Genomic DNA, 288,358 nt, shown 5'->3' on the forward strand with positions numbered 1-288,358 from the left:
TAACTGTAATCAAGCTGTTACAGGGTAGTAATCTTTTGTCTTTTACACGTAGCCTCTCACATGGAAAGGAAGTCTTTTGATCCATGGGGTTACTCCCTGGCCATCCCAAAAAGCATTACTGCAAATGGTGTGGTGCACAGTATCACCAGTTCCCTTCCCCTGCAACTTCCAGGCCTGGGATCTCCCTAGGAAAAGAAAGCCATCAAGAGGAAACAATGCAATTGATATAGAAAATATACATTTTAAATCAATTTAAAAGCTAAATGCCATCATGGTTTTATATGTGTATGTGTAAGATGTTTGGTTTTGACATACTAAAACCAACTTGGCCACCATATGAGTAGGAACAGGTTTGTGTCAGGGTCCAGATGAATACTCAGCTTGTTGCCATCGTGCTCTGCAGTGGAACACCCATAGTTTTGTATTTCACACAGGGATTGCCTGCAGCTGATGAAGAGAGCAAGCCAAATTCTGCTCTCAGTTAACTGAGGTAAATAGAGAGGCTTTCCTGGAGCCAGCCCAGGCCTGCTGGGCTCTCAGCTCTCCACTGAGCACACAGGCACAGCCTCATCTCTCTTACTGAACCCACCACAGCTCACTGGCTGCAGCATTTTCTCCTACGTCATTCTACAGTAGAGCAGAATTTGGTTTTCTCACATATTTCCTTTCTGAGTGTACAGGTATTTTGGCTACATTATAAAAACCTGTGTGAGAGACTTTTGTTGATTTGAATACAGCAAGATTTTAAATAAAATTAACTAGACTGAACGGGAAAGAAGGCTGCTTGATAATATTTTAAATTTTTTTGTTTTGTCAAGAAACATTTAATCTGGAATTAAAAAAAAATAAAAAAATATATATATATATTGATTTCAGGCCCTCTCTCAACCCGGAAAAGTTTCTAACTGGCTATTTTGTAGCTCTTTTCTATTTTCATTTATACCAAACCCATTTATACCAAACTCCCCAGGCTTCTCTTATGCAGCAGTGGGTCTACCTGTCATACAAAAAGTACTAGTTCAGACATCCTAAGGTTATTCCCACCATGATTTCCTTTGTCCACTCTTCAGGCAAGTTAAAAAAACAGATCATTACAAACATATAGTCTGTGTGTTATTATTACTGTTGCTGCTGGCAGCAGAGTTCCACTGGCAGTTGTATAGCCATAAAAATTCTGAAGTACATTTGACTTTTCTGTTCTAGAAATGGACTCTCTGAAACTAAGTAAACCTTTATATCCTCATGTAAAAATATCAGCTGACTTCTAAAAATGCAAAAGACAGCATTTTTGACACAGCTTGCTACTCTTCCTCTTATACCTAAAATTCTAACAACTGTACATTGAAAAATCACACAAAAAATATTACAATCACAAAATATATGGAAAATTTTACTACGCTATCTAAAAGAGTAAAAATATGTTAAAAATAAAAAAATTATAGATTAGAAAAGGCACCAAAGTACAGGATATGAGAGAAGAAAATACGTTTTTATAATCAAATAAAGAAGACATATATATTAAAAATAATGTATAAGATATGGATTCTCTTAAGCTTTTCTTTCTAGTGATTTGGAAAACAATGTTTTTAGAAGAGAGGCAGAGAAAATGAGGAGAAAAGACAAAAAGAAGAGCAGGAGAGTAAAAGATAAATTATCAAAGAGGTAAAGAATAAGTATTGGGCACTGTAGCAATTAAAAAAAAAAAAAAAAAAAAAAAAGAAAAATCCAGAAGGAAAATAGTTGAAAGGATTTAGAGGCAAAAAATTGGAACAATTGTTTGGGGAATACAGGGAAACAAAGGGTAAACTGGGACCTCAGAAAAGACTTTGTAAATCTACATTAAGAAACTGAGCATTATGCTGCATGCCTTAAAAATAACTGCCCCAGGACCAGTAATGTAGCTATAGAAGCACAAGGTTCTGTGAGAATGACAGGCCTGAGGAAATGGTCACAGACTCATGCAATCAGCCTGTGTTAAATACACTTCTAGCACTCAAATTTAGAACTTCAGGTCTGTTTCATATGAAATTTTACCAGACTGCAGTATATCTATCAAAGTTCCTTTCCTCTTATCTCTACCAAAGGAGAGAAAAAAAAAAAAAAAAAAAAAAAAAAAAAAAAAAAAAAAAAAAAGGAATGAAAAAAGAAAAGCTTCTTAAAATCTGTTGTCCTGTAATCACTCCTTTTTCCCAGAATGCCCTTCTGGAAGGCAACCTCTTAAATCCAATAGCTAATTCTTCTAGAAGCATTTTGACAACATCATCTTGCTTTCAGTGGAAAGTTCCCTTCATTTCTGTGAGCTCACTGAGTTTGCTCTTTCTATTACTGCACTTCTCATAGAGAACTGGTCCTGGGAGAAAGAAGTGGTGGATGTACAAGGCTTGAAAAATGACTGTTTGCTTTGAGCAAGATCAGCTCTGCAGAATTTTGTGGACATTGTGGGCTGTTTTAGAGACCTAGTTTACTTTGGGATCCTAAGTGTTATGGGATTTACTACCCTTCTAGACTGTACAGGGTCAGCTAGATATAAATAATTTTCTTGAGCAGATTGTTGCAAGGTACTTCCTATATGTGTATGTTATTCTAGATGCCTTTTTTTTTTTTCTGATTTTTACTTGAAAAAACTAACAAGTTAAAATTTACAAAACAGGAAGGCGTGTCTTCAGTTTGCTCTTTGCTTGTTTATGGCTGAAGACCTTTATAAGAAATTTGGGTCTTTTAACTTCATAAAACTGATTTTGAAACAGGAAGGCCACAGTGATAAATATATTAACATGTGTTGTGAAACAGCATTCATGATTAAGCATGAGATTTACAGAGTAACATTTGCAAGCAATTCTGACAGATTTTTTGATACTAGAAAGACTTCCTGTCTTTCATGTGTACTAAAATCTATCCTTCCTTCATGTTTTTCTCCCACCAACACAGATTTCATAAAGGTAACAGATGCCAAGTTTATGTAAAGGCTAATTACCCATCTTCCAGATGACTCACTTATGTCTGTACCCTTGTACTACAGTGATCCCAAAATCATCTGGCTAATGCACATGTTCATTCCATTGTACACTGTCCCACAGATTCTGCAGACTTACTGGGAGCCACAGCTGCCTGACAATACTGCCTACAGCATTACTCAAGAGAAGTATCATGGATAACAGTCTAATGGCTTTCCTTAAATATCTTGCCAAATAAACATCTCTCTAGAAAATCATATTGCAACTTTAAATAAACACTACGAATAAATGAAGTATTGTCATTTTCTGGAATCAGACCAATGTCTTTGAAAAAAAATCACACAGTTTGGTTACATAATCTGTTTCAGGTTAAGATGATTTTAATATTGTTTTGCTTTCACTACCTCAGCTGCCTGTTCCTATATGATGCTTATTATCAGAAAAGCAAGCAATTACCGAGACAATCTCGTCCTCTGCCGGTACAGTTGCTGCTGATAGTGCTGCTGCCAGTGCTGCTGCCCTGGCTGCCTTCCTCATCGCTCTCTGAGTCTGCAGGTTGGTGAAGTAGTTGACAGCTGCAAACTCAATAAGTGCAGAGAAGACAAAGGCAAAGCACACAGCTATGAACCAGTCCATGGCGGTGGCATACGACACCTTGGGAAGAGAATGGCGAGCGCTGATGCTTAGAGTGGTCATTGTGAGAACTGTAGTGATTCCTTGAAAACAAGAGAAAGAAATGGGGGGCATTAGAACTTTGCTTCAGCCCTGCTACTCTTAAATCATATATATGAAAAAAACCAAAGCACAACACCCTTTATGATTTTAGCTGTCATCCTACATCCCAGCTAACCAACAAGACTCCTAAGTATTTTGTATCCTTAAATGACTCATGTATATTGGATTCACCATCTTAAAGTTCTGGAAAAACTTCCTTAATGCATTGAGCACACTGAAAGGTAAGATACATTCTACGTGGCACAGATTCTTAGAATTGTGATAAATATGGCTATAACAAAGTCCAGGCTCAAAATATGAAGGAGATTTTCCTTGGGGGGTTAATAAGTGGAATGTTTGGCAGAAACCTGGATTCACATATTGTCATTCCCCAAGAGTGATCCTCTCTTCTGTTCTTGTAAAAGACAGACCATGGCTTACAGAACCCTCACTAAATCAGTCAAATTCTAAACTAAAAACAGTCAGACCCTGATCCAAACATTTCAAGCAATAACACTTTGGTCCCCTGAGCTGTTGTCTTTAATCACTGGATACATTTTTTAAGATTCACTAAGGGGATCTTGATTTGAAAGCACTCATAGTTGCAGATAGGGAAGGATAGAAAAGCTACTTCTCTAGAGTTGCTTATCAATTTTCACAGAGCAAATATGGTAATGTAGATCATGGGCCCATGGTGTTCTTCACAAGAATTAATGAATTTATTCTTTCTGTGTTGGAGTGTACAGCATTAATAATGCAGGAAACATACTTGCTTCCTACTGCTGCCTGATACAAGCAAAAACTGCAAGAACAAACTCAATCATTTACATACAAGACTCTGTGACTCATATTTACTTATAATTATGCCTGCTAGAATGTAAAAGCTGTGGGTATTTAAAGACAGTAAGATGGAGAATATCCTCCTCTCCTATTTTCTGCAGTTGGGCAAGGGTAGGTGGTGAAAAAAGACGTTATAATGTCATATTGTAATGATCATGTTGAGTTGATGAAGCAATATGCTATGAGTGATGCTCAGAGGAAAGGATGCAGTGTCATAGCATATTGCAGCATCCAGACAGGGTGACACTACTTTCAGATTTTCTCTGCAATTCTTTCATATGATGTGGCTTGCCAGCTGAGGTTAACTATGTCCCAATGTCATTACTTAACACTTTTAAATGAAATACAAATAGGAGATGTTATAGAAATATGTAGGATCCCTACTTCTCACCAATCTGCCAGACTCATCCTATAATACGAATACAGCTATGCTGGGATGTATTTCAATTTCAAAGGTCCAGAATGAACTTTTTGAAATGATGTGTGATTAGATTAGAATCTGTCCATGTGCTAGTTAGTAATATAATTGATATATTCTGTGTCTGAATAAAATCTTACTGCAGCAGGAATTCAACTTAGGAATAGGTCTCCTATTCTATTACAGATATAGATAAGAATTCTCTCAACGTGGAGTGAATACTGATGAAATGCTCTGCACTGTGGAAAGCTACTTCATCATGCTGAATACCAAATTACAGTTGGTAAACTGTGCAACTGCTGATTGTTTACCCTTGTCTTTACACTTTGAACACCTTTTGGAAAGTTTTGAAGAATATGTTACATAATGCAAACACTAAATTCTGATAACTGGCATTCATTTTGGAGATAAACAAAGTCCTTTAATTATTTTGTGCTGAGACACTGGTTCAGACATATTGTTATTCCTGTACTATTAATTTCTCTTCTCTGAAATTTAGTTTTGGGACTTACAAGTAAAAGTGAAAATTTATAATTAAAGTATTTACAACATGATGCATTTTAAACCTACTCAATTTAAAAACTTTTCTTTTTTATTGAAAAACACTGGAAGTATTTTTTTGGGCATAAGGAATTTTCCCTCTTTTCCTTAGATTAAGGTATTCAGAATCCATCGGATTTTGAACAAGTCAGGACTATATTCAGACTGTGCCCTGAGAGAAATACAAATGGAATAGGTATTGAAATATCCTTTTAAGATGCTAATAGCACTATTTTCCACAATACAGAGAGGTGTTTATTCTACTCTTTTCATAAAAGGTTTTCTCAAGTCCATGTTACTCTTCAGTAAGAGGACAATACCTAGGAGCTGTTATTCCAGTGTTTGGGGTATTTATATAAATATTATCAAATTTGCTACAGACCTACTTGCACATCTCTTCAAGCATGCACAGTTACCTTCCATGCCCACTATGTTGCAAGTCTGTTTTACTCAAAATGTAGAGGATGTAGCTCTGCAGTTACAACATGAAGCTTCATTTGGCAACATGAAGCCAAATCAGATAGCATCATATCTGGAGTATAAACCTCATATATATACGAACCAGGAGACTCAGAGCTTTGAGAGCATTAATTCAAACCACTAGAAAGGAAAAAAAAAAAAAAAAAAAAAAAAGGCTCTGCCATGCAGTAGGGATACGTCTTTCTCATTATAACTTCAAGCTGTGCTAGGGACATTACTCATCTCACTGATCTTTATCCATCTAAAGCCCTTGTTAGTTGTTTAGATACCTTTGTAGCCAAGGAAAAGAGAGCACTTCAAAATGAGTATTAGATGAGGTACCTTATGTCCGATAATAACTCCATTCTCTGTGATTTTTTTTTCTTTTAAAGCTGTAACTTGTATTGGTTTCACAAGACAATAAATCCATAGGAAAAAAATCCTCTTTAGAAAATGAAGAGGTTGACATTTACTTTTAAACTGTCCCCTCCTGCATACAAAAATATATTGAAAATCATCACAAGTCTAGCTAACCGAACATTCTGAGTCAAGAATTTTGACCCTCATAGGCAAATTTACTATCATTTGGTTTCACTTTAGTACTATCTTTTGCTGACTGAAACCTACTAGCTGCCTTTCCTAACCCCCCTGGATGACAGTATCTATAGATACAATGGGTTCAATAGAGTGAATGAAATGAATGACAAAAGGAAAAACACAAATACCAGCCACGGTTCTTGCTGGAACAGATTCTTTGTTGATCCAAAACACAACTTGAGACAAGACTACAGTCATGATGCATGGAATGTATGTCTGAATGAGATAGTAGCCTATTTTCCTTTGCAGATGGAAATAGAGCAGCTGGAGTGAATATTCGCCTAAAACAAACAAGTAATGAAAGGAATAAATGAATGAATGAATAAATGAATGAATGAATTAATGAATGGTAGATGTGATGCTGAGCTGTTCAAAGACCTTAATACAGCATACCAAAAACTGTCCTGGCTGGAACAGACTCCTTGTTAATCCAGAAAGACACCTGAGAAAGAATGACTGTCATAATGCAAGGAGTGTATATCTGTATCATGAAGTAGCCCATCTTCCTTTGCAAGTGGAAATAAACTGTCATGATTACATATTCACCTGGTAAGAGACAAGTATGTCAGCATTATTTTGGCAACATGTCAGTGAACATTATTGGCTTAAACCCAACATAATATGCTCTGATGAAATCACAGACCTCCTAGTGCATAATAAAAATAAGCTGCTTAAAAAAAGGTAAAGTGACCTTATGGAAACAGAGCAGAATAATATTCATTTTATGTATTGTTTTTACTGGGGTGGAGATGCAGTGCAAATTCTTATGAATCTCATGAAAAATTCTGTATTTGATGTATTATAATTTTGTATTTGTATTGAAAAACTGTCTTTTAAGAAACAACACTTAGAGTCTGTCCAAGTTTTACATTCTAAAATGGCAAAAGATAATTAATTTCATTCTATATGAAAAAATCCCCCTGTAATATGTTATTAAGATGTTTCACAACAGCAGTACTTTCCACACAGCTCCATCTTACCTGTGTTAGATTTAATTGTTTCACTAGATACAGTTTGTCCTATGAGGTCATATTGGAGAAGACTGGAAGACTCCTGTGGTACTTCTACTGAATGCAACGGTCCTTTCTTCCAAGTATAAATTATTTCACTTTTTGGATAAGCATCTGAGTAACAAAGGGGAAAATTACCATTACTAATTATGTATTTTATAAACAATTGAAAAAGTAAGTAGAATAATCCCTTTTGTAGCTCAAATGCCCACAGAAACATGCATCCTACTCAAGTACGTTCCTAATCTCATTAATGACAAATGGAAAAAAAAAAAAAAAGCAACAATAAGAGAATGGCTGAGGTGGGACCTGAGAGGAACTAGCTTCTGCATCTTAATATAAAACATACACATTGATTACCACAGCTCAACTAAATATTTTCAAAACTGATTACCACAGACTACGTATTTTCAAAATTATAAGTAATACAGTAAATGTAGCAGAGGTTTTGAGATTTGTTGAAGGACCAACTTTGACTACTGGAAGTGTAAGAATAAACAACAATAAAACATGATTCAACAGTCACCTTTCAGTGAATAAATCCATGTCCATATGAATGGTCTGAGTCTCAGAGAAACAAGTAAAATTCTAGTATAAATATATAACTTAAAATTTCAGCTATGACACTAAGTAATATCTTAGGATCTTCTGACCTTCTGATCAAATGAGTTACTTTAACAAACTGAAAGATACAGAAAAACTTACAGCTTCCAAATTTCAGTGGACAAGCATGTCCATCCATTGGGAAGTTCACCAGTCTCATAGGACAATCAGCATTAATGGTTAGTCTAGAATACACAGTTGTAGACAATGAAAAATTATGGTATGTAGGAAAATGCTGACAGAATCAAAAATACAGGTCAACCAAAAGCAAAAGAACAAGCTCTCACCTCATTGTGTAAAGAATAGTTCCATTCTGCATAATTCTGAAAAGTTTGTTAGGAGTTGTCATGTTGTGAGCAATTGATTTTTTTCCATTTCTAAAAAATGTGTCTGGTGTCCAAATTTTACTGACCATTAAATTGTTCAGTCTCAAAATTTCAGTTGGCCCACTAAACTTCAACCTCTCATCAATCCACGTCTGACGAAAGAAGACATCCATTGTGTATTCCTATGGAAAACAAACAGGGGCTGACTTCTGTGGAGGGGTCAGCAGTCCCAAGTGGCTGTGGGGACAGTAACTCCATAAGACAACCTAAGACACATGCCAATGGCATTTCATTTACTGCTTACACACTTGATCCTATTAAGTAGTTACTAAAATTAGTAACTTAGATTAAGTAGCTACTAAAAAAAGTCATCCATGAAAACATATCCTATTGTCTGATTATTTGAAGAATAATGAATCAGTGAACAGATCATTTGACACGAGTATAGAGAAAAAAAAACAACCTTCATTGTACTCTCATAGATAGTAATTTAATTCAAAGTGACAGAGTTCTAAGAAAATACAAATGGCTAACTTTCAAAGTCCAAGACTAAACTACCAATGTTTAATTGAAACAAAAAAATAAGCTCAGTGACTCTTCCACAGCTTTTTCAACAATTCTTAGTAATATTTTCACAAGTCTCCATAAAAGAGCTCTCTACAAAAGTTGTTTACGAAACAGAGCTAAATCTGGCCAGGGATAAATTTTGTAAGAATGCAAGGTTATGCCTTCTCTTAGGCTAACTGATGAAGAGCAGTGGAAAAACTTCAGTAGCCCTTGGAGCCCACAGTTCCCAGCCTGCAAACTGGACTGCAGGCTCAGGTGAGCTGGTGTTAGAGGAGTGCACAAAGGCAAAAACAGCAGCCCAAGTCAATCTCTGGGAAGAGAACAGCAATGACATCCTCACCTCCATAACTTAGCATGTTCCTGGGGGCTACTGCTGTAGTTGCCACAGCTCACCCAAGTCTGCAGCTGCCCGAGTTTGGGGCACACAGCCTGACCAGGGGCAGCTGTGTCAGCAATGGCACCAGTCCCCTGCAGCTGCTCATATGGCTGCCTCTACCAGGCAGCGTTCTGCAGGGCTGTGCTGGGACACGGGTGCTCACCATCCTTTCCCAGGGTTAAAGAGCCTCTTTAACCTGCGGCCCGCGCCCTCACCTGAGGCTGGGCGCGCCCAGCCCCGGCTGGCGCGGCCGGGAAATAGCTGTATGCAGCTCTGGCCAAACTGCTCTGCTGGGCCCTAGAGATTGTCTAAGAGATTAAGCCTCGTAATCTGCTTTAATGACGGTCAACTCAGATGCCACCGTAATGAATCCCGGGAAAACAGAGCAGGGGAGGCGAGCGGGGCCCTTACCATCTCCACGTCGGACACCGGCCCGAAGCTGGTCACGTAGATGTCCGTCTTGACTTCAGTCACGGCGCCTGCGGGACACGGACAGGGGCTGGGAGAGGAGCGGGGCCCCGGTTCGAGGGCAGCGGAGCCGGCCCGCAAGAGCCGCACAGGCATCTTGGCTGCTCTGCCGCCGCTTTTGGGGCTCCACCGCCTCCCTCCTGCCACGGCCGCGGGACGAGCCGCTCCGGCCCGGGGCACCGCAGCGCTGCCCCTCGCCCTTCCCCGCCCGCCGGCTCCCGGAACGGACGGGGCTCCCCCGCTACCTCCAAATCCCGGCCGGAGCCTGTTGTCGTAGCCGTCCAACAACTTGTCGAGGATCCGAGTGATGTTTTCCGAGTAGAGGTCCGCCTCTTCGCTCTGCTCCCCCAGCGCCGTCCCCACGCTGCGGGGAGAGGCGAGTCCCCCTCAGTCCCGCGGCCGAAATCGCCGCTGGCGAGGCCCGGGGGGCGCGGGGAGGGAAGAGCTCCTGGCAGGGAGGGAACCCTCGGGGCAGCCCTGGGGGACCCCTGCGGAGCTCTCGGAGAGCCCTGGGGAGCCTGCAGGGAGCTGTCGGGGAGCCCTCGGGGAGCTCTCGGAGAACCCTCGAGGAACTCTCGGGGAGCCCTCAGGCAGCTCTCGGGAGCCCGCGGGGAGCCCTCAGGGAGCCCTCAGGCAGCTTTCGGGAGCCCTCAGGGAGCTCTCCGGGAGCTCTGGGGGAGCACTCGGGGAGCCCTCGAGGAATTCTCGGGGAGCCCTGGGGAGCTCTCGGTAGCCCTCGGGGAGCCCTGGGGTCGGCGCGCCGGCGGGCCCTCACTCACCTCACGGCCACCCACGCCCAGGCGAGCAGCAGAGCCATGCCGCAGGTGTGTGCGGGGCCGCTCGGGTGCCCTCAGCGCCGTCAGCTGGAGCCGGTGTCGGCGCTCATGCTGCCCGGGCTCGGCGCTGGCGGTGCCCGGCCGGCTCAGCCCCGGCCCCCGTGCCTTGTGCCGGGTGTCCGCGGCCGCGCGCGTCCCTCGGATTCGCCACCGCCCGTCAAGCCCGTCTGGCTGTGCCAGGGGGGAATTAGGGTTTGGAGGGACGGTGCGCGGCCGGAGAGCAGTGACAATAATCGAATAAGGCATTAGGGGAGATTAAAAGGAAGAAATCCACTGCTAGTTTTGGCATGGAATTAGCAGGGACCCGTTAGGAAATCTGGAAAAGCGCTGGCATCTTGCTGATAGAGATTATGTTAGAAATGGCCTCAGCTTTTATTATGTTTATGGTTCACAGGGAGATTATTATGCAGCTTCCACATCATTAGAACTTTGGAGGGAGGGAGGGGGGACCCCATAGTTTACAATTTACTGGGGGTTTTAACCTTTTTCGACAGTTTTCCTGTTGGTCAATTCTTCAGAATTGCACAGAGATCTCCAGTATCTAAGCGCTGATATCTAGACATTGAACACTAAAAGCTGGTTCTGGTTCAGATTTCTAATTTTATTTATTTTGTTTGTTTGTTTGTTTTTCTTTTTTGTTTGCTTTTGGTTTCTTTTTTTTGGGGGGGGTGGTTTTTTGGGGGGGGGTTCTGTTTTGTTGTTTGTTTGGTTTTTTAATACTAAGCTGTTTTGGAAGGTTACACACACAGATTTCACTCAGACTTAAACCAAGGCATTACCAGGACTTTTGTTAGAACTGGAGCTCCTTACTTTTAAACCACTGGGATTATGTATCATTACTAATTTTGTCCTGATAAGTACTGACTGGATCATTACTGTCCCTTCCTTCAGTAAGTGTGTTAATGTAGTCAGGCCTAAAGGAAAACAAGTTCATGCTGCTCCAGCTTTTTCTGTGGCCTTATTACTTCTCAAAAAACAAGTGAATGATATAACCCATCATTTATCTACACTGTGAACAAAGAAATTTGGTCCATTTTCTTTCCATGAAAACACAGAGGGACAAATAAATGCACCAAAATAAATTAGTTGTTTTTATAATATTTTGTTGCATAAATCTCATTTTCATTACCAGCTTCTAAGAAAATATATTAATTATCATGAAATGGAAAAAATGTATTTGCATGAAACTAGGAAAGTCATGTATTTATTCAGGAGTAAAACTAGATTAAGACCAGCACTGTGGTTTTGTGCTCAAGTTTTGTGTTTAAGAGAGGCTGTGATGCTACAAAACCAAGAGAATTCAATGATGTAATTGAAAATACAAGATACCCTCTGTCACTGAGTCCCTTTCCCTTTTAGGCAGTAATGTGACATAGAACAGTTGGAAACATGAGTTCCTGAAAATCCCTGGAAATGCTCTCTGAATACACCAAAGATGTGAATTCTGTGAATTCATCATGGGCTGGTATAGCTCAGGATTTTTGTTGTTATTCAGAACCATTCATCTGCATTAATTTATTCATAGACAATACTACTGCATCTATGAAAAATCAAAGGTTTGTATGAAATACTAAGTGGCACAGGGAAAAGAAGAAAAGGGAATTCAACAGATCAGAACCTTCTGGGGTTATGTTCTTCTCTCTGGTCTTGATTAAAATCTACCACTTGAAACTTTGCCCCATTTTTTGTATATGTTTAATCTTTGACATGGTTGAGTTATTTGTGTACCTCACTCTTCTCAGAATATTAAAACTGTGCTTAGCATGTAAACAACCATTTTTGTAAATATGCTTCCATTAATATTAAATATGTAAATACATTTAAAAGTTTAGGGCTCTTTTTTTCTTTTCTTTTATTTTTATGGACCTTTATTTACTTCTAAGGGTTCTATGTTCCATGTTTTACCTTGCATCTCCTCTTGGTATAATGTTCTGTTCTTTTTTCAATAAAGGAAAAACAGTCTTGGCAAAATATTAACAGTATTCAAATTTCCTTCAAAAAATGTGCAAGAGCTAACTTTACAAAATTAAACATATGCTGTGTCCCATCAGCATCCCCCAGCTGAATAGAACACATCCAATTTATATTCTTTTAAAAGGTTTATTTTTGCAACTTCTTCTAATAAACATCTCCTGAGTATTAAAATGCCAGTGCTACACAGGCCACCAACCACTCCTTACTTCTTTTATTTCACTTAGTTTTTTTTTGTGAATTAGGTAAGTCACATTTTCTGTTAGTAGCATAATTGTCAATTGCCTTTTGTTCAATGGCACCCTGTTCCAAATTAGGCTCCTATTGTGTAAAAATATAAACAATCTGTCTCATTCACTAAGAGTGAATATTCACTAAGAGTTGGTTGGGATGTGAGTCAGAGACAAAATTTTTCTTTTTCCCCTTTTATCTGGAATTTGGGGGAGTTTAATACATTTGCTTTTTGGACCCATTTGGGATACATCCTATGCTAGGATGTTCTCTGGACTCCCCTAGTCCAGAAAACATTATTATTATCTATTATAATTATGTCTATTATTATCTCACCTCTGAGTCTAGCCCAGCAATTCTTGCATGGCAGCAAGGATCTCTGATGGCAAAGCAAGAAACTTGGGCAGTGGACTGCAGTCTTTGAATAAATTATATCATTTCAGTATGGGATTTCCCTGCAAGAAAATGACATGATAATATTCTTCATAAGAAATTTAAAAAATTAAATAAAATTTAAAAAAATCAAAATATTCCAGCCTACCTTCTAAAAAGTGCTAAAAGCAGCCTTTACATGGTAAAGGCAATAGAAGGGGATTTACTGCCCCTGAGCTGGACAGTTTCAGGAGCTGAAAGAGGCTTTGGACAGATTGTTAAATCTAATTTATCTTGAATTTTCAGTTAATGTTTTCTTCTTGTGAATTTGAAACTTTCAAGAGTGGGACACATATATTCTCCTTCTCAGCAGTTTTGAAATTCTCTGCACCAAGAAGTTGTGTGCTCTTGTATTTGTTTTCTGTTTATGAAATGTTCATACTATCAATTGTACAATTTTCTCTCTCTGAGAAGATCAAACCAGCAAATTCTTTTGAGACTGGTTATCAAACCAGTTTGAAAATAAAAATATCTGAGAAAATGAGTTAGAAATTAGAATTTTAAAAGTGAACAGAGCACACTTTAAAAAGGAATAGTGATCTTGGAGACAAGAAGAGATGTTTCTTGGCAGACAAAGCTCTCATGAGAATAATGAAAATGTTATAAAAGGCTTGTCAGCAACATATGCTTTGGGCTGTTAATTAAACAAACAATTTGGAAATTTGTTGTGAAAATGGCATGAGCTGAACAACAGGCTTGGAAAAAGTGAATGGCAAGTTGAGAAGTGTGGTGGCAAGATTTCACTTTCCAGCTGCTAATTTTATCACCTTGTAGGGTGTCATTAGCACTGAGATGAAAAATGAAATTTCTGATTCATTTGGGAATACTATTGCTGAAAATTAGATATTTCGCAACAGCTGAAAATATCTAGAGAAATTTTTTTTTTCTTCTTGAAATTGAGGCATTTCAGAATGAACATTGACTGAAATTTCTGTGGCAAGTAGAAAGTTAAAATACAACAGATTTGGCACAAAGGCTTACAAGACTGCAATTGAATCTCTCATATTTGCAATTAATCTGCTATCTATTCAGCCCTTGATAGAGAAATGCATCCTCCATTTATTTTTGTTCAGCATTTACGTGCTGCATAAGAGGAAATAAGATTTTATGCTATGGATGTGATTATAAATTAACTCAAGGGTCATAGGGAAACTTTATTTTAAAATTGTCCTTACTTTGTAGGAAAAGCTTGCATTTCAATGTTTTGTTGGCTTTCCTTTTTACAAGATTTCCTAGTGAATTAATTATTTTTACAGGGAATGTACAGCAGAGGTAGAAGGGAAGTAGTTTTAACATTGTGCAAGGTATTCCTTCATGCTCATCTTGCTGTCAAAGTGTTTACTCTGTTTGCCCTTTCAAGTGTTTCCTCTGGCTTCCAAAACCTTGAGGGAGAATATCTGCACATATTGTTACCTATGCTGCTCACCCCACCCTGCCACAGATAATTCCAAGTGTGGATGAGTCATCGACTCACAAATTGCCTTTTTGGTACCTTGTAACTCCAGGAGCTGGCACAGGACAGAGCAGCTATCAGAATGGAGGGAGCACACTGAGGTAAAGATGCTTCTGTCCTACTTATTCGTGTCCTGTAAAAAGCTCGACCACAGTGACAAATTTTCTAATTGATAAACATGAATTTATGCACCTGCCAAGACATATACAGACATACATTCTTATTTTTCATATTAAATGCTTAAACGTTTGAGCCTGTATGCATAGGAGATTGAACCTGAGTTTGCTTTTTTGTCCAGGGAAGTCAAAGGTCCAAACAGACAGAAACCATAACATTTCAAATCTTAGGCTGATTCTTAGACATTATTCAATATGCAGTCTAGCATAAACACTTCAGTAATGGAAAGAAGCTTGTTTTTGGCAGATCTGCTGGGTAGAAAATGAAACAAATTCTTCATTAAGCATTTTTGAAGGATGTGGGACAGACTGCTGTTCAGTTGTTATTACTTGTTCCACCTACTGTGCAGATATATAAATGGCATTTCAAAGTACAGATGGAACTGGCTGACACTCTGTGTACAAATCAATACAAGTATTGTGTGCTTACTTGTTTTTCTTAGGATTTCTGTCATCACAGGAATTTAGTATTTCTGGGAAATGTGAGGTATCCATGAATCATTCTGTGAAAGCTCAGGGCTCTCTCTAGATGCTTATTGAGGCATCTACAAACAACCTAAGCCAAACTGAAGGCCTTAGACTCCTTACTTGCTATACAGAGGCAAAACACCACAAAATAAACCTGGAATAAACTGTGGAACCCTGCTTTGACCCAGCACTTGAAATGATGCCTAATGATTTTTGCCTTTTTATTTCTTTTATGTATTCTCTGTATTCTTTTCACATATATTTGGAGCTCTGAAGCCTGTTACTGCATTCATAGCTAGTTTTTCCAGTCCTTTTCCCTGACCTGGTAGGCAGAAAGACAAAACACATTCCAAGACCCCTATGCTGTCTTGGTTCTCCTTAGAAACCAAGACTGAAAAACTGCTCTTTCAGACATTTTCATCACCAAAGTTCAGTCCCATCTGAGGGGGGAGCATTTAGAAGGGGCTTGAACTGGAGGGAATTGCATAACCACTGGTGCTCCTAATTAGTGATTTTTGTCAATTATGCCAATTTACTAAACTTACAGAGCAGTGTTCACCCTGAGGAGGGGTGAGTTTTATGAACATTTTCCATATCTGCTCCTGGAATCCTTCAATAAAGATCAACCTTTGTATTACCTCCTATGCTAATATTATCTCAAAAGTATGTGTTGTTTCACTTACAGGTTCTTTAAGGCATCAGAAAGTTCTTTTCTTTTGTCAGTATTTTTGCCAGGTGCCATTCCAGCCACTTCTCAATATTATCTAACAAGAGGGCAGCAACTCTTTCCTAGTCTGAACTGCAGAGAGAGGGAATCAGGAAGGGACAGCAACACTGTCTAACACTCTGTGTCTCTGTCACCTGCTTTTTAAACACCATAACCAGCAGCAGAGCTGATTGTAGAGTGATCATTCTGTCAGTGAATTTTCTGAAGCCTTGTTGGCTCTCCAGATCATCTCACTTATGTAGTCAGATTCCCAATTTTCTTATGATGTTTCAGAAGTGTGTGTTTCAAAGACAGAACTGTTCTAAAAGAGGATGTTCTCTTGTACCTCAGAGATTCAGTGCAGAAAGCAAAAATCTGAATCACTAGGTTATATTAATTGTATTTTGTAGTAACAATCCTTTATTATTTCAATTTAAGTAATCTTTACAGAGCCATTCACAATTTAAGAATAAGGCATAATATTAAGGAATAATTGTCAGGAAAAAATATCCTTTATCTAAGGAAAGACATTTACAGTAGGAAAAACAGGTTCTACTCCATATTCTCTGTTTTTCTGGATCTTGCATAAACTCTGCTGTCTTGACTTTATTGGAAATTGTCCTAGTCTTAATCTGTCAGAAGCAAATTCTCCTTATGTCACTGTAAACCCAGGACACATTGATTCTCTGATTGTTTGGATAAGTTTCTAGAGCAGGTGTAAGGTACAAGCTCTGAATGAGAAGGAAATCCTTCTTTAGCAGAAGCAACTGGGGTAGGAGGTCCTGGGAGCTGCAGGCTCACTGCACCTGACTTGGTGTGGAGCTTAGTGAACTCAACAGTGTTAACTAATAGTAATACCTGTGATTATAGAATTGTACTAATGGTGACAATACTTTCTTTTCACTGAACAGCCAGTCTTTGATGAGAGAGAGATGGTTTCTAGCCTGGCATCCTTCACATTTGAAGAATCAGTGAACACAGATTCTTAAGTCTCAAGATTTCTGCTTGTTTGGAAGTCAGTCCTTTTTTATATTGCCTACAATGATGAGCCCAAATGCACAGTGAAAAAAAAAAAAAACAGTAAATCAGTGCTTTGTGTTAGTTGTGTGGTAGTTGTTGAATGGGTTTCTGTTCAGCTGTGTAGATGGTGGACTGGGAAGGACGTGCAGACAGATCATAGACACATTCAATATCTTTGACATAAAGATAAAGCTGTTAGGTTAAATATATGCATGGCTGCACAAGATACATAAATTAGACCAATTATTCAGGATATTGTAATGTGCTGGTTAGTATTCTTTCCTTGATCACATGTCTTTAGGAACCCACATTTAGAAATTAGCCTAGAGGAACAAACCAACTTTTGTATGTGTATTTCATAAGACTTTACCAACTATTACCTAATGAGTTTTTGGGGTTTTTTTTATTGTAGAGACTTAGGGTTAAATTTAATTTGTTTTCATGTAAGTTTTGGAAAAAGGTAACTTTCTTACAGACTTACTTCTGAGATATGGATATTTCTCTACATGATTTTTCTTCCAAAAATATGATTAAGGCCCTTCAACTCATTTTAAACCCAAAGGAAGGCAAAAAATTTGACTTTTGATTTAATCTTCAGTGTGTTTTGTTTGTTGGCTTTTACACAAGACTTTAGAAAAACAGTGTGTTTGTGGAGCTTGATTGTCTCTTACTCAGAGTCACTTAAACCCCAACACTGCCTGGATGATTTCTTATGTGTTTGGATAATTCATATTTTTCTCTTGGAATTTCATAGTTCACTGGGTTTTGGGTTGCATGTTAGCTAACAAACTAATGTAGAAGTGTTAATTTATTGTAGGGGCTCTGAATAAGATTAATACATGTTAGGTCCAGAATGCCTTAAATATATCATTTATTATACTAAGCATATTAATATTTCACTCTGGGGTGACTGTGGAAAACTGATAACTGCTATCATCCCTTCCAGCTCACACTCCTTGACTGTGATCAGAGGCTGGATTTATGTCCCTGTAGATACTCACCTAAGCACTTGAGCAAAATCAATTCATCTAAATTCGTCCCTGTTTCATATATTCTCTCAAAAACAGTTATATAATTGAAATACATAATTTAAATGCGTAAGTTCCAAAGTCATGCACTTGTATTTCTGTGCATTTAGGGATGTGCCATTAGCTGGGTGCTTGAACAGAAAGCAAGAGCCTCTTGTGAGTTGTTTGGCAGTCACAAGTTACACCAGCTTTTAAATATTGCACACTGGAGAGCACCATTTGTACCAAATCCGTTAGGATAAATATTTGAAATGAAAATTGATTTTTCCTTTTATTGTGGCAAATAATTTTCCTGTAATTATAACCATCAGGCTTTCCCCTGCTTCTTTGCTGTCTCAGGGGAAAAATGAGGGGAGGGGGAAGGAGAAAGATTTCTGAAATTATTACTTGTGGATTATTTGGTAATCCTGAAAGGTTTCTTCTTCTTTTCCTTCATTTCACAATATTGAAATTTCTTTTACCTTCATGTTGGAGAGTATTTGGAATGCTTGCATAAAACACCCCATCTGACATCTGAACCTTTCCCTCTTGTTTGGATATAGATAAGCCACTTAATTGTCTCTTAATCAGGTTCATTCCCAACAGTTGCTTGAAGTTATTAGAAAATATTAGATGTTGCATTATAGAAAGCAGTAAGGTGTACATGTACTGCTCTGTGTTAGTAAACAATTACAAAAACATTTTATTCTGAAATTTCCTGTTTAAATGTTAGAAAATACAACAACAATAAATTTTGTATTAAAATAAATACAGACTACATTTGTCACACATTTTCCCTGTAGAGTTAGCAGCTTTTTTTCTCTCTCTACCTTAGTACTCAGCTGACCTGCATATTAATCATAATAATATTGAATGGGCTTTACATGTGACATCAGTTGTAACATTATCAAACTTATGGTGCCATAAAAGATTAACTTGCCAAACATTTTGGAAAATGTAGCCTGTCTTTGTAAATCTCCTGAGGTATTTTACAGTCAATTTTTTTGCTTACTTGTCTGTATATATTTTAGACTATCAAATGGATGTGCTAAAATATTAATTTCTCATACTGCAAAAAAATTCTGCCCCTTCTTATATTGCAAGTAAATCACTATATATTTATATACAAGGTGCTATATTTATTTGTTTTCTAACAAAAGTTCTTGGGCCTCTTAGAGAATGCAACAGTTTTAGTGACTTTGCTGTGTACATCTGTAAAAATTGTCCCTAAATGCCTTTTATGAACTGGTTTAGATGCAGAAGAGCCAGGGAAACTAAGCTTCTGTGAATAAAATGGATCAGACCCAGAAAGGTTTGAAAAATACCCAAAAAAAGTGATTAAAACCAAGCGAGGTTAGATGTTGGTGCCAAGAAATACTGGCATATTTATTTAATAGCAAAAGAAGCAAAGATCTAGAAAAAGAGCAGTGGAGGATGGATGTTCACTGTGCCTGTGCCAGAGGCTTTTTCACCACACACCCAAACCTCTCCTTCCCCAGCCCTTTGGTGTGGGGTCTGTGTGAGCTGCTAAACCCAGGTTAACACCCTGAGGCTGCTGAGCTTCATCCCTCTGGGAATGTCCCAGCCCAGAAATTAGTCACTGTATTTTATCTCCAGCAAGGAGCAGTGGAGCTCAGGAGATCTGTTCAGGGTGTGGTGGTTTCTCTGCAGTTTTTGTAACACAGTTTTGCTGTAATAAGCAAAGGTGTTTCATGAAGATGTTTAAACCATAAATTATCCTGTTCAGTCTCTGACAATTCCTCACTCTAAACAGGAGCTCACTGTCTCAGCCAATTGACACAGGGATCCAAAGCTTCAAATAAAGCCTAATGTAATGCAGCTTAAGGAAGAATCTAGTTTTGTGTCTTCTCTTAGCTTAAAAAGTAAGCATTGTTTATGTGCAAATGTTAAAAAAAGACCCAAGCAAAATGATAGTGTGAGCTGCAGGGAAAAAAACCCAAGCACAACAAACCAGAGAAATGTAATTTATTTTCAATAAATATAATAAGTACCCTTTTCCAATGCAATCCTAAATAAAAAGATAATTAAAGATGGAGGTTTATTTCAAAAATTTCATGCAGAATTATTTTTATAGAAAATTACATTAATAAAAAAATATTTTTATATTGATCGTGTATTTGCCACATACTTATGTGGCAATATTTTATAAATAAATAATTTTTGCTGAATTCCATGAACCCATATAGTCTATGAAAATTTTAATCATGTGCTGTTTAGTAGTCCTCTAATACTTAAGAATTTTGAATCATCTGCCTATCTTTTACAACAGCCTTCAAAATTGTAACTTACTGTAGATTTTTTCCTATCTTCAGAGGTTTGTGGTACTGCATATACTATTTAGTACTATTTTTACAGTGGAAAACATTGTACTTCTACTATGAGCATATTGGAATCAGTAATTTGTCACTGGTTATAAAACATAGAAATACTAATTAGAATAAGTGCTTTCTAGGTATTTATAGCCTTTACTAGAAAGGGGATCTGGCAGTGGCTGAAATTAAAAACACAGAGAGAGAAAGAAAATAGAAAAACTATTTGTTTCAAGTATTTTGCCAGATGTTCTTTGACATGATATATGGTAAAATAGTTAAATATACTTCAGAGTAATTCTATTACAACAGATACAATACTCAGAGGCTTATCAGGTTGCTGACACTTCTGCATTTATAAAAATTGATCCTTTAATCTTTAAATAGAAAGATAAATAAACACAATGTCAAGAGTGGATTGAAATGGATCTTTGATAGCCCTTCATATATCGTAGATATATGATATCCTAGTCCTGTTCATATGACTTAGTGAACACTCCCATCTCCTCCTATCATCATCAGAACCCTTGCAAATGCAGAAATGCAGACAAAGCTTAGAAATCTGATTTGGAACATGAAATTTCCTCCAGAGCATTCTTATTGATAGATTTAAGGAAGATCCCTGGTTCTGCTGAGCATCATGTGAGCATGGCAGTGCAGAGAAGCTCTAGACCTTGGGCACAGAGCACCTGAAAGAATTGGGTTGTACCTTAGAGCCTTGAACAAAGACAGTCCAAGTCAGCAGTTGTGTTGTGCCTCCCACAGCAAGACCAAAATAATGGCTATGACTACTAAAACAACCAAAAACCCCCCATGTGCTTTTATCCAAGACTGTACAGCATTAATTTGCACAGGCAGTGGTTACAGCATGAGCATGGACAGAGGATTTTCCAATTAAGCAAGGCTATAGTTTAGCAGATTTATTGCAATGCCTGCCATCAAACCTATGGTTTCATGGGATTGTGCCCCTCTGTTCCCATTCCTCATCTCCTCCTGCTTCACTGTTGATAATTTTATTCTCCATAGCCTCATTCAAACTTGATAATAGTGAAAAAGCCCATCAATTTTAAATTAAATCCATCTGAAGTACATGTTTGCTTCACCTAAATGATTTCCATTTCCTCCACTATTTTTGCAGTATTGTGCTTATTAGTTCTTGTATATAGTAGGTAATATATTTTTATATATAACCATATAAACATACAGTCTCATTCAGCTGTGGCATCTTTTCATACATATGCTAATGCATGAAATATGTAAGAGACAAAATAGTTTAGGCAGTGGACAAAACCCATTATATTATAGGACAACTGGAAGAAAAATAACAGTTTAATGACAGCTATTTTTATCTTCTTTATCCTATTTCCCAGTGTAATTATTTCTGGATCAGTGTCCTCCTTTTTGCATGCCAGCTTCTGTGAAGATACTGATTTTTTTTTTTTTTTCCTTAATGTGTCCTAACCGTTTGTTTTCCCCAACTTGCATAGCTATATTTTCTCCATTTCTCACAAAAGTATTTATAGCATTAAAAAAAAAAAGTGAATGCTTATATTATTTTAATTTGACATGTCAGCCCTTTCTTCTCAACAGTAATGGCATTCCTAATTGAATCTTTAACACGATTTCCCTATGCAAATGCTTAGAAAATTAGAAAATTGTAGAAAATTAGATACAGATGCTGTTCCTCTCAGTTTAATCAGTGTGTTGGGTCATAGTGGCCTTAAGTTCTTAACAGAAATTCAGCTTTCTAAAGTCTGAGTGCTTGAGTGGTTGGAAAGAAGGATACTGGTTCTGTTTGAAATGTCCTGACATCTATGGGTGAGACTGATGATCAGTGGATGAAAACTATCGTGTCTAATTTCTGAACTGATGAAGTGGTAGTGTTATGTTTCCTCTAAGGACATGTATGTGACCTGGGTTGGATTAAAAACAGCTCCTGCCCAATTAATTTTTGCCAGAGACTGCAATTCCACTACTTGTACTTTGTATAACTGGGCTTATTTTTTATGCAATTTTTACCCAAAGTTTATGTGAATAGAACTGTCCATCACCAAACTAAACCTTTTCCTAGGCAGCATTTGCTTTAAAGGTAGTGCCTGAAACAGCAGCAGTAATTTCAGATTGACCTTTGCCACCTTCTTTTGTGTCCTGTATCCCAGCAAATGTAATGTGTCTCTGCAGACTCATCATTCTACATTTTGAAGACTCAACTACTGGTTTAGCTTATCTACCCCAAAAATCTGAAGTTATTAGTGGTCTACTTATTTGGGTATATTATTCTAATTTTTATATTACTGAGTGTGAACCTACAAGAACATATATTTAATTTCACAAAAGTGCAAGAAAATCGATTAATGAGAAAGAACTAGTAAATGTAAATCTTGCCTCATGAGAAAACTACAGCTGACAAGAAGATATGGGAGTCTGTTAATGGCCCAGCTCTTACTAAAATTTGTTTTCATGTACAAATTCCTGTAAAAGTCCACACTGGTGATGAAGGATAAGTTGTAGCAACAGCCAGTTGGAAAAATTATGGTGAAGATAAAATTTCTTATTCATGACTTTTCTATGAAAATAAATACTGAGAGAACTCTCAAGTTGTGTCTCAGCTGCAGAGAACCTTGGACTTCTTCCTATGAGGAGCATCTGCAGGCTTTGCTGACCCAGGTCCTCAGCAGCACATTGTCCCCTAAATAGGGATCATGATCTAAACCTGCTCTGAGGACTCTGTCCGTACAACAGCAGCTCTGAACACTTGCCATATCTTATTATCTGGGCTCCCACTAACCACAGATCAGGAGAACTCTCCTTGAAGGCTGCAATAAAGTCAAAGTTTTACAGGAAAAATCTGTGTTTCTGAATTTTGTTATCTTTCATAAATCCAAATGGCAAAATCCTCTGCAAAAACCCTTGGTCTTTTCTCAGTCAAAGGTAATTATGGCACTGCCTTCCTTGTCCTTCTTTTCTTTTACATGTATGTCTCTCTGATTGAGGTGATGTAGCTTGCAGAAGTCTGTGATAATCTGAGTTTCTATACAGATGGCTCTTGGGGTGTTTCTGTATGACAGCTTTCACTGATGTGGTAATGCTTATCTACTGAAGCTTTGAAAATTATTAATCAAATGCCTCATGGGAATTGACAGCTTGCCTCAATAATGTGTTTTTTAAACCAATGGCAGGTTTAACAGCTAAATTTCAGTCAAAAATTCTGTGGGAGTATTGTTGAAGGTCTGTCAGTTTCAGCAGCCAAAGACTACTAAATAATCCCCGTTGTCATTGTCTGACAAGCAGCTTTTTATCAACAGATAAAAATACTAGTTGTACTAACATTTCTGCCATAGTAAAATATTGTTCTGATTATTTTCTATTATGTCCTAAAAAAACAAAAATAAATCCCATAATTTCTTACTTTTTCCTTGCATTATTATAATTGTCTTGTTACTCTTTTGGTATACCTGAGATAAGAAAAGCAACCATATGCTTTCATAAAATCCTAAAACAATTTAAGTTGAAAGGAACTGCTGGAGGTAATCTGTTCTAGCCCCCTGCTCAAAGGTTGGATCTAGCTTTAATGTCAAATCAATTTGCTTATGCTCAAATCTACCTCAGCTTTGAGTGTTTCCAAGGAGAGACTTGCAGAACCTTTTTGGCTAATCTGTTCCAATGTTTGACCAATATTCCCATGAAGTTTTATTTCTCTTTATCTATCTGGAATTTCTGTTCTTGCAGTTTTTTCTGTTTTCTTCATGTATAACAAATAACGTATCTAGAAATGGGAGGAAATGTTTGTTTTGGGTTTAGTCTTTCTGTCCTGCACCAAAACTTCATCCTCTCATTAGAAACTCTTACTGTGTGTGAAATGGAACTTTCCATTTGGTCAGAGCAGGGTGCTGATAACACCAAGGTCGAGGGTTCTATCCCTGTATGTATTCACTTGAGAGTTGGACCTGGTGATCCTTCTGCATCCCTTCCCATTCCAGCTGTTCTGTGATTGCTCCCACCCTCGAGGTTCCTGAAACACAAGTGAGAACACAACACAGTCAGCATTTGACACAGTGAAAACAGGAAATAGTAACAGTCTGTGTGACAGAGTTTAGCAGAGAATGTGGAATTACAGGGGGAAATGAGAAAGGAGAGGAGTGGGGCATGATAATGACAGAGCCTCCTTTAGGCCACAGTGCAGTTTCAGAAATATTCCCTACTGAATGTACCCGAGTAGCTGATGGGGAGAAACTATTGAAAAGAACAGTAATAAAGGAAAGCAGGTGTTTTTCTACGTCTCTGCCAGATGAAGATCCCTAGCAGCACGGTGTCAGCTCTCAGAAGTTGCCCAGCTGTTGCTGCAACCATCTCCTTTGTTTTCCTGTCTCCATCTGCTGGAGGCACTACTGCACGGTGGCTGCACTGCTGGGTGCCTACCCGGGCTTTGAGACTGCCTTAGCACACAGATAAATTGTCATCTTATGCAACATATCAAATGTGTGCTAGAGCCAGTTAAGATAATTTACACAAGGACTGTATTACTTTAATTCAAATTTTTGAAAAAATCCTATTTTCAGATTCCTTTGCCCTATAATATATAGGCACAATCTTATGGAGAGTAACATTCAAAATTATATCTATTGATTTTAACAGTTGATGTACAACTCATTTTTATTAATTGGTTTTGCTCCATAGCATTAATTGTATTAGCACTAATGTTCACCTACTAAATATTTAATTAAAATGTATTGCAGTAGGGGTCTTTAAAGTTTAGCAATTTGGTTGTGACTACAGTGGCAAATATTGTGGAATAATTTTCCATTATTACCATTTTTCACTCATCACTTCCCTAAATTACAGGCATTAGTGCTTCAAAATTGTCACAATAAAATTATTATTATTTTCCATACCCTTATCAAAGTTTCTATGCCTTTTTTGTCCACTATATACATTCATTTGCAAAGTCTGGTTGTGTTTTTTTATTGTCCACAATTTGCTGAATTTCTATTTGTAAGTACAGAAGAAAGTGGGGTTTGTCATCTTTAGCTCGTTGGTTGAGATTTGCATGATTATTGGTGATCAGCTGTTCTAGAGGCACTAGAAATTCCTGGCAGAAAAGCTGCTGGTCTTGAAGTTTGCTTTTTTGTAGTACACCAGAATCCCCGTTTGACTGATGTAGAGAACCATTCAAGAAGAATATCTTTGTGCCTAGCCTTTACTCAGTGCCATATTTTACTAAAGTATTTCATCTGAGAAAAAACTCTGTACACAGCTGCATGTGAATCCAGCCAGCCATCTACTCTTGCTTCAACTTCCCAGCTTATTTTTACTTTTATCTGAACATGCTTATGTAACTTTTGCTCACTGGAAGGACTGATTTTTTTTTTAATATTAGCAGTCTGAAAATTTTGTTACTTATTTCAAGACGAAGATCAGGCTACTATTTATGTAATTTCTTCTATCTGAACTATGCTGAACTATGATCAAAATCAACTTTTTATGTGCATTCATTATATCAGGATTTGTTCATCTTGATCCAAAGTTGGTAACAATGATATAAAGATGTTTAAGATATGAAGAAAATCACATTGGTCTTTCATTGCCTTGTGCTGAGTTTTTCAGTTTATTTTAGCAATCAGCTAAGTTGGATGTTACATAACCAACTGAAATACAGATTGCCTTAATTTAAATGTGTATACTACAGGCAGGTGTAATAATTTTCTCCTACTCTGCAAAACCTGCCCTATCTAAATCTGAATCTTTTGCTTAATTCCTAAAATAGTGTCATCTCATGCAGCAAGAGAAGTCTCAATTTTGTGATTATCTTGCTGGCATCCTTTTAATACTTTTAAAAAAAATGTTTTTAGTAAGTTTTTTCCTCATATTTTGTCTTCTACTAGATCTTGTCAATTTTCCATTATTACCATTTTTCTCAATGAGTCTTTCATTTTTTTCCAGAATCTTAGCACAAATAAATCATCCCATTTAATGAAACATTAAAGATTAAGCTCAAGTGCAGTTCAATAAAATCATTAGTTGATCTACACTAGAGATACATGATAATGATTTAACTTACTGTGGAGTCCTTTTAGGAACTACCTTGTCTTTTTCTGTACAACTCTACCAAAAGAATTGGGGTAAGGGGGGGGGGGGGGGTTTATGTATTTTTGTTTTTCTCTAATATTTTCAGTTATTTGGATGATTATTAGCCTATACAATACCTAAATTTCCTGAATATGCCAGAGATAACTGAGGAAGAAAATCAGATCTTTTGGAATAGTTCTGATGGTACACAAGACTTTGATTAAAACCAAAAAGAAATTTGCAGGTGGACTAAAAGAAAAGTGTTTGGCCTTTTTGGAATGTTTTTAATGTTTGATGTGTACATTTACATCTGCAACATGTACTTCATTCCCTATAAGGACAGTTATTTCATTCAGCACACTCACAGGTGTTAAGTTCAATATCATTGAACATACCTGTGTGTATTCAAGTTAATTGATTCTTCCCAACTTCAATACCTCAAGTTTATTGTCTTTTTTAGCTCTTGCAAGTGATTAATTTGTCAGTTTTGTCAGAAAATGCAGTTTAGATACTGAAAATTCATTCTTGAGGTAAATGAGGGAGATTTTAAAATTCTAAAACTGTGTTAGTGGGGCAGAAGGAGACCTGATAATTCAGAATAACTTTTCCTTATTTAAAGAAGACCTCAATTATGTGAGAAGACTTAGAATTCAGGAGCCTTTGCAACATAAGCAAATTCTCCTTACCAATCTTTCTCTCCCTCATTTCTAAAACAATTACTATCTCACTATGAGGGAACTCACTTGGGTAAGTGAGCAAGCATTGGATGCTAGTGTTGGTTTTATTTTGGAACTCAATAATATAATCACCAGAATTAATAAAATTGTCTTCTGCTTTGAAATGTCCAAACTGAAAGCTAAAACTTAATTCAAGAGAAAACTACCCCTACAGTAATTAAATTGGAATTCTTAACCTTATCATCTTTTGCTCAAGATTTCAATTTTATTCTCCTGATCATTTAAATACCTCTAAATTTGTTGCTTAATATAAATAAGGTAAGGCTTCCCCTACTGGTCTTTTTTTTTACTATTTGTAATGCAAGTAGGTTAAGCTACAGATGTAGGGTTCATACACAGTTTTCCTGCCATATTATTTATGACATTGAATGTTAAATAAAAAAAGAATCCAGCATTACAGAGCTACTGTACTACAATTCCAATTCTTGCACCAATCAACTGGCCAGCTGATGCACTGCCATCCTTCCCTGCTGCAGGCTGTGGCAGCTCAAGTGTCCAGTTCCAGGAGTCATTCCTCTTTAATGCACTCAAGATGAGCATTATGCAAAGATTTACTAAATTCTAGCTGCAATTATATCATCACAAGATGATTTGAGATAAATAACCACTAGATAGGATAATGGATTGTGAATATGTGGTGACTGTACTCTGGAGCACAAGATGTTGTTTTAACTTGCTTTATTTAAAACATTCTCATTACTCCAGTTTTTAAAGCACATATCTTTTTCCTGGTCATGGAAAAGTTTGACAGCAGAGGTTCACCAGTAACAGCAAAACTTCCTCACATTTGGGTTTATAAGGTCTGGTGGAATCACCACTCCTTGGCAGTAGGCAAAACCTGCAAACGTATTTAGAACTGTAGAGTTATTCTTTTGTCAGATGATTGGCAGCAACTTATTTGGAAGGATAAAATTTATTCATGACTTCCAGAAGTATTTGTGGAGAAAGACAAGTGGAATAAGTGAGGCTTTTCCAGTGAATGTGTGGGACCAGACCCTAACATAATAATAATAATAGTTAACATTTTCTCTTGGATTTTCAGAGAGCATTAGAAAATGCTTCTCTCCATTCAAGTGGGAATAAGAAAACACTTGGAAGGGAAAGTCATACATGATAGCTAGAGTATTTGAAGGGTATGTATTTTAATAATCTTCCTTTATAAAACCAAAGCATCTTTTTAAAATAATTTTTTAAGAAGTCACTTAAGAATCCACTATACTGAATTCTCAACAATTTTTGCTGCCTTTCACTTTTCAACTTCAACTCCTGATAGCAAAAATGTTTTTTTTTTTTATCAAGACTTGGACAGGTGACTAAAACTTAATAGGCTTGCTAATCATAGCTCATGTCTTTCCTCTGTCTTTTAAGTCCTTCTGGGTAACTACACTTGATTATTTTCTTTACACCATTTGAGTATGAAGTGACCTTTATGACACTTAACTCTGAGTGACCATATACAGGTGGATGCTGTTTGGCTGGTTTTGTCCTGGTTCTGAGGATTTCCATGGCTGGAGATAAAAATCCCATATAATTTGTCCCAGCTCAGACACGGAGCACAAGGTAGAAGACACACCTGGAAAATACTTTCTTCTGTTATATTAAACCTGTCTGATAGGAGCACAGGGTCTGACTTTTTTCCTACTTTTTGTGTTGCAATACAAGATGTGACCAAAAGTGTGTATTCTGTCACCATCTGTTGAATGTGGGGCAGTGACCCTTATCTCTGTGGGAGATATCCTCTGCTAATGGGCCAGCTGTTATAAACCAGCTGGGGCAGTGTTCTTTATCTTTCCCACAGCCCATCCTCCCTCCAGGAGATATCTCCTGTTAATGGCCAGTGAGTCCCAGGGCATGACTGATAAAATTCCATCATCCCACTGGGAGATGCTCCAGCCAGGGGAGGAGCCAAGCCTTTCCTACCCAGAGAAAAACTGAGATTTTGGACACCAAGGTACCTTCTTCCCACTGGATTCCAGAGGAAAGCCAGACCTTTGCACATCATCCCTGGAGCTTCAGAGGAAACTGCACCTTCTCCAGGAGCACTGCTCCAGCTGAACCACATCTGCCCCTGCAGGAGGATGCAGCCACCATTGAATGGGACTGTGCCAACACCCTGACTGACTGACGGGTGTCAGCTTGGATTCTGACTCTGGCAGGGTTTGTTGTTTTGTATTACTTATTTTTATTTTAATTTTCCTAGCAAAGAACTGTTATTCCTATTTCCATATCTTTGTGTGAGAACCCCTTAATTTCAAAATTAATTTCAAATTCAGAGGGAAGGGGTTACATCTGATATTTGAAGGGAGGCTCCTGCCTTCCTTAGCAGACACCTGTCTTTCAAACCAAGACAGATTTGAAGGAGACTTTGCAGTGGGAAATAAAGAAGGGAGGGATGGACATCTGCTCCCCATAGCAGGAGGGAGGCAGGGATTCTCCTCACATGTCCCACCTTCTCCCAGGGTCTGATGACAAAGATGCCTTGGTATGAATTCTTCTCTCTAATAACCCAGGTCCAATGATAACAAAATAACTTTTCTGTTGGTTTGTAAATTGAATCTGAATCAAGGAATCCAGAAGCAAATTGCTCTCTCAGATATGTGTTTATGATACTGTCACCTCTTCTTTTCTTCCTTTTTTTTTCTCCCCCCGGGGACATAATTTAATATAACATGACCCCCAAAAAAGTGATGATAAAATAAGTATATTACCAAATCATTGGAAAGACATTTTATTTTGAAAGCAATGAAACTAAATGAAGACTGTATTTTGTACAATGAAGGCTGTGTAACAACATTTGTGAGTATTCTGGTTTTGGATTTGAGAGACTTCTATGGAATATGACTTCTGGGTTGCAAGGCACTCTACCTTTTAGTTATTTCAAATAATATTTCCATATAACCCATTGCTTCTTAACATCTCAAAGTTGGTGTGATTGCTAAGCAAAAAGAAAATGTCTTTAACAGCTAAGCACATTCTCCAGCAATGCTGAAGACGAAGAGAGCGTTTACTAAAGAAAGATCTATTTAGGTGCTTTGGTGATACAGTCAGAGGTTTAACAGAATTATTTAAAGGCAGTTTAGCCAGCAGTATCTACTTCCCACTGAATTTCACTTAGTCACTTCTATAAATCCCATATGTATCTTCTACATCTTTAGGCACTTTAAATATCTGACCCAAAGACAGTTGAAAATCTGTTAAAGCTATAGGCAGACTGTTTTGTGCTGCTGGAAAAAAATCACATTTTTAAGGTTAGTCCTCAAATTAACAAGAATTCAAATCTTGGAGATGGTTGTTCACGGGGAATATTAAAATTATTTGTGACATTTAGTCAGTATGGCCCAGTAGAAACATCTGTGCATATTACTTTTCACTAACATAATTAATTTTGTAAGAAATATAACCACAACTGCAGTGCTTTGATCAGCTTTCCTTTTTCTCATTTCTTTTTTTCTTTCAGAAATTGGACTATTAAATGTTGCTGGCTGAATACCAATTCTAATATTTTCTAAAATTAAATAATCATAGATTTAAGTATAGCTATTTCCTTGTAGGAACAGAATCTGCTAAGTAACAAACTCCTACAGAATAGGAGACATAAATTTGTGTTTGGTGTTTGCTTTTTCTTTTAAAAATATATTAAGCTTTTCTACTTTTAAGCTTACATGGTAGTAGGGGCTAGGGATGAGTAAAGCCCTCACTGCAATATTTTTATTCTAAAACAAGTATCCAAAGAATTTTATGGATTTATTTACTCATGTAGCCAACACAATGGGAAGAACATCTTCATAAATAGTTGTCTGTTATGATGACATGCCACAACGCAGAAGGGGAGAGTGGACAGTGTTCTTCTTTCTATTCTCAATTGATGTTACCATTTTTTTCTTAATATTATTCAATTGAATGCATGGAACAGGATATATAATGCTAAATCTGTGTGCACTATATGCCTGGCTTCATAATAAATACAAATTTTCCCTCTTAAAAATGTAGATAAGGTTAGTGGGGGTGCTGGTATGGTCTCAGAACAATACTGCTTATTCATTTTTTAAACACCTGTTCTTATAATGAATTAATTAATATAAAACCCAGAAACTTAGAGCCTCAACATAAATACTTTCATTTTGAGCTTTCAGGCTAGGGAGTTTTCCTTAATATCAATCATTAAGGGTGTTTAAAGGTATAATTTCATATAAAACAGAGAACATTATCCATGGCTAGTTGGTACCTGCATTTCAGGAAGAAAATCCTGTTTGCAAGGCTATTAATGGAAAGGTAGCACATAAATTTGACAGCAGGTGACTATGCCTGGTAAATACTTGGATGTTTCCCAGTAGGTTTTGGGATAATTTATTCAGGAAATGAAAGAAATAAGAGGTAACTTCAGTGATGTAGGCAAATTAACTGAAAGGTGTGAAGGGTGAACACATAAAGCAACAGTACTTAGTAGTTTTTAAGTTGGCCAGTAGCATTTCTCCTGCATACACATGTATAAAACAGAAGGTGGTTAAATAGTCAGGGCTTGCAAAATAGTTTGCTGGAAGAAATAAGAATAATATATTGTTCATTTGCACATAAATATAGAGTTGTAAATATTTTAGCAATTACAAACAATGTGTGGAGGAGGGTCTATGAGAGAAATAGCTTATGGATGATATGCAGTGATAGTAAGTGACCTTATTAACTCTTGTCAGCTGCTCTTGGATGCTTAGGCCCCAAAGAGGTTCCTGTTTTATTTGTGCTGTTTCTTTCTCTATTGTATTTTTAAACATTAATTGATAGATCATTTGCAAATGATTCTGTGGCACTGTGAAACATTCTGCAGATCATTATTAATAAATTGACACCCAACTCTACAATAAATTTTATCTAACCCAAATCTTACAGCTCTTGTGTTAGCTAGTTATTAGAAAATTCTGGATAAAAGTGAAATAGCTGTAGCTTATTGAGACTAAAGTAGGCCTGGCAGGGATGAATTTAAATAAAATCCAAAATTAAAAATGGTTATTTTAAAAAAAGGGTGAGATACAGCAAGCTGGACAATCTTTGATGGGGCAGGGTGCATCACACTGCAGGTTTAATGTCCTCACACACTGAAATGCTCTGGTGTCTGGTGTGCAGGGCTCCTGGGCTCCTTCTGACATGCAGGATAAAACAGAAACACTGTAGTGGTTTTTAGGGCAAGAGACTTGTCCTGTCTCTGAAATCTGTAGTGCAGCTATAAAATGTCCTAAATGTATGAGAATAAGCTGGGGATGATTTGGCCAGACTTAAGGAGCTCTAGACTGGTCTACCAGAGATCACCAGTGGTCATGGCAAGTGTCTATCTGCTGATTTTAATTATTAATTACTTTAAAGGACTGTCTGAAACAGTTTTATTTTGGTAGTCTACCAAGCATGATGAATAAAACTCAGCATTGAAAGAAACTGATCACAATAACAATATTTGTAAGAGAGTTATATTCTGTGGTCATAGTACAAAGCAAAGTATTTCTAATATATTTATTTTTCAGAGCTGAAAAAGAATTTGACTTATCCTGCATCAGAATGTATATATAAGAGCTGACATTTTCATAAGGCTGTTGCTGGTTTCATGGAAGAAACACACTTCATTCTAGCTAATATAATCTATTTTTGTAATTGACATTTGGGTCAATCTGTTCTCGTACAAATTTTTAATAAACACATTCTTTCTCCCACCCAATGCAGTCAGAATAGATGGGGAGTGTGAAGCAAATGGGCAAGCTAGGAGCATTGCATCTTTACATTTCCAAGAAATGTTGTTATTGTTTACTACTACATAGTGAGAGGACGATAAAAATAAATCTTACTTTTTATTGTATTCTATGAATTTTCAGGGTACTGTTTAAAAATTCTGTTTTCAGAGCTGAAGAATAAAAGCTGATATTTCTGCCAACAGATGGCTAAGTATGCTGCTATCCTGTCTGCATGTGCAAACAAAGATTATTGCAGTCTCCTTGCCTACACCTTGCTTTCAAACTTTGACCTCCCTTTTATTTACAAAGCTGTTTATTAAACAACATAGGTATTCCACTGTGCCTCTTTTTTCACAAGGATTGTAGAATATAAATGAATTAGGGTTATGTTCTTAAACCATTTTATCTTACAGCAAGATTTAATAGGAAGTACATGTAATTAAAATTAAGACTTAATTGCCAACTTTGGATCTCCTCTAATGCTTATATATTTGGTTATCTTAGAGAGAGCTAGTGTTAAATTTTGCAGTAATTGAAAAGTACTCTTGCATTTAAAATTATTTAGCAATTATTGCACAGTTTTAAAATGCAACAGACTAAATTACTCAAATCATTTGAGTAACTTATACATTTCAAGCTGCTCAGACCAATCTGTGAGCTTGAAGAGTCAGTTTCACAAACATCATCAAACAGCTTGTATCATTCTGCACTTTATAAAATAAAAGACAATTGAATACCTTGGTGAATGATTTGCCTTCATGATAATCAGAGAGTAGAGAGAAATAGTTCCAGTGACTGAGGTCTGTTGTATGTGTTTGTGTGTGGATTGGTTTGGGTTTTCTGCTTTGGTTTTTTGTTTGTTTTGGATGTGGGGTTGGTTGGTTTGCTTTTTGGGGCTTTCTTGGATAAGGCAAAGCATCTTTTTCCTGATGCAGAAGAATTTTTTTCTGGAGATCAAAGGTTTGGGGTTTAGAGAATTCACAAGAAAAATCAAACCTCAGGATTGTATTAGGTTCTGGGCAAAGTGATGTCTATCCACGATGTGGCTTTGCACTGAGAAATGTGACTGACAATCTCTGATCAGGAAATCCTCAGAATTAGAGAAGCTGTGCCAAGGTGCTTCTCAGGAAAAAATCATGTACCAGAGGCAATTATCAGGTGTACATTATTTATTAATAATAATAGCTACTGAAAAAGTCCCAGTGCTCAATTCTACTTTCACAGAACCCATGTGTTGCTAAATTCCAATTTTAAGCCTTTAAGTAACAGAATTTGGTTCCAAGATTCATTTTGCTCAGATCATGATTTTTCTGAGATATTTTAATTAAAAGAAACTAGGGCCTACAATTCTGGTGTGAGCATGGAAAAACCAAACAAAGATCCCAAACATTTCCCCCTCTGCATATTCTGCTTTGATTGACAGGATGGGGTGAGAAAGGAGAGGTGGGAGAAGAGGTTTTCTAATGAGTAATTTGATGACTCCTTTATATGGAAGTACTTTTTTATGATCTTTTTTAGTCTGGAGGGGTTTTCTTGGGGGCTAAGAACTAAAAGTTCTAGCATAAATCCATGTAAAGAGCAGTGTGTCATCTGTCTCATGATGACAGCAGTTCATAAGCAAATATCAATTAAGCAAAATATTTACAGGAATGAAACAGAGGTGTCCTAATTGTAATTAATGAGCTGCAGCTCTCATTTTCTGTGGCTGACCAGGGAAGGGAGGGGTCCACACTGTAGCTGATGAAAAGCAGAGCTTCAAGAATTCTCTGTAATCTTCCTGAAACACTGCAGACAGAATTTTGTCATCACTGTCTTTTAATTCTGATTTGGCCTTTTTGCTACTGGTTTTGTCAATACTAATTTAGGGGATTTTTTAGCATTATATAATATACAATCCAAAGTATTGAAAAAAAGTGGCAATGTAGCAGTGTTTTTGTGCATTTTTGCACTGCATGCAGCCCATGTCAGTGTCTCTGCTGGTTACCTTGGAAACTGTCATGGGGAGAAATGTGATTGGCTGCATCCTCCAATTGATTATTAAAGTCGTGGGTAGTTTCAAGTGCCAGACATCACATAGGTTGCACACGTAAGTAGCACTAAATGATTCACAATTTAAGATTCTTTTATTTTGAAGTAAACCACATGAAGCAGTACATCTGCAGTGCCTTGGAAGTTTGACTAGAATGAGTAATGGATTGCAAATTTCCTCTTGGTAGGAACTACAGTGTTTTGGGGGATGTGCCTTGGTTTTTCTTTTTCTTCCTGGTTGTTTCTACTGTGGGACATGCACAGTATATATGAGAGGAAGGAGCCAAAAAACCTCCCACCCCCCCACCCCACCCCAACAAACCCAGAACCCCATACTGGAACAATAAATAGTTTCTCAGACATGTTACAAAATACAATTTTTTATTATACATTGTCAGAGGAATAGAAATTCACATCCCCTGAGCTGCTTATATGCTTCCATTTCTTATGTCTTAAGAACTCATATCAGAGTTGTTTAATAGCCTGTCCTGCTGCCATTGATGAGTTGATGAATAGTGATAGCCTGCACAGTTATGCATTCAGTATCTTGATCGTGTTTTAAGTACATTTTTTTCAACAATGTAGTAATACATCTTTTCAACCAAAAATCTGTTGGGGACTAAGGCCTGCTTATGTCAAATTTTCTCAGTTAGTTTTGAAAAAAGCAACTTGTACAGCATAAAGCATTCATTGTCTTGAGAATATCTTTAGAAAGTCATGATTGATAATGTCTATGCCTCCAGTACCTGATCTTACTTGACCATCACTGCCCACAGAAATAGCTGGTTTTAGCAAAGAGTTGGTATCACATTGCAAAGAGTTAATGGCCCAAAATACTCTTGGATGCTTCTATGATTGTATTAGGAGTAAAGAATTTGGTTTAAAGTAAAACTGCTGTACCATTTAGAGATAGTTTAATATTTTGTCTTGGTTTGAAAACAGGTATTGCTAGGGAAGGCAGAATGGAGAAGGCAGAATTCTCCATGGAATGGAGAATGGAAAACCCCTCCCTTGGAAATATTATAATTTTGAAATTAAGGGGCTCTCTGGCGAAGATACGAGGTAGAAATAACAATTCTTTACCAGTATGTATAGCAAGGCAAACAAAACAACAGCTATGGAATTAATAACAAAAAGAACCAGGAGCCAGCCGAGACGGGACGGATGGAGGGGAGGCTTTGGGGCAGTCCATCCCTGCAGGACTCTGGAAAAGCGCTAAGCTGGAACGGCAGGAATGGGCAAAGTGTCCCGGGCGAGACGTGCCAGGGAACCTTGCGGCAGTGTTGGAGCTGGGGGATGTCCCGGCAGGGCAGGGACAGCCGGTCCCGCATTCCCGGGATCAGGAGATGGGCAGGGAGAGCCGGTCCCGCATTCCCGGGAACAGGAGATGGGCAGGGACAGCCGGTCCCGCTTTCCCGGGATCAGGAGATGGGCAGGGAGAGCCGGTCCCGCTTTCCCGGGATCCAGCAGGACAGGGAGAGCCGGTCCCGCATTCCCAGGAACATGAGCAGGGCAGGGAGAGCCGGTCCCGCTTTCCCGGGATCCAGCAGGACAGGGAGAGCCAGTCCCGCATTCCCGGGAACAGGAGATGGGCAGGGACAGCCGGTCCCGCATTCCCGGGATCCAGCAGGGCAGGGAGAGCCGGTCCCGCATTCCCGGGAACAGGAGATGGGCAGGGAGAGCCGGTCCCGCATTCCCGGGATCCAGCAGGACAGGGAGAGCCAGTCCCGCATTCCCGGGATCCAGCAGGGCAGGACAGCGGGCTCAGGATTCCCGGGAACACGAGTACTGGCGATAGGTCCTCCAGGTCCCGGTGAATCCAGGTACCAGGACCGACAGCCTGGCCGTCCTTCTGCGATGCCAGAGCCAGAGCAAAAAGATCCGCAGCTGCCCCACCTTCACCTGCTTCTAATCTCGCAGTGTCTGTTCCTCCGAGAGAAAGTCCCAAAAACCAAAGGATTTCTCCTCCCGGATGTCTCAAGCACCCAGCCATCAGTGCCTCTTAGCATTGGAAAAAAATTTGCCTCCTCAATGGAAAAAAATTTCAGAAGTACCAAGGAAAGAAAAGGAATGAAGACCCAACCCCCAACATATCTTTATTTTTCAGCTGCTCCTTTCTTAGTAGCATTTGCATCCTTGAATGACTCAGATATTCTCAGAATTGTAGACATTTTTCAATTCAGAAAACAATGTTTGGCTATAGTATACCTTTACCTCTATGTTCAGCCCTGATAGCAGTGAATAGCAATAGAACAGCTGCCAAGGAGCTTTTTCAGTCTCCACCTTTGTAAGCTTTCAAGACCAGGCTGGACAAGCCCTCAGTGATCAGAGCTGATCTGGTTTTTAGCAGGAGATTGTGCTAAATCACTAGGGAGGTATCCTCCAGCCTGATTTATCCTGTGCTATGAACCATCCCACTTAAAACTGTGTCTGATTTCCAGCTAATGTTTATCTGACTGTAGCTTCTAGCCACTGCTTTCCATTACTCATTGTCCTATGGAGGAACCTGTTGGTGCTTGATGCCCCTCTCATATTTTAAGTGAATACTGAAATACAACAAGCAAACCAAATCCCAGCCAGTTTCAAGACCAACAGCTGGACAGACACTTGGTTTGTCTATCCTGTAAGTAATTTTTCTATTCTGCCCTGGACAGGACAAGACAAAATAAGTAAATTTTATTAAAATGCATATATTGAAGCAGGGTACAGATTCCCTTTATGGAGTTTTCAGTAGTGGCCACAGAAGTCTTCTCTTATTTCTTGTTTCAAGGTGGTAAAAATACTCAAAGCAGATCTCCAAAACAGAAATATTCTAATCAAATAATTTTAAGCTATTATTGCTGAATGAATCTGAAATAAATTCTGTTGTATTTCTCCCAGTTTTCTCACCAGCCCAGGTCAGACTTTAGGCATAGGCAGCCAGACACAGGGATCTCCAAGCTCAGCTCAGCTGCAGCTGCTATCACTCAGTCTTTTAAAGCAGAAAGTCCTGGGAATTTAAGGGCTAACCCTCCAGAGCAATCAGGTGCCTTTTTCTGCATGGATGGAGTACAATACTGAATTCTGCTTTTTTATGATGCCTTGCAACCACTAAGTTTATTACATGTACATGCTTACCTTCATCATAAAGTTTGTAATCTTTTGAAAGAATAAAATCAAGCTTTTAGTCCAGACCAATTGCCTCTAAAATAATTTAGCTGGGGATTAAATATTTTTCTATAATTTGTCAAACAGTTACAGCAGCTTTTCTTTATGTTGCCAAGAACTGAAGTTGGGCATCTTGCCTGTGGTTACCTGATTTATCCCTTTTGGCATTTTTAGTATGGACAGAACATTGCCTCTCTTCTAATCTGCTGGAGTTACTCCAGTTATCCTTGATTTATTAGAAGGTTAATACTGGCAAACAGGAGATTGTCTGTGATTCCTCTCCTTTAGTACTCTTTGGGGGGTTTTTGTTCATGCTTTGTTGTTGTTGTTGTTTGTTTTTTTTTTATATAAAGCATTACTGGTTTTAAAATTGTATCTCTAATTATTATACTATGAATTATATAATTTGTTACTGTATTTATAGTGTGGCTATTTTTTCTGCTTTATAAAGGGTTTCTAGTTTTAATTAAAATAAAAAACTTCCAAAATTTATTATTAATTAAAAATGACAGAATTTACTTAATCTTAGCAGTCTGACTTTCTGGGACATGATCCTAAAATCAAACTGAGACAGAGTGGATTGAGATGATTATACTTCTAATTGAAACATGAAGAATAGAGCTTATTAAAAGTTTTTTTACCACTAATCCTAAAATCAACTTGAAAACTAAGAATATGCTTAAATATCTTAAGATTTGTTGGGCTAAGGATAGTGTCTCTGTTTTATCCTTGCCACATAACTTTTAATTTCTATTACTTACTATCTCCTCCAATTTTTAAATTAATCTAATTTCCACCATCGCCTGATCACTGAAATGAAGTTGTCACTTTCTAGCCCTATCATAAAATTGGAATTTTTAGTATTCTGGTCTTTAGCAACCTTTGAATTTTCAATCTTCATTTTCCTTTTTTTGCCAACCAAAGCATTTTTATTTGGAGGGGAAGAGACCTTTTGTAAGCAACGAAGATGGGGAGTGCTATCTGCTTGTTCATGGTGAAAGAAATTGGTCAGGATAGTCAGTAACTAAAAGACCAGCAAGATCCAGAATAGGTTCAGTTGCAGTGCTTGAAAACATAGTAACATTTCCCTACTCTGGCTGCAGGAGATTGCTGGGCAATCTGCCATGAGGAAATTCTCCTGTTGCTGTGCCCATGCATTCTGCTCTGGTGATCAAGAACTCTTTGGTGTTCTCTAGACCTTTTCAGGGATGAACCTTCCTGGCTTTCTTAGAGCATGAAATATGCATTTACAACTAAAATTTTGGGGTTCTTGACCTTCTGAAACAAGTGATAAATTTCCATCTTCATCCTAATGTAAATGGATTTAAATTTTAAATTTAAAGGTGACCACAAGCAGCAATAATACCATTTATATACGTGTTTGTTTCTCATCCAGAGCATTCCCAATTTATCCTTCTTAACAGCTATGAAGAGGGTGATAGATAGTTTTGCTTACATCTCCCATTGTAACCTAAGACAAGATTATTTTTTAGTCCCCATATTCAGAGAGTTTGCATCATATATAAAGGTTCAGGTTGCTTCATTAAGTCTTTCTTTCTTTCTCATGGAAACTTTATTCAATATTATACAAATTCATATCATTAGCTTCATACCAACCATCCAACTGTTTTCTTCATTATAAGAGCTATAAAATATTGTTTTATTTCCTCCTCCTGCTTAAGATCTACACTTCCTCAAATTGAACAAATATTTACCTTTACTTGGTTTGCAGTATTGCCTTTGTAACATTTCTTCTATATCACTACTTCTGTAAACTCCTGATGCTGGTGCAGAATTCCTTAATGGAATCTCAAGGGCCTGGATTGTTGACCATTGCTTTTCCCAATGGATAATTAAGTGTTTAAAATCAGATTCTGACACAGAGAAATACCATCAGGTGTCACCTGCCAGGAAAACTCAGCACTGCATTGAGGCAGCAGCTGCTGCCTGGTCTGGCTCTGGACAGGCTCTAGATTTGCCTTCTCTGCTCTTCTTGCTCTCTTGCTTCAGCTTTTCTTCTCACAATTTTGTTGCTTTTGTTCTCTGTTTCTAAGGTTCTGTGGTGCCCCCAGCTGTGTCCTGCTGTGCACAGGACTGGGCACACCTGAATTGAACTACAATCTACATTCTGTGCCAACTCATTTTGTAAAGATTTGAGGCTCTCAGCTAATTTTGAAATTAATTAGATTTGGATGTGAGGAAGGTTTTTTTAACTTGCATGCCTAAATATAGTTTAAGCATTTTCCCTTTGTACTTTATCCATTCCTCAAAGATTTACTTGGGCATGTCAAGTGTTAACAATTTGGGAGGTAGTGAAAATCATGCCCCAGATAAAGGGCTGCTGTGCCAGGCAGCTCTGAACCAGCATCTCTGTGTACCAAGTGATCCACAGGGTATTACTGGGTGCTGCCTGTGGCAGCAAGTCCCTGTGGCTGTGTGTGAAACAGGACTTAACATATGGAGCTCTGAAAATGCAGTTACACTGGAAAGTGTCTCCTGTAGCACTTTACCAGTTTGCAAAAACGAGCTGACTCAGCAATAGTGGCACCTGGCAGGTTGTGCCTGACTTCAGCCATCATCTCTCCATTAAGAGAGCTGTAAAATTCTCAGCCTGATCATACTTGCATCAGTTCATACCTGCATCCTAGGAAACATCACTGTAATGAACTGGAAAATACAGAGCAGCTGTAACAGCTGCTGGTGAATATAAAACCCAATAACAACAAAAAAAACCATAGACCAAAACAAAAAAAAAAAAAACACCCTCAAGTGATTGTCTGTCAATGTTTGATTGTGTTTAGGCTGTGCACAGGCCTGTAGCTTCTGTGAAACTAAATATTTTCCTGACTGGATTTATGTAAGAAAGATCAGGGATGCTCCTTGTTGCCCATATTTGATGACAGACATTGTTAAAATGCTTTTTTTTTTTTCCAAGAGAAAAGAAGTAAATCCAAAGGCAAATGCTTTTCCTTGTCTATGAAGATGCTGCTATGAAACATGATTTTTACCTCCCTTTTACCTGAAATTAGGCAAGTTATGTCCTGTGTTATACCAACTAGATAATATTCAGGTACTAAAATATTTCAGAAGCTGCTTGCTACTCATTTAGTACCTTTCTATATTGCACTCTGAAGCCTGTGTTCAGTTTATTGTGTTATACATATTGTTCTGGGCAGAGTATTCTATTTGCAGAATTCGAAAAATCTAGCTCTCTAAAAGTAGCTTTGTCTTCCATATTGTTTGGTCTCATTACTAGTTTTCATAGTCCCAGGCATGCAACATTTATCAGGCTGTTGTGTGGGGGGTTCATTTTTAGCTTTCTGGTTTTTTGTGTTTTGTTTTTTTTTTTTTATTTCCATGAAAACACACATACTTGACTGCTAGCTTGATGTTCAAAAAATATTTGATTCAGATTTTGAATATGTTATTACAATCTATTAAAATAAATGCCAAAACTTGCTTACAGAATGGAGAAAGGATACCTGCCTCCCACTCTTTGCTTTCCAAAGGAATGCTCAGACTAGCAATAATCTACAGTGGTTTAAAAGTCATAAAACCTCTTGTGCTGAAGTAATGTCATTAGGTATTTTAATTTTAAATTCCTAGCTCATGGTAATGAGCTGGCATTTTCTTGTAGAATGTAGGAAAGCTACACAATTCAAACTTCTCCAAGTTCTTACAGCTCTTCTGACTGAAGCTGCTCTGATGGAAGGTGCTGAGGTGTGGTTTGAGGATGTCTCTGGCTGACAGAAATTCAGAAATTCAGAAATTCAGAAATTCCTTCAGTCCACAGATGCATTTTCAATGAAAGATGCCATCTGCAGATGATGTGTCAGAGCTTGGTCCCTTTGTGCCCTTTTCATGAAGAGACTCTGTATAAGGGAGGGAAAGCAAGGCTGACTTTTTGCAACCTAAACCCAAGAAATTCAAAGCCAGTTCAGAATGTGATGAAATTTGGGGGTTTAGTATGTATGTTGTTTTGGAAATGATTATAATTTTGCAGTGTTGAAGAATAATTAATGTCTTTGAGCTGAATCCAACATTAGACTAATTTGAAATTTTAGACTGTCACTACTGTTCAATCTGTTAATTCTCCTATGCATTAGATAGTCTTTGTTACTAGAAAAAGAAGTGTGAAGGTCTAATTAAAGATGGATTTTTTTTTTTTTTTTTTTTTTTTTTTTTTTTGGTCTAGTGCATAATTAGAAACTGCTAGCAGATTTAACCTTGCAGGCTGGAGATTAGGCCTGATGTCCTGCATTGAACATTCCCAAGCAATTTTCAAATACATTTTATTTGTGATAGATTCAAATCCAAAAGTAAATTATGAACTTGGAGGAAATCCTTAGCATACAACACATAGAAGTTAATGTACTTTCTTAATATGTGGCATCTTTGAATACATCTTTATTTGTGAGAAATGTTGAAATACTATCAAATTATTTGACCAACCCCCACCCCTCCAGTTTAAAATCAAAGTTGTCAGTTGAGACAGTTGAACTGCTCCTTCTGAGGCAGAACAAAGATGATATTGTGTAAATGAGACACTGTTCTCTGGGCAGCTCCATCAGCAATCATAGGCTGCTTCCCACTTTGGATTGTTTTTCCAGTGCCTTAAATGCCTTAACAAGGCAGATTACCTAATGTAATAGCTCTACTTTTAGGGCAGGAGAAGAAACAGAGAGATAAAAATAGGTATGCAGATGGAAACTCTTTCACTTTTCCATATGCTAATAGCAAACTGCTAGGCCTCTTAATCATCCCTCTCATTAGTGGCTGCATTTTCAAAATGGTCTCAAAAAGATCTTTAAATGGGAATAGCCAGAGAAATATGTGCATAGATGAAACTGAACAAAAATTTGAAGAAGAAAAAATGAGATACCAAGTGCTAGTGTTGTCATGGAATAAGTGGAATGCAATTTTGAGTGTGCAAAAAGTCTGCAATTTCTTTGTCTAAAAAATTAGTTTAAATACCAATCTCGTTGAACAGTGTAATGAGAAATATTTTACATTATTTCCTATTGTTGAAGGTGGAAACATTCTTAGAATCCTTGAATAAGAATTTTTGTTACTTTGGAAATTTTGAGTATGAAGAACAGACCAGTTTTGAGACCAGGGACTCACTGATGCCAAGGACACCACAATGATTATAGGTGGAAACTTAGTGGAAACAGTGCAGTATTCAGCAGATTTATTTATAGATGCACAATAAAAGCCTCAGATTCGAATGTTCAATTGTGTATTTTTCTGAGGAACAGAAAGCTACTCTTCAAACCTGGAAAAAGAAAAGTCAGTCTCCAGCAATGCCCTATATTGCTGATGCTATCAGTGGCCACTGAATATTTTGTTATGATGTTTGTTATTTTAGAAATAAGGCCTTGTTTGTTAAGAATTTAAGTCAAGATAAATAAAATGTGTTGCACATTATGTGATTTGTTATGAATATAAAATAAGACAGCTCCATTTCTCTAAGATTTTTATAACATGGTTGTATTTCTCAAAATTGACATGATTAATTTCTAAGAGTTATGATATTATGGCAGGAGTCACTGTCAAGTTGTAACCAGAATCCTCCTTACACTCCCTTTGCCATAAAATTTACTTTGCAAAAAGAATTATATTGAGCCTTCTAAACACTAAAATCTACTTAACATAGATCCCATCTTTTCTACATTGTATGTGATAGGTTTTGATGGATTATCTGGAGCACAGTGGAAATAAATCATATCTACCCAGTGAATACTCACTATATCCCTGATCTATCTTATTTGCAGATGGACTTTTTCTGCATGTATTTTGAAACAGCCATTTCTAAAAAGGTTCTGTATTAAGAATTAATTGCTTGGTATTGTAAAAAAAAAAATAAATCTATTACACCACATTTTTTGTGTTCTTACTAGTGTATCTGTTTCCAAGCCTGTTCCTTGAATAACACTGAAAATTTATATATATTTGAGTTATTATTTCTGCCCATTGGACTCAATTTTTTTACAATTTGCTAGTTAATAAAACTGGTTTTAAAACTACTTTCCAGTACAGTTCATTATTAGGATGTCAGTGACTGCAAATTTTACATAAAACAGAGCAAAATATTCTGGTATTCATGGCTGGGCAAAGGGATGCTATTCACTAGAACATTTTATTAGCCCCAAATCCAGCCAGTTCTCAGGAAAACCACAGGTGTGTGGTTAGAAATTCAGAAATTCCTGAGTTGCTGGGAAAAGGATCCCTACTAATTTTAAGTTTAGGAAGCAAACAGACAACACACAAGCTGAAATTTGTGTTTTTAAAGCCCACAGTAACAATAAATAGAACTTGTAGATGTGAAACTATTTTAAATAATTTTAAGAAAGCTGTTCAAAGTACTGGAACAAATCACTGGTTTCCAATCAACTGCTACCTCTCCAGTTCCAAAGAGTTTCTAAAAGAGATTGCTAATCTTTCAACTCTTGCATTTCTAATCTCAGTTACCACTGGTACATGCTGTATTCCTCCTTGTTCATCTTTATTCTTTTTTTTATAACATACATGCATACACACCTTGAAATTTATTAATAGTTCCTGAGTTTTATATATGCCACAACTCTTCTTCCATTATCCTTTATATTCCCATCTCCTCTTAATTAGTGGTTCCTTATTCTATAACTATTTGGAAGCCCTTTAAAAGTCTCTTTTTAAGAACAAAGTTTCTTACTTAATTTGTTGTGCAGCTTTATGGAACAGCACTGAAAATTAACACCATAAATATAAATTTTAGTATATTATTTAGAATCTGTGTTTTACCAGTAGCTTATTATTTGAACACCTTATCCTTCCTCTAGCATTTTCTTCTTGAAAATTCACTGGTTTCCTTTATCCACATTTAGGCTAGTCTCAAAAAAGTTTATGGTTTCCCTGTATCTTTCATGCTTTCTTTATATTTATAATAACTCTTGTCTGTACTACCTCAACCAAATAAATACACCTGATATGTTTGGTGCACCATGGAGTCTCTCAGGATTTTCAAGCTCTGTTTTTCAGGACCTTGTTGAGACCATAATTTGGAAAGAGTAGATTGTTACAGATTTTGGAAGTCTTTACCTGTTGCCAGAATTCACTGATCACTTTCATAAGACTGTTTCTCTCTGGGTGGTTGGTTTGGTGACTTGGCAGGTTTGCTGGCTGTTTTTTTTTTTTTTTTTTTTTTTTAATTATTATTTTATTTTTTATAAGGGAAAAACCTGTTCTTTAGGAATTGCATGTTTTAAATGTATCAGAATCAATCTGCCAAGAATCAGCAAGTTGCCTTGTGAGTGCAGTGACACAGAGGAACATATTTAGAAGCATATGGTAGAGAAAGCAGGGTGTGCTGCACCCTGGGAGATCTCTTCCTATTTTCCTGCAGTACTTCACTGCACATGCACATGCATGTGGGGCTCTCTTGAATGTGTATTAATTGAATAAGAGAAAATTTTCTTAATGATGAATTCTCTGCTCATTTAGTTTCTTTTTTGTTTACAAAAATAACACCCTTGAACAGTCAGTATACAGTAATTGCTGGTTTCCTGCAAGAGAATTAAATAGCATGCTTTTGTTATTCATTATGTAGTTTTGTGTATAACATACAACTTCCAGCTGAAGTAAAGCAAAGAAAAAGCCAGAAGACATGATACAGGTGTGTGTTCTCTCTACATACATAAATAGAGAAGATATAATTAGGATATTACATAACATGGAATAAATGTGTATGTTCATCACCAATTGCCTGGTGTCCTGTTTACAAGCACATTGGCACCTGCACACAAGGGCAAAATGCACCTTTTTTCAGGGTCTTCTCTAGTGCAGTTACAGCAAGACCAAATGAACTGTTTAGGCTGGTGTGTGTTTCAAATGCCAGCAGTCTCTGCAGCACTGAAGGGCTGAGTGTGGCCTGCAAGTGCTTTTTGAGGACCCTGACTAATTAGTGCATGCTGAGCTTCATGCTGCTAGAGCTGAGCTCCTGATACCCAGGCTAAATATAATCCCACAAGAAGCCCCTCCAAGGATGCAGTAGTGGAGATGTGTATTTTGCAAGGTACAAAGTTCAGAGGCAATGCTCTACTTCAGCCTTCTTATTATACCCACAACTTGCAGACTTTTTGATATCTGCATCTTTGGGAATGTCTCAAAAGCTGCTTTTTACTTCAGCACTGTATATGGGTTTCTCATATTCACTTATGTCTAAAGAACAAAGTAAAATCATTGTCTCACTGAAAGATCTCTTGGGGTACTGACATCCCACATGCATTCTGCTAAGCTTCCAAAGTTTGGTTTTTAATGTATCTAGTTCTTATTTTTGGTAATCATATTGGAATTATAGCCTCCTAGGCAGCCATTGTTAGGAATCTCACTTACTGCCATAATCTGAGTTTCATTGATAAAAAATGGCTTGAAGGCCAGCTTTATATTTAAACTACTTTCTATTTAAACCTACTCTGTTCATTGCATTTTTGCTGCTTTGGTATGCTAGAGTTTTCAGAGCTTTCCCCTGACTGCCTAACAGCATGATGCCCAGGCTGCTTCCTATGGATTTTGGTTTTCTATAATTTTTACTTCATTGTCTTTCAAACTACTATAGCCTACTCATTTAGAAAGAATTTGGATCCTGAATTCCAGGGTTGCAAAGCTTAATTTGGTTTCACAAAACATGTCAAATTTTATTGTTTTAACTTTTTTTTCTCTAGCACGTCAATCATGTTTACTTACAGGAATTATTTCAGAAAGTTACTTAAGGCAAAGTCAAGAATAGCCTTTTCTCTTCTATGCTTGAGACCAAGCTCTTGCAAGACGCAATTGTTTATTACTTTAAAAATTGCTTTCCAGTTTATGCTGTGATATATTTGGTATGATAGTTATCCTAACAAACTTTGTTAGAGGTTGTTCTAATTTCTGTGAAAACCAGCAAACACTCTCAACTGTACAAGTATTCTCCATTTGGATCATGTTGTAGTGTAGTATGGACATACCCAGATTCTGACATAAGACTGACATATACAGTATTGTTTCCTTAGAAATCTCTCTAAATTGGCCCAAGGAAGATCATCTTATCCTGAGTTATGTCTCAGTGCACAGAACCAGAAATTTCATGCATCAGTCCAGTGCCCATCTAGGGAAGGAAAGAAAGGCAGCATTGTTGGGGTGGGAGGATAGACAGTTCCACTTCTCATGTCACATTGATACTGAACCATATTCACACAATAGAACTTGGTGTGACCTCCAAAATGTTGCACTGCTGGATTGTGTTTGTGCATATAGGCATTAACAGAGGCATTGCCATCAGGGCAATGCAAAGAAATGCTGAGGGTAACATTAATAAACAACCTTTGACTTGTAATTTCTATTTTTCTTTTCAGAATTCATGGTATACACCTGTCTAACTTTTTTATACAGTATGAACCCACTATGTATTCCCATATGTTTACATGAACTCTATTTTCTTCAGGAACTTGTTTATGTATTTGTGTCTTTTGTTGTTGGATGAAAATATTTATCTTGTCATGTTTTTGAAATGCAAACTTTGTTCCAAACCCTTAGAAGTGCTCTAAAATCTTCTCATGTTCTCAGATGCTGTTACTTATTTATTTCTTGTACTAATGCAAGTATTTCAAAAGGATTTATTATACTGTTCTGATAAAAGCTTTAGGAATGAGAATTGGAAAATCCTTTTCTTGAAAGAAAGGGTTAACAGTGAGGATATTCTAACCCATGACACTGCAGGGCTTGCATTACATGCAAGAAAGAAATTTGCTGTTGCAAATACATTTATTATGATACTATTTGAAGGAGAAGGAAATGGAAGGTAGTTGTTTAATTTTTTCCTTAAAACCAAGTTTGAATGAAGGAATGGTGAAAGAATAATTTTGATTGTAGAAGGAGTATAAATTAGAATCGTAACAAATCTTTACATTGTAATGACCTTTAGAAAAAAAAAGGCAATTCTTGCAGAATTATTTGTAGCAGTAATTGCCAAATCTCCTGTGCATACAGCATGTTTCCCAGTGGACTCACAGCAGAAAACTAATAGGTTAGAAAAAAAAAATTTCAAATGAATGACAGCAACATCCATCAGCCTTGCCCTGAAAAGAGAACTCTCAGCCAAAGTCCCACCAGTAAGTTGTGACAGTGTCAGCTGGATCTCTGACAATGTAAAACCTTATAACAGGGACTAGTACTTGGAAGAAGATAGTCAAACTCAAAACAGAACAAATTTAAACTGAACTTAAAATTTAAGAAACTAAAGAATAAGATGTTTAACTCATAAGTTCTTAACATGCTCAAGTGATTCTTGACACTTTATGGTGATGTAAATTATCTGTATTTATAAAGTATAACTGGAGCAATGAAAAGGTAGTTGAAAGACAGGTCCAGTTTCTTTTGAGCTTGAACTCTGAAGTGGAATGAATAGGGAGGTAATTCAAGTATAGAGTTAGGATTATCAAGATCTGTTGTGGAAGTTGCATAAAGCATACTTAATTGTTCATAGTGAGCTAAACAGATGTGTGTCAGCAAAATTAAGGTAAGCATATAAATAAAGTGGCACAATTATTTTACTCTGCAGAGAAGGTCTTTCCCTTAACTCTATTTTTAGATTGCTTTTTGGGTGGGTGGTGTGTGGATTTGAGTTTTTTTTTGGTAATGCTGGAAAACCTGTAGAGTTGCTCCTGATTTGCACTGGCAAGAAATGTCCGAAGCTGCCATGGTAGGAGATAAAATACAAAGCATACTTTGAATTTGCTGTGTAACAATATCAAGTATGGCTATTACTCAGCTGCTTTTGCCACGTATGAGAATAAATTTACAAGGTTAATACCTTGATTACTATGACTACCCAGAGCTGCTGTTCTGCTTCCAGTGACAGACTCTTGTTCTGACTGGTTCATTCACAGCTCTTCAAAGTGGCTCTGAAGACAATTTTGTCACCCTGTTTAAGATTTCACTGAACTGCCCATGTCTGACAAAGTGATCAATAGGAGCTGTTGAAGTGACCTTATGATTGGCTGTATGGAATCAATACAAAACATCCCCAGGCATTAGGGGGGAGGTCACATAAAACAAATTCATCAAGACTTCACACCCTCTCTGAGCTCCCCCATTTCTGCTGGAGGACTGAGCAGAGCTGTGCCTTTGACCTCTCTAATAAGACATCTAGTTTGAAAGACTAAGGACCTTAGAGGATCTAAGACATTTCCTAGTTTGTATGCAAAGTGGTAAACACTGACAGTATTCCTAGAGGTTTTTTTAATCTTGGAAAGGATTATTCCACAGTAAGTTTTGTGATTGGCTTGAGTGTTTTATATTTTTTTTTCCTGTCCTGGAATTCTGAATTTTCCCAGGATTATCATAATGTCTTCTAGGCCTGAGTTGCAACACAAGTGCCTTGCCATCTTCACTGGCCCTCAGCCCATCTCCATGCTGTACCCTTTAGGCAACAATACTCTTTCTGTAGAGGATAATGCAGCTCTTTAAAAACACTCTCAACTCAGCAAAAGTAATTTATTTAGACTTTGCAATTGCTGCTGAACAGAAACATCTCTCAGTGAAATTTCTACCTTTTAGCATCTGGAAACAGAGGCAGATCCCAGGTAAAGCAAGTATTGATTCCATGAAACACCTGGTCTGCATGCTCCTAGTCAGAAAGGATTAGTTAGGAGCAAGATGTGCTACAGAACATGTACATATGCTCCCTGCAGCCCTGGGGGACATCTCCTCACTAGGACTGGGGTTTAGGATAGCAGGTAAAGAACAGGACACAAGCACATTTGGGATGGCCATGCAAGAAAGTGGAAGACAGTGAAAAGCAGTGTTTTCTCTATTCTCAAGGAAGGTTTGAATTAACAACACTCTACATTTGATGAAAGCAGTTTCATCTCCCTTTCTAGAACACCAATAAAAGGATGACTGTAATATGTTTTACAGTCAGATACAAATTTCTGTAATCCAGTTCTTTCTTAAAAAATTATGCCTGAAATGCAGTTTTATTACTGTTTAAGTCCACAATAGCAATAGTACTTCTCTTTAAATTCTTTCTATTGAATTGTCCCCCTGTTGTCCCCTCACCTGGTCAAAGTGGTGGTAATAATGAGGTTTTCTGAAAAAGTGAAGTCCTTCCTAGAAAAATCCAGCTAAAACTCTTTTAATCTTAAAACTTGCACACAGTTATGCCAGATCCAAGACTGATATTCAAAGCTGAATGGCTTTAAAAAGAAAACTTTTGTCTTCTTTTCATCAAAAGCTTATAACCCAACAGTTTTAGAACCCTCTGATATTTTTATAGGAGTATTTCAGAATACAAAGAATTTAGGAAACCAAGAAAGCTTAGAAAGTAAGACCAAAATTGATGCAGAAAAATGCCATTCCATTAATTTAAAAACAGGTTTCTGCAATCTACTTTCAGGGTTGAATCTTACACAAACATCCTGGAGGAGATTTAGACACAGAGTGACATAATCTTGGTGCACATTTTTTGCTGTCTTTTGAGTGTTTTACTATCCTTACCCTATGTAATCATTCATTCTGCCTTGCCCTGCCTTCCTATCAAAGGATGTGGATGCTGCAGATATTTCTTAGCTAAGTGCCAATGTAACTAAAATCAAGGAATTTAAAAATTGCTGTCTATATAGCTGTTAAACTAATTTATTCCATCACCTTGAAGGAAATAGGGGAGCTTTTTGTGGTGATTTCATGATGAGAGGACTTCAGTTCTCAACCCATTGTAATTCTAGGTGCCTGACAATTTCTGTTTTGTTATAGTTCCCACTGAGTTGCTTCTAGCTGTCTGCAATAAAAGCACTTGGGGATGTTTTGCACAACCTTTCACTTGCCTTTTTTTTTTTTTTAATCTGTAATTCAATTTCACATTAAAATACTTTCTTCAATATACATTTAAGTTATGCTGATCTCAAACTACACAAAAGATTTTTGTTAGCAGGTCTTTTACTCATAAAATACTACCTGGGTCAAGAACTGGGGTAAGTTCTTACCTATAGTGTCTTTAACCCTGTGGAGATGCATGTAGTGAGTTACAGAATTAAAAAATATGTGCTCCAGCATCTAAAGTCCTACAGAATTACACAAAGCAAGAAGAGATTCTTATTTGCCCCACCCATTTGCTCTTCTCTTACAGTTAAGTGACAGTCACACTTGTATCAAATGTTACTTGTTTCCTGGGCAACTTATTGGACTACTTTTCTGTACAATACTGAGAAATTAATATTTTTAAGGGCCAAGAGCAGTATAACTGGAAGGTCTTACAAAATTGTTTTTGTCAATAAATTTACCAGTTTGGGTTCTTTTAGATACTCTGTAGTTGAAGTTGATGTGAATCCCAGAAAACTGTGGCTATGAAAAAGTAATTCCATTGCTCATGAAAAACAGAATCAAGACACTTGCATAAGTATTTTTTCTATGTATGTGCTGTTACAGTTATCTTTATGCTGACATGCTGATTGCTAATGGAATGGTGTATGGTGCATGGACTGTGACATGCTAGATCTGAAGACCTACAATGAAAGTAAAGACACCAAGATAAAGTATATTGAAACCTTGTTAGGAAATTTCTACAATGGTTGACTATATTGTGTTGTCTTTTACAAGAATTTATAGATTTACAGGATTTGGAAATTGAAATCATACATCAAAATAGTTTATTATTAATATTCTTCTATTAATTAGAGAATTTTATGTTATCTGATACATGGAAACAACTTTCACCTGCATATTTCTGATACTGCTGCATCTGATCTAAATGCTAAAAAATTCAGGAAACATCACTTTGACAGAACACAACAGCCTGCTGATGTGCAGAGAAAAGAATACTTTTTTTAAAGTGGGATTTTGCACTTGTTAATCACAGTATTTGTGATACAAGGCTACTCTTCTATCATCAATCAGCATCTCTTCTGTCTCTACTGACTTGAGTGACTGGATCTCTTGAGAATCTATCTTGAAACTCTTACTCCATCTGAGAGTTTATTTTGCATAATGAACACATTTACAGCAACCCATTTGAAATCCTTTTAGAGTTCTTAGTACATGGCTTGGGATATTAGTTTTGGTGACAGGATAATAATGCTGTAGACAAGAGTTGACAAGAGGAACAAGTATGATGTTACTTCATTGCCCTTTTCTTGCATAGTATCACAAGCTGCTCAGCAAAGACTGTGGGCCATTCTTTAAGAGTATTTCAGTTTTGAGGGGTATTTTTTTTCCATCTTGAAAGCTAAGAATCAAAATACTCTGCAATTGGTGTTTAAAATAGGACCATCTTTGCTGGCTTCTTTGTGAGATTACAGTACTTGTAATCTAATTGAGATATTTTTAGAACCAGAAGTATCATATCCAGCTGGGAACCAGGTTGTTTGCCCATTGTAAGACACCCAAAATCTTTGCAATGCTTAGACATGTCACATGAACAGTTCTGCATTTTGCCAATACTGCTGTTCACATCAGTTATTTCCTATACTTTTCAATCAAACAAACAGACTCTAGAGAGAAAAAGAGGGAAAAAATTTCTTTGAAAAATTGCTTAAAATAAATGGGAGATTTTTAAGGTGATAAGAAATTTTAACTGGCAGAGATAGACCACAACCCTGTGGTCAGAGAAAAAGTGGTATTATCAAAAGCATATAGCAAAGCATGAACACATTTGTAAAAGGAAAAGCGTTGTATAACTTTATACACTGTCAATGCATAATGATGAAACCCTTACCCCATAGGCTTGTCTTAGCACAAAAGAGCCTGCAGGGTTGGTAAGACAATGCTACCGCTACATTTAGACAGTAGTGTATTTACAGCTAGCAAAAATAATGAGTTATGCAGATCAACCCAAATATGGTTCAATAGAATCTTTAAATTTGCAAAACCCAAGGACATACATTAATTTTCCACACATAATGCACCATGATATCAACACATATTGAATTTGTTTGAGATATGTGCAATTCCTTTTTGCTAGGATAGCCAGACTGATAGTAGGTTTCACTACACATGGCACAGAGCTACTCTGGGCCTGGAACAAGTGTTCTCTGACAGTGCATACACCAGATCAGAGATATTTTGGCATTGCTTGAATCCTTCTTAATATGTAAATCAAAAATTTCTGTCAGTCCAGCACCAAATACTATCAGCCTTCAGCATCAGGTTCATGTTGCTATCTGGTCATATTCAGATATGACAAATGACACATTTCTGTGGGGTAATGACAATTAATAGCAGAGGCTCAGAAACAGCTCAGGAGTGTCAGATGTGGTCCCAAGTTAGCACTTGCAGGTGAATTCCACAGTGCAGGATTCAAGTGTTTTATCTTGAGACCTCCCGGTCTTATCATATGATTGCAGAAAGCCAAAAAAGAAGTGCCTATTATACATTTCAAGTCAAATGATTCACTGCACAGCATATCCACCATCTTCTTTTCAGGACTATATTTCAAGAGGTTTGGCAGTGAAACAGCCTGGCTGTGTGAGAACAGAAACCTCCGCTGGTGAACAGGGAGAGTGGCTCTATAAAATCAGACACGGAATGAAAAGATGAAAAATGGAGTGGGGACTGTAGGTGTTTTAAAAATGCTTAAACGTTCTTTAACTTAGTTGTTTGGGGTTTTTTTCTATTGAATACATAAATGAGAAATTTATCACCCACACAATCTTGTCTGTTTCAGCGGGGAAAGTGTGTTTTCTCACTTTGTGCCATTCCAATCGTTACAAATGGGAAAAGGTAGTGAAAACGTCTTGACGAATCGCCCCCAGGCCCCCCAAAGGATGGCTATTTTGTTTCTGGAAGGAAAAGCCGAGCAGCTACTGACTGGAGCTGAAAGGCTGGCGCGGCGGCTGCAGGCGCAGAGAGAGAGGGGCGCGATTCGGGGAGCGGGGCCGGGGCGGCCGCAGCCGGGACGGGGAACGGGGGGACGGGGGGACGGGGGAACGGGGGGGCCCCGGCCCCGCTCCAGCGGCAGGTGGATGCTGCGGGGCTCCCCGCTCCCGAGCGCTCCGGCCAAGGTAGCTGTCGGTCTGTATTAAATGGCTGCCTGCTTTTCGGGGCTGCTGGCTGCTTCATGGTTTGCCTGTTTATTTATTTATTTTTTTTTTTTAGCAGCTCTGCCGTCTCTCGGGGGCAGCTCCCCCGCTTCTCTAGGTGAGGCTCCATCCCACCGCCTCCCGCCGCAGCCCTTCCTCCCCTCGCCCTTCCCGGGGAGCCGCCGCCGCCTCTCCTCCCGCCTCGCCCCGTTCCTGGCTCGCCTGCTCCCAGGCCAGGGTGCGCCCGGGTGCGGGCTGGGGCCGGCCCGGCCGTGCGGGGCGAGCCGCGGCTTTCCCGGGAGCCGGGGCGGCGGGGCAGGGCAGGCAGGGCAGGCAGGGCAGGCAGGGCAGGCAGGGCAGGACAGGGCGGTGCAGTGCAGGGCAGGGCAGTGCGGGCAGGGCAGGGCAGGCGCTCCGGAGCGCTCAGCCCCGCGCCGGGCAGCGCGCCGTGCCGGGGAGCGGGAGGCTCTGCAGCCCGCAGCCCGCCCCGGTATCTGTGCAACACCTTCACCCTTGTGCCCCCTCCACCACCCGCCGTATTTTTTTTTTTTTTTTTTTTTTTTTTCCGCTCCTCCACGCTCCTGCAGTGAGTTAAATATTTCTTTTGTTAATTGACGCCCAAAGTGTTCCCAATCCCTTCCCTGCGCCGCCCGGGCCGACCGAGGACGTGTGCACGCCCAGATCCGCTCGGTGAAGCAGCACAGATCCGCGGGGCCGAGCGGGTATGTGCGTGAGGAGGAGGTGGTGTAAAAGGAGCGACGGGCACAAAGCAGATTGGAGAGGAATAATTTAACTCCGGTGTTTGTTGTTTTTCAGGGATTGTTTTTTTTTTTCCCTTTTCTCTCTCTCCTATCTTTTTTTTATGCTCAGGATTTAAATGTCACTCAAAGCATCCCCAGACCAGCTTTCCGCTCGTCTCCGGTTTCTTCCGAGGCATTAATCGGATCACACGCTGCATTTGAAGAGCTTGGGTGTTTTACCCACTAAGGTAAGTGGGCTTATGCACCTACATCAGGTCTGGATGGTCACTGAAATCCTTTCAGGGTGGTGTTTTTCTTCCCCTTGGCCCCCCTCCCCAGCTCCGTGGCGAGGTTTCGTTCTACCTGGAGAGCTCGCATCCCTGGGTTGAGCATCGGTCGATGTACGGAAAATGCGCCGGGGGGGAGCAGGGTCGGGGGAGCGCCGCGCCCGCCCCTAAGGCACCCGCCAGTGACCCGTGGGAGCCGGCGGTCGCAGCCGGCGATCCCCTCAGCTCCCGGTGCCTCTGCTCCTGGAATAGCGCCTGGCATCACAGTAAGGAAAGAAACAGCCTAATCCCCTCTTACAAGAAACTATTCGTCATCATTTTTTTTTTCCTCCGTGAGAAATATTGTAGGCGCTCATCTCCCTCCTCCCCCACCGCCCGCCCCCGTTGCCAGCGCCGGCTCCTCTGCCCGCACCTCTCCGCGGTTCAGGCGGTTCTTTCCAGGGACTAAAAAGTTAAGCTGCCCCCTCTCTCCCCCCACCTGCCCCCATACGTACGCAGTGCATTCTCCTTTTTAACTATTCTCCCTGTGCCTAATCGAAGTCCGTCCAGCCCCCCCAGCGCTTAAACTAGGTTGCAAAGCCGCTGTACCCTGCAACACCTAAAACTTCTTTTGCTGTGATTTATACTCCATAATAACAAAAAGGACAACAGAAATATACTGGATTCTCCTGTGGATTACTTTTTTTTTTTTTTTTTTTTTTTTTTAAATAATGCATTTCCTTCTTCCCCTTTAATTTTTTTTTCAAGGAAATTTGCTCCATCTCCAGCAGCAACCACTGCTCCTTTTGATGTTGTGGTACGCCGTGCGCATGCGCTTCACATTAGAATTACTGCACTGGCCAGAATAAGTTGGATCTCTTCTTCTCTTCACTGAAACCTTAAATCATATCAAAAGCTAAAGGGATGCTGAGAGTCCGGAAAAAGGGTTACTTCGGGATTTGGTCATTCCCTTTAATAATAGCTGCGGTGTGTGCACAGAGGTAAGTGATTAAGGTATCTCTTTTCCTTTACTTTGAATTGCAGTGCATGCTGCTGCTGGGAGGAATGTAAAGCTGGGGGCTGAGAAATCAGAAATAATACAGTATTATTCTTCCTTTTTTTCTTTAGTGTCAATGACCCTAGTAATATGTCACTGGTGAAAGAGACTGTGGATAGACTGCTGAAGGGCTATGATATTCGCTTGAGACCAGATTTTGGAGGTAATTTGGCTGCTTTTGCATAAGAGAGGTGGCATATCCGGGCTGGGTGCGTTGTGTGTGGGGGCGGTTTCAAACGTCTTGTGGGTGCTGTTGCTTTGGGGGGTGTGTGTGTTGCCATTTCCTGTAGCTGATCCAAAGTAAGCCCATTGTTTCTCGGTTTTCTTAGCACAGGATGCTCTTAATGGAATCACTTAAATTCTTGTATATTCGTAATCGGTCCCTCATTGTGTTGTGTGTGTGTGTGTGTGTGTGTGTGTGTGTGTGATGATGATACTTTACTAACCTGTAATTAAACCTTTGCTTGACTGATTTACCGAGATGCAAACCTCTCTTAAGTTCACCCAGCGTTCGCTCCTTTCAGCCTAATGTGCTTGTGATCAGAGTTACTATTTTCGAGTACAAGACGTGCTACAGAAATGTCATTTAACCCCCTGCGTGCTCCTACTTCCAACTAGTTTGTCGATTTCGGACGTGTTGGCTGTGGGTGGCCCTTTTGTCGGCCCCCATCCCCATCCCTCCCCCGGGCTCCGGGCTCGGTGCTCGCCGTCCCCGGGGCTGCGCGTGTCGCGGGGGGTGGCGGAGGCCGGAGCGGGGCTCGGAGGGGCTCTGAGGGGCTCTCAGGGGATCCGAGGGGCTGTGAGGGGATCCGAGGGGATCTCAGGGGCTCAGAGCAGGGCGCACCGGTGCCGGCACGTGTGTGGTGTTATATAAAGCACCACCACGGACGGCGGCCTGGGCAACCAATGGTCCCGCGTGGTGGGGAGGAAGAGGTGGCGGAGAAACACTTCGTGCCTCCCTCCTCAATTTCTGCTTGTGTTGAAACGTCGTTTTATGTGTTCGCCCTGGTAACTCTGGTAAGAATGAGTTAAGTTCCGAGAGATCACATTGCGGACCATCTTGTCGGTTTGCAGGTCCCCCAGTGGCTGTTGGCATGAACATAGACATTGCCAGTATAGATATGGTCTCGGAAGTCAATATGGTGAGTACTTATGGTCTGCTTGCTCTAGGGGATGGCCGTCGCTTCCCCCGCCTCTGCCAAGGAGGAGCGGTGCCCGTGGAGGTGCCGGGACCTGGCGTGGCCTCCTGCCCCGGGGGGTCGGCGGAGTGTCGGGGGCGGCTTTCCTCCTTGGGCTGCGGGGCGGGGAGCGGCGGGCCGGGCCGGGGCTCCGCGGGGCTGTGCGGGGAGCGGCGGGACGGGCCGGGGCTCCGCGGGGCTGTGCGGGGAGCGGCGGGACGGGCCGGGGCTCCGCGGGGCTGTGCGGGGAGCGGCGGGACAGGCCGGGGCTGTGCGGGGAGCGGCGGGACAGGCCGGGGGTGTGCGGGGCTGTGCGGGGAGCGGCGGGACGGGCCGGGGCTGTGCGGGGAGATGCGGGACGGGCCGGGCCGGGGCTGCCGGGCCGTGCTGCGGCAGCTCGGGGCTCTGCCGCCCTCACGGCTTCCCGCGAGCAACGGCGCCCCCTGCCGGCCCCGCGCGCGCACCGCGCCCGCCGCCCCGCTCCCCTCCCGCGGCCCTGCTTTGGGCCTTGGCAAAACGAAAAAAAGACCCAACAAAATCAATAATTGTTATTGTCTCTTAGTAATACATCCTCGATTAAAAACAAAAAAAGAGGTTTTTACTTCTGTGTGTGTTCAAAAGTTACCTTTTTTTTTTTTTTTTTTCTGGCCTAACGTTGTTTTGGGTAGTGATGAAAGAGTCGATGATTTTAGAAGTGTAATTTTTCTGAGATGTTGGCCTCTCTTACCTAAATACTTGGAACTGACTGTGCTCAAGTACTGAACTTGTTCAGAACGTAGCGATTTCACACTTTGTGTCACTTTCAATCACCTGGGAGACTAATGAGGGGTGGAGAAAATTGGACAAGTCTGGTTCATACTTTAGAAGAAGCTATTCTCGATTTAGATGAAACTTTACTAACACTCACTTTGGGGTCAAGTTTTGAAGTTTTTATCTTAATTTGCATGTTAATTGTTAAGGACATGGAATTTGCCCTAATACTCATAGGGGCTTATAAAGAACAACGAAAGACACTGAAAGTGATGCTAAATAAATGTGATTTTGTCAAGTGTTTGTGAATGTAAGTTTGTTGTTTGAAGCAAACTTTCCATTATTCTTGGTTTCAAGCAAATGTCTTTCTAAATACAAATGTGATTTTAAGGCTATTGCTGTAGCTCTAATGGTGCATTTGAAATTAACACCTAGAAAGTTACCAGTTGTTTTAGTATCATTGCACTGCTAAAATATTTAAATCCTCAGTGTCATGCTTGGGTTCTCAGAGGTGTTGCACTGAATGAATTGACAAACATTCGTTCTCAAACTTGTGTCTTGTCAAAATACAAGAGTTTTTTCATCATATAAAATAAAGCCCTTGTCCTAATTTGAGGGTAACATTACAGGTGATTTTACTGTAGACAGAGAGCTGTTGGTGACAGAGAGCTTGGTGCCGCTCTTTTTCAAGATACCAGGAAACCTGAATAATTTCATCTTCTGGAAAATTTCTAAGTGGCTAAAAGGGGCTTCCAAACTTTGTACCACTAAACTTGTTATCTGGTGTTCTACTTCCAGTAGGTTTAAGTGCAGAGGAAGAAAAGTATATTGTATTTTAAACCACTTGTTGTTCATTAAGAGAACTGTGGGTAGGAGAAATGGAGACATAGTTATTTCTTAGACAGGCCTGAGCAGTGAGGGAACAATGATGATTTCTTGCTGGGACTGTAATCTACCAGGTCAGTGTTATATCCTCCATTCCTTCTGAACTGGAAGCTTCTTTTGGGAAAAAGAAAAAATTATACATCTTTTCTTTTTTTCTTTAAATGGTTTCTAGACATTTGGCCTCCAATTAAAGGTGCTAGCATATCAGATCTGAGACTTACAGCCCAACTATATAAGGCAGTATTATTTTTAGTATTCTGTAGTCAGTTTATTGTGTTTCTATAATGAAATGTTTGACCTTTCTGAAAAAAAGTCTCTTCAGATTATCTGCAGAATTTAGAGGAGGGACTGTATAGACAATTTTGACCTACTAATTTGCCTAAAGAATTTAAGCTCTGGAATTATTTTACTCTAAGAAGCCACTATTTCTTAAACCCAGGCAATCATGTTACATAATTTTTTTTCACTTACAGTTTCAAAAGAGATTCCAAACCAAGATCATAATCTGCTTAATTGCAAAATGTACATTTGATTTTACAATGGTCTGTATAACATAGTAAGTGCTAATATACCCTGAATATAACCTGAAATGAGGAGAGAGACATACAAGGAAACAACAAAATACTTAGTATGCAAGGTCTTGGCTTTTTAGCTTGCAAATTCACCCGAATTTGGAGTAGAAACCAGGAGGAACACCATGCAAAGCCTTCTGAGATAACAAGAGACACAGGAAGAATCTTTTGGATTTATGGACCTGTTTTTTTCTAAGCATGGCCTTGCTGTGTGTAGCTTTGTTTGTAGTCATGGTAAACACTACTGACTTTATCTAAAGCAGATCATTGCCTGGACTCATTTACTAACATTAATGGGATCAAACTTCTACCTTGGGAGAAAAGCTAAATAATTACAGTTATTCAGCTTGAGATAATTTTTATTAACTTTAATGTTAGATTATTTTAAAATTACATTTCTTTCTCAGTCTTGATATATTGCACCTACCATATAAACTTGTGCTACCCTGCAGGCAAAATGTTTGTCACTTCAATGTCATGAAGTAAATTATGAAGTTTTCACTTTGTTTAAGAAGATAATTTAGACTTGCTCTGATAGAAAGTAAAAGTATATTAAGGATGTTCAAGAATATTATTGTTGACTTGAATTCTTAAAGAGGTGATAAGTACTTGCATCATAAGGTGTATTAGACATTACAGGTGCCCTATAATTATTTCTTTTATGCAACAGAGATGAAACAGTAAGCTGTTTACCTTGGGTAGTCAGAAACTTGAACTAGCATTTATCTGAGTTTACAGAAATGGTTTCAAAGTACTTGGGAACTTAATTTGTTCCAGCTCTGGGGAATGCACTGAATGAACATGAGAAAAGTGAGAACTTCAAGTGTATGTAGTTATCAACAAATATAATGAAAATTTGGACTAATTTCTTTGCATTCTGCAAAGAAAAATATATGGCAGGTAATGATTGTGGCTAATTCCACTTGCCACCAGGTCCTGCAATATTGTTGAGTGTACCCTTTATTCTATTTATCTATAGATTTCTGTAGTGTTTCTCTTATTCAGGTGACATGGAGAACAAAAATGGAGCTCTGTGAAGGCACCTTAAATGGTTTTCCTGGGCTAATGAATTTGATGTTATGTAAGATTAGCTGTGTTGCAGTGAATCTAAATGCAATGTCCACATTTCCATATTTTCCTCTCAGTTAATTTTTTGAATAGACCCCTTGAAAGTCTAGCAATGAAGGCTATTTTCTCCTCTTTTCTCCTAGATATTCCCTCATAAACTTTGTAAAAATTGGTACAGGTTCATTAAGAAGTACAGAAATAAATTTTCTTCCCTAGACACCTCTGAAGATTCTGAGTAACATGTTGTGCATTTGATTTATCTAGATAAGACATGAGGATTTCTATGAATAATGGTGGTCATGTGTTAGTTTTCAATGTCTTGGCTTATTCCTTATTAAATAGGTCAACATTTTCTTCCTTTTTTTTCCCCCCCTTGGTCTGTGGCTATTCTGGGAATCCAGTACAGAATGTCTTGAAAAAAGAGAGAAATATTCTGTAGCTCCAGATTTTACTCAGGAAATATATGCTTTTTGAGGTAATGGGTTGTCTATGTGTCCTGGGGTGACTGTATGGTCTGGTGTCACTATCATCTGATTTTATTGTCTAGATAGAAGTATAATTCAATACAACTATTCTCACCGTGGGTCACTGGGGTCTGCAGAGGGGAATCTGAGCTGTTTATTTCATTCCAAGTATTTGCTTGCTTGGAGCACAGGTTTTGGCACGTGGAACAGAAGTGTGTGTGGAGTTAAAGACGATGGATTGGTCTGTCTTATTGGGAGCCATTATCATTGATTGAGAGCATAATCCTTCCATCAAGTGGGAGTTGGAGAAACAAAGGAGCTGTTACCATCTATCAGGGAAAGGTTTATTTCTGAGTGTGTGCCAAGTTTTACATAGCAGAGACTAATAGCTACCAAGCTCTAAAAAGAAAAGAGCTTTTTTCTTTTTTTTTTTAAATATTATATTTCAATTCTGTATTTGGGTTATTCCAAAGTTGCATAAAACAATAAGTATAATAGTCATAGATCAGGATATTTTCAGAAATGGGCAGGTATAGCTGTAATTTGCTGGTAATTTGCTCTGATTTTGAGTTGCTCTTGATAACAGAAGTCCACTGCTGGTTTACTTAAAATCATTTTTCTTGAGGTATTTTCAGTAGGGAACATTAACAAAGCTCAAGGTTTAGATTATGAAATAGGTTTAGATAATGAAACCAACAGGAGCTATGTTTGTGCCTCTCAAGTAGCAGCAATTATCTTTATGTGTGTAAAGGGAAGAGATGGCTTGTGATATATAAAGAAATGGGGATTAAGTGGCAAAGAAACCCAAAAACTTCATGGAAAAGTCATGACAGAGAAAAATGAATACAAGAGAAATTGTTCTATATACACTTGTGTAGAAGGGGGTGAGGAAAATGGTCATGAAAATGGTTTCTGTCATCAATATCTTCTTTTGTTAATACTTTCTGGTTGTTCATGTTACTGCATATATTCTGTAGAGAGAAAAAGGAGAGAACAGGGCTGAAAATGCATTGAAAATTAAATATTGGAATATTGAGAAGGTGCTGCTTTGCTAAATACTTGTGTTGCCAGAGACAGTTGGTTTTATTGGTTTCTCTGTGTCATAAATGCTTATATTTCTTCACATAAAACCACATTTCTCAGCACACAGTTTGAATTTGGCTCTTGTCAAATTATTTACTGACTCATACTGAAATATGTCTACAGAGACTTCTGTGAATGCGGAGCAGGTGATGCATATCTTAGAAGTGAGAACTTCTTTTTACTGAAAACTTTGTTTCACCTTTTCCTTCAATTACTGTCTGGAATAACATTGCATTTTTGTGACATTTTTGAACTGAAATAATTACATTAGTAATGTAACGTATTTCCATTTTTTATTACTATGGATCTCTAATTTAGGCATTTTCCTTTCTTAATTTAAAGATATGTGAAAATAAGTAAGAGCTCCTATGTCCAAATAAAATATTTATTCTTGAAGACCAAAATGAGTCTTCCTATTGATACTCCACATGTGGATTGAAGTTTTCATGCTGCTTTTGCTAGAATATATGTAGCCAAAGCATGAAAATATTCATCTAGAACATATATGCAGGAATACAGTGAGTTTGTAACTACTTTTATAAGATAATTCACAAGTAATAAATTGTTATGTATATGTATTATGTGTATCTGTGTTATACATCTCTAGAAGCAGGACATAATTCTCGATTTTCTTTAAGGTCAATATAAATGGTTTGTTAATTGGATTGCACTTTCAGTGTGCTACAGTATTGCAAGATTTAATCAGTAGAAAAATCTTGTTTGGTTGGTGGTGGTGATTTTTCAAAGTGATTGCTCCCTTCTGCAGACCAGGGGATGGTAGTAATTTAAAGAGATTGCCTTGGAGGTAATTTGTACTACTGAATTAATAATTATTATCTTTTTTTTGTTAAGAAAGCCTTGATCTATAAATATTGAAGTGTTTTGGCTCTTGCCACAAAAAAAGAGATAAATTTATCTTTAATATATTTTATGGGCAGTGTCTTGGTGCTAATGTGTGAGAATGAACACAAAGTGCACTTGTTAGCTCCTGCTATAGCCTGCTTTATTTCATAACTCCTCTATTGAAAATCACATAAAATCTTTATAGATGAGCTGTGTAATAGAATAAAAGATTTTGTTGTACTCTATGAACTTGTTACAACTTTAAGCTGTTCCAGTGATTGTATTTGTGTTCCTTAGTGACTCCCAAGTCTGTCAGTGCATCATGACTAAATCCTTATTATTCCTCCCTCCCTCTTTTATCCTCATACCTCATGCAACCCTCTGCAAGGTTTATAATAGAACCTTTAGTATTCAATCATGTGAAGTACATTTCTGTGTAGTAATAATTCTTTTTTTCTAGAAGTAATCCAGATTCCTAGTAGATTTCTAGTGGTTAATGCTGTAGTTCTCTGCTAGTGCTTGTGAGAATTAAATCAGCAAGGTTCAGTCCCCTTATTTCAAAGGACAGTGCTCATCCACAAGGAAATTTTTGTAAGTCTCCTTTTAAGACATGGAAGATGGCATCTTGTTTATCTTTAGGGATGATAACTTCAGAAACAGTCAAATGTCTGGAGTTACTAAAACTGAAAAATTTGCTACTATGAGTGAATGCAATCTGTCTGTACCCGTGTATAATTACATATGAATTGTAGGCATTGACAAATGTTGTCAATTGTGGGTTTGCAAAAAGAAAACCAGGAGAGAATCAGCCTTTGTACTCTATTGTAATGACTCTAACTATTCTTCTAAAGGGATTCCCACCCTGCTCCCAGTTCTTGACAGAGATGCTGTGTACAGTGGATGGATAACAGCCAGGACAGCACAAGCCCTGCAGGAATAGTGACATAGGGGCATATTTACAGTTTCAGTCTTGCCTGTCTGAAGGCCAGTGAAGTAGCACTGCTCTCACTTCACAGCTTTTCCCTAAAAAACCTTTGCATCCAAATTTTCTGCCTAAGTATTTTCAAATTAGTTGAACAATGCAAAGATCCTCCCAAGACTTGGAATCCCACCAACTGCATGTGACATTTTTGTATGAGTTTTTCAAATAAGAGTGTAATTAATTCCCAATAAAAACTACAAGTTCTGTTCCAAAGAAGAAGACATTTAATATTCAGGAAATTGGCATGTGTGCAGCTGAATACAGAATATGTAGATCATATTCAATGTAGTTTATCACAGGCCAGATAAAGCATTGAAAGTGTGAGATCTTTTCTTGTCCCCAGACTTAAAAGGGCAAGGGGACTGTGCTATTTCCATCCTGAGCTTCTTTTTGCATATCTCCATCAAAGCTAAGGCCTATTAATTTTTATTCTGTAAATACTGACAGAAGGGATTAATTTGTTAGTTTTCAAGTAATAAGAATTTAACTATGTGGGGAGAAAAGCAGCCCTTCTGAGATGCATTTTGCAATTCAAGTGTGTGCTGTTATAGTAAATATGTCACTTCTGAGTATTTCCACTGACTCTTCCTATATATAAACCACTGATTCTTTGTGATTGTGCTGAAATACAGACACAGCTTTATACATTTTGAACAAGTAGAAGAAATTTACAGAAAGCTTGGCCATGGACAGGAGCAGTATATTACCCTAATGAAGGCATTACTCAAAAAGTTCAGCTATTTGAAGTGGAAAGTGCTTGTTCCAGTGTCTGCTCTCAGGACTGTTTCTTCTTTCTTTTCTTCTTTAATGAACAGACATTTCTATTAGCCAAACAACTCTGCAGCTATGGATTAAACCCCAGAATTTTCTTTCACAATTGGGTGTCTTTATTACTGCTTTTGAATGTCTCTTTTCCATGTCCATGTGTTTTACATTCCTTGCTGCAGAGCAGCCTGGTGTAGGGACCCTCTGCTCTAGATGGGTTGTTAGCCCATGGTGCTTGGGAGTGGAAGCATTTGGATGTCAGGGGACCAGAAAAATAGGCCTTGCATGCCATGAATTAACCTGTGAAAGGCTGATAACACATCATTTGCCTTTTCTGGCACTGGAAATGTTTTTAAACCAGAGTAGCCACGACTTTTTGTTACATTAGACATTACCTAAGCACACTGGCTTTGTCTGTATTTGCATGAGATTTAAATATTGTCAACCTGGCTGAATGGGCTACAGTAGGAGCAACATGCCTGCTCACTTGGAGCAGTTCCTTCTTGAGTAGATGTGCAGGACAGATCTTTGTGAACTGGGAAAATTAAATCATCAAAATAGCAGAAACTTGAATGTTATGTTTTTCAGACATTAGTCATCACAATTTCCTTGAAAAGTTGGTTTTGATTGACATGGGGCAAAAGACCTTAATGTACAAAATGCTCTAAGTGTTTAATTTTAGATAGCTACAAACCTTGGAGAAAAGGTGTAGAGTTAAGTAAAGGTCATGCCAAGCCCAACTGAGATGGGAAGATCTTCCAGAAATGCATGTGGATATTCATGTATTTGGGATGTCTTAGAATGGTGACTTGTGATTTAGATTTCAGAAGTCTTTCTCATGCTACTTCTTGCATTACATACAGCTGTTAAGTAGCCAGAAGTTCCTATTGCTTTCAAGGAACTGAAGGCACCTATTTCTCAGCTGTTAAAATGTAGTAACTAAATACTGGAAATTAACTAATTACTGGAAAGCCTTTTTAAAAACCATTCATTGTCATGGATGCAGAAGCCTTTGGAAAATCTGATTCTGATTTTTATTGTAATTTGATTTAATTTTTTCCCATGGAATTCCCACTGAATTGGTTTTTTTCAATAATAGGAAGAGACTTTCTGCTTGACTGAGTAAAATTAGTGTTCAGACTTTTTAAAATTTTCTGTGTAGACCTCTAAAAATGTATTTGCAACCACAGTGAAAATAGCAAAATACTGTTAATTCCTTTTGGTCAGTAAGGGTGAATGTGTTGTCATTTACTATCACCCAATAGTCCAGGAATTGTTATGATCCACTGTCTAATCATTATTTATTTCTTTTATAAGTCTGTTTTTAAGTTAATAGACTCTGCAGCTCCAAAGAACTTGTAGAGCATTGTAGAATTTTTTTTCCTCTCCCAAGGACTGATGATCCAAATAGACTCTGCTGGCTCTCTTAGGTGTGTCAGTATAAGAGTGCTAATCCATGTTTGACAAGATGTACATCAAAGGAGGCATAAAATTTAAGTGGAAAAAAATAGTTTAAAGGTCCAGTAGACTGAATTAGTAAATTAAATAATTTGGGAGTGTAACTGTTTCATTAGTCCTTATTAGAAAATGGTTTATTCTTTTAGATAATATGCAGGGAAGAAGGAAATAGGATTAAACAAATGTGCACATCATTTAAAAATGAAAAGGAGCATTTTCCTGCTAATTTCATCATTGTTTCTCTAATCATGTAGGTCCAGAAATGACCAAAGAAACCTTTTAATCAACCTGAAGTCTTCCTGAACCTATTTGACTGTTCAATCTGTTTTACTGTCCAATTGCTCTTTTTCACTGACATTTTGCAATGTGAGATACTTGTAGGAAGTCCATCCATAATAGAATTAAGATTGTAAATTATGTATCTTGTAGCAAATGCTACCTCAGGTTGCTCAAAATAAAATGCTCAATAACCAGAATAAATAGGAAAATGAGGTAAAATTACTCTCTTCTTAATTTTGAAAGAAGCCTTTTCAATGGTATGGGAACATTTACTGAATAATAAATTCATAGCTGAGACCTTTCATATCGAGTTTCAGCTAAAAATATATTATTATGGCTGACATATAAATCCTCAAAAAATAGATTTGTAAAGTGCTAGGGGACCCTTAACCATAATCATTCCTGTTAGTGTAAATGCCTGGAAATGAATACAGTTTTCATTAGTCTGCTATTATGTGACACAAGTGACCAGTTATAGAGAAATCTATAATAATTATAGTTAACCATCTGCATTCAAATATGCTGTTAAAAGTACCCACCTCTGTGCATAGGCTTTGCAGAATGCTTTTGTGAGCTCAGGTCCCACGTGAGCCTTGTTTTGAAGTCTTAAAATGTGTAAATGTGGTGCTGATTTTTCCATGGAGGCTGTTTCTGCATAGGTTTCACACAAGATTTGTGGCCTTGAGTGACTTGAAATGCAATACAAGGTGATTCTTATAATGTCTCAGCCACTAAGTGTCAATGGAACTGGGCAAGAGCCTCCAAAATTATTGTGCAACAGATGCTCCTTTGAAGTCAGTAATGTTACTGGTGGTTTTAATTGGCTAGAAAGTCATAAAAACTTAATGGCAGTTTTGATTTAAGAATATTTAAAACCCAGACAGTCCACTCATAGGAAGAATACACTTTTTTTACTCTTGGTCTTGAGTTTGTGCTATAACTGCGGCAGCATGAGGAGGTTCATGTGGTTCCTGCCAGGGCCAGACTTTGTCTCTTGTTAAATGGGAAACACCACTTGACATCAAAATTTTTCTGGCATCTTTTTTTAACTTTCAGTTAAATGAATAAAGATGAACTTTTTAAAATCATAGAATCATCTTGTGCAAGCCAGATGGTAATGCAAAGTCTAAAGCGTAGAATTAAATTTTGATTAATTTTTAAGTTGCATTGCTTTTTTGAGAACACAAAGGTTTATGAACTTTTGATATGGCATACAAGAGTTTAGGATAGATGCCTATGTCCCAATAATATGCTGGCTGGATAACAATTTTGTTTATTCATTGAAGGCAGCAATTATATAGTAAATGTTGAGAATACGAGGTTTCAATCAAAATTGCTGCTTTTGGATATGTAAAGGGCTTGTTTTAATCAATGTCCCAATTGTTTTTATTAAGGAAGCATTTTGTATTTTATGTAATTTAAATTACCTCTTGAGTTAAACTTTTTGAAAACACAGAATGTGTATACATGTTTTCTTGTTGAATTATTCATATAAGCTGAAATATAGTCATGGAGTTCTTTGTATTGCACTTTAACTAGAGTGCACACCTTTCCTGGTCATAGCTGATCTCTTCCTCCACTGCTTGATCTTGTTCTTCCTGTTGGTTGTTCGTGAATTTCTGCCAGTTTGGCCCTGTTCTGCAGTGCCTGTGTCTGCTTCTTCCACTTGCATGTGTGTAAGGGATCCCAGTCATTCACGTACCTGGGTCTCTTGTTTCGTTTGGGCTGATGGAGTGAAATGGTTGAGCATCAGTGTAAGCATGTTTACAAACAAAACCAGTGGAGTTGTAGTGTGTAAATGTCAGGTCATCAACCTTAATCTATCTGCACTGCCCTTAGATCATGGCTCTGACTGCAATGACAACCCAATGCCTTCCAAGGGAGAAGCAGGAGTTCTGGATGTTCTGTCCTCACATCCTCGTTTGGTGAGGACACACACCCATTAGATATAAGCATATGTTTGAGGTTAGGCTTGGAAGTGTTTTGCTGAGCTGTGTCCTTTGATCATCCTGACCTCAGTGTGGAGGTGGATGTGGGGAGAGTTTTCCAATGTGGTTTCCAATGGAGTTGTCTCCAATGGCAATGTCGTAAACAGGATTATGTCTGGAGTTGTAAGTAGCAGATTAGACAACCATCAAGACAGAAAATCTGTTTTCCAGCAAATATTCCAAGTGATAAAGAACCTTAGGAGAAAAAGATAAAATGTGATATATAGGCAGAATTGTTTCTATGCAGAATATTTTTTCCAAATTTCCCTGGAGGCATCCGCTGTTCTCTGAACATCCAAGAAGTTCGTTGTGCTTCTGATCAGCTTCCCACACATTCTCACCCACACTACTCTGCTGTCATCTTATAGTCATTTTTAAATACTAACAAAAGCATTTTGTTTATAATGCAGAAATAAAAATCTTGGGAGGGGAAAGAATACCTTTTGTATGTTATTTTAGCAGATCAAAGCTGACTCATGAGTAGCAAATATGAAGTAATTAATGTATTTAAAATTCACAATTCCTGAGTTACAAACTTAAGCAGTGCTTTGATTATAGTCATCAGATTCCATAGACTTTAAAAAATATGATTAGTATTATTTTTAGAAAGTTTATCTTGCTGCAGAGTATTATATTTAGAATATAGAGCAGTATAGCAATTTGTAAAGCTGCATATAATTGGTGTTTTCAATATTTGACTGTTCTGAATTAAACAGTGTCTAGGTACACTGCAATGTGGGAAATTGGAAAAGCAATCTTTCTCTGTGAAAAAAAATGCAGCTCTCATTTAATCTGCTTGGCATGGGAAGCTTTAACCATTGTTGCTTATTGCTTTGTGATGGCCTGAACTTCCTTAAAACTACTGAGACATGTCACTGCCACCATTGCAGGAAAACACTTATGCAAGTTTTTATTTGCACCAAAACGAAACATTTTCAAAATTATCCAGTTTACACCATGTAGAACCTTAAAACTGCAAGGTGAAAAATTAGTTCTTGAGAGGTCAGTAAAACTTTCCCAGTTTCTCCTGGGTAAAAGGGGGAAGGAGTTGGTTTGGGAGTACAAGATTTGTCTTGCTGGCCCAATGTCACAAATGTCTTAAAAACCAGAAAAATAATTCAGTTGCTCATGGAATCACTGGCAATATATGAACAGCAGTGGAAGGAAAATTATTTGTATAACTACATCACATTTTTTCAGTAAAAGAATTGCTGAATTTACGACAATTCCATTTTTGTTGAAGTTGACTTCAGCTTTTATCTTTTGCTTGATAGTATTGTGGGCTTCCTCTTGTATCAATAAGATCTTCCAAACTAAGGGCTATTAAATGCTGCAGTTTCTTTTTATTTTGCAATAGCAGCCACCAAACTGTGGTAATGACCCCCCTTGTAAAAATTACAAAGATACTTTGCTTGAAGGAGATGAATTGCTATTTTTGTCTCAAGTGGGAGCCAATAATTCTGCTCTCATGCTATCTGAAAGATTCCCCAAAACATTAACTTTTAAGTGTGTCTAAAAGCTTCTGCAAAAAGCAAGGGAAACATTGTAGGGCTGTCACTAAATGCAGTGTTTTATGTTAAACTTTTTTCTGAAGCTCACTGCTGGGAAAAGTGTTTCTAGAACCAGTGGTAGTGTAGTGAAGATGTGGAAACTTTCCACTGTGGAAACATCTCCCTCTTGAGAGGACAAGTTTTATCTCACCTATTTTTGGTTTTTTTTTCCTGTATATAAAAGCAAACAAACCAAAACAACTAGTTTGGGGGAAAAAAACCCAAAAGAACACTTAATTTTCAGTAACCTTGGAACACAGGTAAGTCTACAATTTGCAACAGTAAAATGGCTGGAGTTGTATTTTTTTATGGGCAGATTTTGCTGGGGTGTGTTAGATTTTTTTTTTTTTTTTCTCTGTCTCTGCTTGTGTAGCTGTACTCCTGATATTAAGAAAACTTGAGTCTTAGATGAACTGTCATAAAAAGCAATGGTGTGATAGAGAAATAAGGTTTTAATTCCTCCTTTCTGAAGACCTCAGTGTCATTTTCTGTCAGTTTGAGCATATGTTAAACCTTGGAGCTCTCTCTTGAGTTAGACCAGTGTTACAATAATTTGTTGTTTCCCAGTTTCAAATGCACCCATTTCAAATCTCTTCTACTAAATTCCTGGTTGCCCTTCTAAAGCTGGCCAAGTTGGGAGAGGGCAGTGAGTTTTTGTTTACTTTCAGTTTACCCTTACAACTACTAAATAAAGGAATGGGAGAGAGAATGAAGCTATTTGATTACTTTAATTGTAAATAGACATTAACTATAATGTCTTGTGTCTTAGCTTTTATCAATATGATGAAAATCATTGCTTTATCATTATCTTAACATATGATGAAAACTTTAAAAATCTTTGAACAAAGCCATGTAGGTTTCAGAAAGACCTCTCCATCCTTCTGAACTCAACCCTATTTCACAAAATTAGCTTTTTTTGCTGGACTTTTAGCAATATGACTGTTACCCAACTAATAGTTGTAAGTTGTGTGAGAACAGATTTTTCTCTGGTGGTGGAACTTCACTGTTTTATGTGCCTGGGCTTCCAAAATGCTACTTGTGTATTTTTAAGTGCTATGGAGCAATGTTGCTGTTGGCTCTATTACCTCTGTGCACGCTGGCACAGGATTTTGTACAAATGGCTACATTGTCAACAATGCTTCAGTTTCACAGCTGGAAGCTTTAAAAACCTGTTTTGTTAGTGACCTTAGAAAATCTTCCCATCCTTCAGCCCCTTTTTCTTCTCCAATTATTGATTGCTAATTCACAGCTGGAATTCACATAGATCTTTATTCATGAAGGTAAGAACAGTTGCCACTTGGCTTCTGTCTCAAATGAAGTCTTCACCAACAGAAAAGAATGGCTGTGTTGGGCTATTTGCCCTCATACTTTCTAAATATAATTCAACAGCAGTCTGGTTCCTGGAGCCGTCTGCATTGATACATCTAGAGAAAATAAAATATCATATTAGTAACTTATTTTTAAGTGACAAAACTTGGCAAAAATGAAAATAATTTCATAAGGAAATACCCTCTTAAGCAAAGACAGGATTATTTATGAGCTACAGCAAAGAGGCTTTGTGATACTAGTGATTGTGCTTTTCTCCTGTTTTAGCACCCAACTGTGGAAGCAGTTTCAAAAGACTTTTTTTAAGACCTAATTTTGACAGAGCAATAATTCCTTTGAGATTTTCACTTCCCCCTTTTTTAGCCTAAATCATGGTCTAGTAGGAAAAGGGCAATAATTTCTCTGAAGGTGAACCAGAGTAGCAGATGGGAGAAGGTTTTAAGTGAACAGGTGCAACTCAGCTAAGCCAATTGTTCCAGCATATCAGCAGTATCAGTTGTCCAAAATCACTGTTTTGATAAAAATAGTCCTTTAACTGGACACAGGCAAAATAAAATAACCAGTATTTCTGTTTTTAATCATTAAACACTATCAAACTTTTCTCATTGTTCAGACCTGCGAAGGTATTAATGTGAGGGTAGTCATTTAAAAGTAGCATTCTTTTAGTTACTATCACTCAGATTTTGCAGGTTACTATTTAGTATTCCTCTCTTCTTCAGAGAAAGGTTATGCTGTCATTACATTGCAAACCAAAACTGTGGGTGGCAGTTCTCCCAGGAATTCATCTGGTGACAGTGACACACAAAATCCTCAGGATGGTCTCTCTGACTGGTTCTCTCTTGCTGTTGTTACTGTGCAGTTCTTTATTTATGTGTGAGGGTTTTTTCTGATTTTTGAGTCCATCTTACCTATACTTTTTTTTTTCTGAATTAAGGTGTGGCAATAGCAGAAGGTAATTAATGGTTAAGAATTGGGAGGAAGTTTTCATTTCTTACTTTTGGTGTTTTTTTTAAATTTGTGGGGGGTTTTGGTTCTGGGTTTTTTGTTTTTTTTTGTTGTTTGTTTTGTTTGTTTGTTACTTTGTTGGTGGTTTTTGTTTTTTTTTTTTTAACCCAAGTATTTTTCTGGAGGTATTCTAAGGATTTGTAATAGTGGGAAACCTTTCCTCATGATGCTATAGTAGAGGAGGTTTGACTCATGAAATACCTTCTTCTGTAGGCATCTGTTGTCAGCAGCTTTCTCTGGGGACTATTCATTTTGGCTGCATATGCCCCTTATTTTCATTCAGATATCAATTTGACAGCTGTAACAGTCTTCAGATAGAATATAAGACCTGTAGCTTTATGTGTGTGTATCCATAAACTTCAACTTGGTTATTTTAAAAGATTTGAAATAGGTTCTGCAGTGGCTGCATTTAAAAAGTCATCACTTACTAGTGACATCTATACAGTAGTAATTGAGCTAGAACAGTTGTATGTTTGGAAGTAACCACTCTAAAATATCATTGAGTACCAGCTCCAGATAAATACTGCCTTTTCAATTTATGACCCTTCTAATGCACCCTTCTATCTTTTTCATGTAGATAAGTTTCTTTTTATTTTTATCAAATGCATGCTGTTCATGCTATCACTGTTCCTCTTGCACCTCCATAAATGCTCCTTTAGTAGAATGTCAGTGTGTGCCTAGAGAGGGAAATATGGCTGGAATGCAGCATGCAGTTCTCTGGGCTGATAAAATAGTCTGAGGGCAATTTTAGTGCCTCATCTATTGGATCATTTGGAGACTGTTCAAGGGTTCCTCCCAGTTCTCTAAAAAAAATATAAAAATCCTTGGGTTATAGGAGCTGAACCCCAGTTTCCTTTAGCCATATCTCTGCTTTCAATCCTTGAGCTTGAAAGGCAAATTAAATGAGTGGACTAGTTAACATTAAATGGCTAATGAAGAACTTTTGTCCTGGTCCTTGGCTGTCAGTAGCACAGAAAGAATCACTAATCTAATGTATGTTTTTTTAACTAAGAAGTAATGACAGTAGCACTTTGCTGTGAGTGCTGCATAGTCTGTATTCACAGAAGGGATGACTATGTACTAAATAGTACCAACAGATAAATGTTTATAACAGTTCCCCCAGGTACTGTTAGCCCCTTTTTTAAACAGCTGGTTTAAAATTTTTCTCTAACACTTTCTAAATCTCCATTGCTGAATGAAAACAGTGCTAGAAAAAAAATGAGGAGGATAAGAGCATTAGGAAAGAATATGAAAAACACATCTGTGTTACTGTGACTATCCAGTGCTTTGAGAATTTTAATGGAGTACCCATTCATACTGCCTGTAAAAAAGCAAATCCAGCAGCAGGGAATGTGAGAACATCTGGAGTGCAAGCCAAGTATCTAGGTCAGCAAACTACAGTTAAGTTATTGCTTTTAAATGGTACAAGTAAAGGATAGTCAGTGGTTGAGCCTTAGTTCTGCAGGATTATCTTAAAGTCGTGCTTTTTTCTTGTTCAGTCATTTAATTTATCTTTCAAGTTGCTGGGAGAACATAATTTTCAGCTTCGACAGCTTTCCACATCCTATTATTTTATGGCCAAGGTAATTTTATTGATCTTGTTAGTAATGTGGATCAGAAAGTGTGATTGCAACAGACTTTATCACAGGGGAGAAACACATCTTGAGAGACACTTGTAATAAAAATAATGTGCCTTTGATGTCTGTGTGCTGTTTCTCCAAATAGGAGAGTTTTTATATTTCCATAAAACTCTGAATATGAGATGTTAAAGTCCTGTGACATTAGACTTTTTCTTCACTGCAGCCTGGGGTTATTCTCATGCTGGTAGAGAACAAGTCAGAGTGGCCTTAAAGACATGTTATGTGTCTGGGAGGACTTTATTATATGTGTAAGTGTATTAGGTTGTATGCAAAATGGGGAATTCAATTGAGTAATAATGGACATGTAAAAGTAGTTTGACCAATATATCAGTCTTCTGCTGTCAATATTCTACCATTGTACAATGCCATGTTATTTTTAGCAGTTTGTCTGGAGTTAATGTGCTTTTAAAATTTGAAATTAATATGTGAAAAATGAATGTAGTTGCCTGCAGCAGAATCTTACCTGTTCTTCTTTAAGTATGTTGAAAAGTGCATTGCTCTTATCTCAGTCTTATCCTCCAAATAGAAAATGCAGATGCACTTTTGAAATAATTCCAGTTTGGGTTTGAGGGCACTTGAATCATACACACATACACTATAAGCAGCCTTTAGAGTCATTACATTCTGATGGAGAAAGAATATGTGCAGGAACATACATAAGAAAGTTTTAAATTTAAAATTTAAATTAGAACTGTGCAATGTAGCTGTTCTTACATTGGGGAATACCTTATTTTGTGTAGAATTTTATTTATGACTAGGCATTTTCAGAAATAAGCATCTAATTCTGTTTTCAAGGTACAACATGTATGCCTTATTCCTGCCTAACACATTTATAATCCATAGCATTTTTGCTGAGCTGAGAAATGTGTTTCTTTTCTGCCCCAGCTGATTGTCTCTGTTAACTGCAATGTAAAAAAGCTGGCATAGCTTTGTGTTTTTGTGTAAGCATGTATTGTACTCTGTAGAAAACAATGCAGGAAATAAGTCAGCAGTGGGGCTGTGCTCAGCTTACCCAAAATACAGTTCATTCTTTATGCATGCCAAAATTATTACAAAGAAGACTCTTGAAAAATTTTTTTATTAATTTTTGTAACAGAAAATAAAGAAAGGGAAAAAAAAAAAGAGAGAATGAATAGAACAGGCTAAAATTAGTAACCATCTAATGGCCTGCTTATTCAGGGCAATGTGCAGCTGACAGGTGATGTGCTGGCAGACTGCAGCCCATTTCCATTAGAAGCCCACACAAGGTTGAAGCAATCTGCAACCTCCTCATGAGGGAAAGCACAGGTGAGCAGTGCCAGGACCCGAGGGGATGGCCTGAAGCTGTGTCAGGGGAGGTACAGCCTGGATATCAGGAAAAGGCTCTTCACCCAGAGGGGTTTTGGGCACTGAACAGGCTCCCCAGGGAGGAGGTCACAGCACCAACCTGGCAGAGCTCAAGGAGTGTTTGGACAACACTCTGGGACACACAGTGTGGCTCTTGGGTGTCCTGTGCAGGGTCAGGAGTCAGATTTTGGTGATCCTTGTGGGTCCCTTCCAAACCAGAATATTCTGTTATTCTGTAAATATTTGGCTTATGGCATATATAACAATCTCCAGAAAAATTCTTGCACTGCAAACCTCTTCTGGCACTTGAGTTATCACATAATTCCAGATCTATACTCCTGATGAAATCGTCACTTTTACTGAGAACAATTTGTTTTTGTCAATCTGTGCTTTAAGCTCTTGAGACACTAATTTTAGAAAAAATTAAGATTTTAGCTAAAAGATAAATTTGCTAGAATTAATTAAAGCAAATAGATAGATAGGCCTTGCTGGAAATAATTAAGAGTTAGTAGTTAGTTAAAAGAAACTGGACTTGAGATATTTGTCTCAAATTTAAATAACTAATTGCTTGTCATCTCTGTGTTTGCTCAGCTGGTTTGCAGTGAGAAAAGGAAAAACTGATAAATAGATCTAAAGAAGCACAAACAATTGTAAACCTTTTATATCTCAAAACCAATTCAAAAGGGAGTAAATTGGAGATCTCCCAGAGATCATTTGTATTGTCATCTGTGGGAGAGGTTGAAAGTTCAGGGTGAGGAAGACTCACCTTACTTCCTCTTTTCATGACCCCTCCCCAAAAAAAATACCACAGACCCAACTGAGAAAACAAAACACTCATGCTTAAAGCCATTTGGCTAATTGCCATAGGAAGCAGGGAATGGGAGGTGCTGGTTTTAGGAATATGTGATAATTCAAAACTTCTGTAAATAAATAGACTCTCTAATCACTTGTGATTTTGCAGTGCATCTTAGGGGATCACCCCATGCAGCTGCCTGGTGCTGAATTAAACATTCACTTTCTAAGTCTAAACTGTTGGATAGTCTTTTGTCCATCACAATTGGGTATCGGTATTAGATCAATACCTGTGTTTTAGGAAATCACTCTCAGGGCTGGTTTTCAGGGACCAAGAGCTCTGTGGCATTCTTATGGCATGTGCTGGAGCTGATATGGATTGGGCTTCCTGGGCTTCCCAGGAATTGCTTCTTATCTCTCAGGTCTAAATTGGAGATTGAGAGTAATGATGGAAGACAGAAGCATGTACTATGTTAGAAATCTTCACCTCTGGTTTTGGGCACACAGTCCAAACACATATTTGCAATGGAATTAAAAATCATTGTCATTTCAAAGGACCTTAATTATATGAAAAAGTGTGTTCAAGAAAGCTTCAATATCTTGGTAATTGACTTTGTATTTAAAGTTTAAAAAAAAAAAATAGATCTATAAGTGAAGTGACTCACATAAAACCAGCAGGCTCTTAGGGATGGATGGTTCCTCTAGACTACAGCTGCATGTCTTAATCCCCTCCTCAGCATCAGTGTGGACTGGTTCCATTCCATAAATAGTCCTCCTGGTAGAAAATCTTGTCTTTATTTCCACACTTCGTTTGCATAATATCTCAGTGGAAATGTTTTCAGTTGAGATAAGCATGAGAGCATTGGAGTCTGAATCCTATGAAATACTCATTTTACAGCAGAAGCCATTATCTTTCATGTTGTCGGTTTTTCTTAGCTGATGTTTAGTAGTCAGAAAAGTGCTTTGTTTCTTAATTCTGCTTTTAATTTTTATGACAAGAAGTCGAGTGAACCAAGAACTAAATAAGTGAATGAAGTTTAACAAAAGAAACTCAAATTAGTGACATAATTTTGTTGCTGTGAGCATTGTATAACTGATTCATTATGTGATGAGAGTAAGGAGAAAGATCTCAGTTTTGTCTGCAATCTCTATGAATTAATAATTGATCTTACTGTCCATATCAAGTGTGTTACCTTTCTGTCCTCACATTTTATTTTATCTCACATTTTGGAGATGAGGGGTTTTTTTTCCAGTGTTGGATGTGAATCTGTTCCCTTTTTGGGAAATTCCACCTTTCTCTGTCTGGTCACATGTTTAGTTTATAAATTGGTACATATATAGGAGGAATTAAGTACTCTAAAAGAAGGTTCAGGTTCTTCATTTGTTCTTGCTGACCCTTAGCTAACCTTTATAAAAAAAGAGAGAGTTGGATTTTGCTTTGAGCTTCTGACATACTCTGCTTCTGAAGGTCACCTGCTTTGCTCCCCCACCCTTCTGTGTGGGCTTGTGACCTGACAGCTGCTGCCTCCTGTTTGCAGGGAATTCTCTTTCTGGAATATTCCCCATTTCTTACTTGTGACTTCTCATACCTTTTAGTAGAGAGATTGTTGAGGATTTTCTGATGGGAAATGAGAGCTGTCGTTTCATGAGCACATCTTTTCAAGTTTGCAACATTCTTAGAAGCAGGTGAGTGGTGACACAGGTATCTGTGCCAGACCCATACAGAGTTTGAGGGTTTCTTCTTTTGAAGTGTGTTATTCTCATCTACCTGCTGTATTCTGAACCTTGTTGCTTAAAAAGAGACAAAAAGACAAAATGTTGAGACAAAAGACAAAATGTTGTTTTTAAAATACAAATACCTCTGCTTTCTACTGAGTGAAACAGTTATTTCTGGAGCATCTGTTGTGCCCATAATTGCATGTGTTCCTGTTGGTGAATTTGAATTTTAATTCAAAAGCATTACAATGAGAAAGAAGTCAGCTGGCCAATGCTGAAAAGTGCAAAATGACACCAAGGAGGTTGGTTTTGAGAGTGACTGGAATGAGGGAGTCAGACCTATTTTAGAAGGTATATGTAGGTAGATAACTGAGGACCACAACAAGCAGGTGGTCTGTAGGGAGTCAGATATTATTGATGACTCTGTTTGGTAGAAAAACCTGTGTGTAATTGAAGAGCACAGCATTTCTAGTTTTTGAGGTCAAAGTCTGTGAAGATGCAGCTTTGGAAATGTGGAGCAGTTGAATGGTGTGAAGCCATTCATTTTGAAGCATAGACCATTCTTTTGTTATGTGTTTGGCCCAGTCCAAGACTATTGGGGCTTTAATTTGCAGTGAGAGTTTTAGAGTACTATCCACAGGCAATGACATTTGTGCAGTTGCTGCTGTCACACTAAGAATCTGAGATAAGTGAACTTTGGGAATAGGCATGACTCTATAATTGTATGGATAAAACCATTAATTACAGGCAGATTTATTTTCAGAGCCATTATTATATATCACTATTTAACCTGTAATACTGAGGAGTTTAAATAGATGCTGAAACATTTCTATACAGTCATTAGTAAAAGCAGCAGGGATGCAAAGAGGCATTCCATTACTAGAAGGCAGGAGGTAAGGAATGCAAGACACCTTGCTCCCAGTAGCTACATGGAAATGAGTGGACCTGTATAGGGAGGCACCTCAGGAGGTGTCAAACAAAGAAAAAAAACCAGCTTTAACAAGAACAAAGAAAATATTTAATGGATCCTTTTGGTTAAGGGATGAAGAACTATTATGGAAGAAGAAAATAGTAATTTTTCAGAATTCCTGCGTAGAGGAAGAACACAACTATGTGAAATTTGTGTTAAAAAAATTGAACTTAAATGATGTTACCCAAGTGAAATCAATGACAGATTCATTCAAGTTTATCTACCATTTGTTTTCACTCTTTTAAAAACTATAATAGTTTTATTTCATAGTAGTTTTTATTTTTTGGATGTGTATTTGGAACTGATATTTTTTGTACTGTGAAAAACACATCTGTATGGTGGGGGAATGATCCAAAATTGTCAGAAGGAAAGAGGGAAATGTCTGGTTTAAGAGAAGTTTTAGCAGAGGGAAGGCATTTGAGTTGTTGCTACTGCAACAGCTGTACTAAGGGTCTTTTCTGGTTCACTATCCTGCTCTGTTTTACACAGAGAAGTTCATTGGCATTGAGTTTTGGATTAAAGGAGTTTATTTATGGCTGCATAAGTGTGGTCACAAATTTCTTTTCATATATTCTTTTCTGACTTTTTTCCCCCTTTGGTATGTGATAATCCCCAAGTTTGTGCACTTGGAGTTTTTCACAGTACCTCATTAATATATGTCACCATGTTTTGAAATTAAAACTTGGCATTGTCTCTCACCCTTTGTGACTATTACATATTGCTATTACTATGGGATTTCTTTCTGTAGTCTACCAGTAATATCACTTAAACATCTCTGCAGCAATGGCAGGTTTTCAGTTATTATTTTCAGAAGTGCTTTAGACTTTTTGAGGTACATGAGACAGAAAATCGAAAGAAAGGTGTTACATTGCATTTTTAGAAAAATAAGCAAGTTCTGTTCTCATCAAAGCTCTTATCCATCAAAATATAAGTGAGAAAATAATTTGGTAAGCTTTGCCTGAAATGTAGTCATGCAGTAGTAACATTATTATATATCTCCAAACAAAACAATTTTCTCTGGGTCTTGATACTAATGTACTTATATCAGCAGAGATTTCTATCTGTTTTGGTACTATATACACCGTGAATTTTTTTAAAAAAACGAGGCAGACCTAAAATGGAGAGATGATGCTCTGAACTATCTGAAATGGATTGGTAAGAACCATAGGAGGTGCTTTTTTGCACATACTAGAATCTATTTAGCTCTAACATTAGTAATGCAGTATTATCAGAAGACAGGTCAGCTTTTTATGAGGCAAAAATTGCCAAGAAAAATTGCATATAATGTTCTGGAAATAAAAAAGATAGATAGACAATGGTTTTGCAATTGAAAATAGATGCTACCAGCTGTTTTATAGATTGGTCACTGGGGCTTTAATGTGAGATAATTATCTTACATAAGGTAAATTATGCTTTTACTCTTTGGGTGCTATTAATGAAAAGCCCTTAGGAGCACATAGAATGAACTGAAGGATCAATTTTTAAGTCTGTCTGGTATTGTTTACTTTAGCTGCCACATTACCTTATGCCACAGGGAGTATAAAAAAGGAAATAACCATCCTTTATTGAGACAAGCAAAACCACAAACATGCAGCACATTTTAGTTTACCTCCAAATCATTAGTGGTATCTTGGTGTCTGCTGAGAAAAATTTAAGTATTGATAGATTTCTGGTCAAATTCTAGCAAATTTTGGCATGGCCAGGTAATATAATGCACTTAAGACACTTCACCTAGCAGGGAAATACAGTGAACTTACAGAATGTCTTAACTAGTTTCTTCCTGATCACAGAAGTTGTAGAAGGCAGAGGAACCTAACTGAGGTTTAATGCCCAAATCACTGGATGAACATTAGACCATAAAATGAGATCTACATAAAAAGAGAAGAGGGTAAAAATGCTCTGGGCCTAATCTGTTCTCCCAAATTACAGAATGAAAGAAAAACTAAAAATGATCAAGGCTGTATGCTTTGGAGCTCCTTGAGAGAACCATTTTTAGATTTTATGTCACGTTGTCTCCACAGTACCACTTCCTGGTGGGAACTGGATGGGTGCTGATGACATAAGTTGCCTCTGAATAACTGATTAATATGAATGATTTTACTTGTGACAAATCCAGTGCTTTCACTTATTGTAAGCTCTCTGAGAAATTACTCATAATTCAAATACACACTGAAAGAAAAAAATAATGCAATAAATAGAGTTCTGTGCAATATAATGGTGCTTGAAGTACCTAATAGGAAGAATTTAAGTTAAAGAGTAGCATGTAATTCTAAACATGAAATCTATGGCAGTTGTTTAAAGGTAGCTGAATGACAGTTGTACCAAATAAAATGGACTATTGGAAGCAAGCTTATAAAAATCAACATTTTTGTGAAGTTTATAATGATGCACTCTTCTATCAGTTACTGTAATGAACATGATTATCATTAGAACAATCTTGTTTTTCCTTCTCATGACTGTCTGTATATGTGCTTTGCTGTGAATATGCATGTTATTTAAGCTCCCAAATTTTAAGATATTTTTAGTCATTAAAATGTGAAACAGAGCTTTCGTGCCTTTGTTCTCAAGTGCCTGGTGTCTGAGTTATAGTCAAGTTTAATTTTTTCTCCATTCAGCTGGACCACAGGGGAATCCTTGCTTTAATTAGTAAATTGCTTTTCAGTTATGTTTTTACACAACCAATCATGCTTGAGTTTGCTTTGCATTGTGGTGCTTATCCACTCGGTCAAGTTTGTGTTAGGAAACCAGCTTGCCAGCTGTTAGGGAAGAAAAGCAGCCAGTTGGCAGCTCTTTCTGAAATCTGGAGGTGCTTATTCAGAGCAGAAATGCTGGGCTATGAGCTGGTGCACAGGAAGGCTCTGGCTCTTCAGCTCACAGCTCCTGATTGTGTGACACTGCCCAGCCTCCCCAGCTGCCCTGCCAGCCCACAGGTGTGTGTCAGCAGAGATGCTTTGCCCCCTCATCTGTGTGCCAGGAGCCACAGCAGCACTGGGCAGACCTTCACTAGCAGCCATTTGTGGAGGAGAGTCAAGGTGCCTCTGCCATCTCTGAGGTCTTGTCCAGTGCGGCTCTGGAATCCCTGATGGGTTTCCATTTTCATATGAAGAGGCTTTTGAACAATCTTTAAATACAGAATAAGTGCTTCTTTCTTCAGTAACACTATCCAGCTTTTGCTCTGCCTGTTTGCCCATGCTGTGTGTGTTTCAGGTGAGCTGACACTGGCTGCAGTTGCCCTTTCTACCTACTGCTGTGGTATAGTCATGGTAATACCCATGGGCAGGCACCAAGAAAATCACCTGTAGTTCCTGACATCACAGTTCTGTTTTCTTTTGCACTAGACTTCCCCACAGGCCATCCCAAAATCTCCATCCACCTGAAGAAAATCGAAAGCATTTCTGAAGGTACAGCCACTTTGTGGGCATGTGAAGCCTCATTCCAATCATCTGCTTTGCCCTTAGGTGAAGAAGGGCTGCAGAACCTTTTCAAGGAGTTGCTTGTTCATCTCAGCATAGAAATCCAGAGAACAAACATTTTTAAAGTACAGTTGTGCTTCTGAGACTAAACACATCTGAGTTACGAGTGCTCTGAGGCCCCTCCTGTGCAGGAGTGAGGAATGAATGCCAGCTTGAAGGCAAGAGCAATCTCCTTTCTTTAGATATGTGAAATCTTGGAAATCTGATGTCCACATGCACTCCATGTCCTCTTTTTGGCATCCAGAATACCTCACTTGAAAGGCTGAAAGGATGAAAAGCCTAAATACTGCTGGTATTAAACACACCCAACCTTTTATATGCTATCAAATGGCTGCAAACCCCAGTAGAAATGTGTGTCTCTTCTGTAAGGTTAAATATTTCTCCATTTTGTTTCTAGTTGTTCTGCTAAGCTGTACTAAAAGGTAGGGCAAGTCTTAGTTTCTCTATGTGCCAAATGGCCATAAAAATATAAATCTAATGTTTTTTAAGACTTGGCTGATGCTTATGTGCTTGGATCAAATGTTGCAAATGCTCCAGGTTCTGTAGATGGTCAGTTCAAATACTGCCATTTTGGAGCAGCACTTTTGAGCAACTTTGCTCTGTTACAGTAGCAGGTATCCTATAAATGATTGAATCAACATACTCTATTCAGTACAGTAGAAATGCCATCTCTACTAGAATGTTATCATTGGAATAATGTCCCTTGCTTTGCAAATGGCTTAGCTGTGTCTTGGCATTTAATAGCAGCAGGAGACCATTATCCTCTAACAATGCACTATTTCATTGACATTATCTCTTTAAGTAACACATATTGCAGAAAAAAAAATTTCCAGGTGTGTTTCCTTCTATACAGAACACAAAGTGTTTATGGTCGTTTGTGCAGCTAATTTCTGTTGTTCTGCTTTTTCCCCTCCCTTGAGATAAGTTTGTGTTAAGACTTTTTTAAGGTATGGACAAATGAAGAAGGAAATTGTTTTTTATTCTGCTTTTAGTAGAGTGTGTGGGATCTTACAGCTTTAATTAGAAAGCCATGCAACTAACCTTTTATTTTTTGAAAGCTGCATTATGATATGTGGTTGTCTGGTTCTGTTGGTCTTTTTCTGTTTTGGATTTTTTTTGGACTTCAGCCTTGGCAGCAGCCAGGCTTTTGGCAGAGATGTCATTCCTCACTGCATCAAGTCCTGAATTATGCTGTGTGTTATGATACCAGCCTTCCACTTTCTGAAATAATTTTCTTGCCTATTTATTTATCTTTTTCACCAAACTTGAAGTGATCACTGCAAAATCATCTACTAGATTTGGAAACTGAAAAAAAAAAAAAAAGAAAAAAGGAGATAATAAACTTCTCAGCCTGTTCTATGGCTGAAATTATATCTGTATCTGGAGGTCTCTAGAATGACCTATATTCTCAAGCCCCATGATTTGTGCTCATCTACTCCTGTATTTGCCTCGGTGCAATTTTTCTTCCTTGAATGTGCAAATATGTGGTTTATTTTTGTGGATCTAATATGGGTAATGTCCTGTCACTATTGGGTTTTTCCCAGATGTGAGGTACCCTCAGCTAGTTGCAGGTAACTTTGCTTGGCATAACAAAATTATGTCTTTAAAGAATAGCCAAGCAGAACATGAGCTGGTGAGTCTGCAGTACATGCAGTAAAATCAGCGAAATACTGGAAGCAATCTGTCAATTGGAGGTACCAAAGTGATTTCTTAACACTTTATTTTGTTCATGTTTAAGCTTGTTGTTCATGTGTAACAATGGCACCTCTTGCTTTTTGGTGTGATGTTTGGTTCTTCATCAGACATATAACAAGATGGGGGTTTTAGGTATTTTAACTGACACTTTGCAACTTGCTATTTAAAATGTTTTGGATTGTTGCATTTTCAGACTTAGTATTCTGTGCTATAGTCTGGGAAATGTCCTCAATTTTTTCCTACTGATTTTGCATATGTAATGTGGGATATTGTGATCTTGGTTTCAATAGCCTGTTTAGTTAGAGTAAGATACAGTCATTGAAATCCCATTTTTATGGGAAGACACAAAAACCAACGAGATTATGTAGGCAAATGGATCATTGCAAGAACAAATAAAAATTGAAATGTGAAAAACTAATTTAAACAAATGCATAGAAAAATCCAAACATCAGTATTTGTGGAGAAATTGCTTAATATCCTGAACCCCTCTAGGCAAAAAAAAAACCTGACTCATGGTCAATTTCCCTGGATATTAAGAAGTATCCATTTCAGTTGCTTTGTCACAAGGAAAGTTCAGCTTTTATTTGACATATGTGCTTCACTTAGATATTTTCAATGCATAATAATGTTACTCTTGATCTATAAGAGTAGATAGAAAATGCTGCCTTGCAGAACCAGAAATCCCTAAAATATGGATACTTTTACAGATAAGTGATTTGGTGTTAGGTATATTTATCTATAAGTTTCTTTTACACACTTGAAAATACTTTCTGCCTCTATAAGTGCATCACAAGTCACAGTTAATATTGCAAATTTTTAAAAATTCCTGAGAGCTTGAGTCTGTCTGTTGTGTAACTGTGATGCATTATGGTGTGTAGGTTCTGCTGTTGCTGTTCTCTTTGATACCAAAGACCTGCCTTAAACAAAATAGTCTGAAGAGTTGTTGTACACTAACCCAGACCACCACAGAAAAAAGGGCAAGACTTTTGTCCCCCCTTAGTGTCATTACTATTAGAGTTACTTCACCTCTCAGAGTTTCTGTATTGATGAGGTGACTATATGCAACATACAGGCAGAGTGAAAAATAAGGAGAAATTGGAAGCAGCTGACAGGTGACCCTGCTGCTGTAATTGGTATATTGGACCAAGTGTGCAGTGATGGGGAACAAGACCAGAACCAAAACTCAAACTGACCTTCTGCATGTTTGGCTGCAGAATCTTGCAAATTTGTTTTGGGGTTGTACACTTCTGTAAGAGATCTGAAAATATCAGTGGTCAAACTAGCAATGCAGAGTTTCTAATGACCATGTCAAAAAAAAATAATAATTATTCATGTGTCACTCCCATCTAGCTTTTAAACCAAAGCAAAACTTGAGTGGCTGGTTGAAGTAAAATGGTGACAGAAATTTTCATTTTGCCATTTATATTCTGTCTTCAAACAACACTGAAGAGCAAATTGGTCCTATTGTATTATCAGTAATCAATTTGAACAACCAGTGTGGAAGAGGAAGACCAAGATGTAGATATTTTTTCAATATTTTTTTAACCTCTAATAATAGAGTTTAGGGACTATTTTATTGAAATTCTCAATGAACCCTTCCACACGTGACATGATTAATTATTGTATAAATGCCTATGTATAGCAATATATCTATGAGTGATTGAGAAAGTGACCTGGAAGAGGAGGTCCTGTGAAGAGACAGCAGCACTCAGCTGATACTTTAAACCAAAAGATCCATAGGTGAATTAAGATGTGCTTTACTGCATTATTGTCTCCAGATATAACTTGGATTTTACCTGCAGATTTGGATCTGGGTTGCAGTATGATTGCTGCTGACACTGGAATGGACAGGCACCTACTCTCTGCTCCACAGCAACCCACCTGTGTCTTGTTCTGCACTTCCCACTCCTGCAGCAAGGCTGGTGCTGCACTGCCTAGAAACAATCTGTTAATGTCAAAGAGAACTCTTACTGCATGATCAAAGTGCTGGCCTATGTACTCTGAACAAACCATAATCTGTATGGTAGCTGCATTCTTTATGATATAGAATTAGAAAAACAATGAAAATAATTTAATCTCTGTATTTTTAATTATTCCTGCTACTTTAAGTATTTAGCTGTATGTGAAAATATTCATGTGATATATTTCAAGTCATATGCAACCATATGCAAGTGTGGATAAGATAATTGGATTTTCTGTTAATTTTTGTTTAGAAGTAGTAGATGGAGACTTAAAAATAATGTTTCCCTGGGGTTGTAGCAACCAAGTGTGATAACTTCACTGTGAGTCTCATGCACTTACATGCCACCTATAGGAAGTTAATTGCTATTTAGTGATATTATAAAGTGATCTTAAAACTGCAGATTAATAGAATTACTGTGATCTACAATGCTTCTGATAGTGCCCTCAGTTCTTGAGGTAGGACTTCTAAGACACAAGTCACTGAAGTTCAGGAGAAATTAACGAGTTTTCACTTTTTTCTTCTTTCTTAGTTTATTTCCTTTTCTCTTTTTGATTAGGGATCACAATTGGAATAATTCACTGCTGATTGTGTGATGGCACATTGTCCTAAGCAGAACATTTTCCATAAACATTTGTTCCATAAGCAATTTTAACTAATGTCAAATACTTATGAATCATCCTCTTATCACTTACAAAAAACACTTTTAGTCTTCCATCTGTTTCTCCTTAATTTTCAGCTTTATTAGGCATGCAATTACAATTTTCATCTTCTAAAAAATTCACTACACAGTTAATTTCCCACAGAAGGAAAAATCATAAAAATATTTTTTCTTTAGCATTAGCCTGTCTGTTTTCTATGCTTGGCTGGCAGCCAGAAATACTGGATTTCAACATTCAGTTTTTAAAATGTGACTTTTAGAGTCAATGACATATAATATGTTTGGATATTGTGTAAATCATCCAGTGGTTGGAATTTGAATCTTCTTTTACCCCTTCATTTTTGTTTGCTCAAAAATTGGTATTGTGCTACAAATATGGATGAAGTAACAAATAGACTGAGGTTTCCCTATTAACTAAGAATTTCCTGTGAGATAGCACTATTCTTGAACATAGAAATTAAAAAAGTACATGTAAATTTCAGCTTTTCCCAGCTCACTCACTGCAGTTGTTGTATTTTCATGTTCCAAAGTCATGGAAACCCATATGTTGTGGTACTAAAGTGTCATGATATCCTTAACAATGATACTCAATAATTTAGTTCTTCTCTCTGTTTTGTTGTAACTTCATTTGGGTAGAGGAGGAGGTTCAATTTCAGTTAAATAAATGTGATGTGATCATAAAAGTTGAGGTCTGAAGGGGATATGGAGGAGTACATTTTTGATTAAATCATCCAAAGAATTATGTACAATTACACATTTTTATATAGCAGAGTGCAGAGATGTTTTTTTCTTGCAAAGAAAAAATACAGAAGTTCAGGGCCATGTAGTTATTTTGATTTTTAATTCCATTATATATATTTGACTCAAAAAATCACACTCACATAAGGATGTAGAATAAACTTAGACTAGGGAATAAAAAAGATATTTACTGTTTATTTAACTGATTAATGGATACATTTTTTACAAAGTATGATAGCAATGTAAATAAAAAGGAAGTGAAATAAAGTTACTAGAAATGGATTAAAATACAAAAAGGCTTTTCTTGCTGAAACTGAAAGAGAGATCTGGTTTTGCCTGTGAATTTACCTGGTTTGTCTTGTTTGGTTTATGGTTTTCTTCGTGTTTTTTGGTTTTTTTTTAAGACCCTTCACAGTATTGATTTGGTTAAGTGCTCTTTTGTAAAACCTCAAATTACATGCTTAGTTTTAAGCACTTAATATTTTCCTCAGGAAAAGTGCTTTCATGAAGTATTGACCGTATTTGCTTACTGTTTGTGCAAATTTTACTATAATTAATTTTAGCTACTTTCTCCCAGGCTCAGAGAGCATCTCCAGTTGTAAATACTCCTTGCTGAGTAGCTCAAGCAAGCAGATATAAAATTCATGTTTCAGTGAGTTCCTAAATAACCGTGTGAGAGCGCATGCATTGTAAGTGTAATTCATTAATTGTGAGCTGCTGTAGATAATCCTGTTATGCCACAGGCCAGCTGAGGTCTAGGCTGACTTTTTGAACACTGCAGAGATGAGGAAATAATTTAAGGGGAGTACTTAATTGTAATATTTGGTGGCATTAATAAAAAGTTGTCTAATATGAGAAATGAAGCAATTAATTTAGGGTGTGCTTGTCTCAAAATGTTCATGGAACAGCCCAGGTTGGGAAGGACCTCAAAATATCATATTACTTATATTCCCTGTTCTTCCCTCTTCACACACACTGAGAGGAAGAAAACCAAACAAAACCCAAACCAAAAAAACCACCAGCAAACAAACAAAAAACCTGCCAAACTGTGCAGCAGTTTTCTAGATAAGACCATGAGTTAGAATTCAAGTATCTGTGTCTGGGTAATAGTTTCATTGGGAAAATCAGTAATAATACAACACACTCCAAGTATCTGTAACATTCTGTAGTGTTCAGGAGGAGACCTTTGGTACAGGTAATGAAGAAATGTTGCATCAAGTAACACAGCTAAAAACAAACAGTAAAAAATTTGCATTGATATAAATCAGAACTTCAATTTATATGCAAATGGTGACAATAAATTAGCTATTTTGAGTAGAATCAATGAAGACATTTTTGGGAGGACTGTGTAAGTGCTGGTTCTGAAATGCTGTTTGGAATGAATAGTTAGTTTGGTTTGAAGATTATTGCTTAACTTTAGGATTGGCTTAGGTACTGGGATAACAGAGCCATAAGAAAATACAAATTGCTGTTTCTAACAGGAAGATCTATTAAATGGAATTTTTAAAATCCTTTGCATGTTTATGATTCAAATTGGTGTTTGAAAACATGGTTTATTCTCATAATTTTTTTTATATTTTAAGTCAAAACAAAGAAAAGTTTCATCCATGCTAACCATTTTTAGTTGTGTTGCTTTAATTCACATCTGTATATCCTCTTTGTACTTAAATTGATTTTTAGACATTTGAGAAGAAAGAATATTTTTACAAGAATATAACACCACTAGTTTTCACTAGCATGATTTCTTTAACATCTACAGCCCTTACCTAATTATTATAATGAACTGAATAGAATGAATTATTTCAGGAAAGTGCTACCAGCCAGAGGAACCAGGAGTAGAATCACCATATACCAATCTCATTTGCCAAACAAAGTTTCTGATAAATTTATACCTTTAATTTAAATACCTTTAGGAATGGACCTCTTGTCTCAAAATAATTGTAAAGCTACTCTGTCCTCAAGAACAGGGCAGAGCATATGGGACAGTATTTCCCAATTTACTTTTTTATTATTATTATTCTGAGCTGTGTTTCCTTTCTTTTCTAATTATTTCACAGCAAAGAAGGTTTCAGGCTTCCTAGTGGTCAGTTATGGATTAGCTGGAAACAAAAACATTAAAAAAAAACCCCAAGCCCTGTCTGTGAAAACAAAGGGGGGCTTCTTATCTGTGGTGCTGGTATCAAATTTAGGTTCTGTTGTGTTTGCTTATAAATGCAAAGCTGAATGCTTCCTCATTTTCCCTGTGACTTTCTGGGAAAAATGATCATCAGTTATGATGAAATACCCTTTCTGATAAGTGCATTTTTTTAGGAATTAACTTTTTAAAATAAAACAAAATCATTCTTAATGGGAAAATTTTATAGAGCTTCTATTTCATTTGGACATGATGGAGAATGCATGTCAAAGAAGATTTTCTTTTTAAAAAATCCTAAATTTCAAGTAGTGTGTAGCAACATAAGAATATGTTGTAAAGCACTTTCATGACTCTTGAGACAGAAGTATGCTGTTATTTTAAAAGAATAGATGTGTCATCAGTCAAACCAGTGAGCTGCTAGATAAATGCCTTTCATGCATGAATTAACCAGCTACTAGCTAGTAGATATCAAATCGATGTGTGCTGCTTCCCAGCTAACATGGAATGTGCTCAAGCAGAAATTCTATACCCAGTACATGAGCTCATGGCTACAAATACGAGGTACTGGAGGTTTTATTTTTTTGTTTGGCACCTGCTAAAGCTGTGCACTTATTGCTGTGGCTCTGTGCTTATTTAGTGTGGTCTAATGATTTGAGAGAAAAAGCAAAGCACTTCTGCTAATGTGTTTTTGAACCTATTATGACTAAAATATTTAACAAAATCTTTATTGTGAAGGTAGAAAATGAACTCAGAAATTCAGTGTTACAAATTCATCAGGACTGATGAAGCTGCCAGGAGATGAGTTGTTATTTTTTAGGACAATCTTATTGGGGTCATCACAGTGCTTTTTGACTATTTTTGTGTCTTTATTTGTGTATTTTTTATTTTCATTTGTCTCCAAAATACCTTTAGTAGGGCTGCAAAATATGTTTGATATCTACTGACCATTGGAGGGTGTCAATAACAGGGGTTGAAACTCTTTTGCCAGGTCATCTTATGATTGAAAACCTCTTTTGTTTATATTTTAATGAATGTTTGATGATAGTTTCTCCTGCAAATTTAGTGTTTGTTTCTGATTCATTGGATTAGTTGGTTTCCAAATATTTACCAATTTTTTGAGAGTTTTAAGTTGGAATATGTCCTTAGACTTATTGAGAATGTTGACTTTAATTGACAATAATTTTGATTTGTTTCCAAATATACAAAGATGTGAGAATAATAACCCAATTCCACATGTCAAAAAAAGGAACCGAATGCATTCCTTTACCTGTGAAAAAATGACTACTGCTTTTGGAAACACTGGTTAATGTTCCTTCAGCTGTGAAGAAAAAGCAAATCCCTTTCTCAAGAAGTTCTGAAGTATTCATAGAGTTCTGATTCTTAGGCATTTCATTTCCCAGAAATTTCAATGAATGTCAAGTGAAGTAGAGAGAAGGCAGGACAGATTGTATCCAGACTGCAGGTTTGGATGTCCAGAGGGAAGGAATGATACCGAGGTGAGTCCCAGCAGGTTGTGTAAATGCTTCCAGCGAGAGTAGCTGGAGGGAGCTGCTGTGTGAGTTGAAAGTTTGCTCTGTGCAAGATCTTAAAATTGCTTAAAACTCATCATGTTTTCAGAAGAGTGTCTGCCAAGTCAAATACATTTAAAGTATGATTATAATGAAACAGCTTACTTTAAAATGTGATCCATGTTTCCTGCATAATTTCCTGATGCACTTAGATTGGTATTTGCTAGAAGGGCTAGAAAACATGGAACCAGGAATACTTCTTTTGCCATTTCCCCACCAAGCAGTCTGACCAGGGGGATGGGGCAGTATGGTATTCTTATTTATCCTTATCTTGTTAAAATAGGCTGGATCTGCATTAATGCCAAGTAAGAAATACTTTCCATACCATTTCAATTAACCATATACCTTTCATTCCTTGAAAAAAGGTTCTCTTGGGTCTTGTTCTTGATCTTTCCAGCTGTCAAAACAGTTACTTCCACTTGGTCACTGAAGTACAAGTCTGACTGGAACCACAAAGGAGGTGACAAATTTTGTAGGTTGAGTTGAAGTGTTTATTCAGTGACAAATAATAAACCCATTTGGTAGTAAAGAATGCCAAATTAATTTTTTCTTTCTGATTCTTGGAGTATATTTCTGAATTGATAGTACAAGTGTTGAGACATTATTAGCTCTTGATGAGAGGATAGCTTCAGTATGATAAAGTTACAATCAGGATTGTTTACAAAGTACCTATTAACAGTGTCAAAATGGGAAGTAAATTGTTTAATTGTATATAAACTCTGGCATAGATGGAAACCTTGAAGATTGATAGAGAAAGAAAAAAAAACTGGCAAAAATCATGTACTGTATAGGAACAGGGAATATTTTAATGAGAAATTTTTGGTGCCAATTGAAGCATATAGGAAATAGTGAACAATAGATGCATTCAAAACCTCAGTGGTAACTGAATCCTGTTGATTTCTAAGTATCTCAAATAGTTGGGAGATTAAAGAGTGGAGGCAATTGCTGAGAAAAAAGACACAAAAAGAATAATAATACACTGAACAGAACAGATAAAAGCAGTAGTGTGCAATAGCTCTAAAAATCAGACAATGGTGATTTTGAATCAAACTGAAATTAAGTTGCAGTCACTGCTAGATTAGAGTGACGATCCTGATTTTCCTTTTTGAAGCACAGGGAGCTTCTTTCTAAATGCAAGTAGCAATTTCATTGTTATTAAAGACTTGTTCTAATCTACTTTTCAAGGTCTTCAGGACCGGGTTGGATAAAGCTCTGAGTAACTTGGTCTGACTTTACAGCTGATCTTGCTTTGAGTGTGAGGTTTAACTAGAGGAAAATACATTTTTGTAACAGAGGCACTTGTAATGAAATTTTTACTGTGAGATATTCCAGTAAGTTTTGGCTTCACTGAACCATGAACAATTTAGAGTATAATTAATGACTATTACAGATGCAATATTTTTCCACCTGTTTTTTTCAGATTTTTTTTCCCAGAGCATAATAATATTAATTTTTCTTTCATCTGAATACATAATGTATTCTCTTGCAGTGTCTCAACTAAGTGTATTCTCTTTGCTGAAGTGTTGTGCTGTCATGCAAGTTGGACCTTCTACCAACTTCCACAGTCTTGTCATCACTGAAAGAAATTACATGTATTTATAATAAATTGTCCTTTTTACTTAAGCGCTGGCAGTTCTCTGCAGTGCCTGACATTTTTGAGAGGAAACAGCCTGTCACATCTTGGGCTTCAGGGAGGAGAGTGTTTAAAATACAGAAAAAGGTCTAGGTGACATGACACTATTGCTTTTTTTCATCCTCACACTCTTCACTGTTCAGATTTCGTGGTCTGTACAAAAGGTTGCAGAATGCAAGGGATTATTGATTGAGGAAGGGCTGAATCAGGGTTTGTCTGTTCCCACAAGATTTATATGTGAACGGGGAGGAAACACATCAGTGTGCAGTGCAGCCTCTGGCACAGAAACACTTCCAGGGATGTTTCTGGGGGAGATTTGTGCTCTCCAGAGCACAGTGCTTCCGTCAGGGTGTCAGTTTGTTACTGCTGGATTAACAAACTGGTTTAGAGAGCTGGAAATCAACAGGGCAGAGGATGAAGTGTGGGATATGACAGTGTTTGAGAGGAGAGAACTGCTCCTGGTGCTCCTCACAGGACTGAGGAATGGCATGAGAAACTGCCAGATCACCCTTGCCTAGAAACATCTTTGTTTCTGTTTCCAAAGTGCACTCGTTTGACAAAGATTTAGAAGAAAAAGAAAAAACAAATAAAACAACACAAAAATGCCAAGAAAATCAGCATAAAAATTTACAATGTTTAGTAGTAGTAGCAGTATGTGAGAAAATGTATACACACAGAAAAAAAGGGAGAAGGACTCTGAGCTCATTTAAAAGAAAAATAAAGCAGAAATAAACTCAGGAAATGTCATGCACAGTCCTGGCTGGTTATGTCCTGTAAATTTGTGTGAAATATCAACAGCTTTTAGAGACTGTAATACGCTAAAGAAATAAATTAGTCTAATTGTGTTTCAGTTACACAGCACATTATTAAAGGAAATATTATGTATGCCATTAATTCTGCAATGAACTAAATATTAAAGGAAATATTTTGGATTACTTTATAAATCTTTTTCTTCAACTCCTGCTCGCTCACTCACTGCCTCTCTGTTCCATCAGTATTCTGTGTGATTGTTGTTTAATTTGTGTAAACATTGCTTTTTGTGGTGATCTTAAAATTGGCTGTAAAATATTAATTTTTAATTAAATATATCCTTGATACAGTTTTAGAAGTATTGCAAATATAAGATAATCATAACTACTTTGACAAAACTTGTAACAGCTGACCCTGTATCTTGCTAAAGGATACTCCAAGTCAGAACAAAAATGTGACTGTGTTCAGAGTCAAGAAGCATCGAGGAAAGCAATTAGTTCATTAATTAATAATTTATATCTGGATTATGTATCCAACTCTTTGTTTAGGGCAACACTGAGAAAAGCATCCTGATTTTATCCACTTTCCCAGTGCTAATGTAGCAGGGGTTTATTAACTGTTGGTTACCCACAATTTCAGCTAAATTTTGAAAAAGTTATAGGACTGTCCAGCTTGATTAAGAGTTTCACTCTGATGCCTCCTAAAAATCTGACTCAATACTTCCATCTGAGCTTCTCTGCCTTCTAAATTTTATCATTAAAATGAAGGTGATGTTTAGTATGTGCATAATGCCAAGACTGATAATATTGGCTGAGCATTGATTAATATTCATATGTGCTCCTTCTTTTCTATAGAGCTGTTAGTCTTACATTAAGGCTGTCTGGGATGTTTTCTTTGGCCTCTTAATCAAAAGGGAATTTTCACATGGATTGATAAGATTTTATATGTCTAAATCTCACAGTTATTACATCACAAGCAAAGCAAAAATTATTGGTGTTTTTATTTGTGTAAGAGTTCTTATAAGGAGAATACCTTATAAGAGCTTAGCTGAAAGCCACTTAAATTGTCCAGGTACTCTGTGATACAGAGGGAATATGATGTAGATTGGACAAGCCAAGTGTAAAAGTATTGCCAGAATAGAAAAATTACTTGAACATATCTAGGAAAATGAAGAATATACGTATATTTGCTTTCTTGAGTGTGTCTGTTTCTTGTAGAAACCTCTCCATTGCTAACTGAGGAGGCAGCTGGCTTTTTACCTGAAAGGAAATACTAGAACATTAGTCTGTTTTAAAAGCAAACTAAACATAGCAAAGTAAATGATTTTGGCAATTAAAAAATGATCCACTAAAATATAATATAATTTTAATTTTTAAGGAGTGCATCCTCAGGCAGCCCTATTAAATGGAAGCACAGAAAGAGAATATTTTTCTTAGAACTCTGTATTTCTCAACATCACTAAGCATAAAAATTCAGTCTGAAGCTAAGATATCCAAATTTTTGTCAGCTATTTCTCTTTCCAACATTGAAACAAAATTTACACTTTTAATTGAGATAACTTTGTGGTTTGTTTCAGTATTAAGCCTGTGGTTGAAGATTTAGAGATTGTTACACATCCTTTTCGATGTGGAAAGGCACATGGAGCTATGTAGTGTGATAACAGGAATTTTAACAACACTTTTGTCTGTGACAGCTCCTTGATTGAAGGAAGCAAGGCTGTGCTTAGAAATAAAGAAATTCTAGAAATATTTATTCATTTTCATAAGACTCCTTGAAAAATATTGCAAAATATTTATCTGATAAATCGGTATTTTGTGCTTTAGATTAAAACTTATTTGTTTTGGTACTAATTTAGTGCATTTTTCAGAAGTTAATTGCAAGGGTCTGGAGCAGCATTAACTTGCCAATCCTTTCAGTCTCTGAGTGAATTCTTAAGGCTTTGTTTGTTTGTGAAGGAACTTAGGAATCTGTAAAGCATAAGGAGAAAGAGCACTTATTCAAATGTTATGCTGGTTTAGTTCTGCATCTAGGCAAAGCTTGAGTTCTCAGATTTAAGCCATATTTAATCTATCAATAACTATATTGTAACCCTGGAATTCCTCCTCCTCTGCCTGTGCCCCCCCCCCCCAAAAGTATTGGACACTCAAGGTTTTTAATTCTTCAGTCTCTTCTGCAAAACAATATCTTAGGCCACCATCTGTTCTCATCAAACCTTTCAGCTGGATCTCCAGTTCTTAACCACAGGTTTATTTCCACTCTACTTAATGATTATTATGATTTTTTTGTTCTTTAGTATTTTCAACAAATTCTCTCCTATTTTGCAAGACAATAATATAATAGGCTATAATAAAAAAAAACAAAAAACTAATATAAATATGATTCCTGTTGAAGGTATTTACCTTTCTGAAAATTTGTGGAATTGTACAATTACATAGAGAATGATCTGTGAGTTCTGGGAAATTACTTGAAATATATGAGTAAAGAAAGCTTTGAAATTCAAATATAAATGAATTTTTTGATACTTCTTGTGGCTTAAAATATTTTATTTTACTTCAAAGACACAACTAAATAATAATTTTGTCTGAGGAAGAAAACTACTATTTTCATAACTTCTTTTAAGTGAGTATAATTGCATTTATTCATCATACCCTGCATTTGCTTAATTCATTTGAGCATCCTGCCCTGCTGTATCAGGATGACAAGATCCTTTCAAAAGAGAACAACCTGAGGATCTCAAGACACACGACTCTCTTAACTGAGTAGCAGTTAGATTACAGCTTTCAGTCCCAGTTCACTTTAATCAATCTTCCTCTTATTATCAAGAGACAGCAGATCAGAGCTAAAAGACCTATGGCAGATGTTCATTGATTGGAGAGATATGCAGATTGCTGGCTCAGGAGAAGTGCAGTATCATGCTTCAGCCTGGGTGACTTGTCAGAAATGAAAATCAAGTGTCACAGTGTCTTACAGAACTAATTAAGGTTACAGGGAACAGATCAGCCAGAACTGCTTCATTTCACTTCAGTGCCTGAAATCCACTGTAGTGTGAGGCTGTCATTATCTGAATCACCATGGAGAAACAATAGAAATACTGGCTACCCTCAGTAGTGCTAAGGAGATACAAATTCATGCTCTTGTTGCTGAAATCCTACAGTCTCTTATTACAGATTTCATATAATCAGGATCAAAACTCTCATGCTAAGGAGTCAGCTCTGCTGACAGTCATTTGACTTTCACACCCAAGTCTCTTGCATGGTTCTGTAACACTGTGTTTTTCTGAGAGCTGGGGTGGGAGATGAGCAGCCCATCTTTGCTGCTTTGTTCAGCTGACAAATGAGAATTTCTGATGAAGAATTCCAGCAAAATAAATGGTAAGCTTAGTGTTAGGATCTTCCTCTTTTTGGATAGATCATAAACTTGAGAAGATGTAATTCCCATTAAGGAAAACTCCCCTAGTAAGTTTTAGGAGACTCAGGTAATTACAAGTGTTTCACAGATTTAAAGCCAGCGTGGGAGGTGGGATCTGATAGACTCAGAGAGTTGAACTTGAATTCTGTGTAAAGTTCCTGATGTCATTGTTCATGACTTTTTTATTTGTTTTGAGAGGTTTTTTGTTTATTTTGAAGTAAAGATTTACAGAATGTGAAAAATACTTTTTTTGAACTATTTTGGCATTTTTTTGGTATCACCTGTTCCATCAACAGTTCTTTCTACTTTTATAGAAGTCACTTTGTGGTGTCTCCAGCATTAAACAGACTTTTTACATTATTTTTTCTTAATAAGAGACTGAGATAGACAATTTTGAATTAAACATGTTGTAGTGGTTGGTTTTAAAGAAAAAAAGAATTGAAAGGATTGTCAATCAGCACTTCTAAATGTTATCAACAAACAGTTTTTTAAACATATGTGTTCAATAAATATAGTGTTCAGGCAAAATCTTCAGCTTCAAGCATTTTCAGAAGGAAATTATTTTGTTTTAAAATAGCCATACATGGAAATGTAGTAAAGCATTTTTACAAGTTAGTAATAACCAGGAATGTGGTGAGGAGTGGACTTAAGCCAAACCACAAATGAGTTCTCCATTCATTACTGAGGAGAAATGATAAATAGCTTCTTCAACTTCATGCTATTTTACACTATGTTTACAACATACAGAATGTATGTTATTTACATTATTTATATTTATAATATTATAGATATTGTATATTCCTTCTGCTTATTTTTATCTCTGAAGTTTCCTGTCTTTATTGCTTACAGTGTTTCAGTAGCTGTTTTCTAGCCCTGTTAACACAAGTGTTGGTTACAGTTTTAAGCTGCAGTGTGAATCAGTCCTCCTTTGCAGAAGAAAGAGCTGTACTTTAAATGTGTTTTCTCACATTGGACCTTATTGTCATGCTTTGAAAAAATTTACATCTTGTAGAGTCTTTTGCATTAGACACCCACTGTCATTGTGAATATTCCTGACCTCTATTTCTTTTTTTGCCTTGATCCTTTTTCCAATATAAAAAGAGGATCAGCAATATGTCAGTTATTGGCCCATTGGTAGGTTTAGCTGAGGGCCTGTGTTCTAATCTTTTGAAAACTGAAAATAGGCTCAAACTGATTTTTTTTTTTTTTTTTTTTTTTTTTTTTTTTTTTTTTTTTGCTTAAGCATTTATTTGAGAGCATGAATGAAATGTGAAAATATAAATAAGAATGTCAGTATTCAGATTTGATGCTTGCCTGTCCAGTATCTTCTGTTGCATCATTAAAATTGATGGTCACTGACACCATGTCTGTAATACTTTCATTTATCTAAATGCAAGTTTAAATCCTCTGTGTATTTACACATCCAGCAGCTAAAATGTTTGCAGGCAGCCACTTCACAGAGTTAATGTGCAGGATAAAAGTTACTCATGAATATGATAATACTAATGAAACTGATTGTTATTTTTTATTCATATGTAAAATTATACATAAAGATTACCTTTGTCTTATATTTGTTGCTCTTCTGTTCATTGTATGAAATAAAGAGGAAGAAAAGTGGAAAGGTGAGGTGAGGAAAAGAGAAGACTTCTTTGCATACAATAGAATTAGGTATAAATGATTCGTTTTCTGATGCCTAAATTTTTGCTCAGAACAGAACAAAAATGTTATGAAATTTAAGTCTAGGCAAACAATATAATAATAATGAAAGCTACAAAACTGATGTTACTTACAGAAAATATGTTTACTTCTTTATATTCTAGATTTTTCTTGCAACTTTGTCACCACTAATACAGTTTTATACAGCATTTCATGTACAGGGCAACTGAGGAACCTCTGTTTCTGTGGGGGAAATGTGTCTGTGTGCCTGTGCTGCAAACAGTCTGTACCTCTGTAGTTTCTGCCTGGGTAATGCTTTACACAGACACCATCAGCAGGAGCTTTGGGCTTGGAGTTCTCTCGGCTCATTAGAATTAGTGCCTTGTCCAAAGCTGTGAAAATGAATTTGCTCCTGTTTCCTCTTCAAACTTATACTGTTTCTAACAACCCCTGTTAGAATCCTGTGAACTTAAAAAGATGCTAAACCTTAACAAATTAAAGTAATCCTTTACTTCTATTCCTCTACTTCTTTTGTGTGCCTCTCTTCCTGAAACAAGATATTTGCATGTTTGGTTTGATTTTTTCCTTAGAATAGAGGGGAATGCCCATATTTAATGTGAGTTTAACAGACCTTGCAGTATTCCTATTACATGAGAATGTTCTTAATCTAAAAGTATAAAGGGTATTGGGATACTTCAGGGACATTTTGTACCTGCACATCTTTTTTGAATTACTCTTTAATTTGGGATTTTGAAAACAGATGCCTCTCTACTTTCTAAGCAATAAATTGCAGTTATGTGACAGGTTTTGCTTTTTTCTTTTATTATCAATTTCATTTTGAAATATGTAGCTTGGAACATCTTTGGGGTTTTTTAAAATTATCATTAAAAATAAAAACCTAAATTCAAAAGTCTGTGAGAGTTTTATAACAATTTCAGTTGAGTTCTCTTTTGACCATCAGAAACTCCAGTCACATCTGAAAACTAGGGCCAACAGATGACAAACAATTTTTAGTCAGAACACCAGCTCTTTCTGGAACACAATGTGTTTGATTTTAAACTCCAGCCTGATGATTTGGCTTTTCTTTCAGCAATGCCAGCACTCCAAATTTACAGTTTTATGTAATTCACTTCTATGCAATGAGCCATGTATGTTTAGGGTTTTTCTTCCTCTTTTTCTTTTCATCTTTTACTGAAGTGTAAGAAGGAAAGCATGTTCTATGTAATGATGCAGTATATTTATATTAATACATGTAGGTCATTCCTTGGAATAGGAATAAAATGCAGCATTCCAAGGATAGTAGAAAAAAGCCAATTGCTACACATTATTACTTGATGATGTGATACATTAGTATAATAAAGACTAATAAATTTCCCTACTGAAGATTTTCTGATGGCTGATTATGAATCAAACCCTGCAGAACCGTGATGAAGCATAACAGTAAAAATTCTTCAGGTGTAGGTGGAATGTTCTTGCAAGCAGAATCTCATCCTGACCCTGAAGAGGAAAAGGTTTCAGATGGTTAAAACTGATCAGATTGTAGAACAGCTACCAGGTGAATAGATTTGGTAGTTAAACAATTGCTTATTTGGTGTTTACCTATTTGAGTCCCCCCAGAGCGGCTGTTGTGACACCTGGCCAAAGTGCCAGGGTTCCAGGCATGGCCAGGGGCACAGCAGGGGAAGGAGATGGACCTTACCCAGTGCAGGCAGGAACAGCAATTGGAGGGACAGCAATGCCACTTGTGGTTTGCCTTGGGAAGGAAGAAATGCAGCAACTCTCCACAACAGAACATGCATTTCCCCCGCTTCACTGAAAATTGAAGAGGTGTTTTGAAGCTCACGTACATGGGCTCTTCTGGGGAGGGATGAGGCAAAAAATAAAGTGTTTCCACCACTGAAATGTACATTTCTATAAAAAACCGTTTCTACTGATTCATCTGAATGCACACTGTTCTGCAGAAGAGGCAGGGTCACTTAGTTTCAAGGTGCTGTGTCATTGCTTACAGAACTCTGCTGAAATAGCCATAGTTCTCACAGGCCCTCCCTAGTTCAAGGGTAGACATTGTACATTGTAAAGAGAATAATTATAGCAGCCCAATTTCAGTGATTTCTTACTGGAGTGCTCAGTCTGTGAAATTGCAGAATAAGAAAAATTTATTTTTGTATTTTCTGAGAAGTTCTGTAGAGTGTTCATATATCAAACATCCTTTCAAATGAAAGTGCTTGTAAAATACACTTGTTTTTAAAGTGGTTCAGCAAGAAAATATTTTTTTCTTTTCCAACTGCAATAAAAATACTTTAAATAATGGACTCCCCTTCACAATATAAAACAGGGAATGAGAGCTAATATTGCCATTTATGCAAGTCTTTCTCCACAGGGTTGCTCTCAATATACTTTTCGTATTATTTGTAGAGGTTTTTTTAGCATTGGCTAAATAGAATGATTATTCTGTATCTGTATAACAGTTTTTACAAAGATATAACCTTTATAAATGTATTATTCTTTTAAGCACCAAGAGGTCACAGCATCTCTGAAGCACTGTACAGTGGTGGCCTGCATCAAGACAATGCAAGTCTCATAATACTGTGAATATTTACTGAGATTCTAATTGTGCTCTCTGAATTGTCCCCTTGAAGTAAGCAGAGTTACTTCATCTGTAAAATTAAGACTAAGAGTGTATAGCAAAGGAACCTAAAAAAATTCCCATTGGTTTCAGTGCCCAGGGCAAAGTTAACAGACTTTGAAGATATTTTGATTTAGGGAAGACTTTGGGTGCAACTTCAGAGACAGAGGCTTGATCCAGAACTCTACTGAATACTGTGGAGAGCTTGAAATTAAATTTGGCTCTGTGAATGTTCCTATTTCCTAGAACTTGCAGGCTTGTAAAGTGCTACAGAAATGGCAGGCTGTTAAATTTCCACAATTGTTAAAATTTTGTTTTTAAATATTAAAAACTTGCAAGTCATTCTTAAAATGTGAATGCCCCATCTTTGTGTTCTCACTGCTGTTACTAAGTGTATACAAGATGTTCAGTCCTGTAAAAACAAATAAATCTACTTATGGAAATCCTGAACAGAAATGTTTGCCTTTAGGAACTATTATAATGAATACATGAGTATATTTGCATTGTCATTTTTTTGGTGTATGTGTGTTTCAATGCAAATTTTTGTTGTTTGTTTGTATTTTCTAATCACAGGACTATACCTTGACAATGTACTTCCAGCAAGCATGGAGGGACAAGAGGCTGTCCTACAATGTAATACCTCTAAACCTTACTCTGGACAACAGAGTAGCTGACCAGCTCTGGGTGCCCGACACCTACTTCCTCAATGACAAGAAGTCATTTGTTCATGGTGTGACTGTGAAGAACAGAATGATTCGTTTGCATCCAGATGGAACAGTCCTTTATGGACTCAGGTCAGTATGACCATTTCTAACTCTTTTGTCTCTTCATTTAAACCATGATTAAAAAGGCAAAAATAAAAAACATTCCTTACTCTTTTTTTTTTTTTTTTTAAATAATGTTTTCTTTTTATTGCTGTATTCTCTATAACTGATGATATTCCAGGGGAAAAAAAGAAAAGTATTCTAGGGTTGTATTCTCAATCTAAGGATTTTTTTTTTAATACAATTTTTTGAGATAGACTTCCATTTTTAGTACAGTTCACATACTTGTATTAAGAACAGATAAGATTGTAAATATTATTTGAAATACTCTTTCTGGATTAAAAGCCTGGTTTAGAACTGCTTCTTCAAAGGAATTGAAATATGAAATACAAAATGAGGATTAGAGGAAAAACCAGAAAATGTATAGGACAGCTGAACTGATAGTTTAACTGATAATTTAAAAAATATTTTTGATTGAATATTAGATTGTTTTGTGTGCTACCCACATTAATCAGCTTTCTGATTTTCACTGAGATATGACTGAGATGTGATATGGAGGTATGACTTGAAATGTTTTACAGCCTGTTTTTCTGTATGACTGTATGGAGAGGGGTGACTGGAGAAATCAACAAAAGGGTTTCACTCTTGAGAAGTTCTGGAAACTTGGGAAATTGTCTGTTTAATTGCTGAGAAATTGGTTTAAAAATATATCTGCAAAAGGTGACTGACAATGCCATGTGGGTGGGCAGCAAAATAGCAGGAAAGCATTGTGTGGGTCAACCACAGGAAATGCTGCAGAGCTGGGTCCTGCACTTACCAATGTTTGTTGTGTCCAGTTGTCTTTTCTGGGGGAGCAGTTCAGGCTCTGCACTGTGGCTGGGAGCAAGTCTGGAGTTTCTGTGATTGCTCAGTGAGCCAACAGGTACTTGGTTCTTTAGAACACAGTTGTAGTTTAAAGTGAAATGTAAACCAACTATATAACAGACATTTATATTAATGGAGTGAGAGCAAGAATAACAATGGTTTTGGTGTAGTTTTCAATTTAAGATTCTGAAAACATAATCCTTATTATTATCTTCTAGAATAAATTAGAAATAAATATCAGATTTAATGTCTTCAATAATGCTAACTTTTTTTGCAATTTGTGGCATGACTACTTAACCATCTGTAATGATTTCTATTTCTTTAAAAGGTTGGTAAACAGTAAATAGAGCTCACAGAAAATTGTCCATAGAGGAATTTGTTTTAAGTAAAACAAAGTTTTCTTTTTGATGTTCATTTGTTTTTCAAAAACTTAAAACCTTTCAAGAAATGTACTTTGTTTAAAGTTTTGAGGTTTTCTGGTTTTTTTTTGAGGGTTGTTTCTTTTTTTTTTTGAGCTGAACCAGTGTTGGTACTGCTTCATTGTTTTAAGTAAAACCCTTCCTCCTTTTCATTCAGCATAAATATAAATCAGCTTTAATGTCTTTTATGAGATACAATAAGGCAAAATAGTGTCTAATTTTTACTTAAAGCTGTTTAATGTAATTAGAGAAATAATTATTAATGCTTTGAGCCTTTATTTCTCAGAATTATTTTGTTCAATACTTACAATCATAATATGTTATCCAAAATGGTTTTAGAACAATTCTAAAATGGGATTTTTTCTATTTTAGGACTTGTCCACAGCCCAGAGTTAAACATATTTAGATAGCTTTTTTTTCCCAGGTAAAAAAATGTCACTTTAGGAAATAATTTTCTAGGATTCTGATGCACCTAGCAATCTCACAATTGAGGTTATCAGTTCTTACATCTCTTTTAAGACTCTGCTTGGTGCACATCAAGAGTTCTCTTTGCCCTGCGAGCTGGCACAAGATGGATGGTGGATGTGAATGCTGCTGCTGTGATGCTGCCATGAATTGTAGCTGGGGCAGGGGCAGGATGATTATCAGCCAGCACTAAGGCTGGGGACTGCAGTTGCCATCACTCCTATGGCAGCTGTGCACTTGAACAGCACAGAGGAGAAGGACACAGCTGGATCTTGTGTGTTCTGGCACATTGAGAGTAGAGACCATGGAACATAACATACCTGACAGATGTCACAGTAAGAAAACCCCTTCTTATCATGTCCTAATTCTTAATGAAGCACAGACAAGTCTTGTGAAATGTAGAATCGATTCTCCAGACTCAGCTCAGCTGGTCTCAGAAAGGCTTTCTGGCTACAATGCCTTTCAAACCCCTGGCTGGGTGGGGAAGATGCACCAGTTATAACACAACAGGGTTACGTGACTGGCCATATTCTGCTTTTACCTTCCTGGACCACATGGCAATCAGTGATGTAATTCCAATATTAAAGTTTTAGTTTTATAGCTTTAAGTAGCTTTATCTATCTATTTAGTCTAAATTCAACTCAGAGTTATTGTTATTTCAAGTGTCCACAGTACTGATATATTTAATTCTTGCTTATTAGTAATTTCCACATCTTAAAAATGCCTGCTTAGTTGTTCACATTTTCACATATCTAAAACTTTATGTATACTCTTATTCTGAAAATCACTACTGTTGCTGCATTAATTTACTTTAGCTTATACTTGCAGTCACACATTCTTACTTCGGGATTCGTTTTTCTAAACTTAGATTCCTTTAAGTATCAGTCTGAATTTTTTTTTTTACCTCCCCATACATCTATTTCATCATATACACACACATATAAATGTTTCTGTGAATTTAGCTGCATTTACCTTGACTGCTGCAACCAAATTCATTGAACTGCAAGTGACCTTATCAGGATAAATGTAACCATCCCTTTCTTCTGTGTCCCTATAGCTGAATTTCTATTTCCTACAGCAGGAAGTAATCCATTAACACTGTCCTGTTTGTTTTTGTGAGAAGAACCCAAACATGGTGTGCATGTCACATCTGACTGGATTTGACATTGGGAAGGTAAATTTGAGGAAGGACTGAGAAGCAGTTTTGTGAGCACCTAGATTGTGCTGTTGCTGAAAGAGGGGAGAGAAAGAGGGGAAGAAAGAGAAATGGCTGATAATGAATGGACCCATGTCAATGGTTGGTATGGTGTCCTCATAGCCTGCCTTCTTCACTGGGACAGGGCATTAGTTAAGGGCATAACTAAATCCTTGACTTTTTTTACAGAGAATATGACATGCTGGTTGCTTTTAAGTTAAGAAGGACTTTTATTTCTGAGGGATAACTGCCAGCTATTTATGTTTTGAGAAAACATTTTATTTCATGTTTTTTCGTATTCCATCTGTCAAGAAAATTATCCATTGCTGCCAAGACCAGGATGTTCAATAGATGATATACTTAAATCACCTAAATGGTAGAAAATTGTAAACATTTAGTCTTAAATGAAGAATCATTACAGGGAAATTTGCTATGTTGGAAGTTAAGATGAATTGCAAGAGGATATTAGTGATTTGACAACATTTAGAACAGTAAATTTAGACATTCAAATCTAGGATAGCAAAGAGTTTACAGTAGGCTGAGTAAAGCTTGAATAAGATATGCAGTCAGAACTGAGGAAAAGATACAGCTTTAACTAAATTTCTCTGTGTTAAAATATCTGGTTTATATAATACACTTAGCAGAAATGGATTCTACAGTACATCTACTGTTTTTTATTTCTTAGATTTATTTTTGTATATATAAAAAAATAAAAATAATAATTATATATATATATATATACATACACACACACACATAAAATTTCCCCTGGCTTTTGACATCAAACCTGTTCTAAAATGTGGATGGAAAGCTCAGCTGTATTCTGCTTTCTTCTGTATATGCCTGGGGAAGAATCACTTCTCTGATTTTTGCAGCCTCTGAAAGCACCAAGTTTTTGGAATTATTTTCCAGGAATGAAGAGAATGGTGGCAAGTAAGAAACCTTTTATTTGCTAATTTAGAATTACTGCTTTTTGTGTCACAACATTATGGTGTCTTTCTGGGACTTGCCTCCTTAGGGGTAGAGAGTCTTGCAATCCCATGTGTCAGAGTAAGGGAGGAAATTTAGTTTAGAATACAAGGATTAAATAAAGTTGAAGAAGTGGCTGAAGACCAAGATGTTTTGTGTGGTTATGCACCATTAGCAGGCTGTTTACAGAGATAATGACTCCTGCATCCACTTCTCCCAACATTCTTCACAAGAGAGCTCTGTGACCGTGGGTAGAGAATTGATAATTACATGACCAAGAGCACTGTATGCTTCTGTATCTCTTCAGTAGGATGGTTTCATGCTTTTTGTAAATGAAGTTTGTGGGAGTTTTTTACAGAAAAATAAAATATACACTGAACTAGTTTTTTTTTCTTCAGAAACTAAAGACTTCCCATTTGAAAGCTGAACAGTTTTACTTGCCAAGATCTATCTAATGCATTACAAACTATGAGTCTCCAACTCAGGCAGCAAGAATTCCTATTTGACTGATAGAACACAGTAATCTCCCACAAATGAGAGAATTATATGTATGATAGCCTTGCTTTGTTCTCTATTTCCTGCTACCAGCATTGAGTCACATGCATCTTAAACAGTCCTGGATGACTGTATTTTGTGTTGTCTCAGCTGTGCCTTCTGCTGTCTGCTCACTCAGTTTCAGCTGCTTGGAAATTTTCACTTCTGCAAATAAAATAGATTCTCCCACATTTAGCCCTGGTAAAACAACACTGGGCATTTTTGTTCAGCAGTTTAACTCCTCACAGACAACTTATTGTCTATGAAATCTGACAGAGAATTTTAAAAGCAATTGCTTTGCAAACCTCTCTAGTTCTCAGACCTCATTCTTTTAGAGCTGAATTGTTCATACCAGCTACCCTTCAGTAAAGCATTTGATCTTTATTTTGCTGCTTTTTTTCTGTTTGATTTTTGGGGGTGGTTTTGTGGCTTTTTTTTTTTGTTTGGTTTTTTTTGTTTGGTTGGTTTTTTTTTAATAGGGCTTAATTTTAATTAAATCCTAAGCATAATTTGGAGGTAAAGCTCCATTTTCCAGTTTTAAAATCATCCAATCATTTGTACTAGCTGGAACTCTGGAATTGTTCAAGGCCAGGTGTGAGGGGGCTTGAGGTGGGAAATGTCCCTGCCCATGGCAGGAGGTTTATGGCTGGATGGTTGTTAAGATCCTCCATTCCACCCCCTTAAAATTTTGGGATTCTGTGAATTAGAATTAAGTCTTGGAACTGCCTACAATATTTCAAATATCCTTGTTATTCCAAAATATCTTTTGCAAGAAGGAAGAGACCTGTCCTACGTTTTATTAGCTACAATATTGTATTTCCAGAAGCTGGACAGAAGGTGTTTAAGGACTTTTAATGCACATTCATGTTAAGCAGAAGGTTTTCTCAAAATCTCTCTCACTTTGGGGATTTCAGAAGAGATAAGAAGAATCTGGACTTCTTTCCTGGGAAGAAGATATTATTTTGGATGCTCTGTTCTTGATCCTGATACCTGTCAAGGGGACAGGTGTTTCTGGTTCCATCACATTCGTGCCTCTCTTGGCTGTGCAGCCCTTCACACCAGCTGGGGCCTTGTCCAGCCTCTGGGAAGAAGAGGAAATAAACATTTTAATGAGGTACCCTGTAGAATAAATAGCACAAATAGCATCTCAGAGTAGTGTTGCCATTTGTTAAAATAAATAAGTAAATATTATGCAGATTTTTATTAGGATGTCTGAAGTGCCAGTAGCTTTCTGTTCTCCAATTAAAAATACAAGTTTTCTTAGTTTTGGATATATAGGCAAAGAGGAGGTAAAAAGTAATTTTTTTAGGACTTGTTTGAACATGAGAATATCAGTCTGTGAAGAAGCATTTCCATTCTGTTAAGCAGATAATTTTCTTGTGCTGCTGCTCGCACCTCTAGGTGCAATTACTGACTTTTCCTTTGGCAACACTTGCCAAAGCTAATTCACTGTCTGACATGCAGCTGTTTACTCTTGCACAGGAAATAAGGTGAATTCAATTTCTGTGTCCAGATTTTCAAGGCTGTTAGTATACATAGTCTTACACCCTATACATAAGGTGTGAGAACCCTTAAATCTTGTATGCAGGTGATCAATGCAAGAACTTTTTGGAAACTTGCAGAAATTAATGCAAATGTAGTAAAACATAATTTCAAACTGAAGTCATGTAGCTGTTGCAAAAACTCGAAAAAAACCTGAATACTGTACAATTATTTAGAATTTCAAGTACAAAGAATTTCTGCCTTAACAAGGAAACATTTCTACCCCAGTCTCATTATTTGGAAATCGTGGGACAGGACATCTGATCATGGCTCTTTTCTTGCACAGTCGATATAGATCCAGCATAAGGAAAGGAACTTGAATCCCAGCATGCTGCTTAAGTGAATTAATTGTTTTACATAAACAGGGTATCAGCTCTGGCCCAAGGTGTGCCCCAGATGCTGTATTCCTTTCTCATGCAAAGAGTTCTTTTGTAGTTCCAAGGAATGAAAGAGAGAAATGCAGCTACTGTTGTTTCTAATGACACAGTTTCTGTGAACTGAAGACTTGGCCATGAAACAAATCATCCAGCTTCTCTGCTCAATTATCCCATTTGATAAATGGGAATGCTGAAACCTACCTTCTCACAGGGGTGTTGTGAAGATCAATTAATTAGTTGGTAAAGTGCTTTGATCCCATAAAACACTACATAAGTGCCAAGCATTATTATGAAGAATTATAAAATGCCAGCCCTCATGTGCACCTTGGGATGGCCAGATTATAGATACAAATCTGTTTTCTCAGAATCACATTGTTCCACTTTTCCTGTGTAGCAGTCCATTCACAAAATGAGCCAGTTTTAGGAAAGAAGCAATTTCTGAGGGAAAAAAAAAAATTGACTCTCATAAATATCTCTTTTCAATTAAGGAGACTCATAGATTATTATGATTTTTTTTCTGTAGGATTTGGAATGGCATCTTTTCACCATTCATCCTCAGCAGGAGGGAGAGTAGTTGTGTTTTAAATATCTCCCCTATCTGAAGGAAAACAAAGATAAACAAACCAAAATATCCTTCTATTTCAGTCCCTTTATTAGATTTTAAATATGAGATAAGTATTCAGAAGGGTCTCTGGCTTTTACTTTTTTATGAAGTGGCTGTTAAGTCATTAGTATGTGAATAATTAATTCAGTTAAGTTTAATTAAAAAAAAAGCTTTAAGTCACAGGCATCCTTTCCATTAAAAGCCCTATTATCCAAAATTATTACATTGCAATGAAGTGAAAAAAGTTCTGAGTTTTATTGCCTAATAGACTGTGGCATTTAATCTTTATTAATAAGAAAAACTCCTATCAGCTACAGAACCATGAAATAGAGTATCTCCAAGGGTATTGCATATTCCAAAAACAAATAGAGGTCATCAAACATTTAATCTTAAATTAAAATGTAATAATTTATATAATTTAAAATTACAGCAATCTATCATTTCTCTTCTGCTATGTCTTTGATCATAGTATTTAAGCTGGTAGTTGGTGATCCTGAGAAGGGAAATTTTCCAGTTGGAAGGACATAGATAAAATCTCAGAATGCTCTGATCAAGTCTCAGCTAATGGGATAGATGCAAAGTATGTGTACACAAATGCATGTTTAAATATATGATATATATTTTTTATAAATAAATACAATATATTTGCATCTATATAAATTCTACTTGCACATATTGGGGTTTTTTTTACTAAAATTGGTAAAACCTGAGGTGGATCTCAGAAGTAGGAGCAGGGTTGGTGTCCTTGCATGTGTAAGAAAAAGAAAAGTTAGGAAGCTGTCTGTAGAACTAGTAATACCTCTTGTGGACCACACATAATCACTTTCTAGCTGTTGAAATTTTACAGATGAAGCTTTTCTTTTAACACTTTTAATGTAAGATATTGTAGAATACTATTTCTTAAAGTGAAAGAATTTTTTTCCCCTACCAAATGTCTTATCTGAAGGTGTAAGTACTTGGATTTAATTTTTAGTTAAATAACCAGTTTGGGTATTTTTTTTCCCCCAAAAAACATTTCCTTTATGTTTTAATGCATTTTCTGGGAAGATAATTGCTGATTTGTTCACCCAGTGTTTTATCCTACTTTGTTATTAAACTTTACAGAATGTTAAAATGTTCTCTGAGAGACAAGAATTACCTAAACTCCTCAAGTGTAAGGGGCTTCTTAGGGTGTTTTTTCCTTGCATCTCCTGGGTCTATTTCTTTATTTCTCTTAAAATTGAAATTTCTTATGGTCTTCAATGTGCAAAGTAGTTCAAGAGAACTTTTCTTGGGACAGTTTTCATTCCTGCTTAGAAGGAGAGAAACTAAGTTACAGAGTCTGGGGGTTTGTGCTTCCAGGTGAGTTCTCCTGACCCAGGATGTGTGTAAGCCTCTGCAGAAGAGCACTTTAAAACTATGCCTATCAGTGATTTTTAGACTTTAGTGCAGATATTTCTACTTGATGTTCAGTGGCTATAATTTTTTCTCCTCTAAATTATTTGTGTAAGACCATGATTTTCCTTTCTGCTGCTTTTTTTTTTTTTTTCTTTTTTTCTGAATAGTCATTCCTAGAACATTTACTGCATCTGCTAGTCTAGAACTGTCAGAGAAGAGAGAAGAGAAAATGTTTGGAAAACCCTTTTTAAAAATTTACATAAATGTGCCATCTGTACAAGCAGATGGCAAGAATGTCTCACGGCCAGGAAGAGACTGTGAGATCAAATCACAAGGAAAGAACTACATGAGGCATGTTCCTTGTGTCATAACAAAAAGGACCTCAGCAATCACCTCACTGACATGACCTGGAGACTGTTCCCCCAGACACTGTTTCAGTAGCAGAAGGTGTTTCAAAGTGGTGTCATCAATACAGTAAGGATCCCCAGGGTTTGTATTCTGTGGACTTGATCTCTTCTGGCAGTTGTTCAGAAACAAGCAAATCTTCAGGACCCTAAGTTATTCTCACATATGGGCTGAAAGTCCACATTCAAAATATTATAAATTTTAGACAATGAAAACTACTTGGAAAGAACTTAGAAATCTTTAGAACTCAGATGGCTGCAGGACATTTGATTTTAGTCAGCTGAGGAGGTGAATTATTGTTACTTTACTCATAAGCTCTGTCTTTTCAGGGAGATATATTATCACCTGTGTTTTTATCATATCATTCACTTTCTAGAAGATGGCTCGTGTCTTTTCCTTTTGGTTCTGTCTGCAGAAAGCAGATGACCATCAGTGCACAAGATGGACAACAAGACGAAGGCAAGGAGGCAAATAATGAATATTCATGCCTCTCTCCTTCTATTTTTCATTACATACAACAGGAGCTTATTTCATAGTTCCATCTCAGGGTATATCTTATTCTTGACAAACAACTGAGAATAAAGCACTGTGCATCTTTAAACATCAGTGTGTGGGCTTCTTCTACACGGGGATCTCCAAAGCACATACAGTTGGAATGTAAAATATTACATAATGCTTATCCTGAAATGCCTATGAATATTGTTTCACAGCATTAGTGTTGCATTAGTGTGGCTGGAGAAATGGCACTTACAGCAGAGAGGAGATGACTTTTGTTGCTGTTGGATTTTTAAAGAGGTGGTAGAGAGCTGTAAGAAAAATATGTCATTAGTCATTTTCATGTAACTTTGCAATGCCTTCCAGAAATGCATTCAAGAGCTGTAATATTTATCTGAAAAATATTTTTCTAGGGACACTACTGTGTGTTGAAGAAACATCCACCCCTTTTCCCAACCAGAATAGTTCATTTCTTTTTGAAGAAAGAGATACTGAAGATAAACTCAAGAATACTTTTTCATAGCCTTCCGTCTTCATTTTCTAATGCAAGGTGGTTTTATGTTATAAAGAAGTCACAGCATAATTTAAGTAAATTATTTGCCCATTATTAAAACTGAAGGATATGGATAAAATGTTGAATGCTGCTGTTCAATAAGTTATTGAACTTATTTTGCAGTTATACATGTCTGTAATAATACAAATACAAAAAAACTTAGCCTGGCTTTGATGAGTCCTAGAGTAATTTCCAGATGCATATACATTTTTTTTCCTGTGTTAATGTTTTGTTTCCATGAGTGCTTAAGGTTTTTTTCTTATATTGAATGAGATAGACTCCCATTCCAGCTGTCTTATCTGCTCACATCTTCTCTGCTTCACCTCATTTAATTTTCATTAGGGTTCATCTTTCCATTGTATTTCAATATGGCTTTAATTTCAGTACAATCTATATTTATGATTTATAGGATTGCTAAGAAAATTGGTTGTGTCCTGATTTTAGAAATAGGGGTAAGACTGAACCAAGGCACTGAAATTATTAGCAGTGGGGAACACTTCCCCACAGAACTGATGACAAGTAAAAGTACATGGAGAGCAGTTATTGTTTAATGTCAAGAATGAAAGTAAATGTGAAATGTTTGCTGCCATTGCAGGTGTTAAAGAACCTTATTAGTAATTTGTTCAGAGGAAGGTATGAATATTGCATCAATATAAAGCAGTTATAAAATATGTGATTAATGGATGCAATGCTCAAACTTCAGATAGGCAAAGATAATTGTTACTTACCCGTATGAAAGAAAAAAAGCATTGGTAAAGCAGTCTTTTTCACTTGATAACTTTTTTTATTGAGTTGTATTTGTTGGTGCAATATGTAACAAAAACCAGATTTTTGTTTTGCCTTGTAAAGTCTTGGATCTGTAGATTATGTGATGTTAGATGTGATGGCCAAGCTGATAAATCTGGAGCGACTGCTGAGCTGAATATAACTCCTAGAATCCTAAATTTCCTACCCCTTTAAAATAGGGTGGGAACGTGGCAGATCTAATATTGTGCCCGTGGCACAACCCCTAAACTGCACCCCTACTTATAGAAATAAAGTATCCTTAAACTTTGAGACTTTTAAAATTCTGTTTCAGTTGAGAGAAATGAGCAGGGTATCAGGATTCATTTTGCTCATTAGTTTAGACAAGGATGAGCAAGTGAAAAGTTTTATTCCTCACAGTTATTTGTTGTTCCTCTTACCAGCCCTGGAAAACATGGTCTTTAAAATGCTTTTTAAAAGACATTGACAGTTCAGGCCTAATGTGACAATCTATTGGCTTCCATTCTGAAAGTGTGATGCCAGTTAGGAGAGCAGGGTCTCAGCTCTGCATCAGGGGATATATCTACTAAAAAAGTTTTAGTGAAGATGTTTTGTGCCCAGGAACATGAGAGTTTCCATTTAGGTAAACAAGTCCCCTCTCAATGTTGGTACAAAGGGGTCAGCATTAGCTAAAGCATTCCCTTTCTCTGTTTGAGTGTAACTTTTGTGTTCTTTTCAATATTGTTTAGTAATGAAAATAGTGCCCCTAGCCTCTCCCCACCCCAATGTTTAATTCATCAAATATAGTCTCAACACTGACTACTGCTTTCTTATGATTGTTTTGAAAATGCATTATCCTCTCCCCTTCTGGCTTTGCTTAGTTTTACTATTTTGCTTCATCACTGTGCTCATCCATGCTTCCTGTTTAGCAATTTTCTAATGAAAAATTTCTCTAAGCTCTAAAACTTTTGGAAAAGCATTGTGTTTTGCAATCAGTTTTTAATTGAATTACAGACTTTTATTATCCTGACTCATTGTTTTTCACTAAAATTTACCATGTGCTCAATTTTTTTTTTCTTATTTTAGGAGATGGGGGAGGGAGGAGGGTTGCCTTAGATTAATAGCATTGGATGGTCAGTGTATTTGATGTCATGCTTCTCCTTATCAACTACTCTTTCAAAAGGAATCATTTTCATCCAATTCCAGTGGGACCATTTTAGAGTGTTGTTTTGGAGCCACTATGACAGCTTCAGTAAATGTGAATTTTAATTTATTTGTCCAATGAAGGTGAGGATCTTGGCTAATGACTACATAGTCATTAGTGATGATACTTTTCCTCCTACTCCCTCATTGCTTAGAGCATATATTAATTGTGCAGATGGTAGTGGCTTAGCTATGTAATAGTTCTCTTTCCATCTCCTCCTCTTGTGGCATTTACACTGTGCAGAAAGGGTGTATTGCCATCTTGTTATTTATGAGGGTTTGTGATTCATCAGCTGCCTTTTAAATCCAATACTATGAGCACATCTTGTTGCTAAGAGGCAGAATTTGCACATGCACTTTCTTCTTTTAAGTACACCTGTGCCAAGCTTTGCCTGAAACCTTCAAGCAAATCACAGCCAGGAGCACTGAATTTTCATCTTCATTTCTACTGACATGTGAAATTTGCAGTACCAGGTTTATGCAGGTAACTGTAAGTCATTCCTTCTGTGTTCCAGAGATTCTCAGACTTTTCAGTCTGTAAACTTGCCAGAATTTAAGTCAGAATTTACAGGTATTTAAGTTTCACTAAAAGCATTTCTTTTTTAATTACTAGAATTTGAGTGTAATTTGTATGTGGCTGCGGGGGACTCCTGGACTCTTTGTATCAGGGTGGACTCGAGGAACAAGACTCAGACGCTCTGTAAATGCTAAAAGCTACAGTTGCAGTTTATTATAAGGGAGTCTGCAAGGAGCTGCCCGGCACAGCCACGTGCAGATTAAAGAGATAAAAAGGGGGAGAGAAAGAGAGAAGAAGGAGGGTAAAGAGAGGAAGAGAAGAGGAAAAGAAAAGAGAGAAGAGAGGAAGAAGAGGAGAAGAGTAATGGGATAAAAGGGTATTGGGGTAAAGGGAGAGGGAGAAGAGCAAGGAGTAAAGATAGGAAGAGAAAGAGAGAAGAGAAGAGGAGAGAAGAGGAGAGAAGAGGAGAGAAGAGGAGAGAAGAGGAGAGACTTCCTGTTTGTAACACAGTAAATCCACTTCATCATGAATATTCTAATTCCTAAGAACCAATCTAATACAAAATACTAATTCTATAGCATTTACATACAGCCTATAGGAAAGGTTACATTAGCATAGCATGTGACATTCTAAACTCTAAGATCTAATCTTTGGGTGCAGGTCAGTCTTTTGTGTCTTTTGGCCTTGCCCTCTGGCCAAAAGCATTGTTTAATTAAGAGTGGATTAGCTTCGGTGAGCCATCCTATTGTGTTTATGGTAATTCAGTAACTAGGGCTTTCCTGTTTTACCTTCCCCAACAATTCCCAGAATCTGAGCATTCATATTTGCAAGATTCCTCAGTTTCATCTTCTCCAACATCTCCCCCGTTTTGTTTAACAATTAATACATTGGATATTGCTTTGATTAGTATTTGCAGGGTACAAATATTAAAACTAAAATTAATACTACTAGAATACACAAACTTATTTTAGAGTTAAACAGAGTTTCTTTAGCCAAGAGGCAAAGCCTTAACTTTGAACAAACTGTTCAGCTAGGTAGCAACTTTTTGTAATTTGGTCAGCCAAATTTTTTAAATTTTGCAAAATATTTGATAACTTTATGCAGCAAATTTGTGAAAATTTTTACATGTGTTAAATAGACAGATGATATCATAGCTTGCGGATTTGGCTAAAGCAACTCAGGCATTTATCTTAGGTTCATTTACAGATAAAGTTTTACTATAAAAACTAAAACAAAGGAAGAAAATTAACATGCATTTGCGAAAACGATAAAATTCAAATTTTTTCTTGAGGTGTTTTTGAGTTTTTAACCAAAACCGGGGGGTGCAATGCCGTCAATTCCCCCTCTGTTTTGCATAATATGTGTGCCAGGTTGCGATAACAGGGCTGAAGTGGATAAGTCCGGCGGTGGATCTGGCTTTGGTGCGGTAGGCATATAGAGTACTGGACAGCGGGCTGCGGAGGGGTACTGCTGAAGGGACGCTTTGGGACATAGGAGAGACAGGGACAGCGCAGATGCAGGAGGCGCTGGCGAGGTCTGCGCATGGACGGTGTTTGTGTCCAGTGTTATGTGGACAGGCATGGCATCTGTGATTGTGGCAGGCTGCTTGCTGACGGCTCCGGTGGGGTGCTGTGGATCAGGAGGGGCTGGGAAGGACTGAGTTGCACTGGTGGGCACGGGCTGCGGAGTTGCATTCAATGGGACTAAAACGGGAGGCAAGATTGGGGCTGCAACGGGCGGCAGCGGTTGAACTGAGGCAGGATGCTGTGTCAGGGCTCCCACCGGCGGACTTGGCTGCATGGTGGCGGCCGGCGGTGCCATGCGGGTCGCAGGCGGCGGAGCCATGTGCGACGGGACCAGGGCAGGAGGCGGAGGCGGGGCGCAGGCGGGGAGGTGCATAGGGAACGTAGTTTGCACTGCTGACACGGAAGAGCAGCTGAGCGGCGGCGCGGCTGCGGCTGTATCTCGGAAGGAGGGTTGGGTGGGCGGCGGCTTGTCGGTGAACGCTGCCGACTGGGGGTGGGGCTCTGCCGAGCACCGGGAGTTCAGGGGGTGAGCTGCGATGGTCACCGGACAGAACTGAGGCAGGAACGCAGTGGCTCGAGGCGGCACAGGAGGTGGGGGAGCTCCAGGCTGAGCGTCCCCCACCGCCTGCCCGGGGACTGGGCTGGCTGGAGCCTGCAGCGCTGGCGTGGGAGCGACAGGCACGTCTCGGCACTCCGGGACCGCGGCCGGCGCTGACGTTGTGCTCCATGCAGCCGCGGGGCTGCGCGCAGGCAGCGGTGCATCGGCGCGGGCCAGCTCCGACGGCGGGCTCGCTCCGCGCCAGGCGGCTCCCGGGTTGGGAACGGGGAGCATCTGTGCTGCTGCCGGCAGCGCCGGTGTGAAGCCGAGCGGCGCAGCCCGGTCCGTCAGGACGCTGGACTGCACCAATGCCGTAACTGCAGGCACTATGGCATTTGCAGACTGGTGTGTCTGCAACGGGGTGGGAACAAAGGGAGCCGCCGCCACGGGCGTCATGGCGGCGGCGCCGGTTATCGGGGGAGGGGCTGAGGGACTCGCGGGAGCGAGGGAGGGGGGCGGGGTCGGCGTGACGCCATCAGCGAGGGGCGGGGCGGAGGCGATGACGTCGGCGGGTGGGCGTGCAGGGGCGGAGCCAGAGGGCGGGGCCACGGCAGTGACGGGCGCGGGGGCGGAGATAGCGGGGGCGGGGAGAGCGGGGGCGGGGAGAGCGGGGGCGGGGAGAGCGGGGGCGGGGAGAGCGGGGGCGGGGAGAGCGGGGGCGGGGGCAAGGGACGGGGACGGGCCAGGACCGGGGGTGGGGAAAGTGCAGATTGCGAGCGGAGGGGCGGGATTTGGGGTTACTGAGGAAGCATGAGAGACAGGAACGGTCGTAGTTACCGGGACGGGAGGGAGATTAGCAAGATTGGGTGCGGACGCGGCGGGTGGGTTTACGGGGACGGAGTTTGGGGATACGGGAGCGGAGACAGGGGGAGGAGGGGCAGGAGCAACGTGGGTCAGAAGCGTGGCGGCAGGAGTTTGGGGAAGCAGGGAGACCGGAGCTGCGGGGCCCGGGGTGACGGAAACCGCGGGGGGAGGGGCCCCGGGGGCGTGGGGGATGGTGCCCGCCGGGGCAGCGGGAGAGGCTGCGAGGTCCGGGGAAGCTGGATGGACCGGGGGAGCGGGTCCTGGTACCACGTGGGTTGGAGGCGCTGCGGCCGGGACTCGGGGGAGCAGGGAAACCGGTGCCGCGGGGACCGGGGTTGTAGAAACGGAGGGGGGAACCGCGGGGGCATGAGGGGAGGTGGCTGCTGAGGACTTGTCCACAAACAACTCAAGCAATGCGCGACATGCCGGGACTAGTTCTGCTACAGCCATATCTCGACGAGAAATGCGGTTAAAAAGTTTAACCCCTACTTTCTCCCAAAAATCTGCGGTAAAAACTACGGAACGGTCTGCATGAGGAAAATTAAGTAAAGTCCACTCCAAAAGATTTTTTAACTCTTGCTTAGGCAGGTCATGGTGATGAGAACTTAATAAATGTTTCAACTGCTTATACAGGTCTCTCTCTTGAGCGGAATGAGTCTGTCCCATTATTAACTTTTATATTAACTTTTAACTACTAACTTTTATATTAACTTTTAACTACTAACTTTTATATTAACTTTTAACTACTAACCTCGGTTTGCCGCTGATACAGTGTAAAATTTCCGGAGTCCCACGAAAGCGCTGGCCAGGCGTCCTTTCTGGGTGGAAGACACTGTATTTCCGGTCCCCTCTCTGAGCACCGCTCTATGCGTCGCTGTGCAACGGCGTAGCGGACTCGGGACCTCCCTCCACTGAGTTACAGCTCACACACCGCCAGGCAGCGTGTGGCTGTACTCGATGCCACGGCGGGGAGTGCCGCGGCGGTTCCCTCAGAGAGCTCCAGGCAGTACTGACCGGCAGTAACTGTGTGCTCGAGGGCTGTCAGAAAGTCCGTGCAAAGCTTGGCTCCCCTTACTCCACGGCTTTCTCGACAGTAAGAATATTTTAAGAGCTCCAGCCCAATACGTTGCTGAACCAACGCAAAGCTGTGCTCACGGCAAGCGAGGAAAGTAGGTAAAAGTAGGTTTAATAATTACCGTCCAGGAAAAAACGTCCCGCAACCAAAAACGGGTGAGCTGGTTCTTTAAATGACGTTGGGCGCCACTCTGCGGGGGGACTCCTGGACTCTTTGTATCAGGGTGGACTCGAGGAACAAGACTCAGACGCTCTGTAAATGCTAAAAGCTACAGTTGCAGTTTATTATAAGGGAGTCTGCAAGGAGCTGCCCGGCACAGCCACGTGCAGATTAAAGAGATAAAAAGGGGGAGAGAAAGAGAGAAGAAGGAGGGTAAAGAGAGGAAGAGAAGAGGAAAAGAAAAGAGAGAAGAGAGGAAGAAGAGGAGAAGAGTAATGGGATAAAAGGGTATTGGGGTAAAGGGAGAGGGAGAAGAGCAAGGAGTAAAGATAGGAAGAGAAAGAGAGAAGAGAAGAGGAGAGAAGAGGAGAGAAGAGGAGAGAAGAGGAGAGAAGAGGAGAGACTTCCTGTTTGTAACACAGTAAATCCACTTCATCATGAATATTCTAATTCCTAAGAACCAATCTAATACAAAATACTAATTCTATAGCATTTACATACAGCCTATAGGAAAGGTTACATTAGCATAGCATGTGACATTCTAAACTCTAAGATCTAATCTTTGGGTGCAGGTCAGTCTTTTGTGTCTTTTGGCCTTGCCCTCTGGCCAAAAGCATTGTTTAATTAAGAGTGGATTAGCTTCGGTGAGCCATCCTATTGTGTTTATGGTAATTCAGTAACTAGGGCTTTCCTGTTTTACCTTCCCCAACAATTCCCAGAATCTGAGCATTCATATTTGCAAGATTCCTCAGTTTCATCTTCTCCAACATGTGGCAGGTAGAAAATAAATACTTTTACTGCTTTATTGTTTTTCTTTTCTACTCATGCATTTATTTGTTTTTATGGTTTGCAAGATACAACAGGAGTAATTTAGGCACAGCTAACAAAGAAAATTCTGTAAAATTTTATTCTTTGATTTCATCTGTCTTTCATGGCCATTAATTCCCTAGATTTTCAATTATTGCTTCTTTCACACAATAGTATTGACATTTCTGTGTTCAAACATTTTCTAGGTTTCTTCTCCAAAGAAGTCACAGATTTTATATTTTATACTTATAATGTAAAGGCTTGTTTTCTTTTAAGTATCTCTGCTGTGTTCCTGATCATTGTTTGCAAATACTGGGGCAATTTGGTTTAGTCTAGTTTGCTTTTTGTTTGTTTAGGAAAGATCCTGTGCTGCAGGTACAATTAAAGGAAGTTCATGGTTACTTTTTAAAAGCTACACTTCTTTTCCTAGCAATGAGAATTCTACCCCAGGGGTCACCTTATGTACTGGTTTGAAAGCGAAACCAGTAAGAGACTCCAAGTCAGAAATACAGTTTAATAGGAAAAAATAAAATACATGCAATAGTACAAAAGAAAAACCACTGACAGAATCAGAATACAACCTGACACACCACTAGTCAGGGTGGTGGCAGCAGTCCAGATGAAGTGATCTTGTTGAAGTTGTGATCCTGTAGAAAGGTCTGGTAGCTCTCATCCTCTGGAAACCAGTGGGTAAGGGCAGCCTTGGTGTTCCAAATCTCAGTTTTTATCTGGGTAGGAAATGCTTGGTTCCTCCCCCTGGCTGGAGCATCTCCCAGTGGGATGATGGAATTTTATCAGTCATGCACTGGGACTTAGTGGCCCATTAACAGGAGATATCTCCTGGAGGGAGGATGGGTCATGGGAAAGATGAAGAACATTGACCCATCTGGTTTTTAATAAATGGCCCATTAGCAGAGGATATCTCCCACAGAGATAAGGATCACTGCTCCACCTGGTTTCAGCAGATGGTAATAGAATACAGACTTTTGGGCACATCTTTACATTGTAACTTAGGACACCTTAGTAAGTACATATTTATTGTTTCTGGCCATACAGGGATGTATACACCTCTACTTGAAGCTGCATGCAGGGGCCACAGAATGGTGAGCCTTTGGGAGTTACACAAAGAAGTGATTCTGAGAGGGACTCTTAGGGCTGTGTCTGGCATGTGTCAAGGTTTCCAAGATATGAACAGTCAGAAATGTGAATGAAGAAGTACCCTAAAAAGTAGAAAGAACCTGAAGGGAACCTCGTTTTTCTCCATAAGAGTTGTAGGCTTGACCTTGTAGGCATGATTTCTATCACAGAAAATACAAAGGCTTTGCATAATATGCAATTTGCTGTCTGAGGGAGATGCTGGTATTCTGACTTTAGGAGTATCTCTGCTATTCCAAGAACAGAGACATTGTTAATAACCTTTTAAGGTACTGCAGTCATGTTTAAATCTGTGGATAGAAGGAGACTTGGAGTAAATGAAGAGCTGAGATAGATCCACTGCACCACAAAAACACTCAAAATGCTTTCAGCATCAAAAATTTGAGATGGGTACTGTTGAAAATTCTGAAAAGTGGAGTAATTTTGAGTCAATTTTGTTATTGCCTCAGTTTCTTTGTCTCTATGAAATGTGGATCACAATATAAACACATTCCCATCTAAATTCCAAAGAATGGTTTCTGTAAAGCAGTGCTGATGTTCATGTGATTACTCTTCTCTTTTGTCAGCTTGGAGAGGCAGCAGGAGTGTCCTGGGACGACTTTATGATGCTTGCATCCCTAATTGTCTGTTCTGTGTGTTGGATATTAAGATATGTTTTAAGACTCGTTGCAGGAGTGAAGGAGGAGATACAGGGTTTGTTGTCAGAGACTGCTCTTTCTCCCCTGCATCCTTCACACAGACAGTGTTGACTGCAGTGGACATCAGGAGAGAGCTCTCCTTTGCTCTTAGTTTTTGACTAGCTGAGGCCAAATAATTCCCTGGATTGTGTTTTTTCTCTTTTTCTTGGAATTGTTTGAAACTGCTCTAGGCTAAAAACCCGGAAGAGCACCGGGAGCTTGTACCTGTGTCCCACTGGGGCCTGGCCTGGGCCACAGCATTTCCCAGTTCTGGCAAGAGCAATACTGGACTGAGTGAGCCGAGCGGCAACCCATGAAAGAGATGTTCTGAATTTGTCATCTCTTCAGAGCAGCGAAAGGTTTTGTTGTTTAGTACTGTTCACTTTTTTTTTTTGTGCTGGGGAGTGCTTTTCCTGTTAAATAAACAGGTTTTTTCCACTTCTGTCCAAGGAAATTTTTTCCCATACCAGCTGGGGGAGAGACCTCTTGAATCTGCGTCCTAGAGAAACCCCATTTGGAAGTTTCCTCTCAAATTTGCACTAAACCAAAACAAATACAGTGATTGGCGTTTGCTATATTTAATTTTAGTTGTGGGTTGATGGCTGTCCCTCCCCCCTGCAGGCAAAGTGTGGGGGCCTTGCCAGATGAGGGCTGTTGTCTTTTTCCCAGGCACTGCGGTGGGGCGGCTCTTTGGAGCTGCTGTTTCGGGGGCAGGACAGGGTTTGAATGTTGGCTCGATATTTAGCCATGGGCTCCTTGGCTGGGGAGGGGCAGAGCTAGGATTTTAGCAACTGAGTGGGCCTGCCCTCCCCCTATTTTTGGGGGCTCCAGCTGTAAACGGGCCTTGACTTGCTTCCTGAGTTTTGCATTAGGGCTTGCTCACTTTTGCTCGGCCCAGCCAGGCCCATGGGTGGAGCAGGGCCTGGTTTCAACCAGGCTAGTTACTTGTATTGAGGCCTGAAAGGAAAAAGCCTTCTCAACGTTTCTTCATGTTTACATGTGTGTTTCACAAAGACACGTGAACTTTTTCATTGGTGTAACACTGTGTCAGTATTAGAAATCAGACACCGACTGGTCCTCGTCAGGTCCAAAGGAGGATGCCCAATTCCTGGCAGAGAAAGCTTCAGGAAATTTGTACAAACCACCACAGAGCCTCATTTTCTGAAATGTGGATCATGTTACAAATTCATGAGGAGTTATGATCTCTTGTGATTATTTATTAATAGCAGAAGCAGCAGGCAAACAGCACTGGGTGTGCCAGGGAATCACGCTCCAATGACACACACTGCTCAGCATTGGTTCCACCTTTTTATTCAGTCTGAGTTTCATTTTCCCGGTGTCCCCCTCCTCCTCCTTTCGTTTCCTTGGTTCCACATCGATGGTTGCCTTTGCACAGGTGTCGGCTGTTGCTAGGGGGTTGTCTGCCCTCTTTCAGTGGTCTTTTGGATGAAGGCTCGTCGTCTTCCTCAGTTTCTTTTTGCTGACCCTTTCTTTCTGCATGTGTAGTTATGAGCTATTTATATAACTATAGTTATTTGCTTAATATAGTTTTCACAATTTGCTTATTTTCATTTTATGCAAGCAAATTATAACCATAAGTTCCTTATTTTTATGCAAGCAGACAAAACCACAAATCCTCTTAAGCAAGCATTTCTCCTAAGCAATAATTTCAACAATTTATCTTTTGTTCCATGCGTTATTTGACAGTCTTAAAATTGATTTTTATAATCATCCCAAGCACTTATTCCACTCATGCTACAACATTCACATGGTTTTACTTTTATTATCACCTCATAACATGAATCACACACACATTTTTCACAGATCACGATATAAACACACTTCCATCTAAATTCCAAAGAATAATTTCTGTAATGCAATACTGATATTCATGTGGTTACTCTTCTGTTTTGTCAGCTTGGAGAGGCTGCAGGAGAAAAACATTTAACCTTAAACAGGAGAGTTATTAAATTGCTGACATTGTTCACTAATTTTCTGGTTTATGGTTAGAAATGAGATTTACCACCTGAGAGAGATTTTGCAGAGTCACTAGCTCTAGCATTAATGAATGCAGGTAATGCATGACAGTAGTGATGAATTCTGGTCAGTTCTTGAAATATCTAAAAGTAAATTAGCATCAAAAATGCTGATATGTTGTGACAATTAAAAAAACCCAGAATGAACCAAACAGATGGATATTTCTCCTAACACAGCATTTAACTACATCCTTGAGAACATGTACAGGGAAATGAGAAAAATGCTGGGCTGACTTATAGAGAATTGTCTTACCCATTTAAAACATGGCACAGATAATTTTCATGTATCATCCCATACTTGTCTCCTGGGAAACCTGCTTGCCCATGAAAGTGTGGCCATTTTGCTACATAGCATCATCTCCTCCTGACCTCATATTGTCCACCGCTCTAACTTGAAATCCCCATCCCTGCTAAGACTTTGCTGTTGAGTTGTCATTTTTGAAATGCTCTTCCAGCATATTTCCCATGAGCGCTCTGCCTCATGGAGAGAGTGGTGGTTTTGTTACTGTGCTAGTGTTATCCTTGTACATTGAAAAAATTAAAAGGTCTTGCCAGGTGGACAGTGAAAACTACCGTGACTTTTTACCATGGTAAGTAACAGCAGTGTTGACATGTACTTGATTCTGTGGTTCTGTAGATTTTGCTGAAGGGCTGTGGGTGTATGGACACTGCTCACATACCTGGGCTCATGAGTGGGTGAGGATGTGTAGGAGGGGACACAGCAATCTCCATGCTGTGCCTTGGGGATGGCTCATGCTGAACCTGCTGTGCCACTGGTGCTCTTGCTTTATGCCAGTGTTTGCAGTAACCCCAAAGTACCTGTGCATTTAATCAAGTAAATGCTTCCCAAGGCTCTGAATGTGATTTACTGAGTTGCAGCATGCGTTGTCCTTATTGATGTATAAAAGACTTTTAAGTAAAGCGTAGGAGTAATTTTAAAAATTGGTTAGAAAAAAGAAAGAAAGAAAAGGGTGGCTTTCTACAGCAAAATGATCACTTTAAAAACTCCCTGAATTGAAGGAATGGGTCCCAGACAGGTCTGACATATCTGACATAAACATTTAATTTCTCATCAGATGTATGTTTGCTGTGTTGGATAGGATTGACATTTCCCAGCTGACTTTTCATCTACCTCAAATGTGAACTAGTTTTACATTGCTTCTTGGAGAAAAGAAGGTTCATGAATAGACAAGGTAGCAGGAAAAGCAATGGAGGACATGTTTTCTAAATTAAATTATAGAAGTGCACAATACAAAGAAATCCTTCTTGGATTGGTACGTAGTCCATGTATTGATTCAACTTTCAGTGCAGTGTAAAGCATTAAAATGCAGTTCTGGCTGCACAGAATGTTAAAAGTGATCCCCACTGTCTGCACAAGTCTAGGGGAAGCCGAGACCTGATTAAACTCTAATTAAAATCAGTTGAACTCAGACTGTCTTTGAGACTGATGGTCTCAAAGAGAGTCTGAGTCCAACTGATCCTAATCTGACTCAGGTCACACCCTATCTGCTAATGGGATTGCAGACAGCACTGTCCTGTTGGCACCAGGCTGTTTGGCAGGTCAGAGTCATGTATCTTCCAAATCTAATGGCTTTATTGATCATAAATGCAAATAACTCTGACTGCAGAAACTGATAGATGTTACTAGCTTTAGAATGGAAAAGAAGGGACCTTGGTGAGATTTCTGAAGCTTGTCTTAAGGGAATACAGATTTAATTTATTAAAAAGCATACTTTGCAGGAAAATATAGTAATGAAGAGGAAACTCCTTTTTTTGTTTTTGTTTGGATTTGGTTTTTTTTTTTTGTTTTGTTTTTTTTTGTTTGTTTGTTTTTTTTTTTGTTTTTTTGTTTTTTTGTTTTGTTTTTTTTTTTTTTTGCAGTGTATGGATTAGAGTTCTGGGCACTGAGATCTGCTTACTGAGAATTTTCAAAGGATTTATTTCATGGACAGGACAGGACCAACTGAATATTCCCTATCCAGATTTTCTATTTAGATTCCCAGCATTCAGTGTGTTATATAGCTTATCAAGCTTTCAGTTCTTGCCAGTATGATGCAGCTGATATGTCAGAAGTCTTTTGGTTGGTTTTCCTGTTTCTGTTTGGAACAGAGTTACGAATGTTCTGAAATAAGGATGAGGAAGAGAAAGGTCGTGACTGAGCATCCTAATTTTGGCACAGGAGTTGGGTTCCAGAAGGATGACTGGAGTTAACTTAGACACCTGTTAATTTTAGTCATTAGATTTGACTCATTGTTATGCTTCTCTCACACATCCAATAAATTCTTAGCTAAAGCTGAGTTGAATTGATGTAGGTACTGGTTTTGAAATGTTCAAAGGGAACATGGCTTCCCATTTTCAAAATCAAATTCCTGCTGCCTTAATAATATATTAAAGCCTTAAGAGTATTTGGTGTCCTAAATGGATCAGATATGAAATGGGCAATCCGAGTCTAACAAAATAGATGAGAGAGCACTGAGGCCAGTCATGACATCTGGAATGTGATAGAAGGCAATTCTAAGTAATTTATTTTTCCATTGTCAAAATAAAAAAGGATTGTACTGGCTTGGGCATGCCAGTAGACCTGTCTGTCAGAAGAGAGAAAAGAGGAAGTAGGATCAGAAATAGCTGCAAAATGGGTTTTCCCTACAGATCTCCACTTGCAGATTAGCCTGGGCAGGAAAAAAAAAAAGGCAATATTTAAGAATAAACTGCAGAATAAGCTTGTTTGTGTTTTGCCCATATCCTGAAGCATTTATATGAATAAGAAGTGCCTTTTCCCAATTCCACATTACAGCATTTTTTATAAAAAAAAACTCTATGTGTTTTTCTTGTCTGTACACCACCACAGGAGCCTTATGTAAAGTCATTTGATGATAATAGACATTTGTAATTCGAAACCTGTTTGCTGTGAATTACAATATCTCCTGAATCTTTATTAATTTCCTCAATTAAATACTGTCTGCTTGGGAATAGTTGTTGAGCTATGTAACTACAATGCAAAAACAGGTGATTTGTTCAAGACAGCTTAAACAGCCTCAGATCCAGCTGATAATTGGCAGAAGTCACACTGACACTCTGGACACACTGGGCTCAAGTGAAGGATGAAGATCTGTAGCTTTACATGCCTAGGTTTTAATTCTTAGTGTGCACATAAAGGATGATTTACATACATGTTTCTTTCATCTGTGCTTTATAAGTAATAATTTAATACAAATCATTGAATAAATTGTAGCCAGTTTCAAGAGTTCTGGTAGTCATTTTAAGTGAGTGATTTCTCTTCTATAAATTTAAAATATTAATCTGGAATACCCTGTATAAAAATATCTGTATTTGTACTTTGTCAGATCTTATTTACTCTATGCAGGCTTTGGTGTCCTGCTTGGACATCTGCTTAGGTAACTTGTAGGATTAAATATAGGCACTGAACCTTTAATTGATAAATAATACATATTTTAAAAAAATACTAATTAACAATCTATTTTGCAGAATAAATGATGTGATATACCTGATACAACCAAAACAAATCTTCTGGAAATAAAAACAACACTGAAACAAAATGAGGCAATTCAAAAGCAATTAGCAGCAGAATTGTTGTCCTTTTTTATTTGATAATAAATGCTCCCACCCACTTACCAAGTGGGTGCAGCCTTTCTGTAGATCATGGCAAGCAGGTGAGGATGAGTGGTTCAGTTCTAACAATGTAAACTGAGAAAAGTTGTTGAAAGTAGCCTGTAATTAGCCACATTAGGCTAAAATATCTGAAAGTGTTCATTCTGTCTTAAAAGTGTCTTTATCCTATTCCTCTGCAGTTTTGTGAGGTGTCAGTGTCTGATGCCTGTAATGCACTTAGACACTTGGATCTACAGGTCTTGCAGTCCTGTACTCATGCAAGAGGGCATGTGAAGTACAACCTTAACTTTAACACCAATATCAAAACTGAATTTTACCATATCTGTATTTTTGGCTTTTGGTTGGGTTTTTTCCCCTCATATTCTTGGTACCTATCTACCTGGAGTGCTGTTGACCCACTAAATTTCTCCCTGTTCTAGGATAAAATGCTCTCATTCCTGAGTGATAAAGTCAACACTGTTCAGTAATCATTACCCCATGGACATAACAGTTGCTGCAAAAGAACCATTAAAACCTTCCCCCAAGGACTTTTCTGTAATTTTACACTGCATCTTTTAATTCTGTGCAATGTTCCAGGTCATTATGTATTATGTCAGTTTTACCACTCTAATATCTGGAAAAAGGCCCTTGGTGGTCCATGTAGACACTCCTAAGGGCATGAATTAAACACAGTTTTAAAAACTGGCCAATGACTCTTTGTATGTGATCTACTGATATCAGGACTGTGGGGAAAACAAGAATAATTCAGTCCAATTATACTTATTACATTTTTGCAGTCATATGATGGTAACTTTTTGGAATAAAAAGCAAAACCTAAAACCACTTGGGATAAGATGATAGGTTTGTTGGCAGCAGTTTTATTGTTTCTTTTAACAGCTACAGGAATCAGTAAATCAAATTATGTAAGATTCTTAGGAATGAAATTATAGATCAGTACTAGGTATTAATTGAGGTCTTGTGCCATTAATATTGTAGTCAGCTTCTCCTCTGTGTGTTAAATATAAAAATTGGCTTGGGTGATGGAGTAATGAAGTACAGTTCAGGAATTATTAGTAATAAAGATTTATGTAAAATCAAGGATAAAAACTTGGTGAGATACTTCCCAATCACTGACACCCAGTCCTTGTTAACTTGTTTATCAGGGATTGAAAATAGTATTTGGCTGAAAAATAAAAAAATCAAAAAAAAAAAAAAAAAAAGAGGGAAAATACAGCTGCAGGACAAGCCCTAAAAATCAGAAAGAGCATTCATCAAGTGTGACTGGAGACCATATGATATTAATGTTTTTATGTATATATATGGGTGTGAATATATTTGTGTTGCTTGTCACTCATGATGAATATTTTTTCTCTAGGACTTCAGCTAATTAGAAATTGTATCTTTATCTTCCTGGAATAAAAAAATGTTAATATAGGGTACTTTTACAGTGCAATGTACTTGTTAGAGTTAAGCATGTTATTTTAGGTGGTGAGAACTGATTAAAATCTCACCAAATTCGTGTGTCTCCTTGGAAAGTTCTAGCCCTCTTCCATAGTTTGAGAGTCTGTATTTAATGTAGTGTAATATCAGAACAACTGTTTTAAAAATGCTTTGTGTATGTGATGTATTTTATGCAGTGTGTCTTGGATGGAAACAATATACATTTTTAAGAGAAAGAAAGTGAAATAATGCACTTTTTGTTTCAATGCTGACATTGTTTGAGTGAAGTAGAGATGTAATTTTCCCAACCAGAATAAGAAACATGTTTGGTGAAATATTTGAAAGTAAGACTATCAGGTTTTCAGTGGTGATTAGTAATGCAAAAGGACTATAAACTCTGGATAAGTGGAGGAGATGTACTAAATCTAAACAGTGTTGTTTGTTTCATACTGCTGATCATGCTCATATTGTTTCATTTTCTCAAAGTCCTGTAGTATTTTAGCATTCTCTCTTTTATTTATTTCTTTTGAAAGGGAGAAGTGAATGCTGAAAGACAAGGATGCATTTCTCAGTGATATAATTATGAAGTGCTCCTCTGAGCTCTTCTGCCATTTAATATAGGTAGTATTTTCTAGAGAATAATTATTACTTCAGAGAAAGATTTGAATGAATTCAGTCTAAAGCTGAGGTTATTGTAGCAGATGATTTTACTGCAGTGCAATGTGTGCTTTCTGCAAGGATTTAAATTATGATGATATTATGGCTGAATTTTTGACACAGTGGCAGGATAGTAGGAAATGCTATCTCACTTAAGGAGCAATTTATAGAGCTACATATATAGCAGCATAGTAGAGGATGGAGTGGAACTCTGCAGCAAAATTCTGGTTCTTCTGTGACAGAAATCTTTCTCATGAAGTAAGAGCCCAATTCTCTGGTTTTCCACAACTCTTCTCTGTTAGCATGTAGATGGCACAATAGGCTGTACTTCAGCAGAGAAAGGCAGAACATCTTCCCAAGAAAGATCAGAGGCATATAGATTTTAGTTTCCTCTTAAAAACCTGGTATGCTTCTTTTACCAACAATCTCAGCAACAACAAAACTTAATGAGATTGAAGTTTTTGTGTGGGTTCTGACTCCTTGTGTTTTACCAGCTACAAAAGTTTTTTTCCTCTCTTGTATTACATTTAGAGAATGTTTTAGTATCATATCCTTCATATTCTTAACTTGTATTATGGTTCTGCCTTTCATCTTTGACAAATATACTTAGTGCTTTCAGAGAGCACCATACTGTCTAAGGATTGCACACTACAGAAGCCAGGGGAAAATTTCTACATGTCATTTGATAACAAGTTCCAAATGGAATAAGAAAAATGAGCTGTTGGCACTTAGGTTGGAATACTCAGGAAATGTTGAGGAGTAGTGTTAGAAGAGAGTATATTACAGATTCTGGGTAGCATGTGTATATTGTTTAATCTCAAGTAGAGACATCACCATCGATAAAACAGCTGTTCTTTTTTTCCCCATAATACTACACTGAGACTCTATATGCTGTTTACAGTTGGAAGCTTATAGCTGATTTATAGTTGAAAAATTCAGTAGCTGGATTCTTAGATTTAATGTTGAATTTCTAGCAATGCCACTATTAGAGTTTCCCTACAGCCATCTCTTTAACTATGATCACTCAAGGGAAGCTTTTCTTTTCTGTGAATAAGCAGAAGGAGGAGAAATTCTGTGAACTCTCTAATTAGCAATACATTTATTTTATTTAAAAGTAGATCTGTTAGTATGTCTGTCAACCCTGACATATGTTTAAATCCAGTGTTACCATCCAGGAGAGAGATTTATCCCACTGATGTTTTGTTCCCAGAATTTCCAGGTATTTAAAATTGGTTCTGCTGGCTGCTGCTCTCACAGGTATTTCCAGCTGTCATGCAGGAAGCCTTTTTCCAAGAAGCAAAGGTGAACAGTGGGTTTAGCTGCAGAACATTATTTCAGTAACTGATTTAGAGTTCCTGACTACCAGTCACCACATACAGAAAATTCTTATAAAGTCGTTGATGAAGAGATTCAGTCTGTTGTCCCTGTGAGCTCTTTGAATTGCTCCTGATGCTGTTAATGGGGAGTCAGTCAGCTTACAGATACACAAGTCTGAAGCAGAATTTCACTCTGCTTTCAACAGGACATATGTGCATACATTTAGAGAAAGAATTAGATTTCATACTTTCCTGGGCTTCAGCTCCTTTTTTGACTCCAAGGATCATGAGCTGTTAGAGCTAGAACAGCACATGGTGGTGTCACAGAGTTCTTGTACTACCACTCTGCTCAGCAGAGCTATCTGAAACTGTCACCCTCTTGCTCATCATTTCTGTGCATCTGTAAACCTGTAATTACAGGTCAGGGCTGTGTCCTTCCAGGGCAGAGACAAGTTTCTCTTACAGCTTATTCTCCACAGCTTTGCAAACCCTGTGTATCTCCTAGAGGAAATTGGATTCTGTCTCCACATGTCATTAGTGTTGCTTTCCTGTCTTCCAGTGCTGTTTTGTCTTCACTAGTGACATCAGAACTGTTTAAGTTGCTATTTTGAATTTCAAATCCCACTTGAAATTGTTAGAAAAGCAAAATCTGTTCCATGCATAAAACTGAAAAATAAAACCTACTAGCACTTCTGGGCAAGTATTATAATATGGGGGGTATTCTGTTTAGCCTCACTTCAGGTTTGGAAGTGTTCAAAAAAATTTCTTTATGGCCTTAACATTTGGCTTCTGAAAGAAGTAGTGCAAACTTCCAGGTCTTATTTGAATCACAAACCCTCCAAAGATTTGGAGGTGAGCAGATTTTCAGCTTCCTCAGAGTTTATCTGAATTATTTGAGTTGCTGACAGCAAACTTTCCCTGCAAGTCAGTTGTGGTGCAGATTTTTTGCAGTGTTGCTGTGCTTAACACATGAAGTTTTCTCTAGGCCTACTTCACAATACTTTTATTTAGTCAGTTTAGTGGTGCTTCAAGGTTTGAGTGTTTTTTTTTTTTTTGCTACATTCAAAATATAGTTCATAAAAGAGGAGGATGAAAACTCATTTTCATTGTTAGGAATCATAAAATATCACAAGGTTTCTCTTTCTGTAGCAACAGATGAAAAAATAAGTGTATGAGAGAGACAAATCTGTGATGTGTTTCATTTCATGTGGTGTTTCTCTGAGTCCTGTTATTGTGTATCATCCCTAATGACTGCAGTGCCTTGAGTCACATTGTTGATTTTTTAAAAGCTTTCACTTTTTCATTCTTTGTTCTCAAGGTTACATTATGCAAAACACAATGTTATATTTTTTGTACTAGTACAGGCTGTATAAAAATATTTTTAATCCTGCTGTGAAAATTGAAACAGCTCTGCTCTGGGGGAGAGGCTTTGGGGCTGTTTCAAGTGTTCCCAGCTTCTAAACTGAACTGCTGTTTCTTCTTCTGTCTGAAAAGGTGTGGGTCATGTCTCTTGCCTTTAAAAGTAAAGGTGGTAAAACTTGCACTCTCTTGCTTTGGTAATTTGATTTAGCTAATCACCATGAATTGCAAACCACTAAGAATTATCCAAAGGTAGTTTTGCTGTTTAAATAATTATGAAGATGAAAGAGAACTTTTTCTACTTTACTATAAAGGTGAGAAGCCAGGCTAAAAACATGAGGGAGGTACGAGGAGAGGAAAGGACAGACTTCTGATTTTATTTCAATGGGTTTGCATTATGGATAAGAAGGAACAAGCAAGTTGAATTAAATGCATTATTCAAAACTTCTGCTTTGACTTGATTAAATCCCTGCTCTACCAATCATTTTCCTTACCATGCCACTTTTTTCTCTTTACTTTCTGGTGAGGTGGGGCATTATGTCTTTCAATGTTTTGCTAATGTTCTCCACAGAGCTTTTATCCCAGCTGTCTGTGGCCTTTGGCCCCTCTTGGGTTTTTTTTGCACCAAAAATCCTGTGGAAATGTGTGAGAATTGTGAGTTCTTCACTCCATCAGTGTGAAGACACTTTGCTGAGGGTACCACGGTCTGGGGGTTGTCTCTGTGTGGAACCCTTGGATCTGGGAGACTCTGGTAGGAAGTATTTAGTGCAGAGAAAGCTGTGAGAAAAGTTAGAAGTCAACCAGGTTAGCTTTCAGCATAATCCTTTGTGCATTTAAACCTTGACTGTATATCTGTGCTCTGTCTTTTCCTCTGTGAACTACTGAAACTTTGTAAAGTTCCTGACTATAATATACAGGTAAGTATGGAAATACTGGGGAAATCAAAATAACAAACGTTCCACAAAAACCCCAAACATAAACCAACAAAAAACATGAGCTGTAATTTTTTTCTGGTCTCACTATTCCTTTCTTGAAATTTGCCCCAAAGTAATCAGTTGTACATTGCTCCTGGAACAGGACAATTTCATTGATTTTTTTTTCTTTAAATTTAAAAATAAGGAAACAAGTGTGGACTCTCAAGAGGTTTTTTTACCAATATTTGCTGCTGCTTGCTCCATTTGCATTTGCTATCAACACACATGTATTCCTCAGCAGTCTGATTTTGTTAAAAGCTGAAAGGCTTTCACTGGGAGGCACAAAAGGAGTCTTTTCCTCCATGCTTTTGTTCCAGTCCTAAAAGCTTTCCTGTGAAGCATCTCCAGTAACACACACTGATTAAAAACATAATTTTCAAAGCAATTCTGTAGTACTCCTGTGTGGAATGAAAAGGACTTGATGCCAAAAGATGTTCATTTTCTCAAAGAGACCTGTAAGACAGGAGAATAAGCATACTTATGGAGATGCTTAGGTGCCTTGCAGAAATAGTTGCTACAGTCCATTTTGAGTGAATTTTGACCAGGAACTGTAATTTTCTGCAGCTAATGAACACTTTTTAGGTATTCAAGGAGAAGGAATAAGATCAAATGACAGAGTTCTCTGAAGTCTTTTTATCAGAACAAAGAATGTACAATAAGTTTTTTGAACTGTTATTGAACATTCTGAATATCTACTGTGAAAGGCCAGTAGTAAACCTCATACATGAGACAGGATTTTGGGAAGAAAACTGTTGGTCACCCAGTCTCTCATTAATACCTTGGAAATACATGGATCCTGTAATATCTTGGTGTTTGCATGTGCTGTAGGCACTCCATCTACTCCATCTTGGGTCCCATTGTGGAGATCATCATCTTAGATTTTGCAATTTGAGCTAATTGGTTTGGTCAGCCTCCCAAATTGAAGAAAGCTTGTACAAATGGCTGCTGCCCAGTGCTCTCATTTTTTAATGTTGTGGAAGCAGGCTCCCCATGTGCTTTGGCCAGTCAGCTGTGCTTAACACACAGCAGAAAATACTTGTGTTGAGGGGAAGCTGTGCATGACCAGCAGGCTGGGACAACCCCCCTGGGACTGCATTAGCTACAAGCCAGCAGCAGACATGGTATCCAGGCTAAACCAGGCAGAGCATCACTTATGTAGAAATACAGTTTCTTCTGGCAGAGCATCACTTATGTAGAAATACAGTTTCTTCTTTCAACAAAGTGTGATCAAGGAAAGATTGGAACAAGGCACGGTAGCAATGTCTTCTCTTTCCTTCCCAGAATTACAACAACAGCTGCTTGCATGATGGACCTGAGGAGATATCCACTGGATGAGCAGAACTGCACACTGGAGATTGAAAGCTGTAAGTACTTCTGCAAATCCTACTTATTGTGTGGTCAACTGCTTTAGGGTTTTTATTTCTGTCGGGTTCTGTTTTTTTGTTTTTTTTTTGCTTTTTTTTAACATGCTACTAACCCAGTTGTCTTTCTGTCTGATGATCCTCATAAACACATGCAAAAAAAATAGCTTTCAAAGTGGATTAGTAATTTGTGGCACAAGGATTAGCAAAAATTATTCTGTGTTTTGGTGGACAGTTTACAGCTTTAAAAGTCTCATTCAAGTGCCTTGCTGGAGTTCATGTGAGGAGCACAAGGATTATTACCAGTTCTTTATCCTCCTTTACTGCTGAACTGTGTGGCAGCTTCTTTCCATTTATAAGTGGAGGCAAGAGGTTAGAATTGTTCTCAGATAGGTGCTTTGTGGATTTTTTTCGTAACCACTGTGCTGTAGTTAAACTTTCAATGTATGTAAACAATTGTTTATATATACTGATTTAATGACTTGGTGTCTTGAATTTTTTATGTAGATAAACCTTGTGAAGTAAAACCTCTCTTCTCTGTAAAAGATTCAAGATCACTCTTATAATGACAATATTGCAAGCATGTTATTTAACACTCTAATTAAGATTATATCAGAACTTTCAGGATAAATGTCACATTTTAATATACAGTACACAAGTATATTTATTTTTAAAATGAGTTCTGTATTATGAAATATGTGAGATTTCTGTGTTGAATTTGTACTACTGTCTGGTAAGAACTTGATACAGCTGAACTTCTGTTTGAGAAAGCATTTAAGAATATGCTTTACATTTCTGTCCAAATTTCGTTTTACAGGAATTTACAGATATGCTAAAATTCTTGTGACACTGTTGCCTGAAATAATTTCTATGCATAAGTAAGCAGAGTGGGACTATCATTAAAATTCTGTGTACTGATATTCACAAGCAGCAAATGCAGTGAAGGACTTTGCACTGAGTGGATAAAATCTGGTTTGTTTGGGGTTTTGGTTTTTTTTGTAGTTCAGTGTCGAATTTCCATTGATAGCATTTGATTCAGACTCTTATACCTGCAGCCAGCTATTATACAACCAGTATATAGGTAGTATATATATGCTGATTATAATGTGTGAGAAAACTATTGCCATAATTCAGACTTAAAGATATTTTCATTGAGAATTTTTTTGCTATGACAATGTCTTTTAATTGTTCTTGTAGCAAGGACCTCGTATTTTTCTGTTTTCCAATTTTGTGTGTAAGGTGGGAAGCTGGAGAGTCAGAGGAAATCCTTTCTTTCTGTTTGCAGCATTGTTTAAATGGCCAACAAGGTCTTGCCATCTCTCTGCATTGCTGAGATGACTAAATCTTATTGGGATTCACAAACTAGATATCCCTCCTCTCATCCTTCCACAGCACGCCTGGAAAATATTTGCAGGAAATACCTGTCATGTCAGTGCTTAGGCAAAGCAGAAAATTAAGCTATGTGTCCACTTTTCAATGAGAGCACTTGTTCTCATTCAGACATAACATGTGGTACTTCTTTTATCTGATTTATAGTAGAGGTTTGATGCAGATCACATATCTTCAAAGAAACAGCAGAGGTAATTTGTGGATTTGTAAGCTCTGTTGCAGTATCACAAAGGTAAAAGGGATTTAAATCAGGATACTACATATAGCCTGCCTATTTCATTGCAATAACAAAGTCCATTAAAGAATGGGGATAAGGTAACACTTCAACTGTGTTTTGAAGCACTGTCACCCTGCTTTAGAAAATGTGTGGTCTTCATAAACAGCCTGATGAAAACCTGCCTGTGTACTCTTCATGAGTCACTTAAAACAAAAGTGCTGGTAGGTAGATGGCAGGGGGAATGAGATTGAGAGTGACTTTCCAGGTCATTCAGTGCAGATGCTGAAGTCATAATCAGTTCTCAAAAGTGGTTAAGCTGCATGATTGAAGAAGGTTGGTTTCCTGCCCTACTGATGCTGTTGGATGCCTGTTTCACCACTGCTTTCTTGTAGTGGGTAGATATTCTATAAATTGTGCTCCAAGTGGTTTCATGCCTATGAGGGCATGAAATTAGTACTCACTGCTTGGGCCTACAATATTTTTTTTAATGCAGTGTGTTCTCTGGCCCTCCTGGAACCTTCATAACACATTCAATGAAAACACTTGTAGTTTTCTCATAGACTTAATTTCATTAAACTGAATATTGCAGTCTTTTTTTAGCTTTTTCATGCAGGAGTATGTTAAGAGAAATGCAGAACTGGATTAGTTCTTCACTAGGAATAACTAGTGCCTTCAACAGTGTCCCAGATGAAAATCTGTATTACACTATGGCATTAATCCTGCCGTTCTTCACAACTGCATATCACAGGTGAGAGTCTTTTCTGGAACAGTACAGCAAGGTCTTTCCCTTCCTTACTCATTTTCCAGCAGTGGGTTCTTTCTAGCTTTTTGAAGAATTTTTTTGTACAGTGCTAAGAGCACATGACTTGGTATTTCATAACACTGTTTACATAAATCAGTGTTCTTAATATTGCTACAGTCCTCAAGGTTACACTCCTCAGTTCTTTTTATATTTGTTCTGATCATCCTTGGTCCTAGCAATGCTGATTTTGTTTCATTAGAAATTTCATCAACACACAAATACTAAAGAATATTGATGTCAAGAAGGAAGAGCTTTCCTAACAGTCATTCTCTGTATTGAGCACAACCTTTTAGTGCAGTACAATTACCTACATTCCTTTTACATATCTTTACTAATTGTCTTAGTCTTATACCAAACACTTCTACGAAATCCAGTTCAGCTATACATTGTTTAAAAAAGGAGTTATTGTCAAGTCAGGTCATTGAGTTGTAATGAGAGATTTTTATCCTGTTTCAATACATGTTAATGTCTCTAAAGTCCTTCCATTCTTCTGCTTCCTTTCTTCCTTTCCTCCCCTCATTCTCTTACTGATTCCAGAGTTGAATGCCTTCTTAACTCCCTGGGCTACATTTTTTCCTCATGTCATAGTGTTTACTGAAATTTGTGGCCAATATCAAGGTTTTGTTAACCTAGATTTGCAAAAATATAGGTTAATTTGCAAATTAGAAATTCTTGTGCAGAAGAGTTGTATATGAAATATAAAACATGATATAGAGGGAATGATGCCATCTATTAAGATACAAGAGACAGCATTTTCAGTCAGGTTTCAGTCTAGGGCAGTCTTAGTGAGAATGCTGAAAGTGTAAGAGAGGACTGTTCCCTACAAGTTTAAGAACTATTGGTTTTGAGAAATGAAATCCTGGGTTTTTTCCATGTATAGCTAGTTGTACTCTGAGGTCCTTTAATAACAGAAGTTTGTTGAATATTCAGTTTTGCTAAGATGCTTTAAACCCGTGGGTCATGTCCAAGGGGTCTACTTGGAAGTGTTCTACTTCTCCCTTTCTTTTGTTATTCTCCAGCATACTAAACAGCAGGGCTATAGTACCAGAGGGAAACTAATTTTCCTACATATTAATTTTTAAATAATTCATTTTTTCCCAACTTGCAGGCAACAGAGAGTTTTGGGTTTTTTAGTTGAATATTTACTTGACTCAGTAAATACCTGTCTGTTCTGCACTCTACCTCTGCCACTGCAGTTTGTATTGCTGACTTTCTGATGATTCTTGAGAGTGATTATTTCTCTGCTCTTTCCTGCCTCTCAGGAATTGTAACTGTTGAAGTGAATGTCTCAGCTTATCATCCAAAAGACTGGTGAGAGCTCAAAGGCAATAAGAAGTACAAGGCAATTTAATGATTATTTGATATTCCTATAAACTAATAAAATATCATATTGCCCATCGTCAGCCTAATAGAAGGTATTGTGATTATTTTGAATATTTTTCAATGCAATTATTCAAGATTCATCTGGTACATCTGGACCTTTGTCCATTTCAATCATGTGGTGCCACATAAAGACAAAAATTTGCTACAATTCCTTCTTATCCTGCTTCATAATGAGTTAGGCCTGGTATATTTATGTTATACAGAGGTAAAATTCAGTATCTGCTTTGTGAAAGTCGATTTTTGGTTTGGGGTTCTTTTTTTTCCATTTCTTTGCTGCTGTGGAACAAACAAGAATGCACTGAGTTTCTCCTCAGAAGCACCTTCCATAGTGTATTAACAATGTGGCATTAAAGAAGCAGATCAAAGCTCCCCATGCTGCTATACTGACCTGGGAAAAGCACACTCAGGCAGGCAGGGGAGAATGCTTTGCTAATGAATGAGAAATAACTGTTTTCAGGACATTTCATTTATGTAAAAGCCTGGGATGTTTGGAGCAGAAATCATCAGATTTTTTTTTCTACTTCATGACAATACCAAAGAGAAGCACACTAGGTTAAAAATTTCTGTTCAGTAAGAGAATCTGGAAAAAGCCAGAAACAGAGTGAAAAGAATCCCCTTCCTCCCTGTGGCAGTGGAGCCCAGTACCAAACACTTCCTAATCAGATCAGCTGTGGAAGCTCATCAACAAGAGAAAGAGAAGTCATCTTTGTGTGCTCAAGGTGACTTTATGAGCACTTTTAAGTTGCTGCAAAGAAATGAAAGCAGCCTTTTGCTGAAGCTTTGAGTACTCTGCAGATGGCTGCTCTGGCTATCGATCAAAGCTGTAATCAGGTCACACAGGACAAATGGTGGCACTCCAGGAGCTGACCAGGCAGGGCTTTTCTGGGTTAGAGGCCAGCGTGTTTGGTGCCAGGCAAGAAACTGCTCCCCAGCCCTGGGATGTTCAGCACAGCAGGATGCCATGGCAACACGTGGCTTTCACCAATGGCACACTGAGTGGAAAGCTGAACAAATGACTCTTGGGCCCCTGACAGCTTGCATTTTACAAGTTGTTAATTTTTTCCCTTCCTTTTATCAAACTTAATGTATATTCCATCCCCCTTGTCTCTTCAGATGAGTCTGTTTTGCATCATGGCCCTTGCAGAGAGGATATTCCTCTGTCAGTAGGAGGTGGTCTTATCTAAGTCCACCTTTTTTTCATCTTGTCCATCATCTCTATATTCAGATTTCCTAATTTGGATTCTGTGCCAATTCAACCTGTACAGTTCTGTGTGTGGAAGAGAGACATGTTGGTTGCTTAGCAAGCAGTGATGAGTTCCACCTCTGTCCATTCCAGTGTGGCTTCCTTGGGACAGGTACTTAGTTCTTTAGCTGTCCTTAGAAACTTCATCTCAAACATGTAGAGAAAAGGTATCATTTCAGTGGCATAATGCACACTGAAAATGAACAGGAAATCCTTGACTCCTCTTCAGTGTGGAGATAGGGTGATTCAGGAAGAGCTAAAATAATCCCTAGATGACTCTTCTGTGCAGTCTGAAGAGGGGAAGGAAATTTAGAGTCACCATCAGTGCATATGATCAGGGTGGGCTGTGTACCAGGGAACCAATGTTTGTAAGGTTTTAATGGCACACACCCCCACACTCACCTGGTTGGGCTTTCAGACTGGAGCTCAAATAACACCTGAGGTAGGCAAGAGGGAAGTATTTTCCTTTTTTCATTATATCTCAGTACATCTTTGCAGCATTCTCTGCATCCTGAGAGTTCTCGTAGCACAAACAAGGTGATGCAGTGTTTGCAAATAAAGAAAGAATTGTACAGGAGCTCTGCAACAAACTCCTAATGCTTTCAAGTTACCAGCAGTTAAATCTGTAAAGGAATGCAGTATACAAATATCTAGTCTGTGCCTATTAGCCCCAGACCATACCTTTTTATAAATTAATCTGCTGTTGAATATGGAGAACATCTGTAATTAAAAGGAAAACCAAAATGTGAATGCTTTTAAAACTTTTCATACATTTTGTCTTTTACTCTTGTTCAAACTGAATATAAATTTTTTCTTGTTACAAATAACCCTGCATTTTATCAAGGGATTATTGGAAACAAAATGGGCCCTTCTCAGAAAGTCCATATTCAGAAAGTATCAAATGTATTTGCTAAGGTTTGGGAAAAGATTACATGTCCAGGAAGGCATCTCTTATGCAGTAAGATATTTTCCAAAATAAAAGAATATATTTCTAAGAAAAGCTCTGATAATCTTATATCCAATAAATTGTGGAAGGATGGAAAGCTGATAGGTTAGCACTTTACAATCCTGTTTTGAGAAGGTTTAACTTTTACATGGTAAATATTCACCTTTTTTTTTGTTTTGTTTTATTTTTTAGGATCTCATTCATAAAATGTTATACTTTAGGCGTTTTTTTTTTTTTCTGTAGGTCTGGTATACTTTTCAGATGCCTTGTAACTGCTGACTTCTTCAAGTAAATGATATGTGATATTGTTACATACCTTAGCAGGGTGGTAGTGTGTGATCAGACATTATGCTTTGTTTTCACTGTTTTCCTTGGGGGCCACATGTGATTAGGTCCTTCTTTTGAGAATTTTTTAGACCATTGAAAGAGGTCTAAGAGGTGGTACTGAAAGCTAACAGTGGCTTATTCTTCATGGTATCAGGTTACCTAAGCAGTCTGCTGTCTTTCAAAATGAAATGGCTTCTTCAACATAATACAGCTTTTATGAAATAGTAATATTTATTGGGTGCTGGAATCTTTGGATGTCAAGTCTCTTGCTTTAGAGGACAATGCAAACTGAGACTATCACACAGTGATCACATACCTGTGAAAAGAAGTGCAATATGTTCTATAGTCATTTCAGTTCTTAAGATAGAGGGGTTTTTCCCTATATATAAAACTACAATTGTCTTTTGTTCATCAATTGCATTAGAGAATGAATTCAATTTTTTTAGATGAGTTTTCAAAACATCTAGGGGCAGGAGGGCACTTGTTTGGGTCTGTGAGTCTGATCTGTATTTGCCCTTGGTCACTGATGGCAGCAACCTAAACAGTTAATGCCAGTGCTCAGCTAATGCTGTTCAGCTCATGCTGAATTACTTAAGTGGGGGAAGGATGAAAATGAATATTTGAGTGGACTCAGATGAAATTTGACTAGGTGTTTTGACCTGTTAACAAAACAACATGAAACAAAATGGAATCAGCTCTTACCCTATCTGGCAAAGTGTCCCTTGGTTCCCTATGGACAGTATTTGGACTGGGGTGAGATGTGGCAATGCTCATTAGGTTCCTTCTCCAAAAAGAATTCAATTTGCTGCTTGAGGAGCAAGCCAAGTGACCAGATTGGTGAGTGTGCTCTGTATTTGGGTCACTGATACTTGTCCATTTGTCCTCGGTTTCTAGAATAGGAATTGGAGATTCATCTCTCAAATATGAGCTTAACCCTCCTCAGTGGCTCTTGTTAAAGAAAAGAAATATTCTCCAGCAGGGTTGTAATTTTTTTGTTTGGGTGATAGAGTTTTGGTTTTTTCCAAAGTCCAAGTTTTCTTTACTTTTTCTTACTGATGCTCAAATGGAGAATATTACATCACTGGTCACTGAACAGGAAAGCAATTTCATTGGTTTTGTTACAGCAAGTAGAAGCCAGGGTGAATAACAAGATCATCTTTAGTTTTGATTATGACATTAGATTTGAGTTGAGGAAGCTTGACCTTTCAGTACACAAGCCTAGGAAATATTATTTTACTTTGGTGGAATAACAGAAGACATTGAATTAGAAGCAGCATTGGCAAAGTTAAAAATTAAAATCTTTTCATCCCTTGACCATACCTTGCTCATTATGAGAGCTTTGTGAAAAAAGTTAATTTTGTTTTCATTTGCTCATGTTATTTGGAACCCATATTTTGCAAAACCAAGCTACTTTCTCTTACTAGATGCATTCCCATTTTCTTATGTCATAAGTTTATATATTGAAGTCAAAGTTAGTATTGCTTATGACACTAGTCATTCATTTTAAAAGAAGTCAGTATTATATTATCCAACTTTTGGCAGTTCTAGGGGAGTTATTCTCTGGCTGATTATTCTGGTTTTTTTCCATCTGACACCACTGTAGTTGATGTGGGAAAATGCAACTGCAAATTTACTAAGATGTTGCATTGGTGTGCAGGTCTACACAGGGAAACTATTTAGTTTTAGAAAAGTTTGATACCCAGGCCACTTGAGTATCCAATGTTTTTTTGACATACTGTCCAAAATTATCTGGATAGAAATTCAAGATATCTTTTATGTATGAAATACTCTGACTCTTAAATAAACTTTCTCTTGATATACATTTCTTCTGAGCAAAAATGAAACATGAATAATAATGTTATTACTCTAAGTAGCCTGAATTCATGTGAATGAACATTTATAAAGGAAGGGATGTCTAAGTGATTGAGAGAAATAAAGATCATAGTCTTTATCATTTATGTTGTAGTTATAAAAGAGTTGGGTTTTGGTTTTGCCCTTTTTCTTATGAGATTATTAAGGTATGTTTTTTTAATGTTATTTTTACATGAGGAAAGAGAAGTCATTAGGTAGATTATTATGTACTTATATTTCAAGGTATACTTCAGGAATAATTCAGGATGAAAGAGACCTCAGGAGGTCCCTAGTCTAGCCTATTAAAAAAATGGTCACCTCTGTTACTAACTTAGACCATGTTACTAAGTGATTTGTCCAGTCTGGCCTAGAAAACCTCCAAGGATGAGATTGAAAAACCTCCCAAGACCACCTGTCCATAACAGTGAAGAAGCTTGATGGAAGTTTTCTGTCTGATTTATCCTGTCCTAGGATCCTACCTCTGTCTTACAGAATCAGGAGTAATATTTACCATTACTGATCTGAAATAGAACCTGAGTGCTGCATGACCTCCATTGTGAAAAAAGTTATAAGTCATGTAACAGAATGACAATACCATGAGAATGCTCTGAATAAATCAGTATGTTGTACAAGTAGCCTTGTAATTTAACAAAGTTAACAACATAGTTTTTCTTCCATGTATAGTCTGGTGTGGTAGAATCTGTTCCATGTCTCTTTGTTCAGTTACAAAGGTACTATTCTCATTATATAGATTGAAGTGTCTCTTTCACTGCTTCTTATGGTTTAAAAACTCTCAAAATAAGGGTTCTTTTCCCCTTGATAATGACCTCAGAATTTTCATTATGATGTTTGGCTCAGTAACATCTTTATTGTTATATGCATTTAAAAGGCAATTCTCTATATTCTATGACTGTACAACATACAAGCTGTCTTTTCTGGATATGGATATGGATATGGAGCAAGGTATAAATGGTCAGTTTAGCAGGAATGTATTAGAAATGCAGAGATTTGGATCTTGTGGTATGTGTTGCTTCTACTCCTCAGCTGCAGAACAATCTATTAATTCTCATGCAAGTACTGTCAATTACTGCATTACTTCTCATGCAAGCCTGTCTCATCTGGTGATTGATCTGTCACTGCAGCCAGAATTCAAGATGTTACCTGAGCCCAGCCAATGATCTCACTTAAAAACAGGGTAATATAACAGCAAAAAAGCAATGTGGGAGTCAGTATTTGGCTCTGTGTGGAAGAACACACCTTTCAACTCTGGCATGACGTGAGCTGGTTCTGTGCAACATTGGAAATAACACCTTGTTAACAGTGGGAGTCTGCATTGCATGGATGGAATCAACTCCTCTGCTGAATCCAGGCACTTTATTGATGTGTGGAAGTTATTATTTGAGTATTTGGTGGATTTTGCATAAACTTACCCAACAGTTTCCTGGTAAAACCACCACTTTTAGCCAGTTTTCTTAAACAGTTAATTCACAGTCATCATATATTAGAAGTGAATATTTGTCCATTACTAGACACAGCTTTATTCAAGGTAAACATACCTATTGTGGGCTGCTATGGGAGCAAGTTTCATAAAAGCACAGCAGGCACCTGAATCTGACTGTGTGGGAGCCCTTCACTGAAAATCAGGGAAATACAAGGAACCAACAGTTTGTTGGTGGAATAATTGTCCCTTCAACAGCTGACTTCTGGAAGAATGATCTGCACCAAAATGTTACACAGACAACCTGAGTGATACTGAAATGCTGGTAAGTTACATTTTTGCTTGTGAGTTATGATTTTATTCCTTTGGGAACTTTTTGTGTCTGGATGCTTGGAACCTGTTCCTGACACACAATCTGGGGAACATTCTGTAAAGGGACAAAGAGCACAACAGTAGATTTTTTTCATTTTACCTATGGTCCCTCTCTAATTTCTTTTCTTTGCAGACCAAAAATGAGTAATATAAAGAGTAATATTAGTGACTGCTATTCTGTTAGAATTATTATCATAGGGTATCATGCCAAGGAACTTCTCATTCTCCACATATAGCTAACAGGAATGTATAGATCAGATGTGCAGCAAAGTTCTGCAAGTGTAATGCCTTTCTGCTGTAAGCTGTTTATGTTGCTATAGCATAGGGAGGTAGTGGTATACTGTGCACATGTATTAGTTAGAGTACTGCTTTCCTTTCAGGGGTCAGTAACAACTTCCTTCAAGTCCTGCAAGTTCCACAGCATTATAGGTAAATGCATGACACTTATCTCCTGCAAAATCAACCTACTTCCTATCAAAGTTGTTGTCTTGCTGCCCATTTCCATTGGGAAAATGGTATTAAAGAACTGGTTTTTACATTTTGCTATGATGGCAGAAAAGCTGGCATCTCACTATGTCCAAAATTAGCATTTTACCCCATAGTATGCTATGTACAGCATAGCTGGTCTTTTTTCTCTTTTGCCCTTTTGATCTTTTTTCTCTCCCCTCCTCCCCCCCATTTCTCCCTCTTTTCTCCCCCTTTCCTCTTTCAATGACCCTTTATGTACTGCTGATATTACTGTAGAATTGATTGTATAGGTGTGGGAAACTTGTTTGCATTATATAAGTACAAGGTGCTTGCTAAATATGCTAACTTCTTTAAAAAATAAAATGGTGTTTTTAACTTTCATATCTGTGCATTTCATTATGAGTGTAATGGAATTTTGAGCACAGCAAAACATGGGAAGTATTTGAAATCTGCTGAGAGAAGGTTACTGTGAGGTCTAAATGACTATCAGCTAATTTTTCTATTTTTAATACAAAAATATGTATTTTAAAGTATACTTTAAAAAACCCCAGCTTTATTTTGGATGGGGATTCTTGAAAGTGATACATATATAAGTAGCATTTGTACTGTGCACATTCCTGTCAATTTGTGCTGCTGAGTGATCCTTTGTAACTGAACAGTGAGTTCCTAGTTCCACTTATTTACATATTCTAGCTCTTATTTGGCCTTGAATCTGTACTCAGGTACACTTTGTTCTATGGCTGGATGCCAAATTGATTTTGATTTTAAGGAATTTTTAAAAAGATATTTGATAAATTAGGTCAATATGCCTGTTACATGTGGCATGGCCGTAATTCGTCCAGATGTTAAATTGTAAAAGCAGTGATGTGATTATCATTTAAGGATGTTTTTCATAGTTGTAATGGCCACATATGAACAGGCATTGTAACCTGTTTTTGTACTTTGTATCTTAGAATGATTTGCTTTTACAAGGAGCTCTCTAGGCTGATTAAAACTGCACTTTTTTTCTGGGTATGAAATCTGCTGTTGGAAGATGAGGTTTTTTAGAAAGGGCTGGAGCATGTCTTTCCTGCTTGAGCATTAGCCAGCACCTCCCACCAGGTCAGGCTCCTCTGACTACTTCCTTGAGTTCTTTCTTCTTGCACTAGAAGAGAGTTATTGTGCATGAATACTGAGATGTTCATATGGCTGCTCTAGAGGTGAGTAGGATCTCAGGCTATACAGAAACAAATTTTGTGATTTTTCTTTCTCTTACAGGGAAAATACTGTGGTTTGGAATGCGGCATGTTTTCTTTAGACACAAGGCAATGTAGAGCAGCTGTTTGTTCTATGGGCGGGGGGGGGGTGGTTAAATTTTTTTGGCATTTCTGGGGCTTTTTAAGGTCGTTTTTACCTTCAGGGATTTGGATCATAATGGCAAATATTTTAGCCAGAAGACAGAAAACAGCTCACTAGGGAGACTCCAGCTGGGACTGACAATACAGCCGTGTGGGTTCCACGTGTTCCTAAGTCAACACATGAGACCTCTTGACCAGCCAAAAAATAACTCAGTCTGTAAAAAAGGAGGCAATACCTTGTATTAAGGGCAATTATAATTCTGCTATTACAAATATCTACCCAAATTTCCAAATTTTCTTATGCATAATGGTTATTCCAAGTGTCTGACCTTTGAAGAAGCTGAGCTCTCAGCTCTGTCATCCCTAGTGAGCTGTTCAGAATAGACTGCAAACTGCTTCCATAGGAAGGATGAATGGAAGCCGTAAATAATTATGAGAATGATGATTAGGCAAGCCTTTTAGTTAGATCTTCCCTTATCTAAATTGTTTTTCCAATCATGATAAAAATATCAAAGTATGCTATAAAAATATCTGAACAAAATATCGGAGTCTGTTGCATAGAGGAAGATAATTAGCAGATAGTGTGCATCTGTTCTTACAGATCCAGAGAAGGGCAGATGAGCTGATGTGGAGCTCTGTGTACTTCAACCTGGACTATTTTTAGCCCCTTGGTTGTCTTAGATTTTGTCCAGTGCATTGCAGCTGTGTGCAGAAGGCAGATCTATCAATAACTCAGTGTTATTTCCTATAGCATATGTGCTAAAGTTCTGGTTTTGTTTGTGATGGGAACAGCTGATGTCAATGTAGTTTTCTGGCCAATAAATCTAAAAGAGATTGAGTCCAAAGGGGTCCTGAAGTGTGTTGTACCTCTTTTGAGCTGAGTGCTGCTGGTCTCTCATAATACCTGGTACTGTTGACGTGTGGTGATACCCAGTCTTTAATAAATGGGTTTGTATTCCAGATTTTTGGGGACATGTCATCAGTGTATGGAGTTTTACCCATGGAAGCATTCTGCTGTCATCCATGTGACAGAGTGGCTAAAGGAGATTTTTACTGTTCAGACAAGAATTTGCACAGTCTTTTCTTGATGGCTACTCATAGATGTCAAAGGTGTGAGGTCAGTCTGCTCCAATTGCTTTCTGGACAAGGCAGGGTTTGATGCTTTGTGGTGTCTCAAGGACATCCTGCATCCTGTAGCTGTTTCCTAAATTTGGCATTGGTGCCTCAGTGTACACAGCATGCAGTCCTTCTTTACTGACATTCTCAGTCTATCAATATAGCAATTTTTGACCATACAGCATTACAATTAAGGGAAGAAATGCAAAAATAGATACTAATTTTTAAAATTTATCTGATTTTCAGAATAAACTTTACAATTTAGTTAAGCACATTTAAATAGAAGTTCTCTTCAGTTATAACAGTTTTTGATGAGCAAATTATTGGGTGTTATTTACTGTGTGGCTGAAGCTAAATTGCATATTTTTGCATTTTAAGTTTTTCAAACTAGTGCAAAAAGGCCTTGGGAAGTGTATGATCAGATAGATACCAGAAATCTGTTTTGGAAGCGTAGACATGCTGGCTTATGGAATGCACATGCTTTTGCTTCCATAAGTCTTGCTAATGGTTAAGTATTTCATCTAGGGGACAGGGTTATTCATTCCATATCTATTTTTTACCTGTCTTTATCTCTGTATGACTTCTCTGAAAAATGATGATAGTAAAGAATGAAAAAGTTCTGTAACTTCCAGGGTATTTTAAGAGAGAAAAGGTGGTCTGTTGGAGTTGGTGCCTGTCCCAGTATTCTCTTTTCTGAGCATGAAGGGCTCTAATCTTCATAAAAAAGGAGCCCAGGCACTTGCTGTATGCTTGATGTTGATGATTTGAGTTTCCAGGTTGTTAGAGTGAAATATAAAAATTTCTGAGAATATCCATTCTTGCTTATTAATGTTCAGTGCACAAAAGAGGATGAACACTGATGACCACTTTTTTCTCATATATAAAAGAAGGGTAAGATTATCACAGGCCCCTTGAGCAATGAAAAATGTCTTGCACATATCTGTAAAATTCCACCTATCCCTAAATTATCAAAATTTTTTCAAAGCTCCAGAAAGTCCACATTGAACAATTTGGTAATCCCACAGGATGGGATCCTAGCACTAACTTTGCAGTTGTTATCCATCTATTATAAACCAAGTTGACTCCTTTTTCTGTTCCCATGTTATTTCCAGACATGCTGATTACTTGAATTCCTTGTGATTTGTGTCATAACTCCAGGTACATTAAATGTCCTGTGAAGTATGTCCATACATATGACCAAAGCAGAAATTTTTTCTTGAGTATTTTTATAAGCCCACAGAAAACTGGCAAGTAGCCTTTATGGCTATGAAAGCAGTTCTGAGCTATTTAGATTTTTGATTGCCCTTGCTTTTTTCTGTTTTCTGTCACCACTTGCTTTTGTAGGAGTAAAAGCATGTATGTCTTTCCCTCCATGGTCTGGAGGTAAAGTGGAGTAGTAACATTCCTCACTCAGAAATGTTATTTCTAGGTTGTTTTTATTGCCTTTAACGATCTGTCCTGGGCTATGGCAAAAATGTCAAGAGTCAATGCAGTTAGTATATCTGCCCTGTCACATTGTGGGGAACATCCCATAACTCCATCTCTCTGCTGATGGTTCCATGCTGAACCTGACAATTGTTTTCTGAGTTGTTGTGTTTGAATCATCAATAAAGGATTGCTCTCCTTTCTAAACCTTATTATTATTAATATTAATAAAACATGCACCAGAGTGTTTGCAAAGCTGGCAGCACAGTGAGACCTTTCACCCTCTGTGCCAGCTGAGACTGCTGCCAGTACTTTGGCACTGTTAGAGACACAGTCTCCAGAAAAATCACCTCTGGGCAGTCACAGGAGTTGGAAATGCTAATGATTTTAAATGAGCAACAGAATTATTTGCCCAATTAGTATTTTTAAACCTCTAGTCTGCAAAAACGGTCAGCTGTCTGTATCTCCACCCTGCCAATGCAAATATGCCCTAATTCTGTGACTGCTTTGCCATTTTGAATCTAACATTCCTGTTCATGAGTGGATCCCATGTGGTGGTGCCTGGATGATTTCTGAACAGCAGAGTTGTTTGCTGGAGGCAGTAGATGTCCTATATTAACATTAATAAGGTTCCTGATGTTGAATTGAATGACATTCTTATAAACAAGGTGGGGAAACATGGATTTGAGAAAACTACATTTAGAAAATAACACGAATGTGATTATTGAATTTGCAGGAAGGAAACAATTTTTTATCAAGTCCTTCTTTACTGTTTAAATTTAATGATCTGAAGATTAGGAAACTTTCAAAACATTTGTACAGCTTGAAAGAATAGAGTTAGGTTTTCATGGTTGTTGCTAGAGAGAAGGCCTGACAAAATCAAATTCCCAGTTTTACATCTAATACTGGCATCTCATAACTGGGAAATAACTAGGTGTAAATGGCAGCCCAGGGCAGGGATATGGGAATCAAAACAAAATAAAAAGCCCAGCCTTGGGGAGATACCATGGATTGTGATGTGACACTGATTCCTTGGCAGCAATAGTAAGGCTGACATCAGGGTCTATAATGGAAGTGCTATTTGTAAAATAACTGAATTTTTCTGTTCAGTCCTGTAGTGGCAATATGTGGTGGTCAAGCTATGTCCTTCTAAGGGCTGCACATCAAGGAAGATTTGTATCAGTTAGAGAATATCCAAGGCATAGCAAGAAAGTTAACCCAAGTCCTAGAAAACATGACTTAAAAGAAAGAGTTGTTGTGGTCAAGTGGAATTTAAGGAAGAGATGTGTGAGTCTTGTGATATACAAAATGTACTGCAGTGGAAGAAGATAATCTGTTCTCTGTCCTGTTGGTTAGGAAAAGAAATGAAGATCTGAAATTGAAGCAGTGAAAGTTCAAAGTGGAGGTGATGGAAATGGGAAGTACAACGATACCCACAGTGAGATGCAGGGATGGACTTTGATCCATTGTGGTCCACACCAGGAGGGCTCTCAAGACAAGCAGAAAAACATTTGACAGGAGGTGTGGAGATACAGTTGCCCCTAACCTTGCTGATAAATAGATTTTGCATGAATGATGGATACATCAGCATGAAATTATCATTGTATAGACAGTTAAAATCCAAAAGTAAGGATTGACAAACAGATGAAGAACTCAATATATCTTACTCAAAGCCTATCTTTGTATTTTCCTCCTACCAGTCTGAGGCAGAGCTAGAATGGGTGTCTCTGAGTAGAATCAAGATCATAAAAGTTGTTTTGATTTATTTTCTAGTAGAAGGTTGTCTGCACTTTCTCCTTGGGATGGTGTGCACTTCTTCTTCAGGTGCATACAAAGCATCAGCAAATAGCAAGTATATTGCTGTACATATTGAGTAGTATTTGAGTATGCATAGATATGTTTATCTTTCAATATTTGCAGGCACAGGATATGTTGAGCTTTATCAAAGGCTGTGACTTTGTAAATTTGTCTCAGGTTTTCCTGTGAAAGCTATAGGAGGTAATTATCCTCTCTATTACCTTGTCTGTGTAATTTCTGGGCTATGAAAATAGTTTAAAAGAGAATGAATACTAGAGGTTTTGGTGGTTGGGCTTTTTTTGTTTTTTTTCCTGAGAGGGAAATTACTGCCCTGCATCAGAACTGTGTGTGTTTTCTTTGTTTCTATTACTTATAGCAGTGAAAGAAAAGCCTATAAGAATGTGAAATATTATTTAAAATGTCCTCAGGAACTTACAGTGGCATTGCTGGATTCTGAGCAATTTCAGTTTACCTGAAATTCAGTACCCCTGGCTTTTAGGTGCTCATGACATTGGCACTATTCTGGGTTTCTGTTTAAGAACTAATGCATTTCTGTTACTTTGCTTTGCTTCCAGTGTTCTGGAAATTAGGGGGAAGGATGTTCACCTTCTGTTTAAGTTTCCTCAGATATTGCTGCTTAATAGGAATTATTCTTTTGGGTATCAGGTATTGGTTCTAGCTAGTCCTAATAGCTAAAAGGAGACTAGCCTGAAGAAGAAAAGGTGATGATATGGTTCCACTTTTCTTTACAGAGCTGACTCAGCAAGGGAGGGAATGTCATGCTGCATCATTTGAAGATCACGTATTGCAGCAAGTACTTCCAGGAATTTTCAGATGAACAGTAGGAAAGAAACAGAAATCCAATTTTAGATATTTCATGCCCAGCAACTTCTCATTATCTGTAGTTTCAAATCTGGAAGTCATCTTCATTAACCTAAGATTTTTCAAGTGAAAAGAAATTCAGCTTTCAGCAAGAAGGGAGAACAATACATTTCATTCAAATATGGATATACCAGGGAACTCCACTGAGAGCATGCTTGTGAAATCTGTAATCTGTGCTCTGTGCCATAAAGGGGAAGGAGCCTGTCCATTTTCTGTCTTTAGTCATCAACATTTTATGAGTGTTGTATTCTGTCCTGCTTCTTAGTTAAAGAAATTTTTTCTTGTGGTTAATCTTAGCTGGTTTCTGCTATGATAGGGAAAGGTAGTGATGGCACATTTAAAGAGTCAGTGAGTTTCATACTATTAACATGTTCTATCTAAACAGATTGTAATAAAAGAAACAAAACGTGGAAGCAAAGTCCCACATGTATAAAACAAAGTATTATTTTATACATGTGAACTATATTTTACACATGCTAAGTATTATTTTATACAGCTGAATACTTTTAAAACAATATGCAGTGTCAGAATAATTTTCTTGTAAAATGTTTTTCTTGCAAAAGGCATAAGTCAAAGAGCAAAATATTTTTTGCCTTTGCTATGTTGTAGCATATGCTTGTGCTTGGCAAAAGTAGTGGCAGAAAGCATGTCAAACGAGTGCTTAGAGTATTAAAGTTTTAAAAAAATGTCAGAGAAAACTGGAAGCTTGTTAATCCACAGAAATCTGTCATAAAGATTGCATTGTAAGGTGGTTTCAGCACGAATTCTAGTGACATATGGGAGCTTAAAATATAATCTAATGATATATCTCTGTTGGTGAGATGTTTATGTAACATGATTGCAACAGAGATGTCTTTTCTTGTTAACTTATTAGAATAATGAAAGTTGCCATCTTTGTAGAACAATGCAAAGAACAAGTTTTATTCAGAAAAATCTTCGTGCCAGAATCAAAATGGTTTTTTTTTTCTCTATACATTTATGAAAATGAGAAATTTTGCAGCCTGCTCTATGGAAATCTGTGTTGCTGCTGACTTTTGTTCTGCTCTGGGCATTAGCATGTGTACCCAGAAAAAAGACCTGAATGAAATACAAGTGAAAGACAAAAAATTGTTCAGAGAAAGCTCTGACAGAAATAATTTCATATGGGAATAATCAAGCAAAGGTCTTTTCCAGTGGAACTAGAATTGAAAAAGCTCTGTCTATGATGCTGAAGAAAAATCCTGAATTATTTCAATGCGCTGCAATTTATATACAGTTTTTATTACTGTGCTGCTTGGTTTTATAGAAATGAGGAAAGAAATTTTGAGTTGCAGTGAGGTTCCAGAATTCACATTGGTCCTAAGTGTAAATGTTTGTTTTGTGAAGTCTCTCTACCAGTTTTTCCTCCAGAGGTAAACTTGTGCTGAACTCTGTGCTGGGCCCTTTGCAGCTGCTGCTCTTTGCTCTTGGAGCATCTCCTGGCAGGGCTCTGGGGGGACCAGGTGCAGAGCACTGCAGAGGGATGGCAGTCCCTGCCAGCTCGGTGCTCTCTGGGGCTGCATGGGAGCCCTGCCACCTCCCCAGGCTCTCCAGAGCTGGGAAAGGTCAGAGCCCAGGAGGGGAAGCTGCTGTCACTCCCAGTGCTGGTACAGCGAGGGCTTGGAAGGGCTCAGCTCTTCACTAATGATCACCCTGGATTCTGGCTGCTTGTAGAGATGTCTAAATAGATTCCAACCACTTTTTAAAAGCCAGGTTTTCATTTAATATTTATTTTAGATTACCAGAGGACTGAGGAAATCCTGTCTAATATATTGCTGTGGAAAAGTAGTCCCATTAAATAAGGATAAAAGTTATTACTACATATGTATTCAGATCACATTTGTTCTGAGTGCTTTTCTAGTACCCTGAAAATGTATGAAACTGAATATTATATCTCTTTCATGTATTCTTTCTTCTCTCTCTCTCTCTCTCTCTCATTTTTTTTTTTTCCTAAGACTCATGACTGTGGGAGAGAAATGAATGTCCAGTTTTGTAGATTCTGTAACAGGAAAGCACAGGGTTGCTATTAAAATATTTTCTGTATCTGAAAGAGCAATAAGTCTCTGTTGGCTTATTATGTGAGGTAGGGAGAGTTGTATAAGTAAAAAAAAAATTTTGTGTGATTGCCTTATTGTGGGCTGTGTCATAATGCAAGTATACAGCATAGTGAATTAAGGGAACAGATTTTACCTAGAGGGATCTACTGTTGGGCTTAAGAGCACCCATGTTTTATTCTTAATATAGTTTAGAGAAGAAAGATGTTGGAGGATATTAGACCTTTTAATGTTGTTCAGGTATGTGCCAGCAGCACACTCCATGTATCTGTGATGCTTTACAGTTCTTGAGACTATTAATGTTCACAGCTTATAGCAAATATAAAAATGGCACAGTTCACAGGCAAATTAAACATATTGTTTCATGACTGTAGCTTAGCTGTGTCTGCATAAGTTTTTCCCCTATAATATGAGACTAATATTAAAAGTAATTCCATCCTTTGGTTCAGCAAAATGTCCTTGTGTTTTGTGATTCTGCTGAGCTCTTCTAAATGCTGAGAAAATAAAAAAAAAACAACTTTGGAGTAGCATTTGACTGATGAGGTTGTGTTTAGATCACCTAAGGATAATGATGTAGCTAAATCAATTGTTGGGTCTACCTGTATTGCCAATGGAAGGTTGTACATCCCCCAGAATTGGGTCATCAAACCTGGCTTACAAGGGGATGTACCCTTCTGGAGGGTAATTCTTTCCAGTTTCTGCATATGGAGTGTCTAGTCTGAGTCTCAGGATTAGGATTGTGAATTTAGGGATGCTAAATATCTCTCTAGCCTGAATTGCACTGTTAAAAATCATCAGAATTCTCAGTATGTTAATTTTGTCCTTTTGCACTATCAACATTTAATATGTATTCTATCTTGTTTATTCTGCTGGTAAAACTGGAAATTTCCTTAAATCCTCATATTCTCTGTCTGTGGAATGTACATTTTTTGTCCAGGCAGCAACTGTAAAATCTGGACAATTGATCATGGGCCTTAGTGCTTGCCCATGAGTACCTGTCTTTATATAAATATATTTGAATCCTGAGAGGCTTTAATCATGGCAGTTCATTCAAAATAAGAATGGTTTCAGGTTAGGTATAATCATGATTTGAATGACTGCATGTCTTCAGTCATCTTCTTTTATTGCAGGGAAAAAAAAAACCTCTTATGTGTTATAAGTATTTATATCTCTAGATTCTCTCAGAGAAAATTTCTTAATTCCAAAGTAATCTTTGGAATGATCAGTCATCTGGGCTAGAGGAGCTAATACCATAATGTCAGAAGCAAGGCTTAGTGTCTCTGACATGGTGTGCACTTTTCTTTTTTTTTTCTTTCTTTTTTCCTTTTTTTTTTTTTTTTCATTTCCAGGATATCTGAGCATAGCATCACTCACCACTGTTTCCTACATGTTGAACTGAGCCTTTGCAGCTCACTCCTGTGTGGTTCAGGGATCAAAAGCCAACCTGGTGACATCATGAGTGGTATTTGTTCAGCTGGATCTGTGTTCTGTAGAGAAGACTGGGGACTAAATGCTAATGGATCTGTGAGCACAATATTATAAGGAAAAGGAGCAGGAAATGCTAAATATCTCAGGTGTGTAACCCACTGCCAAGTGGTGCACGCTGGCACCAGGCCCTGGAGACTCCACCTGATCAAAATTCCCATTTAAAGAGTGTTGCTGTAATGTGTAGAACAAGGTGCATTTCTTTTTATAGGTGAGGACACTGATTGTTGTTATTTGGTTGACAAAAATTTGCATCTCGTACAGAAAGCTCATTTATGGGAGTTGTGTCCCAGTAAGGGTGAGTAGCTGGTGTGGAAAAGCACCAGACTGGGACACAGATTTCTGATTCTACATTTACTTCTAATTTGGTCACTTCTGTGACCTGTGGTGATACTGGTCTGTGCTATAGTTTCTTTTTATACTCTATTAATATTTCTCTGGCAAACCCAGTGCATGAGTTGAAGCTGTTGTAATCTAGAATAATAGGGTTTTTGGGAGCACAGAACACTAGGAAAAAGTAGTGAAACATAGTAAAAGTAGTGAAATATAATCTAGCTTCTCATAGGAAACAGTACTACTGTGGGAGAACTGCCAAAGTCAATTGTATTTCCAGGTTAGCAGCAATAATTGCTATCAACACTATACCCTTTGCATGTAATTACCTCTTTATTTAAAGCTGGTTTTGTAAAGCTTTTCCTCTTTTTATGATCCAGGCACCTAATGACTCCCCAAGAGAAAGCACACCATGCACAGATTGGCCCCATTAGTGCAAACTGGGTAATAAGATAATACTATAGACTGTTGCACATTAATTTCCCAATTATTATTTTTTGCCTTTTTTACAGATTCCAAGCAGAAATTGATAGCATTAGGCAGTGTATGGGGTCAGACAAATCTGATTTGTCTCTCCCTGAAGATTACAAGCTATACACCGTCTGGCCTGCTTGAACACAATTAACAGATTATATTATATTCTTGCTACATTTACTTAAAAAATAGTTTTTATCTCATCAGTATTCACATATAACATTTTTTTTTTTAAATCCAGTATTATTTGTGTATATATTTTTAAGAAAATCAAATTATTTCAGGTAATCAAGAGATTTTCAATACCAACAAGATTTGAAAAATAAAGCAGGTATATTGAAATCCAGGGGATTAAATGCACTCCACCTGATTGCATTTATGTAACATATGCATGATTTGGTCCCCTTTCTCCATTTCTTTGACTTAGGCCTTTTTTTTTTTTCTTTTTTCTTAAAAAAACAGAGAAGTACTTGGACTTTAGGTAAAGAGAGTATAATTTTCAGAAACACTCAAACCAGCCTTCTTTTATCTGAAATATTCAGTTATTGCCTTTTATTTTTTACTGTATAAGAAGTTACTGACTAAAACTAAACACTTTGAATATCATGGGCATTTGCACATAAGAATGGGATTGTAATGAAGAAATTCCTGGATTTGTGTTTCGATCAGTCTCCAATGAGGACAGAGAATTTTTTGTCTTTTCTTATAAAACTGTAGAGTATCAAATATGAGAATAAATGTTTGTCACAGGAAACAGACGTTCCTTTGAAAAACTAAAAAAACCATCAAAAAAAACCCCAAAATAGAGATCAGAATAAGCCCTGCTGCCCATGTTATTAATGGCAACAGAGCTCAAGGAGACATAAGGATCTGGAATATTTCAATGAAGAGCCCTCAGGTCAGAGTTTTTAGGAAAACTTGTGCAGCAAGGTCATGCTGGTTTGGATGCTGCAGTTATTTTCTCATCTTTGCAAGCAGCCAGAGTTTTCATCTGGTTTGTGTGATAGGTTTGAAGGTGGTTTGTTGGGATTTTGGAGGGTTTTGTTAGATTTTTTCCTTTTCCTGTAGTGTAAATCCTGACAGCAGGTGAGAGGTCAGAACAATTGAGGGCTGAAGATCTAGGGGAGATACAAGGCTGTGTGAGGCTTTCTGTTCGACATTGGGTTACAAATTTAAATGATGAGATTATCCTATTACCTACTTTTTAACAGAGTAAAATCTAAAATTGATGTGGAATGTGTGGAGCATATTTGCTTGAGATCAGTGACACTTAAATCTGATTTTGGAAAGAGGCTAAATTTGATATAGCTGCCTTCACTGTGTAAAAGCCACATATGTTAAGTTTCCAAGATAAAGCCTAAAGTAATAGAGTAATGGTCAGCACTGTTAAATCATGAATCAACCCAGCTTTTATTGATTAAATATGATGGTTTTGATAAGGATGTGATGAATAAAGGCAATGCCATGTATTTAAGCATACTCCTTGTACATTTTTCCATTTTCTTGCAGCTGCCTTTCCCCATTTCAGTTATAAGCCTTTTCTTATTAAGGCAATTCATTATTAGGATGAAGAAGAAACGATATTGTGTGAAAAAAATAACATGTTAAAGTGACTTCTCAGCCTTGCATATTGATCAAACTAAGTGCCAATAAGGTAGGACTTCTCCAATCTTTGGTAACAGCTAATTCAGCTTAACAGTAGTTATTCATAGACAGGAAATAAACAATTGGAATTATTATTATTATTCTTTTCTATATGAATTAATGATTTTATATTCTGAATTACTGATTTTTTTTTCCAAGAACACCATAAGGATAGGGGAAAGAGGTCTGAAGGTGGGGGACTTCTGATTTCTTAGTGATTGCAAATTCTTCAACATATTCCTATAGTTCATTATATCCTTAAGGAAATAAGAGGAATTTGTAAATACTCAGTGGGAAAGAAAAACTGTACCTATAAAGAATGAATCCTTTAAATTGGTCTGTGTTAAAGATATGCAATGCATATAAATAAAGATTTATGTATATAAGCTAACATGAGGTAGCATTTTTATTTCTTCTAAAGCATCAGTTCCCTATTTAAAGTACTAGGTGAATGATATACATTCAAATGCAGAAATCTTGAGTTTAGCTATTCAAATTAATGTACAGAAAACCAATGGAAGAGGTGAAATGTCTGTCTTCAAAAGCACCATTGTAAAGTAGAGCCTTGTATCTAAATCAGGAGTGATCTCTGTATGTAAGTGACTCAAAAGTTCCTTTGTGTTCCCACAGGAACACTTATTTGCTGTTGAAACTATTGAGCAACCAAAGTGAACTGCTGACAGATTGTTTTATTATTTTGCTATTATTATTCTTGCTAGGTGCAGTTAAAAGCATAAAAAGTTCATTGTCAGGTAGTATCGACACCAGTCGACTTCAACAAAGACAGAAAGCAAGGAACACATCACTTATTTAAATAAGAAAGATGAATTAGATGAGTGAGAATTTTCCAGGAATTTTCATTTCATAGTCATTGAATATAGGCGAGGTTCCTTTCCCCTTGAAGTTACTTTTCACTTAAAAATAGAATAAAATAAAAGGGTTTCTCTGCTTCTGCCTGGATCAATCTGCAGAGATCCTTCAGCCCTTACACATGAAATGAGTAAAGGACTCTGTGACTCCCAGCCTCAGCACCAGAAGGATGTTTCTTCCTTGGCACCTACCTGTCTTCCAGAGCAGAGTGGTGCATTGCACATCCTTAAGTTCCCCAGGTCTGTTACTAACAGTAAACTTAGATTTGTTTTACTGTCAGAGCCCAGTGCCTGCAGAATGAGAGAGCACAGTGAAAAAAATAGCAATAGTGATCAGCATAACAGCAATTAAATCTTTGATGAGAGACAGGGCAATAATGGAAAGTGGAGATTGTAGCCTTTGTATAATTCTTTATTCAATGTGCCTTTTGTCAGACAGAGTTAGAGCAATTCAGTTTTTAGAACTGAAACCCCCTTTAAGGTATCTTAAATAGTGTTTTAGTCTCTTAAAATTGTTAATTCCTGCATATTTCAGAGATTTAAAAGCAGTGCTGCTGTAGGAAGAATTAAAATACCTGATTTTATAAATGCAGGTTGTAATTGATGCTAGGTGCACACACAGGAATTGAGGCATTACTTTAATCAACAGCTCACAGCCACTTTTCAGCAGATAATTAAAGTCACTTGCCGACTGAGAGCTGAGTTAGGGTAACCAAATGCTCTAGGTGAGAAGGGATTGGAAGGAAATCCACAATGCACAAACAAATAGCAATCACACAGCACATTGTCATGCCCTGGAGGCTTTCTTGCCAGTGTAAAAACAACTTTACAAAAACAAATGTTTTCAGAATAAATAGGATTTGTTAAAGCTGAATATATTTAATAAAACCACTTCAGAACATATAGTAATTTCTATTTCTTTGGATGGCCTGGTGAGATGGACTTCTAAAGCGTTCTTTTTTTCTGTTCAGAACTGCCAGTAATTGTTTTTATTTCATCTACCCTAAGTTGTAGCACTTAGAGAACCAGTAATACATAGATTTCCTTCACATTTTCCCACATCACAAGGCTTTATTTTGTTTTCATTAAAATGAATTGAAATAAATACCATGCATACACCTTCATTTTATGATGAAAATTTTTTATTTTCTAAATTGAATTAAAATTCTTATATGAGAATTACAGTAGTGGTGCTCCATAGTTCTGTTATTCGAAGGGCAGCCTTGAGGCAAAGATGAATTTTTCTGAAACACTCTTTGCTTTGAGGTTTTAAAAATTATTTTCTCTCTCATTATTTATGTAATTGTCAAAGCTCAAAGCTTTAATCTTGATGCTTTGTTTGTCCTGTGCTGTAGCTACATGTGGATTTACTAACAGGAGGGTTCATTAATGCTGGTTTCTGATATGAATTCCTTTCATCACTAATAGGATTGGATTTTAACTCATAAGTATAATGCTGATGGATATAATGAATGGCTTAATCAGTGGCTTCATCTTTCATCAGTGAGGTATCCAGTGACTTGATGTTAATGATAATGAAGTTGCTAGTAAACCTAGAGAAAAACATTAACTGTAACCATCAAAGATAGAATTTAATTTGGATTTTAATTCACAATGTTAGTGAATGTAACAACTTGCCCAATGTAGAAAATGCTCTTATTAGACAATATATCCCTTCTAGAATTGTAAATGAAGGGGATGTTTCCAGGGATGTTTTGCATGTGTATCAAAACAAATACCAGCTTACTCCTGAGCAAGTAAAAAAAATACCAGGAAAATATAACAGAAAATGGTGATTTTCAGTTCATGGTTTTAGTTGATTTTTAAGATTTCTACAGTTGGGAACACAAAAAAATTAGTCATCTATATTTCAGGAGGTGTTCAGATATCTTTAGGTAAGTAAGCATCCCCATTGCTCCTTTGGCCATGCAAAAGGTAAATAATGGAATTTAGGAAAATCTTAAATTAATTCAACTTGAAAAATATGATAGAATTGAGTTTTCTTGATTCTACATATGTGTCTGGGAAGGTGTTTTGACTCAGATGTTTGTTACTACATATTCCTTGTCACTTTACACTTCAGAACAGGTGTTAGCCACAGTCTTCTGGCAAAATTTTATCTTTGCTAATTAAATTCTGCCCTGCTAAATTCTCCCTGTTATTTTAATTGGATTTTCTTTTCCTCAGTGTACACCATAAATTCTTCTGTGAGGCTACTTTATGCTATTAAATGGTTGCATTTAATTGGTAGCTGGCATTCTCCTTAATCCCTAATACATATAATGATAATTTGGGAAGTAATTTGAAGTTAATTAATTTCAGTAGGTAAAATCCATGAAATCTTCATCAGACAAAACTCATTCTTTGTTTCCCTTGGTTTTCTCAAGTGATTTTATTTGGCTAAAAACTGTCTTAGAGAATTGTCTCTAGGGAATGTACAGGTAGAATTGTAGAGTGTTTCTTTCTAATAAAAAAAAAAAAAAGCCCACCTTTGTCCATGTTTGGAACTAATTTTAAAAGAAACTACTCCAGTACAAAGACTGCAAAAGAAACTAAGCTGAAAGATTGTTCTCATGAGACAGAAGTCTGGTACTAAAACCTGGTTTTCTCTATGCTTTAGACAGGTTAGCTATTCATAAGATTATGGATTAATTTGCACATACCATAAATATATAGTTTAAACTAGTATTAGTGAATTTAGGTAAAAATAGAGCCATAAACATTTCTGGTCTACTAAAGTTGAAGTAAAGGCAGACAGGTTGAAAGCAAAATGGTTTCCCTTGGATTTTCCTAATGTGTTTCCAATTAACTTTCCTTTTTAAGAAGGGCTTTTCTTTGTTGCAACAGTTTTTTGTCTTTTCCAAATCTTATTTGATATTTGCATTAGTATAATTTCACTTCTGAAGCACATCTAGCCTTTCTAACTAGAATGATTTTTCCCTTGATCACACTGTTTTTCATATGAATGAGTTTCTAATGCAGCCTAATGTTGTGGTGATGGTAAAAATAGGTGAAAATGAGCACCCAGGATTATAGCCCAACAATTTTTTTGATCACCTTCTTCCAAGTGCAGTGATCCTACAGAAAATTACAACAATATAGAGCTATTTTCTATATTTAATGGCTCATCAAATAGCTGTAAAGGACAGGTCATGAATGCATTTGGGTTAGTGAAGAGGACAAAAGTGCAGCACAGATTTTAATTTTTTTTTAATAGTAATTAAGCTGTCAGGCTGCCTTCAAGGTGTTAAATTTTATCCAAAATCAAAACAAATAAACAAACTTTGGAAGTAAACTTAGCATTTAATATTATTAGGTCTTTTAAGTGCTCTAGAGATGTTGGTGTATTTTGTAATCTGATATTGGAAGGCTTTTTATTGGTGATCTCACCATGTGTGCAGTAAACTGGAGAGTTTAGGTTGTGCCAGAGGAGGTGGAGAGGTTGTTTAAACCACCACAACTGAATGTGGTGCATCCTCTCAGAGAGCTGCTCCTCTCCATCCTCCCTTTGCTGGGTTTCTGGTATTCACCATGGTGACCACAGGAATATGGGTCCTTGGCTGGGGATGACCCATTCTTTATGGCCACATGCATTTATGTTGATGGTGCTCATTAATATTTATCATTACTAGTGGCCAAGCAGTTCCATCCAAGTGAAGAGTCTAATGGGCCTCCAGGGAGAGCTCCAGTGCATCCCTTTCAGATTTGTCCTTGGCATGTATCTGTACTGACAATTTTCAAACAGCACTGCCTTTGAGTTTGTAGATCTGGATGGTTTTTGGTTTCCTTGAAGAAAAATGTCCTATGTTTTCCCTGTTGACTTGGCAGCACTTTTTTGTTTCAGTAGCTCTTGATACTTTAAAAAAGCAAGAATCAGTCTGTCTTTTTGTATCTGTGCTTGGTACAGGGAGGTAATGAAAATGTTTCTTAGCTTCAGCACTCTACACACATATTGGATATTATTATAGATCTTGTGCCCAGGAAAACATTGGGCTTGCAAACCTTCCATTTGTCTAACAGCTCTGTGAGATGTTCCAAGTCAGAGTGGCAGTTAAAATCACTTGGGACAGGTCAGTATTTCAGTGTTCCCAATTCTAACTTTTGACACAATGACATGATAAAACTCATATGAGAGAGATCACTATCTTCAACTCAATGCATTCCAAAGATCTGTTGTTTCACATTTATTCTTTGCCACACAAGAGGCCTTTCATGTTAAGGTTTGTACAAATTGTTGTTTTATATAATGATAATAATAATAATAATAATAATAATAATAATAATAAATTTCCTTATAAATACTACAGCATACATGTACTTGTAACATAAACAGAGCACAGCAGTAATTTAATGATGGAAAGTTGGGAGCACCAGAGATAGGACAATGGTTTGATAACCATGTTTACAAGGTGGCTGTTAGATATGTGCCTCATGGATATGTTCCTGAGCCATGACATCTTCCTGGTTCCTGGACACCAAGGATGTTGCAGAGCAGAGGAGGAATTTAATTTTCACACTTATGGCAGTAGAGCTCACTGTACTTTCAGTTTCTTGCTTCTGCACTGAAGCAATGTGTTCCCTACAAGTAGCAACTTTTCTGATTCATAAAGCCCACAGACACATGCAGGATAACACTTCCAAAGGAAAGACAAAATTAGAAAGCATGAATATAAATGTAGATAATGGCATGTGTGATGCACATAAGCCTTGGGTTGTAAGGATGAGCTAGGAATGAATGTCACAGTGTAAGGGAGAAGGCAGTTTAAATAAGAAACAGACACAGGTATGGAATACTGTAGGTTTATCTGGAAATAGTTACAATTGTGGTTTATAGCTTGGAGGTGAATTTGACTCATAACTCCTTCAAGAATGATTCTGTGCAGTTATGTCAGGAAAGTATAGTGACTATGAAGCACTAATTATAACATTTTCCATTGCTGCATGGTTTATTATATATTATTATATTATTCATGTGTTTTTCCTCTTTGTGTTTTCTGAAGAAGGGTATTTATTTATTTCAAAGGCACGAGAGAGGTACAGTCCACATGGGGCTCTCAGCAAAAAAAGTTGTAGTTCCTTAACTTTTGTATTTGAGGCTGATTTCCTTTTATGTATGTTAAAATATTGTGCTGGATTCATCTTACTGAACATTTATATGCAGATACCCTGCTTTTCCAGCCCAAGAGGCAACCTTATGTAATACATATTTGCATATTGACACAGTTGCAATACTACAGCTAGAGGATGAGAATAAAAGTCACCAGTGTGTTAAAATCTGCTTGCAGGGAAAAGTCCCTTTAAGGGTTGGCATTATCTTGTCTCAGTCACATCTACTTCATGAAATAGGCATAGCCTCAAGCAATGCCTGGAGTTGCAGCTCAGAAGAAAAGTTAATGTTAGAGAAGTTACAGACAATTTTTTGAACTTCTGAAATGTGGTAATGAAACTTAGCATGGTACATCAATGCAGATCAGAGGACAATACCAGATACTGAGTAAAACAGTATATTATCTATAGAGCAGGATTTAACATGGCTTTGTGGTACATAAAAGCCAAAACTTTGAACTGGACTAGGGCAGGTTAACTTTTTTAGTGAAAAAGATGTGGGATGAGGTTGCATCTGCCATGGATTTGCAGAAATAGCTACTTAATGATGTGTTTGAGGCTCTCAGGGTTAGTCTCCTGTGGCAGATAAATGCAGAGAGCTGAAGTAGCTTTCATTCTCCTTTGGCCTTGTCCCCATCTCCTGTTAAAACACTTGCAATTCCTGCTACCTTGTGCACACCTATCCACAACCATTAGCATCTTGTTACCCACCAAGTAACTTTTCTCTGTATACCATTTATAAAAGCTGGAGGGATGGGTGTCAAAAGAATTTATTCTGGCCTCTTTCAGCATCCTAGGAAAGTAGTTGGGATACTGCCAACAAATCTGTGCTGTCTTTTCTGATAGAGGTGTCACAACAGAGTTTCCTGCAGGAAAGTCCTCTGAGCCTTGAGGCACACAGCTCCCACTAAAATACTTTGAGGAGGCAGTGATGTGGTTTCTGATACCAGCCAAGCTGTGTGAAGGACATCTAGAAATGTTACAGGACTGTTGGAATTTTTAGAAAATAATGATGTAGATCTAACAATATCATAGGCTATAATTAAAGTTCCTATAAACTTCATTTGCATGGTATTGTATAAGTAGCTCTCCACATCAAAGGTACATGTAATTATCCTTGAAAAGCTTGTAGATGACAGAAGATTTATACAGACAGGAAAAAGCTCACAAATCTATACATGTGGATTACTTTAGAAGGAGCATTAATTATAGCTTGCTCATTACTGAAAGAAAATTAATTTCTGCAGGTTCAGTTAAGTGTCCAAATCCAACTATTATTCTACATGTGTTAGAACCTGTGGGAGTTTTTATGTTCTAATGATGTTTCAGTCTTGGCAGTAACAGGTTTTAGCATGTTCCTACTGGACAGTCCATGTTCCTAAACCTTCATAATCAGATTTTTACCTAAAAGTAGAAGTGTTTTATATACTGTGATGACCTTCAGATAGAATAATATTTCAGAATATTACTCACACTGCATTGCAAGCTAGCATATCATAATGAATAAATATTTTTCTAAATTGAAAAAATGGCACAGCAACAAACAGAAGGGCTTTCTTCTACAAATTGCATTTTTCTCCTTGTGGCCTTGTATTTTTAAAACAGCTATGGAATAATTAAGCAGAGTGGAGTATTAATGCAGTTTTATAATTGCCAGATGTTGTTCATTTTTCCTATGTTTTTTTAATGTGCATGAGCATTCAAAATGTAGGCTGATAGTGGGTTGCAGGAAACTTAGAACATTTGGTCTTACATATCTAAGGTATTAAAAAATGAGCTTGTGGAGATGCTGCTTTGCTGATTCATTTGTTTGGATATACCCCTCATTTCTATTTTCAGTTTCAAAAAGATCAATTCTTAAATCAGACAAAAAGAGCAAACAGCATATACAGTCTTTTCATGAAGTCTTTTCTGAAATAAGTAAATTGTGAGATTCATTTGTCTAATAGAGAACAATATTCAATGGCCTTCATAATTTCCAGATCACATATTGTTTTGGATAGCAATTTTCCTATGCATAAATAGGTTAATGTAGTCAGATGTGATAAAAGTATAGGAATGAGCTCAAATCATAAAGATGAAATACAGGCTGCAGTGCTGAAATTCATGGTTGGGTGCAAATGTAAGTATTTGATTTCCCTACATGAGCCTTGTCTGTCCCTACTGAAAGGAGAGAGAAAAAAATAATTTTTCATTTATACCCACTCAGAATGTATGTGCATTTTACTATGAAAGTTCTGTTCCTGAAATATGGCCTATCAAAAGCAGAAGACAGTTGCTACTAATTATTTTCAAAGAGCAGAAAGTGTTTAGCTTTACACAAAGAGTTCAGGTTAATACATTTCCATCAATCTTCAAAATTATATTTTCAGAATACAGTTGAAAAATTCAGTGTAAATATATAATATTATATATTATATATTATATATTATATATTATATATTATATATTATATATTATATATTATATATTATATATTATATATTATATATTATATATTATATATTATATATTATATATTATATATTATATATTATATTAATGCATCAAAATATAAAACAATTGTTCCCTCAGCACCCAAGTCAGCTATTTAATATTGTGCCAAAAGAACACAGTGCTTCCTATTTGAATCATTACTTATATATATCCCTCATTTAAAAACACAGAGGAGTTTTCATTTTTGATTCTGGGGTTGATAAGATTATCTATGCAAATTTTAAATTTAACTTTGATTTGTTTTCTTTGATTTAAATGTGGAAGAAGACAGCTATGAATTATGTAGTAAAATCTTAAGTCTTTAAACAGGAAATAATTTATATTTTCACTCTGTTGATCATTCTGGGAAAAAAAAGCCAATTGACTGCTTATATCTGATTGCACTTGTCTTTTTTCAGTGGTTATTTACACTTGAGTTCTGTTCATTTTGTGATTTAATGGCATTGAAATAGATCACTTAAGGATTCTTTTATTCATTTTTATCCTATTTACATCTGTTCACATTTAAATAGAATTTTTTTTCTGCCTAAATGTTGCTTTCCTCAGCAGTGATTGGTATCACCCACATTACATATTGATGATATTGAAATTACATATTGCAATTTCTTCAGTTGCATCTTGAAGATCTACCATTATGAGAAGTGAAAATAAATTTCTTGATCCATCTATGTTGCTGACAATAAAATTGAGATTTAAGAAACTAGTTCATTATATTAGTTTTCTTATTATTTTTTCTACCATAGTCTACTTTTAATTGCAAATGAAACTAAGCTTCCCACCATCTTTTATATCTAGGACAGATTTGTCATGTCTCATGTAGTTACCTGTGTGTTCCAGAACTCCTCTTCTCCTGTGGTATGGGTAATAGGCAAATAATGAATTTTCCTGCAGAAGTCTAATGTATACTAATGTGGTTTTTTTTAAATTTAAAGATTAAGGGGTTTTTAATCATAATTTTAGTAGTAGTGAAAGTGAGAAATATGTTTAGCTCTACCTTTATATTGACAACTGTTGCCACCCATGTTTTCCTCACATATTTGTTTAATGTCACCCATGCTGCACTGAAATAACCTTCAAGATGATCCCCACTTAATCAATGTGCTGACCTAATGCTGTCAACCTTATCCTCAGGAAAGGTCATCTGTTGAATGAAGTAAGTGGGTTAGGGAATAGGAACTGTGGCAGAGTGGGGGATAGCATGTTTTGGTAATCTAATGCTATTTGTTTGCCTACAGACATCAGATACATAATTTCCACAGTGATGGAAATCCCTGGACTTCAGCCATTTAAATAAATACAGCTGAGCCAGATGTGTTGTATTTTATTGTGCTCTGGGATGTGTTTCATGCATAAACCTGGGACTTGGTCTGCAGGACAAATGATGATGGAAATCAGAAGAAAAATAAGAAGAGCGTTCTTGAGAGAAGGATGTGGGAAAGATCTGTATTCCAATCTAGAGAGAGTGTCCAGCTGTGCCTGAAGTCCCAAAAGGAACTTTGTTCTGATGCCATGGCACCCTCTCTGTGCCAGTCAGCCACCATGACCTTCCTTTCACCAGGCACATTCTGCTCCACACTCTTGTCTCTGTGGGTGAGGAGCCCTTGGGCTTGCAGGATCTCCACTCTGTTGAATCCAACAACTTCTTAGATCATTCATGCTGGTGGGAGTAACTGAACTTATGGAAACAGAAAGATTGCAAGAAATAACTCTGTTCCAGGAGATAAAAGGTTTTTGAATATTATTGCATGGATACAGTTCTCCCTATCTGTTTCTGATCTCTCTTTCTTTTCCTAGAAATATTGTTGCAGTTGAAATATATTTATGAAAGCATTTTTCAGGAGGTGCTCTAAAGTATGAATGATTTTCAGTGAAATCATTAGGGGAAAAACAAATTTAATGAGTTCCACCAGGATACCTATTCTGTAAGTTACTGATGCCTTAGGTTTTGGCTTTCATATTTTCCAGATTCTGTACTGCATTAGTTTGTAAATCTGAACTTCATAAAAAGTGTTAGCAAGTTCTCTTCACAGTTCAGTTAATCCTTTTTCAGCCTGAGAACCAAGACATCATTGCAGCTTTGGGCCCAAAAAGTGCAAACAGCAGCAGATGGAGGAGACCAAACTAGGAGGATGGGACTTCATAATCTGAAGCTGTAACTGGACAATTAACCCCAATATGTAAAAGGACCAAAATATAAAATTGTGAAAACTCATGGCACACTGTCCATCTCTCTTGGGTCCATCTTGGGTGGAGTCACTGCAGCCTCTTGTTCCAAGGTGTATCCTTTTAAGGCTTTTTAATAAATACTGCTTTGTTCCTATAACAGTATCTGGCCTCTGTTCTAGGTAGCCTCTTTAGGCATCATTACCAGGCTTCCTGTAAGCAACAATCAGCCTGATGTACCTACATGAAAATTAAACTTGATTCTGCTAGCATCATGAAAATCCTACTCTAAGGCCTGGAATCAATTTTGTCATTTCACTTGTTCATCAAAAGACTTCTACAGCGTCACATTTCTGTCTCTTTCTTTGACCCACTCTACTCTCCCATGGCTCCAGTAAGGAGCCATTTTAAGAACTTGAAGATGATTGTTTTTTGAGAATGTTGCCAATTTAATCTAAAAATCAATTAAATTTCACTACAGTCAGAAAATCCTCTTTGTATCCAAATCCTCAGAGCCTTAGGGGGAAAAGCCTTTGAAGTGAAATGTAAGAATTTTAATGTTTTATGCAGGAAGACAGAATTTAGAGGGGATGAGAAAGAGGAGAAAGAAGCAAGTATGATATGCTTTTTTCCAATTGCTCTGACACACAAACTCTGTTTTTCCTACTCACCCTTGTATCACCCCACTGGTTTCAGCACCTCATGTCTTGTGTTCTCTGCAAATTCAAAGAAACACTTCTAATTTGCTCTTTCTGTTTTTGAGTGAATAAGTGAATCGAATAAGTGAAGGCTGAAGTGATGCAGTGAAACAAGTTTGAGAGATCTGAAAAGCTTCAGAATTTCAAAACATGCTTTGCATGTTACTTAGGATTTTATAAGTAATTTTGCTGTTTACTCTGTGCAAATGCAAAACTGCTGATGAAAATCTTCAAAAAGGCAAGAGTAGAGGTTCTATGTTTAAAAATAAATGAAATGTATAGCTATTGCTACTAAAGGTATCCTACAGTCAAACAGGAGTAATCACTTAATTTAATATTTCTTTATAGCATCCATCTCTTTTTACAGGCCCTGTAGATGTCAAGTTCTTCAATTACTCTGAAAATCTATGACCTGCATTTATATAAATTAATGTCTTATGATTTCCAGCTAATAAAATATTGTATAGTTGTAATCAAAACATTCACTTTTGTATAGATATCATATATGAGTTCTCTCCATTTTATTTTGGGAAGCTCCCATATTGTGAGTGGCTAGGCAAAGAAAATCCATTTGATAGCAGCAGAAGAAATTAAATAGTTGTTACTCATTCCCTATCTATGATGCCATAGGTTTTTGTATATATAATGTACATTTGTGATTTTTTTCCCCCCAGAAATGCCATGTGTATAATGCAATTCTGTTATTAGTGTATATAGTGTTCATCTTGTAAATGGTTGCTTTGTAATAGTATTTAAGTCCAGAATCTGCTGTAAACTGAGTTCTCATATGTTTTTTATTGGTGAGCAAAAGACAAATACCTCAGGTGATAAAAGGAGTGGTGTGCTTCCAGCTTTCACCAAGTCTCCAGACCTGCTTAGCAGAAATTTTGAAGTAGCTGAATGAACTGTGCTTCATCATAATTCCATACTCTCAATGCTCAGAATCACAGAAATAGGTTGTAACTGAAGGAACAGTTAGTTGGATAAGCTTTAGCAGCTGGAGGTAGGATTTAGGCAGTTGCTAATGGAATGTTTTTGTCTCGTGTGTCTCCTCATCAGTGCTGAAGTGATTCTCCTTAGCTCAGAGGTGATGCAGGATGTGTGCAGGTATTGCCCAACTCACACAAATTCCTGATGGTTCAGAGCAGAGAGAGGTTAGGGCATGGCCTCAGAATCCTCTCTTTGTTTTAGGCACATTTTCAGTGTTCTGCATGTTTATGTCATTTCCTTCCTCTTGCCCCCCCAAAAAAACCAGCAGATGTCTTATCTTCAGTCTCCAGGTGCTGCCACAGTGCCAGAAATGTGGAGTACTTGAATTCCTACACAGTTGCACACTGTAGATGTAAAATATCTCCCAGCTGTCAAGTGTAAACTGCAGCATTGTGAGGCAGTGAATTCTGATAAATCCTGACTTTTTCAGAAAAATCTGCTTCTTCTATTGTATGGTGTTTCTGATAATTACCTTATGTCTAAATATTTTCATTTTCAGCCAGTAATGCTTCAGCTTTCATTTTAGGTGGTTTGTATTAGAAGAATTTCCTAATTTTGACTTGTCTTGAATAGGCTGTCAAAAATTGGTGCTTTTATAGTTTCTATGTGAAGGGGTTTTTATTTTATGTTCTACTAGTTGTTTGTTTTTTCTCTACAGTGCTTAGTCATCTGTCATTCCTCAATGTATACACGATGATAAACTCCCTGTCCCTGTTAATGGAAGTCAAGAATGCTTTGCTTCTCTCAGGATTGGTGCCATATTGCCAGGACAATGTATTGATTTGGTTGACTGCCAGTGTGTGATGCATGACAGAAATGAGAAATTGAACTTTCTGAACGTGAAGTAAATGGTGCTGATGATGACACATAAATGATTGAGGGAAAAGCAATCAATCAGATGCTCTCTGCTGGCAACAGAGCTACATACAATTTAATATATAGTAAACTGACAGTTGTTTTTCAGTCTAAATCCAATAGTGTTCTAAACTTGTATTCTTGCAAAGATTACTTGGAACATTTTTAAACATTGGGTTTAGTATGCTTACATTTCTACTTTACCAACATGTGGTCTGATAATTTAGAAATACTGAACTGACTTTATTAACTCTTGTTTTTTGCTTGTCAAGAGCTACAGAATGTTTTTTCTAGACTGCTTATTGCTTCTTTAAATTGCTTGATCTTTACATAATTTTAACTTGTAAGTAGAGTTGTTTTGAGTCTCAGATACCTGCAGAAGGAGTTTATTATAGCCACAGGTAATTGGACTTTACTGTAAAACATCCACTAGAGAATGAATAGGCCCATTCTCTCTTTTGGCAGATGTTTTCAGATATTAGACTTTTATCCAATTATCTTTGGGTACTTTAGTAGTACACAAGAGCATTCATGTGCAGATGACTGTAATATTCTTTTCTCTCCTTCTCCATGCTCTGAAATGAATGGGATAATTTATCCTCTTTGGAAAGAGAGAGAAGTATTTTAATGAAAGCTTAAAGAGACTTCCTGAAATTCTTTTATTGATACCTACTAACAAGTCTTGTCATTCTGAGTCTCAGCTTATCATTTGCCCAATGTAATTCCCTGAAGCAGCAGGGAGTTCTCCCCAAAGCCACCCAGAGCTGCAGTTTGGAATCTTCAATTTGAACCTTTGGGTGAGAGTTTCCAAGGATTCCTCTCTCCTGGGAAGTAGTTGTCAATGTTTGCTTAGTGTTAGGGCTGTGAGAATCCAGGAAGAAGCTGGGAAAGGGAAATGCTGAAGCATTTGGCAGTCAGCTGGAATGTGAATCCTGGAGTTCTCTTGTGTGAACCCAGGTAAGATTAGACAGTTCAAGGCTAAACTGTTCATAGGCAGTTCAGCAAGAAAAGATATTCTAAAAAATACAGCCAAATAAAAAGCCCCTTATCTTTTTTATAAACTTTTTCTCTTACATAGAAAAGTGGGATTTTTCCCTGCTGAAACTTATTTTAGCATTTGTTTTTTTCAGAAATAAACAAAATAAAATTAAATACTGATTTATTAGCTGTGAAGTTTAACAGTATAGTTACCTCAGGATTAAATAAATTACCTTGATTAATCCCACCAAGTTCAGTAAATAGTATTGGAATCTGGAACTTGTCATTGGAGGGCAGAATATCAGCAAAACTTGACAATATCACAAAATACTCCCAAAATAGTAATATCAACCTTCCTAAACTCTCTAAGGATATTCTGTTTTTCACAACATGAAGTGCAGTAAATTGCTTTTACATCTCAAGATCATCCAATATAATTATTCATCCTTATTTTATTTTAGACTTTATTTTATTTTAGATGCTATTTTATTTCTCTCTCTGAAAGTCTAGAAAAAGGCTTGACAAATATAAACTGTTGCTAGGCAGGGATAGATAAGTAAACTGTCTGCCTCCACTCTGAAGATTGTGATCAGGAATGTAAAAGGGTCCCTAATTCAAAACTCTGGAATTGCTATCAGCATACTATAGGAATGTATCTACCAAAATACTTTTTAAAATTGTGTGTGTTAGATAGATTTTTATAGTTGTTTCAGTGGTTTTACAGATTACTTGGTTCATATCTTCAAACTTGCTTGCCTTCCCCTAATGCTGTACACCTGGATCCTACTTGGATTATCAAAAAAATAATGATGCACAAGAACAGTTTTATGGATTCTATGCATTATTCCTTGAAATTCAGTGGTATTTGAGCAATCTACAATGGTGTTTAGTGTACAATTTTGTCCTTTGTCTGTGGATGAGGACTTAAAATCAAGGTGTTTTATATATTTATTACCTCAATTTGCAAAAAAGTAATGGTCATTATTTGTGTTTTAGTTTATTTTATTTACAACTTTCAGTGACAGAAATCTTTAGATGAATGCTTAATGAAACTCTAATGAATATTGTATTTCCTGGTTTTGCAATAGGTTTATTTCTGGTGTCTCATGATCATTTCTTGGCTTAGCTGGCATTTGGGAGCCCAGATTCCTTTTTCATTTTATGACTGTGTGAACATGTTCTGGGGTGTTTTTCTAGCTGGTGGGAATATTTTATTTGGTTGATTTCTTGTGGGTGGTTTTTATGCCACTGATGGGTGTTACATCTGCTGTAGTTGCTTCCTACAAGGCCTCTTACAAGCCTTACTGAATGTGGCTGTCTTTTACTGCACTCAAGCCATTTTAGAAAAAGAATTATGCTGTTTTTACAACTAAAAACTAAATATTGCCAGTGCTGATGTTTCAGCTCAGGGACAGAAATTACAGCAAACTTCCATTGCATCCAGCCTTGGGATCTGAAGTTACCTTAAGTCAATATACAGTTGCTATCTAGAGATGGAATGTGGGTAGTCTTAATTTGGTTTTAAAGGCCTATTTTGTTAATACATTCATGTAATATATCTTTAAAAAATGCAAACCCGACAAATATTAAAATAAATGTAGGATTGCCTTTTGAACTTATATTTGGAATGTCCTGTGTCTGTGTGCTTATAAATGGTTTAATTATAGAAATATATTTTATGTATTTTGAGTTAATGAACTGTTGCCCATGATGTCAGAAGAGCTTTGTATCTCACCTGTTTATCCCTGTTTTTATAGATGGCTATACAACAGATGACATTGAATTTTACTGGCGTGGGGGTGATAATGCAGTCACAGGAGTGACAAAGATCGAGCTGCCACAGTTCTCCATTGTGGACTACAAGCTTATCACCAAGAATGTTGTTTTCTCTACAGGTTTGTGGAGGGAAACTTAAAAGGGGAATTCTTTTAAAAACTTCTAAAACTGGATTAATTCTCAGTGTGCACTTGAGAAGCAAAACTTTAGGAAACAGGAATGAAATAGAGCAGCAACAGTGAATTTGGCAAGAAGTTTTTATTACAGTTTCCATAGTGTATAAGGCATCATTCATTAACATATGAAGAGGGTGCAGTAATCTGTCATGTTAAGGCTCATCAATTGAGCTTTATTTTCTGTCTACATACAAAAACTGATTAAGCCACTTATTTCTCTGTGCTGTAAACCCAACCCAGCATGTAGGAAATTTAGAAATATTTTTCTCTGTATTTTTAGATGTTTCTTTTGCCAAGTTGGAGATATATTAAAGTAATTATTTTGTCTTCAATATAAAATCTTTAAAATGCTTTTCCCAGGATTTCCAGTTTAGCCTATTCTAGCAAATGTATGACTTTCTGAAGGTGAAAAGATGCTTTCTGAAAAGGAGTGGAAAATCAGATTGGATTTAATGAAATTTAAAAAAGAAGCAAACAAGGAAATAACTAACATATTGCAATGACATTAAATTGTTCAAGAGAGGGAAGAGTTGGATTGGGCTGTTACTTGGAGATGTTTTCTACCTACTTGAGAAATTCATTAGGTGTGCTAAAAAAATTATCTTCAAAACTTTCCAGATATGGGTAGAAATCATCTTTGGAGGGAATATTGGAGGATTGTACATCCCAAATACTTCAAAATCAAGCAGAAATTATTTCTAGGTATCCATATTAACAAGTGTTTCATACACTACAATATTTCTGGAATCCAGGGACAAAAGACAAGTGTTGCAGTTCTTGGAGAGAGGTTTAGGGTAAGGGTTACACTGAAGCTGACACACAACAGTTTGTCAGGGAAGAGGCATTTTTTTGTTGCTCTGATGTGTATTTTGGCTGTTGATTGTTGATCACCATCTGATAAACTAGAGCATCTTTGTATCCTTAGCATAAAACATGATGTAATCCCAATTCTAGCTGGAAATTATGCAGCTGAATGTCCTGGATATTTCAGCTCTGTGTGTATAATGTTGAATGAAAAATATAACAAAAATGACAAAAAATAAAAATGTTTTCAGGCATTATACAAATGAATTATGGCCATACCAAATATTCTCTTGTAGGTGCCTACCCAAGGCTGTCTCTCAGCTTTAAACTTAAGAGAAACATTGGTTACTTCATTCTGCAGACCTACATGCCTTCTATTCTGATCACTATCCTGTCCTGGGTTTCCTTCTGGATTAATTATGATGCTTCAGCTGCAAGAGTTGCTTTAGGTAGGCATTTTTACACATTTCATGCAGTGTGCATTAGCTGAATGGTTTTTCTAGCTTCTGGCTGAGTGGATTGTGCATTTGAAAATAAAACAAAATATATTAGATCTTTTTATGTCTGGCTTGTTAAGCTTTGTATTATTTGAATCAGCGTTTAAACCATCAGAATTCAAATAAAAAATTAAAATTATTTCATGTCTGAATCAGCTAACTGTATAATCATTGTAACCAAAATTAGCCTAATTGTCTCAACATATTCTGTTCTTTTGCTGCTTGTTTTTTCTCTGAAAAGAATGCACTTAGTTTGCTTTTGACTGTGGCAGTCCAGAACACATGTTCACATTGTGTTATGGATTATAAATTGCTTTTTCTTTCAGGAATTAAATGAAGTTTTCCTGGGGTTGTATAGGTCACTTTGTTGCTCAACCTTACATTAAGGGAGGAGGCTGTACCTCAAATCCTGTGTCCAGTTCTAGGCTCCTCACTTCAGGACAGACATTGAGGGGCTGGAGTGTGTCCAGAGAAGGGCAGCAGAGCTGGGGAAGGGTCTGGAGCAGCTGGGGGAGCTCAGCCTGGAGAAAAGGAGGCTCAGGGGGGACCTTCTTGCTCTCTAAAACTCCCTGGGAGAAGGGTGCAGCCAGCTGGGGGTTGGTCTCATCTGCCAAGTAAAAAGTGAAAGGACAAAAGGAAATGGCCTCAAATCATGCCAGGGAAGATTTAGATTAGATCCTAGGGGAAATGTCTTCACCAAAAAGGTTTCCAGCCCTGGCAGAGGCTGTTCTGGGAAGTGGTGGAGTTACCATTCATGAAGGGATTCAAAAGATGTGTAGATTTGGTGCTTGGGAACATGGTTTAGTGGTGGCAGTGCTGAGTTAAAGATTGGATTCAATGAACTTCAAGGTGTTTTCCAACCTAAACTATTGTAAGGGTCTGATTATTTTTTTCCTTACTGTTACCTTAAATTTCAAAATCAAAAGTGTTTTCCAAGTTAATCTCTAGAGTGTTTGTAAATCTCATCACTAGTCCCATGTGTGCCTGTTTATTCTGTGCCTCTCATCACAAGGAGCATGTTACAAAAATAAATATCTATTGCCAAATTTTGTCTAAATCAGACTGATTCCTGCCAGTATAGCTCTTATATAGCTAAAATAGGTAAATGCCCATAAAATATGCCATTGAGAATTTGACATTTTAATGTTATAGAATATATCTGAGTTTTACCAGACCTTTCTGTGTAGCATTTTGCCTTAAGAATCTGAGACTGCCAACATGCTGAAAATGCTGGAGGAAAGCAAGATAAAGTGACTGTAGCCTGTAAATTTTAAGTGAGACTCATTACAGAAGGTTGCAGTTTAGCTGGTTAAAAATACACTTATGGAATCCAACTACTCTTTGGTTGACTGAGCTCAATTTATTAGAGGTGCAATGTTTTTCATGCTATGCAAAAAATCCAAGTCCAAGATAAGGGTTGAACAAGATGTTCCTGAAAAAATTCAAACACAAAGAGGAAATCTATAGAGTGTGGCAGCAAGGTCAGGTAGCCTGTGAGAAATAAACAGAAAAAGTCTGAGCAGCCAGGGATCATGTTGGGTAAGCTAAAACCCTAAGGCAGAACTAAATCTGTCCAGGGATGTCAAAGGCAGCAAGAAAAGCTTCTGTGTAGGTACATCAGTGCTAAAAGACAGTGAGGGAAAATGGAAGTCCTCTCTGAAAGGAAGCAGGTGGCCTGGATACCCAGGGCCTGGAGAAGACTGAGGTACTGAGCACATTTTTAATGCCTTGCTCTCATGGACAAGTGCCCAAGTTGCAGAAGGCAAAGGCTGGGACTGGGAGAATGAAGAACCAGCTGCTTAAGGGATCTTGTCTGAGACCCTCTAAGGAACCTGGGCATCCCAAGCACGAGTCCTTGAGACCTGAGGGAACTGGCAAATAAATTGACTAAAACTCTGTCCATCATATTTGAGAAGCCATGGCAGTCTGGTGAAGTTTCACTGACTGGAAAAGTGGAAGCAAAGCCCATCTTTTTAAGAGGAGGAAAGAGAAGAAGACTTGGGGAACTACAGAACTTTTCAGTCTCACCTTGGTACCTGCCAAGGTCGTGGAGCAGATCCTCCTGGAAACTATTCTAAGGCACATGGAAACTTGGGAGGTGATTGATGAGAGCCAACCTGGCTTCACTAAGGGCAAGTTGTGCCTGACCATGTCTGTGTCCATCTGCTACTAGTGGAATGAGGGAAGAGAACTGATGTCATCTACCTGGACTTGCACAAAGCATCTGACACTGATATGCATGGGATCCTTCTCTCTAAACTGAAGAGTTCTGGGTTTGTTGGATGGACCACTCAGTGGATAAGGAATTGGCTGGATGGCTGCACTTAAATCGTTGCAGTCAATGGTTTGATGTCCGAGTGGAGACCAGTGACAAGTGTCCCCAGGGATCTGTGTTGGGACTGGTGCTGCAACATGGACAGTGGGATTGAGGGCATCCTCAGCAAGTCACTGAGCTGTGTGGTGCTGTCCACATGCTGGAGGGAAGAGATGCCATCCAGAGGGACCTTAACAGGCTGGAGAGATGTCACAGAGATAACTGTGTGACTGGAGCACCTCTCTCTATGAAGACAGGGAGTTGGAATTGTTCAGCCTGGAGCAGAGAAGGCTGCAGGGAGATTTTAGAGCACCTTTGAGACCCTGAAAGGGCTCCAAGAGAGGTGGAGAGGGACTTGGGACAAAGGGGTATGCCTTTAAACTGACAGCTTGTGGATTTAGATTAGATTTTAGGAAGAAATTCTTCACTGTGAGTGTAGTGAGACAGTGGATCATGTTGCCTGAAGTAGGAGATTCCCTATCTCTGGAAATATTCAAGACCAGGGTGAATGAGGTTATGAGCAACCTGTGGAAAGTTGGAAAGTTCTCTGCCCATAGTACTAGATGGTTTTGAAGTTCCCTTCCAACCCAAACCTTTCTAGGATTCTAAGAATATGGACAGAGGTTAGAAACATCTTTTTTCCACCAGGGAAAAGACTATATTTTTCAACTCTAGCATTTGAATAGCATAAATTATTATTCTAGAAAAGAAATTAAAACTATTTCAATCACTAGACTTCTCAATTCTTTTTTCCAGGAATCACAACTGTGCTCACAATGACAACAATTAACACCCATCTTCGAGAGACTCTTCCCAAAATTCCATATGTGAAAGCCATTGACATGTACCTTATGGGGTGTTTTGTCTTCGTTTTCATGGCTCTGCTGGAGTATGCTTTGGTCAACTACATCTTCTTTGGCAGGGGGCCCCAGCGTCAGAAGAAAGCAGCAGAAAAAGCTGCCAGTGCCAACAATGAGAAGTTGAGAATGGATGTCAATAAGGTAAACTGTAATGGGGACAAATCTGTAGCATTTCCCCAGGAAAGCAGACTCTCACTTCTGTCAGACAGTGCTTTAAAATGTAATTTCTTGTAGGAAATGAGTGAAGTGTAATTATGATGACCTTGGCATAGCTCAGCAGTGAGTGCTGCCCTCTAGCCTGGAAAGCTGAATGGCTTCTTTCTAAAGCATGCAGTCAGTGAAGCTTTCCTGAGAGATGGTTCCTTAGTCAGAATTTAGACTTGAATATGTGCAATCATTTCCAAAGGAATAAATCCAAAATGATGGCTGTATATTCTAGTAAAGGCTGTATGGAACATTGGAACTGAAACCTAAATTTAACCTGCTTTCATAAATCTTTCAGATGAGCTGGGTAAGAAATATTTGCCACAGAAGTGTTTAAAGCTTGACAAGTTTGAATATTTTCAATGTATAATGGGCCAGGATACTATTGACTAAATGAGGAACTTCTCAGAAATAAACCATCAATGTGCTGTGTACTTAATTTTGAATCTAAAAGTGGCCCCCTAGGGATGGAGAATTGAGGCAGAAAAGATATTTGCCAAGATACGCACTTCAGGGAGAAGTGTCCATTATGCTTAATGAAAATGGGGCACTTATCATAAAGCACTTGTAATTTATCACTTTGACCATTTTGGGATGAATATCACAAAGTGGCAAATCTGTGCTGAATGCAGAAATGTTCTCAGTCTAAAATGTATAAACTTTCACACACATGCAAAATTGGAAAGTTAAATAAGGTTGAATTATGTTTGGGGGGTTTTCGGATATTTTTTTTTTTTTTTTGTTAGGGGAATCTCTTTGAGTTGTAATTCATCAGGATAGTCCAAGGAGAAAAAAAATCAAAGTCAGAATAATAAAAAAAAAAATCTGCTTTAAAAAAACCCAAGGGATTATTTGTCAATTGGAAACTTAAGTTTCATACAGCTCTAGTAGTGAAATTTCTAATGTTTGTTCAGAACCTCTACACACATAGTGGGCCTGCAGACAGAAGAGTATTTTATTCCAAAAATCCATCACATGTTGATGGCACAAAATAGTTTTATAGGTTATAGTTTGTAAGAAGGAGAGTTATATCACCATGGTTCAGATCTCATCCATTCACTGGTTTATTTTTTATTTTTTGATTGGAGAGGAAATGTTTTTTAATGAATGCAGGCATACTCATAAGGATGAGTTTAATTTTGATGTTATGTTAATATATATCATCTTTTAGCATTGTAAAGTTCATGAAGACACTGTAATGTGTTTTTATTTCTAGCAGTGATTTTTCAGCAATGAAAAAAAAAATCTGTGAGTTTTATTTAATTTGTCAAGGGTTTTTTTGTTTTGTTTTTAAAATTAAATTTCACTTTTTAAAAAATGCTATAAACTGCCCTGTGAGTAATTTTGTAAGACTGGGCCTGCATTTACCTAAGTCTTTTCTCTGACATCAATGGAAATTTAAGATCCATGGGTGTCAGAGTACCACCTCTAGCTGAGGTATTTTTTGTTCACTTTGCTTTACTTGTGGTGTTTTCAATATTCTTGTTCATACAATAGATCTTTCAGCTGTGTAACAGAATAGCTCAAGTCCAGTAGCAAATTGCTGACCATGAAAAAGAATTTGAAAGCACTAACTGGTGTGCTAATCCAATTCACCAGGCAGAGTAAATTAATTTCAATAACTGTTGCAGAAATTGAACAGCTACACAAGGTACACTGTGGAACACAAGTAACAACTTTATATGATTTGTATTTTTTTATACTGAGCCTTTTAGTTAATGTGCTAGTCTTACTGTGCAGAGACTGCTCTGGGGAGAAGGAAAGGAGCTCACAGCTGTTGTTTGACCAGCAGCAAGAAAATGTATTAATATTTAATGGATCTGAATATTTTTTCTATTAAAGGGAGACAAATATTATGTAATTGTTTTCATTTTTAAGAATCAAAAAGGGGTCTGAAGGGCTGAAATTAGTTCAGAAACAGTTTTTCATAAAGTCCAACATATTTTAGAGATGGAATCTCACAAACATTCCATCTTTAACTAGGCTCCAATAGTGAAGGACTGATTTTGCAAGGTGTGAGTGTTCTTTTGTGATACTACAAGATTCCTCTTGAATCACTATGTGCAATATTATGAATTCATCAGAATCAGATACTATATGAGAGAAGATTGATGCCATGAGGAATAAACCTCAAAACAGGAGGATGGAAAACTTCTACAGAAAACAACTTCTGTTACTGCATTCAGCATTGACACTGTAAAAGAGGCAGATGAATAGTTCCTGGAACTGCTGCTTATAGTGCAGCATCTTTGTTTATACTTTATAGACCAGAAAATCCATAATAGTTTTATTGAAATTCCAACACTCTTGGTTGGTAACAATCTCATACAACTTTCAGTCAACAGAAGGTGGTGAGAGGAGAGGTGCTGATCTGTCCTCTCATCCACAGCTGCTTGCAAAATCAAAGGAGAAGTTAATTCATGCTCCCTTTATGCTCTTGAATTCTCTTTCACAGACAGATTCCAGGGTGGACACAGGCACTGGTAATCTCTGTTCTTGCTTGGTGTTACTCAGAAGATACTAGAGAGCCTGCAACACTCCATGATTGCTGAATCCATTGCAATCTCTTGGAGATTTGGTGACTCAGGTGTTCTCTTTTTTCTGTTAGAGTGAACTCCATCAGGCTGCCTGCAGAGCTTCCCCATGGCAATTCCAGATGAAACTGTGCCCAAATCTTTCATTTCATACCAAGTTTATATCATATGCAAAATATGGTAGCTTGGGGTTTGTTCTGTTGGGTTTTTTAATCATGGAATAGTTTGAGTCAGCAGGGACCTTTAAAGGTCACCTAGTCCAACCTTATTTTAATGAGCAGGGTCATCTTCAGCTAGATCAGGTTGCTCAGGGCACCATCCAATGTGACCTTGGATCCCTGTTTCCAGGGATGGGGCATCCACCACCTCTCTGGGCAACCTCTTCCACTGTTTCATCACTCTAATTTAAAAAAAAAAAAAAAAAAAAAATCTTCCATCTATCTAGTCTGAATCATCACATAAGATATATTACATTTTCAGAGACTGTTGATCCTGTTTGGGGTAATGGAAAGGTAGAGAAGGAATTGGGCCTATATCTTGATTTGCTTCTTGGATGCTGAAACCTGAGTAATAACATCATGTAGAAATTGAAAGAACATAAAGCTCAAGGAAGATTCAGACTCAGTTACCAGCAGATACACTGCCACAGACTTTTTAAATCATATTGGACTTGCTTGATTTTCTTTCCAGTGGGTTCAGATAAAAATGGCTGTAAGTATAATCATTCCACTCTTGAAACTTCTCAAGCTGCATTTAGCAGTTTGTTCTTTTACTCTAACTCATCATCTTTTGCCTTGTCAAGACTAGTTTCTCTTTCTGTAAACAATCATGTTGTTGCTTCTAGGTAAATCACTGGTTTTCTTCTTACTCTAGACACCCTTCATTTATTTGAGATAGCATTCACATAATTTCCTCACCTCTTTTTTCAAGTTTTTCATCTTATGTCTTGAAATGCCTTTCTTGCCTTGGTAGTCTCAGGTATTGTTATGTCTTTTTATTCAGTTTATTTATTATTGAACTTTTATATTTAAGACTGTTGATGATCATCAGTGTTCTTTTGGTACTTTGCATTTCATGAATCTTGATACTAATATTGTCTTGCTTCTTGAAGATGATTAACAGATACATTAAAATACAGGGCAAATTGTACATGCATCTGGGACATGTTATCTCTTCTGTTTTAAGATAATGTGTACCAAAGGCTTTACTGAAATCCATAAATCATGTCTTTTTATTCAGTAGCTACATACAAATGGTCTAGAAGGATTTGGTCTAGAAGCCTCTATGACTCTCTTTTTTCTTTTCATTTAATTTTTTTCTTGTTGTTGTTTCCTTTTGGGATAGAAAGGTGCAAGGAGAGGGAAACAAGCTCCTGTCATATAACTCTTCAGGTTTTCTCCCTGTGAAGTCTGGCTTTGTCTCCAGGAAGATGATTCACCTAACCACAGTTTCAGTGTAGAGTCTCTACAACTGTAAATGATTTCTTATGCAGATGCCCAGCCATTTTAATAAGTTTCATTTCTGTTATGAGAGCTCAGATAATGAGTTTCTTGGTGCTCTCTCAGAGCTGATTTATTCCCCTTAAATTTTTTCCAGAGTCCAGGAGCCAAGTTACTTTTGCTAGTTTTTAAATTTACTCTTAATTTGGTGTTTCTGATAGTTTTACCTTGGATGTTTCCACCTCAGAACTCTGATTTAGATGAGCTTGCTGATGCTGACCATTGTGATGAGTCTGATATATCTTCTAGACATTTGGTGTCTGATCACCTGCCAAGTTCTGTATTTTCCATATGTGTTCCTAAATTTCCTGTCAACCAGCTTCTTAAGCTGCTGTTACATCTATTGCTGTTTTTTCTACAGTTGCTCATCTGACTCATTTGATCCAAACTACTATGTGCATTAATTGACTACTCTCAAAGCATAAGTAGGGTGAAAATGCTCTTCAATATCAATTAAATCTGTATTTGTTATTCTGGATAGATCAGAAAACCTCTGTTAGAGTGGTAAAACCAGGACTGTCACTTTAAAGACCGTGGTAAATGAAAGGCTGACTCTTCTTCCTCTGTAAAGAAGTGTTTCTTGCCAAGTGTGTGTTTGACAAGAGTGATTCCCATGGAAAAGCAGCTCTGTCCATCCTCTTCCAGAGCATCAGAGGCTGAAACCTGTCAGGCAGCAGCAGAGATGACACTGCCTGTGAGTATTGGGAGCACTTCATACAGGAAGACTCTCATTAAAGGAAGAGACAGATCTGTCTCTTTAAGGAGGGCCTGGTCAGTCTTTTCTTCAACATCACTATCCAGGATATTCCCTAGAAACAGGATATGATACTTTCTTTTTTTAACTCAGATATCAAACCTTACAGAGGCATTACCACATAATGATTTGGTGCACATTTCTTCCATTTCTAGTCCTTCTAATTCTTACCTGTATGTAATATAGATCATGTATATCATATAGGTAGTTATTTCTAAATTATATTTTCTTTATAGTTAAATAATCTAGTTTATAAGAGTTAATTATTTCTAATTAACATTCCTTATATAAAATTTCTTAGCTACGTTCTTTCAAATAATTTGATCTGCCACTTCACAGAAGCAGCATGATGTTTTAGATAATGTAAAATACATGTAAATACTTCACTAAATGTGGTTTTAGATTGGATGCAGTTGAAGTAATCATTAAAGACTACATGTTTCCAACTTAGCTTAAAGTACAGAGAATGCTCCAATACACCAGCAATATACCTGAAGTACATGAAAACATAAGTCACATAAATAAAACTACCTTTAATTTTGCAATCATACTCTGTTATTGTGAGCAGTAAATCAGCAATTTCCCTCTGGGAAAGAAGGAAAAAATGTTAGCATATTATGCATGCTTTGTAAAACTGTTTATACAGATTTATTCAGGCATTTTCCTTAAATAAATGTGAAGTGACATTGCTAACCTATGCATGTTTAGATAAGGTTTCTTTTCTGAACACAAACACTTTTTTAAAATATACTGAGTGTATTTTTAAAACAATGAGTAATTCTTTACTCAGACCTCTTTGTATTACATAATGTGTTCAGTCAGCACACCTGAAAGGGACAGTGCATTGCTGCTCATAGTGCAAATCATGAACAAGGGAAGCTGCCAGACTAATGGCATTTTTCAATCCAAAATTTGGGTACCAAGAACCAAATGGAATATGATAATGAGTTTAAACACATGTGAATAGATTTGAATACAATAGGAATGTTCTCAAAAAATAAATGAAGGGCTCAGGGAGCTAAGAAGGTTTAAACAATTACAGGTATCTTTGCAATTCATTGCCCTCTTGGCCCACTGCTGTTGGATCTGGATTAGCACAGGGTTGCTAAAGGAAGTGAGATGGCAAACCAACAACAAATAGAAGCTTAACCTGCCCTCAGATTCACTTGGTAACTTTTTTCCCCTTCAAGGTGTCCCAGCTGCTGAATTTTTCCCTACAGCTTTTTGACCAAGGAAAGGATTTGACCGAGTTTAGCTGGAGAAGTTCAACAGTTTTCCTCAGATCTTTCACTCTAAGGGAACTCCACTGAGTTATCAGAGCTTTGAGACAAATAAGAGCATGCAATTACCTGTTTCATGAGTGGTGACACCTAATTATATCAGCTACTGGCAGTCTGAGGATGACTGGCAGTTGTATCTAGCAGGAAAATGGGGCCCCCACAGCATCCTCCTTCCCCAGATTCCCATTTTCAGATTCACTGTCTAATGTATGGGTGCTCTTGGAGCAGGAAGACTCAGAACTTTCTAGTCCACTGTGCCAGAAAAGCTCTGTGTTACAGCAGCACATTTGGAAATGGCACAGACAGCTCAGGTGCTGGTGTGCTACCTGACATTTCCCATGCACCACTTTACTAGAGGATAACTGGAAGAGCCTTTGTATTTTTTTTTTAAATCTGTCATATCCATAGATGTCTCTAGGAAAGGAGTGGTGAATTAGAAGTGTGTTCACCTGAGCCAAAGTGAATGCACTGATCTGTACCTGTGGCTTTTTGCAGCTTGTGATGGCTTTCAGTGCACTGCAAACAGACAAGGTCACTCTCTTCTATTTTCAGGCTGTGGTGTGAAGATGCATTAGCAGGGCTGTAGGCCCAAGATAACAGACCTTGCTCCAAAGCAGTGCTCCAAAACAATTAGGCTTGGCTAATGCCTTTATTTCCCCACTGATTTACTGCTGGCTTGCCACTGGCCTTTTCAGTTCATAGCAATATTTGTTCATTTCTGTCTGAAGAAATCATATGATGCATCTTCAGGGCAAAGGTACCTAAAACCAGTCAGTACCTATTACATAGAATGGATGAGAGGTGCTTCTAGTATAAAACATGAGTAAGCATATATAACATGTTTACAACAAGATGTAAAAGTTTTTGGTAAAAAGAGGATTTTTGAACTGGCTATATGCACAGACTCAGTTAATAAACTGAGCAGGATATTAAAACACTAAGGCAACAGGAAGCTCTTAAAATTTCAGTCTCAAATCCTTACTGCTCTGTATTGCTGGAGCTAATGATGCCACTGTCCAGATGTCAGTGAAAGAATTCATCCTTTTTCTTCCTCTCCAAGGAGATTTTTCCTTTTGTTTGCAGTACAGGTAAAGCTGCACGAGGACTCATTGTTGATCCAGGATCATTCTTTACACAGCAGTTTATTGAAGGACATCTAATAAAGTAGGCATGGATTATGAAAGCTTAGCCTTTCTCCTAAATTTACATTCATGCATTCTCAAGGAGCAGCTTGCATATGAAACAGTCTGCACAGAGTGTTTGGCCAGCCTCTTTGTGTTTTATCAAACCAGGGTTTAGACAGGAGTGAACTCTGAGGAGGTTCCAGTTTTAGCTCAGAGCACTTTGCAGAAGCAGTCAGAAGGTGATTTTCCACAATCTGTGCTGGTATTCCACATGACATCTGAATAAAGGTCAAGTCAACTGCATGAAGCTTTTTTTGTCCAGTTGCACTCCTTTGAATGCCATATTTAATTAATGTAAGACCAGTGCCTGTGCACTTGTTTAAAGCACATTGCTTTTGTGCTGTGACCCTAAGCAGAACACAGCCTGTGACCCTGAGCAGAACACAATTTCTAGTTCATAAAAGTATCTCTTAGTGCAGTTTAGGTTTTTATATCAAGTTGTGAAGAAATAAGACACAATAAAGGACAAATTATGTACAGTGTAGTAGAAGAAATGTATGTAGCTGTAGTCCAGAAGGTGTGTCTAGCTAGGGAATGTGATGAATTGATTTCAAACTGAAACACATCAGCCCTAAAGAGTTTGTTGAGGTTTAATTCAGCAGCCAGGAGCTGGTAAATTTCTATCCAAAACATAAGTTGTAACTGCAAGTAGTATGTACTGGAGAAGGTAACCTAGTTGTGCTCATGAATTTTTATATCACTGGATTATGTACACTTGGATGTCACTAAGTGGTAAAAATATTATTATATTGTTGTTACAGTGACTGTTTGTCAGTCTGTTACATGAGAACACATTCTAAAGACTCCATCCATTTAGATGCATTTAGAGGCATCCATTTAGACAGGCAGAAATTGAATACTTACTTTTTTCTTTTTAAAATCATGGTAGGGTTTGTAGTGCTTACACATATGCTAAATTTAGTGAAACAGTCAAGCTGGCCTATGAAGACCTATGTTTCTTGGTAAATTCACTTAGTTACAAATTCTTTTGGGTTCCACTGCTTTCCCAGAATTCTCTGTATAGAGAAAGACACAAGGAGTTAGTTTTGTGTAACTTAGGAAAACGTTAGGTATGTAGATTGGTAGGATTATGGCTAAACTAAGATATGTATATATAGAGAAAATATATGTCTACATGTGAATATTTCTTTTTTACTTCTTAGAAACTAGTTTTAAGAATATTTCTGTAATGATAAAATGTTGTACTAGAACATGGAATTCTATGAGTTTTTGTATTCTTATGTCTCTAGTCCTCTTTTAAGAAGTGTTTTCTTCTCCATGTAAAAAATTGTCAAGACTTCTCCCTGAACTTAGTTCATCTTAAAGCTGTGTGCAAAAAGCTGCATACCTGTCCTTGCTCATGTTCTCAAAACAAGCTCTGTGTTCTGGTAATGTGGTTGTCAGACACTCAACACTTGTGGCCTGAAGGATGCAACAGTAAAGGTCACAAAGCCTAAATCAATGTGATTTTTTTTTTAATGTAATGGAATTTTTTTGGACCACTTTCTGTCCATGTGTTTTATAAGTATTCAAAATATAATATGTTTAATATGAGCTCAAGATTGAAATGAAAACTATAATCTGGTTTTTATTTTCCCTAAAATTAGTGCATACACTAAAACAATCAAATATAATGCAACTTCTAAAATTATACATAATATTGGTATATATTTTGCATATAAAGACATTTACTCAGAAACAGATTTTAAATGACTAGCCATATCTTGGAAAGTTTCTTCATTCTTGTCACTCATTTTGAAAGGAGTGACAAAATGTTAGAGTCTCCCAAGAAAAGCAGACTATCAGTGTATGAATAAATCATGCAGGAATATTTTAATTTAGTCAACATTTTTTTCTCATAATTTTACAGCAGAAGACTTTTCAATTGAATAATGTCAGGACTACTCCTCTGAGCCTTGCAGTATCTATAGCTGTGTAACTGTCTGCTTCAGGCTTTTAAATCAGCACTGAACTCATCATATGAAATACCTTTCTGAATCTTTTTTAATTTGGACATTTGTTATAAAATGTTAGAAATTAATCTTTCTTTTCTTACAACAAAATATTCTCAGTGATTTTTTTTCTCATAGAAAAATCTCAGGAATTTTCTTTTAGTTTTGTTGTTGAATTAGTTGCAGTTTCTCTCCAAGTTTTCTCCTTGAACCTCTTGCTGTCTCTGAACATGTTTGTCTTTGGGCTGGGCCTAAGAATTCTGTCTTCTCCAAAACCAGAGGCTCAAATCTGTTGACAAGTGAGAATATCATGGTCAGATATATGAAACTGGTAGACTGCCTTTCAGTCCACCCACCTTCATGATAAGAATATGCTGTATAGTTCTTTGCACATTATATATGGCTTCAAACAAGAAAAATAACATTTTTAGTATATTTTTACAGAAGCTGTTCTAGAGGAGCAACTTAACAAGCTTATTTTTACCAGCTAGTTTCTGTTTCAAAACCATAACTATATCCAAATTACACCCTAGAAATTTTGCCAGTTGTGGTGATGATGGTGCTTGATCCATTTTTTATCTATCATGACATTTTCTTGTACAACCAATTTTGCTCTGTTTCTGTAGTAGATTTTTGATGCTAGATATATCTGCTAAATTATATTTTGTAAGACACCATAATGGGAGACTTATGATTGTCATGGAGTCTTGATGAAAATTTGATTTTATTTATCACAGATGGAAGTGAGCAGCTTTTAAGATGCAGGTTCTTGCTGATGTATTCTTCATTTATATTATCTTCAAGAAAATTAATTGTATACTTGTAATGATTATATTTTAATAAAGAAATAACAAATAACTTCTTCAGAGCAGTATTACTAAGAATCTGGACTGCCTAACACCTTGGTTTTTGTGAAACAGATTTAAGCTATTGTTAATTGCTACCCCAGAAGTCTTCTGTTCCAGATCACCTGCCTTTGCTTCCTCCTATATGTCTCAGGAGTAAAAAAATGGTTGCTGAAAATTGTATTTGAGAAGACATAAGATGCAAACTTCAAGCTTGTTGAATTCTGTGCAGTAGTTTGAACAAGTTCAGATTTCATGGGTTTTACTCAAATGCCATCAAACCAAAGATGCTTTAGCCTCTTGCATTTTATCTGGGCACTCATTTTTCAGTGCCTTAAATACAGAATCCCATGTTTAAGTAATGCATACCAACAGGAAGTTATGTTTTCAACCATTTCTCCAGAACCCTACAATACTTGCAATTAAGTTATTGATGTTTTATAGATAATGATCAAGAAGTCACATATATCAGAAGGTAAAAATGGATGTCTAGTAATTTATTTGCAGGTATATGCAATGTAAGAGCAATGTTAAAGCTCCATGTTCACATCTTGTATTATTTCCTCACCTTGTTTTTTTTTTTTAACTCTTACAGATTTCTTGCAGGGGAGCAGGGTGTGCTTAGACTTTTAGTCTTTAAAAGGTCAAGAACCTGAAGAAAATCCTTCTGTAATTTGTAGAGTTTCTCTGAATTTTCTGACCTGAAATCAAGTGAAGCAACCTAAAATTATAAGTCTAGCCAATTTTACTGTCCTCTAACTGCATTCCTTACATCCTGATCCCAATCTTAGGTGTATAACAATGCATGCTAGCCTGGTTTCATATACTATAACTACAATACTGGCAGTAAACTGAGTTTTGTACAGACAATGGAAATGCAGGTTTTGTTGCATTGTTAAAGACATTGTTTCATATATAGATATTTTTAAATATTAGGCATTTATGTCTCATAAATTTCTATAGTTTTATCTGGCTTATCAAGTCCAAAATATCATTATACCTTTAGGCAGGTGCCCTTTGGAAATCATTAATTGTTTTTTCATCCAGAGTGAACCCAGCAGCAGCTTACACAGAGCTGTCTACCTCCCACACATTGCCTGTGTACTCAGGGCTATCCCCAGAGCTCAGTGGTTCCCACTTAATAAGTCAGACCTTGCTGATGAGGTGGAAGGTCCCTATTACATGTAAAGTGCACATCACACTTTCACCTGATGTTACTAGAGCTCCTGTGACTAGTCAGGAATGGAATATTACTGGTTTTCCAAGAAAACTTCAGCTTTTCAGAGGTGGGAAACTATGCTATAGATAGTAAAGTCTTTATCTATAATAAATTTAATTATATATCTAGACACGTCATGTAAGTCTTCATTGAGAATGGGATCTTTGTTTCTGTATTAAGTTCTTGAGAATGCCACTTCATAGGACATATAGCTGCTAAATTTCAGGTTTTAATCTTTCTGATAGACTGGGAACTTCCAGTTTAGAATTCATGGTTTAGCTCATCAGGTTTTGTTTTTGTCTAATGGCAGCTCTACTTAACAAAAAGATATTTCTTTTTGATTTACAACCATTTTGTTTCAAAGGATTTTTCTGTCAGGAATTCTATCTCTACTGTCTATTTTATACCCAGTTTCTGAGCCACTGTACCATAATATGAGCCATCAGTTCCTGCCTGCAGTTGAAGGTTAGAGGTGAAAATGAACAGTGTATGAGAAAGGAGAAGTGTCAGTGTTCTATCTTTTCAATTCATCAGTATAAATTTCTCTCGTATTATAAAGCTGTGTTTGGCAGAACAGCAGAGCATAATCACTAAGGAACTGATTTACTGAAAGAAATCATTTCAGAGGTCGGGTCATCCTTGGAGAATTCCTAATGAATGTGTGTGGGAGTTGCATTTTCCTTGTATTTTACAGTAGCTAATGTATTTTTGTAAAAGGAATTCCTCAAGAAAGCCATCATTTTGGAGTTTCTAGTTATAAGGAAGAATATATAATGGTAACAATTCTATGCTTTCCTCTGTATTCCCTTTGTTTGAGACCTTTAAAAAAGTCATAGCTGCTTTCAAGGCTCCAGAGTCAGCTTTTCTTCTGTTTGACCTGGACCTGTAAATGAATCATTTCCATAATATATTTTGTCATTCACATATAAGATTGATTTATAAAAACCGTACTGTCTTGCATGGTTGCTGAGTTCTGGTCATTTCTCCTCCACTTCTGCCTTCACCTTTTATTTCCATAGTACTTGCTGCTGCTTTTTCTTCATCTTCATCTTCCCTTCCTTTCTCGTCCTGGGAATTTCTCCATTAAGTTTGAACTCTCCTGTTCACCATAAATAGTCTAGTTCTATGGTTGAACAATCCTTCAGCACCAGGAGATCTTTTTAACCTTTCTCCACCTCCTTTTGAAACACCTTTTACACTTATTTTCCCCCCAGAATAATTTTAATAATTGTTTTCATATCATCATATCTTCCTTGGTCAAATGACCAGTTGGAAAAAATACATTTACATCACAACATTATGTTACCTTGAGGAGCAGAGCAAGGCAGTAAAAGCACCTCTGAAGCCAGAATGTACCTAAGCTAATTGTTGGCTTAGAGGTCCCTATATATTTTAATTACTTCTCCTACTATTATCCTATAGTGCTTTAATTTTAAATGAAAGATAATAGCTGCCTTATCTCTAAGGAAACTGGTCTTGATTTTATTAACTTACAGGACAGAAGAATAATTGGCACATATCATTGTCCAGAAATGTATTCAACAAAGGTATCTTTCATTGTTTTCTAATGTTTTTATCCTCAGAGATGTAAAATTCAGGTCTTGACCAGTTATGGTCATTAAAGATCCCATGGCACTTTTTTATAGCGTGGTCATTTCAACACCAAGCACCTGGCCAAATATCAATTTATGTAACTGTTGTGCTTACCCAGCATTCCCCACCACCACTCACCCACCCCATAGTTTCAATTGGCTACAACATTCTCCATTTCCTCGACTAAAATAAAGTGTGTTGTTCTGCACTGTCAGTCACCACATTTCACCTCAGAGGTGATTGTGCTTCACTGGGATGTGAAGTGGTTCTTCTTTCTGATGCTTGTAAAGCGCTTTGGGATCCTTTTGAATGGGTGGTGCTGTCTACAATGAATGTAGTTAGTTCACTGTCATTCTATCTCAGGTATCACTGTGTTACAAAAATATGTTTCAGTTAGAGTTGGGCGAATCTACATAGTGGAAAAAGCATTCCCAGCTCTCTCTAATCTGACAGGGAACCTTTTCACAAAGGTTGAAGAGTTAGATCCCTTCCCTTCCCTTCCCTTCCCTTCCCTTCCCTTCCCTTCCCTTCCCTTCCCTTCCCTTCCCTTCCCTTCCCTTCCCTTCCCTTCCCTTCCCTTCCCTTCCCTTCCCTTCCCTTCCCTTCCCTTCCCGGAAACTTCCCTTCCCTTCCCGGAAACTTCCCTTCCCTTCCCTACTCTACCCGGAACATTCCCTTCCCTTCCCGGAAACTTCCCTTCCTGGAGACTTCCCTTCCCGGAAACTTCCCTTCCCAGAAACTTCCCTTCCCGGAAACTTCCCTTCCCGGAAACTTCCCTTCCCGGAAACTTCCCTTCCCTTCCCGGAAACTTCCCTTCCCTTCCCTTCCCTTCCCTTCCCTTCCCTTCCCTTCCCTTCCCGGAAACTTCCCTTCCCGGAAACTTCCCTTCCCTTCCCTTCCCTTCCCTTCCCTTCCCTTCCCTTCCCTTCCCTTCCCTTCCCTTCCCTTCCCTTCCCTTCCCTTCCCTTCCCTTCCCTTCCCTTCCCTTCCCTTCCCTTCCCTTCCCTTCCCTTCCCTTCCCTTCCCTTCCCTTCCCTTCCCGGAAACTTCCCTTCCCGGAAACTTCCCTTCCCGGAAACTTCCCGGAAACTTCCCTTCCCTTCCCTTCCCTTCCCGGAAACTTCCCTTCCCTTCCCGGAAACTTCCCTTCCCTTCCCGGAAACTTCCCTTCCCTTCCCTTCCCTTCCCTTCCCGGAAACTTCCCTTCCCTTCCCGGAAACTTCCCCCCTTCGGAAATTCTAAACATCATGAAAAAATGCATTTATTCTAATGGTAAATTTGTTATTCCTGATATAAGAGGGTCAGATTAGTGCTCAAGAAACAACTGAGCTTTGTGGTGCTTACCTGGGTACTGTGACACTTGAAGGTTCGCCCATCACTAATATTTACTGTATTTTGCATTATTCCTTCTGAAAAAGTCTTGGAATATTGAAAAATGCTGTGCTTCAACTCTGATATGTGTGTGATATGTACAGAGGATGACATTTTTCCATAGAAGACAGTTTAGAATATTGCTTAATGTTTTCTCTGCCCAGCATCACTAATCTTACTAACTGCTTCCAAGATTATCAGACATCTGCAGCATTTAGCTGCATTAAGAAAAAAAGTTGACTGGAGTGATATCATGTCACTGAAACATGCCTGTGTTTAACTCTAGCAGACTAATACAGCCTGTCTTGCATGTGTGTTGCATAGAATGTATGCAAGTACATAAAGAGAACTCAAATTTCTAATATCATTGCAGATCAAAAGGATACAATATTTATAAAATATGTAAAAAAAGTCAGCTCATCCTAAGAAGATTTAATATGTGAAAAAATTGTTGGCACTAAAATCTTTCCAAAAAGAGTATCCTAGAATGCAATATTGAGCTGAAAAATAACCCAGCCTCTGGGCTAAGGGGTAAACCCATTACATTAGTGGATGTTGTATCAAACTTCCCCTGATGTCACTGGAACTAAAACTTATTTTCTTGAGGTTATATAAAAATATAGAAAATGTAATTTCCAAATGACTTTGCACCCCTCATTTAAGAAACTTACCTCTTGGGATTTTAGGGATCAATGAATGCCAAATGCCTGTAATTAACTGTTTTATTTTTAAGACCATGAGAGTCTTAGGATTGGTCTGAGATCTAATAATAAAAAATGAGATCCCCTTTTATTGTAGCCCAAAAATCACAAAAGAATTTTCCAAGTAAATACAATCATTAGAAAATAGTGCTTGAAAATCATTATGAGAAGTTTCAGAGATCTATTTGAAATCTTTTGCAGATACATGCTTTTGTTGGAATTACAATAGCAGAATACTACTTTTACCTTGGTTTTGTTCAATGCAGATGAAAACTGATTTGATGGCCTACCTGGATAGAAGCAGCTTCCCTCACTAAGCTCAATGTCTTGCTACAGAGTTCTTAAAGGAATTTTCGAGTCCCAGCTCAACTTTCCCATTTTTCTAGTGCTTTTCAAGTAAAGATTGATTTCCCAAACATATTCGGAATTTCAAAAATTTCATGTGGTTTTGATGAAAAGCAAACAAAAATGAAAGATTTTGGCTATTTCACACTGAGTCATGACATTTGATTTATAACTAAAATATAATGAAACTAGAGGGGTGCAAACTCAGATTCAGGAGGAAAAGTGAGAGAGAGGGAAATCTGTCATCTCAGCAGCACTAGTTTTTGTGCATCACTTCAACATATGTAATCACTCAAATGACAGTGTTTCAGTAGGTCCAAAGTACCTTTGTGAGTGTCTGATTTCTCAGTTCATAACACTGTGCAGAGAGTGCTACTAAAAAGCAACTAATTTAAACCAAGTTCTCTCATCTTGCCATGGTAAATATTACCTAGGGGTTTAATAATGGCAAATTCAGTCTGCACTGGGCAGTGCAGGGAGGCTCCTGCTGCTGCAGCTAGTTTCTAAATCTTAAGGAACATACCAATACCCTGTTACTGTTTAGAAATCCAAAAAAGTCAGTTTTTGTGCCTTGAGTAATAATCAAAGAATATATTCTGTACACTATAATTAATGATGTGGCTGAGTTATTCTTAAAAGAGCTCTGGGACAGTTATTCCTCTTATTTGGCCTGGAGTATATCTGCACTACCATCACTAATTCAGTGTAATTAATTAGCTTCTCATTAGCTATTATTGTTTTTAAGTACTTTTAGTTAATTGTAATCTGTTATCACACAATTCAAAATACATGCTTAGAGGGAAGGCTGAGAAGAATTAGAACTTCCTAAATAACTTTTATTTGTTTTCTATAAATGGATTCTTTTTAAAATCTCCTACCATACTCCAGATCTTCTTCAGATTGCCTAAGAGTGGAATTTAGCTCCTTATCTTTGAAATCCTCTTGATTGTCTAAGGGGTTTCTCTACAATATTGCTTTAATATTTTTTTTTCACTGAATTGCCTTTAAAGACTGCAGAGTAGCTAAATATACCCATTGAAACAACTGTTCAATGTACATTTGATGTGATTACATTCTGCATATCTTTTTCCTTGCTTGAAATTGCAGATCTCTGCTATTAGAGCAGCATGCTATTGCAGCATGCATTGTATTTATTAAATTTAATATTTCTGGGGCACGGAGTTTCCACATAGCTATAGTTAGACTATGCCATTGCCTTTCCCCAAGTAACCAGCACTGCTGTTTGGAATATGGGGACCTAAAATGTGCATTTTCTTGTGCAGTGCTGTGTACCTCATTCATGGAGGCAGAGAGACCTCGTGATTAATGGAAGTTTATGTCAGAACCAAAACTTCCATTTGAAAGAAGAAAAACCAAAACAAAGCAGATCCTTTTACATTCAATTTCCTTCCAAAACCCTTGAAAAGTTCAGTATTTGCCCCAGATATCCTACTCTGTGGCAGAATCCCACTTTCAGGAGCTGAGCATGTTCTCTGTTTCCAGGTATTGTTTGTGCTTGCTGAACATTATACTATATTGGCCCTATTTCTCCTTGAGGTCACAAATAAATGATAATAAATATAATCACAGCTATGCTTAGAGTCTTTAGGCTGACATCCAATAAATTAGCATGGCTTCAGCTTGCAGCTGCCTGGGCTCCCTTTCTCTCCCCGCTAAATCCGCTCTCCCGTTTTTTCCAGATGGATCCCCACGAGAACATTTTGTTGAGCACGCTGGAAATCAAGAACGAGATGGCTGCCAACGAGGCCGTGATGGGGCTGGGGGACCCCAGGAGCACGATGCTGGCCTACGACACGTCGAGCATCCAGTACCGCAAGGCGGGATTGCCGCGGCACAGCTTCGGCCGCAACGCGCTGGAGCGGCACGTGGCGCAGAAGAAGAGCCGGCTACGGCGGCGCGCCTCGCAGCTGAAAATCACCATCCCCGACTTGACTGACGTAAACGCCATCGATCGGTGGTCCCGCATCTTCTTCCCCGTCGTTTTTTCCTTCTTCAACATTGTCTATTGGCTTTACTATGTGAACTAAAGGAGCAAAGCCACGCGGGAGGCAAGAACTGCGTTTCTCTTCAAATCGGTTGTACAGCCAAAAGTGGGACTTGGAAAAATTCTATTCAGGACAAAAAGTTATTTTAAAACACCTTAGTTGCTGGCCCGCTCTATGGTCTGTTTTTATAATGTTTTGGTTGTATCTGCTAAACCATAGATATTTTAAGTTGAAGTATGGACATATCCCCTTATCAAAATATAAGTGCATTTTGAGTGTAAAGGCAAATAGGGTTTTGAAAATCACTTCTGTCTCATTGTCCTTCACTCTATTTTCTTTGTTTTTCTACTTTTTTTTTTCTTTTTTGTAATGGCCATTTCAGTTTAGTGGTACAAATTATAGAGCAGCATTTGAGAAACAAGTTTTTAATTTTAACAGCAGTACATGCCATTCTAGGAAAAGTGCATATCCAAGGCATGCATATACACTTGAGAGTATACTGCTTATGAAACACATACACTTTATTTTTTAAATGTGTAAACTTGAAAACAAGTAGTGCCTATCATCTTTCCAAGATGATGATGGTCAGAGGTTTCCCAACCATATTCAGGTATTTTCTTTTATTTATGGAAAGAACTGAACCTTTGACTGATAATATTGGGGTTGGGTGTTTGCACAGAAGCTGAAACAAGAAGCACTAGTGTGTTTGTATTTCAGGGTCACAGTGACTCACAGTCACAGTGACTGTGTTTGGGATGAATAGAGGAATGTATGGACAGTATAAGAATGCATCAGCACTGAATGGGTAGATGCTGCTGGGTTATGTTGAGGAAAAGAAATCTGTCCAAAGTGCCAAAATTGATTGCCCAAATAGTAATTCTATAGGTGGCTGAAGGAAACCAGTGGTGCCCTGTCATTCTCTAGGGCAGGGAGAGTGAGAGAGCAATTAAAAAGTGCAGGGGCAAGGAGACTGGAGGCTACATATACATAAAAGTGTGTTTGTGTGTATATATATATATATATGTATATACATGGTGCAGATGAATGTTGTCAGTTGTGTACAGCTTAGTTCTGAGAGAGTCATGTGGAGTTGTGTGATTTCTTCCAAGTTTTCATCTTCCCAGCATTATGCTTCCTGCTGTTGGTTAAAGGTTCTGTACCTTTCAGCAGCTGAGATCTGAGCATACATATTTCTGTACAAGAGGTACTAACAGGGTGTTTGTTTTCTCAGTCTGGATTAGGCAATAACTTTTCACTTTTTGTTTTCCTTCATGCACTGTTCTACAGGAAAGGAATTCGTAGCAATCACTTTAAGAGTTTAAGTAGATTCAAATGTTTCCTACTTAGAGTAATTTCCATTGAAAAAATAGAAACTTTGTTTTTCTTTGGGAAACTTTATTAATTAAATGGTTGAGTTTTTTCATTCTGTTGAGCTTTGTTTTTACAGGCAAAATAGAATAGAAAAAAATAATTTAGACAAAAAAATGTTGTCACTTATTCCACTGTGGAACTCCTTTTGTAATGAAAACAGCAGTCACAAGAACTGTATAAAAAGTAAAATTTCTTGATGGCTTTTACTAGATTAGATCCCCAATATTGTTTGACATAATGTTCCAAGAAGAAAAAGCCACATCTGTTGCATCCATACTACCTCTCATCTGTGTAGAAATTTTTGAAAGAAACTAGAGAATATAAACTTTTTCAGGGTACTAAAAAAAATCTTTAGAATATGTTTCATAAAATATTTATTTAATTTTTTTGTTCTTACTTTAAAAGAGTAATTGTCTTACAAATTTCTGTGGTTTTATTTTTGGTTCCCCCCATCCCCCCATTTGACAGTGAATGATATGAATAGGAGTAGAATGGTTCTGGGAACCAATAGGCAAATATTCTGATTTTTTTTTTTTTTTTTTTTTATCATTTCTTATGCTTATTTCTGGCTCAGCTAAGAGAGGATAGTTTCAGAGCCTGGGATGGGATTTGCAATATACCCTACCTGCCAGGAAGTTGTGTACATTCACAAACTGCCTCCAGGCTCAGACTCTGCAATATGTAGAGACAGGTTTTCCTCATGTGATTAACTTTCTAAGTCAAAATTTTGCTCTTTGGTTCACATACTTAATTTGTGACTGCTTTTCATGCATAATGCAATAACCTTTGTAGATGCCCTTGGGATTTCAGCTGATAGGTATGAGTCATGTTGGATTTTTTTTCCCCATTTTAAGAAATGGAGCATATCAAAATTTAGTATTTCTCTTCAAAGTCTGTCCTTTAAAAATTATATTAATTATCTTAAATGAAAGCAGTCTTATAGTATTCTTCTGTACAAGTTTTTATTTCATTGCAGAAATTGCTGACAGCTCCTTTTATTGTTTCACAGAAGCAGAGTGTGACTGCAGGGAGCTCACAGCCTGTCTGTGGTTGATACACATCAAATATAAAACCTTACAGGGAATATGTTGACTCTCTGCATTGGTAACTGCTTCAGCTACAGAATCCACAGAGATCGAATCCTGGAACTGCACATTCACTTTTCTGAAGCTACAGTACAAGCCATAATACTCTCTGACATTGCTGTTCAGAGAGTGAAAGAAAATGTTTGGTTTCTGCTCAGGTGTCACTAGGAAAGATAAATTATCTGTGGGGAAGGAGCACTTTTGCTTTTACTATGTTCTTCTGGCTATTAATGTGATGTATAAAATTAGTCAAAGAGAAAGATTCTACCATTTTGTACTAAGGCTTAACACTGTGATATAAAAAGATGGGGGTGAGAAAGGCTGGTGAGGCACTATCAAGGACAAAGCATGACTTGAGCCCAAGGTAAGCACTTACTCCTGAGATACTTGAGTGAAAGTGGGAAATGATGCCAACATACATGAGATGTGGGGTTTGCTATGTGTGCTGCCCTCCAGGTAAACTAGAATAAATTTGCTTTTACTTTAGAATTGACCGAAAATGAATATTCGTGATCTTTTTAATCATGTTAAGTGGTGTTGGTTTCAGTAAACAAAATAGCAAAGTTAATAATTTAGATAAAACTTGTAATATAATTATAGTTGCACATTTTATTGTTCTATTAGACATAATAGCCAGCAATTAAGGTGTTTTTCATCTTTGTGAAATTCATGGGGGAATTATGACTATAACATGGCACAGTTTTAATGAAATCTTTGAGATCAATCTGTAAATATATACTGTACATGACTGCTAGTAAGTATGATACACATTTTCAGAACTGAAAAAATTCATGCAACATATTTCTGTGTTTGCATAAGGAATGTTATGTTTCTATCCTATTGCAGTTCAATGACTGGGAAGAAAGACTCAAGCAATGACATTGTGACAATTTCTTTTCTCATTCCCAGGGGAGGAAAACAGAGTCCTAGATAACAGCATGTGAATGAGTTCTTCAGAGTTCTTACATTCTAATAAAAAAAAAAGACATAAAATCTGTAAGGTACAAAAGCACAATGCATGGAGAAAATGAGTGGTGGCCGCACACCTGGGGAAGATTTCCTATTTATTTCAGAAAAACATGCATTAAAATTAAACCTCAATTAATTTTCACTATAATTATTAGGCTGTGTTCCAGTCCTATAACACAATGCTAAACTTAATGGAACAGATGTGAAATATTTTCCAACTGTATGTGCATATGGACATACTCCCAATGTCTGTATGGACATATGTGTGTGTATATACACATGCTGAGTACATACATATATATATGCACACACATTCACATGGTGTGTTAAAGGAATAAGCTAATAATAGTTTTGTTTCTACCATCAACCAGTGTATGAATATATTTTTGAGAAAAAAAAAAAAAAAGATTAATGTACTTAGGAAAAAAAAAAAAACCAAACAACTTACTCTACAGGGTAACTGGGCATTTCTACATCAGCAGAGCTTATGGATTGTATGGAGTGCTGCACCGTTTGACATGATGATAGTACTGTACCTCCTTGCATCTGGAATTAGACTAGTCCTCACATTGCTTGCCTATTTCTTCTCTCTCTTTTTATAACAGCATTGTCCACTAGTAAGTTTTCAAAACCAACAAATTCCTTAGGGAACCAAGAAGAAAAAAAAAAAAGACAAAAATAGTAACTATTTCTAGAAAATAATCTAGGGTGGGATGGCCAGGGTACAATACTATATCAGTAGTGGTCAAAACATTTTGCTATGTGTATATAGAACATACAATGTGAGCAACCATAACTTAAGCTGAACGTGTGTAAATATTATCAGGTTTCTTAAACATTTTTAACTTCTAATTTGTACTTTATGGTAAGGCAAAAAGCTAATTCTACTTATGGTTTAGGTTAATGTGTCCTAAAATTATGTAAATAATTAAATAAGCTGTAAATGAGCAGTCGATAGATACAGTATTTGTTTAGTGACTTTTTTTTACTAAGTACAATAATTGCAGTGCTCTAGCAGAGTAATTTAAACACCCTTTTGCATAAACAGATTTGGACTCCAGATATAAAATAGTACAGGAAGTGCTATAGTATAAAATAGCCACTGTGGCAATGTTTCTGCTGGCACAGATTCTTTTGTATGGTTAAAATATTCAGGCCACACACTCAGTACTCAGATCAGCCAAAACAAGCAGGGCCTGGTTTTCACTTACAATAATTCACCTTCATGTTGCTCCAGTGAGTGAAGAGGTGAAGGTATCCAAGGGTAAGTGAGAATTCAGCTGTTGGTGATTTCATTACAGAAGCCTGCATATTGCATCTGTCTGATTCTGAAATCTGTCTCTTATGGAATTTAATAGTAGGCTTATATTCTTAAATAATAAAAAAAAAAAATACAGGATGTTTGACTGTCATTAGATAGCATGGTCCCCCAAAGCCAAAGAACCTTCACTCTAGAAATGGTTTGAAGGGGAAATCTAAAAAGTCACTGCTTAACACCAAAGGTAAAGCTTAGTAAAATGCACTAGGAACTTTGTCTAAATTTTTAAGAAGCAAATGGAATGTTGTTGATCAAAAAGACTGCCCTATTCTACTTTGTAAAAATACTAATAATTTAAAATCCATTATATAAAATTGAAATAGATCATCTCTACAAGAATATGCAACACTAGCATTTCATAAATATAAAATTATTTTCTTTGTAAGTGCTTTGACAAAAAAATGAAACTTAAATGATGAAAAATCTCACCTCTACTTTCATACTAAGGGTTGTATTTTTTTAATGTTTTTCAGACATGAGGTCATCTATTACAATTTGATAGCATTTTGTATGTTTTCACTGTTCCTGTCATTTGGCAGATACTCACCAGGATGTATGGTTCATGGTCTCTCCTGTTACTTTCAGTTGAAGACAGAAAGAACATTTGAAACATGATTAATTCTGACAAACTGCCTATGATTTGACTTCTCTCACGTTTTTATTGGCATGGGTGTTTAAATGGTTCTGTTAGTACTGTCTTTGCGCAGTTCTGAGTTATCTTTTACTTAGTACTATTGATTTCATAATGTAGTAATCATCAGCCTTACTAATGACCTTGTAGCCTTTCTTATATGCACATAATGCACATTTTCCAATGGCTAGAAAATGCAAAATACTAGTGGATATCATTGCATCAGATCTTCATGTCTTTCTCAAAAGGACTGCTAACCTCTGGGATATATGAGGTAGTAAAATGATGATTGTAAATGAGTAGCACATAAGAGATATTTTCTTGAATTTAAAATTATTGCAGCCAGTTTCAGCATGTAAATATATAATAATGTTGGCTAGTGTGTAATTCTTGAATTTAAAAATATAAATAAAGAAAACCTAAAATATGTACATGTAGTTGTGTTATGTTGGGCAGGCTCTTTCCTCAAAGCTGCAGTGAAGTGAGTAACTCTGAGTTTGGGTCAGAAAGGGACTCAAGTAAAGTGTTGAGGCACCTGAAATGTAGGTGTAGGATGGGAAGGGGAACCATAACATGGTGTTAATTTGCCTGTGCAGCCCTTGGAGGACTTGAGTGTCTGGGGAGTGTAAGCAATGTACAGTGAGAAGCCTGGTGCTGGTCAGTACAGAAATGCTGAGAGGAGGGGGAACAGCTGAAAAATCTCAGAAGTTCAGTATTGCCTCCTCAGAGTCAATTCTTGTGAATCTGTTACTGATGGAGAGTTGCTGGTGTCCCCCTTACAGAAATATGGAAGGTTCTGTTAGCAGGGGGATGGTTTTTCCTTCTACAGTAAATTGTCTTAAATCTGAATATGTGGACTTCAAATATGGAAATCTCAAGTTTCATGCCTTCCTGTTCCTACCTGGGCCTCTAACAGGAGAGATTCTGCAAGACAAATTATTGTCCCTTTCAGGATGGTGGATTTAGATTTTCCTGTTGGAGAGGTTCAGTTGAAGAACAATTCAAGATGAGCAGAGCAGAGGAGAGACCAGTCAGGCTTGGTCATGAGAGGCTCCTGGACAGGGCTGTGGCAGGGATTAGAAGCTGGGTGCTTTGTACTCCAATGTCCACTAATGCAGGTCTGGTTTTGCTGTTTCTTTCTGTCTTAGTGGAATCTTGAGCCTTAAATATACCTCAGACTTGCACTTGTTTGCTGGCTGTGCTGAGAGAACAGTTCATGTCTATTCATTTCTCTTCTTGTCACTGTCTCAGCTCTAATAAAAGGAAATGCATAGCTGTGTTTCCAAACCCCAAGTGTTACTACATGGGGATATTACAGGGTGTTTATTGGTAGCTTTAGCTGCACATTCCCACAGATGATTCTCTGGCTGATCCTACCAGGGGGAGCAGATGGAGCACCAGAAAAGGGAACAAATGTCCATCGGACAGAGACTGCCAAAGGCTGAAACTGCCAAATTCTCATTTTTGTCTGGAAATGCAGACAGCAGTTGGTAATTCCTTTTGAAGTTATCCACCTGGCTACTCTCTGTACCAGCCCCAGAACAGCACTGCTTTAATGATTGATCTGTTCTGTCTCTCTTTTCTGTGGATAAGTTCTGCAGAGAAAGCAGAGGCTGAAGATGGGAAAACCTGAGTCTTACAGATGGTGCTGAAGTGAGGAGCTGCTGGGGGCAGGATGCTGACTCTGTGTCAGGGACACAGAACATGAGAAGGAAAAGGACTGTTTCCAGACTGTTTAGGAAAGCTCAAATACGACTTTTGTACCTCACTATTTAAAATACCACATCTTCCTCTGAAGCTTCTGAAAAGGAGGGCAAGGTTCTGAAAAAAGACTGAAATGTCAGCACAATTGCTTTGTTACAAGTCTGTGATATACTGTTGCCCCTTCTTTTCAAGATTATTACAAGCTAGGAAGCAAAGTATTTCAACTTTAAGACCGGTTCATGTTTTCAGAGACTAAAAATATTTATATTAATTGGTGACTATCATTTTCAAATCAAAAATGTCTATCTACTATTTCACTTGTCTGTGTTTATAAATGCATTCTATATTATCATATCCTAACAGCAGTTAAATCAACTGGCACAAAAATAAGGCTGTAGGATATTTGAATCATTTATTTCCTTTACTCTGAGTTTTAACACTTCATGATATATGTAACATAGCCTCTCCTTCATTCAATTTACTAGATTGCAAATTAGTAACCTTAGTAGTGACTTCTTATGTGAAAATTGCATTGTTGTCTGAATCTCGATAATCTAAAGTTAATAAAACATGAGGCAAATAACTAAAATCACAGTTCTTTATTTATAAAAGGAAAATTAGTATTTTAAAGAATGAAATTATGCATCTGTCAAATACTGAACAGCTGTGAAACAGTGAAATAATGGGAACTGGCATCTAACACATTGTATCTGCTGCATATAAATAAATGCAACATTATAGTTACATAGCAGTATGTTCACTAACATAAATTCTGTGGTTATCAAAATTAATGACCTGCATGACATTATCAATCCACAATGCTTGTTATTCTTGAGGGGTATCTGGAATGACTCATTTATGATGGTGTTCATTTCATATTGAGTCTAATCAAGGGATATATTTAAAAAAACCAACCTGACAATTATGTGAAGAAATGTGGATTGGCTATTCAGGTGGTGAGGATTGCTTATATAAAAGCAGATTTGCTTCCCTTGCCTGAGACTGGGCCAGGGTTTCTGGGGAAAGGGGGAGTGCTTGTTTCAATGTTAGGGCAAAACTTTTGAATACATCTTATTCTTGGAGTGAAAGTATTATCTTCTCTCTTTCTGACAGATTGTCAGAGCTGACATACCACGTTCATTTTGGCTAAGGGCAGGCTCCCAGCTGAGACCACTTTTTAAAAAAGTTCTCTTTTTTGGAAAAAATATATCCAAGGAAACAAAGCGTGCTTATGTTCCCTTAAAATCGTGTAAACTGCACATTTTTTGTTTTGGTGCTGTTTTGTTTTCAGATGGGAATTGAGTCTGTGTATAACTGTTGGTGTTTATGGTCTCATGTACTCACATTTCTCAGCTTGGTTGATTCATCTGAGATCTGCTGCTTTCTAAGCCCACATGAAACTGGACTGTGACCTCTGAGATCTCCTTGTTAAACATCCCAAAGATCTCTTCTGAACAGTCTGACTGATCATGTCAGCCTTTAATCTTCAGCCCTTTGTTGAGATTTCATGGCATTGATGCTTATGAAGGTGCTGTGAAGAGACATCCCAGGCAAGCATAGGAGTGCAGTGTCATGCAGGAGACAGGGATGCAATCCTGTCAAATGCTCTTTGACAGCAGCAAAAAGGGCAAGATGTGCAGTGATAAACCCACAGCACCAAAGCTGATGTGGCCACGGCAGGGTCAGTGCAGTTCCAGTACTCAGGGTGATATTTCCACTTCCGTGTCATGCCATGGAATTGTTTCGTCAGGTGAGAAGACATTGACAGGAGGATGAATGTGGATAATAAACAAATCAAAACCTACATGTCAGGACAGCAAGATTTATCTGCAAGATTTGCAGACAAATTGGATTGGTTTTGATGTGCTCCTGGTTTTAGGTTATGAAAAATTGAGGCTTTTTATTGCTGCTGTTGTTAGTCATCATTCAAAAGATGTCTGAATTGGAAATATGTGCCAAAATTGCTGGACAGAAAAAGGGGGAAAAACAAAAAAAACCCAAACAAATTTAAAAAAAAAAAAAAAAAAAAAAAACCTAAAAAAAAAAGCAGTGTGGTGAAATTCAGCAAATTCCCTCCCATTCTCTCAAGCAGCCATGAAGTGCATCACCTAATTTATTTTCTTCTTTTTTAATCCCACTCATAACATACTTTAAAATTAGAAGGTTTTAAGACTGTAGGAAGGACAAATTTTTACTTCCTCCTTCCCCAACCTTAATTTTAATGTTTTATTTTCCTTAGATAAGTTTGGAAATTTAGCGTGATAACTTTGGCTAATTCCAGTGAAAAATGTAAGCCTTGATTGGTTTTGGAAGGGTCTCTGGATCTCTTTAAGAAAGGTTAAGCATTATTTATTTGCCCTCATTACTACCCAAAGCAATGTGATTACTGAAAAGGTTTGACATTCAAACTAGATAAGGATGAGAGAAGGAGACAGGGGGAAATCTTTCTATGAGGTCCAGACAAAAAGAAGAAACAAAAAAATGGAAAGGACAGACAGATGAAAAGTAAAGGTTGTTTCCTCACTCATGCTGTAAGATTTTAAAGTAAATACTGCCTGCTCCTCTGGCACAACATGTTTCCCTGTCTTACAGCTGCAGTCCAGCCATCCATCACCTGGGTGTTCCCATTTCAGATTGCTTACAGGAGAGTGATATAAGATAATAGCTCCTGGTGTTGATGAAAGGAAAGATGTCCAGCATCCAAATCCTTACATTTTCCTTAGATGAGTATTTTACATTTGACAATGCTTGAAAACAAATATCAAATCCTGCTCCTTTTACTTCTCCCAAAGGATTTCTGAAGGTGTTAAGCATCCATTTCCATTTATTGTGCACACCCAGAGAAATGTTTGAGTGGTTTTATCAGTGGAGGAGGGGAGGGAAGAACTTTCCCCTTTAAAAACCGAGATAATAAGACAAATCTGTTCCCCTGTAAATGAAAATGCTTTGCCTGGATTTTGCAAGCACTCATGCATATTGTTGAAATAGAAACTACACTTTATACAAAATCTGTGCACTGCTGAGAAGAGAGCTGGCTTTGCTCATTTCTGCCAGATTTAAAGTGACTTATTTAATTCTAATGAAACAGAATCACCTGGACATTGGAAAATATAAAAAGTCAAAGTGTAATGCCCCTGCACCATTCTTTAGCAGAGACAGAATGCCTCTTGCCAGATTCTGTGTTTGAGACCCAGCTCTGAAAGAGGATGGCAATTGTGTGCAAGCACTGACACTTTGCTATGAGGAATTAAATTAGGATTACAATACTGTGCATACTGTGAATTTGGAAATAAATTCTGGGATTCCCACACATTTGTTTGATAGACAGTAAGCCTGCTATCAGATTGGGGTTTGCCTCAGGTTTGCATCCCCTGTGGCATCCCCCTTCTTCTCTCCTAGACACTTTACCTCCACTGTTGTTGAATTAGATGTTAACTACCACATTAATAGTATTGCTGTACCTCTGCCTTAATTATATCATTAATTGATAACTGTAAAGTATTATCTAACTAGAGCACTTTGTTACTGTTATTTTGAAGGAACAAGTGACAGAATGGGAGAATGTTAAGTGAAACTCTCATCATGTTAATAATATCTTCAATAATTTCTCATGTCATCAAAGGCTTGTAGAAATCAGGATATAGAAATGAAGTCTTCAGGCCTTGAAAAGCAAGAGGTTAACATAAATTTTCATTAATTAAAATATGTGCAGATGACTGCACTGAATGGACATGCTAAATATGTGTTTTGGAGAAGAGCACCTTTAATCTGCTCATAATTCCCACACTTTGTGCAGGTTGTTAGGTATCAGCCCTGGCAGCCATGAAAGAGCAAAGAGATACCCACAGTCCACCTGCAAGGACCCTGTGAAATAATGGAGTAACAGATACATCAGAAATAGAGTGCCTTTGTAGACAGCTGGGGCCTGGTTAATTTGCAGCACAGCTGAGGAAGGCAGAGCCTTGGCCCTGCAGATATCTCTGGATTTTGTTACTGCACCAATTATGATAAAGCATTGCCAGCACAAACAGCAGAAAGGCATTTGCTGCACACTTGGAGAAAAGGGCTGCTGGTTATTAGTCTGCTGGAAAAGTGTATTGTGATCCTTTGTATTTTTTTTTTGGTTTTTTATTTTAAGTTCTTACTTTAGACAAACAGGAGATTTTCTGTTTTGACTTTTTCCTATCTAATTTCCTTTCTAATTTCCAGACCAACAAACTGACCTCCCCACTGTTCTGACTGATCCCAGATAAGTGAATCTTCAACATGATGTTCCTATAAGACAAGTAGACCAACATTCCTTATCTCATTGGAACCAGCTCCTTCTCTGACTGCTATGGTTCATTATGGTTAGTCCATTATAAATTAGATGGTGTCTCCAGGGACCTGTTCTATACTTGAAATATCACAAGACAGCTGCCGTGCATAATGCTGCAGAGAGCTGCTAAATTTATACCCACTAAAAATGTGCTTTATGTTGCAGAGTGACCCACTTTAACTTTGATGCATAAATGGGTTGGTTTTCCTCTTCTTGTAAGTATTATCTGTTATCTCCTGTTTGTCCACACACTTAACTTGCTAAGAAAAGGCCTTAGAAAAGCTGTTATTTGTGCTTCGTGTATTGTGTGATTATCATTATTTTATAGAACTTGGACATACTTCCAAATTCCCCTAGAGACAAAGCATGCAAAGGACAATTTTTTTTCTGCCAGCCCCTGTAAATTCTATCAGACTACATAAACAGACAACAGGGGCAGATTGGCTCCTGGAGCTCATGGTTTCCTCTGCTCCTAAGCTGTTTGCACAGCAAATAGGAAAGACTGTATCTATATGTTAGGATAACACAAGTTATCCTAATACATAGATAATAGCAGTTTACTTGTATAGTTTTCAAATGAGACAATTTTTAAAGCTTATTACCTTTTTTTGTTTATGAGAATAAGAATACTTCAAATTCCACTTTGTTTTTAACATAAAAGAAACAGACCAAAAATAATTCTGATTTCGTGTTAAATTTTCACCCTCTTAGAGAGAAGAAAAGGAGCAGACCTACACTTAAAATGCCTTTAGGACACTATGTACTATAAATCATTATCTACAAGAAGTATGTCCACAGGAATTCTGCCATAAAGCTTACTACAATTAAAAAAATACAGTAAAATATTTATGCTATTAATTGATATGGCTCCTTGACAGGGTTAAATAGCTGATAATATATTTCACTCCATAGAAATTTATAGTAGTTTATAAAAGAGTGAACATAAGGAAGAAAATTTTCTGGCTTGATTTTTTCTAAATCACTTTAAGATGTCAAAAATGGTCATGAGCAATTTTATTCCTTTCAGGCCAGAAATATCTCTTTGGTTGTAAGTGATTTCACACAATCTAAGAAGTTGGACTAGATGATTGCTGCAGGTCCATTCCAGCTGAAGTATTCTATTCTGTTCAATTCAATTCCTTTTTGTCCTGAGAAAACAGCGTTGCATCCACTGGTCCTGAAAACTGTGGAACTGATGTAGTGTGATGATGAACTCTTCCAGGCCATACACTCAGCTTCCACTCCTGGACAGTGTCTTAGCTTACAGTGTAAGATGTCACCAAAAGTATTTGTTCTATCAGCACCTTTGTAAGTTGTTAAAACAGGTGGGGCAGTGTTCTTACCTCCTCCATGGCTCATCCCTGGTAACTCCCTCCAGGGGGTTCTGCACTGATGGGCCACCAAGCCTCACTGCATGACTCCTAAAATCACCTCATCCCATTGTGAGGTGCTCCACCCAGGGGAAAAGGCAAGAATTCCTACCTGGATATGATCTGAACACCAGGGCAGCCTTTACCTGCCAGATTCCCAGGGGACAAGAGCTTGATGACCAGAGGATTTCCAGGATCTCCAGAGGAGGACCAGACCCTTCCACAGGATCTCAGCTGCAACAGAACCACAAACATCACTTAGCAGGACTGCAGCCACCTTTAATCAGACTGCAACCACCACCCTGACAGTTTAAACCAGTGTTACACGCCTTTATTTTATTTTTTCTATTGAACAGTTGTTTAACTTGGAGTCTCCCACTGGTTTGTTTTCAAACTGGTACAGACAGGTAGAGATGGGTGATGGAAATTCTCTTCCTCCAGATGTCTTGGCTTCATGTATTACATGTAGTTGAATGTTGGGCTATGGTACAGTGGCAGTTTTTGCAGTAGTAAATGCCAAACTGTCCCTGCTCTTACCTCTTCTTCTTCTTCTCTTGGAGTCCTTATCAAGAGAATAATAATCTCTCTTTTTAAAACAGAATTGTGGAGTTACCAAAGAATCCAGGGGAAGGACTCCTCACTGTCTCTGAATGCTCCTGCTCTTTCACCATTCAAAGGAGAGACTATAATATATCTCAATATTTTAATTTAAAATTTCAAACTCAAAATGGTTATCCTGGTCTTTTTACAACATTAACACATGATGTCTTCAGATTTTTAAAACAGATTTAAATTAGTTGTGTTTTTTGCCAGCAATGCACAGGAAGAGTTGCATTCAATTGAATTTAAAACACATTTTCAAAGTGTGAGGGCTAAATAAGGTTTGTTCATGTGAAGACATTCTCTAAGACATTCTCTAATTAATACTTTTCTTGCTCAGGCAATTTGTTAAACTTGTCCTTCTGTGCTTACATAAAAAAACCCTGTTTATGCAGTGGTGTTTGCAAATTTCTTTTGACTTTAGAGTATTTTAGGGAGAAGATACACACAAGTGAAGGTCAAAGAAACATACACACATATCACCATTTCAAATGAAGTTAGTGGAAATGTCAGGAGTCTGGGGCAAAAAGTTTGGAGGCTTTAAAATGTGAACCTTTTAGCCTGAGCTGAATCTGGAAGATAACAAGCTCTACTTGATCAGCTCAACCTCAGGAAAGTTCATGCATAACCTGGAGGTTCATAAATAATAAAGAAAGTTTTTTAAAGCTGATTTTAATGAAGAACCAGAATGTTCATGGGTTAGCTTTTGAATGGTAAAGGTTAATGTAAACTGCCTGGGTTTTGTTCTTGGTTGGGCTACTCCTGGACAGGAAAATAGTTCAACAATCTAATTAGAAGTTTTGTCAGACTTGGAAACACCAGAATTTCTTGACTAGATCTGATGATTCCATTTCTCTTTTTCATTTCATTGATAAAGGTATAGAAAATTCAGTGCAACTGGGATTGCTTCATGCTCAATCCAAGCAACTTAATTAAGCTCATTATTCACACAAATACTTCCTAACATTATGGGTATGTTTTGTATTTACAGTTTCACATTACTGTGGCATAAGAGGAATAATTGAGAGAAAACTTTTATTTTTCACTAGAGTATCTCTACTCAAATTTGTGGAAGTCTGAATTGAACGTCCTCCCAATATTAAGAAAATGAATTATCTAAAAAATGTATTTTATTTGAAGAAATAAGCTACATTTAAGGAAAAACTCTGAGCTCAAGCATTTAGTTCCATTATGTGAAACAAAAGCTTACTTATCTGCAAAAGTGTGAATCAGATCCTTAAGCACTGTGCATTTTCTGGGGATTTAGGCTTTAAATTTCAAGCTAGTTTTTTCAAACAAGCAACATATTGCTTTGTGGTTTGCTCTTGTTTTGGCAGGAGCTGCACGAAAGAATCAATTTTTACTTGATTTTTCAGGCAGCTGCTGTCCTCCATCTTAATAACTGCTGTCTTAGCTACCTCTCATCTGTCAATACATTATCACAGACGTGCCACTTTTTAAGGATAGTAAGGGAAAAGCTGTACTTTTCCCAATTTTCATTCCATAAATCATATGTATACTTTTTGAATCCATATAAACAGGATTAATGCCATGTAATAGCAATAATCTCCATAGTTCAGTTTGTGTGAAGTTGCTTCTAATCTTGGTTTGAATTTGTATCCTAGCCTAGTTACAACAAGGAGTAAATATTGCATTTAAGCTTTCTCATAATATTCATAATTTTATAGATCTCTGTTGTATCTCCCCTTCTTTTCTCTCTTTACCTGACTAATCATGCCCCTAAAGTCTTAAAATATGAGGAAAAAAATCTCTGACTCTCAGCATATGGTTATGTTAGAATTGTTAATTCAATGATACTACTTAACAGAAATATCACAAACAATATCAGTTATAGGACCACTGTTATTTGGGAAGCTGAAAACAAAAAGCAAATCACCTTATGCTAGACAAAACATTTTAGCTGCATCCTTATTTTCATTGGCTTTAAAAAATTATTTTATCATTTGTGGTGGTCTGAGCCACTCTGCACATGAAATTGTGGGACACAAAAATGCTCTGAAGAGATCTTTGAGAGTGTGGTCACCTGAATATCCTGGGATCAGGAGAGAGGAGGCTGAAATGGTCAGGGGGCTCAGTCCAGGGGTGTTGTGCCAGCTGGGGTGTCAATTTTTATTCATTAAGGGAGAAACTTTTTTTTTTTTAAATGCTTTAAACTAATCTCTTGCCACTATTTTTTGAAAACTTGTCTGCTAAAAGTGACACCAGTTCAGTTGTACTTCAGTGTGTGACAGCAGAAAAACTAGTTACTTTTACTTACTAATAGCCATGGGGGTTATGATAATAATGGAGTGGTGGATGAAAAATGGACATGACAGCAACTACATTTTCCTCCCCTTAAACTTATCCAATGAGGGAGATAAAACATACACTGTAGGTGGGAAGAAATCCAAAGGGAGTTAAGGGGCAACAGAGCTGCTAAAATACAAAAATTCATTTTGTTGAGGAGATGAGAGAAGAGATGTGGTGTGAGCCTGAAGTGCAAGTATCAGAAGAGGTGAGGCCATGGACTCAAAATAATGAATCTTATTAAGACTCTGTGGATATTTCCTTGGAATTTCCCTTCTTTTCCACTGTAATAGCTGCTCCCACTGCCCACTGGTGTTCTCTGGACTTTACCTGATACTCCTTTTAATTCCTTAAAGATGCCACCTGTGCTCCTTGTCTGGGGTTTGAAGGATGTTTGGAAATACCTGATCTTGGTTTGGCCCAACTGGGGCAGTGTGCTCCTCTGCAGATCAGTCCTTGCCTGGAGCTGACTGTGCTTGGGCTCCCTGCAGCCTCAGGAAGAGGTTTAACCAGAGTTTAGACCAATTTATTCTGGTTTGGAGAAGAGCTGTATTCCACAGGACTGTGTTTGGATTTTGTCTGTGACAATGTGAGTCCTCTGGGCCATTGGAAAAGTCTTCAGAAAAGGCAGAGAAGCCTGGCTGAAAAATGGATGCTCTGTTAAAATTAGAGGTGTTTGACATTTGTTCTTTATTCTGAACTGAAACAAGTTAAGACCATGCAAATCAAGTTTGTGAAAACATCAGGGAGCAACATTGGGCTGCTGCTGGGAGCCCAAGGTTTGAGAGGTTCTTCTTCCTCATTCATTAATATCGTGGGCAATGCTCCAAATCACCCTTCATTAGTTTGATGCATATTTATAAAGTATGGGAAATGGCACAGAATACCAATACCCCAGGGATTAGCACTTCAACCAAAGGTACAAGAGAGGTATTTATTCCTATTTTGTGTAAATCCTTGGTCTGACTACAAGCCTCTATTATTCCATCTCTGAATAACACTTCTTAATTGTTTGTCTGTGCAAAAAATTGTTCACAGGAACCTTATATATTGAAAAGATTCCTTTTGTAAATTTATCCATGTATTCTAACATTTCTGAGAATGCTTTGGAACACTTCACAGACAAACACAGACAAAATTCTGCAATGAAACTGTATTTGAAATAGGTTTAATCACACTGTTCTCCATCTCAAACAAAATCCAGTATCTTCACATTGAGGTAACAAGCCATTACCTCGATCTGCACCATGGCAAAAGATAAATGGAAGTTTGTTACACATTCAGTGCAAAAAGAATCACTCCCTCAGATGTATGGCAAACATACTTCAAAAAATTCACAGAAAACCTGATGTGCCTGTAAATGAATGCCTGAAAGGCAAAAATAATTATCTCAACTCAGTCCCATAGACTCTAGACATAACTGAATCTTCTGAGAAATCAAATGTACAAACTGACTTTTAAAAAGCTACCTGTTTTTCCTAGAATCAAGTCAACAACATGCAAGAAGCAGCACTATTTATGGATTTAAATTCATAGTACAGTAATGCTTACAGGAGAATAATGAAGTATTACTTGTGCATTTCTGGATTATGTAACTGTTGTAAACTTCCTTTAAAAAATCCAAAACAAACAGAAAACCTGAGTGATCCTAATTCAATTTGTTGATGACTTTGACTTTTGTTGGAATTGTTTAGTTTGGTTTGTTTTTACATATATGTAACTTCCCGTTTTTCATCCAAGAATAGTTTGGAAGCACTAATTATGTACCAGGAGACCTACAACTTCACTTTCAAGTCTAGAGCTTTCATGGCATCAGCGTCCAAATAAAGTTGATCCTAATGGCTACTTGGTGCTTTTGAGCAGAGCAATAAACTTCCCAGGGAGAGGAAGGAGTACTGCCAAAACACTTTAAGTTCTGTCTCAACAATGTGGAAGAATTGGCATTTCCCACTGTTGTTTTTCATTCCTGAAGTACTATAAATGTGTGTTGAAGAAGTATTTCAACTACCTGAGAACAGCAGCACAACACCAGTTCAACTCCTCTGGACTTCCTAATTTGTTTTTCTGAATTAAGACACTGTACTGAAGAGAAAGTAGTGCTGACCCAGGTAGTCAACAACAACAGAGAGAGTGCCCTTTCCATTGTTGTTACCCATAGCTGGCTCAGATCTCTCCAGCATCTTTTCCAGCATTCCAGGGATCCTCCTGCCCTCTCCCCACAGCCAGGTACTCCAGAGCAGATACACAAACCTCTGTATTTCCAGAGAACAGATGATAAACTCCTCTAATTTTCAGATCTCTTGTTTTGTCCCTGTATTTAATCCAGGAAATGGGGTGAGTATATCACTGCAGTTTAGCAACAATGTTTGCATTGACTCAGTAAGTTCTTGAATTCCTGGAAGAGATGTGTGTCCTCTGCCATCCAGAGTGTGGGTGGAAGGCATGCTTGAACTAAAGGTGTTAAAATGCCACTATTAATGCTTTGCTGATGCTCCTTCTGTAAGAACAAAATAACTTCAACCAGTTAATTTTTTGTCTGCAAAAAAGTAGAAAACTGATTTTTTACTGTCCTTGAAAAGGCAAGTGTGTGTATGTTTATGTACAGATAGAAATCTATATATTTAAACAGACATGTATACATTGATATCTCATACATTGCACTGAGAAAGAGGGTGATTAAAATGATTTCTCTAATATCCTTATTTATTTTTCATGCTTTCTTAGAGTCATTCTGTCCTAAGCTACTTAATATAAATGAAGAAAGTAGAGAGGTCATGATGCCTCCTTTTTGCCACCCTAATCACATCCAGCTGTGTGAAAAGAAACCTCCAGTGCACACAAGTTTATGAACTGTACAGGCTGGTGAGTCTGCTTTGTCTGTAAGAACACTGATAGGACACTTAAGGTTGACATTAATTCTCAGTGTTTCCTCTCTCTTTTTTCCTATTTCTTAATTTGGGCTATTGAAATGACACAATAATGATTCTGATATAAGGCCCAGAAAAAGATAAATTGGGAAAAAAAAAACCAAAAAAACCAACCCAAATTACTGGTGCTATAACTAGGACATTTCTTCTATTTGTTTCATATAAAAATTAAATTTCCTTTATGTAGTCCATGAACAAAAACTCTGCTGAGCAGAGTTACATGCCTGTTGTCAAAGAGAAGTTGGAAGTCCAGGTAAGCAGAAGACAAGATTTTGGTGTGAAACAATAAATAAACCAAATTTTTCATTCAAAGAGCTCAAATCAGTATTTCTAAAAGAAGGCTCACTGTGTTTCAGCAGTAAGGAAGCTGTTGCTGGTTTAGCAGTAGTATCTCTGAGCCCCTCTGCTGGAGCAGTATTGGAAATGATTCTGAGGTTTATGGCTTCTTTTTACAATTTTCTTTAGAAATTATGTTTAAAATACTAGTGAGTTATTCCTAACAGATCGTTTCTTAAACTGCATTCTATAGTGTGGATTCAGGAATAACTGTCCTGACAAACTGGAACAGAGAAAACACCAGTGACAGCCAACTTTCCCTGGCAGGCTGAGTGCCAATTCTCCAGAGCCACACAAGAACCTCTCCAACCTCACACTTATGATTCAAGACACACTTTCTGACACATATCAATGATTTCTCCTCCAAACCATATTAAAAACAGCTTCCAGATAGATTTCTGATTACCTTAGTTTTAATTTAGACACAATTTGAAACAACAACAACAACAAATCTTTTGCTCATTCTCTCCTTTTTTTTTCTTCAGATTGACTTTCTTGTTATTAGCTCTTTGTTTTTCTTATTCTCACTTCACTCTCACTATACTGCAGGTTTGTGTCTCTCAAAGCCAGAGAGAAATTGATACTGAGTCGTGCTGAGAATGCATTGTAGTTACCAAGGAAATGGTTTCCCAAGCAACAGTAGCCACATGAAATTTGACATAATTTCTTCCTCTGTATCATGTTTGCTGCTTTGCAGGAGGCAGTGGGTGGGCAGCATGAGTGATCTCATTGTAAACTTTGCTTTTTGAAGCAGATATGAACATATTTCTATATTTGTTAAAGAAAGACAACTTCAGTTAGAGTTGAATGCTTGGTTTTGTGTCTGTATTGTTTTTGTTTCTTTTGGGGTTTTTGCTTGTTTATTGTTTGTTTGTTTTAACTTATTTCTCTGCTAGCAGACAGGTTGTGGGTATGCCAGATAATCCTGCAGCATGTGGGCAGATGCTAGAGGCAACATTCTCAGCTGTTACAGTCAGTGATGATATTTACCATTCAAGAAAGCCATGCCAGCACCTTGGTTTGCTCCAGCAAATTGGATGAGACACTTGCCAGCTTGATGATTTCAAAAATATGTAGAAAATATGCACATGTTCAGAATTAGTGGAAGGCTGTGAACCAAGGGAAAGACAGGGACAGAAGTCCCAAGTCCTCCATGATGGGGCAAAAAAAAAAAAAGACAGCTGGGCCTCAGTCAAATAAGATTTTCAATAATTTTTCTTAAATTCAGTAGTGTCACTTAATATCCACTTCACATGCATGGTGAAATCTTAAAAAAGAAAATGTGGTGGTGTTTACACGGGCAGAATCCCAAAGGAAGGTGTGTATTTGAAGCAAGAATTATATTACTGAATATATCACTGAAGAATTATATTATCATAATACTCTCCATTCATGTTGTGCTAGTTTCCTTAAATGTTTTCTGAAAAGTTAGATTTCTGCTTTGTCTAGGATAAAAAGACTGGGTTTAACTGTCTGTCTTAAAATATCAAATTTTTAACTCTCTTATCTTCTGGCTTGCAGATCACTATGGATAAGGAAATGTTTGAGCTACAAAAGCTTTTAAAGAGTATGAAAAAAACATTTAGAAAGCATTGAGGACCATGTATCTTAGCCAGTTCTTTGCATACCCAGCTCTAATGAACCTGCTATTTACCATAATTATAAAGCTCCAAGTAGAGACAGTGGAGTGAATGAGCCAGGAGATCTTAGACTCTTGGCTCTGGATCTGTATCAGCCTCACCAGGCACAAGATGGCTCATAAAAGCTTTTATTCTATTCCATCATTAATTTTTTTCTACCTTCCTGAACTTCATATAAAGAAACCTTTTACTTTGACTTTTTATCCTGTCTCTCAACCCTTCTTCAAGATCCAGAATTAACTTAGCTAAGTATCATGTTCTTTCCAGATAAAGCTGCCTCTAATGAGCAAGCTTCTCATTTTACCAGGAAAAATGCACTGGGGACAGACCTGGTCAGGGTCTACACTCAGTTTCAGCTTGTGAAAGTATGTAAAAAATAATTTCAGGTTTAGTAGATAAAATGTTTGAGTCCTAGTGCTAGAACATTGGCCTTGTTTTTATAATTTATGCTAACTCAGAAATGTACATTTCACATTTAGATTACTGAGTGCTCCTCACAATAATGAAGATATAGTCCTTTACAGAAAAAGCCCTTATGATTACTGTATTTATTGTTCATGTTTTAAAATGTTAAAAAGTGACAAATATGGAAACACAATGCATTTCATTAAATAAAGCAATAAACACAATTTCCAGGAATAATTGTTTGCAGTTAGTCTTCAAATAACTAAACACTTTCTCCATAGACTTCCATTTCTTTGGTCTTGGATTGGTGAAACTTTGCTGTCTCAGAGAAAGTACATAATCTGATTTTGAGTATTTACCGAGATACCATGAATTGTCATTGGCTGAGATTTGAGGTTTTTCTTTTTAATAGAAATTCACAAAGTTACTGTAAGTAGCTGTTAAATTCAGGCACTAGTTCAGATTCTTTGTATAAAACACATAAGATAAAGTTAAATTAAATGAAACTGATTTCACCTGAATCTATCTGTCCAGTCTAACAACTTCTACACTTCACAAGAGAATTTAAGAGAGAAAATTAAAGTGACATTAGACAGGAAGACACTGTCTCAACTACTATTTCACCTTTTGTCCAAAACCTTCAAGGGAGACCAGACCATTGATAAGAATTTCCTGGATTTTCTTTGATTTGCAGCTGATATTATTGCTGTGACTAAAACCTCATAAAGAGTTTTTGGCATTTACTATAATATTCTCCTGGAAAATCAAGAGGATCTGTAGAGCACTAAGATCTCACTGAAACTGACCATAAAAGAAAAAATTACTCAAGTGAACACAAAGTTAGAATATATTGTAGAGAAAAATTACACCTCATTTAAATATAAAGGCAAAAAATTGGATTTGGAGAGAGGGAAGTATAGGACTAGTTTATTTAAATTCAGTAATATTTATCCTATTTATGATTGTACTTTGTACTGAGAGATTTATTTTACACTGAGCTATTTTATTGCAGCAATAAATGGATATTGTTGCCAAGAAGAGCAATTCTCATGGTAAATAATTTATAAATCATAGTAGATAATATGTAAACATGACTTATTTGAGAATTTGAGTAACCCTACATTTAAATACAGTATGGAACTTGTCCTCTGTATCCAGATTAAAAAGTCTGGATATAGAGTACAAAGTGCTCATTTGGCAATTATGAATGTTCTCATTTAAAAGCAAATACCTGATCAAAAACATTCAAAACCTTTTAAAATCAGAGTATTTTTTTACTCTACAGAAAAGATGATGTGAAAGGACTAAAGTTGCTGTGGACAGGAGTACAGTGCATTTTCTGACACATAAGGGGAGTCTCTTCTCTGAGCCCCATGAGCTCCCCACTCCCTTTCTGTTCTCTCTCATCACACCTGATCTCCACAGATTCAGAGTTTTGGTCCCTGGGATGTCTTAGAGTTATGATTTTAGCCAGACATGGTGGCCACAACAGCTGGTTAAATGCACACAGCTGTACAGAAATGTCCTTTTTCTATGTGAAGGTTTATCTTTGTTCTTAGCTTACTCCTTTTTTGCTTTCTCCCAGATAATTACCTCTGACTTAGCTCTAGAATTCTAGAGAGCATCTGGCCAGCAGAAAGCCCAAGCCCTATGTGCTGTTTATCATAAAAAGGTAAATCCCACACAGTTCCTAAAGGAAAATAAGCTGCATCTTCAGATGTGGGATCGTGTGATCTCACATCCTGCAGACAGATTACACCCGTTCACACTTTTATCTGCTCTTATTGTTATTTCTGAATTAGGCCAAAGTGACTTGATTAGGATTTTTTTAATAAAGAGTTTTTTAAGGCACAGGGGTTGAGTTAAAATATTAGCATAAGACTTGAATGACTACTGACATTTATTTATATTTGACAACAGGAATTAATACAAATCATGTTAATACAGGGCAACATATCCATTTAAATTTGTGAATGACTTGGTATGAAATTCCATTTTTGTAACTGCTTTTGTTTATTGACTTCAAAATAATGAGAAATCTTTGGCATATGCAGCTCTACTCTTTTTTTTAAGTTTATATTTCTTAATGAGATTACTTTTCATGGTTTTTGAAATGTTTTGTCACAAAGTGGTCATTTAATTCTTGTATTTTAATTGTAACAGGCCATTATTGCTGCTGATTTATAATATATTATCCTCTTACAAGCAAATTTAATCACAGGAGCTTTATTTCCCTCTAATCTTTATTACTATTGTGGAGAGAAAACTGCCACATGTTTTATTTAGCAAATAACTGAGTATTCTAAAAAAATACAACAATTCCTAAAAATCAACAAAGCAATTTTTTTTAAGTGGAGAGTATCTTACAAACAGCTGGATGACTAAAGAAAAAAGCCTAGAAAAAGAAAATGGATCTTTTCATACACCAACATCAGACAGTGATTTGATAATTTGGAGTTGTGCTTGCATTGTAAAAGAATAAAGGTAGAAATTTACTTGAATAATTTATCTCTGCTTTGATGTCTAGGCATTCTTACCCCACTAATATTTCAGATATCCACCCTGAGGTGGCTGGTGAGTTTAAGTCAGTTGTCATATCACACCTTGTCAGCTGGACTGCCCATGCTTGATCCTGAGAAGTGAGAATTCTGCATTCCTGTTAAAAGGGGGCAAACATTGAATAGATGTGACATAGGTTACAGCCTAAACATTTCAGTTTACAGATTTACAGTTTCAGAAACCTGTTTTTTTTTTTTAAGGTTGAGCATTAAAATAAACAATGTGTCAGCACAGAGCAAATTGATTCCAAACACTGAACCAGAGAAATGAACAAATTCTAATTGAATTCTAAATTGAAATGAGAAACAGTTTCATTTAATAACCAAACACTTGAATTACTAAAAATGTCATAGACATCTGTACCAAGAAAATCTTATGCCTTGAAAACAAACAGTAGAAAAAGTAAATGCTGTTAATATAAGCAGTGTGTTTTCAAGATAACATGAAAATAGAATATTTAATAGAAATACATATACAGCCCTAGTTTCTTGAAGAGATTTATCTTACAGAACAAATAATTTAATTATAGTGGCAAAGCTTGCAACTGAAACAGATGAAGAACAATTTTTTTTCCTAGAGGTAAGTAGGAATTTTTTGATTGTACATTTTTTCAATAAGGAAAAGTTTATAAAAACTGAAACATTCTACTGGAATACACTTTTTTCTTATTTTTACAAAGAGCCATTCTCCTGTTCTGAAGATAATTTCTGTTCAGCCAAGAAACTGATTCTGAGCAAAACAAAGGATTTTCTTACCTGCAGTCTTTGTAGTGCCTGTGAAAGGAAAAATATCTTCAAAGTTCCTGCTTTCAATACAGAAGATTGAAAACCACAATGCAGGTTCCCTACAGCCTAAGTGAACATCCAGATAGTAACTACAAATGTAGTTTTGCTCTTTTATTTCCTCTTCTGCCCTCTTTCCTTTGTCAGGAAAAGCTTTGAGAATGCTTTAGTTTGCTGTAATATACAGTGGGAATATTCTGAAATTTCAAATGTCTGTAACAATACAATTCCTGCCCTGCTTCCTCCAGCACAGGATAATCTTTGCTTTCCATAGTTCACTCCAACCAGATCAATATCAATAACTGGTAATAGTTTTTTTCCTGTAGAGGGTTGACCCTGGCTGGGTGTCAGACACCCACCAAAGCCTCTCTGTCATTGCCTCCACAGCTGGACTGGAAGGGGAAAATATAACCAAGGCCCTCATCATATATGTGGACCACAAGACTAAAACAGATTAGGATGGTTTAGAAGTTTGAAAACATAAGAATTCCTCAATAAGTGACATGATCTGGATTTGAAGGACTGATTACCTGAAATACATCATGTACAATTTCTTGGATTCATATTATTTCACCATCAAGCTCTGAGTTTAGTTCCAGTGCAGGCACTTACCTATCCCATACTCCTGGGATATGTGATACTGTCAGCCTGTCAGTATTGGGGAACTTCAGCCTTATCTCTCTGATATGAAATGTAAAATGGTATCACAAATGCAATGAGAATGGAAAAGACTGCACCACCAGACACAGCAACCTTGACTCTTGATTGCATTCTAAATTGTAGGGTCTCTCCCAGGTTACCCATGTGTGCTACTGAGTGCATTGTAGGAACCCAGCTCCACAGCAAAGTAATTCAGCTGTAGCCTTGGCTTTGGGGGTTCATTGGGCATGTAGGAAATTTGTGACATGCATGCTTTTCTGAAAGATTATTGAGTTCTATTACCCACTGGAAAGGTGTATTTTTCATTAGTGGTTTTAAATTGATATTTTATTAAGGAATTAAATACAGTGCTTCCATTTCTTAAGTTTTACACAGATCTTCCAACAAGTTTCAGCATGAAACAACAGGGGTTTGGTCAATTGTACACAACAATTCAAAAGCATGTATTCAAACATTCTGCCTTTCACTTATTTCTAGCCTTTTATATTGCTGAGGACATAAGCAAAACATTTAATAAAATAATATAAAAGTTTGTGCACACAGAACATGCTCTAAAGCTATAAAAATATATTAATTTTATCTTACAAGATTAGCATGTAGGGAACACATTATATTTCCCCAACTGATGTTTGTCCTGTGAACTGGAATCCCTGACAGCAGTAATGGCTCTGATAGGGGCACTAAATTAGCACTAAATGTGTAGAAGGAGCAGCTCAGCAATGGCTATGCTTGTGTTCAGAGCCATAAGTGTCAGGAATCTTGGCTTCTGTGTGGACTCCAAAGAATTCCCTTTCACAGCCAAAGGCTTTCCTGCCTTCTCTTGCATAAGTTTTGTCCAGCTTATTCTGGTTCTGGAATATCTTCTCTACCTCAGCTTGTCTTGCTTCATTTTCTTCACCCATTTATTTATGGGCTCTGTTTCTTAGGCTTATTGACTCCTTTGCAGAATCACTGTTCAGGTCATGGTATTTCATTATATTCTTTTTGGTGGCTTATGCATTATGTGTCTTCCCTCCTTTCCAGATCACAGCACTTCCCTCTCCATCACCGTGTTTCACTGCTGGTTCCTCCCCTGTTTTCTCAGAGCAGCAACTCTGATTCCTTTGGGCCTGTCTTGGACTGCATTTTGTGTGTGGGCTGCACAATGAGCATCTGGCCTTGTTCCCTTCAGTGCATGACTGCACTGGAATTTCAGACCAAAATAGAAGCAAGACTTGGTGCAAATTCAGAGCAAGACAGGGCACAGGCATCAGTCAGCACTTGGCACTCGGGGAGATGCTGCCTGCTTGGGGAGCATGAATCAGAGAAAATTTAACTGCTGTGCAGCACTTAGGGAGATAGGGAGAGCAGAAAAACTCCTTACCACTTAAAAATGAGAGATGAAGTAGATCTGATTGGGTTGAATTATTGTTTGAACACAGTTTCCTTCCTTCTGATTCAAATTCATAGATAAGTTCATCATATTGAAGATCACTGATAGAAAACACTAACAGAGAATATATTACAGAGAGAATTACAGTGAATGAGTGCAAACCCAAGTACATTTCAAAGTTTCATCTTGTATTGAAAGATACTAATTTTAAAACTTTGAATCTCAACAGGACTCAACTTATTTGTCATTCCTATTAAGCTGTGGTCTCTGAAAGTCTGTGAGGTGCTTAGATCAGAGCTGAGGCTGAGATTGTAAAAAAATGTTGCACCTTTATTTTTTACTTTCTTTAATGTTGAAAATATTTTGCTCTATACTTTTCTTAAAGAAACATACTCTATGATTACTTGGGTGTCACTGGGGGGAAAACATGATTTCAAACTTTAAATTTATCATGGAGGAAGTGTAAGTGACAGAAGAGTTAGTTTGTGCCTGTCTAAAATCAGAATTCTATTTCTGACTGAATCCTAATTGATTATATTATTTTATTATTACTTGACTGAAGGCTATTGCTTTCATTGATAATTTTTATTATTACATTAAAAATTTGTCCTTAGTTTCTTTTTTCCACTACTCAGTTAACCCTGAAGCAAACTGATCTCATTGCCATAGATGCACAGTGAAAAACTATCTTCCCAGTTATCCATAGACTGTAAAATGTTTCACAGGGTTAATTAATTTTAAAAGTCCTCTGAAAGTATAAATATAATTCAAGGCATGTTAGAACTGATTTTGGAATATTATGAAGTGCCATAAATTGTTACAGATTTTCAAGTGTCAGTGCTATGTTTCTTCAGATGCAGTGGAAAACCTCTCTGATATATTTCTGCTAACTGTAGTATTTTCTAGGATTACTGAACTAGCTTGTGTTACAAGGCTAAATGCATGTCTGATTTTTCTTTTTCTAGGTCTGCTCCTAAGGTGCCTGTGTAGATGCAATTTCACAGCCCTTCCACCATGGGCCATCCCCAGGGCTGCTGTTTCCTGGCTGCAGCCACCCCCACACATCTGCCTGCAGCTTTTGTCATTCTTTCATTTGGGGTCCTGTCACCTGTTAATCAAGAAGCAAAAGAATCTTCTTTAAAATTCACATATTTGCTTTAAAATATTAACATTTGATTTGATTTGATTTGATTTGATTTGATTTGATTTGGAACTCAATTGATTTCCAAATGTGTGAATAGTAGAAAGAATTTTTCCTGTGTGCAAGCATGTCAGAAATGTATTTTGATAAAGCAGTTTACAGGTGTAAACACTTTACACTTGAGGGACTGGCACACCCTGATGGTAACTAGATCTGACCTAATTTCTGAGATTCCTTTTTCTTTGTCTCAGCCTCCTCACTGGCTCGAGCAGCAAACCCTTCTGAAGCAGGTTCTGACTTTGTACTTCTGGATCCCAGGATGTGGGTCTTCCTGGCATGGAGAAGATCCAAAACTGTAAGCAAGGCATTTTCTGACAGCTACACCTACAGAGAGGAAAGTGACTCTGTGAGGTGCATCACCCTGCCTGTGGAATACTGCAAATCTGGCTTCACTTGGAAATAAAATACTTTGAGTTGTTAACAGGGGAGAACTTCTGAAGACTGTGCTAGAGGACTTGTGGTTAGATGATCTTGAAGGTCTCTTCAACCCAAACTCTTCTGTGATTCCATGATTGCCTGTTGGGGCCACACTTTAGCAGTGGGGTGCAATCTGAGACAGGGAATGGCCACAAGCCAGCCCTGAGCCTGCCCTACCCAGCCCTGGCACTGTCCCCACTCACCCTGGAGTCTTTTCCCTCCAGTACTGAACAGTAATGAACTACTTCTGTCCAGCAAGAGATCATGGAAACAAGTGCCCAAAAAGGCCATGCCTTTCTATGTCCAGAATTTATTTTAAATGATTTTAAACCCATCTCTGTGGTTGCCTTGATATGCTAAAGCTGTGCATCTGATTAGACTTCCACAAGAAAAAGTATGGATAGGACCATGGTCTCTTGAATTTGTAACTATATATAATACTTACTTCGAAGTCTGTGCATGTTTGGTTTCGTATAACCAAAGTTTTATTTCTTTCTGCTATGAATGACAAAATTAATTTTTGTTCTACTTTTCACTTCTATACTCAAAGAACTGATGATACCAGTGTATGATGGTAACCTCAGTCTCATAGCTCTCACTCCCCACAGATGTTTAGAAACTTCCTTCACTGGCAGTAGCTGATAGAAAATAATATTTTACAATATTGAATTCACTGTTGCAATAAACATCTCATTTAAAGCAGTAATAGCAGACTTATTTTAAGCAGCCCTAATCTTCCTTAGCTGTAACAAATCATTCAGAATTATTCACTGTAAAGTATATAGGTGAGATGTTAATAGAGAACCTGTTAGCCCAAAATGCTGTTTTAATCAAGAATTTGAAATTCAGACTAGAGTAGAATTTGATACTATAATAACACCTTTCATACCAAAGGCATTCTAAAGCAATTTCTGTAATGAGCTAGATAGTGTGGGTGCTCTGACTGTGTTGGGAATACAAATGTCAATAGCCACAATTTGTTCAACAAAAGCTTTCTTACACAGACATTAGAGCAAGGAAATATGTTGGATTAAATACCCAATCTCCCCCAACACCTCAAGCCTCAAAACCAGTACACACACATTCAACTTCACTGTAAGAAAGGTAGGAAAACAAGCAGTGGCACAGCTAAAATCCAAAAAACATCAAAACAAGGAAAAATCAAAAGGAGTAAGGTGCATAAAATGTTTTAATACTTCCAAGTTAGTGAGTGGATTATAGCCAAAAGTGTCAGAAAGTGGTCAAAAATACTCTTATTTTAAGAAAAGGAGAAATAAAAGATTATGTATTCTAGTATATGGAAATAAGTATGGTAAAGATTTACATGATTACACCAGGGAATAGGAGAGAAAAACAATAAATTCTTCCCCATTTAATAGCTTATGCATTGGATTCTTTGTGTATTAGCATCTTGTAGCAGCTCTTGGGCAAAGAAGTCTCTAAAGTTCTGATGGATGCATGGCTAGAAAACATCCTCATTGCTGAGGTACAAGTCTGTAGAGCAGAGAGCAATATCTTCATATACTGTACAAATCTGCATTAGCCTCACTAGGGAAAATAATTAGAATATCTAAAGTAAGAAAAGCCTCTGTTAAATACAAAGTGGAAAGCTAAAGAATATGCAATTTCATTGGTTAAAAGCTGAACTCGATTTAAGAAAGCAACTGTTATTAAAAATACTCAGAAAATCTGATATTATTTAATAATAGAGACAGGAATATGAAAATGTTTTAAATTTTTTATTTGCAAGGAAGTGAAAATCTAATCTTTGGCCAGCAGAACAATTATTTTCTATTCTAAAGATCAAAGATTTCATTCTTTGTGACAAATGCCAATAACTGAAGCATGGATTTGAGCATACCAGTTCTTTGGATAAAATAGGATAAACCAGGATGACTTCTAAACAAAAGTATGTGGAATAGCTACAGAAGTATAACTTTCTGTACAGGATGGTGGAAAACTGTTTCTTGTTTTGACAAATACTTGTCAACAGTTCAAGCAAATATCTGGAGCAATTCATCTTTAGTTGGAAGAGCAGATCCAATATTTCTTCGTTTCCAAGTATACTAAATGTTCACATTGAATTCCCTCCTGATTTTGCAGGGAAAGTGTAATGAGCTTCAGATAACTGATGTGGATGAGATGTTCAATGTCACTGTGAACTTATCACTGACAGACACAGAAATTCAAAACTATGTTTTTTCTGTGGCAGTTTTATTGAGCAAAACATTTAACTTCAGATAGAATTTCTTTGAATGCTTGGCTTTGATGACTATCAAATCAAATAACATATCTGAAAGGCATTTTAGTGTATCTTGTACATTTTAAATGTCTCCTATTCTGTTAGCTAGCTCACTTGAAGAAGTGACTAATGTGTACCTTAACATGTTCTGCAGATCTGCTCTCCAGATGAACAAGGTGAAAAGGATGACATTTTAGATTTAAAAGTTTTAAAGAAGAAAATGTCCAGTGGGAGTTATTTTCCAGCCTGCAGATTTTTGTAAAAGACAAAACAACGGAAGCTTCAAGTCTTTTCAGAGAATTTTGCTTCCCTGCATATCAAAATATTGTACATGGAAGACCAGCATACTACAGTGAAACAATCACCTGGAAGCAAAAGGAGATCTGATCTTTGGGTAAAAATATGAAAAATTAATGTTGAATTCATTATTCTGTAATTCCTGATTGCTTAACACGACTTTGGATGGACTAGAACCTCCTTTGTGCATTAGCTACATGAAATGCCTTGCTACACTTGAAAGTTCTGAAATGTTTGCAGTGGAGCATGAGCAAGAAAAAGTCATATTCCCTAAGAAAAACCCTAAGTTAATAAACATTCATGTTTTCCCCTTTCAATTTTATGACTTCATAAAATTTATGGGGGATTTTTCAGAATTTTTATGAAATTACTTACCTCTACTTATACTGTTCTGATTACTTTTTGTGGTTTAAGTAATTTGAAACATATCTGATCTGGCTGTCTGACTGACATCCTATAAGCACATGCTCTTTAAAATATATGGGTTTTTTCAATTGATTCTGCTTGTTCTAATTAATAATTTTTCCAAATGCACAAGTATGAATGCATTTATGTATTGAGGGACAGAGGATTGATAAGCACTGATTCATTTCTCAGAATGGAATTTTGGTGTTCACTAAATATATCAAAAGCTGCCATGCTCAATATGAAATAATTTCCTCAGTATTTACCTTTTATATAAGTAGTTCTTAAACATGCAGCCCATTACTGCCTGCCTTATTTGTATTTGCCATGTTCCAGGGCTATTCCCTTATCAGCATAAAACCTTCTGCAGTTGTACTGCTTGCAGTAAATTACTTCTGCTTTTTCTTTTGTTCTCAAGGTTGTTCTAATCTCTCAAGAACACTTAGGGACAGTAAGGCTATGAAGAAACAGAGAATGACAACTGAAGTTACAGTTCAACTTAGTAAGTTTGAGATTTTAACATAGAAGACTATAGAAAAGATATGGAGATATTGCACTGTCATTCAAGAAACTCTTGCTCTCACTGCACTCTCAGCTGAGAGCAAAGCACTGCATAATGGTGACACAGAAAATGTTAATAATTTTAAGGCAATCACATGTCTAGTTTTCAAGAATAATTCCTGTATTTGAACACTGTTGGTCTGGGGGAGAGAGAAAGATAGATATGCATTTTCTCTGATCAAATCATAAACATTTAAAGATGTCTGCTCTTCAGTTCAGAAAGGGACTGGGTGTGACTGGTTCAGTTTTATTAATCTGGCATTTAGATGTCTGAGTTAAGCCAGATCAGTCCCTCACTGTGTGTCTAACTAATAATTTCTGAGTTCAGAACTTAAGCTCCTAACTCAGTAAACAGAGAAATGTGGCTCAAGCAGGCTATAGAGAGTTCAGCCTTTTCTCATAGTCCATACAGAGGCAATATATTAAAAAACACTACTTAAAAATATCTCCTTTGCATTGGTATAAATAATTTTAAACCCACAAAGTATTTATAATTGATTCAGTATGGAACAGAACTAAGCTAGGGAGATTTTGGATATGATGGCTACAGGTCAGACTAAGTATATTTATCCTTAAAAATACAGGAAATCACATAAGGAAGTTACAACAGACAATCAGTATTTAAAGTATTTAATCATTATTTAAATTTTTCTAAATAATTTCCAACTTTTGACATATTCCTGTATATACTGTAGTTTACAATGTCACAGCTAAATTTCAGGTCAATTATGACATCTCCCTGAGAATTTTCTGAATGTTACTGATTTTAAAATGTCATTATTTCAGAGGTTTTGCCAAATATATCCATCATCAGTTTAATCCCATTGTTTCATTTCTTTGGCTCTCAGAATGCTGAGCACTCATTTCAAAGAGATTCATAAAACTTTTGACACTTTATTGAATTTAATTGCTGGCGCAACTTATTTATTCCTTCTCATCTCAAAACTGAAATAATATTAAGGGCTGCTTTAGATGTTTTCACTGATATAAGCAGTGCTTTTAAGGTACTTTTTAACCTAAAAGAGTATTTTTTTTTTAACACAGTATTGCAAAATAACTGTTCTCACTTGCCTGAGAAACACCTCAAAATGTGGTTTGTTCTTCTTCACACTTTAATACAGTGTTGCTTAACAATCTCTGTCAGGAAGCCAATCTACATCCTGAAGGAAATATTACTGCTTCCTCTGTTTTAAGTCCAACTAAACATTTAGACAATTTGTAATTGAGACAAGGATGAAGAATGTAGCATGAATTGGGAATTGGGAGTAAAAGTGAAATTAGTTGCTCTGGCACAAGCTCTTGGCTTCTAATATTAAGTAAGATAATTACTATAATTAGTGGCAGAGAAGATGTACAATTGTCTTTATGAAATGGCTGTGGATGATCTCCAAAAAATTATCATGCTGTCTGTCTAGCCAAAAAAAAAATCACAAGAGGACACCTGTGCTCCACATAGGAACAGTTGTAGATGTGTTGTTACATAAGTAGTCTCTGCACTGTCACACACTGTACTTGTGGCTGGAATCAGCATAAGATGGGGAATGGGTTCCATTTGAACAAAAAGTAAAGGAAGAGAGATGGATAACATTTAAACAAGAATCTCTTTTCCTTCAATTATCTTCCTTATTGTTTTGAATTGCATTTGTCTTTTTATTCTGTAGGTCAGCCTAGAAATCTATCTTCCCAGTAGCCTGCTGTTTTTCCTAGGTCAGGGAATACTACTCAACCTGTCTCCTTCCTCTAAATATACAAGTAGTGCCTGATTCTTATATGGAAAATGCCACAGCCTCCATAGGAAGCTTGAAAGCAGCTCTGTCTTTATCTCTGTGCATTTTCCTATCTGGTAATTACATAGGTTTAACACCATTTTAAAGGCAAAAAGAGTGAACTGTGGGTCACTGTTCCAAAGAGTGAGCTTTAGTCTAAAAGCAAGGCAAAGGAAAATCTCACTCTTTTTCTGGTCATTTTGAAAAAGAAAACAATTTCTGGCAATTTTTTTATAAGAGGAAAAGAGAGTGCAGTGTGCTTTAAAACCTTCTGGCACAAGCTGTTTAGAAGGGGAGGGAGAGAAATGCAGGTTAGTCATCTGCAGTGAGGGACATGACACTTAACTCTTCTAGGAATTAGTTATTTGTCATCATTTAGAGAAGTTAGAGACTCTATCTGAAGAACTTTTCTATTGAACTCCCTCTTCAGTTTATGCTACCTAGAGTCTGTGTAATCCAAAGGCATAGTTTCAAGGTTGTGTCTTTGCATCTGGGAGTTTAAACTCCATGAAATTTATGTATTAGACATTTAAATCCTTTTTCAAGCTGGTTTGGGATGATTAAAACATTTTATATGTGCTGTATTTATTTGCTCAGTCAAACAAGACAACTGTGAAGAGACCTGATCTGGTTTTTAAGTGCCATTTGAATCAAAATCTCTGTTATTTTGCTCCTGTAATGTACATTAATAGTCCTTTATATATAATGTATCTTCTGTCTGTAACTTCCAGCCATTACTCACCCCATATAGATTGTTTTTCTCACTCTTACAGTTCTGATACCTATATAGTATGGAAAGAATGAGGAAAAGCTTCTAACAGTAATGCTGCACAAATAGTACTTTGAGACTAGGGAGAGAAATACAGTGCATCCAAATGAAGATGAAAGAGAATTTGTAGAGAAAGAACTACCTGATTTGGAATGAAATCAGGAACTTCATGGCTAATGAGCTCATCCTTGGGGAAAAAAAACACCATAAGGTAAATTATGAATTCAGGCCCAATAGTGCAGGCCATCAAAAGTAGGTCATTAGTAAAATTTATTTAATTAAATACATATATAAAAATACTTTTCAACAGGATCTGACATAGTGTCTTCAATGATGATAGCATAACATTTAAATCTAAAACAAATTTTGATGAGAAATTGTGCTGTCCTTCTGAGAAGAAATTCTGTTTCAATAAATGACAGCAGGGTTCTTATGCTGTTTTTTCTTTAATCAATTTCAAAGGCTAACAGACATTTTCTAAGGATGCCTTTCTGTTGGAGTGTGTAAACCAGAAGCCTCTCTGAGTTCCTCAGAGAGAGATCAGAATGCAGGGATTGAATTAAAACCTTTAGAGAAATTAAAGTATATTAAGCCACACAGACCTGAAGTAGAAGTGAAAGCTTTAGTTTTGAGTAGAAATATTATTAAGTTACATAGATATGAAGTAGAAGACTAAGTTTTAAGTAAGGATTTGCTTTAAGTGCCTTAAGAAAATAAAAAGCCCTAGAAAGTAGTGTAAAGTTTAGGACTCTGTAAAAAACTCTTCAAAAACTGAGCCCCAGATAGAATAAAAACATAGTAAGAATATTGCTTAATTGCTCAACACTGTTCAAGGACAGCTTAAATAGAGCAAGACACATGGTGCTCTTACAGCTGTATTTGTTCAGGTTAACAGCTCCCAATTGCATGGGGCTACCCACTCCAGGTACTCTAGAAAAAAGGGAAATGGGTAGGGAGGAGGATTTTATTTAAAGGTCCTGCTGTTGTTAGAACAGTTACAATATCTAAAAGCATTATTATTAATAATAAACATACAATTTTCTCTTCCTTGGTGTAAAAAACCACAAATTGTATCATTGGCTGCTCATGGTTTGGTTGGATGCACTGTTCACTGGATAAAAACCAAGCTGGGTGACCAGACCCAGAGAGTGGAGGCAAAATCCAGTCGGTGGCAGGTGACAAATTATGTTCCCCATGGCTCAGTATTGGGGTCAGTCCTATTCTACATGTTTAACACTGATCCAGAGCAGGAGTTGGGGTGCAGCCTCGGGCAGCTTGCAGAGGGCACCCAGCTGGGTGTGAGAACTGATGTCTGAAGGGCAGGAGGGCTCTGCAGAAGGCTCTGGCTGGAGTGATGGGCTCAGAGCAGCTCTGAGGTTCAACAAGCCCAAGTGACAGGTCCTGCTCTTCATAGCAACCCCTGCAGTGCTCCAGGCTGGACTCCAGCCTTGCACAAGCAATAACCAGGGCAGGGATGAAGGCCTAGAGTCCAACAAGGAATGGCTGAGGGGGCTGAGGGCATTCAGCATGGGGAAAAAGAATATCAGAGGTTTTATTGTTCTCTACAGTTTCCTGAAAGATGGTGGGGAAAAGGTGGTTGTTGGTCTCTTCTCCCAAGTAACAAGTGATAGTACAAATAATAGAGGGAATGGTTTAAGTGGTGCCAGAGGGAGTTTTCTAATTGGAGACTATAGGCTCTTCACTGGAAACTGGAACAGGCTCCTGAGGCCAGTGGTCACAGCACCAGTCTGCAAGAGGTCACAGAGCATTTGGAGAACCCTCTCAAGCACGTGATGGGATCCAAAATCAGGAGATGGACTTGATGATCCTTGTGCATCCCGTTCAATTCAGGATGTTCTTTTATTCCATACTACTTGGAAATTTTTTTCACTGACAGGGTTGTCCAGCACTGGAACAGGATGCCCAGAGAAGTCACTAAGTCTCCATCCCTGGAAGTATTTACAAGACCTGTAGATGTGGATCTTAGGGACATGGTTTAGTGCTGGACTTGGCAGAGTGATGGGTTAAAGGTTGGGCTTGATGACCTTTAAGGTCTTTTCCAACCTAAAACACTCTATGGCTGTTTCATAGTGACCGTGTTCAGATTTATCTGTTTTTAAAAACAGAGTGCCTTCCTCTTTCCTCTTAAGGAACTCTAACTTTTGCTCTTTTATTTTTCTAAATTTCTCCCAGAGTCTTTATTAAAGAAAATAAATGTAAATGCAGTGCCTCAAGCAGTATAATTAAAGCTTTAAGGCTTGATTAAAGTATGCAGACTGTCAACTGCTGCACCATAAGAGATTCTACCACTGACATTTTATAATATGCACTGCATTCAGGGGAAAATATCCCAAAGGGAAGTTGCTTTCTCATAAATAAGCACAATTAATGGCAAAATTTTAAGACTAAAACAATGAAGACAACTAAAATAAATAAGACGCTTCTGAGTGAATCTTAGTAATGTTCAACCAAAAATTGATGCTGTTTTCCCAGTATAAGGCATTATACATTTATATATAAATAATGAGATATTTGAGCACATTTGTATGTGCTACAGACAGCACTGGTATCTGGACATCTGCCTTGCTTACTAATGAAGCTTAGACACTTGAGTGAGTCATGTTGCCAGGGAATATGTTCTTGCATACATTTCTGGGAGAGATTTTAAGATCTGGGTGTTTAGTTCAAAACAAGAGGTTTGTGAGGAAGGGCCAGTATGAGTAAGTGTGCAAAATATGAAGTAAGAGGTGGGGAGGCCTGTGCAAAATGACTATATGCTTTAATATCCTTCTAATATCCTTTTATCCTTTCAACAGAGAGCAATATCAATTCCCTCCAAACACGTCAAGGGAGGGTAAAAATGGTTCATTTATAAAAACTTGCAAAGGCCGAAAATGGTTCACATAAAATGACAAGAGAATATGATATCCTGTCACTTAATTCTCTGTAACAGTCCTACTCTTTCCTTTTTTTTCCTATTCTTTTTGCTTTTTGTAAGTGACCCTAGAATTTTTCCATTTTTCTTTTTTTTTAGAAACAAAATACACCTTGATTTCCTTCAGTTGGTTGATTTCACTGTACACAGATTGAAGCTTGAAACATGCTGGTTTGTTTTTCATAAGAAACTAAAAGTTACCCTAAAACATTTCACTTTTTTTGCTTTCTGGATTTCATTTATGCAGCTCAGGTCTGCAGCCTGCTTAGAACTAAGTTCCACAGAGCATGAGAGTGGCTCTAGCAGAGGTGAAGGTGTGACACTGCCCTAAGTGAATGTTCTCTTTTGTTATAGCTTTGAACACACCAGTCTGCTACTGGATCTTTTCCATTTTTCTGTATTATGCAACACTTGCCCCTGAATCTCTACACAGGTTTTGAAGACCTGTCAGGTGAATCAAAAAACATTTTTTCACAAAGACACTCTGCAATAATATGAAAAATCCTTCCTGCTTATATAGCCTTCATATATAGGGCTCATCTTCCTTTTTTTGTTGGTATAGTAACAGAAATATACAGGTGCATCAGGATCAGCCACTCAGAGACTTCCTTCATTCATCTGCCTTTGTGCTAGGCCTTATTAGTTTAAAAGTGAGCTGTTTTCCAGCATGAATCATATCAAGCAGAAATAGCCCTTTGGAATAGTTAATCTTTCTCTCACTAATTTTATTTAAAGATATGATATCTCTGGTGATTCAAATTCAGCTGTGGTTCAACTTTGAAACTTTTGCCATATGGATTTCCCTGAGTTGTTATGTAATTTCTCATAGGCCAAAGAACCTAAGTTATTAATATTTTTCACTTGAAGCAATTTTTTTTAATGAAGTGGGAAAGATAAAGAACTGAAGGAGACTTAGTGCTGTTTATTTTATATTCTTTGAGAGCCACAGGATTATGTGCTTCTTGCAAATGGGCTGTGAGTTTATTTTCCCTCAAGAACAAAAATGTTGCTGGAACAGTACAACGAAAATGGATTTCAAGACTCATATCTAAATTTAGAACAGTCATTAATTGTCAGCTTCTGCGAGAATCAGTCTTTTATAATGATTGCTCATCATGAGCTGCTTTGTAACCTGTGTTTCCATTTTGTTAATGTGTTTCTCTTTTAAGCTTTTGGATCCATTCTGATCTTGGGAAAACTGGAATGCTTTGCCCTGTTCTTGGATTAGGCTGATATCAAAAAGTCTTGCTAATATCATCTGTAACTAAACAAAGCACTGTAAAAGAAAGAAAGAACAAGTTTCAAATTTTAATAGACATCACAAATATCTTCAAGCTTAAACACCTTTGTGTTCTTAATGGAATTTGTCACAGATGGAACTTTAAATGTAAACTACCCCTGCATAGAGGAAGGATAAAAGAAAGTTGTCAGTATTTGAACTTGAAAGAAATTTGCAGATAGTATCTATTACAAGATTCTGATTATCCATGCCAGTTTATTTCATTCACTATGATCTTACAATGGAGAAAAGCAGAAGTACAAGAAATAGATCCAAAAATACAAATTTTTTTATAGAAAAAACCTGAAACTACTTTTTCCTTTTTAGTCACAGAGGTGATCAAATTAACAAAAATATTTCAAGTCCTTTAAAGTAGTTCAGAGACTGAAAGCAATTGCATATAAAAACTCCCAGTATTTGAAGTAGCTAAATTAATACATTTTAATTAAGTTAAGATAATGCCTGAATAATTTCCCTGTGTTGTACAGAAAGGATTGCTAGATAATTTTAAATTGGTACACACCCATTCTGAAGAATGAAGTGAAGTAAGAATTTGTTGCCTCCAGTTCACGATTTTTGCAAAATGTTACATAGGAGCCCAGTTATGAAATTTTTGCCACCTTTGTTTTCTCCTCAGTTGCTTTTTTTCTTCTGAGTTGAAATGGCATGGTCTAGTTACTCTGCTGCTTTGTAAACATTTAGAGCCAGCACTGTCCCTGAAAGGTGCAATGGCAGCATCCTTCCATTCATTTAATCTGTGTCCCCATGCTGCTTTCTGACTTGTTCTGGCACAAGTGCTTGTATGACCATATGGTGCATCTGATGGTGGAACTGATCTAATGAATTCCTATTGTTTTTAACCAGATTTGGTCCAAACCACAGCAGTTCCCAATTCATTTACTGTTCAGCTCTATAGTCTCCTGGAGAGATACTCTGGTCCTCACACTTCTGGTTTTCTGTATAATTTTTTTCATTTGTGTGATTGGAAGTTATAAACATGTCTTAAAATTGCTAAACATTCATATTGTTTTGCCATCAGCACTATTATTTATTTCTCTAATGCTCAAAAATTTTCATTTTGTTAAAATGAAAAAATGGACTTTTTATTGACTGAAACCCTGCACTGCACTACACACCTTTGCTGAGTTGACAGAAGGGAGATGTCTTTTAAAGAATATCAGTCCTTATCCTGATTTGTAGTGGTACTGGGTATGCAGAGAGGTATCTTTCATTATTCTAAAACATAAATCCCTCCAGCACTCCTTTACAAAGAAATAGAGAGCAGAACTACTACTGTGGGTTGGTGCAGCAAATGGAATCCCAAAAGAAGGTGCTATAAGGAATGCTGGTGACAGTCATTCAGGTTCTCAAAACAAAATATAGCTTTGAGATTTAGGCAGGGAATCAGGAAATAAGGTCTAGTAGGGACTGCATACATTTAGGAAGATAGTGAGTCATATTGTCTCCAGTGTTTAAATATTACTTCCTTATTAATTCCATCTGGCATGTTGGGGGGATGAGTGGGAGGGAGTTTGTGTGCATTCTTTAACATGCCCAAGTTAATCTTGGTAGATTCAAAGGTTCCCTTGACAAAAAAGAGAAGCATGTTGAGAGAAGAAATGGAGGGGAACATCCTTTTAGACAGTGAAGAAACAGAAATAGTTTTCTTCTGTGTTCTTACACCTCACACTGTAAGAATGAGCTTGATTAATAGAGTAATAAAGTGTTTCCAGGTGTTTAAAATTTTATTCATTGAGTTTTAGCTGATGGTAGTTTATCAGAGAGTTCAGGCTGGCTTTTAGTCATTCTATGTACTTTTTTTTCTTCCAAAACAAAGGAAGAAGATTTGAAGAAGGAGAGAAGGAGTGAGTAAAGAGAAAGTATACAGATATTAATCAAGAGGAAAGACTAAGAGGCAAGAGAACCTCACTGAAAATAACAGGCTTAAGTATGAGTAGCTGTAGGTGCTTTTTGTTCAAATGCAGTCTTTTAAGACACAAAGGACAGAGATTAAAAGAAAAGTAAATGCAGAAAGGGAACTGAGTTGAAGATATCTTTGCCTGAAAACCCCTTAATTTCAAAGTTACAGTAATTCAAAGGGAACAAGTCATGTTTTCCATTCCAAGAGAGGTTCCCACCTTCCGAGGCAGACACCTGACTTTCAAACCAAGACAGCCTGCTGTGTCTTTGAGAATTTATTCCCATAGGATTGCTTATGTGAAAGCCACAGTTGAAATAAACCTCACTATTTACTGTCATCCAAATAGAGCCAACAGGATTTATTTTCTCTTTAGAAAAGAGGATCTAGTTTATTTTTCAGTTTTCTTGGATAGCTGCTTTCAGGACCTTATCTTTTAACTGCTGAGATATGTACAGATTAGATCCAGTAGCTACAGCAGAGAGAGATTATAAACTATCATGATTACTGACACATTCAATGATTTAGAATCTCTTGACCTTCAGGTGTATTGGGAAGCCCATCTGCTTGGACAGGCTTTTGCCTGATAGGGGGCCTTCTCTGCCTAATTTCAGTGTCATCCCTTTTGTCATGTTAACTAAAATAAATTCCATATGTATGCATATAGGACTGTTCAGTAGGTAACACTGTTTTTTTTCAAATCCTGTCCCCAGAAACCTCATGTAAATTTGAATGTAAGTATGCCTCTCTGCTTCTGATGGGAGACCCATGTTCCTAAATGCAGGCTAAGGGAGAAATTTTGACAATTACACCATCATTTCACTCTGTTAATAGCTTTACTATTGGCTGTCCCAATGCATTAATTTAGAATGAAGCTAAACTGAATTAGTCATATCTATAAAAGCTCTTCAGAGTTGCACTTGATACACTAAACTGAAGGATTTCCAGCTGGTATGGCAGCTTGTGAGGCTTTTTTGGCAGAAATGTCATGTAATTTACTGATGGGTACAAAATAACACTTACTTCTAATTTGTTTTACAGGTTTTACTACATCAGTGGTAAGGGCAGTTGCTGAAGGAGGTTGGGAAAGATGCTATTAATATAGTTCATACAAAAACACCATGTTCAGTACCTAGCTGTACCCATTTGACATGGAAAATGGAATGTTCTTCAAACAGCCTTTTATGTAATGCTTTTTCCCATACATTTTGATAAACAGTTAAAGATAATAAACCTCTAATTATGTGAATGATTCCTTAAAAAAAAATGTTTTAATTCTTAGAGTTGCATATATAAAACAGAATCCAGGAATCCATGTCTATAATCTTGGATGGGGAATGAGTTACTAATCTGAGCCATCATCCTTTAAATTGAATGCATAAATTGTGAGTCTTTATTCAGCCTGGTCAATGAGTGAATTCTACAGTGATGAAGAATGAATTCTGCAGTGATGAAGGCAATAAAGAGTGCAAAAAAATATAAGTTGTGTGATCTCAGGCCAGGCTTTACTCTTAAACTCAAAATCCTTGAATTCTTTTTGTTCAAATACATTGTGTGGCCCAATGGTGTGTTAAGGACACAGAAGTCACTGTCCTTTGATAAAGGATACTTTTATAAAGGACAGAGCCTTGCACAGACTCAGACTAGAAGCCTTTCATTGCTCACATGTTATGAAGAAGAATATTTAGAAGTCAGATTATTTTCCTCAATTATTCAATTTTTCACTTATTCTGGAAAAAAATAATTTGTTGTCTCCAGAATGTTTCTAACAGTCAACTAAAAAATAGCAGAATTGTCTACTTTAAAAGAAATCTCCTTTAAAATGTGCTCAAAAAAATAAGTATTTTGCCAGTCTACTAAAATTCTGAATTTAGCTATCTTCACTTAGTAAAAGGAATATCTAAAGGCAATGGAGCCTAGGGTCTGAGATGTAACATGACCTGATGCAAAGCACAATAAAAAATTGTGTGTAAGTTTGCTCTAGAGATCTAATGAACCATCTTCACTACAAAATACAATCTCTCTGCTTTAGGATTCTTAGCAAGAGGTTTCCCTCCTCTTTCCTTTATGTGTGGTAAAGCCTGGTTGTTATACTGACTGGATTAGATGTTTTATAATATCAAATTATCAAATACAATTTGAAATATATCAAAGAGATGTATTGTTTTACAGTCTAGTAAAAGGTCTTTAAGTAGCTGCAAATAAGTCTTGATTTCCTGGAGTTTCAGGTACTTAAATAATAATTCCTATTTTGCTATAAATATTTAATACACCATATATTTATCTTTAATTTATTACTTTTAATAATGGCAGCACAGAAAGTAGCCCACAGATTGTAAATTTGTTCAGTTCTTGACATTGGCTTTATTTTTTTCTAAGGAATGTTGGCATTGTCCAGGGTACTTGATCAAAAAATTCCCCTTTTCTCTTTTCCAGAGTTTCAAATATTTTAAACATTCAATGAAAGATAAGAACATGAAATGCTACTTGCATTTCTGGCTTACATGAAATGAAAATTTTGCAATTGAAATAGAGCTCATAAGAGATAACTGCCAAGATAATTCCTATTCTTCCTTAGAATCTGATGAAATTGTCCACTTCAGATTTCTCTTTCCTGAATTTATTTCAAGGAAGCTTCCAGTGTTAGAGTTCTATTATCACTTCCTGCACACCATCTCCACTGTTTTCTCTCTTATTTCCACAAGTTTTATCACCTTGCTATATATTGTTAAATCTAAGAATATTAAGTCCAAAACTTTTCCTACCAGTAAATGCTTTTTTTCCTCTAAAATGGATTCATAGCCTGAATTTAACATAGCTGCATTTTACAAGGCACTGAGGAGATTTTATTGAACTTAGATCCAGCATTTCAACGGGCCTAAATATTTTAAATATTTTTAGGAGGTTAATTTTGAAAATGTAAAGACAGAGATCAAATTCTGGCCTCATTAAATTCCATGGAAGTATGATTTAATTCTGCAGTTTCAACTCTATGGAAACCCTTTTCTTTCCCATTTGTATATTAATCAAGTTACCCTCATGAAATCAGACCTACATGAAGAAAATGCATTATAACCAGACAATATTATTATATAATAGTTATAATTTAGTTTCACCTCTTTCTTAGTTTCACCAAAAGCTCATTTTCTGCCTGTTGATCTGAAATCAAAATGGGTCAGTTGGCATATTAAAGATATAATAGGGCACTGTTAAAAATACCTGAAAATTTCAGTTCTGAACAGAATTGAAGGTTTCTTCCTTTCACTTTCACAATATAAATAACTTATGTTATCTAAGTCTGATGAATATTAAATTATCTGTAGAGGAAATCATATCAAGAGACTTCACCTGAGTGAAAGGTATGTAGGGTAAAATAAAATATGGAGATTGGATAATACATCATTTCAATCAGGTTTGAAATCAATAAAGATACAGGAGCTAAAAAGCTATAGCACTTAGACTGCTGGAGCCTTGAATTTCCCACTCCTTATTTCTTCTTATTTTTTGCTTCTGCTGGACACACAAAATTGCAAACATAATGTCATTCTATGGAAACATATCTATACATTGAGAAAGATATCTACTTTATTTTTTACCTTTAGCATTCACCTTGAATTGTAAAAGGATGTCAGATTAATATGACAAAGATCTTATCCAAGCCAGTTTGTTTTTAAATATAACTCAGTCAATATTGTTTAGACTTGACTGCTACTAAGCAGATTTACTCTCCAAGGAGAGATAGTCTGATGTGTAGTACATAGAAGGTAACAAGGGGTTTTTTTCTCCTTTTCATGACAAATTCCTAGAGCAGGATGAAATACAGTTTTCATAATATATTTAACCCTCTGATTCAATTCTTTTGATGTTTATTATATAAATATTGTATAACACATCACTGAAATGAAAGGGTTATTTGGTACTGTAGAGGCAAACTTTAAAATCTGCTCTGACCCCTGTCTCTGAAAATACTGGCCATATAAAAGTGGTTAACAAGAACTTCAACCTGCTTTGCAACTCCTTAAAAATCTATCCCATATAGATTACTAGGCTTAATTACTGCTATTAAAGACTAGATGTACCTAAAATATACCTAATTTCATATTTTTGCTTGATTGTAGCCTCTGATTCTGCCCTGTTGTTTAACAGTTTCTCTATTCTCCTTCCACACAAATAATTTTATTTTCTTTTTTAATTTTTTTAAGAAAACTCAAAATAAAATGGGAAATATTGTTAGACTTAATACTTTGAATCAAGGTTTCAATTTCCTGAAAGCATTTTTAAGGTGAAATTAATGTTTGTTTCTCTAACTGATCTCATTTTATCCAGATAACAGAGGAAAAAAGTTTGGTGTCTTCTCCTTCAATTCAGAGTAGCAATACCTTAGAGGAAGCCGAAGTTAAGTTTCAGAGTATTCTCTCCTAACTGGACCTGTGCTGGTGGCAGATCAAGAATGACAAAGCCCATCACATCAGTGATATTGAACAAAAAAGTCTTCACCCAACTGACTGGAAAGTGCTTAAGAATGCCATATGTTAGAACAAGATGTTTATTGCCTAAAAATCATCAGTGAGTTGAAAAAAAAATTGGAGGGGAGGTGTATTTGGTTTCTTTTCTGAGAAATAACAGCACTGACTAGAAGCATGTTGTTTATGTGTTTTCTTTAAAAGTTGATTTGTCCTCTGTCCTGTCAGAAGGTCTAATCCACTGTGCTGAGCAAATGTCTGGGAATGGAGGGGCTGTATTTTCTACTCTTACTCCAACCTGCATTACAGGTCTACAAAGAACACACATCTCTGTTTCATTTTTTTTCCTGTCTGAGAAGCAGATTATTAGAGGCTCTTTAACATTTCATCTGATGCTGGCAAACAAGTTGTCCTACTGGTGTGAGTATGTGAAACAGAAAACATTATATCCTTACCCTTTTTGTGTCCTATCCCTTTGTAGATGAGACCTGAGAATAACCCACTTTTTTTCTCTGCCTTTATTTCTATGCCTGTGCCTTTATTTCCTACCTTATATTAAGGCAGTAGTTGGGCTTATAAAGCAGAAATAAAGTATCTTTATTGAATGGAAAGGGCCTAAAATGTATGGAAAACAGGGCCTAGGAGAATGTAGGAGTAGAATGTCCATCAACACCCTCCTATTACCTAAGGCCTCTAACATTGCACCTTTGGCATGAAAATAGAGTCTATCCTGCCTGAATAATTAAGGTGAGAGCTGCACAAGGAAGTTCACTCCTGCAGAAAGATGTTTAACTTCTCCAGTCATGTAGTTCATGAATGCATCATTAAGGTATTCATTAAGATATCATTGCAGAATTGATCTTTAAAAATTGAAGTTGATCAGATATTTGCTTTGAAATGTTAAAAAAAAAAAAAAGTGGGTTAAGTGCAATCTGGGGTTTTTTTTTGTTTGTTTTTCAGTTAGGATCTTATTTTATGTTCTCTAGCTGTATCATAACACAGAATATATTAAAGAAAAAAAGGAGGAATTACATCAAATTGTCTTGAATAACATCACACAGGATTAAAGCAATAGCAAAATAGAAAACCACATAAACATAGTAATATAGTCACTGCAGTTCAGCTTCTCTCTTCTGTTAATATTTATCCATTCACAATAAATACCAATAAAAATAATTCATATTTTGCTTTCTGGTCACAAATTTATGTGATCTTTAAAGAGCTACCAGTATGGAGACTACATAACTCCAGAGTCACAATGGAAAACTTGTGAAGTTGCTCTCCTGTATTTCTGAGTGTTACAACACCTTCACACACACTGCCATCATGTCCTACTGTCAGAACATACTAAAGCAGTGTAATTTTTAGGGTTTTTTTTTTGTTTAATACCAAGAAGAACTGTCCTTTGGTTCATTAGTTTTATTTTAAAAACCTGAACAGGCTACTGGGGGATAATTTCATAGCCCATGTGGGACATCTGTTTCAGTGCTTAGCAATCCCTGCTGTCTTTACTGTCCAGCAAAAGACCTTTGGGGTGTTTTTAATCTTATCTGTGTTGACAGGAAGAATAGGTTATTTTCTTCTTCTTTTCAGGCACTTCCTGTGTATATGAAGTTTTATACTTCACCTCTTCTCCCTATATGAAACAAATTCCATTTCTTGAAACCATACTTATATCTTATGTTTCCAGGTTGTTTATTATTCTTGCATTCCCTGGATTTTTCTCCAATTGTTCTACCTATTGCTTAAGTTAGACATAGTCTGCAGCTGAGATACTACAAGTACCACATGCAGTGAATTGATTACTTTGGTTTTCCTATGTCCCTCAATGTTTGCTTTGCTTCCAGAAGTGCAATATTCTTGATTTTTCTCCAGTTGAGATCAAATACCTGTTTTGAAGAAATTGCCTATTGACAAACAGAGAACCTGCATTTATAAATAACAGATTGCTTCAATAATATAATAATTTTTTCTAGAATGCAGGAGATGCAATGCAAGGAAAACAAAATAAGAGAAAACCTTGGATAGCTCACCTCAATCAACTCAACTCTTCACAAATAATGGGAAAAGATCTCCCAAAGGAAAATCTTATCCACTGGTACAGGCATGGTCTCTGTATTCTTTAATTAGCATTGAGTTCAATACCCAGAAGCATTTCTAGCAAATCAGAAGATAAAAGTAAAATGGAAAATCTGCTTTAAAGTTCATGTGTGCTTTTCACTAGTAGGAATTTCATAATTTGTTAATCTCAAGTGAACATTAAGACTAATTTGAGGGTGCAGACTCCAACAGTTTACAGTTCACAACTAAAACATTCACAGGAAAATCTTGGAACATGCATCTGTGCTTCCTGACTTTCTGCAGTTGGCTAAAGCCAGAGAATCTGTGTCCACCTGTCTGTCTCTCTGCCCTTCTCTTCCTCTCTCACACACCATCATTCAGAGATATTATTTCTAGGCTGAGGCCTTCCTTCACTTTAATGAATGTGATTAATTATGATCCTGTGAATTCTGAATCACAGACACTAATAACTTGTCGTTTTTTTGCCTTAAAAATCAAGTACAGGTACTGTTTGCTATTTTAAAATATCAACTTTCCAAAAATAAATAAAAACGAAAAATAAGTAGGGTTATAGACATCTCAGTGCTACTGAACCTTTGAAAATGTGACCTGTAGCTCTGTGATTCAGGGTTTAAAAGCAAACTAAAAACAAAGGAATTGTAGCCTTTAATAAATACTCAGAAATTGTTCGTTTGCACTTCATGATTATTCAGTGGGAATATTGGTGATATGACTATGTCAATTCATTATCATTTGTTTTATTTTAGTTCCCAGAAATAAATCATGGACCAGGGCACCTCAAGCTGGGCACTGGATTGTCCAGTGAAACAGATGCAGTGTAATGAGGAAGTCAGCAGTCCTCTGGAGTGGCCTAGCAGCCAGTATAAATTATATATATATAAATGATATATAAAGGACAGTTCTTCTCTTCATTATATTGGCCCACACTGAAATGCTCAGACTATGATTCTCATTCATCCTCTGATACTAAAAAGTAGAACACATCCCTTCTAAATGCTCCAAGCAAAGGCAATGCAGAAAAAATGTGAAACCCTTTTGTTCCTGTCCTGGATTTGTTTCCAATCACAGATGGCCCAAGTTGCCTATCGGCAAGACAGGACTTGGTGCCTGGTGCTGGCACTTTGTTCCACACCTACCTCAGATCTGGGCACAACTGAGACGGATGGTTCCAGCCTTGGGAGATCACCAGCATCGAGTGGCAGACTGTGCTGATGATCCCTGTCAGTGAAGGAGAAACTCAAGGTCAGATTTCCCTAGCAATGCAGGCAGTATCACTGTTGGTTGTGCCTGCTGCTTCCTGACGGGCGATTCTTGCCCTGTGTGCTGGTTGTGCATTGCTTGCACCTGGAGGAGGGCACACACCGGGGTCTTCTCCTTGAGATCTTCTCTGGGAGTTGATGGGGCCAGTTGGAGGCTGGTTTGGTTGATGACAGCCTGAGAAACCAATTGAAGGATTTGGTCCACCTCTATGAGTTCACAGTTTGAAGTGAGCAAAGGAGGGCAGGGCCCTTTTCTCTCCCAGCAGGGCCGGGCCTGGCTCTGCTGCAGGCTGGCAGGGCAGGGCATGGCTCCGCTGCAGGCTGGCAGGGCAGGGCAGGGCAGGGCAGGGCAGGGCCTGGCTCCGACGCAGGCTGGCAGGGCAGGGCAGGGCAGGGCTGGGCCTGGCTCCGCCGCAGGCTGGCAGGGCAGGGCCGGGCAGGGCAGGGCAGGGCTGGGCCTGGCTCTGCCGCAGGCTGGCAGGGCAGGGCAGGGCAGGGCAGGGCAGGGCCGGGCCTGGCTCCGCCACAGGCTGGCAGGGCAGGGCTGGGCCTGTGTGGGGAGCGGGCATGGGCTGGCAGGAGGAGGGTGGCCATGGCCAGGGGTGCCAGCTGAGCCCAGGGAGGCTGATTGAGAGCCCAGCCGTCCCTCCCCACGCCCTTTCCAGAGAGGCCGCTGCCATTGCTGGCCTGGGCCAGCCCCTCCCTGGCCTGAGTGTCCTGAGATTCTGGCACAGCCCCAGCATGGCCTGGCCACAGCCATTGCATCCTCCATGTGAGATTTTAACCTTTCCAGTGCTCACATAAGACTTGCAGACCTTCAATCCTGCCTTGAGTGAGAAGAAAGAGAACAGAGAGGATACACCAAAGTCAGTGAAGCAGGAGTCAGGTTCCAGATGAAAGGAGGATGAGGAGACACCGAGAAATTTGGATGAAAATCCTTTTGTAAGTTATACTGTGGCTGTACCACAGTAAAAATTCCTGTAAACCATGGAAAAAGACAGGGGGGTTGGAGTGTTCAACTTGGTAGATCACTGAGTGAAAGCACCTGTGTTGAGGATCCTTTGCCCTGAGAGAAGAAGGGGATCTCTGTTCCTGGGGATAAAGTATGAACAGAGAGAAAGAGAGATGAAGAGTTTGCTTTTTGAATAGTTCATTCTTAAAATGAAAAGTAAAATAAAATACCCCATAAATTTAATGTGACCTATAAGCCACAGCTTTGGGAAAGCTGGAAAGTGAAGATGGAAGGAGTTTGTGGAAAGTGAAGCCATGAGAGAACTGTTTTTTTTCTTCTTGTGGAAAAGTCACTATAGCCTGACAAGGGGAGACTCCTTTCTCTAGAGTGAACTGAAAAAGAATATTTAAGTTGGTAACTGACTGAAATGTTTCTGTATGATGTTGTTAAGGAGAAGGTGGTGTGGGAGAGGGGAAGAGGGGTGGTCTGAAAGTTTTATTCTGAATTTATTATTTCTTTATGTTGTTAATATAGTTTTTCTTTACACCCTTTACATTTTAGACCTGCCTTGCTTTTGCTCCTAATCCTATCTCACAGCAGAAAATGAATATATTGAAATTGGCAAATGTAAGCTGCTACACTCTGGGGAAGAGAACATGGAACTGCATAAAGTACTTACTCTTACAGAGTTTGTTAACATATTCTTGCCTTTTTAACAAACAGACAAACTGTTCTGATAGTTTTAAAATATTGTATTGCAGGCACAAAAACAGATTTTAAGGTTTGGGTATGTATCTCTAATCTCTGTCCCTGCAGGGTAATGATGATTTGCTGTTTGGAGTTTAATTAAGAAAAAGTTAAGCTCCACTTACTTGTGTTCTTACAATTAAATGCAAATAGGTTTAAAAGAACCTGCTTGGCTATGTAAAGCTTAATAACACAGACGATCCAATTAAACAAAGAAAGTATTAAAAAGCAGCTTAACTTCTAAATAAAGCAGAGACAACAAGCCACACAACAGGCTGTTTTGTATTGATTTTCAGAGACTGAAGTGGTGGATAATAATCAACTTTAAATTTCATTCAAAATAATAGATACTTAAAAGTTTTCTGTCCTAATCAACTATCCTCCTGGTCATATGAACAGATATTGCCATAGGTCTTTTTCTTAGTGCTTTCACTGACTCTGATATGTTTGTACATTTCCTTTAGTTCAATTTTTCTTAAGCAATTCTTGGTTTGTTTATCATTGCTTTTTGAACCTGCTCATACATCCAGACCATCATATTTGACCTGACCCCGAACAAGTACAGCATGAATACACATTCTGCCATTTTATCTGTCCTTAAGTCATGATGTGTAGCACATTATCCTACACACAAATGCATATGCATGCAAATACCTCATTATGAAAGTAATGAGAACAGATGAAAATAAAGCACAGTTTTAATATTCATTAAATTAATACTGTGAAAGGCTTGCATTAGCAGTTCCATCACATGAAGTGCTACCTTGTTTCTCTAAGGGAACATCAAGGTTTTCAGCTTGGTACCCTTAGCATGTGTGTATTCTCATCAAGATAAATCAGACTGACTAGGGCTGGGGACCTAGTAGACCATGGTTTTTCAATGGAATTTTCATAAGTATCAAAGGAATTTTGAAAATCCATTAAAAGGCATTATTTCCATCACATCTGTTTCCTGGCTGAATGTGCATGACAGAAAAGGCATACGAGCCTGATAAGGGCTTTTATGAATATTAGGAGACCATTTTGGTGCAGAGTAATCAAAGACTGAAACCTCAGTCTTATGTTTACTGTAAAATAGAATTCTGAAATATGCCACAGGCATATCTCTGATATATTATTGCAAAACTTCAGGACCAATTTAATATTTGTACAAACAAATTATTATTTTGAATGCAACTGCTTCACTGTGGGACACATAATTTTCCTCTGTATAGCTTGGAGACAAAATACTGACAGTTTTGGGTAGTCCCACAGTTTCTGACTATGCCAGATGACAGACTTGTTACTAGCCATTGAACCAAGAACAGGCTGTATAATTGTGCAGCCTGAATGGCAGGAGATAACTTACTGAAAAGAGCTGCTCCCGTGAAATTATTCCAGATTGAGTGACCCTGAGTTAAGTCCATTTCAAATTAATAGAAAAACAAACCATTTGGATTACTAATTACAGGTTTTTAATTATTTCAAAAGGGCAAGCTTTGAGAAATTAAGGCAGCTCATCAGAGAATTCAGCTGTGCTGAAGAGCTCAAACTCTTCAGTGTCAATGAGGCTTGATGTTTTTGAGGTTGTTGTTATTAATCAATATTGCAGAGCTTCCCAGAGTTGTTTTTACAAACTTTTGAATTTCTTGCAGGAAATAGTTTCAAACTTACTGGGTGAATGACTGCTCAAGAGAAGAATATTACAGTTGTGAGAAATGAGGTAATATTTTGCTGCAGCCAAGAGGTTATTAGGTAAAAGAAGGAAAGTTGTTGGTTTCCTGTGTTGTTATTTATAGTTTGGATTTGTTCTAATTAATTTGCTGGGTGAGCTGGGAGACAGGCAAGGTTGAAGACCTGACCAAAATTAAGTATTATGAGGGGGGAAGGGAAGAAAAGTAGGTGGTCAGGAGAGAAGGTAAGTTCCTGATGGGAAAGGGGACAGGGACAGCCCCGGCCACCAAAGGGTATAAAAAGTTTTCATTTTGTTGGAGGGTGTGAGTGTTCAGCTCTCAGGTGTCAGGGGGATGCAGCTGGCTTAGCTGAATCAGTACAAATAAACAGTTTTCTTTTACTTTGAAGACTTTGTCACCACATCATTGTATCCAAAAGTGAGTCTATTTCTGGTGCCAAAAGGGCTCAAGCCACAGCTAAAAATCAACATCTTAGTCTGGAGAGCAGATGTGGGCAGAGATAAAAGAAATATTGTTGACTGGGAGACACTGATTTACAAACTATAAAAGACACATTAGTTATCAGAGAGGCAGAAGCCTCTTTCACAGACACCCTGAAGGTGTGGGAGACTTCTCTCTGGAGTTTGGGTGCAAATTCTGGGGCTTCTCTCCTGGGAAGTGAGGGAAAGGATCTCGATGTGTGCCCCACCAACAACTGAATGGTAAGATACAGTGAATCCTAAGTTATATTACTTCTTCACTAGCTATAAAATTAATGGTACCTTTAATCTCACACTGTATATACCTACTAGTAGTTCCTTTTTGTCCTTCCTGTGTAGTATTAGTTTGTTTTAAGCCTTATGTCTGTAAAGTTTTGTGTCTATTACATAAAGAATTCATTCTATAATAGATCGAATCAGCCATTATTAGAGAACTTGCAAACAAGGGTGGGTTTTGGAGTGCTAGCCACCCCAATAAGGCTACTGCCTGCTGCTGGAGGCTGGGCAAAAGACAGAGACTAAACCCCCACAGCTGTTCACAGCAATTTCCAACAGAATTATGCAGAGAGCCTGTAAGGAATGGAAGGACAGATTGATCAGTGAACAAATGTGATTCAGAAGTCATAAAACCTATTTAAAAGGTAAGAACTGGAAAAAAAAAAAAAAAAAAAAAGTATTCTGGTAAAATTACAATAATTAAATCTCATAAAATAAAAACAAATAATGAAAGATCTATGCAGTAAAAAACAATTTCTACCTTCAATGGGAAGTATGTTGCTTGTTTTTCAATGGAGGCAATATAGAACTGGAAGAGGAAACAGGTCATTCCATGATAAAAATAATCAGAAGAGCCCTAAAAACCTGCTACCCTGGGGCAAAAATTAGAGGGACTTTTTTAAAGACTAAAGACTTACTACATGATGTAGCTTGGTAGGAATTTAGAAGTGGATGTTGAGTTTCCTTTTATATTGTGACCCATGCAATGGATCTGTGCAATGGCCATCTTAATTGAAAAATCAAACAGTGTGATTTATTCCTCATGCTGTCTTGAACTGCTTAATTTCCTAGTAATCTAATGATCACAGGTTTTTCATAGCCTGCTATTCCTCAGTGTTCTACCATCTTTTCTCATCACTTCTGGGAAACCTGTTTCAAGGGCATTGTAACAATGCAGTTGTTTCAGTCAGGGAAAGACCAGCAAAGCTCTGAGGTCTTTTTGTTTGTGTGCTCCAGTCAAGGCTTCCAATCGACTTGTTTATTACTTTGATTCTTGGTGTTCATAGATGACATTTAACCTTCTGTCATAACTCACTGTGTGGATGGGTACAGAATGATCTAAATTTAATATCATTTTACAGTATTCTTAAGTTCTTGAATTTTTATATCTTATATAAAGAAAACCTTGCCATTGGTTTTTTTCTGCCATAAAAATGGACTGATAATTGGCTTGTGAAACAAAGTCCCATGTCCCTGTCAAAACAGAATATAAGCTTAACAAATAGTCTTGGTTGGTATCTTTTCTGAGAGTGGATTTATCTGTGAGTTTTAATGGAACCCTTTATGCTGGAAACATCTTTGGAGACAAGTGTAAATAGTCTGTCAGTTGCCATGGACACATCTGTGTGAAAACCCTGTATTCCTCTTTTACTCTGTGACTGCATACTGGTATGTGCTATATAGAACAGACTGAGTGTCCTCAGCTTGATTCCTAACATGCATTATTATGCAACTCCCTACACAGCTAATTTACACAGCTTGATTTTGATGCAGTCTGTATCAATTTTGGCAATTTCTTGTGAGAGCCGTGGCACCACAAGCTTGGTGATAGGCTCATAATAAACCTCTATCTTTGCTGTAAAGATAACTGTGAACATCATTAAATGAATGCTGTGCCAGGGGGAATGGGTATCCTTCCAAAAAGCTTTTCATTTATCCTGTGGTGTCAAGCACAACAAACAAACTGTAATCAGCCTGAGCTTCTTGGGATTTGTGTGATTGGAAATTTCAGTGCATTCATACATGAGGACAGCAGTGCACCCATCACCTTCTGGTACCACCTTAGAAATCCTAAACTAAACCTAGTTTGCTATTTGCTTCAAAAAATCCAGCCAGATGCTCCCTTAGTCTTTTATCATTATAATAGTGTTAATTGAGATGAAGGGAATTGAGAGCATGCTGATAGATGGGAATAACATAGAGAATGCACTTTATCTCCCTAAATTTTTTTTTTTTATAAACAATATAAAAAGGATGGATGGGTTATATATGTTATAAATCTTATATAAATATGAAATTAAAATATTGCTGAATGTATCGCTAATAAGTTCATTTACTATAAACATGATTTTATGAGGACATAACAACAATGCTGTACAGAAATGTCCAGCTGACAGGTCTGCTACCCCATTAGCCAGATACAGCCTATTTAGTCCAATACAGGAAAAGTCTATGTTTAATTCATAAATATCCCATTTATTCTGGGCTAAAGGCAAGTTTCAAACTTGTAAAAATGCTCAGAGCTCTTCTGAGGCCCTTGGGGTGACTGGAGGGGGTTATACTGGGATAGCAGTGGTTCCTTGGGATTGTCTACAAGCCAGGACTAAAAGAGGAGGAAGTAACAAATTTGTGAGCCACACACATGTACAGTGATGTCCCACAATTTAAGTCACTGACTGCCCACATACAGCAAAAATCTGCCACTGAAGCACACAAAAGAACAATGTTGTTGATTAATTCCACTCTATGAAAACAGCTTTGGCAATATTCTTGAAAAACCTCTCAGTTGTATTTCAATAAAGGAAAATTCAACTCCCAGTAGTGAAATTATTTAGTTAAGAGTAGAGAGGAATAAAGAAACTCTTATCTGAAAAATGGGACACAATATGCCATCCACTAGCTCTTCCTGTGTGAGAACAAGAAGTCTTTGTGGCGACAAAGGAGAGTCTGCAGAGCAAGAGGAATGTTTTTGCACTTTCCTAATCATAGATGACAAGATACTGCAGCAAGCTGGGCTGCTCTATATTGATGTTGCAATGGCCTCATTAGAAAAATGGAATTGCCATAATGTGAGTATACTTGCCTCCATCTGCCAGGAAATTCCCTGAACCTTTAATGAAAGCACGGGAGTGCACTCCAGAGCCCATTGTGATGATTTACTTTGATCTACTTGCTAAAGCACTTTGCTCTGATATGTGTGGCACTGCCATAGCTGATACTGACACTAACCAGCCAGGTGTGCAGAGGATACAGTTGAAAGGTTTGTGCCACAGCTGTGAAAAGCTCACAGTCCAGTGACAGCAGCAGCATTAGTGACCCTGGAGGCAACAAGCAGCAGGGTCATGAAGGCAGTAAGTCAGTATTTATGCAGTACTATGGTAATTTATGGAAAAGTTTCATGACTAGAGGCAGCTCAGTGTTAAAATAGCTGCTCCTGGCAGGGCACACCTCTCTGCTTATGGCTTTGTACATTTGCAGCTGGAGGTGCTTTCCTCCCTTTTGCCATTTGGAGCCATATAAGACAATAAGATGGCTGCTGTAGTTTATTAGAAAAGACAATGTTCCAGACATGATGTTGTGATTAACTAAATAAACTCTTGTTAAATTAAGGCAGGATTTATAATACCACCAAGACTGTGGTATGTTAGAATTGTTCTGCATTTGTTGGTGATTTTTCTTAGCTGCAGTTCAAAAGCAGAAGGGATTTGCATAGACATTTGGAGAGTTGTTCACTCCTGTGGTACAGCTGATGTATGGAGCTTTCCTGTCCATACAGAAATCCTGAAGGACCCCTACAATGGTAATTCCAGTCAATCAGGTCGAGTTTGGAACACAGAAGGCCAGGAAAAGCAAAGGTTTTTGTTTTGTCCTGTGTATCAAGAGAAGTATGAACAGCAAAATGAGGTAGTATGTATGTACCTCTGCTCTGAAGTCAATAAACTGTTAAATAATATAAAGAAAAGTACAAAAGTAGCAGACAGATCTTTGAGGAGCTTCTTTCCTCCTCTGTGTGATCCTGAAAGCTTCCAACAACTCAGTGGGATTCATGATATGCTTCTGCCAAAGCCAAAGATTCACATATGTTTATGTAATAATATGATAATATTGTGACTTAATCTATTAAAAATAGGTGGCTAACAAAAACATTGCTTAGAAAGCAGTCTGTAAATGCTGAGCTCTTTACATTACATTATGACATTTTGCCAAATCAGATTATATTTTTAAAACAAATGATATTGTTTAACATGAAAAGTGAACTAGCCTTATGAGTCAAAAAGTCATCCTATAATTAATATTTTTTAATGTAAAACTTTTTTGGAAAAATATTTTTATTTGAGCTTTTTTTGATATACAGAGGAAATTTCTTGGTCAATTAACTTGGTCAATCACTGATGAATAGAGAAGGAATTCCTTGAGCAAATTAATTCATAACATGTTGGTGTTTAATTCAGTGCAACCCTAATTCATATCAGAGAGGGGATGGAGACCTCTGGAAAAGGGGCAAGATGGGAATTATCTCCTGAGGGAATTCCATGCTCACCAAGTGTCTAGTAGGTAAGAAACTTGTCAGTGTCGTGTAATTCTTCCACTTTGATACATTTTGACTCTGCACTATTTAGAAATAATCATGGGAAGGAAGAGTCAACTTAACCTACCTGTCTTGTGATTTATAGAGAAGCAGGACCAGTTTCAAATCCTTCTGTAATTACGATCCAGACCTGTTGGAGGTCTCTGAATTCAGATCATTACTCCTCCTTTTCTTCCCCTCCTTTAACCACCACTTTTCTCACAGGAGAAAGGATCCAGGCTGTCTAGGCAACCAAATTCGTGTCTCCCTGTCTGGACTGGTTCTGACTCAACTAAAAGTGAGTTCACAACCGAAACTGAGAATCCAGATAAAAAACCACTTCTGAATTAGTTGAGAATGGAAGGGTGTAGTAGTTATGAGACAATTGGTCTGATCAGGCCAAGGTCAAAAGGTATGTTAGAAAATAAATTGTGCCTAATTTCTGCATTTCAGGGAAATTAACAGAAAATTAAGGATTAGAGAAATTGAAATTCAGTAGCAGAAATTGGATACATGGAGTCTTCTTAAATTCAAAATGAGGTAGCCACAATCTCAGAAGACAGTGATTAAGAGCTTAAAAGGAAATGTTCTGCCGTTAATATTCTGAATTGTCTAAATGCAGCACCTGTCTTCAAAATGAGTAATGGTGCATAAGAAAGGGGAAGAAGCAGAAAAAAAAAATCAGCTTTTTATAAATAGTGAAGTTTATAGAAAGAGTAATCCTTGAGGGAATTGGGAAATTAAGTCAAATGTTAATCCCTAAAAGCAAACAAGAAGTCCTCAGATGAACCAAGTAGTAAGAATAATGGTTATCTTTATTTTATAACTGAAAGGAGTGAAGGATGGATAAAGATTTGTTTCATAATGGTGATCACAAACCAAAAGTCATCTTGCTTTTCAATGATGCTTTTGTTTGATGACTTCAACCAGTTATTACTGGATTGGTGTTGATATTAAGAAGTAAATTCTACACATGTATTCAGCAGTAGAAGAATATATCCTCAGTGCTTTCACAGGATCCATTTATTGAATTTCAGTATGTATATAATGTTTCAAGTGTACAATTTCCATTATTTAATATTCTATTTTCATTTTTTTTTCTTTTCTTAAAAGATATCTCTATATATTTTTATATTCACTGCTTCTATCACATCAAGTTGCCATGGTAATGCTGCAAAAATATTCAGACTCACAAGACATTAAAGAATCATTCCAGCCAGGTTTCTGAAATTAAAGTTAAAACAAGTAACTTAAAAGTGACCCTAGAATCTGTGTTTCACATCCTGAGATCAGTTTTCAGGACTAAGAATGTTGTCTGTTTGCAGATGTATGGATATACTGTGCACATTGATAAAGTAGAGAAACTCATATACTCATCATATATTTAGGGGTTTTCTTCCCTTCTCCCACACCAGCTCCTCCTGTTAAAGAGAACAAGGTTTAATCCCGTGTTTCTTCAGTCACAACTCAGTTTCAGTAAAAAGACAAGCACCAGAAGGTCAACATGTCTCCTGTCTTTGGGCAGTGTCAGCAGTGCTGTGCTGTTCCTCACACATTGTGTCACTGTGGGCTCTGTAAGTGGATGGAGGTTCAGCTTTACAGACATTGTCCTTACTGCTTTTTTCCTAATGTCTCACCTGAGTCCTTTCTGAAATTTGTTGCTATTATTTCTTATTCTTTTTTGTACCAAGTGACAAGAAGAAATTGCTCCTTACCACTCCCTAGGACTCTTCTATGAAGCCTCTTACACTATTTTCCTCATATCTGTTCAACTCCTTGTGCAAGAAATTTAGCACATTTAGGACCTGCTTCTAAATCTTTTGTCATTATCCCTGTTCTCTTCTTGAGATTCCAACTGACAGTGCCTAAAATCAGATCTAAAGCATTAAGCTGGGGTGTTTTCAAGAGGAGAAAACCAGCTTCATGCCTTGTACAGATCTGTTTCTATATCATAATACATAAAATACAATTTTACTCATTATCATGACATATACTTAACTAAAGCTGCATAATAGTCCCTACAATATCTTTTGCAGAACTGTTGCTGACATTGACTTTAATGTGCCTTCAAATTCTTGCTAGGTATTTATTTTATTCTTTCAATTAGAATTTTTTTTTTTTTTTCTCAGATCAAATAATCTCCCTTTTATCAAGATCAAGTCCTGAACACATCTTCCCAACTGCTGACAATCAATCTTAATCTGCAAATTTAATAAACCTAATCTTTATTTTGTCTGCCAGGACAAGATGAAATTAGGGACTAAGAAAATATACTTGTGGAATCCCTTGCCCATGCTTCCTTCTGCTATGACAATGCTTCTTTCTTCTTTTTTAAAATTAAATGGAGGAAACCTCAAAATCATGGAGAACTGCCTCCAATGCCTAGGGATATTTTATATTTGTTTACCTTCCAGGAAAAGAAATTATATCCTGAAAAGAGGATATAATATGCCTGCATGTAGTAATTATGTCGAGATGGACAGAGCAGACAGACAGTATCAGAACTGCTTCAGATGTGCTAGTGTGGAGCTCTAAGGGGATACTGAGGATAACCAGACACTTTACATGGTACCTGAACTGCCCTGATTAGGCTGTTCTGGCAATATGAGCTGTACAGTAAAGTGCAGTGATTCAGAAAAGTGATTAGGAAATAAGGAGGTTTTGAAATCTTTGCTTCATAACTGTAAGTTCTACAATGCCCATGATTCAATAAATTTCAACACAGACATTGCCAAATGGTGTCCAGGAGAAAATTTAACACTTCCACTGTCTGTCTAGGGTGTCATCTACAGTAGTTGATTGGTTTTGTGACAGAGTCAACTTTTCTTTCCTCTTTTCCTGAGCTGTACAAAAATCATTTACTCCCACGATGGAATGTGCATTCCCTTTCAGCACAGTATCACATGGCAGCATTAATTTTGTCTTAACAGAAGGAGAAACATGAGTTACTCCCACTGAAATTAGGAGTTCTCAAAGTTATTTTTGACAGACCTGTGGGATATGTGTGGCAATAAAACATAGAGAATACAGCCCAACATGCTGCAGGTGCCTGCAGCAGCTATAACAGAAAATTTTGAAAACCAGAAGTTAGAATAAATGTCACTGTCTTGATGAATCACAACATTCTTCCCAAGCCAAGGTCAAAACCAGCACTTCAAACATAAATGAAGGTTATTTTGAAGTCAGAAAGGACAAAATCATGAGATGGTGAGGAAACATCACCTATTATGTTCAAATTATTTAGTCTTTACTCCTGTGATGCTCTTTTCAAGAGCAGGTTTCCATTGTCATTGTCATTTTAATGACGTTGTTAAGACATCTTTTATGTAATCCAGTAGACAAGAATTCAGCTGAACTAATGAGCTGCTACTGCTCTAAATTATTTCAGAGGAGCCATTCCTATTATGCTCTTCTGGAGGAATCCTTTAAACGTGTGCTGGAGAGGCAGCTGTACCTTCAATAAGGGTGTTTTTCCTGTTGTGGTGTTGACTGATGCTGCTCTGCTCCTCTTCTATCCTGTTCATTTTCTTTTTCAATGTGTGTGTGTGCTCTATTAATTTTGAAGTCTCCTCATGGTGTGACTCAAGAGCACATGCATATTGAAATGCTGCTACGTTTTTATAACATTAGTAGTCTTGGTTTTAACTTTTGATAAAGCTTCTCTGTTGACTTCCCTTGTGGATATATTGCCAATATTTCTCAGGTTGATCATCCACTGGAATGCCAAGAAAATTAACTTTAGAGCAAAGGAGGTCACAGTAGATGAAAAGCAGTAATTATTGGCAAAATTTTATTAACATATAATTTTAAACTCCAATATATTTTTTAAAAAAGTAGAAGAAAATTCTATTTCTTTTTTCTTATTCAACATTCTACACTGATTGTGCAATTTTTGAACTATGTTACAATTAATGGCTTCTAAATAGTATTTGATAGGAGTCTTAATTGGAATTAATAACTTTATTAAAGGTGGCATGGTCTATGAGGAAAAAGCTTCTAGAAAGGAAAAACCCCTCAGATTGCATCCCCATCATTTAAGGTCTGCATCATGTGTTAGTTATTTTTAAGAAAACCCTACACTAATTTAGAAACAATTCTATCCCTTTTCCCCATGAATGTTGTTCTCAGCCTCTGAACTGATGCAGAATCCTTCCTCTGCAGCAATGAAAGATGTTATGGTATTAATGCACACTGGTGGACAGAACTACTACTGAGTTTGGGCACAAAGGATGAAGGTATATAAACATTAGTTTTAACAGGTATTAAAATTTGACTCTTACAGCATTTCACAAAAGAGCCAAGGAATGTAATTGTGGATTCAGTATTTTCTAAAGAGCTGTAATAAACTTAGCTGAGCACACAACAATATGACAACCTATGGGGAGTTGGGAAAGTACATTTTGTTTTATTTTATCATTATAAAATGTAAATGTTTCAACTGAGCTGCTTAGCTTTGTGTTTTCACCAAAAGCATATGGAAAGCCTCTTACTCAGTTAAAATTAAATTGTGTTTAGTAAAGTACAATTAATAAAAATCTTCATGTTTGCAAGTACCTCTTACTAATTATTTCCATATTAAAAAAAACCCCCACACTTTCTCAGCCTAAGTTTCACCTGATTTTCAGAGACAACTTATCTAGCAGACTGTGTACATACTTTTCAATATTGAGAAGTAAGATGCTAAAAATGATAGGTAATCAAATTTGCCTGCCTGACTTGGAATCTTTTCAGTGTGGGAGGATCTAATTTTATTCAGAATGTGCTGAGTATCAATCACAGAAATTTGGCTTGAAACAAAGGTTGCTTTGAAAAGAAAACCCTACCATAAATATATGTCTTTCTATTTGAATTTACAAGATTTAACAATATAGACAGTGATCTTCTATTGTTTTAGCCAATAAAAAGGAATCAAAGTCAAAATAATAATATTGCTCAAAAGTTTTTCTAACTCCATTGCAAAGCATTAATTATCTGACAGGGCTTTAAGGGTCTGATTCAAACATATTGAAATAAATACAAAAGGATACTTTGATGTTCTTATGCAATTAAAAAAATCACAGGATCAATTCACAATAAAGATCAAAGATTTTTTGAGCTGTTTCAAGACTTTCCTCCCTGTCCCATCCCTCTATTTCTCTCTAAGCTTTAAACTCTTTGCTTTATTTTTGCCTTTACTTTTCCCTATATTTTTTAATACAAACTGATGATACATAGTGAGGAATGAGGATAGATTTTATCAATTTTTAAAATTATAGCACTGTTTTCTGAAACACAGCATAGCTGAGAATGGCATACTCAAACAGAATTTAAAAGCTACTGCACATATCTTTACTGTGCAGTGGAAGGGCTTTTTGGGTGGTTTTTTTGAATGAGTCCCACTGCCTGAAATTGTCTAACCTTTTTTTTGCCCCATATGATTAAATTAACTTTCTTATTGTTTTAGAAAATGAGGTTATATCAGAAATGCAACTGGAGTGCTGTCTATCTTTAATTCTGAATTCAAATGAGATGTGTTTTGGAAAACTGCCTTAGCTTCTGTTTGTTGTTTTTTACCTTTCTAATATTAATGAGGAGCTTTTTTACAGTTACTTTCACTTTCACCACATCATTAGATTGTGCAATTTGTGGAATCATTTTCAAATCATTAAAAATGAAAGCCACAGTATTTCCAGGACATTGAAGCATTAATTCATTATACTCTATGTCCATAGCTTGGAAAATTATCTCATAAGGAACACAACAAAGTAAAGGGTCTTGGGTCCAAGCATGTTTTGCTGTTTCACTCAGTCACCATATTCCTGTTGAGACTGTCTATTTATTTACTTTTATTTTAAAAACATGTGATATAATGGCACAACCTTTTAGGTTACTGAAAAACAGTGTGGTCTATTGGACTGTGTGTCTCGTTTTATCCTCCCTGTTCTGTCATAGCAGCTCTGGTATATGGTACCCAGAATTAAAATACCCATGATTGATAGAATTGTCAGGATAAGCTAAGTGCTTGGTAGGAAGTAGAGTTCAAGAGGAGACAATCAGATTTTCATAAACAATTTTTTTCCTTTAGATTAGGGTTATTTTTATTCCACTGCTTCTACTGAATGGTAAATAGTAATAAAATGACCAAATTGTGCAGTTTCAGAGAGATTCTGTGAGTTGTCTTTGTGTATCTTTAGTTCTCTTTCAAATGCCAGTATGTCTGAATGTCACAGGCAGAATCCTCTTATGAAATGCCACTTAAGCAATTACAGATTGCAAAGAAGTAAGTGCAGAGAAGGAGATGAAAACTGCAAATCAGTTTGCTTTTATATTGTAATTAAGATTTTGATCAAACATCCAGCTATTTTTCCTGATCCCTGCTGCTAGATAGAGAAGGGGAAAAAGCCTTGATGTGAATGTGGGGGAAGGATCTTCTCTTGCAGGTTATAGAAAGGAACAGACTGCCTGCTCCTGAAGGTCTGTATCCCCCGAAATTCCAGGCTGCTGCATCCCAGGTTGTCCCTCATGCATCCCCCAGCCCCTGGCCTGGAGCCTGGGCTTAGGGTGTCTGTCCCTGGACACAACAGCACTGACCCATCCTGCTGTGCTCTAAGTCCTCCAGCTTTCATTATTCCTCCAGTTCTCTTCTATTGTGACATTGCATGAGAGGACAAGCCTTTCTGAGATAAGGGTTAATGAGAGTTTGGTACTAAACCACCTGTTCTTTCTCTCACACCTGGAAATCCTGGTATGATTAGAGATGTGCAATTTGCACCATATTTTTAGTTTCTCCACATACCTTGTATTTGGTCTTAGAAGATCCAAGATTTAAATTTGGATAGTCTTCAGTTGTCTTAGATTCTTTTATGTTCCTCAATCCAGATATTCAGACATATTAACTTTCTTATCTCTCCTCACAACATCCTGTTAGATACAGTAATTATGTTATTTTCAAATGCATAAGGAGGTTAAACTCAAAAATTATTTAATTATATGCTTTTAAAACTCCCAGCAGAAGACAGTAATAGGTGTGAGGACTTTGACAGAATTCTGAAGGGCAGATTCTCAACCTACATATTCAGTCCAAGGTCAGGTGGTAAGTCTGTGATTTACATGCACACTGATTTCTGGACAGGCCTTTCCAATTCCAGCAGGAAACAGTAACTAAGGTACAAACATACCTGGTGAGTGAGGCAAGTTACTTTGGCTGGAATTGATGCAAAGAACCTCATATATTGAAAGGCAAATGTTCATAGTTAGCACAAACAAGCAAATTTTCATGTTCTGTTGCTTAAAATTTGTGCAAAAGTGCACAAACAAATGTATAGTTTTATGACAGTTTTTCCTGATATGTGATATTTATAAAATCTTTTGAAAAGGTATTACACTGCATCTGTAGTTCCCCACTGATTTGTTTCAGCTATGGTAACATTTCTGAGACTAAAAACATATCTGAATAAGCATCAGTTTACAAATTATAACAATGGTAGTACATGCTAAAGAAAATCCAGTAGAAGAGATCATCATTGTGGGAAAATTTATTGCACCAAAATGCTATAAACTTTTCTTTTTATGAGTTATATTACTTTTTTTTTTTGTCCTACAATAGAAATTCATATTTTCAAAAGGACAATTATCCAAGATCGTAAAGAGGAAAGTTTCAGGTGGAGAAGAGATGTTGCAAATGCTTGTCTTCATGGAAGAAAGAGAATAAAATTAGAGAATATTAAACTCAATATAGCAATTACAGAGTGTGTACTCAGTCAACTTAGATGTGAGAGAATAAGTTCATAAGAATTGGAACCATAATTAAGCTGTTGACAACATTCTTTTCAATATAAAAGGTAACCAAATGTTTTGTTGCATAACCACGTTAGTCATTTGCAGGCTCTGAACTAATATTGCCAGGCTTGTACAGAGTAAAAAACCTGATCTCTTCTAGTAGGGCACACTAACAGGTGATGTAAAAGTGAATGCTCAGTTTGTTGTTCTGAGTCAATAAAAGGTTACAGCTGTGGCCAGAACATCCTGTCCTGTTAGTTTAGAGATATATTATGATACTAGACTGTATGCTGAGGTCATCAAATCCCCAAAATCTCTAAACTGAAGTTCTGAGACTTCCTTCTGGTATCAAAGTCAACAGCAACCTCAGGGTGGTGTGCTGTAAATCAAGACCTGAATATGTGCTCAGGTCTGGCACATCTGTATGGATGGAGGAGGGAGGGAGTTCCCTGTCTCTGTAATGAGACCAAAACAAAGATCCCAAGTCTGGTACTCAACACACAACTTCAAAATTCTGCTTTCAGGCTGTAGGAGGCCAAGGATGTTCAGTGTGAGTGTCATTTTAAAACAACCATTTCTGCCGATCAAGGCAGGCTCATATTAATGTTGAGTTTTAAGTCAATTTTACAGCAATTCAGGAAAAAAAAGTGTGCAACTTTTGCTCCTGTGTGCCCAGAAATAAAAGCAGGAGCTCTATTGATGTTGGCAGTTCCATAAGTTGATTAAAAAAGGACCACTCCATTTGTCATTTCTTAGAAGAGGACAGGGCAGATTTGTCTTAGTCACAGTCTGGTTGAGTAATGTGATTAAAAGCACAGCACATTAGAATATTCACCCCCTCATGGGTTTTGTGTTTATCTGGACCATTTCTATTGTTGAGCTATATTTAGGATGTATTTTACTGTGAGTATCTGTTGATGTATATGAGGATTTTGCCCACGTACTACATTTGAATTTGTTAGGAAATTATTTTCTGTCATTTTAAAAACTATGGGCAAACAAAATTATAAAATCGACTTAAAACTTTGTCATATGTCAAATCTAATGAATGCTAGAGGTAAAACCACAATAAAAGGGTAGTTTACATTACTTATGTGGTAAGCTATTATTTTGCAAATAAGTGTTTCCCTTGTGAGAATTTAGTGTCTATTAGTGTGGTGTGCAATAAATAGGAGTGATATTAATATAAAAAGATTTGAAGTTAATGCAGGCTTGTTGTTTCTTGTAGAGTGCTTATAGCAAATAATATTTCCTTTATTAAAAACTTCAAATAATGCTTTTGTACTGTGAAAATTCAAGTTGTATCTAGTGTTTAAATCACATTGCTGTCAATTAATATAAATGATTAATATTTCAAAACCTATGGGAACAAACATCACGACATAATAAAAGCGATCACCATATTTATAAGTATTTCATTCCATCTTATGCAGACTGCAACACAGTGATGGTTTTGAAAGCAAAACCAGTGAAAGACTCCAAGTCAGAAATACAATTTAATAGGAAAAAAAGAGAAAAATAAAATACATGCAATAGTACAAAAGAAAAACCACTGACAGAGTCAGAATACAACCTGACACACCACTAGTCAGGATGGTGGTAGCAGTGCAGATGAAGTGGTCTTCTTTGTGGCTGTGATCCTGTAGAAAGGTCAGGTAGCTCTTCTCCTCTGGAAACCAGTGGGTAAGGGTTGCTTTGGTGTTCCAAATCTCAGTTTTTATCTGGGTGGGAAAGGCTTAGCTCCTCCCTCTGGGTGAAGCATCTCCCAGTGGGATGATGGAATTTTATCAGTCATGCACTGGGACTAAATGGTCCATTAACAGAATATATGTTCCTGAAGGGTGGGTTGTGGGAAAGATAAAGAACATTGCCCCATATGGTTTTAACAGCTGGCCCATTAGCAGAGGATATCTCCCACAGAGATAAGAATCACTGCCCCTCTTGGTTTCAGCAGATGGTGATAGAATATGTACTTCTGGGCATATCATTATATTGTAACCTAGGACAAACACATAATTTGAAGATCTGTTTTCTGTCTTTTAAAGGTGAGATGCTCTTTCAGTAATAGATAATTTAAACAATTCCTTGAAGTGGTCATTCTGCAGCAGAAGTCTGACAGTTGAACTTAGCTGAGCTTTTCTAAGCAAGATAATGCTTTAAATTTAATGGTATTTTAAAGACACTTTGTAATTACATATCTAATTTATAATGGAGTACTGAGCCATGAGTACTAACACCATGGATGACTGGGTTTTTAGATTCTCTATGTGCAACAAGTTACTCCTATCAAATACACAAAGACAGTTCTTTTTGAACTCTAACAATACTTTCATTTGTCCTATATGTGATTAAGGTAAGGGATTAATTGGAAAGAAAAAAAAAAATATAAAAAGAACTCCTATTTTAAAACATTGGTCTTGACAAAAACATGAAATATCAGTTTTGTTTCTTCCATTCTCGTAAATAATATTCTTACCTAGAAAAGGAATTGCACTGCATTAGACAAGAGATACAGGCATTTTATTCTTCCAATTAGCTTCTATCCACATATGGCAGAACTTCATAAATAATAAGCCACATTTGCTTGAAATTCCAGGCTACTGGCTACACAAAGCAATTATTTCACTCCATTACATTATAAGCTGCAGTGATAGCAAACCCACCTTAACACAATGTGAATATGAAATATGTTTTGGTCTTGAGTCAAAAGTTTTGTACAGGAACTCGGATACTTTATATAGTTGTTTGGGGGGTTTTTGTACATTAAGTGAATATTTTTTTCTGGAACTGAAAATTAATGGACTGAAAAAAGTAACCAGTAACACTTCAGGCATTATATGAAATGTATTCTGTCCTGACTCACTGTAAAGCTTGGTTGTAGTCCCTTTGTCATGCTTGTTTAGGTTCTTGGCTTATCTACTAAAGAGTTCAATATGCGTTCCAGTTAATCCCATTAGTGGTGAGGTTATGAAGATGTGAAATTGGAGTAGGATTCTTCAGGCAACACCTACACTGTCAGTCTAGCTCTTTGTTTTGCTCCTAAGATCTACTCACCTACTATTACAGAGCCTAATTTGCCCCCAGGGCTCCCTCCAGGACAGCTCAATCTGTCTGGGAGTCTGTGCACTGCTGCCCACAGAGGCTCCAGGGTTCTTCCAGCAGTGCTGGACTCAGAGTGCAGTACTTCTGCTCCCACTGGTATGTTTTTCCTCAGATCCTGTTGCAGCTGCTCACATACCCTCCTGCCTCAAAGCTGGGGTGCTAAACACCCACTCAAAGAGCCTAAACAAATGCTTCTACAGGCTAAAATGTAAAACCTTCACAACTTTAGGCAATTGAACAAAATAAAATTTAAAAATAATTATCTTCTGCTGGGCCACAGGAAGGACATGGGATATATATAGACACAGCCAAGTCTTCTCTGGAAACTAGTAACTATAGACAAGAGAGCAGAACACCATCCAAAACAAATAGTCATGGCACAGTGGACTAGATAAACCAGAGCCCTTCAAAAAATTTCCACACTCTCTCAAATTTTCCTTCTCTCTGTCTGTGAACTCGCTGCCGCAGTCACACAGTTGGATGACAGCATAAGCAAACTCTCTGACAACCTGAAGCTGCCACTTGACTCAGCTTTACAGACAAGCTGAGAGAAAATTAGTAATGTTATTTGGTCAGGTTAGAAGATGTTTGAGATAGGGTTTTAAAGTAGTTAGGAATTAAGAAGACACTGACAGTTTTGATATCTAATGGAGAAAAGATTCCAAAGAAGGGCAAATAGAGTATCAGAAAGGGATAGAAAATGCCACTAAGAGAGTGCTAAAGTTAGTGAAGAACAGGAGGGAGAAATGCAGCTATTAGGAGGCTGAAGACAGATGACGGTTGCTGAATTTTAAACAGCCCATGAAGAGGATAAGCCTGAGGACTTGTACAAGGGTTAATGATATGGAGATAAAACCTGAAATTATGTTGTAGAAATCCTATTGCCAGAGCCTCTAAAACTGACCATTATGTTTCCATGAGAATACTGTTTGAAATGCACAAGAGGACTGAAAGAAAAAATTTGATTTCTTGCTAGATGTAGAGTATTATATGAGAAGTATCAGCTGACAATTACACTGTGTGACAAGTATAAACAATGCCATAGCAGTGAAAGGAAATCAGTGAAAGTCAGTGGGACAGTGTCGGGTCAGATTCAGGCCCCAAAAATACAGCAGAATGCCAAACCCCATTTTGAAATATTCTAGAAATATAAGAAATTCCAGCTTCACTGGATTATAACTTAAATAAAATAAATTAATATGAGAAATTTCTACATATTACAAAGGTAAATGAAATGCTTTTTAAGTTATAAACTAATTCAAGATATGATTCTAGTCACATAAGTCTGCAGAGTATGAGACTGGAATAAATTAGGTTGGATGAAAGAGAAATTTTTAAATGATCCAGATTCCTTGACATCCCAGAGATCTGTCTTGTTCCCAGCAGCCATTCCTACAGGCTGAGACTGCAAGCCTGCTCTAAGGGATGCCTTGTAACTGCTTCTGAACTAACCAGAGATACAAAACCCATCCTACTTCTCTGCTTGCCAGTTACAGTCATCCAAGTTTTATCTACTGCAGCACAATATTGCACAGTTAGACACTCTCTTTTCTCCAACAAATTTGGGGTAAAATCCAGCTAGCATAAAAATTGCTGCTGGAATCTAAGATTTATAGGCAAAAAAAAAATAAAAAATAAAAAAAGCTGGTAGCATGAGCAATACTGCAGCAGGATGGATTGCTACTTTATTCACTAGCCAATACATCCTGTAGCACTTGCCAAGTTTCAGAGTTAGGACATGTGTAGGAATACTACCTGTTAATTCAAAAATCCAGACAATTTTGTAGTTATTCCAGAGTTACTAGTTCATCCAGAGTAAGGAAGGGGGATTATTCCCCCCTTCTTCTCTTTCTGTTTCTGTGCCTCTGTCTCTCTCTTTGTCTGTCTCTCTCCCCCACTGATTTTTTGTATGGTTTACCAGGGAACCCAGAATTTTCATTGCCCAGTTTCTGTATCCCACTTTAATGCTAACCTTAGAGGCTCAGCAAGTCTTGATTATTTCTATAGTCACTGGAGTTGGAAAAATGGCTGACTACTAATATCTGTTACCTGAACTGTCCTGTTGCTTCAGTCAGCTCAGTTATTTCCCTGAAATCAGTATTGTGAATGCTGTTCCACTGGTCCCTTTTTCAAATCTGCTGTTTTCTGCTTCCACTGTCATTAACAGAAGTGGCAAATTTCCATCAGTCAAACCTGAGGTAGTCTGGAACAGAACACTTGGGAACAGCAGAATGGTGTTCCTTTTGACATTTAATGTCAGGGCCCAGCCTACCCCGACCCCAGGATGGTGTCAGAAAAGTGGATAAATAAGTAATAAAGGGATGACTAAAGGACTAGAAACTGAAAGCTTTAATATAAGGAGAAATAAAAGGGGATGAACAAGGGCACAAATAAAACATAAACCAAAGTGCCTGCTCACAGCTACCTCTAAGAAATAAAATCCTTGCTCCCCAGAAGTCCAACGTTCACAGGTCTATGTAGCTCCTTTAGAAGACCCCAAAATGGGGTTGAGCACACACTTAAATAGACTATGAGGGAATGTTCTAGAAAGCTTCCAGCCAATCACAGGCTGTTGTATAGTCTCTAGTTGCATGGTCAATCCCAGTCATTCCCATAATCTCTTTTTTCTCCTTTACTTCTCACCATAGCTCTGCTGGATGTTATCTCTCTAGGCTTTTCAGTGTCCAGGGTCCCTGTCATTTATTATTGCATATAGCTGTAAAAATAAGTCATTATGAGCAAAGCGTTGGCACTCTGTGGCCCAAAATTACTTATGCAGGAATATTTTCAATATTTTTAATTGTTTCTGAGTGACTAATAAGGATAATTTTGTTTCCATTTACCTTCCCACTGTAATGAACATATTTATTCTCTGAATTCACAAAATCAGTAGATGTTATTAGTAAAGTGCTCCTTCACCATATTTATTTCTTTGAATAGTCCTTACTATTCTTTTATTCTTCTGCTCCTAATAGTTCTCTCTATATTAGAGATTTAAAAAAATAAAAAAAAACTACAAAAAACCCCACAACTTCAGGACAGTAAAGTTCAGCTGCTGACATGCTACAACACCTGAAACTTTAAACCAGTTGTTGGTATGGATAAGACCAGGCAGGCTGGAAAAATGTCATTGAAATGTGGCCATTGTCAGTGTGATATAAAAAGATATGTGCAGATTTTGCCAACAAAGTCACAATTTATTCCATAAAGAGCCCATTTCTATCAGTTATATTTTCCTCCATGTAATACTTTAGCTTACAGAAGAAATAAAGCTATTTCAATGAAAGAGATGGGAAATAAAGAGTGAGATGGACAAAAATTGAAACACATTTTAAACACAAAAATCCTTTCTTTGTCTTCCCAACAATTCCTGTGTACTATACATGTCCTAAACTGTCCTAGAGCATGTATTTCCAGCAGTTCTCCTATGGGATCTAAAGTGTTAGGTAGGTAAGATGGGGTAGCTTCCAGAGAGTAGAGAAGGTTCCATTTCAAAGAAGTGCAGAAGCTTTAGTACAGAAGTTTTCAGGCTTTTTCTCTGCTGGCAGCTGGGATACAGAAACACGGTGGGAGCTGCACTGGCTCTGCCACCACGGCCTGGGCTGAGAGTGGGTCACACCCCGGAGCAGGGTGACCTGAGGTGTGGCTACAGCAATTATTCTACAGCATTTTTGGCCTTCAGTCTGTGCTCTGAGGAGGCAAGGAGGAGGGAGAGGTTAAAACAGGATTTTATTACTCTGGGGAATTTAGGGGCACAAGACAGAAAATGCGAGTGAGCAACAGCTGAAATATGGAGGAGGCTCAACAGGAGGGTGGACATCATCAGCAAATCAGAGAAATTCTGGGGAGGGGTAAAAGATAAGGTTCTCTAAAGCATTGTCCAATGAGGGAGGTATGGGGGGAATTGGGTCACATGGACTAATGGGAGGTGGAATTTTAGGGGATTTCCGAAGGGGAATTCCAAGCAGGGGGTTGGCACAAGGTAGGGTTGACAGGGAATTCAGGGTAGATTGACAAACTGGGTGGGAGGGCATAATTTGGACCAAACCATTAATTTGGGCAACAACAGAGCATGCCAGTAACAAGAAACACACTACAACAGGAACCCAATATGAAATATCTTTGTGGGTGGAACACAAACTTCTGTGGACATAGGTTCAGTCCAGCATTTCTAATTCGTGAAGTGTTTATACACAGGACTTGTTACAAGTAAGGAAGGTAATCTCTGTGTCATAGCTGAGGGCAGCAAGGTGACCAGACTTGTTCATTTGGGGGTTTAGTGTCCAGACCTTCACTTACATTGCTAAGTGTGATGCAGCTGAGTATTCCATAGAGAGAAAGTCCTTGGACTGAGTCCTGTAACACCTTCAGTATCTGGAGGCAAAACGAAGTCAGTACTGAGTAAGATTTTAGAAGGGGTAGTGCTTCTGTCCCTGCTTCACTGAATGTGGAAGCATGATGGTGACATTTATCTCCTTTTCTGTAGTTCTGGTAGCACTCCAGTCCCCACTGTGCAACTCTAGTGACTTCAGGATGTACAATTTTACTCCATTTTAGAGCACTTTTCTCCAAACTGGCAATGCAAAACTTTTAGGATAATTTTGTTAAATCATTAGATCCTCCATCCATCTGTAGCAACCCTTCTGAAAGAGATACCTCTGCTTGTTCAGGATATGTCTGTAGTTATTCCTGTCTTTCAAAATTTTGCAGGAAAGCAGACACATATGCAGGCACTTTTTCTTGTAGATTAAGGCAATAATACATTTCCTTTCAGCTAGATTTGATCAAGTAGGCTCAGAAAAATACTTTCTCAATGTACTTCTGTTTTGGGAACTGTCTTACAGTGATTTTTTTTTACATTTCTTATGGACTTATCTGAAGAAATATTACATGATATCTGAAAACCAGCTGTCAGGTTCTTGCTATAAGGGAACTTTTACTTTCTAGCAAATTCTTTATTTCAGGGACTCATTATTTTCAAGTTTAAGGAGTAGACAAAATGAATTCTGAACAAGCTGAAATTCCATAACCTCCAAGGTTGTATTTGTAACTAATTTAGCTTCAGTGCTTTTTTCATTTCCAATTGGCCTTCATCAACTAAACTAGTAAGTATTCTGTTCCCAAATAATTTTTAATAGAAATTTGCATTTTACAGATGTCTTTTCTAGACATGCACAGATGAAGCATTTAATCTAGGCTCCCACTACAATCAGTGGGGAGAAGAATTCAGGAATAAACCGCTGGACTCTCTCCTGGGAAAAGGGACCTCTTTGTCTTTTGCCTTTGTCCACGTGGGTTCTTCACTCTCCCCTGGTCCAGAGCTAGACAGAGGGACCAGAGAGAAGAGAAAAATCCACAATCATAGCTTAGAACCTTTTTGTACTTAGCCTGCTTGAAAGTTCTGGCAATTAAAAAATAAAATTAGTCTGAGAAAAATTAATGTAGTATTTAAGTCTATCATGCTCTGTTTTTACTCAGTATGTACCATATAATTAGAAAATGTTTCCCAGGCAGTTTCATGGGTGTTGTTTTTTTTTTTTTTTTAATTACAATGAGGTGGGAGGGAAGAGATAAGGGTTTTAAATATACACTTAAGTACTTGAAAATAGATGCTCCAATCTAATATCACAGGGTTGAATCTCCAAAACTTGGCAGGAGAAACTTCTTATTCATACAAAAATTACTTTAATGACCCCTTCTGCATGAAAAATGATTTTCTGAAATGCTTGTTATTATTTTTTCCTTTCAGGCTGATCACCTGAATGTTGTTATGCATCTCATATATGATTCAGAGCATTGTTCTCTTTCCTTATAGAGATTTTTCATTTAAGTCACTCATTTGTAATTGTTTCCATTATGCTGCACAAATTTGCATGAAACCCAGCCTAAATAAAAATAATGTTTATTCAATTACTTGCAAGGCATTGCTCTTCACTAAGACCTGGAGCATTCTCTGTAGTTACTACCCAAATGTGAACTCAAGTGAATTAAGATTCTTGCAAAGCCCTGGCTACTGTATGAAACAGCAGTGACAGGATTATGGCTCTCAGTGGGAACTGATGACTTCATACAGCATACACTCCTTAAGTAAATCTTTGGCAACATTCTGTGTTTTCCCAAATGTGCTTGGCACTTCACTGCCTCTGATACACTCATGTTTTGACAGTGGCAGCTGGAAGAAAATGAAAAAACCAAATTTTTGCTATAGAACTATTGAAAGGCATGAAGTTGAACTGCTAAACTGTGAAAAACACAGGATATTCTAACATCAATAAATGATTTGGCATTTATAACTGACTGGGAGAAATATTTCTATTGTTGGATATTCTCAGCTAAAAGGCAGAGAGAAGACTAATGGCAAGAACCATTGTAGCACAGGGCTCATGACTGCAAAAACACTTGAGCTGTCCCATGGGCATGTGGAAGGCAGTCAGGTGATGCTTCCTTTACCTTGTCTAGTAGCAGCCCTACCAAATTGTCACCTATAAATTGATGTATAGATCAGGTCATTGAAAAAGTGTCCAGTACTTGCTTCTAAATAGCTTTAGTTCAAAAGGTCTGTTTATCAAATTATCACTTGATGCTTTCTACTGAGGACTTGGAAGGCAAGATGCAGTGGCTACAGGCTTAATATCTGTTACCTAGGATATTGGGGACACTGGCATGCTGGATTTAGCCTTGGCTAACCTACTGATCTATCAGGTTTTCTGGTGGAATTATACATGAAATTGTTCTAATATTAAAATTATAAATACTGTGTCTTAAGTTAAAAGTTATTTACATTATACTGCATGTACTTATGTCAATGAAATCCATTTTTATAGGCTGCTGGTATTTTTCTTCCAAACAGAAAAATGCTTTCATGGGTAGCTGAATAGTAGTTTAAATAAAATGAAACATGTTTGGCTTACTCTTTACCACTTTATTCACCATGACAACCAGTCCATTTCTATATTATCTCACCAGACCTTTTCTAACCTCTATTCATCACAGTATTGTTCAAAAATGAGTTTGTGTGTATATAGTATATACACATACACAGTGTTTGGGGTTTTTTTAAATAGCATTTAGTAACAAAGCACATTCTTGTGGGCATCCAGATATGTGAGCCCAAACTAGTATACATTTACAACAAGCTTTATGGGATGCTTGTCAGATGAAATGCAGGGTTATTAAGATTCAGGAGAGGTTAGAGAAACTTAATCGGAAATTCAATTGTCAAAATGAAAATCTGTTGTGAGGCTTGGCATTTAAATAACTTCAGTGGCTCCTATCTGAAAGGTGAGTGCAAAGGCACTGAGACTTGAAGCACAGCATGGCATGCCAATGTGATTTCCTTGGTAACAGAAAAAACTCAGGATAGGAATGAGAACTAGTCATTGCACTCAGTGAATTTTCTGGTTTTTCTTGACTGAACCCTACTGGTAAAGATTAATCACTTAATACTGAAAACCTACATCAATAGTGAATATCTATCTATGGATGCTACCTATCAAAAACAGTTAAGCTATATCTCATCAAGTATCTGCAATGTTGATGTAATATCAAAAATAATGTTGATAGGTGTTTTTAATATATGAAGGCATTAGCAGGATGTTTTTTCTGAGACCTGGATGATATTTTTCTTTTCTTAAGTGAATTGCCTGCTAATTAAATTATTTTAATAGATAGCTGAGACTCATTTTTCTTGCTAGATAAAAATATATAAAATTTGTTTCAAATAACAGAGAGAACAATTGCTTTAAAATAAAAATAAAATAAAATAAAAAACGACAATAATTCTAAACTTCTCTTTAGGGGCTAATCTTGAGCAATATATCTTTTCCCTATAGGAAACCACAATAGTGCATAGGGACATCAGTCCATCTTTATTAACTGGCTGGAACATTAGGAGAGAGGGTTATTTCCTTCTGATCCCAAGGCCATATAATAAATGTGAGTGTTAGGAAAACATTAATGACTGTAAAGTGGTCCTAAATCCTGAGAGTGCTGATTTACCAGGTACCTTAACAAACCAACCAGTTGGAAATAAGACACCTTCTGTTGGAGCCTGCTTGCCCTTTAGTCAAAATTAGTATGATTTTAGTATGTACTTACCCTCAGGTAAATCTCTTATATTATGTAATTTTTAAGGCACTAGAGTTGAACAATCTTAAAATTTCTTGATATTTAGTTCCTATTGTTTCTCCCAGGAAGTAACATATTTTCCTGTCAGTGAGTTTTTCTCTATATATAGCCTGCATTTTCTTTGACATAATCTAGTGCTGCTTTTTGGAGTTATACATTGAATACCATGCTAACTAATCCATTCCCACTTGGAAGTTAATAACATAAAGATGTCATGCCTGGTATATATTCTTAGTCATCACCCAAAGAAGTAGCTTGTGGTGGTTTTTTCTGTTTTATTTTTATAACCTCCTTTAATCGTCTCAAGAAAAAAGCTGATTTTTATTTTCCAGTTTACTTAATTTTCTTTTTCCTCAAGACTTCCTCTAGTTTTTCTGTGTCTTTTTTGTCATATACTGCCAAAAATAATTGAAATGTCTTCCACAGTTATTTAGGAGGATATTCTTTAATTTGTGATAGGCAGTTTGAAATAATATCCTTGCCTTGTTTTGGAGGCATATTGCATGGCACACAGGTGCTAAATCTGCTGTCTGTCATTACTTGTTGTCATGGTTTGGTATTGGCCAAATGCCAGGCACTCACAGAAGTCGATTGCTCACTCTCTTTTGCTGTAGTTCATCAGAGAAAAAGGAAAAAAAATTAACAAAAGGTCATGAGTTGAAATAAGAACTGGGAGAAAAAAACATTCAAAGGGCAAAATAGGTTCAAATTTATTATTAACAGAGTCAGAGGAGGATAATGAGAAGTAAAATAAGCCCTTTTTTTTCCCTGAGCCCCTCCCTCCTTCCCACCAATAGTGCAGGAAGACAGGACGTGGTAGTTTTGGTCAGCTCATCACCCAAGGTTTTCTTCTGTTCATTCAGGGAGTCTTTTTTCTGTTATGCCATGGGCTCCCTTTCACCGGCAAACAGTTTTCCCAAAACCCTTGTGGCCTGGGTCACTTGTCCATGGGGTGCATCTTTTAGGGGCAGGCTGCTCTAGTTTGGCAGCAAGGTCCCTCTCTCTATCTCTGGCAGCAAGGTCCCTCTCTCTATCCCTGGCAGCAAGGTGCCTCTCTCTGTCTCTGGAAGCAGGTCCCTCTCTCTGTCTCTGGCAGCAAGGTCCCTCTCTCTATCCCTGGAAGCAGGTCCCTCTCTCTGTCTCTGGCAGCAAGGTCCCTCTCTCTGTCTCTGGAAGCAAGGTCCCTCTCTCTGTCTCTGGAAGCAAGGTCCCTCTCTCTGTCTCTGGCAGCAAGGTCCCTCTCTCTATCCCTGGAAGCAAGGTCCCTCTCTCTCTCTCTGGCAGCAAGGTCCCTCTCTCTATCCCTGGAAGCAGGTCCCTCTCTCTATCCCTGGCAGCAAGGTCCCTCTCTCTGTCTCTGGAAGCAAGGTCCCTCTCTCTATCCCTGGAAGCAAGGTCCCTCTCTCTGTCTCTGGAAGCAGGTCCCTCTCTCTCTCTCTGGCAGCAAGGTCCCTCTCTCTATCCCTGGCAGCAAGGTCCCTCTCTCTGTCTCTGGAAGCAAGATCCCTCTCTCTATCCCTGGCAGCAAGGTCCCTCTCTCTGTCTCTGGCAGCAAGGTCCCTCTGTCTCTGGAGGCAGGGCCCTCTCTGTGTTTGGGTCTCCCACTGGTTCACAGCTTTTCTCTGGCATCACCTGCTCTGGCAGGAGCACTTTTCCCACAGGCTGTGAGTGGATCTTTGCATCCTCCATGGACTTTCTGCATTACAGGGGGATGGTTTGTTTTATTGTAGTCTTCACTATGGCTTGCAGAGGAATCTGGCTCCAACACCTGGAGCACATCCCCCCTCTTTCTTTTCCACTGCCCTTGGTACTGCCATGTTGTTTTTTCTCACATCCTCACTTCTTCCTCTTCTCTGACCAGAAGAAAAACTGCTGTTTGTAAGTACCATTGCCAACAAGTTCTTCTAACTCAAAGACACTTGCAGGACCCCACAGAGTGGTAGATCTTGTCTCTGTTGGTGCCAGGGAATCACTCACCGTGTTTCACACAGTCCCGCAGCACCTCCCCATGCCCGGGCACAGACTGCACCAGCACTGCTTGATTGTCTTCTTACATGTGTCATCACAGAGGTGCTACCAACCTAACTGGGCCAGCAGCATGTCCTTCTTCAGAGCCATCAAGGATTGGCTCTGTTGGACATGGCAGAAGCTTCCAGCAGCTTCTCACAGAAGCCGCCCCTGTCACCCTCCTCTGCTCCCAAAAAAACAGGCTGTGCCAAATCAGCACACTTGTAAACTTTCATCTTGCAATATGTCTGCTTATACTGAATATAGGCAGTGAAAATGATTTCCCTTTCAGTATTTCCTTTACTGACGGGGGTGAGGGGGTCCCCAACAACACTTTTTAGGGTTCCAATGATATTAGGGCTATGGTGGCAAAATAAAGAAGAGCGGTGCAAGGACCTCGACTTGCAACATAAAAATACTTTAATAATAGGGAAAACAAATGTGGGACGAGGCCCAAAAACCGAACAGCAACCAGAGTAGGAGTTGGTGGTTGAAGACCAAGATGCAGGGAGGTTCCAGGTGTAAATGTGGGGCAGGAGAGGGGCTGGAGTCGAGGTTAGGGCCAGTGGGTCCAGGGGAAAGTGGTGCAGAGGTGGGTAAGGGAAGGCAGGGCCAGGGGGGCAGGCTGGGTGGGACACTGCATCAAATGAAGGCCAGGGATACAAAGAAGGAAGAATTTTCTACGGACTGGGAGTGGCGATGACACTGGAAAATGAGGGTTGGGAATATTTATAAAGCATTAACATGGACAATCCCACAACTCCTGGGGTTGCCACAACTGAACAGATGCCTGCCAAGGCCTAGGGTTGGGTACAGCTCTTCCTCCATAATGGTTGCCTGGCCTGGGACACAGACCAGGCTGACTCCCACACTTTACATTCTGTTTTTCTACAGTGAATCTCATTTTTACATTTATTTTCTTGACTCCTCACTGTCGCTCCATACAAAGTCATAAACCCAGATATATTTTTGAATGGTCAATATGTTTATGCTTCTTTTAGAATACTTGAAGTTTAAAGTGGAAGCTGAGTTGTCATTTTGACTTTACCTGCAGAATACTGAAGATGCCATTGAATGATATGGAATTTAGCACTGTTTTGGGGTATTTTTGGTTTGGGGTTTTTTTAACATGTATTTTAAATTTTTTTTTTTTTTTTTTTTTTGAAAATATAAAAACTTTTTTATTTCATATAATGTAGATTTCCCTTCAAAAAACATTTCAGAAGTTGCTCACATGTCTGTTTTGATCAGTAAATTTTATTTAACAAATAGCAAATACCAAGGGTGATTACTTACTCTGTAATATGGGATTCCTTACATGACAGCTGCAAAGACAAAACAAAAGATATAAAGAGCTGAGATATATTTGGCTTTAAACCAAGGAGACTCCTTTACACTGTATATGAAAGGAGTTATAATGCTAAAAAATTAGGAGTTTTGGATCTTAACACTGAATGGCAGTGGCTCTGGTGGCAAAGCACTGATGCAAGGTATTTGGTATTTTATACCCTACAGCTCTTCCCCTCTTCCCTGTGTCTCAGCAACGTTCTCATTACTAATGTCTGGAAGAATTAAATGCATATGGGAATTCAAAAACTGTTCTGTGTTTAGCAATTCACGTGAAATCATCCAAGACTACTGAAAGGGTTGTTTTCTATCAGATATGATCAGTTAAGTATATTACCACAACCAGTAGAAAATAATTATTAAATTTACATCTTTACAACCTGGGTGCTTTGAGTTAAGGAGTTACCTTGGTTCTTTTATGTCTTTTTTTACAGGACTTTATCTGTTAATGGTTCATTATTGCATGCACTAAATAAGTGAGAATTTGTGTGATCCTTAGTCAATAAATATTACTATTTTAACTCCATGAAAAGTCACAGATCTTTAGCTAATGAAGTGCTAATTTTAAAGTGTCAAAAGTTTCTAATTGTCAGGTGAAGTTATTCTGGAGCTGGACTTGTGAAGGAAATCACCACTGGGAGAGATTGTTTATGATTAAATATGAAAATCCCACAAATTATCAGATTTCTTCTGCCTGATAATAACAATTTTATCAGAGCCTATCAGGTTGGCTTGAATGCCAAGCGTGATAACAGTAATTACTCATGATCCAAAAGCCATTGGAGGGCCACACTGTATAATAACAGGCTTTGTCCTGGTTTTTCCCTCTAAACATAAAAATAGGTGGTTTGTGCATTTTAAAATATGAGGATATTTCCAGCATTCCAGAAAATCCAGCATAGGCTTTTTGATCTCTCATATTCAGCATATAAATAAAACTTTCTTTTTTCATACATTCTCACTGCAAACAGCCTTATGTTCATTGAACTCAGGCAAAACCTTAAAAGCATTGAAAATAACCTTTTTCAGTAGGAAAGAAAATTACTCTTCTTTCAAATCTGTGTTCCATTCCTCAGAGCTAATTAATTCTATTCATGGATTTGAAAAAAATTACTGTAATACTAAAATTGATGGGGGAAATAAAGTGGGTTCTTTAGTATATTAAGAAGGAAAGACTTGTTGCTTAGATCAGCATGACCTGACAAGTTAAAATTATGCCTTTACAGGTTAACATTATTTCAAAGGATTATCTTATCTAGTACTTCTTTTTTCATTGTGAAATTCCTTGTGCAAATAAGTCACATCAATGCAAACAGGTATAAACTGCTTTCATGCTTATTAACATGTTTATTCATATTTCATGCTTATATCCACAAAAGAAGGGGTGAATGGCAGTGGAAAACAAGGCTTTCATATGTGCTTTTTCCATAGCAGTAGTAATATTGTGGAGAAGATAAATAGGAGACAGATTATCCATTATTGCTCCCATTGCTTTCATTAACTGTTGTTTAGCAGATGGAATCTTAAAACAATATGTTGCTTTCTTGAGGTTCTTTAATGCAATTCATGTTTCTTCTGTAGAACCCATTGCAAATTTTATTCTGTCAGGAAAAAAAAAAGGCATTTGAGTCCTTCAGCAAATTCATACAAAGTAAGTTCACCTGTGGCTATAAAACCATGATCTCAATGCATCCTCTATCTCAGGAATTGCTACACACTCAATGCACACAGAGAGAATATATTGGAGATTAATCCCTCCTTTATTGCCTCGTTATTTATACTCTTTACCATTTATTTTTGCTTCGGGTGAAATATAGGTCTCATTTTTTTTTCTGTCAATTTTTATGTTCCTTGCAGTATAAATACAAAGTCATCTCGGTACATTGTGTTGGTGCAATGGTGTTAATCCATAAATTTGACAAGAAATTAAGAATGGGAGAGCTGAGCTATTGAGTAGAATGTTACCTTTGGTTGAAAAAGTGTGGAAGAAGATGACTAATAGTGGCTAGTGTGTCACACAATCTGTGTGAGATTTTAAAGGTGTCTAAGGAACTACAATTTAAGTCTGGTGTCTGTGTTGGCTGAATAAGTAGAATTCATGGACATGGAGATGAGTACAAAAGAAGGGGAGAGTTGTCAAAGCCTGAAAAGTGAAGTAATAACTCAGGGAAAACCCATTTACATTCTATGAGCCGATAGTAAGAAAGCTGGCATGGAAGATTCAGCTGAGGTAGTTTGTTTTGAATACTAAAATATTTTCTACAAAGTCCTCCCCAACAGAACCTGTGGCTAAGCTGTCAAAAGACCAGAAGAGTCAAGTGGTCAAAGGACTGGATGTAGAAGCAGCAGCACAGTGAAAAATTAATGACCAGTTTTGATGGGGTGAAAGGTTCTCAGCAGAGAGCCATTGTCACCTGTGTTAAAGGTGCTACAAAGCATGTAGTGAAGGAAAAAGTCTTTCATGGTGAAGCAGAAAAGAAGAAATACTTCCTTTCCCTGTAAGAGCAGGAGTCCTCAAATAAAATAATGGCTGGTAGATTCAGAACAAAGTTGAATTCTAGTTTATGAAATGGGTTGTTGAACTGTAAAAATTTCTATTACACTGTGCCACTGCTTGGAGCAGAGAGCATCAGTGGACCTCTGGCCCACTGGCAAAGCTCTTAGGCAGAATGAAGAACAACAGCATAGGAAGGGTAAAAATACTAATTATCCATTTACCTAATTTTAAAAGAAGGTGCACCCCTTAAAACTCTTTGCATTCAGAGATTTAAATCTGCCATCATAAACTTTCAAAGCCCAACCTATGGATCAGATTTACCTTTTTTTGGCACTGTAACAATATCTGAGTAGTTTATCTTTAGAAATTATCTTAATTACTTGTCATGGCCAAACACTGCTTGATTCTTGAAAATTTGCACTTTGTTTCTATCCTTGTGGACTCCATTATATCCTTTTAAGTCAATGCTTATTCTCTTTAAAGCTCTCTGAGACTTTTATCTGAGGCTTGGATTTCTTTGCCAAAGTTTAATTTCTTTTGCTATGGATGCAATGATTGTCTCCATATTGTCTCTTAAACATTCCAGTCCCCTCTTCATTAAGAGGGCCCCTTTTTAGGAGAGGTTTGCTTCTTTGTGAGGATGTTTTCCACACATCTCAAGTTTAGCAATAATGTACCAAGTATTTCTGTTGTACCTAATGTGAATTTAACCATGAGGAAACCCAAAGACAGATGCAATGCATATGTAGATGTCATACATAGTAATAAATAGGTTGATTTTATGCTAAAATACACCTGATTTCAGGACCATATAATACTGCAGCTTCTCTGCATTGAGTTCACTGTGATATATCAGCCTTCTTATTTGCTGTTTCCTATACCACTTATCTCAAGGAATACAGAGGAAACAGCAGAATGTACATTAAAAATTGTCATTCTTTGTTAAATAATGAGCAACTGCTGTGTGCTTACATTTTTAATAACTAACACCTGCTCAAAGAGAGGTTGATTTTCAGGGTATGTATTAAATACAATTATTGATTGTGTAGAACCCTATTCTTAGAAGGCTTTTTACTTAAGATTCAACTGAAGATTTGTTTCAGCTAATTAGTGACCATATTTGCCTGGTTATTTCCATGGTAAAATATATTCTTTCTGTATTGAACTCCACAAATCCATTTTTAGTAAGGAATCTGAGGCTATTCAAAGCAAAGCTGTTGACCTTGTTACAGATAGTTAGCCTAACTCAGTCCAATTACTCAAATCCACCTGTGTTGCAATTAATTATTTCCTGAGGTTATAAAGGAACCAGAGAAGTATAAGTAAAATTTATTTTCCAGCAATTTATATTGCTCTAAACTCATGCATTTTCATACATTGCATTTGGGCCTTGCACACATTGTATTGCAGGCCTTGGAAAAATGTGAGTTGTAAATGTCTTAAATGTTTTTAAAGATTCCTTAATTCATTGAATAATATTGTGTAGAAAAAATTAAATTCACACTAATAATACAGTTTATTTTTTTACTTATGTTCACCCTTGCAACCTCTTAGCATCACTTATAGGTGTATATCCAAAAGCCATCATGGCCTTAAGTATAAAAATATACATATCTAAATAATTTAGAAAAGCTGTTTCAAGTTGTAAAATACTCAAGTGATCTAGGCAAGCTCCAGGATACTGTAGCAGTCAACAGTGTTTTAATGTGATGGAACAGAACAAAATGATGTAATGCCACTGTAACTGCACACACTATATCTGACCTATAAACCATCCTAAAACCAATCCAGCTTCCATTTTACAATCTGATTATTCCATGCCTTTGCTGCAGGTGCAAAATGAAAAGACTTTGCAGATGATCTGCTTTTTATCATATAATGCTTTAAAGGAAAACAGCCACTGGAAATTGGTGGCTGCTACTTTAGACTGTGTGACTGCTCTGTAAAACACTAACTCATTGGTTCCAGAAGAGCCATATAATGAAACTGAAAATTTGAGGTTCAAGGATAGTAAACTACACCTGGAAAATGCCATTATGGCAGATGAATTGTAATTAGAGTTTTAAACTCTGAACTAATTGTGTATAAGAAAGTATTTTTTTCTCTAGTAAAACTTTTTACTTTAACACCTTAATGGAATTGTTATAAACATGAAGAGTACAAATCAGGAAGGTAGAACTATTTGTACTTTGTTGATAAAATATGGTCCTGTGTATAAAAACAGTGCAAGCTGTCACATGGCAAATGCTGCCATTTGTCTATTTAGCACCTGTCTAGTGATCCATGACAGAAATATCTGAGCTGAGTGATAACAGTACAGTGATATAATCCAATGTTACAACACAGATTTCACACCAAGGGCTTCACTCGTGTCTTTTAGCCACTTTGCTGTTGAAGACTAACATTGAAAGGGCTTTCTTGTTGAAATAAAACTGTCTGGGTGACAGAAACAATTTACAAAGCTTTAAATATGTTGTTTGGTCTGTTATTTGTAAGACCTGAGTGTGGAATATTCAACTTAAATAACATTCTGGAAGGTATCATTAGGAATGTGTCTGATTTAAACCTGCCTATAAAACTCCATGATCTATAGAGAGGGGTTTTCTCCACACTATTCTGTCTGGCAATAAAAGATAACCAGATATCACTCCTCATGATTTCAAGAACCTAAGTTCTTGCTGCCTCTCAGAAGCTAACAAAGTTTGTAATTAAATAGTTAATTTCAGTAATTTCTGCCAGAGGAAATTACTCTGGTGGAATAGCCTTCAGTGCATGAACATTCTTTTTGATCAAATGATTTTTTTTAAAGAAAAAAAAAACAAACAAAAAAGCCACATCTAGGTGGAAAAAAAGTGCCCTCAAATCCAACCCAGACTTGTCTCTGTTTTTCTAGAATTTAACAGTATAAACAGTATTTGCCAGCAGATTGTGAAATAGGCCCTTTTTAATGATAATCCTGTGGTAATCCAGCATCTCATCAGACAGCACTGCCAAGGTGCTTGTTCCTGAAGACAGCACTTAAAGGGGCATGTTTAAATATGCCAAGCAGACAAGCTTGACCCTTTCAGGCACAATGATTATGTGTTCTCCTGAGATAATGCTGACAAGTGATTGAGTAACAGAGGCCAGAAGAGACAATCAATTCTAATCAGTTGTGTTTTTAATGAGCATGCAAGGCTATCAGGGAAGCAAAGTAGCATGCAATTGGTTAGGTTAAAGACAATTTTAATTTACTCACAGTGAAAGGAAAGAGTGATGCTGACCCTGTGAAATGCATTGCACAAGTTAATTCTTTTGTGTAACTGTTCTTGCTTTCTGTGGTATTAACCAATTTTGCCTTTGAAAGTTATGGTGTCCCTGAGTTATTCATTAATAACATTTGTCTTCCACACATACATTAGTGGAGCTCCTGCAGTCCCACAACATAATATTTTATTGTGTAGAGCAGTATGGATGGACAAGGGATGTTACTGTCAAGTTAGTTCATAAGTTAATAGCTCGGTTGAGAAACATCTCCTTCCAATAATGAGGATAGATGAAGCCCTTTTGACCAGCTTCATTTGAACTACAGCTACCTTAGACATTCCCTCTTTCCCTAGACAGTGTGAAGAAGATCTAGATGCTGTAAACTGAAATTCAGAAGTTGTGGGATAATTGAGTTTTCTGCTTGCTTTATTGTAAAATACCTCAGAGTGCATTAATTGTGTTTGTGGTCCCAGTTCATATACTATTCTCAGAAGCAGTTCTATTATTCCATCATGACCACCTAGAGCTGTAAATAGTGTGGGTCCCTCTGGGTGAAGAGCAGGCTGCAGATCAGGCACATGGAGGAGGTTCAGAATGGGGCTCTCTGCACAGGATTGTGCTTCTTGGTGTTTTCTGGTGTTCACATATCTCTAGTAGAAAATGGGAGACTACAAAGAGGGGTTCAGTGCATAAATAACACCTCTTTTTTCATTTGCTGGGCTAATCCCCAGGCCAAACCTGGTCTGCATATTTTTCTTTGGCAGTGTTCTGTTTCTAAAAATAATCATAGCACCTGTCTCTGCACTTTTGGCAGTGCACCCTCACAGTTCACCTGCTTGAGTGACTCATGGTTTCCTTGTGAGGTGAGAAATAACCCTGTTCTCACTAATCATTAATTAGATCATCTTTTATCTGTGATGAACTCTTATCACCTTGACTGAAGGGACAATGACTTGATTTAGGATCCAGAAACTGCTTTTCAGATTTGTGTGTAGTCTGGTGCTGCACACATAACTCAAAAGTACAGTCTATGAATGCCAAGCAACCAGCTGTTGTTATCTCTCATAAACTGGCATAATGTGTCTTGCAGGCATATCCCATTGTCTTTTAAATATAATTCATACTAACAAAAGTTGCAATTATCACTGACTGTTTCCCTGGCTTGTAGCCTCAAACATGACTTTAGGACGTGGTCCTAAAAAGGTCAGGGATAATATTTCAGAGAGTGCAAAGATAGCTTGACCATAATTCAGTTTTCTCCATGTGTTCTTTTTTTCCCTTGCTATCAGTCCAGTTATTTTCACCTGTTAAGCAAAATTACACATGTAAAAGTTTTTTCATGGGCTTGATTTCTTTGTTTTGTTTTTCCAAAACTTCTAGACGTATGGAACTATAGGGGAGACAACTTGTGAGTTGTTAAGATCGTTACAGATGTTTAGAGAATTCTAGAAGAATTAATTTACTTGGAATTGTTTAGCTGAGTATTCCAATCACAGATGGGACACATGACTGTATTTTAACACTCTACCAGTTTTGCAGTGAAGTTGTCAGTAATCTCCCCTGGTGTATGAGCAGCAGAAGAGGTTCTCTGCCTGTCTTTCAGAGTCACCTGTGATTATATAATATTTAAAAACAGCTGTAAAGATAAAGCAAATAAAAGGACAAATATCCCTTTTAAATAAAGAACATAAATGGCACAAAGGGAAATCTTAGATGCTCTTCATCTGCAGTTTGAGGTCACTTAGCATGAAATACATTCTTATCCCTACTGCTTTCTTTTCTGTGCCTTCACTTAGGTCAATCAACAGTTGAGACACTATATATTCTCACAATCTTCAAATGTCACTTAGACCTCTCCAACATTATGCACTTCATCATAAATTTTACCCTGGAACCTGATGTAATCCTTTACAGCTGTGCAAACCAAGATGCTGTGGACCAAATACAACAAATTCAGTATTACAGCTTTCCCTCTACTGAGTCAGAAACCTTCCCTCTATGCTGCTGATGTAGCTTTTTTCTAAATTTAACTAGGGTGGTTTGAATAACTGAGTAAGTCCATCTAAAAATATTTCTTGGTCCTAATTTCTAATCTACTACTTAGTAGATCTGTATATAAATTAATTTGATTATGTTGAGGGAGCAAAGAGAATTAGGGATATGGAGCAGCTGGAAAACAGGACATGAGACAACAAGTAATGGAGAGAAAAGAGCTCTAGAAACTATAAACTATAATAACTTAAAATAACTTTTATATTTTTATGCTGTAATTATTGATTAGGACATTACCCTCAGCCATTGTTGTTAAAATAGGAAAAACCTGTTTAATGTTTGCATGGATGTAGCAGCCTTAGTGCAGTCTCTAGTGTTGGCTGTTGTACTGTGTGAATTGGTTGTGAAGTGGATTATGGTGCTTTGAGACCTCCAGTACACAGATAGGATCTAAGGTCATTTGCTGCAATATAAGAGTATTTATCAGACTTTAAATTTCATCACTTCGGCTGAAACAGAAGAAAATAGTCATTTTATGCTTTGGTAATCTATCTTTTAAAATTAAAGTTAATGAATTGTAATAATTTATATGTCATAATAATTTACATCTCATATCAAAGAATAGGATGGGTTAATGGGGCAAGTGATGTTGTGATGTCTATGTTTGTTCTCAACACATCTTCACATCAACAAAATAATATTGTGGCTAGTTACAATAGGAAGAGCTGACATTCAGGTAATCCATGCAGTTGGTTTAACAGTTTGAAAATTGCCTTCTAGGAGTGAAAATGTAGAAATGCAAATAGCACAAACCTTACCAAGAAAATTGTTTTCTGTTAGCTGTAAAGAGCCAGCTCAGGTACATCTCCCCACTTCTTCTTTCTTGTGCACATAAGAGTCAGGGATTTCATCCCATGACAGTTGCACTTATCCCAGCCTTAAAATCTGGATTCCATGGTTAGTGCATCTTGAGCAGTAAAAGGGAACTCTCTCTAGCTGAGAGGGTTCAGCAGCTCTGCATACTCTGACTGGCAGCGAGCTTTGGACTTCTGTCACAGGCAAAGCTGCTGGGGGGAGGTCAGATATGCTTTCATTCATGTTTTCATCATGGTTTTGCTCATAGAAACCAAAGATGATTGAATTTAACCCAAAAATAAAGAAAGCCTATATATTAGGCACCACAGCATTGTTTCTTTAAAAGCTTCAATGCAGAAACAAGTAGTTATAGGTGTCTAAGCATCCTAAGCTGCATGTCTTGTATTACAGGGCTTTTTTCAAACATAAAAATTTAAAAACTTTTGTTAAATTACTGCTGAAAGATAATTTTGATAGCTAAACTTATTGCTAATAGTTTTTTCTTAATTATAAATAATTTTTAAGTGCATTTTCAACATTAAATTTTTCAAAACTCCTACTAAACTAAGTTAAATTTTAATTTTTCCCTCTCTTTGGCTTATACTGTAGCTATGCTTTTAAGTGCCTGGCAATAATCCTGATATTCACATTCTTAGTCTTTCAATTTATCTCTCCAGTTAATCCAATGAGTAGAAAAATCCATTATTCCTCATTTCAAGTATTATCACTTCAGGAGACAACCTAAACCAGAGAACTTCAAATATTTCTATAGCCTTAATCCATGAAAGAATTATATTCCCTGGCTATCCAAATTTTGTTCTCATTTCCCATATTGTGTGCCAAAAGGCTTGCTGTGCCTCTGCTTTAATTCTTATGTTCACAGCTATTTGGGGTACTAATGTGCCATAATTAGGGGGGATTGGGGGTGTCTGTTTCAAAACTATTAGACAGGAAATTTAAAGTTGCAAAAATTAAGAATAGAGCTGACTGAATGTGGTCAAAACACTTTTTTTGTGGATTCAATATTGATTTGAAACATCTAATGAAAAACAAACAAAGCTTTCAATGAACATTCTCTTCAGTAAAAGACTTTGGTACTTTCCAAGTAAAATGTGCTGCTGGTGGCCAGAGCTGAAGAGCCTTAGGCCAATTTTATTAGGACCAACAATAAGTGGCTATGTTGAGACTAACTAACCTTTGATATTTATTTGTTGTATGTAGTCAAAGCCATTTTGCACCTCTATTTTCAACTCTTGCCTTGTTCCATGGAAATATTAGCTGAATTAAAGGTACTCCTATGGTGCATTTTAGATTAACCACCATTCTCAGATGTTTTGTAACTCTCTTAACAAAAATAATGTTGCATGCAGAACATTGTATTTTTATTGGAGTGCATCTGTAAGAGATGTGTGCAGAAAACAGATGAGTTAGTTATTCAGCTCTAATTGGCAGTAATTAATTCCTAGCTGAAACACTGAGGTTTTACTTTTCGTCCAAAGTTTTAAAACACATTTGGATTTACAATAAAACAACATAATTTAAAGATGGAAGACAGACTCTATGAAGAAATTTGAGTTCTGATTTCTAAATTAATCTTTGAAGCAACATTTGCTTCTATTCTTTCTCACTTAAGTTAATGGCATGAAAATAGCTTCAGAAAATACCATTTCTTTCCCAGTTTCACATAGTCACAAATCCTTAATTAGACAGCCATGACCTTCAATGCACCAGTAAATTTTTTTTTCTTTTAAATTTGCCTTACAGCAGATACTTAGTTTGGTATCACTCACCATTACATACAGCCTGATGATTAGCTCTTAATTAATTAACACAGGAATATGCAGAGTGATGTTCATTTGAATTAAGATGCTGACCATTTCCAGCCTGCCTGAAAGGGCAGTTTTCATTGTCTGTAACTTGTCACTCAAATACAATTCTTATTTGGGAAAGTAGATCAAAAGCAGAGATTTAAATGGAAGTGGTTTGCTGGGAGGGTTTGTTTGGTTTTTTTTCCTTAACAGAAGTGGCAGTGCAAGTTGCCTAGAAATAATCATCTGGAGCTGGTGGGGTTTTCCTTTCCCAGTGCAGTGAGTGGGATTGTCCCAGTGACACACATATCCCCCTCTTCCTGCTCTGGGCTGGCAAACAGAGTCTTCTCAGTTGGGCTTCTCTGAAACTCAGACCCTTCTCTTCTGTTTTAGGTGAGACCTGACACTGTTTCCCAAAACAAGCCCTTATTCTTTTTATTCAGAAGTGATATTGTCATCAGTAATCCAATGACAGTGAAGACAGTCCCAGTGCTTTTTCTGGCACAGCCTGTGATGCCATCCAAGCCAGAGGCAATGCAAATGAACTGGAACAGATGGTTCTGCCTGTTTAAAATTCAGCAGCAGGGAGTATTTCAAAAGTTGAGTGCCAGAAGAATATAAGTCAAAAAGTTCTGAACTTCTGGCACATCCCATGGATTTCTTTAACCAGCACCAAGCAAGGCACAGAGAATGGCTCTTCACTAGGCTGGAAGGATTATCCTTGGGGAAGGGGCTGTTTCTTCATTAGAACATGTAGTTTTTCTCATTTTACCACATTTATATGTTTAGCATAAATAATGGTGCTTTGTTAGTATTTCTCTATTGTGCCACACACACTTGAAAATCAGAAAATAATCCTTTCTAGGGGCCTGACCCTAACCCTAACTGTTTCCTTCAGAATATTTTCTTAGGATTATATCAAATGTGAAGCAATCCTCAAGTGTCTCTTGCTTTCATGTTCTATAATGAAAGTTTAATTTCAGTGAGAGGTATATTCTGATTGCAAGTGTACAATAAACACTGAAATCTCGTTTTTCAGCAGCAGGTTGATCAACCTTTAGAGGGATAAACTTTCAGAAATTAGACTGACTTAACTGCTTTAGTAAATCTTCACTTATATCTCCTAAATAGGTAATGGTCATTCAAATCACTCACAGAGGTATTTTGTGTGTTGTGGACAATAGCATTGGAAAATGAAAATGCATTTGTTTGGGGTTTTTTATAAGTAAACAGAATTTGTGGGCTGAGGAGCATAGAGTTTAGAATGATGTTATTTGATTAAGTAATCTATTTTTTTTTCAATCAGCAGATACACCTTGTTATGCTACACTGGAGAAAAAATAGGAAATGTGGAAGAAGAAAGTGTGCAAATGCTTCAAGCTGTTCATGAGCTGGTTTTTAGTGCACTTTCAGATGCTGTATGAATAATAGGATTGTTTTAGGCCCTAGTCTTGAGACAACAGCAGAGTCCTTGCTGTGTTTATTGCCACATTACAGTAATTAAAGCACAATTACACAAGCTGAATAGCAAAGGATCCCAGTGTCTACTGAACAGACCCAAATGCTGAGAGCATACTAAAGGGATTGCCCAGAAATGTCTGGGAGTTGAGCAAATGTGTATTAGCACCAGACAATGCAGATATTGGATATAGAACCTTGCCACCCTTGTCCCTCTAAGCTATTAGGAAAATACAATTAAATATTTCTGTAATAGGAGTGAAGAATTGGAAGGAAAGCAAGGGATCTCTTTAATTTCCCTTGTGAACCAGATTTCTCAGTTTGAAATAACTGCCTTTCAGGCAATATGTTCCATCTAAGAAAAACTTCAGGACTGACAAAGTTTCTGAATTATGCTGCCTAAGGTGAAACCTCTCTGTGTTCTGCCAAGACACAAATGTAATGTTCTGTATTGTCACTGGTTTCATTAAAAAAAAAACATAAAACAGTGCCCAAATACTCTGTTCCCTAAATACACAAGCAAGTTAAAAGTACCTTATACTTTGTTACCAGTTAGAAAATATCACAAAATACTTCTCTATTATTGCCAAAATATTAAATGACAGGGAAAGAAAAAACAAAAACAGGCATGCAAGCCAGCTCTATAGGGCTGTTTTTCATTGATAAGCAAACAGGATTTTACTGTAAGTTTCTGAATGCCTAATCCTTCCTATTATTCATTATATTTTCTGTGTTAGGGATAAAAAAGGAGAAATGAATCCTATTTGTATTAAAACACAAATCACAGTACATAATTAGTAAAGTTCAGTAATGCTGATTATCTGAAATAGCTGTCATGAACAGAGTAGGTAGTCATCTAAATCTCTGATGCCAAATTCTGGGATTGTTTTTCACATTTATTCAGGCAACATGGTTGTATGTTACCTATTCAAACTGGGAACATTGTCAGCAGGAACTTGGATGAGAAGTTATGCAGCATAAGGACATTATTTCAACAGTATTAGAACATAAATACCTCTTTTACTCTGTCTTATATTTATCCAGCTCCTCAGAAAATAAAAACTTGTTGCAGAAAGGAGCAGTAACATAATTTCATGAGCTACACTGGGTGGCAGGGGCCATTTTTCTTGCTCTTATTGGTTCAAGAAAAAGATGAAACATCAGAGAAAAGGAAGATAAAAATATACAACAAAAAATCAGTTTATTGACCTGGGTTTGTTTTTATTTGTTAGGGATTTTTTGCTTTGGAAACATTTATTTAATCATGATTTCTGGATTGATTTGTAGTCTTGACTTCAATTAAGGGATTTTCCTATTCTAACAATTTTTTGGCTGCTCTTTTGTTTTGTTGTCCTTATTGGCTCTTCCTTTCCAGCCCTTTCTAGAGTGTCTAATTTAGGTCCAGGATGTACACAGATGCTGTATGGATGAGCAGAAGTAGGAAATGCTCCACAAACAGCAGAACTGCTGCAGTGTTTCAGTCAATTATAGCAAAACCAGCACCTCCTTAGTAAGGCAGGGAGAATTCACAGCAGCAAAAAGAGAAGTAATTTTGGTTGTGGAGCTCATGCTCCCTTCCACATTTTGAGGGTAATGTCTGACATTTCATCATCTCAACTTGGTTGCATCTCACAATTCTGTACATCCCTGCACAGGCACAGAGATGTCATCAGCAGATTCTCAGTTTTGTTTGTTTTTATGTGAGTGTGTGTCACCAAGACCTGGCAGAGGAATAAAGGATGCTTCACATGTGATTTTATGGAGCTTTGTTTTAATTATGGCACATAAAAACTTTGTAATGTTACAGAGATTAATTTCAAAAGGAGGTGGTGACAGATAATAATTTCTGTTGATTTGAATATTTTTTCAGTCTAGAAAAGAGATGTATGAATTAGGCCAAATTACAATAGCATTTATTTTCTTTCAGTTTTTAACCTTATCACTGACATGTTACACATCTCTCAGTAGTAGCTCTACAGATGGAAAAATTAATGTAAGGGAATCATGAAAGGGCAGGACATGTCCTTCATAGATGTCATAAGTATACTTCTAATAGCTTCCATTCTTTCTGGGCACAAAAAATGGTTTGAGGAGGAGGAGAAAGGATAAATTGGTAACCTTAAAGCATATGCTCAGCCCTCTGTAAGCAGAGCATTCAGCTGAAGAGTCAGGATTTCTCAGTGATTGATTGCTTTTGCAAGTCTTGAGCCAAATCAAACCAGGCAGCTCTGCATTGACAACACATTAGTCAGGAAAAGCCTGAATTTTTATTGTGCAAATTTCAAACAAAGCAAATAAATCTGCTCCTGGTTTTATGTTAATGAAAAACAATCTGGGCTGTGCAATGTCACATTTTGAATTTTTGTGATTTGGTTTGCTTTTTAAGGTATCTAGATAATGCTTTTGGTAATTCATGCCAGTGAAAGTAATTTTTTTCCTAAAGATCTGAAATCATGAAGCACTAGCTATTATGTGGTATCTGCTTTGAAATTTTAGTGTTCTGTACTACTGTGCACTCTAATTTTGTTTATAGCATTTGATTATCATGTCAATTTACATCCAGGGTAGAAGAAATTGGCTGGGTATCAAGCAATAAATTTTAATAGGTTCACCATCTGCATCATTTGGTGTAGCATTCAGTGATTTTTGTCCTGATGTGGCAAACAAGTTATCATTCTTTAGGCACTGCTGATCTTCAGTTCTGCATGACTAACCTAACTGCTTGTTGTTCAATCCCTGATGTCTGCTCCACACATTAGAACAACCTCTCAGAAGCAGACATGACATGAAATACCAAAATGGCAAAGGTATATTCTGTAAGTGCTGCCATTTCCAAAATCCTTGCTGTGCCCAGAAGTGGTAGAAAGGAGTGTATATCAAAAACCAGATCACCATTTAGTAGTGGTGTTTAGGGCTTTGCA

The 288,358-nt window shown here is 37.3% G+C and overlaps 2 protein-coding genes and 1 long non-coding RNA gene across 5 annotated transcripts in view; 1 reads left to right on the forward strand and 2 right to left on the reverse strand.

The window, feature by feature from the left end:
- The window catches only part of GABRA6 (gamma-aminobutyric acid type A receptor subunit alpha6), a 22,100-nt gene extending 11,282 nt beyond the window's left edge, over positions 1-10,818 (reverse strand). The window contains exons 1-8 of the mRNA XM_056502328.1: positions 10,652-10,818; positions 10,118-10,236; positions 9,816-9,883; positions 8,423-8,643; positions 8,238-8,320; positions 7,503-7,646; positions 6,916-7,068; positions 3,411-3,670 (exon numbers count right to left, since the gene is read on the reverse strand). Of these exons, the coding sequence (XP_056358303.1) occupies positions 3,411-3,670; positions 6,916-7,068; positions 7,503-7,646; positions 8,238-8,320; positions 8,423-8,643; positions 9,816-9,883; positions 10,118-10,236; positions 10,652-10,689 (1,086 nt within the window). The 5' untranslated portion in view covers positions 10,690-10,818. The remainder of the gene's footprint in view (positions 1-3,410; positions 3,671-6,915; positions 7,069-7,502; positions 7,647-8,237; positions 8,321-8,422; positions 8,644-9,815; positions 9,884-10,117; positions 10,237-10,651) is intronic.
- Positions 10,819-54,787: 43,969 nt separating this feature from the next.
- On the forward strand, positions 54,788-200,757 carry GABRB2 (gamma-aminobutyric acid type A receptor subunit beta2). Of its 3 annotated transcripts, none has more exons than XM_056502532.1 (11): positions 54,788-55,210; positions 55,997-56,229; positions 56,357-56,448; positions 57,360-57,427; positions 101,801-102,021; positions 133,728-133,810; positions 172,721-172,858; positions 174,016-174,168; positions 177,287-177,531; positions 190,358-190,408; positions 194,572-200,757. In XM_056502532.1, exons 2-11 carry the CDS (start codon positions 56,153-56,155, stop codon positions 194,917-194,919), a joined length of 1,476 nt encoding a protein of 491 aa, XP_056358507.1. In that variant the 5' UTR covers positions 54,788-55,210; positions 55,997-56,152; the 3' UTR covers positions 194,920-200,757. The 3 variants fall into 3 exon arrangements, with proteins under 3 accessions (XP_056358507.1, XP_056358509.1, XP_056358508.1); XM_056502534.1 differs by lacking the exon at positions 190,358-190,408 and having other exon boundaries at positions 54,788-54,944; positions 55,039-55,210; XM_056502533.1 differs by lacking the exon at positions 190,358-190,408 and having other exon boundaries at positions 54,890-55,210.
- A 1,854-nt stretch (positions 200,758-202,611) lies between these two features.
- LOC130258753 (uncharacterized) lies at positions 202,612-219,361 on the reverse strand. Its single transcript, XR_008841536.1, has 4 exons — positions 219,173-219,361; positions 218,420-218,514; positions 207,756-207,877; positions 202,612-203,919 (listed from the first exon to the last, which is right to left on the reverse strand). It is a non-coding gene; the product is annotated as an uncharacterized LOC130258753 (long non-coding RNA).
- Positions 219,362-288,358: the final 68,997 nt, after the last annotated feature.

This window comes from Oenanthe melanoleuca, chromosome 13 (assembly GCF_029582105.1).
Source record: "Oenanthe melanoleuca isolate GR-GAL-2019-014 chromosome 13, OMel1.0, whole genome shotgun sequence".
Lineage (NCBI taxonomy): Eukaryota > Metazoa > Chordata > Aves > Passeriformes > Muscicapidae > Oenanthe > Oenanthe melanoleuca.

Bases quoted from the DNA above. Each gene is read 5' to 3' on its own strand.
- GABRB2 (XM_056502532.1), top strand. From the start codon at position 56,153: ATGCTGAGAGTCCGGAAAAAGGGTTACTTCGGGATTTGGTCATTCCCT. The intron at 56,449-57,359 runs GTAATTTGGCTG...GTCGGTTTGCAG, and splicing joins CTTGAGACCAGATTTTGGAG to GTCCCCCAGTGGCTGTTGGC. The intron at 177,532-190,357 runs GTAAACTGTAAT...ATTAACTTACAG, and splicing joins TGAGAATGGATGTCAATAAG to GACAGAAGAATAATTGGCAC.